The following is a 233098-nucleotide window of genomic DNA, read 5'->3' on the forward strand; positions in this document are numbered from 1 at the left end:
TTTAAAACTGGGTTGTAAATGCAGCAGTGTGTACATATACATGTATCATTTAAAGAATGATTATAAAACGAATTCCCATTTGACCCTAACACCCTTATCAGGATGTTAAGGAACCACCAGGATGCCCCTTCCTGATCACATGCCTGTCTCTTCTCACAGCAGGTGTAACCACTATCTTGAATTTTATATTAATCCTTCCTTGGCTTTAAAACAAAAAAAGCTACCTATACAAGTGTAACTATAGTTTATTTTCCTTTTTTAAAAAACTGAAGTATTTTACTGGGTATTTATACTACAATGTATTATTAATCCCACTGTTGGTGGGCATTTAGGTGGCTTTCAGGTTTTCTTCCTACTGTGAACAATGTCACATTGAAAACTTAATCTATTTTTCCCTTCATTCACTTTTTTTGTTTTTTGTTTTTTGTTCTTGACACAAAGTCTTGCTGTGTCACCCAGGCTGGAGTGCAGTAGCACGATCTCAGCTCACTGCAACTTCTGCCTTCCTGGTTCAAGCGATTCTCTTGCCTCAGCCTCCCGAGTACCTGGGATTACAGATGCACGTAACCACACCCACTAATTTTTGTATTTTTAGTAGAGACAAGATTTCACCGTGTTGACCAGGTTGGTCTCGAACTACTCACTTCGAGTGGTCTGCCTGCCTCGGCCTCCCAAAGTTCTGGGATTACAGGTGTGAGTCACCACACCTGGCCCCCCATTCACTTTTTAAAAAAACAACAACAACAAATACGTTGTGATGATCATCTTACTTAATCTTTACTTAGGCAGGTGTGATGGTTAATACTGTCAACTTGATTAGATTGAAGGTTACAAAGTATTGATACTGGCTGTGTCTGTGAGGGTGTTGCCAAAGGAGATTAACATTTGAGTCAGTGGGCTGGGGAAAGGCAGACCCACTCTTAATCTGAGCGGACACCATCTAATCGGCTGCCAGCGAATATAAAGCAGGCAGAAAAATGAAAAAGAGAGACTGGCCTAGCCTCCCAGCCTACATCTTTGTCCCATGCTGGATGCTTCCTGCCCTTGAAAATTGGACTCCAGGTTCTTCAGTTTTGGGACTTGGACTGGCTCTCCTTCCTCCTCAGCTTGCAGACATCCTATTGTGGGACCTTGTGATTGTGTAAGTTAATAAACTCTCCGTGTGTGTGTGTGTGTGTGTGTGTGTGTGTGTGTGTGTGTCCTATTCTGTTCCTCTAGAGAACCCTGACTAATACAGATTTTGGTACTGGGAGTGGTTCTAGAGGAACAGAATATTATGAATGGAGTTCTTTCATTGGTTTGGGGTTTCTGGAGTTGGCTGCTTAATATGATTAGACCCCAAAATGTTAAGGACTCTACTTCTAATAGTATGGAGAACACTGATAGTCCTTGGTGTGAACTGTTTAGAGAGTTATGCAAAATAAATGCATTTGACCCTCCGGATTCATTACTTGTGACAGTCAAGGAGTTTAGTGACTCTATGCATAATACTTTTCACCATATGTGGAGAACCAAGGAACATAATGAAGCTGGTTGGTTGGTCCTATGTTCAGTGGACAAAGTGATGAAAGAAAATTATGAACTCAGGGATTCTGTCTCCCAGCTTCAGAAACAGATACTGAGTCTCAAATCTGCTAAGATTGCCCTGAGTAAGAATCTTATCTCCTGAAAAAAAGAGCTGAAATTGTGGAAAAACAAACACAATCTCTTATCATGTGAGTGGCTGACTTGTAACAAAAGATGCATGCACCAGGTGTTTACTGTTAAAGTGAGGGCATTTACTGGAAAAGAATGGGACCCTGAAACTTGGAATGGGGACATGTGGGGCTACCAGATCCCCCTGATGAAACTAGGGACACTGAGTTGTGGAATAGATTTATAAGTGCAGCACCTGCATCTTTGAAGAGCCCTGTAATTGCTGTAATTGCTCTTCTCTGTATATCAGATCTAATGATGGGAACTGCAGTCACTCAACTACAAAATTTAAATACAATGGGAATAATTGGATCCCAAGGTGGTGGGGGCGAAGTGGTGACACTCAACCATCAAAAGCAAGGTGGGTGTAGTTACCATAATGGATAGCAGAGGCAAAGCGGCAATCAGAATAGTCTGACGTGTCTAGAGCTCTGGCCTTGGCTAATTAATCATGGTGTTCCTAGAAATGAAATGGATAGGAAGCCTACTGCATTCCTACTTAATTTATACAAGCAGAAAATTTCTAGGTTGAATGGACAAAATATTAATTTGAATTATAAAAACAGAGAATCATGGCCCCTCAATCAATTTCCAGACTTGAGCCAGCTTACAGACCCAGAACCCCTTGAATGAAAGGGAGGCCAGATCCCCTTGAGGAAGGACACCACTACATCACTGGCAATTTATGCAGTGAATCTTTCTCCTATCCTTCCCCAAAGAGATCTCTGGCCTTTTACCAGGGTAACCATGCATTGGGGAAAAGGAAATGATCAGACATTTCGGGGAGTACTGGACACTGGCTCTGAGCTGACATTGATTCCAGGGGACCCAAAACGTCATGTGGTCCTCCAGTTAAAGTAGGGGCTTATGGAGATCAGGTGGAGTTTACCTCAGGTCCAACTTACAGTGGGTCCAGTGGGTCCCCAGACTCATCCTGTGGTCATTTCCCCAGTGCCAGAATGGACAATTGGCATAGACATTCTTAGCAGCTGGCAGAACCCCCACGTTGGCTCCCTGACTGGTAGGATGAGCGATCTTATGGTGGGAAAGGCCAAATGTAAGCCATTACAGCTGCCTCTACCTAGAAAAATAGTAAATCAAAAACAATATTGCATCCCTGGAGGGATTGCAGAGATTAGTGCCACCATCAAGAACTTGAAAGATGTAGGGGTGGTGATTCCTACCAAATCCCTGTTCAACTTTCTCATTTGGCCTGTGCAGAAGACAGATGGATCTTGGAGAATGACAGTGGATCATTGTAAGCTTAACCAAGTGGTGACTCCGATTGCAGTTGCTGTACCAGATGTGGTTTGATTGCTTGGGGAAATTAACACATCTCCTGGTACCTGGTATGCAGCCATTGACTTGGCAAATGCCTTTTTCTCCATTCCTGTCCATAAGGCCCACCAGAAGCAATTTGCCTTCAGTTGGCAAGGCTGGCAATATACATTTACTGTCTTACCTCAGGGGTATATCAGCTCTCCGGCTTTGTGTCATAATCTTATTCACAGAGACCTTGATCGCTTTTCGCTTCTGCAAGATATCACACTGGCCCATTACATTGATGACATTATGCTGATTGGATCCAGTGAGCAAGAAGTAGCAAACACACTGGATTTATTGGTAGGACATTTGTGTGCCAGAGAATGGGAAATAAATCTGACTAAAATTCAGGGAACTTCGACCTCAGTAAAATTTCTAGGGGTCCAGTGGTGTGGGGCCTGTTGAGATATTCCTTCTAAGGTGAAGGAAAAGTTGCTGCATTTGGCCCCTCCTACAACCAAGAAAAAGGCACAATGCCTAGTGGGCCTATTTGGATTTTGGAGGCAACACATTCCTCATTTGGGTGTATTACTCTGGCCCATTTATCGAGTGACCTGAAAGGCTGCCAGTTTTTAGTGGGGTCCAGAACAGACGAAGGCTCTGCAACAGGTCCAGGCTGCTGTGGAAGCTGCTCTCCCACTTGGGCCATATGACCCAGCAGATCCAGTGGTGTTTGAGGTGTCAGTGGCAGATAGGGATGCTTCTTGGAGCCGTTGGCAGGCCCACATAGGTGAATCACAGTGGAGGCCTCTAGGATTTTGGAGCAAGGCCCTGCCATCTTCTGAAGATAACTACTCTCCATTTGAGAGACAACTCTTGGCCTGTTACTGGGCTTTGGTGGAAACTGAATATTTGACTATGGGTCATCAAGTCACTAGATTAACATTTGAGTCAGTGGAAGAAGCATGATTGGAAAATTGGTGACATATTTGAGGAAGAGGAATGTGGATGGACCTCTCTGAGTGGCCAAAAACTGTGAAGATATTTGTATCCCATGTGAGTGCTCACCAACGGGTGATCTCAGCAAAGGCGGATTTTAATAATCAAGTGGATAGAATGACCCGTTCTGTGGATACCACTCAGTCTCTTTCCCCAACCACCCCTCTCATCGCCCAACAGACCCATGAACAAAGTAGCCATGGTGGCAGGGATGGAGGTTACACATGGGCTCAGCAACATGGACTTCCACTCGCCAAGGCTGACCTGGCTATGCCACTACTGAGTGCCCAGTTTGCCAGCAGCAGAGACCAACACTGAGCCCTCGATGATCAGCCCCATTCCCTGGGGTGATCAGCAAGCTACCTGGTGGCAGGTTGATTATATTGGACCTCTTCCATCATGGAAAGGGAAGAGGTTTGTCCTCACTGGAATAGACATCTACTCCAGATATGGGTTTGCTATCCTGCATGCAGTACTCTGCCAAGACAACTATCTGTGAACTCATGGAATGCCTTACCCACCATCATGGTATTCCACACAGCATTGCCTCTGACCAAGGCACTCACTTTACAGCTAAAGAAGTGTGGCAGTGGGCTCATGCTCCTAGAATTCACTGGTCTTATCATGTTCCCCATCATCCTGAAGTAGCTGGATTGATAGAATGATGGAATGACCTTTTGAAGTCACAATTAAAATGCCAACTAGGTGACAATACTTTGCAGGGCTGGGGCAAAGTTCTCCAGAAGGCCGTGTATGCTCTGAATCAGCACCCAATATATGTTACTCTTTCTCCCATAGCCAGGATTCACGGGTCCAGGAATCAAGGGGTGGAATTGGAAGTGGCACGACTCACCATCACCCCTAGTGACTCACTAGCAATATTCTTGCTTCCTCTTCCCGCGACATTACGTTCTGCTGGCCTAGAGGTCTTAGTTCCAGAGGGAGGAATGCTGCCACCAGGAGACACAACAACAATTCCATTAAACTGGAAGTTAAGATTGCCACCTGGACACTTTGGGATCCTCCTGCCTTTAAGTCAACAGGCTATGAAAGGAGTTACAATGTTGGCTGGGGTGATTGACCTGGACTATCAAGATGAAATCAGTCTTACTACTCCACAACAGAAGTAAGAAAGAGTATGCATGGAACACAAGAGATCCATTAGGGCGTCCATTAGTATTACCATGCTCTGTGATTAAGGTCAATAGGAAACTACAGCAGCCCAATCCAGGCAGGACTACAAATGGCTCAGACCCCTCAGGAATGATGGTTTGGGTCACTCCACCAGGAAAAAAAACACAACCTGCTGAGGTGCTTGCTGAAAGCAAGGGAATACAGAATGGGTAGTAGAAAAAGATAGTCATCAGCTATGACCATGTGACCAGCTGTAGAAGGAAGGCTATAATTGTCATGAGTATTTCCTCCTTCTTTTGCTAAATGTATGCACTTGTACTAAGAAAATATCTTTATTTTGGCCAGGCACGGTGGCTCACCCCTATATCCCAGCACTTTGGGAGGCTGAGGAGGGCGGATCACCAGGTCAGGAGATCAAGACCATCCTGGCTAACACAGCGAAACCTCGTCTCTACTGAAAATACAAAAAAATTAGCCAGGCATGGTGGCGGGCTCCTGTAGTCCCAGCTACTCGGGAGGCTGAGGCAGGAGAATGGCGTGAACCCGGGAGGCGGAGCTTGCAGTGAGCCGAGATCACGCCACTGCACTCCAGCCTGGGCGACAGAGCAAGACTCCGTCTCAAAAACAAACAAACAAACAAAAACCTTTTCCTTTGTCATGTGACATAAGATTTATTGACTTCATATCAGCATTTAAGCATTGTTAACTTTATGTAATAGTATTTGGGTTGGGGATTGGTGCATTTCCGGTTGTACGAAGGATAGTTGTATTATGTGAAGTGTAATTATGACCTTGTTATTGTCTTTATTTGAAGATTATGTATGATCTCAGGAGATGTGTATGGGTTCAAGTTGACAAGCAGCAGACTTGTGATGGTTAATACTGAGTGTCAACTTGATTGGATTGAAGGATACAAAGTATTGATCCTGGCTGTGTCTGTGAGGGTGTTGCCAAAGGAGATTAACATTTGAGTCAGTGGGCTGGGAAAGGCAGACCCACCCTTAATCTGAGTGGACACCATCTAATCAGCTGCCAGCGAATATAAAGCAAGCAGAAAAATGTGAAAAGGAGAGATTGGCCTAGCCTCCCAGCCTACATCTTTGTCCCGTGCTGGATGCTTCCTGCCCTCGAACATCAGACTCCAAGTTCTTCAGTTTTGGGACTCAGATTGGCTCTCCTTGCTCCTCAGCTTGCAGACATCCTATTGTGGGACCTTGTGATTGTGTAAGTTAATACTTAATGAACTCTCCTAATATCCTATTAGTTCTGTCCCTCTAGAGAACCCCGACTAATACAGCAGGTATTCTTAATTGCCTTTTTCAGACAAGCAAATAGACTTCAAAGAGGTTAAATAACTTACCATAGGTCATATACCTAATAAGAAAGGATGATAAGACTTCAACTCAGGTGTCTTTATTATAAATTCTGTATCACTTCTAAATTCCTTCATCTTCATTTTTAGGCCAGAGCTGCTATAAATCATATACTTTCAGATTGTATTTTTTCATTCTAGTTGCAAGGAAATTGAAGTTAAGGGTTATCTCATCCCAACTCCAATGTCATTTTTAGTGTGTATGTATAAAAGTTTATTCATTTAATTAAAACCTTTGTGTCTAAAATTGCTGAAGTTCTGGGTTGCAGTGAGTTTTGTAGGTTAAATTTTGTTAATGAGAGAACAACACAACAGATGACAGAATTAACAAGTCCACCCCTCCACCCTCTGTCCCAGAAGAACAGTTTAGAAAACAGTGCTGTGATGGAGAGCTGTTGAAGACGTAAGCATGTGGAATAGAGCTTGAAGGAGATCACTTAGCTTCTACGCATAATCAGGAAAAGGGTCAGCAATCCAGGTGAGAAATAGGTCCTTCATTAAGCCACCCTCTGTGGGGATGATGACCTAAATTCCAGTTTATTTTTAGAAACGCAATTGACAGGGATTAGTGACTCACTGTGAATGTGGCGTTGGGAAGCGTAGAGAAAGGGATGCTTACCATGGAAACCTGAGGACAAATAGCATAAGTGAAAACAAGGATTCCCAGCTTCCTTGCTCCTTTGGACAGAAGGAGGTAAAGGTTGGCAGGTTTCGTCTTAGTATTCTAGAAGGATGCCATTTATGATTAGGACTGTTTTTAGATACATTATCTTCTGATTTGGTGAATTCCCTCAAAACCGGGAAGCGTTAAGTCAAAAACTAAGTAACCATCTACCAGGATTATTATTAGGTAGGAAATTGAGATAGATGGTCTGTACAATCTTTCAAGTTCTGAGCCTGAGTCTATGCCTTTGAATTTAAAATGAAAAAGATGTTTCTAGGTGCTGAAAATCTAAAATCACTGCATTAAGCAATTGCAGTATTTTTATTATGTCACTGTTATGAATGTCAGCAAGGAAGCATTTAAACCCCATTACCTAGGAGACCTCTCTAGAGTGCTGGGGGGAAAAAGAATTCTATCTAGAGTAAAAATATCCTTCAGAAATTAAGGTGAAATACAGATGTTTTCAGACAGAAAGGAGAATTAGTTACCAGCAGCCTTACATTAATTGAAATTCTGATGGGAGGTCATTAGATAGAAGGAAAATAATCCCAGGTGGAAATACAGAAATGAAGATAAGGATGAATGCAAAATTAGCTGGGCATGATGGTGCATGCCTGTAATCCCAGCTACTTGGGAGGCTGAGGCAGGAGAATCGCTTGAACCCGGGAGGCGGAGGTTGCGGGTGAGCCAAGATCATGCCATTGCACTTCAGCCTGGGCAACAAGAGCAAAACTCAAAAAAAAAAAACAAAACAGAAAGAAAGAAAAGGATGAAGACCTCTAGGAAAGGTAAATATAATGAACATCAACTGTTACAAAACAATACTAATACTGAGAAGTGTAAAATTTATGCAGAATTAAAATGCATGACAGCCATAATGGAAAAGGCAAAAAGCTGGAGTTAAAGTATTATAAAGTTCTAGCACTATCAAAAAAGTGGTAAAAGCAATAATTTGTATTAAATTTATCAAGATGTGTTTTGTAACATCAAAAAGAAGTTAAAAGAGGGGAAAATAGAATACTGGGGTAATTCAAAGAAAGGCAAGATTGAAGAAAAAAAGGTAAATGAAACAGTGGGTTAAATAGAAAGTAAATAGTAGGATGGCAGATATAAACCTGCTTAAATTAGTAATCACATTAAATGAAAATCGACCAAACATTCTGAGTATTAACCTACTGTTGTTGGACTAGGAAAAAAACAAAATCTATCTACATCCTGTCTAGAAGAGACACGCCTTAAATAAAGGTGCACAGGAAGTGCAAGGATTGAAAAGGATACACCTTGCAACCAATGAAAAAACTGGTATAGCCACACTAATGTCAGATAACACAGATTTTAAGTCAAGGAGGATTACTGGAGATAGAGATATTCCATAATGATAAAGAAGTCAATCCACGAAGAAGATTTCAAAATTCAAAATAAGATTATTTCAAAATATATAAGGCAAAAATAGACAGCTAAAAGGAAAAATGGACAAATCCACAATCATAAGGGTTACTTTAACACACCTCTGAACAGACAAAAAAATAAAAAACAAAAAATAAAAATCAAGACCACAGTTAATAAACTTAACCTAATTGACATACAGAGAACCCTGTCAACCGTGACAAAATTCGTATCTCATTTAAGCTCATATTTAAATTTTACCAAAATTGACAATAAGCAGGCTACACAGAAAGCCTCAAAACATTTCAGAGGGTTGAAATTATTCAAAATATGCTCTCTGACCTTAGGGAAATTATGCTAGAAATCAGTAACAAAAGATAACTAGAAAATCCTCAACTGCCTGGAGATTAAACAGAACACACTTCTAAATGATCTGTGGATCAAAGAAGAAATAACAGACACTAGAAAATATTTCAAACTGAACAGTAGTGAAGACGTGCCATATCAAAAATTGGCTGCAGCTAAAGCAATGCCTGCAGAGAGATTCTTAGCCTTCACTACATGTCTTGGAAGGTTGAAAGGTTAAAATCAATTAAACTTTATCTTAAGAAGCAAGAAGAGGCTGGGCGCGGTGGCTCACACCTGTAATACCAGCTCTTTGGGAGGCCGAGGTGGGTGGATCACCTGAGGTCAGGAGTTTGAGACCAGCCTGGCCAACATGGTGAAACCTGGAAACCAGTAAAACAAAACAAAATTAAAGAAAAATAATAAAGCTAAGGACTGATTCTTTGAAAAGGTTAAGAAAATTGATAAACCCCCAGTAAAACTAATCAATCAAAGAAGAGGAAAAATAACATCAGGAATGAAAAAAACATTACTAGAGACTCTACAAACATCGAAAGATACAATGATATAATGAACAACAACACCAATTTGAAAATTTGAATAAGAACAAAATTAAGAACAAAATAAACTGACAAAAAATCTGGAGAGTCCCCGTCTACTAGTGGAAATTGAATCAGTTATTTAAGACATTTCCACAAGGAAAATGTAAAGCCTCAACAGTGAATCCTTTCAAACATTTAAGGAACACATTACCCCAATCTTATGCAAATTCTTCCAGTAAATAAAAAAAGAGAATACTTCCAAACTCTGTAAGTTCATCCTCACCTTGATGCCAAAACCTGACAAAGACATCACAATATACAGAAAAGCAACTCTCAGTATATTAAAATAACTGTATATTACTACCAAGTGAGGTGACTTTTTTGTGTGTGCAAAAGTGGTTTAACATTTGAAAAATCAGTCAACATAATTTACCACATTAATTTTCTTAAAAGGAGAAAAGTATAACTATCTCAATAAATAAATGCAAATTTTAAAAAAGATTTTATAAAATTCAACAGCTATGTATGATTTTTAAAAATGCTCTTAGCAAACTGTAGATATGACTTCCCTAAACTGATAGAGAAACACTCTTCAGGCAACGATTTAGTGGTAAAATATTTAAAGGTTTGGCCCTGAGATTGGGAATCACACAAGAATACCTACAATTATAACTTCTATTCAACATTGTACTAGAGATTCTAGCCATAAAATAAGGCAAGAAAAAGAAATGAAAGGCATAAATATTGGAAAAGAAGAAATAAAATAGTCATTGTTTGCAAATGATACAATTATTACATGGAAAATTTAGAAGCATTTATAACCTATTAGAATTCGAATTAGAGGTGAATTTAGAAAAAAAACTGCTTAAAATTCAGTATTCACAAGTCACTTTTATATTAACACCAAACAGGAAATGGAATTTATGAAATGATATTATTTAAAATAACATCAAAACATCAAATACATAGGAAATCTAAGGAGAGATACGGAGAGATGTACATCTGAGATATACAAAATATTTTTGGCATAAATTAAATAACCAAATAGAATATATCATTTGTGTAGATTGAAACGTTCAGAATTATAAAGATGGCAGTTCTCTCCCAAGTTGATATATACATTCAACTGTCTTATTTATTCTTGTTAAGTATTTTACAAATGTGCTTTGAGGCACTTTGATATAGTCTGTCTCATGATCCTCAGAAAGGCAGAGTAGATGTTTTGAACTCTCTTTTAGTGGCTTCAAAGACTTGCCATATAGCTAGTAGGAGAAGGTGGCACCTGAACAGTATCTCTTTGTTGTAAGTTACTTTTTACTTTGACATTCTTTCTTTTTCACTTATTATTAGTAGTAGTAGTAGTAGTAGTATCATTATTTTGAGACAAAGCCTCACTCTGTCGCCCAGGCTAGAGTGCAGTGGTGTGAGCTCACTGCAACCTCTGCCTGCTGGGTTCAAGCAATTCTCATGCCTCAGCCTCCAAAGTAGGGTTACAGGCATGCGCCACCATGTTCGGCTAATTTTTGTATTTTTAGTAGAGACAAGGTTTCACCATGTTGGCCAGGCTCGTCTGAAACTCCTGACCTTAGGTGATCCACCTGCCTCGGCCTCCCAAAGTGCTGGGATTACAGGCGTGAGCCACACGCCCAGCCTCTTTTTCACTTTATACCACAGACTATTCCAGTCCTATTCTACCTGGCTACATCCCTTCCTCATAGGATCCTTCCTCAAAAGGTCGCAAAGATCCCTTGGGGAATACACTGTCAGATTTAACTCACCTCAAAATTAAAGTCTTTAAAAAAAAAAAAACTATGCATGCTACATATTATGGAAATTTATTCATTTAAATAAATGCCTTGAATTTAAAGTTAGAAAAAATTTTCCACCCAGCACTGGGGTTTGCAGACTGGTTGTCAGACTTTGTTGCCTCCTTCAAAACCAGCACCATTCAAGGGACACCCTGGAGATGTGAGACTAAATATTTAACTGAATATTTGTAATTAGCTTTGTAACAACAAAGTGGTTCTAGCTAGCTCCAGAATTTAATGCCTAATCTAGAGAAGGCCCTACATTATTTTGGGATCCTGTAAGACTTCATGTGATAAAGACAAAAATATTCTAGCATGAGGGAGTTGAGTGGGTTGTGTAAGTTACACATTCTTTTGGTTATCCTTTGAATCGGTCTTTTCTTTCCTCACCACTTGCCCCTCTTTTAAGTTACATTTGATGCTGAAGAGGGGTGTTTTTTTTTTTAAAGCTCATAAACTTATTTGGGCTAAGCTTTTATCAGATAAGGCTCCTCATAAAATAATGTGTCCAGCACTGTTCAGAGCTTCCCCAATGTTACCAGGCTCCCTTGGAATTACATTGAAGTTGTCATTGGTCAGATTACATTTGAAGTATAACGTGTAATAATTAAATGTGTAATTTAAGAAGAATGTAGACATATACCAGTTGGCAGTGATGATGGAGCACTGAGAACTTGTTCAAGAAATGTTGAGGAACTATAATTAACAAAATTTTAGTGACTTATTGTGAATATAGAATTGGGAAAGGTGAGGCTGGAGTTGGACAAGGTAGGGAAGGGCCAGAATCTGTAAACCAAATCACATGATGAATAGGTGAAGACTGGAGGTGCCTCTCCTGGAAAAGAGGAAAATTGGGGACATGACAGCTGTCCTCAAATACTGCAAGCAAATAGGGATTAAAATTAGACTATTTATTTGCTCCTTTGGGAAAAAATACGAGCAAAAGCTAAGATTAATAGGCACATTTCTGCTTTATATAAAGAACTCATTTTACAATTAGAACAGTTCAAAATGGAACACATGACCTTGTGATCTATCAGTCATTAGGGACACACTCAAAGCAAAAACTACGTGACCACTGTCTTAGTCTACTCTTGCTGCTATAACAAAATACCACAGCCTGGATAACTTATAGACAACAGAAATTTGTGTATCACAGTTCTGGAGGCTGAGAAGTCCAAGATTAAGGCACCAGCAGATTGGGTGTTTGGCAAGGGCTTGTTGTCTGCTTCCAAGACGGCACCTTGCTGTTGTGTCCTCACATGGCAGAAGGGTGAATGCTATGTCCTCACATGGTCAAAGGCAGAAGGACAAAAGGGGCTGATTGCTGTGTGAAGCCTCTTCTATAAGGGCATTAATCTCATTGCTGGTGATGATGATGCCCTCATGGCCTAATCAACTTCTAAAGGCCCCACCTCTTAATACTATCACATTGGCGATTAACTTTCAGTGTATGAATTTTGGAGAGACACATTCAGACCATAGAAACCACCTTTAAGCATATTGTGAAGAAAAATATTTTTGGGGAAAGGAAGTAAATAAACCTGATTCCCAGCTGGGCTGCATTCAAACACGCTTTGACACACAAGTGTCCTTTGCTGAAATAGCTTACATCCTGTGACCTCAACTCCCTGCCAGGATCACTGGGCTGTTGTTCTTGGCTTCCAGTCTCCTGTCTTACTAGAAACATAAATGTGATATCACTACTGGGTTGTTATATTCAAAGATTTTTGTGTCTTACATGAAGTTAGGGGTTGCACTGTATACATTTATTTATAACTTAATTCAACAAACATTAATGGCAACTTACTATGTGCCATCACTATACCAGATAGTAGACACAAAATAGCAATTAAAAAACACTCCCTATCCTTGTAGAGCATAGAACATAATACTATCAGAAGCTGGCAGTTAGTGAGTGGGTCCTCTCAGAGAGTTATATTATCAGATTTATTTGGAAAAGTCAGATCTGGTTACATACCATTTTTTTCCAAGAATGAACAGCAGAATTTCCCTGTATAAAAAGTCCAAGAATAGAAGCCAATTTTAAATTAAAGCTAAAATAGTATGACTTATATTATTCTGAAAATGTTGTCATTCCCCATTTCCAAAATAATACAATGAATAATCAGAAGAGCTGTATCCATGATTTTCTTTTAGGAGACTTTAATACAAAACTACTGTGAACTTCATCTAAAATGTGTCTTCTGCTGCTGATCTGGATCTGAGCTGTCCAATACAGCTGCCAGAAGCCACAGGTTACTATTTATGTTAAATGAGTTAACATTATATACAATTTAAAGTTTAGTTCCTCAGTTGCACTAGTGATATTCCAAGTGCCCCATAGCCACATGTGGCTGGTGGCTTCCATATTTCACAGGGCAGCCACAGAACATTTCCATCATGGCAGGAAGTTCTGTTGGGCAGCACTGATTAAAAGAGGGGCCATCACATCCAGAAGCTGATCCTATAGCTGGGAAGCAACAACAAAAAGTATTTGATAAAAGTTTAATGCCCATTCGTGATTAAAAAAAAAAAATCTTACCATTTTGTGAACCGAAGGGGATGTCCTTAAATCAGAAGATGACTTTCTCACTGAACCACTTGAGTCAGAGCATCTCATGATACCTTAGGAAGATAGTTCAATTTAGAATATGGCCACTTTGCTGTGTATATACCAAAGGCATCATAATGACTTAAAAATATCCCAACAGTTGTGTACAAATATGGGTTGACAATGTATGAATCAAATGTTACAAATATAAGAATAACCAGCCAGGCACGATGGCTTACACCTGTAATCCCAGTACTTTGGGAGGCCGAGGCGGGTGGATCACGTGAGGTCAGGAGTTCAAGACCAGCCTGACCAACATGGTGAAACCCCATTTCTACTAAAACACAAAAAATTCGCTGGGCATGGTGATGCATGCCTATAGTCCCAGCTACTCGGGAGACTGAGGCAGGAGAATCACTTGAACCTGGGAGGCAGAGGTTGCAGTGAGCTGACATCACGCCACTGCACTCCAGCCTGGCGACAGAGCAAGACTCTGTCTCAAAAAAAAAAAAAAAAAAAGAATAACCAGCAAAACTAATTTATCTGATGTATATTGGCATAGTCCTAAAAGAACAGACTATAAATTCTGCCACGAAGCAAAGCCAAGGAAAGGATGTGTTGTATAAAGTTAAAATTCTTTTGAACTTCTGGCTCAACAGTTAAGTATATTGGTCTAAGTGCTCAAAAGGGGCTGAACTAGACTTCTGAAATTCGGGAGCCTTGACAGTGGCCTGCCTTCAGCTCATCGTGTGCACATATGTGTATGCGTGTTTTTTACTGTATTAACTGTAGCCGTTTTATTGACTGTTTTTTCTGTATGGTAATTTTTCTAGTTGTAGGAATTCTTAGGTGCTGGTGAAAAAGGCTATACTGCCACTGCAGCTCTACATACTAGTAGAGCTAAATTCCAATTTACATTTCAAAACAGAGCCCTGTATGTCATCTTTGATCTACAATCTAGTATCAATAATTACAAAGTCTAAAAATAATGGCAACTAAAAATCAGTCACTTCCTACGTGCTCTATGCTGGACATTGTGCAAGCTGCTTCATTCTATTTTTCTTACTTTGTATAATAACTCTGGTATCTAAAATAGTATTAGCCCTATTCAACACATAGTCCAACAAGCTGAGCTTAGTTGCCCAAATAATATGCCCAAATCATGCCCAATTGTTCAATCAGGATTGAACCCAGTCTATTTCTATATCTGTACTTATTTTGCTGTCCCATGATCTAGGGCTCCTGATTAGGAATCATAATAATAAATGCCATTTTCTAGTGTTTGTTATCTAAGCATTTTTCTCAGTAGATCATTTAGATCACACAGATACACACAGGAGTCTCTTTTCACAGATGAAGACACATAGGACAGTGAGATTGCCTAGCCCAGTGCAGAAGTGGCAGGCAGGGCTGAGCCAGGACCTGGGCAACTAGGCTTCAGAGTCTGTGCTCTTCTCCATTATGCTCTAAGTTTTTCCCTCAGAAATTTAAGAATATACATTGGTGTTTATAGTCCAACTGCAAGGAACCGGGTCACTTAGAATGGTCTACAAATGTATGGAGGACCTGGGAAAGCAAATCAAAATAGGCTTGGAACCCAGGGAAGACAGGCCAGCAGTCCCAGGTGTGGAAGAAGGTTAGGTGAGACAATGACCGTAAAATGACCCTGGTGGGGCCTGGTGCTCAGGGCCGGCTGCAGCTCAAAGTCAGGACAGTGGCAAGGCATGGAATTGTTGGATGTTTTTCAGCAGTGAACAAGAAGGCAGGAGAGTGGAGGACTGGAACATTCCTGGAATTGGAATTTTTTAGGATAGACACAGCAAAAAATTAGAGTTTGAGGAACCAAGGGTTCTGAGTGAGAAAACATGGACCATGGGTTCAGACTAGAGAAGAAAGAAAATCTGGGAGCAGGCTGGGTGCAGTTGGCTCACACCTGTAATCCCAACACTTTTGGAGGCCGAGGTGGGAGGATCATCTGAGGTTGGGAGTTTGAGACCAGCCTGACCAACATGGAGAAACCCTGTCTCTACTAAAAATACAAAATTAGTCAGGCGTGGTGGCACACGCCTGTAATCCCAGCTACTCGGGAGTCTGAGGCAGGAGAATCGCTTGAACCCAGGAGGCAGAGTTTGTGGTGAGCTGAGATTGCGCCATTGCACTTCAGCCTAGGCAACAAGAGTAAAACTCTGTCTCGAAAAAAAAAAGAAAATCTGGGAGCAGATGGGAAAAAAATGGCATTTTAAAACTTAAAAGCATTCAGCCTTCGTTTGACAGAATGGACGTTATGCTTTATTAGTTGATCAGATACGGAGAGCATCTAAGGCATCTAATATGATATGCTCTCACTGGGTTGAGTGTAACTCAAAAGCAAATTGAGTTGGCAAAATCCTTGGGATTCAGGGCACACTTACATTTGGTTGGTGTGTAAATTAGTGTCACTTTTCTCAGGTTAATTTTCCAGTGTCTGCCCACTGAAATCTTGACCGTCCTTTGACTCAGCTACTTTACTTCTTTGAATTTATCTTATGGAAATGCTAAAGTTTTCATAAATAGATTTTGCAAGTTTTAAAACACTAACTGTGTTTGAAGTTATTATGCTAATTTAAATACACACAACCATATATATATATATATATATATATATACACGCAAAGTGTACTGTTTTATATATATATATACACACACACACACACATATATATATATACACAAAGTGTACTCTTTTTTCCTCATGTCACATGGGCAATGTGCTGATGTTGTAACAAGGTTTGAGGGAGGCACATTTTACACATGAGTGTGAAACCCCAATCATCACACTTATGAACTACAAAAGGTCCTCAAAGTGTACTTTTAATGTAACTTCAGAGATCTGTACCTCTGTCAAAAAGTCAACAGATTTTTTTCTGCAAAACAGAAAGAAGTATTCACTAATGCCCCTGTATCTTTTAGACTGAGAATAATTTGTTTCAAAAATTATATAACCTGGCCAGGCGCAGTGGCTCACACCTGTAATCCCAGCACTTTGGGAGGCCAAGGCAGGCGGATCATGAGGTCAGGAGATCGAGACCATCCTGGCTAACACAGTGAAACCCTGTCTTTACTAAAAACACACACACACACACACACAAAAATTAGCCAGGCGTGATGGTGGGTGCCTGTAGTCCCAACTACTCAGGAGGCTGAGGCAGGAGAATGGCGTGAACCTGGGAGGCAGAGCTTGCAGTGAGCCAAGATCGCGGCACTGCACTCCAGCCTGGGCGACAGAGTGAGACTCCGTCTCAAAAAAAAAAGAAAAAAAATTATATAACCTATCATTTGAAAGTGATTTCATCTGTCTAATCAGTCAGGCTTTCTTTTTAAGTGTCACACAAATTTGGTTTTGGTACATACAGTGACAACCGTTTCTTTATTTCTTTTGTTTTTTTGTTTCTTTTTTTCGGATGACATTATATTCCTATTCGAAGACCAAGAGCTCAAAACATCATTCCTCCCACAAATGAAAAAATGTCTGGGAAAAATTCCTAATCTACTTCTCTGAAACCCAATTGGGAAGCTAGCCCAATTCGAGTTCTATACTCGAAAGGCAAACGTAAAGACTAAACCTGTAAGTTTGCCTGTATGTAGATGACTTCTTACAAGACCTCCTAATGAGAGTAATGGCAGAAATAGGGGAAATGAAAATTAAGACAAGTTTTACAAGTGTTATTCCAAAGAATCCAGAATATTTCCATTTTGCCCATGGTGAAACTATTCAAGGAAGGTTAAGTAATTTGGATTGGTCAGGATGTGAACCTAGGCCAGTCTGACTTCTAAGCCTGTGATTTTTCTGTTATCCCGTGACATGGTGTACACTACAAGAAATGCTAATCTTAATAACATAGCTACCTGTATTGAGAACTCATTAGGTCAGGTACTGTTCTAAGCACTTTGCTTCTATCTCTCACTCAGCAAATTTTAGTGAGCTCTTTATTGATTTACAAGATTATGCATCTATGAACTCAATCACACTGGCTATTAATTAAATTCCCTTCAAGTTTGGTTTGTAAAAAAATTAATTGACATTTCATTCTTTTTTTCAGAAGACACCAGGTTTTTAGCCTTGGATCAAGATGTCTCAAAAACAACTCAGTAAAAATCTAGATCTTTCTCAGCTCCAAATTCTTGAACTGCTTTCAGAGTACTGAGATTGTTGTAGCCCAAACATGCAATGGCATTTTATAAGCCTCTTGAACTCTGAGGACTAAGCTCTGATTTTTTTTTTCTTAATCTTGTCCAAATTCCTATCTAAGGGGTCTGGGGAGTCATGGCCTACAAACCATAAATTCTCATCAGATGGGTTTTATTTAACCCTATATATCATGACTTACTTGCCAACCTGACTCTGGCATAACATTATGAGACAAGGAAGAAAATCAAAATATTTTACCCCAAAACATGCTTATTTGCCATGTCTTGAAATAGCCCTGCAAAGCTATCTTTTGTGGGGGAAAATTTGCCTCTGTAAAGAATCTCTATTAACATAGCTAGATCTTTTTCTTCCAGGCCCTCCCAAACCTAAGGAGATTAACTAAAATTCTAGCACTTCTTAAAGATCAGAATAGGAAATATTTCATCTATTATCTCTAAGGGCAGCCACTATAAGACTTCAAAAGAACCTTGGTCTCCACATTTTTATCTTAACCTGAACCTTTCCCTTCTATCAATCCCAGGTCTTTAGACAAACTCAACCAATTGTCAATCAGAAAATGTTTAAATTCACCTGTAGCCTGGAAGCCCCTGCTTTGAGTTGTCCCACCTTTCCAGACCAAACCAATGTATTTCTTAAATGTATTTGATTGATGTCTCATACCTCCCTAAAATGTATAAAACCAAGCTGTGTCCCCAACTACCCTGGGCACATGTTCCAAGGATCTCCTGAGGGCTGTGTCATGGGCCATGGTCACTCATATTTGACTCAAAATAAATCTCTTTGAATATTTTGCAGAGTTTGACTTTTTTTGTTGACAGCTCCGTCTGAGCCACATGCACATCATTATATTTTGTGTTTTGGAATTTATAAATACTAAATGCTAATTAAAAATTTTTAAAGTTCTATTGATTTTCTGCTCCCATAAAATGATCTATTTGAATCTATCTTCAGTAAAGTACAGTTGTCAAGCTGCTTGATGGAATCAGCAAGAAACAGTTTCACTTCCTATAGTGGAACCAAGTGCTTAAGTAGAAAAATAGTGCAGTGCAGTGTTTCTGACTATCATGGTTAAAAAAAAAATCTCTCCAATATAAATTATAGGGTGTAGGGTGGTAAAAAGAGCTGACAGGTTTTGGTTTTTTTTTAACAGTTGCCCTCTGTTAAACATAAGCTTTTATTTTCCAAATGACAATTAACAGCGTCATTTTCCAATATTTTCTGTAGTACCCAAAACCTATCATCTATATTTATATATTTTTATACCAGAATTTTCATTTTTACCAGTTTTTACTAGTGATCATCAACTGGATTGCACAAAGAAGATGTACTTAAGGCTCTTTCTGAATCGTGTGGTTTAGTTAAAATCTCAGAATATGTTGGTAGTTTGTCTTGCAGGACTTGGGCTTTGACATATGTAAATTATAAATTTCCAGTCAAATTCAGTGCTAACAACTTGAGTATTTTTTGTAACGGTGAAAGAAATTCAGAATTGAATTGAAGATTAAAAAAATTATACTGTACATTCAACAAAACAGAAACATTGGAAGAGAGATGAACTATTGTTTTAAAACTATTAAACCATATTCCAAATAATATGACTTCCTAGGACCTCACAATTTAAAGACCAGCTTAACTGTATTTTTTTTTTATTAAAAGAACACCATATAAAACTGTCAACAACTGAAAATATGGACATAAAAATAAATACAATAGTTTTAAGCTTTTTCACAGTTATATAAAACATTTAAAAATTATCAAATATTTATAACATATCAATTACATATAACATACATAAGTATATAAATATATAACTAAGTATCTTCATTTGTGGATAGTGCACAAATTGTTAAATAGTACAGAAACCAGATTTACTTTAGCTTGTTTCTGAATAGTTCAGTAAGTCATGTTATTTGGAGTATGATATATGGTTTAGAGCAGGGGTCAGCAAACTATGGCCCATGGGCCAAATCAGGCCTGCCACCTGTTTTTGTAAAGTTGTAAATAAAACTAAAAACTCAAAAAGAATCACTGATAGCATGATTTTTACCTAGGGTGATTTTTGACTAAGAACACAACCGTGCTCATTCGTCTACACATTGTCTATGACTGATTGCTTTCCTGCTACAACATTAGAGTTGACGAGTTGGGACATCTTTACTCTCTGTCTCTTTAAAGAAAAAAGTTTGCTGATCCTTGGATTTGATGAATGAGTCATACTGTGAGATAAATATTTCACTTGCTATTTTACGTACAGGAATTCCCACTCCTGGGTTTTCACTAATATGTCTAAAACATAATATAAGATGGGCCAAAATAGCCTAACTGTCCACATTAGTACATGCATATGCATTTTATATTCATTTGTACTAAATGTTGCTTTGTATGACCATGTCATAGCTATTATTCTATTCATATATATATATCAGGTTTGCAACCTACTTCAGGGACTCATGGCTGCTATGAAATCGTGGCCTCTTAGACTTTATTCGAGTCTGTGAGCCATATGCTTGGTTCTCAACATTCTGAGCCATATTTCCCTTGGCTGTGAGATGAAATACATGTTATGGGAAGTTGTATTAGAGTTCTAAATGGCATTAAGAACTAGAGGGATATGAATAGCTGCCCTCTTTGCCCTGAGGTCTTGTTTTTAGTCCTCACAATGTGAAATATAAAAAGAATCCTCCTATTAGCTTATAGAACCCTAAAGAGAAAATCATAGTGACTAACATTTACTGAGCTTCTGTGGTGCTGTGCACTCTACCTACATTCTCTCATTTTGTCTGCACAACAAGCTTAAGAAACAGGTTGGTGTATTATCCCTGCTTTACAAAAGAGAAAACTAAGGCTTAATTAAGACCCTTGTCCAAGATCACACAACTGGTAATTGACAGAGCCAGAACTCACACATAGAATTGTCCAATTACAAAGTCAGGGCTCTTAATCACTATCTTACTATTAAATAATAGGTGCTAGTATTTATGTACTTTAAAATACCTTCACATGAGGTAATGGATATGTTAATTAGTTTTCTTTAATTATTCCATATGGTATTCATAAATTATAGTATCACTTTGCACTCATAAACATATACAATTATACATTATATTTTATAGATATTGTTGATTTACAATTTAAAAAAAAAAACCTTCACATGTCTTTTAACATAAGACCATCGAACCAGAGAATATTATGGAATTACCTGGTAAACTGATGTCTCTGCCTCCCCTTACTGGCAGAGCTCAGTGGGAGCCTCACTCCTTGCTGCCATTCCTTCCTTCTTGCCGAGTCGCCCTTTCCTATTCCCCAATACCCCTAACCTGCATACCCAGGTGAGTCACAAATCCTGCCTTCGAGGTTTCTCTGGCGTCTCGTCCTCTGTATAAACCTCAGCCTGTAGACACTTCTCAGTTTCTGAAGCCCAATAAACAAGAATAGATGCTGCTGTCCTACTGTGGAAATCACTAATCGGGAAGGTGACTTACTGCAAACGGGCAGAGAGAGATGGGGCTGATGGAAAAGGGCAATCGCATACAGCTCTAGGGGCCCGCCGACTGCCAGAAGTCTTCCTGATGGGGGTGCTTGGGGCGTCTGTGAGAGACAGTGTCTGAGGGCTTGGAGATCTCTTCCAGGTAATCTGGCTTTATGACTTGAAGACCCAATTAAAAAGAACTAAGGGCATTGGAAAATGTTTCAAACGGGGCACATTTGGGCAATGAATATTTGTGGATACAGGGATGCATACAGTATGTTTGCTGTGGTGAATTTTCAGTCGAGAAATCCCAAGAGCAAATGAAATAAGATCCTCCGTTTTTTAGTTTATTTACTTGGGAAATTCGTACTTCGGCTTTCTTAGGCCCAGCTGGCCTCATGCCACTTACATTTGTAAACTCTGCAATTTTTTTCAGGAATGCATGGATGGTCCCATAACATAAAATCTATAAATGTAATTTTATCTGAGGATGGAATGCATCATAGCCTAAAAAGTTTGCAGCATCCTTAGTGGGCACACAACACTGGCAGCATCCTGATAGAGAGAAACGTGACAAGAATGCCCGCCGCTCCTACAATTTACTATTTAACACTGTATTCGAAATATCAGCCAATACAATTAAACAAGTGAAAGAATGTAGAGGCAAAAAACTTGGAAAGGAATAAACATAAAAACCCAAAGAGAATCACTGACAAACTACAAACAATTAGAGAACTCAGGAAAGTGCTGGTGTACACATAGGGTCCCAAGTTGACGAGTAGCACCCAGCAGCCATCTTGAAACAGTCTCCCTGGCCCTCGTCTTGATAATTGTCTCTGGTAAGGACTAACCACACAATTAACTGGTTTAGATTTTCTGATTTTCAAATGATATGTTTATCCTCCCAACTCTGAATATTCTCTTCAAGACCATGTCCTCAGATTATCCAACAGAATCTTCCTGAACCAATATAAAGAATATAGCAAGCTACTTAAGCATTTTTCCTAAGCAGCATATTTAAAAAAAAAAAAAAAAAAAAAACTCGATGGAATTTTTGGCATGTTTATCGTCTGAAAGCCACCAGCTGTACTTGGTTTGTCCCCTCTCCTGTGACAGTGCTGGTCCTACCTGAGACTTTTCAACTTGTGTGAATTGGGTCTTCCAAGCATTATCAAAGGAAAAGCAACTTTCCAGAGAAGGGTGGTTGTAGCAATCATCGTGCCTATGTCTCTTGCAATAATACTTAAAATCAGATGGTGCTGACCCACTTAGAAACAAGGATTAAAGAAATCTGCTTAGAATTGAATTGAGTCCACCACAGCAACTTGCCAAGAGAAATGCATATTCCACAGAATGCCCTTCAGAGAACCTCTCATTAGCCAGACTGCAAACCTTTGATTTCTTTTCATTTAATATACGACTGCCTGGAATTCATTTAAACATGGATGTGATACATGTTCATATGTATATTCACAGCATATTAGTTTAGTCTTTTATTTTTCCTGGACAACATACACAGTCTTATGTAGGACTTAGTCATCTGTAGAATCTAACCTAAATTTTAAGATGTATATTTTTAATAAAAAGTATATATATTCTAGATAATTTCTTTGTAAATTTGTATATAGTTTCAAATATATCAGAATTTTGAAAAAGTAAAGCATTGCTTTTTAAACTGGAAACTTTTGCTGAGCATTTAATTCAGTATTACAAAAAAATGAATAGCAGAATCTGTTATTTCTCCTACCAACCAGATACGATAGAATCTGCCCAGAAATGTCTCCTTGCTTTCCCTAACTTCTGTCAAGTTTTATTTATTCTTCTGTCTATACATTTGTTTCTATGTCATATTTGATGTTATCTATCACTGATGTGTTTTCTTTAAAATGTGTTCTTACTACATGTCCTATTGTGGATGGATTTACATCAGTATATCTCCCATAGACTGAAACTTCTCAGAAGGGGAAGGCTCTTTGTAGGATTTAACACAGTGGTTTTTAATTTGGGTTCTGCATTAAGGTCACCTGGAGAGATTTTTATAAATTCAGTTGCCTGGATGCTGCTCCTGAAGGTTCCAGTTCAGTGGGTGTGTGGTAAGGCCCATACTTTAGTATTCTCAAAAAGCTTCACAGGTAGTTCTGACACACAGCTAAAAGTTGAGAGGCACTCTTTTAATACCATGCTTAATTCTATCCATAAGTACCCAGCATAATTGTCTGGCACATAGACAACCTTCAAAAACTGTTTACATAATTGGTAAACTGGTTTGAGATGAAGCTTTATGAGATGTCTTCCTTCACTGCAGCAGCCTTGACAGAATCATTGCATCAGGTAAGTCCAAAGAGACTGAGAAAATAAAATGCTGGCAAAACCACAGCTGCACTTGCTTGAGTTGTGTCGTTTGAGCCCACCAAATTACTGACTTAACCCAGACAGGCCCAGCCTATTTTGTAATTTAAAAATATATGTGTATATATTTTGTAAGGAGATTCTGGTTACTAACAATCTAAGATTGCAGAAAGAATATGCCTTTGTTGTCATAAAACATTCTTTATATTTATGAAGTCTTTTTCCTTGAGTTAAAAATGGATAAATAACTGTGCAGTCAAATGAGAGCATCACATAAAAGATTTCAGAGCTATTACATGATTCAATAAGTGAAAATTCCCCCACATTTGCATGTTTGGTTTTGGTGTGTTATGCTTGGTGATATAATAGAAGCCAGTGTTATATTTTCTTCGTGTAAACCAATCCCACTTTCCCTCCAGCAGTGATTGGTTTGTAGTGATCCTGAAGCTGTGAGAATTAACTGGACTTGGACAAGAGAGCCTGAAGGCAAACCCTGGCACTTACTCCAGTGGAAAACTGGCCTGTCTTTCTGATCTCCTCTGGAGTGCTTCTCAAATGCTAGGTGCGTGCATCAGAGCCACCTGGAAACCTTGCTAAACATTCAGATTCCTGGGCCTCACTCCCAGAAGTTCCCATTGAGTAGTTCAGCCATGGAGCCTGGGAATCTATGTTTAATGGCCACTCCAGGTTGATGCAGGAGATGTGACACCTGCAGAAAGATTGCTCTGGGGTGCACTTTGTTTTTTCTTACTTCCAGTAGCTGAAGGAAACTGATGCAAGGGCTTAACAACCTAGGCCATCATGGGAGTTTACTTGCACTAGGCGTGTCTTAGACTATTTAAAAGAGTTTTTTTAACAAATGTACTTGAACCCTAAAGAATCTTATATGCCCCTTGGAGACATTTATTGCTGGCTGAAATTCAGTCTTGGAGCCAATGTTTTCAAATCCAATTAATTAAACTGTTTTACCAAAGCTGTTGGGAATGTTTTCACAAATCTTACCCTTTAATCTAAATGAAAATAGAGTACAGACTTCACTAAAACAACTTCACATATAATTTGCAATCTAATCAAGAGAGATTAATATTAAGTAATCTGACAACATCCTCTACAGTGGGAAGCAGCTGGTAAGCAATGTTGTGAAAGTGCTCAGCTAAAGGCAATCCAGGCTGTAAGCCTCTGTGGGACAGGAGGAGGGAGGCGGAAGGCAGACAGCCACTTCCAGCGCCCCTGCACCTGTGAGTTTCCCTGCTCCAAGGAAAGGAACCAGTGAGGATGACCCGAAGCTAGTGGCTTCCCCTTCTGTCTGCCTTTAACTTTTCTAGTCTTTCCCCTCTTCACTCCTTCCTCTCCATTTTTTATTTTCCTTACTTCTTCTCAGAAGTGTGAGTGAAGTCTGAGCCCCAGGTCCCCGTGAAGCTGGTTCTTTCACCTTTTACAAAGATGGCTGGTGATGCATTTCACCTGCAGGCTCCAGTCCAAAAGGCCCATCTTCAGGGTTGAAAGAGCCTAGCAGTTTGCAAAACCAACCCGATCTTATCCTTTCTTTGGATGCTCACAGTGGTAATTAAAGTCTTTTGTGATAATTTCTGAAACAAGGAGAAAATAGGAAATTAGTGGTCTTGGAACTGAATTGGAATCCCAGACTAGCTGCCAATATGTGGATGAATCACCAAAAGGTCTGGGAGCTATTTGCCTTCTATCAGCACAGAGGGAGGTTAGAATGGAAATCAGTGAAAAACAAATGACTCGGTTTTCCTTTTTAACAAATGCTGAATTACAGCTGCCTGTTTTCCCTGTTTTAAATAAAAGGGATAAAACCACAACTGCCCAGTGGCAGTCTAGAATGAAGAACTAACAACTGCTTCCTGCACTGGTATCCATGGAAAATGGGATGCTTCCCTACTCATACATGCACTGGGCAACTTTTTGCAGAAGCTGATGACATTATGTACCAGGAAGGGGAGATATAAGTCAAAGGAAGATTCAACCATGTATTTCCTGCTTTGTCAAAGACTCATGTGGTGGGAAAGAATGAAAAAGCCTGTGTTTCCGCCCCAACTTTTCTATTGGCATGCTACATGATTTTGGCAGGTCATCCAGCCTTTTTGAGGGTGTTTCCTAACCTGTGAAATGAGAATAATACCTGCATTACAGGGCAGTTGTGAAGGACAAGCGAACTAGTGTACCTGAGTTAATGCCGTCACATTTTAAGTCTATAAAAATGTAAAGTTATCTTTACTGCTGTGAAGGTATTTGGAGGGGTGGCAACAGTTACTCAATCACAGAAATGAGGCAAGTGAGAGGAGAGGAAACTTTTCTTGCATTTATAGAGGAGATAATAAGTATTTGAGTGGACATACCAGTTATCACAGAATTTTTTTTTTTTTTTTGAGACAGAGTCTTGTTCTGTTGCCCAGGCTGGAGTACAGTGGTGCAATCTCGGCTCACTGCAACCTCCGCCTCCTGGGTTCAAGTGATTCTCCTGTGTCAGCCTCCCGAGTAGCTGGGATTACAGGTGCCTGCCACCATGCCTGGCTAATTTTTGTATTTTTTAGTAGAGACAGGGTTTGACCATATTGGTCAGGCTGGTCTCGAACTCCTGACCTCGTGATCCGCCCGCCTTGGCCTCCCAAAGTGCTGGGATTACAGGCGTGAGCCACCGTGCCCAGCATCACAGATATATTTTTATATGTAAGAAGATGGACCTCCATTTTAAAAGTTCAATCATGTCATCAATGATTTCAAGACATGAAGTAGTAAATGCATCAACAGTCAACATTTCTTATCAAAGTAATAATACCACCATTTAACACTTCCTTTAGACTGAGTACCGTGAAAAGTGCTTCCTTTCATATAATCTCATTTAATCACAGCCCTCTGAAGTAGGGGTTCTCAACAACCACTATTAACAACTCTATGCAACAGATATTATTATTCTCACTTTACATATAATAAAACTGATAAAAATGGAATTTTTAAAAGCTTTCCTCATTTTGTATACCTCATAAGCAGTAGAATAGGGTTCAAAACATAGGTGTAGCGCCTGGTGGAGTGGTTCACATCTGTAATCCAAGCACTTTGGGAGGCCAAGGCAGGAGGATAGCTTAAGTTCAGAGGCCAGCCTGGGCAACATAGTGAGATTTAGGCACAGTGGCATGTGCCTGTAGTCTTGACTGAGATGGGAGGATTGCATGAGCCCAGGAGGTCAGGGGTACTGTGAGCCATGATGGTACCACTGCACTCCAGCCTGGATGACAGAGTAAGATCTTGTCTCAAAAATAAATAAATAAATACCAGGTGTGTCTGACTCTAAAGCTTATGTTCTTAACCACTGTATTAGTCTGTTCTCACACTGCTGATAAAGACATACCTGAGACTGGGTAATTTATAAAGGAAAAGTTTTAATGGACTCACAGTTCCACATGGCTGGGGAGGCCTCACAATCATGGTGGAAGGCACAGGAGAAGCAAAACCATGTCTTACATGGTGGCAGGCAAGAGAAGTACCAAAGCAAAAGGGGAAAAAGCCCCTTATAAAACCATCAGATCTTATGAAAACTCACCATCATGAGAACAGCACAAGGGTAACCACCCCTATGATTAAATTACCTCCCAGTGGGTCCCTCCCACAACACATGGGGATTATGGGAACTACAGTTCAAGATGAGATTTGGGTGGAGACACAGCCAAACCATGTTGACCACCAAAATCTTTTTTTTATTTTTATTTATTTATTTATGTTTTTTAATTATACTTTAAGTTTTAGGGTACATGTGCACAACGTGCAGGTTTGTTAAATATGTATACATGTGCCATGTTGCTGTGCTGCACCCATTAACTCATCATCCAACATTAGGTATATCTCCTAATGCTATCCTTCCCCCCTCCCCCCACCCGATGACAGGCCCCAGTGTGTGATGTTCCCCTTCCTGTGTCCATGTGTTCTCATTGTTCAATTCCCACCTGTGAGTGAGAACATGCAGCATTTGGTTTTTTGTCCTTGTAATAGTTTGCCGAGAATGATGGTTTCCAGCTTCATCCATGTCCCTACAAACGACATGAACTCGTCATTTTTTATGGCTACATAGTATTCCATGGTGTATATGTGCCACATTTTCTTAATCCAGTCTATCATTGTTGGACATTTAGGTTGGTTCCAAGCCTTTGCTATTGTGAATAGTGCCGCAATAAACATACGTGTGCATGTGTCTTTAAAGCAGCATGTTTTATAACCCTTTGGGTATATACCCAGTAATGGGATGGCTGGGTCAAATGGTATTTCTAGTTCTAGATCCCTGAGGAATCACCACACTGACTTCCACAATGGTTGAACTAGTTCACAGTCCCACCAACAGTGTAAAAGCATTCCTATTTCTCCACATCCTCTCCAGGACCTGTTGTTTCCTGACTTTTTAATGATCGCCATTCTAACTGGTGTGGGATGGTATCTCATTGTGGTTTTGACTCGCATTTCTCTGATGACCAGTGATGATGAGCATTTTTTCATGTGTCTTTTGGCTGCATAAATGTCTTCTTTTGAGAAGTATCTGTTCATATCCTTCGCCCACTTTTTGATGGGGTTGTTTGTTTTTTTCTTGTAAATTTGTTTGAGTTCATTGTAGATTCTGTATATTAGCCCTTTGTCAGAAGAGTAGATTGCAAAAACTTTCTCCCATTCTGTAGGTTGCATGTTCAGTCTGATGGTAGTTTCTTTGGCTGTGCAGAAGCTCTTTAGTTTAATTAGATCCCATTTGTCAATTTTGGCTTTTGTTGCCATTGCTTTTGGTGTTTTAGACATGAAGTCCTTGCCCACGCCTATGGCCTGAATGGTATTGCCTAGGTTTTCTTCTAGGGTTTTTATGGTTTTAGCTCTAACATTTAAGTCTTTAATCCATCTTGAATTAATTTTTGTATAAGGTGTAAGGTAGGGATCCAGCTTCAGCTTTCTATATGTGGCTAGCCAGTTTTCCCAGCACCATTTATTAAATAGGGAATCCTTTCCCCATTTCTTGTTTTTGTCAGGTTTGTCAAAGATCAGATAGTTGTAGATATGTGGCATTATTTCTGAGGGCTCTGTTCTGTTCCATTGGTCTATATCTCTGTTTTGGTACCAGTACCATGCTGTTTTGGTTACTGTAGCCTTGTAGTATAGTTTGAAGTCAGGTAGCATGATGCCTCCAGCTTTGTTCTTTTGGCCTAGGATTGACTTGGCAATGCGGGCTCTTTTTTGGTTCCATATGAACTTTAAAGTAGTTTTTTCCAATTCTGTGAAGAAAGTCATTGATAAGTTGATGGGGATGGCATTGAATCTATAAATTACCTTGGGCAGTATGGCCATTTTCATGATATTGATTCTTCTACCCATAAGCGTGGAATGTTCTTCCATTTGTTTGTATCCTCTTTTATTTCATTGAGCAGTGGTTTGTAGTTCTCCTTGAAGAGATCCTTCACATCCCTTGTAAGTTGGATTCCTAGGTATTTTATTCTCTTTGAAGCAATTGTGAATGGGAATTCACTGATGATTTGGCTCTCTGTTTGTCTGTTATTGGTGTATAAGAATGCTTGTGATTTTTGCACATTGATTTTGTATCCTGAGACTTTGCTGAAGTTGCCTATCAGCTTAAGGAGATTTTGGGCTGAGACAATGGGATTTTCTAGGTACACAATCATGTCATCTGCAAACAGGGACAATTTGACTTCCTCTTTTCCTAATTGAATACGGTTTATTTCCTTCTCCTGTCTGATTGCCCTGGCCAGAACTTCCAACACTATGTTGAATAGGAGTGGTGAGAGAGGGGATCCCTGTCCTGTGCCAGTTTTCAAAGGGAATGCTTCCAGTTTTTGCCCATTCAGTATGATATTGGCTGTGGGTTTGTCATAGATAGCTCTTATTATTTTGAGATATGTCCCATCAATACCTAATTTATTGAGAGTTTTTAGCATGAAGAGTTGTTGAATTTTGTCAAAGGCCTTTTCTACATCTATTGAGATAATCATGTGGTTTTTGTCTTTGGTTCTGTTTATATGCTGGATTATGTTTATTGATTTGCGTATGTTGAACCAGCCTTGCATCCCAGGGATGAAGCCCACTTGACCATGGTGGATAAGCTTTTTGATGTGCTGCTGGATTCGGTTTGCCAGTATTTTACTGAGGATTTTTGCATTGATGTTCATCAGGGATATTGGTCTAAAATTCTCTTTTTTTGTTGTGTCTCTGCCAGGCTTTGGTATCAGGATGATGGTGGCCTCATAAAATGAGTTAGGGAGGATTCCCTCTTTTTCTATTGATTGGAATAGTTTCAGAAGGAATGGTACCAGCTCCTCCTTGTACCTCTGGTAGAATTCGGCTATGAATCCATCTGGTCCTGGACTTTTTTTGGTTGGTAAGCTATTAATTATTGCCTCAATTTCAGCTCCTGTTATTGGTCTATTCAGAGATTCAACTTCTTCCTGGTTTAGTCTTGGGAGAGTGTATGTGTCAAGGAATTTATCCATTTCTTCTAGATTTTCTAGTTTATTTGCGTAGAGGTGTTTTTAGTATTCTCTGATGGTAGTTTGTATTTCTGTGGGATCAGTGGTGATATCCCCTTTATCATTTTTTATTGCGTCTATTTGATTCTTCTCTCTTTTCTTCCTTATTAGTCTTGCTAGCGGTCTATCAATTTTGTTGATCTTTTCAAAAAACCAGCTCCTGGATTCATTGATTTTTTGAAGGGTTTTTTGTGTCTCTGTTTCCTTCAGTTCTGCTGTGATTTAGTTATTTCTTGCCTTCTGCTAGCTTTTGAATGTGTTTGCTCTTGCTTCCTTAGTTCTTTTAATTGTGATGTTAGGGTGTCAGTTTTAGATCTTTCCTGCTTTTTCTTGTGGGCATTTAATGCTATAAATTTCCCTCTACACACTGCTTTGAATGTGTCCCAGAGATTCTGGTATGTTGTGTCTTTGTTCTTGTTGGTTTCAAAGAACATCTTTATTTCTGCCTTCATTTCGTTATGTACCCAGCAGTCATTCAGGAGCAGGTTGTTCAGTTTCCATGTAGTTGAGTGGTTTTGAGTGAGTTTCTTAATCCTGAGCTCTAGTTTGATTGCACTGTGGTCTGAGAGACAGTTTGTTATAATTTCTGTTCTTTTACATTTGCTGAGGAGTGCTTTACTTCCAATTATGTGGTCAATTTTGGAGTAGGTGTGGTGTGGTGCTGAAAAGAATGTATATTCCGTTGATTTGGGGTGGAAAGTTCTGTAGATGTCTATTAGGTCCGCTTGGTGCAGAGGTGAGTTCAGTTCCTGGATATCCTCGTTAACTTTCTGTCTCAATCTGTCTAATGTTGACAGTGGGGTGTTAAAGTCTTCCATTATTATTGTGCGGGAGTCTAAGTCTCTTTGTAGGTCTCTAAGGACTTGCTTTATGAATCTGTGTGCTCCTGTATTGGATGCATATATATTTAGGATAGCTAGCTCTTCTTGTAGAATTGATCCCTTTGCCATTATGTAATGGCCTTCCTTGTCTCTTTTGATCTTTGTTGGTTTAAAGTCTGTTTTATCAGAAACTAGGATTGCAGTCTCTTCTTTTTTGTTTGTTTGTTTTCCATTTGCTTGTTAGATCTTCCCCCATTGCTTTATTTTCAGTCTACGTGTGTCTCTACACATGAGATGGGTCTCCTGACTACAGCACACTGTTGGGTCTTAACTCTTTATCCAATTTGCTAGTCTGTGTCTTTTAATTGGAGAATTTAGCCCATTTACATTTAAGGTTAATACTGTTATGTGTGAATTTGATCCTGTCATTATGATGTTAGCTGGTTATTTTGCCCGTTAGTTGATGCAGTTTCTTCCTAGCATCGATGGTCTTTACAATTTGGCATGTTTTTGCAGTGGCTGGTACCAGTTGTTCCTTTCATGTTTAGTGCTTCCTTCAGGAGCTCTTTTAGGGTAGGCCTGGTGGTGACAAGATCTCTCAGCATTTGCTTGTCTGTAAAGGATTTTATTTCTCCTTCACTTATGAAGCTTAGTTTGGCTGGATAGGAAATTCTGGGTTGAAAATTCTTTTCTTTAGGAATGTTGAATATTGGCCCCCACTCTTTTCTGGCTTATAGAGTTTCTGCCGAGAGATCAGCTGTTAGTCTGATGGGCTTCCCTTTGTGGGTAACCCGACCTTTCTCTCTGGCTGTCCTTAACATTTTTTCCTTCATTTCAACTTTGGTGAATCTGACAATTATGTGTCTTGGAGTTGCTCTTCTCGAGGAGTATCTTTGTGGTGTTCTCTGTATTTCCTGAATTTGAATGTTGGCCTGCCTTGCTAGATTGGGGAAGTTCTCCTGGATAATATCCTGCAGACTGTTTTCCAACTTGGTTCCATTCTCCTCATCACTTTCAGGTATACCAATCAGACGTAGATTTGGTCTTTTCACATAGTCCCATATTTCTTGGAGGCTTTGCTCATTTCTTTTTATTCTTTTTTCTCTAAACTTCTTTTCTCGTTTCATTTCATTCATTTGATCTTCCATCACTGATACCCTTTCTTCCAGTTGATCGAATCGGCTACTGAGGCTTGTGCATCCGTCACATAGTTCTCGTGCTGTGGTTTTCAGCTCCATCAGGTCCTTTAAGGACTTCTCTGCATTGGTTATTCTAGTTAGCCATTCATCTAATTTTTTTTCAAGGTTTTTAACTTCTTTGCCATGGGTTCGAACTTCCTCCTTTAGCTTGGAGTAGTTTGATCGTCTGAAGCTTTCTTCTCTCAACTCGTCAAAGTCATTCTCTGTCCAGCTTTGTGTCGTTGCTGGTGAGGAGCTGCGTTCCTTTGGAGGAGGAGAGGGGCTCTGATTTTTAGGGTTTCCAGTTTTTCTGCTCTGTTTTTTCCCCATCTTTGTGGTTTTTCTACCTTTGGTCTTTGATGATGGTGATGAACAGATGGGGTTTTGGTGTGGATTTCCTTTCTGTTTGTTAGTTTTCCTTCTAACAGTCAGGACCCTCAGCTGCAGGTCTGTTGGAGTTTGCTGGAGGTCCACTCCAGACTCTGTTTGCCTGGGTATGAGCAGCAGAGGCTGCAGAACAGTGGACCTTGGTGAACCACAAATACTGCTGCCTGATTGTTCCTCTGGAAGTTTTGTCTCAGAGGAGTACCCAGCCATGTGAGGTGTCAGTCTGCCCCTACTGGGGGGTGCCTCCCAGTTAGGCTACTCAGGGGTCAGGGACCACCTTGAGGAGGCAGTCTGTCCATTCTCAGATCTCCAGTTGAGTGCTGGGAGAACCACTACTCTTTTCAAAGCTGTCAGACAGGGACATTTAAGTCTGCAGAGGTTTCTGCTGCCTTTTCTTTGGCTACGCCCTGCCCCCAGAGGTAGATACTACAGAGGCAGGCAGGCCTCCTTGAGCTGCAGTGGGCTCCACCCACTTGGAGCTTCCCAGCCACTTTGTTTACCTACTCAAGCCTTGGCAATGGCAGGCGCCCTTCCCCCAGCCTCGCTGACACCTCGCAGTTTGATCTCAGACTGCTGTGCTAGCAATGAGCGAGACTCCGTGGGCGTAGGACCCTCTGAACCAGGCGCAGGATATAATCTCCTGGTGTGCCGTTTGCTAAGACCTTTGGGAGAGCGCAGTATTAGGGTGGGAGTGACCCGATTTTCCAGGTGCCATCTGTTACCCCTTTCTTTGACTAGGAAAGGGAATTCCCTGACCCCTTGCACTTCCCAGGTGAGGCGATGCCTTGCCCTGCTTCGGCTCATGCTCGGTGCGCTGCACCCACTGTCCCGCACCCACTGTCTGACATTCCCCAGTGAGATGAACCTGGTGTCTCAGTTGGAAATGCAGAAATCACCCGTCTTCTGCGTCGCTCACACTGGGAGCTGTAGATGAGCTGTTCCTATTCGGCCATCTTTGCTCCGCCCTAGTCCAACCCAAAATCTTAAAAAGAATGGAAGCCATGCTATCTCTAATTGGAACAGAAGTCCAGTCTCTGTGACAAGTTGACCTACCCTGTTACTGACTAGCTACATGTCTTTGGGTAAGTAAATTCTGAGCCTTAATCTCTCCTGAGCTGGGGAGGCATAATGTTTTCTAGGCCACCTTATAGGTAATTGTGAGAATCAAGTGAGATGGTACATATGAAAGTATTTTGGGATACCATAGAAAGGAAGGGCTTGATTAAGAGTTTCTTCAACCAGAAAAGGATTGGGGGAAATTTTGGTAAGTAGTATAGGAAAAGAAAAATAACCATTAATGTCCTATCTGTAATAGTCTTTTCATTATATAGTTGATCATCTAAAGAAGTGTCTTCTAAAGTATGGCCTGCCTATTGGTGCTGCACAAGATGATTTTAAAAGGTACATGAGAAATGTATTTTGATAGCTCTGTGCTCTTTCTAGAAGTTTAGTAAACCTGTGATTTCCCAGATTATTGTTTAGTGTTCAGCTAAGTATAAAAAGTGAGTCAAGCCTGGGCACAGTGGCTCATGCCTGTAATCCCAGCACTTTGGGAGACCAAGGTGGGCAGATCACCTGAGGTCGGGAGTTCGAGACCAGCCTGACCAACATGGAGAAACCCCATCTCTACTAAAAATGCAAAATTAGCCAGGCATGGTGGTGCATGCCTGTAATCCCAGCTACTCGGGAGGCTGAGGCAGGAGAATTGTTTGAACCCAGGAGGCAGAGGTTGCGGTGAGCCGAGATTGTGCCATTGCACTCCAGCCTGGGCAACAAGAGCGAAATTCCATCTCAAAAAAAAAAAAAAAAAAAGTGAGTTAAGCCACTTGCAGTGGCTCACATCTGTAATCCCAGCAATTTGGAAGGCCAAGGCGGAAGGATCGCCTGAGCCCAGGAGTTCAAGACCAGCCTGGGCAACATGGTAAGACTCTATTATTTTTTAAGTGAGTCAATTGAAAATCAATTAAATATAATAAAGTACAGGTGTTCCATGGATATGGCAAACATAGTAAAAGTGGAAGACAAATGATTCTAGGAAGCACTGACAAAAGCCTGCTGTGTTTGAAAACAAAGGCTTATCTCAGAGGCGTTTGTCAAGGCTATCTCTGATTGATCTCTATTGATCTCATTATGTCTTCAACAACAGTAATAATTGTCATAAATAAAGAGGTCTGTTGACATTCTCCCCAAAGCTTACTCTGCACCCCCACCCCCTACTCTGGTTGAATGCACCAACCCCATAAGGAAGGCAATGGGAGCCAAAGAGTTGTTTTATTTTTATTTATTTATTTATTTATTTGAGACAGAGTCTCACTCTGTTGGCCAGGCTGGAGTGCAGTGGCACGATCTTGGCTCACTGCAATCTCCGTCTCCCGGGCTCAAGCAACTCTGCTGCCTCAGCCTCCCCAGTAGCTGGGATTACAGGCGTATGCCACTGTGCCTGGCTAATTTTTGTATTTTTAGTAGAGATGGGGATTCACCACTTTGGCCAGGCTGGTCTCAAACTCCTGACCTCAAGTAATCCACCTGCCTCAGCCTCCCAAAGTGCTAGGATTACAGGTGTGAGCCACCGTGCCTGGCCCTGAAGGGTTGTTTTACTCCTACCCTAAGAAATACAGTTTTTCATCCCGTATGACTTACACGATACAAACCATGGCTGCGTCTTCTATACGGGGCACAAGTCTCTACTCTGAAAAGTGAGAATTTCTGAAAAGTCTTGATCCATCATCTTTCAGAGAGAAAGCCTAAGTGCTCTGGAAAAGATTTGTAACAGCCTTGCTGGGATTAGCTCCTCAGCTCAGGCCCAAGGGTCTGCCATTCCCTAGCTGCAACTTGGCTGCCAAGGGTTGAAAGCCAGCTATAATCATTTTACAGAAAGGTTTGTTTTGTCTTTGATGACAGGGCTTTTGCTTAAGACAGCCTCTCCAGGCATTGTTGAGAAACCAGTGTTGACCTGATGTGACCTCTAGAAAAGCAATATAGCCTTCTATGTTATGGGACTTCTATGGCCATGTCTAAACTTTCCTTGAATCTAATCTAACAGCTTAAACAGCAGTCGAAAGAAAGATAAAGATGCATCACTGATGAAGAAAAAGGCCCTTCATGTGTTTACTTGAAGTGCTCCTGGTTTAATGCAGACGTTTTCTGTCATCGTTTTAATAACAGCATCCAGACTTTTAAACCTCTCTAAGGTCACATAGCTAAGTGGCAAATATGAGATCGCAACCCAGTTTTGTCTGGTTCCAAAGACCGTGGTATTCCACAATATCAGAATACTCACACTCGAATCTTTATCAATGAAGTGATATCGAGGATCAGCACTTTAAAAATAATCTACTTTCATAAAAGAATAAAGAGGATCAAAGTTGTTGCTTCGCCTGCAGGGACAGAAGCCACTTGCACACCATTCATGGGAGATCCTGGGATGGTTGCTGGGGGTCCACTCGGGCCCCGTTGCTTCCACGGCTATCCTTGTGATTGCTAAAATGACCCTGCAGCATCCCACTGGGGTGGAGCCGGAAACGATATGGCAGGAATGAAGTCTGACACACGAGGCAGAGCTAAGGATATGGACCTCTTCTCCATTCCCCTTCCCAGCTCCAACATGTATGAAGAGAGGAGGACACAGAGGACTGGGGATTTTGTGAGCCAGGGACGAGGGAGGCGATGTGCAGCTGTTTGAAGAGAGAGGTCTCTCACTCAAGAGAGGTTTCTCTCCCTTTGACACATTTAGTTGAAGGAATCTGACAACAAACCACAGCTTTCTTTGTCAGGCTGAGTAGGCAAGAGCCATGTGAAGTATTTTCCCACGCTGCTTCCACCTCCTCACAAAATGCTGCCTAAGTAGTTTCCATTTTCCTTCTGTTTTCCCCACGCTCCGGGTCAAACAGTAACTGAAAAACCAACGTCATTTTCGGTCATTGTTTGGTTTTGCTGTTTAGTGGATAAATTGGAAAAGTGCTTCTCCTGATCATTTGTTTGTTGCAAGATTGTACCAGGAGGCAAGCTCTGTACCTGTTATTGAAAGTTATTCAGGCACATGCAAGTTCCAGGTCTGTGGAGATTTCACTTCCCAACCTCCTGATCACAGATTCCTGCGGGCAGGGGCCAAGTCTTCCTTCAAAGGAAGGCAGTGTAAGGAAGCACACACTTCCATACAGTCACTCAAGTTACTATCATTCATCTTATTCATAGTAAATGCATCACTACAAAGGCGTGTGCTGAGTTAATCTGGGTCCCTAATTCTAAAAAATTATTATTGGCATTGGAACGCCTCTTTCCCTATGTTTTGTTGTTGTTTTGAGACGGAGTCTCGCTTGTCACCCAGGCTGGAGTGCAGTGGCTCAATCTCAGCTCACTGCAAGCTTCACCTCCTGGGTTCACCATTCTCCTGCTTCAGCCTCCTGAGTAGCTGGGACTACAGGTGCCCGCCACCATGCCCGGCTAATTTTTTGTATTTTTAGTAGAGACGGGGTTTCATTGTCTTAGCCAGGATGGTCTCGATCTCCTGACCTCGTGATCCACCCACCTCTGCCTCCCAAAGTGCTGGGATTACAGGTGTGAGCCACCGCACCTGGCCTCCCTCTGTTTTTTAAGTTTGTCACTGGGTTGGGTTGCTTGCTTCTGGCCATAGCCTTTTGGAATGTCCAACTCTCGATATACAACCACAGCCGAGCTCGGGATGCCCTGAGATTCAGAGTGACAGATCTGGCCCTGAGAATGAAGCTTTTCAGGTGTTATCATACTCTGTACTCAGCCGGCAATTCACTGCGGCTCATGTGGTAACAGCCCAGACTCACGGTCTGCTATGCAACACTCCTTGGCATCCCCCTAAAACTCTGTTATCTGGCAAGTACTTTGCACTTAATGCCCAGAAAATGTAAAATCTCTGGACTCCTGTGGGTTTTCTGGGTGTGAAATCAGCAAAACTCTAAACAGCTTTGGAAGTGAGTGTATTAGATGTGCTTGGAATAACAACCTGCCTCTCATTTTTGATAACTTGATTTAGCTTTTTTCTTTTTTTGAAACAGAGTCTGGCTCTGACACCCAGGCTGGAGTGCAGTGGTTCAATCTCGGCTCACTGCGAGCTCCGCCTCCCGGGTTCACGCCATTCTCCTGCTTCAGCCTCCCGAGTAGCTGGGACTACAGGCGCCTGCTACCACGCCCGGCTAATTTTTTTTTTTTGTATTTTTAGTAGAGACGGGGTTTCACCGTGTTAGCCAGGATTGTCTCGATCTCCTGACCTCATGATCTGCCCGCCTCGGCCTCCCAAAGTGCTGGGATTACAGGCGTGAGCCACCGCCCCCGGTCCGATTTAGCTTTATTCTGCTAAAGCAGAGCCCATCGCGCTGGGGTATATGGACTCCACCCCACCCCCGTGCCTCCCTGGACTCCACGACGACTTCCCAAAGGTGTCTGGCCAGGTAGTTTATATGAATACATTCCCCGATCTTTAGTTTCCATATGTGTAGTCACCCCAAACTGATCTGCCTTCGGCAGAGCTTGAGGTGCCAGAAGAAGCCCCAAAGCAGCTGAAGATTGAGAAGGAAGTTGGTTCCACCGCTGGACGCAAACTTGACTTTGCTTTTCCTGGGGCCAGGAGACCACTGAATGGATTCAGCTGTCCTAGGCCAGAAGAAACCATACCTGGGAAAACAATTTCCAGAAAGCATTGTTATCAGTGCTAATTATTGGGTTAAACCGTCAAGCTGAACTGAGTAACAATACTCTTTATCTGTCATTTGCCAATGAATTAAATGAATATAATGGTGAGTGTATGTGTCTGGGTGAGAAGGGAGGGGGAGTTGCCTATGAATAATTTGTCCCCCTAAGATCTCTACACACTGTCTATAAGTTATTCTTCCATTTTAGATGACTGACTAAACTGCACTTTGCTTTAGAAATGATCAAAGGAGAGCAAAGTTAAGATGAGGCAATGAATCTGCACATAAGATTTCTCATTATCTGACTTAATCTCCTTATTGACCTCCTATGCAAATTTAAGTTAGAAGTCATGAGGATGAGCTCCCTCAACTCTCAGCCTCCACTCCCTCAGTGAATCGTATTTACTTCCTGGCCGCCTTTCCTGCAGTATCTGTGGAATGCAAGGTGCCCCTTCCCCTGCCCAGGGCTAATCCCACCTCCTCCACTTCTCGGGAACCCCATCAACCATCCCCCAGTAACTTTAGCATCTCTCTCTCAACCAGCTATCTCCCACACATTAACATGGTTCAATCTCTCCTGTCTTCAGGGAAAAGACCTCCTGGACCCAGTGTTCTCGTTCCCTCCAGCTGCTGTGGCCGTCACTCTTCCCTTTACAGTCTGGCCACTGGAAAGTAGCTCCAATCTCCAGGGTCTTGCTCTTCAACTCTCTGCTGTCTGGTTTCTGCCTCCCATTAAAACTGTTCTTTCAGAGGTCAGTTGTCAAATCCAATGGGCAGCTTTAAGTCTTTATCCTTCTAGGCCTTTCTTGAGTCATTTAGTACTGCAGACTGATCCTTCCTCCTGAAACATCCTCTCTCTGTGGCTCCCAGGGCACCCCTCTTTCCAGACTTTTCTCCATCATCTCTAGCTCATCCTGCTCAGCCTCCCTCACTGGGTTCTCTTCCTTCACCTGTTTAAAAATAAATAAATAAATAACAGACTATGATTGAAGTATACATACAGAGAAGTGCACAAATCTTAAGTTCACAGGTTGATCATTTTCACAAACAAAGCACTCCACGTAACTAGCACTCAGATCAAAAGATGATGTGTTTCCAGCACGCTTAGAAATGCCCTTGTGCCCATTCCAGCCACCAGATCCCCCGAAGAGTAACTACCATCTTGACTTCAAGCATTAGAGATGAGTTTTGCCTGTGCTTGAACTTTGTAAATGTAGGCTATGAATGCTCTGCCAGGCTTCTTTTGCTCAGCATTATGTATGGGAAAATTATATTTTTATAGATGTGGTTTATTCATGCTCACTGCAGTGAGAGATTTGGCTGAGAGAATATACCATAATTCATTTATCCATTCTTTTGTGACAAATATTTCCAAGTTTTGCTGTTAGAAGAGATGTTGTGATGAACACTTGTGTACCTGCCTTTTAAGTAATCAGTTCCCTAGATTTCCATCTTAGACCTTTCCCCCTACATAGTCCCCTGGAATATTTGGAATATTTGAGGAACTCTGGAATATTTGGAGGAGCTGATGGACAAAGATTGTTTAGACATAAAAGCAGTAACTCTCTTCTCATTCCCAAGAAAAACTCATGAAAATGTTCAAGTGAGTATTGTTTTTGCAAATAGTACTATTTTCATAAGCTAAACTTCAATATCTACATGTTAATCTAGTAGTAACAACAACCTGAGGTCCAAAATTATTACAGGCAAAGTGAAATTAGTACCAGCTGGTGTGCAAGATTTTCCTAGGGGAAATTCAATTAGTAAAATAAAATTTATTTCTCAGCTGATGGGCCCAATGATTCCACAATACCACTGAGTCCTTTAGTTCTATTAGTTTGGTCATTAATTTCTGCTCCACAATAATTAGAGATGAGGGGACCTCTTTTACTGTGTAAATTTTCCTAGCAATGAAAGGTAGAAAATTCGGCATGCCATTCTTGCTACAATGACCAGCTAAATCAAAGCAATATGCAATAGCTCCAAGCCACGTGGCTTACTAATAAGACCATGTCAAGTAAGAGAACAGTCGAGATTGATTAATAAGTAAAACTGAGCTGTAGGCATTTTAGGTAAAAGTAAAGTTCTGGAATTACATTTGCATCAAGTTTGTAAAGTTTTTTTAAGTGTTTTGTTATTCAATAACTCAGAAATTATTTTCATTTTGGTATAATTATCAGAAAAAAGTATGAATTTAAATTTACTGATATAGTTAGTAAGCTACAGTAATAGATATTAATCTTATTCTGTCTTGAGGAGGTAGGGGAAATGCCTTACCCTAAATCTTATGATTTTAAGTTTTTTCTCCTCCAAAGATATTTTAAAATATGGGACTTTTGGAGATATTTTTTCTGGAAAAATTCCTCTTCTCTGTGCCAAATTGTTTTGAAATATCCATCACTTCTCTCTGATGGTAAACTATGTGATATTGCTTCTATTTTTGAAAACAAAGGAAAAATATTTTTACAGTTTCATTTTGAGGCGCTTTAGAAAGAATTCTGGTAATGCTGAGTGAACGATAAATAAATTTGAAACAAAAGTCGATTCAGAATTGGAAACAAATATTTCACTTGATTCATTGGCCATAAAAGGATTTGGAGAATCAGATATCATTTTAATGTTTTTATAACCTATGAAAGCACTTCCGTTCCAGCTAGTAATGTGCAATGGTTGATGTATTTTGAACTTGCCACACATCTTCCTACTTGGCTTGACACTGCTTAGCAAGTTTTGAAAACTTGTGAGCCTTTTCTTAAGAGATGCAGGAATTGCTAATATTGGGTATTTTGGATTTCTTTTACTTTCTTAGAAGATACTCATGACAGTACGTCTCTTCTCCTTTAAATTTTGCTGCAACTCCATTGGATTATGTTAGTATGTATAATACTTATATTATTATTGCAATCATGGACCTACCCAGGAATTTTATTCATATACTGTGGAAGCCAAATTTGAACTAATTTAGGCAAAAGGAGGTTTTATTGAAAGGATCGGAGTGTTTTACTGCTGATCTTCCTGAAGAGGAGGGAACAGCTGTCTCCCAAGGACAGCTGGAACCAGGGACTCAGCTACAACTGGGACCCATGCTCTCGCCTCGGCCTCTCTGTGCATTCCCTTCATTCTCTGTTACTGCAGATCAAATTTCTCCTAGTGGCAGGGAACACAGCCTCAGGTCCTCTGCTAGCCTATGTGGCATTTTTATGCAAATTAGAAAAGGTGCTCCTTTGGGTGGATGCAGCCTCGTGGTTGTATAGTTTGGTGAGCAGAAGACGCCTTTGTGAAAGGAAAAAGGTACCTCCTTTGCTAGGATGCAGCCCTATACCAGGGTCCCGGGCTTGTTTAGCAAAAACAAGTGAAATCCAGTCCCCAGTCTTTGCTTAGGCCCCTGCGTACACAAACTGAACCTAGTGACCCAGCATGGCCTCTAATTTCTCATCACTTCTGTACTTCTGTAATGATTAACCCATGCTTCTCACAGATCCATGCCCCAAATTTCTGTGAATAGGCCCTGATTGGCCCAGCTAAGATCATGTGACTGCGCATGACCAATCCACTTTGGCATTAACACGCCTACTGCAGACTCTTCCCTTGGCGCTGGAGTCACTCCTAGAAAAGAGCAAATCTTTGTGAGCCAGACAGTCAACCTGCTGGCAGCTTCCACTCAGCCTTGGAGTTTTTTCTATGTGTAACTTTCATAAACTGAGCCTTATTTATTTATTGCACTATCATCTCATGAAATATTATTGCGTAAGCTGAGGAAACATGTTATTCATGATGATTGGAGTTTCAAGTTTTAATTGTACAATGATTTAGTTTTGAGTTTGGTAGAAATAAAATCAAATTTAAAAATCGGATATTTTTCATCTTACATTATGATGTCCCAAAACTGCCTTTATGCTTGTGACATAGAGTCATAATGTCTTCTCATTCCACCTATAATCACTGTTTGAAATAAACATATGTCTAATGTTATATCTGGGGACATTCTATTTTCTTCAGCTTGTTGCAGGTGAATTGATGGTGATCTTTTGGTATTGGTTTCATTATCAAATTTATCTCCACTCCAAAATTACAGTAATTTCAAAGTAATTTTGTCTATATATTTTTCCATAACTTTTCTTCCAAATAGAAACTTTAAAAAGTTATAAATTACTTCTCTCCACTACTGAATTTTTGTTTGCAGAATAACTGATGTAAGTAGCAGACTGCCTCTTCCTAGTTCAACCCTCAGGAATAGAAGTGAGAAGATCTTTAAAACTTCACCATTTTCCTTGACTTGTTTATAATTCTGAATGTAAATGTGAATTGATGTGGTCTATCGCTTAACATCACAACTCTCAATCTGTGTGCAGGGTTGTAGCTCAAAACTACTGCCAGGACCACATCAATTTCATATTCACCCTGATCAATGTGTGTTAATGGTGATAACTGTGAGAATGAAATGTACGGTTATCAGTATCATTTTTGACTCACTAGGTATATTCTCAGAAATATATGAAAAAACTAAACACAGCTTTTAGTTTGACATAATTTTTAAACAACTGGAGTTACCTTGGGAGAAAAATCCTACCAAATATCTATAATATTGAAAGAGTAAAAAAGAGATAAATGTCCTTAACATCATTAATCATTAGGGACATGCAAATCAAAACCACAGTGAAATACCATCTCACACCCATTGGATGGCAATGATAAGAAGAAAAACAGAGCATAACAAGTGTTGGCCAGGATGTGGAGAAGTTGGAACCATTGTGCACTGCTGATTGGAATGTACAATGGCGCAGCTGCTAAGGGAAATAGTATGGTAGCTCTTCAAAAGATAAACAGTTATACCATTCGATTCAGTAGTTTCACTCCTAGGTATATACCCCAAAGAATTGAAAGCAGAATCTCAAATATTTGTACACTTATGTTCATAGCAGCATTACTCACAATAGCCGAAAGGTGGAAACAACCCAAATGACCCTGGATGGACGAATGGATAAACAAAATGCGGTCTATACCGACAATAGGATATTAATTGACCTTAAAAAGGAAAGAAATTCTGGCCAGGCGCGGTGGCTCACACCTGTAATACCAGCACTTTGGGAGGCCAAGGCAGGAAGATCACCTGAGGTTGGGAGTTTGAGACCAGCCTGACCAACATGGAGAAACCTCATATCTACTTAAAATACAAAAAAAAATTAGCCAGGCATGGAGGCGCATGCCTGTAATCCCAGGTATTTGGTAGGCTGAGGCAGGAGAATCACTTGAACCCAGGAAGCGGAGGTTGCGGTGAGCTGAGATTGCACCATCACACTCCAGCCTGGGCAACAAGAGCGAAACTGCATCTCAAAAAACAAACAAACAAAAAAAGAAATTCCGACACATCTGCTATGGTCTAAATTATGTGTTCCTCTAAAATTCATAAATTGAAATCCTAACCCCCAAGGTGATGGTATTAGGAGGTGAGGCTTTGTGGAGGTGATTAGGTCATGAGGGTACAACCCTTGTGAATGGGATTAGTGCCCTTATAAAAAGAAGCCCAAGAGAGACCCCTTTTCCCTTGCACTGGATGAGGTCACACCAAGAAGGTACCATCTGCATGTCAGGAAATAGGCCCTCACCAGACACCAAATCTATTGGCACCTTGATCTTGGACTTCCCAGCCTGCAAAGCTGTGAGAAATAAGTTCCTGTGTTTATAAACCACCCAGTTTATGGTATTTTGTTATAGCAGCTCAAACAGATTAAGATGGCTTGCTACAACATAGATGAACTTCAAAGATTATGCTTTTCTATGATTCCACTTAGATGAGGTACCTAGAGTAGTCAAGTTCATTGAGACAAAATAGAGTGGTTGGCAGGGGCTAGGGGGAGGGAACACTGGGGAGTTAGTGTTTAATGGGTACAGAGTTTCCAGTTTTGTGAAATGAAAAAGTTCTGAAGATGGATGGTGCTGATGGCTGCATAACAATATGAATGTATTAACACTACTCAACTGTACACTTAAAATAAGGTTCAAATGATACATTTTATTTCACGTATGTGTCAATCTCAACAAACAGATTTGTTCAGGCAAGAAAACTGGTTAGATGGGAATAATACTATTAGAGCATCATCAATTGAATATTAACAAAGTGCTCATAGTTTAACTTTCTAGCTCAATGAAGAATGGACGATTTTGAAACTATGACAGAACATTATTTATATAGCTGATGTCTTTGGGAATTGGAAGGAGGCATATTCCTTCACCAGCTGTGGCTCCCCTTCAGCAACCTCATATACTCTCCAAGCTTCTCTTTCCTGGGTCACCTGTTTAATCACTCCCAGGACTTAATCTTCCACCTATATGTTGACCACTCACAAATCTATGTCTCCATCTCACAAGCTTATTCTTGACTCCAGACCCAAGTATTCAACTGCCTGCTGAATATATGTGGTCAGATGTCATAGAACTTCAGCTTCAGTATATCAAATGCAAACCCCTGTTCTCTCCCACTGCCTCCTAATCCCCACTGGCCTTCCTCTGGCATTCCCTCCTCAGTTATGAGCACCACTGTCTCACTAGCCAGCCAGTCAAGCCCCAAACTCCATCTAGCTGACTTCTGCCTCTTCCTCACCACCCTCTTCCAGTAACTCATCCAGCACTGCTGTGTCTCCTTCCTTCCTATCCCTCCAGTCCCTCCCCTTCTCTCCATCATGGCTATCACTGCATGGTTCAGGCTCTCTGGCTCCCCCCAAACCACCCCCACATTGCTGCCAAGGTGAACTGACTACTCTTGGCAGCCACTGGATTAAAATCTTTCATCACCTTCTGCATGATAAAACCCATATCCTTTAGCATGTAACAAGGTCTTAATGATTCTGCCAGAGCTTGCTTGGGGGTAGCCTGCACTTGTGGGCCACTCCAGTCACTTCACAGGTGCTCAGTAAATCTCAGTTGAATCAGTCATCATCATCATCATCATCAATTTTTCAGTCTGGTTCCTGTCTCCTTTTCCAGCATCCTCCATTCATAGCCTTCACTCCAGCCATGTTTCACTTGTGGTTTTCCTGGGCAAGATAAGCTATTCCTCCCTGTCTTTACAGAGTTTAAATGACTCACTTGTTCAAGTACCCACCGTTGTCATGTGGGACCCTGAGCAAAGTACTTAATCTCACTAAGCTTCACGTTCCTCATCTGTAAAACAGCAAATATGGACCTCACAAAATTGTAGTGAGGCTAAAATGAAATAACATATGCAAAAGCAGTTTATAAATCACAAACTTACTATAAAATGTTATTTTGTAATTCTGCAAGCTTGTCTTAAATGCCATCACCTCCAAGGAGCCTTTTTGCCATCGTAAGCAGAAACCGTCTCTCTCTTCTTGGAAGCCCCACCATGCACAGCCTATGGGCCCTCATCACACTCCTTGAGTTATTTGAGTTCAAGTCCCGTGTTTACAACCAGACCGCAAACTCTATGAAGTCAGCATCCATTCCTCTCTGTGGTTCTCCCTCCGCCCCATCCGGGTCTCAAGGGTCTAGAGTCTTTCAAAGAGAATACATTCTGAGATTTGAGGAGGCAGAGACAAAAAGTTCCATGGCGAAGTGCCAGGGAGGCTTCTGTTTGGGGTGTCCCTTGGGATCACAGATCCCTCACCTGGTGATGAGTCAACCCAGCACCACCCCATTGCAGGGCTGGAATGACAGTAATGGGTCCACCTGCTGCCTGTCCTCATGCCTGCACCCCAGTCAGACATTGCAAGTCAATCACGGCTCTGTCCTGCTGAGCCTGGAGTGTTTCAGTGCCTTTTCCATCACAGCACCAGGCAGCCACTACTAGCTGATCAATTTCAGCACAAGAGATAAACATCATTACCCTCCGCTAAGCTCAGAGATAACCCAACTAGCTGACCGTAATGACTTCAGTCATTACGGAGCAAGATAAAAGACTAAAAGAGGGAGGGATCACTTCAGATCTGCTGAGTGAGTAGATTGGACTTAAAGGGCCAGTCAAACCCTGGCTGCTGGCTCATGGCGGGCTCTTGCCGAGGACAAATGTCCAGCCTATATTTATGCAAAGAGATTTTGTTCCAAACTTAAGGTCAAAGATACCTGAAGACATCCCCCTCAGGAACCCCTCTCATGGAGAAGAGTGCCTGAGGGTCTTGGTTTCCCATTGCATCCCCCACCTAAATTTCACTGGTGCCCAGCCACTTGTGTCTTTAGGGTTCTCTTTCTCTCCCTAAAAGGGAGCCAACACAGTGTCGGCCTCCTCTCCCCAACAAAGGGCTTATGTGTAATTAAAAGGGATTATGCTTTGAAGGGGAAAAGTAGCCTTTAATCACCAGGAGAAGGACACAGCGACCGGAGCTGGAGGCACTCTTAGCAGCGTTTATGTCCTTTGCCGTCTGGGGGGCCTCAGCTCTGACCAATCTGGTCTTTGTGTGGGCATTAGCATGGGCTTCGTGAGACAGATACAACTTTTACTCTGGAAGAACTGGACCCTGCGGAAAAGGCAAAAGGTAATAGTTACTGTCTGTGGTTTAAAAATGAGGTGTGGAGCAAATAAACAGGTTGGAAGTGTGGGATAGGGTGGTGGAGCAGGGTAGGGGGTTGTGAGCAGTCAGTGGGCTTGTCGCCGATTAGCACTGAAGCAGTGTTTAGCTGGATGGCCGCTCTGTGGTCCCCTCTGACTGTGCCCTTCCTAGGAAAATGTGTTTCTCTGTCCTCAGCCGCATGAAAATCTTTTGCCCACCATGCCTGTCAATCCATTGCCTGCCCGCCCCTCCCCCACCCCCTGTTTTACACCTGCCCGTCCAGTCTACCTCACTCTAGGGCATCCACACTGAGCAGTGGGAAGAACCTTAAGCCCTGAAGAGCAGGCCAAAGGCAAGCAAGAACCCCCTTGAATAGCTTCCCAGCTTAGTGAGGCCTTATTTCATTGATTCTCTGAGGCACATTGTTTTTTCACATGTTAGCATTTCTGAAATTGGGATGTAGCTCACGATCAAGTCACAGTTTAACTGGATACATTATTTTTCTTTCTTAGTGGTGCAGAAAAATAACAGTGCATCTTACAATTGACTGCGTCCTAGATTCTGTGAGATGCAATACATTATTAACCATCACGCACATTTCCTGAACTCTTTCAATAAGCAGACACCAGGCTGGGTTAGACTAGAGCCCTAAAAGTGCGACACAGATTCCACCCTGGACTGGCTTCTGTGCTGCCTGGGAAAACCCAAAGTATGTTTTGAGACCAAGAGCAACATAAAGTAGCATAGGCGGAATGTTCCATGAGAAGTGCGGGCAAAAGGTGCCAGAGATCAGAGAACACCTAGACTGTACATGTAAATGACAACTGGCTTTGTGCATTATTTCTGGGAAAGGATAAGGAGTGACTGTAGAACTGTAAAGAAAGAATGCACTTTGCTACAGCCTTGCAGAGTCGTGCAAATGCCAATGACTAAAGGAGCTGAAAGAGGAAGGAGGGGAGAAGGGGTGGGGGCTGGGTAGGGATGAGATTAGGACCATGGGAGCTGCAAGCCGCTGGGGAGAGCAGGAGGAAAGGGAGGGAGATCTGCTTTAGGCGAGAAGAGAACAGTATTTGTTCCAAATCTCGGTTCAGAATAAGTTCATGTAGGTGATGGGGCCAACTGGACAGGTGAAGGCCTATGAGTGTCTCAGTGAGGGTCTCCTTAGAGTTTAATATGAAAAGGTATTAGCTAAGTACAGAGCTGGTACCTGAGAGAGTAAAAGAAAACTTAAAGGTATCATGGAGGTAGCAATTGCAGGACACAACTCCCACCCCTAGGGCTGAGAAAACCAAGAGAAGAGACAGGAATTATTAAGACTTGGAACATAGATGAGAGGTCTGTGGAACTGACATTAGGACTTGGGAGGAAGGCGTGCATTGAGGCTGCTGCTGGATCTCTGAGCCTGACTTCGGGTCTGGACCCCTGAGGAGAAAGCCCTGGCAGGTTGGTGCATGTGGAGCCGAGGGACAATAGCTTAACAACCAGCCTAAAAGAGAGCAGCATGGGACACGCTTCAACCATGCGCATGGATGGCTCCAAAACCTGTGTGTGGCTGGCCCAAGACGTAGGGAGGCTGCAGGGGGAAGATGCGAGTTAGACCTGGCTTGCCTGGGAAGCACCATTGTCCTCAGGTCACTTTCCTCTGTCGAGGCTGGTGCTGAAGTTATCTGTTGTCCCCAGGGGCCAAGTATTAAGCGTAATCAGAAACTCAGTCCTTTCTTCTAGGAGCTTCCCTTCTTGCATGAAAATCCTGATAAAACTGGAAAAAAAAACCTCATGATTAAATTTATTCATGTATTCATTCTTTCCTTCTATCAGAAAATAATCTCCAGGCACTGTGCTAGGTTCGTGGGTATACAACGGCAACAAGACCTCCCAGCCCCTGCCTATGTGAGGCATCTGTGGATTGTGGAGGAAAATCCAATATGCCATTGTTCTCTCTTTCCCATAAGAAATTACAACTCTCAGTTCATTTTATTCTCACTGTGCTCTTTGTGACCCTCAAAGGGGGTCACATGATAACTGAGGACTGTAGCTGCTCGCCTAAAATGAACCCATTCCTGTGACGCTCGTGGTGCTGTGACAGAGAATAACCCTGTTTTCAGAATGCTCTGGTGCCCTCCTTCTCCATCTGGCCTTTCCCTGGCGTGGGTGGGAGACTCCTGCTCAGGGACTCTGCCTTCCCCACAGTGTGCTCCCAGGGAGACGGAGCCGCTCAGGCTGAGGGCCTTGGCCAGGGCATCTCCCAGGGCTGGGCCTGGTCTGGGCTGGTGTTCACTGGATGCCATCCTGATGGCCTGGAAATTGAGATTTCTGTCTGGCGCGCCTCCCGATGGCTCCCCACCTGCTACCACATTCCAGGAGCTTCCAGGATGTCTGGGTAAGACAGAGGCACCCCCAACAGATTCAGTAGCTCTGAGAGGGATCTGTGGCTCCTTCCTAAGCTTTCGGTTCTTCGGGAAACTTCTGCCTCTAGAAGAGGGTCCCTCTAAGAAAAGTACAACCACCCAGCCCATAATTCAGCTCCCAGGTTTTCCCTCAAACCTCTATGCCTCCTGTAAGCAGAGCAAGAGTAAAAACAGATACCAAATTTCCTCATTCCTCAGCTCCCAATCCCTAAGGGCATAAGATGAAAATCTTCAGATCTCTGCTTTCCTCCCTCTTTTTTTCTTCCTCTGTTAACGTATGTCAAGTGTTACTAAGTGTCTGGCACTGTACTAAGTGCATCACCTCCCTGAACTCTCCCAACAGTTCCACGAGAGAAGCCTCTCTGTGATCCCCCCGGTACTGATGAGGTCACTGAGGCTCCAGAGAAGGATTAGTAACTGGTGGGGTTGGACCTGGGATTCACACCCATGCTGCGTGACCCGGGACATGCAGGCATGGCCATTACACCACACTGACCCCTGTGGATCGAGATCTATCCAATAGTCTGGTCACTGATATCACTAAGATAGCGTGGCCATATAATTTATCATCCAATCAGGGCAGTTTTGCAAGTGAAAGGGAGCACTATTAATAATTGCACTGGGACAATAAATGTAAACCAACACTGGACCTGGCAAACTGGGATGTGTGTTTGCCCTATACCAAGGTGAGCTAGACACAGCCACTGCCTTCATGGAGTTCAGAGCCAGGCAGGAGCGGCTCCCACGTATAATTACTGTGCAGCACAACGTGGGGACCGTGGAGTAGAAGGAAACACGGGTGGGAGGTGAGGAGGAGGTCTGGGAGCTCAGAGGAGGCACCGGGGCTGGAGAGGGTGAGAGAAGACTTCCCAAAGAGTTCATCCTGATAACGTGCATTCCCGATGACGAAGAGCTCTCTCCACGGCACAAGACAAATATACATCTGCCCGTGTCGGCTGTGGACCTGGCGCTGTGTCAGGGAGGGTTTATGAAGAACACTAGGTGGGTCTCTTGGTGTCATCCCTTCATCCCAGCTTCTGGGTTAGGACGGATATCTGGAGGAGGCCTGAGGACTCATGAAAGTGGGGCGCTAATCATTTTTTGGACACCACACCCCGGAGCACCTGGGACAACTGTGGCCTTTGTCCTGGGCCCAGCATCAAGCCGAGAATGTGGCAAGTACAGAGAGGCTGGGCACCAACTCCAGTGTACCCAGGCTCTGGGTCATGTTTATCCAGGCTAAGAATTCTGTCCTGGTTCTCGGTGCAGAAGGAAGAATCATGGGGCTCATTTTAGGCCTTGGCTGCCTTCTGTTAAATTGAAAACAGAGCAGGAAGGAAGAAAATTTAACAGGCTCAGTTCTAAAACAACAAGCATAACTGTGCCCTTGCCAGAAACCCCTCCTCCCCGTGTCAGTTGAATGGTAAAGAGAGGAGGGGAGGTGAGAGGGAGAGAGAGAGAGAGAGGAAGAGAGACAGAGAAAGGAAAGAAAGGAAAGAAGAAGAAAGAAAAAGAAGAAAGGAAGGAAGGAAGGAAGGAAGGAAGGAAGAAAGAAAGAAAAGAAAGAAAGAAAGAAAGGAAGGAAGGAAGGAAGGAGAAAGAAAGAAAGAAAGGAAGGAAGGAAGGAAGGAAGGAAGGAAGGAGAAAGAAAGAAAAGAAAGAAAGAAAGAAAAAGAAAAAGAGAAAGAAAAGAAAGAAAGGCGGAAGGGAGGGAGGGAAGGGGAAAAGAAAAGAAAAAGAAAGAAAGAAGGAAATACCAGTTTGGGAAAAAAGAATTTTCCACCAGCCCTTCTGAGCCTTGGCTGGGCTTAATTAAAGTTACAGACATGTGTAAAGGGCAGGGTAGGGGAGTCTGAGCTGCTGAGAAAACATGTTTTTAATTATACTGTGGAATTTCTCCCTGGGGTATGCCTGTGCGCAGTTAAGCGTCAAGGACAGGGATGCCGCTCTGGGGCGGGGGTGCTGAGCATGATTTTGGAAGCCGGCAGAAGAGGCTATTGTGAAAACCAGACCTGTCAGGCTAGGAAAAGAATGGCTGGTGGTCTTTGACCAGGGAGTGACGTGTGAAATGCAGCACCCGCCCCCACCCCCCGCCAAAAACAAACAAACACACTCTCACAGAGTTAGAACAACAGTGACCTCTCAACAAATATTTTTCAAAGATTACCAACCAACCATTACCTAGAGCGGCGGTTCTCAACCTTGGCTGCACGTTGGAACTACCTGAGAAGTGTTAAAAAGAAGAACCCTGATGTCCCATGCCCCAAGATTCTGATGTAGTTGATCTGGGGCATGACCTGAGACTCCGGCATGTTTTCAGCCTGCAGCCACATGAGAAGTGCTGACCTAATCAACAGGGGTGATTATTTGAGGGGCGGGGACTATAGGCAAAAAACGACAGCCTAATTCAAGGATGAGAAGAGGTCACAGGTGAGGTAGGAACAGTCCTAGGGCCAGACAAAGAAGGAAGGGAGAAAGGAGGTGCTGATCCCTCCCCTACTCCTGAGAGGAGGCCTTTAAGTCACCGTGCCTTGTGGAGACCAGATTCTTCAAAAATACAAGAATGAGTGAGTGAGGGAGTGGGTGGATGCCAGGAGAGTGTGTAACAAGCCTTGCAAGGAAGGATGACAATGCACTAGCTTGGTTTGGAAATTTTACCCCTGGAACAGGCAGGCCAAGCTGGCTGGTCCCCTCCCTGGTACACAGCCCTCCCTCTTTATATATGGAGCAGGGGACGGTGTGTGGCTGGTTTCTTAGGAAGCACCATGGTTCCAAGCCGGCAACTGGGGAGTTCTGAATCCAAAAAGGAGGGAGATGAACGTAAGTGGAGGGCAGGCCTACAAGGTTGTAGATAATCTTAATTCTATCTCCTTACTCTTCTGCCTTTGCAACATCCCTGTGATCTTGCGACAACCCTGTAAGGCAGTAACAAATGGCTCATGTTTATTGAGTGTTGCCTCATGCCATATTGTGCTTTCGTGTTTAACACAGTTGTCTCATTTCACCCTCACGACTGCTCTGGGAGGTAGGTCCTGGTATCACATCCATTTCACAGATGAGACCGTGTGGCACAGAAGAGTTGTGTGGGTTGCCCAAGGTCACATAGCTAAGATAGAACAGGCTGGATAGGAACCCCAGTAACTTGACCTCAGAGTAACCTTCTCTTAACCCTGAATGTACACTGTAGGAAAAATGAGCAGTCCCATTTCAGAGAGGAGAAAACTGAGACTCAGAGGTTAAGCAAGCCCCAAAGTGGTTGTTAACCCAGATCTTCCCACTAACTCCCAAATCAGCATCAGTGTTTAACATACCAGACCTCTCCCAGATAGATGTTGCCGCATGGAAGACAGCCGATCTACGTGGTAGAAAGCCAGTATTGCAAGCAGTTGTCTAAAGGAGTCAAATGTGTTGGATTTGAACTGGATGTCTCATTTCTTTGGTAAAGACAATGGGAACAACTTCCAGGTTTCATCAATTGCTCCTATCACGCAAAGTTGCTATCTTGCTGAACTTGTTCCCCAACATTACCCACTGATGGAATGATCCAGAATGGAAGACAAGACACCAATGTACATGACCCTGGGGGAGGCTGTTTCTTAAATCTACAGACTGTTGGTGACCTGAGCCCCATGTCACCAAAGGCTTTCCTGGAGAAGCCTCCTAGACCAGTCTTGACAAAGGCTCACTCATTCCGTGGATATTTATTGGGCACCTATTATGAGTTCTGCCCCATGTGGGGTGCTGGAATCACAGTAGTGACAACGACAGATGAGGTTCCTGTCCTCAGGAAGCTTACTACCCTTGAGGGCTTCACTTACTTGGAGGAGTGATGACGCTGAAGTACAGTGTGCGTTAAGAAGCGGAAGTCCAGGGCCAGGAGCGGTGGCTCACGCCTGTAATCCCAGCACTTTGGGAGGCCGAGGCGGGTGGATCACTAGGTCAGGAGATCAAGACCATCCTGGCTAACACGGTGAAACCCCGTCTGTACTAAAAATACAAAAAAATTAGCCGGGCATGGTGATGGGCGCCTGTAGTCCCAGCTACTCAGGAGGCTGAGGCAGGAGAATGGCATGAACCCTGGAGGCGGAGCTTGCAGTGAGCCAAGATCGTGCCACTGCACTCCAGCCTGGACGACAGAGCGAGACTCTGTCTCAAAAAGAAAAAAAAGTGCCTCATGGAGAGTCTATTCTTTTCTTCCCATATTGTGTGCGTGTGTGCATGCTTCCTCCAACACATCCTCCCTATACATATTTTGAGTAAAACATCTTGTAAAAAGTTACAGCTACATAATCACCACCTGCCCCTAAATAGTTTTTGCTTTTTCTTTCTTCAATGCATGATCATTTTCCCCCATCAATTTATTTTTTAGTTTCTTATAATCTGGTTGCCAGTAGGCTGTTTTTTAAAAAGCAGGACATGATTTGTTCTTACTAGCAGGAAAGGAGCATTTATTGAGCCTCTGCTATGATGTCTTTTATTTTGCTGAGAGCCTATTTACATTTCTTTGAGAGGAAAACAACAAAGGGTTACATGAAAGACCATGTGAATAGCCCCTAGCTGATCTATTAAACTTGCTATTCCCCGGCCAGCTGCTTCAGATCTCCTTCAGATCTTATGTGTTTCCTTCCTAAGGTCCCTGGAGTAAGGGTTGCATAGAACTATTCTACTCTCCAATTCACGTGTCCCTCTCCCTCTTCCTCTCCATAATTCCACATCTCCAACCCCCACCCCTATGTGCAATGCCACAGGGTGTGGACTGCCACAGCCACTGGATCTGCTTTCGGAGTCAAGAGTCTTTAAGCTCCAAATGGAACCGAAATTTAAATGCCAACTTTCAACCATATGTTAACATCAGCAGCCTGTTCCAATGTAAAAACCCATGGCAGTGTGCCCTGCTTTGTTTCTTTAAGCAATAGAAACTTGAAGGAAACATGTTGGTAGGCTAGATTTTTGTTGGCTTTGCTATGGATCACAGTCATTTATTCGCTCATTCATTCATTCATTCATTAAATGACCGCATTTGCAAGGGCAAGGTAATGGGGAAGGCCAGAAAGGACACTGGCCCCAGAAACAGGAGGCTGGATTTTGGTTCTGATGCTGCCACAGCTGATGTGACACTGCACAGGTCACCTGCCTCCTCTGAGCCTCTTTCCTTATCCGCAGAGTGAGTGGTTACAGAGAAATCTTTACTACCTGTTAGATCAGCATTACCTGGGAGCTTGTTAGAAATGCAAGCTCTGCTGGTGCCATACTGAATCCAAATCTGCATTCATGTGCATAGTGACAGTTAAAATGCACTGAAGCAGAGGATCTTGATGATCCTTTATGAAAGTCTCATGCTAATGCAGTTTTCTAAAATAGAGGCAGAGTGGAACCCAGATGGACACAAAATCTGGTTGATATAATAAAACTAGGTAGATGGTGTATGGTGGGGAGGGGGTAAAGGAAGGAAACTGTTTAAGTAAAGATACCACAACCAAAGTCCTACTGCACACATGGGATCTAGGGAGGGGTGTGTCTGCTCTGGGTACGTTTTCTATAATCTCTTAGCACCACTGAACTTTCTCTCTTTTTGTTTTGTTTTTCCAGATTCGCTTTGTGGTGGAACTCGTGTGGCCTTTATCTTTATTTCTGGTCTTGATCTGGTTAAGGAATGCCAACCCACTCTACAGCCAACACGAATGTAAGCATAGCAGGGTAGCTTGGGCAAGCCCTGAAGAGACATTGGTCTGGGCCTTTTGTCTAGAAAGATCTTGGGGTGGGGGTGTGGGGATCAGATCTGCTTATCATCATTTCATGTCTATGATGCATGTAACAGATTTATCAATGTTACACAAATTATAATTTTTAAAAAGTCTTTAGAGACAGGGTCTCATTCTGTTGCCAAGGCTGGAGTACAGTGTTAGGACCATGGCACACTGCAGCTTCTATCTCTTGTGCTCAAGTGATCCTCCTACCTGGGCTTCCAAAGTGCTGGGATTATAGGCATGAGCCACTGCTCCCAGCTAATTTTTTTGTTTTTTGTGGAGACAGAGTCACTACATTGCCCAGGCTGGTCTGGAACTCCTGGCCTCAAGTGATCCTCCCACCTCAGCGTTCTAAAGTGCTGGGATTACAGGCATGAGCTGGGATTACAGCATTCTAAAGCGCTGGGATTACCTTGTCCAGCCCAAATTTTCATGTTTTAATCCTACACATTCTAAGCAAATACTTGTGTGTAGTTACTAAGGGACTGTGCACTTATTTTTGTTTGCTTCGTTGTTGCTAGTTTTTATTTTTTGTACCTAAACTCTCTCATTTTAAAGAGAACAGATTTGTAGATGAGTTCTCTAAAATATTTCAGAAATCAATATAGAGAATATGTTATACATGGTGCCAGAGAAAAACGAGGACAAGAGATGCTGTACAATTGTACTGAGGAAAAATTTTATTTCTTGGACCCCTGAGGTGTCTGCAGACCTGAAAGGAACCTAGTGAGAGCCTCTGTTACACTCTGTCCCTGTGGGAAAGCCTTCACCTGGTTTCTGGCCCTCTATGCAGTGAATGTGGAAGCCTCAAGCATTATGCAAAGCTTCCCAGTCCTCTATTCTTGATCTTCACTCTCTCGTTCATGAGTTTCAGGCCCCAGTTCTGAATCAGCCTCCTGTCCATCAGACTCTTCTTTACCTCTCCCCGAGGAGCCCATATCCTGCAGCCCTACTGCATGCTTGGGGTAGGTGCTCATTTCACCGTGGCTGAAGGAATAGACGAGCCTCTGCTCAAGCAGCAGCAGCAACTGCATGGAGGCTTCTTGAACTAACACTCCTATGCCCCTCTCGGCACAAAATGATGTGTGCCCCCTTGCTTCCCCTTCATATTTCCACCCATGCCTATTACAACATCCGTCTGTCTCCCCACTACACTGGGAGCTTGAGAGAAGAGGCCATGTCTCTAGCACCCAGCACAGGGACTGGCACACATGAGATGCTCCTGCTTCTTCAATTCTGAGAATGAAGGAGGACATCAGAGGGGCCCGGGCCCCTTCCCAAAAAGGCCAACTCCTAGGTCTGCATCCTGCTTGGTCTCCATGACTAATCCTGTCTTGTCCTCATTTTCTGTTTTAAAGGCCATTTTCCCAACAAGGCGATGCCCTCAGCAGGAATGCTGCCGTGGCTCCAGGGGATCTTCTGCAATGTGAACAATCCCTGTTTTCAAAGCCCCACCCCAGGAGAATCTCCTGGAATTGTGTCAAACTATAACAACTCCATGTAAGTGTTGAGATCCCTACTATGCGGGGGAGGAAGTTGCACACCCCTTCACGTGCTGAAATGCACACGTGTGTGCACGGAGCATGGAGCACTGAGTGTTCTTGTGGCTTGCTGAGCCCCTAACCTCTTAGGAGCAGAGCAGTTTTCCTCTCTGGAACATTCTGTTAACTGTCAGGGCACTTGGGGAGAAATCTCCAAGCCAAGGCCACATGCACAAAATTTCTTGGTCCTTATATCCCCAGAATGTGACCTGGAGTCTGGTGGCAGCCCCCTGCAGAGATGTGTCCACCGCCTTCTGGTCATTGACCTGCTTGGGTGGAGTGAATTATTGTAGGAGAAAAACTCAGTTCCCTTACCCTGATCAACCTGGACAGATCTCTCTTCCTTTAAAAGCTTTTTTGGACATCTAAGGGCTAGGAAAAATGTCAGGGAGCATTGAGAAGGTAAATGAAGTCAGATTTACAAAGTGAAGTTTACTTCTTGGGAGAAAAATACAATTTCCAAATCCTCTGTTGTGATTGCCATCGGCCCCCTGGAGTGGTGAGATCTTGGAATATGGCTCCGGTGCAGTGGCTCTTCACTGTGGGCCTGCAGGCCATTCTGAAAAGCTGATGAAAACCAATGACCCCTCTCCCAAGAAAAATGGCCACATACCAAACATTACACTGTACATTTGATTTCAGGAAATTGTAGTTGTCAGGTTAGTAGCCTCAGGTCTAGGGTCAAAATTCAAGTCGAATCCCACAGGAAGAGGGTCTGCCTTTGGAATTCCCTTTCAGAGCACTGGGAGAACATCATGGGAACACATCCTAGAGACAGAGGCCTAGGGTGTGGACAGGGCCATCCCTCAACCGCTGTGCTGACCTTAAGCAGCACCTTGTGCAGCCCATACCTGAAGGCCACCAGCAAGGGCCTACTGGGGAGCAGGCTTTACCCTACCTGTATAAACACCAGGCTAGGTGAAAACTGAGATACCTGGTTACTTTAGTTTTTTCCGTGGAGGAGCTCAGTATGATTCTTCCAGGAGAAGCCTGCCTTTAGACTACAAAGAAAAAAAAGTTTGATAGATCAACCTAATGATTGGAGGTGGCCTTCCCAACTGTGAACAAACTATGGCTGCATGTGCCCTACAATGGCAGAGTTGAGTAGTTGTGACAGAGACTGTATGATCTGTAAGCCTGTAATTTTTATGTTTGCTGACCCCCGGATTACAGGATGATAGAAGAGGAAACATCTGTCTTCCTAGCACAGTCAAGGAAGTGGCATTTAGCAGGACTCATATTGCTGCAAGCAGTGCCTTGCAGTTTTAGTTTACAACTGCACTTTCAGCTTAAGAAACACCTGCCCACCCAGAGAGATCGTGTGGGGTCACATGGTGGGATCAGGGAGGCCTGGAGACAGCTCAGTGGAGGCTGCATGGAGCTTTGGTGGGAACGGCCCTGACAATGTCTATAGATGTTACTGGGGAAAACTGAGGGGTGGGAGTTGGAGAAGGGGGCTCCAGACTCTAGCAGTACTTGGCATTTGAACCCGGAAAGTTGGGTTTCATGTTTCGCATGCACATTAAGAGTGAAATATTGGCTTATTCAAGGTTCTTTTGCTTGCAAGGCACGGAAACCTATTCAAGCAATCTTAAACCCCAGAAGGAAATGTGTGATTTGGATACTAGACATTCTCACAGAGCCAAGGGCAGCAAGGCAGGGTTCAGGAGGGGCAGGCCAAGACCTGGAGAGCTGTCAGGAGCTGCTTCCTCAACTCTCTTCCATCTGGGCCTGCAAGGCCTGGCCTCTGTGTCTATTCCATTCACCCCTCTCCATGGACCAGTCTCCTGTGCTCCTCAATGCCTGGGCTGCCACCGTTCATGCAATTCACAGCACCTTGGCCTGGGCAATCAGAAGCTCATCTCTGAACACCATCCAAATTCCTGGGAACAAATCGGGTTTATTCTCCCTGTCCCATCAGCCTTGGCAGAGGCGTGCACGTGCGTGCGTGCCTGTGTGTGGGTGCAGGGAGGTCCTTGTAGATGAAGCATGGCTGTCAGAGCCTACTTCATCCTGTGTGAATGGGTGTGAATGGGTGGAAGGACAGGTCTTAGAGAATTGGGTAAAAACTGGATAAAATCTCCAGTGATATCCACCAATGTCACCCTGTTTAAGGCTTATCTGGGCAAGAGACACACAGACCATGGGACTGAGAGGTGACCAGGCCCTGCCAAAACTGGGAGACTGAACAGATCGCTCACCATCCCTGTCAGTTAGCCTATATGTACAAGGAAGTAAAATTGTCTCTTTCTCCTGCCTTGGCAGTATTATAAGGATACTCAATGTAGTAGCTAGGTCGGACACATAGTATCTTTAAAAATAGCATGAGATGGCCGAGCGCAGTGGCTCATGCCTGTAATCCCAGCACTTTGGGAGGCTGAGGCGGGTGGATCACGAGGTCAGGAGATCGAGACCATCCTGGCTAACACGATGAAGCCCCGTCTCTACTAAAAATACAAAAAATTAGCCAGGCGTGGTGGCGGGTGCCCGTAGTCCCAGCTACTTGGGAGGCTGAGGCAGGAGAATAGTGTGAACCCGGAGGGCAGAGCTTGCAGTGAGCCGAGATCGCGCCACTGCACTCCAGCCAGGGTGACAGAGCGAGATAAAAAAAAAAAAAATAGCATATTATTACGGTTATAAAAATAACAGCTATTTCCTTATTAATGAGGCTTTGTCCTTACAGCTTGGCAAGGGTATATCGAGATTTTCAAGAACTACTCATGAAAGCACCAGAGAGCCAGCACCTTGGCCATATTTGGACAGAGCTACGCATCTTGTCCCAATTCATGGACACCCTCCGGACTCACCCGGAGAGCATTGCAGGTAAGCAGGACTGCAGTGCTCTTAAGCATCACCTGCCTCACCTATGGAGAGACTGAAGATATAGAAAAGAACAGGGAGATTTGGTGAAAAATATACCAGCGGAGGCAGGAAGGGATGGGGTCTGGAGGCAGCTTGAGCATCACCTTGATGAAGATGCCTCTTCCTCCACAGAAGCCTGGAAGGTAGGAAGTTGGGAAGGAAGGCAGGAAAGGTCTCATCCACGTTAAGTCTAGAGACAGAAAGAATGCTAAGAGAGATGGCACTATGGGAAGTTTGAGGCTAGGTCAAGGGCTAGAAGCGGGGGAGAGGAGTTTACAGAGTTTGGTAAAGATATGGAGCAACTCCCACAGAGTTCTAGAGTTAGAGCTAACCAGGAACATGAAGCAGCAAGGCCAACTATCATTAAGGAGCCAGGGAGGTCAGAGATCATGTGTTACCATGACATAAATATGCATAATTGTACTATTTCTCCCAGTAATATTTAGCACCCAAGCCCTGAGGCAGAGCAAGTGGAGAGTGGGTGATGCAGGGCTGGGGGTGTGTAGGGAGGCACCACAGAAGGTCAACAGGCAGGGGGCTGAAGGCAGGGACTGGACTACATGCATCAAGTCCAGGCTGCACGAGGAAGGATGAGAAGGCAGATGAGTACTGAAATGGACTAGGAGAAATGAAGAGGCAAGGGAATAGAAGTCTCAGTGGGTGCCATGACCCTGTTTAAGTGATTGAGAAAATGAACAAGATGAAAGGGTTAATGCCTGTGGTCAGAAAGTGAAATATGTGAATTCAGGATTTCGAAGGCAGGGTGGATGATGACTGGCCCCCAGATGTGGCCATGGTGTAGTGGAGCAAAGGTGCAGGTGCGTGGTGAGGGGAAGGAGGAAATGGGAGGTGAGGATGTTGGCCCCACATGGACACCATGGTTGTGCAGGAAGATGGCAGGAGCTGGGCACCAGGGTGGGAGCCACCTGGAGTCAGGAAGAGTGAAGATGAAGGATGAAGGGGCTCCCTCTCCTGTGTCTCTCCTCCCCAGGAGAAAAACAAGAAACAATCCGAGAGTAACAATACCAATGTGCCTTTACAAAGTGTGAGTGGGTGTTTCGTGCTGTCATGTGTGTAGTAGGCTTCTCTGTGGATAGCTAGAGGTACTGGACATGGCCACTGGATCCCACTCGCAAGAGCAAATGAGTGGTTGTGAGGAAGTAAAGCCCCCCGAAATCCAGGGGTTACTGCAGCTTTGTGTGTGGAGCGTGCCCTCTGAGAAAAGGCTGCCCTGGGGGAGATTGCCCGGGGAAAGGGGCTCAGAGGCCGCAAAGGCAGCCGTTAGGGGCTTCTGGGAGATGTATGCTCCTAGGATTAAGGGGTTGACTCTAAGGATGACCTTAGAAGTTGACAGGGATGAGGAAGGGGTCACCAAGGGGTCTACCAAGGGAATGGGAGAGGCTGTATTGATAGAACAGCTTCTGCTGCAGGTTCCAAACAAGAAATGTGGGAGAATGGTTGAAATCAGCCCCGGAGGCATCTTCCCATGCATGCGTGCGCTCCTTCAACATTCAGCCGACTTTTGGTGCCTCCTGTGAGCCAGGCACTGGGCTAGTCTCTGGGGGTGGAGAGATGAGTCAGGCAAATGCCAGCCCTCAGAGGGCTCACAGGGCAGAAGGTGAGAGATGAGTGAGCAGAAAGTGACCACAACGCGTGTGGGGCCCGGTGGAGGGAAGTAGGGGATTCAGGAGCACAGGAGAGTCAACAGGGGAAACTTCTCCAAGGAGAATCTGATCCTCCTCCCATCCGGCCACCTTCTGAAGCCCTCTCTCCCCATCCAAGTGAGAAAGGACAGGCGTATGACCAGATTGGTGTATCAAGATGCTCAATTACGTTCTCATTGTTTAAAACTAGTAAAGCATAGATTTTATGTAGTAACTTCTACAAACTGCATTACAAACACTCCATTCTTTGCTGCCCTGGGTAGAAAAGTTTATTTTAGTGAGCCCAAGTTTGAAGAACCTTATATGGTATGAGTACAATTACCATTTTAATGGTAAGAAACCCCCCTTCCCCTATGCACCAACCAGAAGGTGTTTTTTTTTCCTAATTTAAACAAACAGATGCAGACGTGGGCTGTCCGGCTCCTGGCGGGCTGACATACCTCATGCATCCAGTGGGTTTGATGATGAGGCAGACATTTCACTTAAGTGTCTGCTTATCAGATTGAGTCCTGCTGGGAGGAAGTGTGAAGGAAGTAATTTCAAACCACAGTTTCTCTGTGGCTTTTGCAATGTGGATATGAGAACCAAAATCACTATTTCTTAACCCCAGAGCAGGATTGATTTTGACTTGGTATGAGGCGGTTCCTTCTGCAGGCTTCGGGCTGTGAGAAGTCCCTAACAGAGCAAATCTAGGGACAAGGGCTCAGGAAAGGCTGGCCATGGCCCCCTGGGAATGGGGGCTCTGCAAGATCCCTGGCCTTAGAGGCTGTGAGAGGGAACAGGGGTCCATCCCCAAGTAAGGGACACGGTCTTTGAGGAAATCCCAGGCCAGGGCCTGAAGGGCACTGTCAGGAACACAGGCTGTTTCATTCTGTTGAGATTCACCGGGGCGCTGCTCACTGTGAGCATGGACTCCTCAGGCCAATGTTGCGGAAGAGTCCACCTTTGAAAGCGAGCGGGTGGGGGTGGCGGGGCTGGTGCTGGTGCGTGCTTCTGCACAGCCACCTGGGAAGGTATGCCGCTGACCCAGGCAGAGGTTTTCTTTCATGGCAAACCTGTAGTACTGCATTCTCAGCAGGGAGGATTAATGGTAAAAGACCAGGCATGGAGCCCCCTTCCCTCTCCCTCAAAGCAAGCTCTGTGGTCTCTCAATCATCTTTAAAACACCTTCTTCCCGGGAGCCTCCTACATTCTCCTGGCTTCCCTCCCACCCCACCCTCAGCTCCTGGGGCCTCAGCGGCCCCACCCCCAAGCCCCTAATCTTCCCAGGGAAGAGAACAAGAAGAACCACATTTTAAACAAAATTTATTTTTCTTTCCTCAGGCTCCCAGTTTACATTTCTCCCTCAGGAGTCTAGGGAAGCTTCTGTCTGGTATCGGCCTCCTCTTCACCTGGGCCCCCGCCCTCCTCAGATGTACCAGGAGCCAGCACACTCCCCCTTCCCCCCAGAGCCACAGCAGCCCTGTCTCCTGGGTGGTCTGGTGTGCCAAGCCTGGGCAACATCACTCCTAGCTTTTCTTGTTTTGCCCCTTCTCCCCAGCAAGATATTTGTACGTAAGGTCAGGTGAGTGAGTTAAAGAATAACGAAGAGATAAACAGTCAGATGGAGTCCTGACTGTCAGGTCAAGACAACAGTTATTTACTGAATGCCTCATGTCATTCAACAGACATTTATTGAGACTCTGATTGGATGTCAGTCTTTAATGCTGGCTGTCAGAGACAGGTGACTTCAAGGGCTTGCATCTGTGCACCCAGCATTGCTAGGTACAATGAAGAGTATAATAAAAGCAGGAGCCATAGCCCCCAACTCTCAAGAGATCTCCCGTGTGTGTGTCTGCATGTGTATGCATGTGTGTGCATGTGTGCATGCGTGTGTGTGTGCGTGTGTTGGGGATGTTGTTGGTGGAGTGAGAGTATACAAGCCTGTGTATGAAGGGGTAATTGGGAAAAGAACAATGGAGCTGGTATCCAGGGACAGGAGGAAAACAGGAGGGCTGGGTTTGGAAGACAGCCGGATTTATGTTTTTGAAGAGGGAAGACTAGAAATAAGGGAGCAGCCCCTCTCAGAGCCCTCGTCCTCCCTTTGGGCCCTGTGTCCGGCTTTCCCCAAAGTCCTCGGATCTTTCCTATGCAAAGGGGAGTGACAGTGGGCACAACTCTCAGGGCACCCATTACTGTGAGAGAAGCCACTGTGCCACTGTGTGGTCGAACTTCAGGACCGGCTTCCCCTGCCCTAGCTGCGTGGGCAGGCCTGTGGGGTTGGCGCAAGACCCTTCCAGAGGAAACCAGCTGCAACATAAATCCAGATATGGTGCTGTTCAGGGAAAGGCACAACCTGGGGATGAGAAGGGTGGCTGTCCAGCACACGCGGGCAGGCCTCTTAGCCACTTGGGGACGGGAGAATTTGGAGAGGGAGAGGATGGGATGCTGTGGAATTGGGACCAGGAAAGAATGGAGATATGTGATGGTTAAAGCTAGTTAGAGAAGAACTGGGAGATAAACAGTCACCCATGCCCCTGAAGAACTCAGGGTGAAGAGATTGGCATTTTCACGCACCCCAGTGCTTTCCCTTTATGTTGAAGTCCCTTCATAGACATCCAGGCCCATAAGGCTCTTCTCTGGCCAGAGCCTCATGAACTATAGCACTAGCAGGGTTGAGGCTGAGCATTGGCCCTGGAAGCCAGCCGAGGAGGAGGGTGCTTGTGTGAATCTCCCGGGAGGGGTAAGAATGATATTAATTCGATCATAACAAGCATTTATTGAGTGCTGTTTTGAGGCCTGGTAGCTAAGCACTTCACATTCCTTACCCCGCGTCAACAATCCTATGAGGTAGATGTGGAAAGTGCAGACACGGGGACAGGCTCAATCACTTGCCCCAAGGTCACCTTAACTGTTAGGTGTTCTTTATGCCTCCTTATAAAGAAATCCTGCTTCCTACAGGTGTCGAGAGGAGCTGGAGGGAGCGTGACTAGGGCTCATCAGGCAAGCCCAGGCATGTGCCTGGCTCTCTTCTTTCTACCTGGAGCTTTTCCTGCCCTTAATGGCCCCAACTCATTTCTCTTAGTCCGTGTCAGTGCCCTGAGCATCTCAGCCCAAGCTGAGATGATAGAAACACCCAGAGGGGTCCTCTACCCTGTGACAGCTGCAGTGTGGGAAGAGCACGTGTCTCCTCCGATCCTAGACCGGAGTTTCTCAGCCTCAGCATTACTGACACTTGGGGCTAGATAATCCTTTGTGTGGGGGAGGGAGGAGTGTCTTGGGCCTTGCAGGATGTTTAGCAGCATCCCTGGCCTCTACCCACCAGCGCCTCCCCAGTTGTGACACCGAGAAATGTCTTTAGATCTTGCCAAATATTTCCAGGAGGATGAAATTCCCCTGTTTCAGCTCCCCAGCCCCACCTCAATGAGAAGCACTGTCCTAGACCAACCCCACAAAGTATCTGACACCCCCATCCAGCCCTGGCTAACTTTTTCCACCTTCTTACTAAATTGGGCCCAGCTGCTTCAGCAGTCAATGTTGTGACTGTGTTGGGGGCAGCCCACTGGCAAGAGCCTCACCTCTAGGGGCTCCCAGAGACCCCAAGAACAGACCCTTCCTCTGAGAGTTGAGTTAGAAGTGTTTCCAATCAACTCTGGCTGTTTTCCTTTTTTTGACCCATTTCCCCTTCAACACCCCGTTCTTTCTCTTATTCATGTGTAGGAAGAGGAATACGAATAAGGGATATCTTGAAAGATGAAGAAACACTGACACTATTTCTCATTAAAAACATCGGCCTGTCTGACTCAGTGGTCTACCTCCTGATCAACTCTCAAGTCCGTCCAGAGCAGGTAGGTGGATGTCACTGGCCAGTGGTCCCTGGAGGGGAGGAGGAAGCACCCAGCCTGAGAAAGGCAAGAAATATGTTGGCTTTTTTCTTCTTTCTTCCTTGTGTTCACATTCAGAATCCATCACTTAATGCCTTGTATTTAGAAAAAAACCGGGGGATCACTTGAGATTGTGATCATTTTCAACATAGGATTCGAAGCTGCACACATCCTGGCGACCTTAAAACATCTCAGGTTTTTATAACTGGAAGGAACCTTAGAGATCATGGGGCACAACCTCCTCTTTATAAATAAGGAAACAGAAATCTATTCATTTATTACTCAAATATTTAGGGACAGTTGTAGGTACTAGAACACAGTGTGAACCAGACAGGCAAAACCCCAGGCCGGGGAGCTTCCATTCCAGTGGGGCCACAGGCGATGCTCAGGTAAGCAGAGACTCCACTGTGTGACTTCTGGCTGTGATGGGTGCTGCAAGGAAAATCCGGTAGAGTCGGGGGTTAGAGAAGGACGGAGGGGCAGGTTTAAGGGGGATGCTCAGGAAGGCCTTCTGAGAGGTGGTATTTGAGCAGAGTTGTCTGTCAGCCACACAGTAAGTGAGAGGGGAGCTCCGGGCTGGGAAGCTGCCAGCACAGTGCTGGCAAGTGCTGGGGTGGCATCCCAAGGCTACAGAACCTGAGACGCTGCAGAAGAGCCCACCTCTGCTTTCCTGGACCACTTCCTTCTCAGCACCAGGCAAACTCCTTCTTCTATCCCCTGGCACCTTTCTGACCTGTGTATACGCCCCCAATTTATCTAACCCCTTTAAATAATCTCCTCTATTTATGCAGAGCATTCTTACCAATAACTCATGACTTGCACATCCCTTAGCTCCCTTACTCCTCACAACAATCCTGAGATGGGTCAAACAGAGAAGGAGGCTTGCGCGTCTGGTGATGGGGTGATTTGTGCAGTTACAGGGCTAGAAATTGTCAGAGCCAGATGGAATCCAGGTCCTCTCAATCCTAATCCAGTGTTTCTTACTTCAGTCCAGTGGCTCTCAAAGCCCAGAAACCAGCAGCATCAGCGATGCCTGGGAGCTTGTTAGGAATGCAAATTATCAGGCCCCACTCCAGGCGAACTGGGTCCAAAGCCCTGGGATAAGGCCTAGCAATCTGTGCTTCACAAGCCCTCCAGGTGATTCTGCAGGCTCAGGTGTGAGAGCTGCAGCTGTCCTCTGGGCCTTCTGGGCTCCCCGCCCAGCTTCTTCAGTGTGATGAACACAGCGAGAATGCAAGATCTGCAGCAGCTGATATCCCAGACACCCTCCCAACTCCCTCCTGGCTGGGTCTGATCCTCCTCCAGACTCCAGGAGAGAATGAGACATAAACAGAACTTCAGAGCCTGTGTCAACCCTGAGATCAAGGTCTGCACAGGGTGCTGTCTGAGTCCAGAGGAGTGAGGGACCCCACCCCACCTGGTCAGCACCGGCTCCTGGAAGCAGGTTCTCACACTGGTTCCCTGCACAATGAAGGAGCTCATACTTGCTTTTCTGGCTTCTCAGACCCTGAGGTTTTCATCGAAACTAGACAAGGGGAGCCCAGGGTCAGCCTGGAGGCAGGGTGAGCTTGGCGTCTGCAGTGCCCAGGCCCTGGGTGGTTCGGCTCCGTCCAGGCCCTGTTCAGCTTCCTCTCCCACCCCCACAGAGGGGGTGCTGTCGGCACCGATTGCTCATTTTCCCCTTTGCTTTCTCTTCAGCTCGTAAAACTCAAGTCCTGACAATGCCTGTGATGACTTCCAGTTGGTAATAAAAGGGAGATGAAGATAAGGACAGGAATTTCGGGGAAATTTCTTTCCAGTTCCTTACTAACGTGACATTTGGATCTCTACTGCTGTGCTTCTGGCATCGGTGCCGAGGCCTTTCATGTGGGAGAACGGAGGCCGGGGTCACCAGGTTGTGCCTTTATTTCGTGTTGCTGGCTCTGATGAGCTGATGCTCCGCTGATTAGCAAACGCTGAGCCATCTGCATTTCGCAGAGGAATGTTCCAGCCGACCCGGCCCTCCCTGCCCACTTCCCAGGATGCTTTGCCTCGTGGGCTCACCTGTCTTCTAGCTCCTGCTCTGTATTTCCACCTCCATCCAGTTCTGGGACTCCTTATCAGCACTGTTCCCAGAACTGTCCATCACGACGGCAACGTTCTCTCTTGGTGCTGTCCAACATGGGAGCTCGCCTCTGTGTTGTCGCTCATGCTCATTGAACATGGATTTGTGTCCTTTACCATCAGGACTGGATACCCCTCCTGGTCCTTTCTGCCTGGGGTCTGAGCACAGCTCAGAAGGAACCTCACCATCCCCTCTCTCCATCTAGGGAATTAGAAGATGACGGGGCACAGTTCTCTGGCTCACCCCCAGCCCAGTAAACTCCTGGACATGCTTCAAGGCCCAGCTCAGATGTTGCCTCCTCAGTGAAATAATTTATAAACCCACCCTTCTTTGTCCTGCCTTCTTCCTCTTCCCTACTCACTGGAGAGTTAACAGGTGATGGTTAAGCTCTGGGTTCAAATCTCACAAGGCCACACACTTAGCTATGTGACTTCAGGCAAGTTAATTAACCACTCTGGGCCTCTCATTTCCTCATTTGTAAAATGGAAATAGTAAAAGTGCCTACCACCATGGCAGTTGAAGTTAAAAGAAATAATATATGTGAACACTTGGAAGGGTGCCTGACACATAGTAAACACTCAGTAAATACTAGCTGCTTTTAGTAGCTATTCTTAACGCGTCCTCTTCAGTGCTCTGGTTTCACTATGTTTTATGGGTCCCTGAGATTGAAAGTGTCCACACCGACTCATGGTCAGCTGTGACCTGTGCCTCGTGTGAGGACCAGGCTGCCATGTGTAGTCTGGACAGTGCAGGAGGTGGCAGAGCTTAGGCCTGTTCTGCCCTCCAGCCCAGAGAGCCATGTCGTTAGATGTCATGGGAGACTGTGGTGCCCTGGGAATCTCATGAATTTGCCCATGGTACTCAGGGTCTGTCTGCTGCTATGGGAGTCCAGGACTCCAGGAGCCAGTTAAGGTGCTGGGTGGCCACAGGTCCTTGGCCAAGGTCCAGGCCTCTCCCCTGCCACCCGATCCTCGAGAGGGCATCACGAGGGTTGTACTTCAAGAACCATTATCCTTGAGCTCCCTAGGAGCTGCAGAATATGCGCTATGCAGGGCTTAGGGTCTCCAGACAAAATAGATGCAGGGTGTCTAGTTAAATTCAAATTTCAGATAAACAACAAATAATTTTTTCAAATAATTGTGTTCTATTTGGACCCTATTTGGGACATATTTGTACTAAAAATTATTCATTTATCTGAAATTCAAATTCAACTGGGCATCTGGTACTTTTGTTTGCTAAATCCAAGAACAAATTTGTTCTAGCTACTCCTCAACCCCACCTTCAGAGAGGAAGCCTTGATGGTACTGTAACATCATGCTGTAAGAAGGGGATCCCTTGAATTGTAAATGGCACTCTGATAAGGTGAGGTATGGGGATTGTATTGGTTTCCTGTTGCTGATGTAATAAATTACCACAAACTTAGTGGCTTCAAACAATGCAGACACATTATCTTACGGTTCTGGAGGTCACAAGTCTGAAAGTTAGGGCATCAGCAGGACTGCATTCCTTACTGCAGATTTCTAGAGAAAAATCCATTTTCCTGCCTCCTTCAGCCTCTGGAGACACTCTACATTCTTTGGCTAGTGGTCTCCTTCCATCTCCAAGGCCAGTGGGGGCTTATCGAGTCTTTCTCACATCACATGACTCTGTTTCTTCTGCCTCCCTCTTCTACATTTAAGGGACCCTTGTGATTACACAGGGGCCCGCCTAGAAAAGCCGAAATAATCTCCTTATTTTAAAATCAGCTAATCAGTGGCTTTAATCCCATCTTCAATCTTAATTCCCATCGCCATGTAACATAAGGTATTCCCAGGTTCTGTGGGTTAGGACGTGGGTGTCTTTCCTATCACAGGGCAGTTTCTAGTGTTGCCTCTTCTCCCTGCAGTTTGCTCATGGAGTCCCGGACCTGGCGCTGAAGGACATCGCCTGCAGCGAGGCCCTCCTGGAGCGCTTCATCATCTTCAGCCAGCGACGCGGGGCACAGACTGTGCGCTATGCCCTGTGCTCCCTCTCCCAGGGCACCCTACAGTGGATAGAAGACACTCTGTATGCCAACGTGGACTTCTTCAAGCTCTTCCATGTGGTAAGGGAGGGGCTTGGCTGCTTGCCCATTGCAAGGTGATTCCTGGGGCAGCAGAGCCTCACGAATTGACCTTGAGGAGGGCGTGAGCCTGGTGTTCCAGACAATCCTTGCAAAAGCTCCAGGCTCCCAGGGCTCAAAAAATCACAACTGATAGTATTTCTAGAACAGCGGCCCAGGGACCCAGAAGTCACTATGAGGTTCACCATTAGGTATGTGGCTGTGGCATGTTTTTGTCCACTCTAAATGTGGGGATAATCCCCTTTACCTCCTCTAGCAGAGTGGTAAAGGAAGGAGGAGGCCTGGTTTGACTCCCTGACCTGCTATTTCCTAGCCAGGTGATTGTGGCAAGATATTGAACCTTTTCTGGTCCCAGTACTCATCTATAAAACAAATACAATACTATATAGAGTGGTAGGAATTATACAAGAAAAAGTATATGCAAAACATTTCATAAATTTTAATAAATGAAGGCCCCATGCTTCTTCCTCTGGAACTGGTCTCAACCTCAATAGTTGGTATTCTAGAGAGGAAAAAAATGACAGAGAAAGTTTCATAGTCTCAAAAATTTGGAAAGCCCTAATCTAGCTCAACTCTTTGTTCTAGAACTGCATCCCAGACAGACTGCTTGGGACCTGAAAATATCTCCTCCTTTGCTAGAAGGATAAGATGAGAAGGAATTAGATAAAGGAGGTGTAGAGCAGAGGTTTTCACACTGCAAAGTGCATAAAAACCATCAGAGGGCCGGACACAGTGGCTCACGCCTGTAATCCCAGCACTTTGGGAGGCCGAGACGGGCGGATCATGAGGTCAGGAGATAGAGACCATCCTGGCTAACACGGTGAAACCCCATCTCTACTAAAAAATACAAAAAAAAATAATTAGACATGCGTGGTGGCGGGCGCCTGTAATCCCAGCTACTGAGGAGGCTGAGGCCGGAGAATGGCGTGAACCCAGGAGGCGGAGCTTGCAGTGAGCCGAGATTGCGCCACTGCACCCCAGCCTGGGTGACAGAGCAAGACTCCATCTCAATAAAAACAAACAAACAAACAAACAAAAACAAAAACCATCAGAGAAGTTGGTAAAAGGTGCAAGTTCTAAATCCCCACCCCCAATCACTCTGATTCAGAAGAACCAGGCCGGGCCCAGAATCTATCCTGTTACCTTAGGCGATTCTGATGAGAACCACTGTAGGCCACACTTTCAGAAACACTCAAAATTAGAATCCTTCAGAGAAGGTGGCATATATAATATTTCTAGCAGGGAATTATGTTTTTTTCTTTTGCCTACATTTTAATTGCTAGAACTGTGTTGTAGGGAATATCAGTCACTAAGAACTTGATTGAGGAACTGTGTTTTGTCTGTTTTATGACTTCTCTCTCAAGTTCCAGGAAACTCACTTTCAGTTTGTCTTAAAAAGCAAGCTGAAGGCTTTTAAAAATGAAGCAACATAAAATAAGACACCGCAGTTTCTGGCACAGTCCACGCTTAATCCCTTTCAATGTCTGACTTTCTGTGGAAAGTTACTCTACGATTTTCCCAGCTCATCAGGGTGGGGCCCCAGAGTGAGTATGAAGGGTCAGAGCCTAGGGATGCCACCATCAGTGAGAACCCAGGACCCCAGAAAAGGTCTCTTGGCTCACCACATTGTAGGAAAAATAAAGAGCAATGTAGTCCAAATGTCTCTATCCAAAGTTTCAAAAAGAACCTGATTTTAGACACGCTCCTTGACTTGTTTTCAGAATCAGACAGAAGAGTGAGGGGACAAAGGTCCCTTATTCCAGGCAGCTGAATACCAGCACAGCCGGGAGTCCAGTGCTGGTGTTTGCAGAGCCACCAGAGGCTCCCTCTCAGGTGTCCAGGGCCCGCATGCTTTGTAGAATGAGCAGAATGAGCAATGTCTGTGCACCTGGGCTTTGCAGGCAGGGCCCGGGTACCCAGGTTCATGCAATCCTCTCGTCACCATGAAGGGAGCAGCATCATTCTTCCCTTCTTGAAGCACCTTGGCCACCAGTATAGGTAAATTTACCTCCCAGGACATTGATTCTGGGATGTCAATGCCAGAGATAGTAGGGTAAATGGGCACCTGGGTAAAACTTTCCATCGGAGACTAGAACCAAAACTCAGGACACTGGCTTCCAAATGTTTCTTTATCAGGCAAGAAAGACCAGAAAGTCTTTCCTTACGCCTTCACATGCTGCCTTGGCAAATGCTAGCCTTCAGAAACCCTGGGCTACCTTGACCTGTCGCCCTTGCAGACCTCAGATGGGTCCTGGGGCCTTGCTTTCTCCGTTTCTGTGTGCAGGCACTCAAACCTGCATCAGGCACCTGTGAAGGGCCGGGCATTGTGCTGAGGCCAAGGCTCCAAATGTGAACCTTCCACCCTCACTGAACTTACAGCCAGACCAGAGACAAGCAAACAGGACATTTCACAGCAGTGCAGCCTAGAAAGGGCCAACACCAGCCGCGTTTGTCCCCGCAAGCAGCAGTTTTTAGAAGCTTCCCCAGTGATTCAATGTGTCCTACAGATGCCTGGCCCCCACTCCCAGAGATTCTGAGTCAGCTGGCCTGGGGTGCAGCCTTGACTTCACTGTGTTAAAAAGCTTCCCAGATAAGTCCAATGTCCAGCCAAGATTGAGAATCACTGACCTAGAGTTTGATTTACCACCTCAGTCTCTATAGACCACGCATAATAATAGTACCCCACACACCTCTGAGGGTCCAAAGAACTTTCATTTGATCACCCATGAGACCACCGTGGTGTGGAGATGCTTTCTCTCTCCTGTTCTCTTAACAAAGCTGGTGAGTGACAGAGCCTGCAGTGGACCGGGAGACTGCCCAGAGGAGAAAGCCCTGCGGGAGCCGGCCTCAGTTAACCTCGGAGCACCACCCCTACCTGCTCTCCTCTCACACCTGCTTCCGTCTCGGTGGGGAAAGATCCAACCGAAGCAGGACATCTAGTCTTCTGATGCCTTTAAAATGTGCTTTTCCATTTGACAAATGGATTACACTAAAAACAAAAATTTACAAAGAAAAAAAAAACCTGAAAGAAATTGCAGGCATTAAAATGGGACTTTGCCTTTATTGCTCCTGGGCCCATCCTATTTGGGTTTTTAGAAAAACAAGCCTCAGGCAGGCCCAGAAAGGCTCAAAGCAGACCCTCCGATCCTCTGGAAGGAGCATCAGGCAGGCAGGGGCTGCTCCGGGGCTGGGGAAGGGGCCCCGCCGGGACGCGGCTGTTATTGCAGCTGGTTGGCGCGCAGCCATGCTTAGCTGCAGTGCGGGAATGCTGGGCCTTCTGTTCTGGGCTGTTTCTCATACGCACGTAGGCCACGGTATAAATAAGGTTTTATTAAATGCCAAATGAGTTCTCATTAACAAAGAAAGAGGGAAAATCTCAGTAAACCACTGTGACGGCACCTGCCCACTTTGAGTCAGGAGCTGGGGGTGTGGGTGCAACCTCCGAGACATGGGAACCTGTGGAGCCCAGAGAATCGGAGGGGGGCGCTGGGGTTAGCACCGACTGAGACCAGCTGTGTTTTCTCTCGGTTCCTTGGAGATCAGAAGTGAGTGTTGTCATCTTCAAACAATCCAAAGGCAGTACCCATGGCCTTACTACATCCCTCCCACACCATCCCACCCATCCCCGCGCGTACACTCACACACTCATTTGCACACTATCGCACACGCTCACTTGCGTGCGCACACACAGATTGGTGACCTAGGTGGACTGGGAGAGAAATAAGAGCCAAATGACTGGATTTTCTCCAAGGAAATTTATTAATAGCCCCTCTTGGTTTCACCTGAAGAAGCTTGTCTTCACCTGCGGCCTTTGCAGGCTTAACGCCCCCAGCTTGAAACCCGGAAGCTCAGACCAGGGCCCAAGGTATTATTAGTGCCAACATTACCTGAAATGTTTCGCACCTCATAAAAAATGGTGTGTCAGTTTCGGGTGAGAGGTTGGGACGCTTCCCATCTGATTTGGCCCAAGGCATGCATGCCCCTCCTCCTCCTTCCCTTCCTCCTCCCCCTCTTCCCCCTACCATCCTTCCTGTTTTCTCTCCAACTCTGGTGCACAGCTTTGAAATCTTGCTGAGAAGCAAATCTGTCCCTTCTGCTTTGAATGTTTATTTGTGGAAGTTCGGCAGGGGAACCGAGGCGGGTGCCAAGACCTGCCATGCTGCTGGGAAGTCTGAGTCTCCCTCCCTTCCCCCTCCTAAATGCTTGTTGATAGAGAAAAGTCAACCTCCTCGGCATTTGGGCTCACGGTTTTCCTTTGAAAATGCTTCCAGTGTGGCATGATTCAGCTTTCTTTTCTGTCCCCCAACCACTGCTCTGTTGTCATTTTTACTTTTCTGATTGCATTTTATCCGTGTCTCTTTGACTATGGGGTGGCTGGACGTTGAGTTACAGGAAGAAAAGGGCCCAATCTTGGGGTTCTGACTACATGTGCCTATCAATTTCCCGTTTCATTCTTGGCTCTGGCTCCCTGAATTCCTGAGTCACTGGGGAGAAGCGTGGGTGGACCGCCCCCTGCCCAGTGAGAGGTGCCACAGTTGCTGCTCTTCTGGGTCATTCATTGCAGATTGTTAATTTCAACTATGCATTTCAATTTTCGGATGGATATTGCTGCATCAAGTGTCTGGGAAAGCCCCCACATCTACAGGATTTTACAGTGAGGTCCCACTAATGACTTGACGTCATGACTTCCTCTTTCTTTCCAATTTCTCCCACTTCTCCGTGAGGGTTTTGGGAAGGGGAGAAGAGAAAGGAGTGATGCCCGAGTGCCAGTACCGGGGAACAGCAGGGCTGTTAGGAGGAAACAAAACTAAGTCAGGAAGGTTTTTGTTGTTGTTTTTGGGTGGTTTTATGAAAATATTCAAGCCACAGCAAGTATATTTGATTTATAGCATTAGTATTTTTTCTGCCTGCATCTACAAAAATCTTTACCTATTACAATCAAAATATCCTCTGGGTGAACGGATTTCAACAAAGAAGAAATAAAAATGAAATAGAAGAGAGGCCCCTTCGTGCACATTGAGCCTACTGGCTCGATTGTCACTTGCCTGCCTTGATGTCTTTTCAGCTCCAGGCAGGCAGTAGGCCAGGGCTTATTTTCATGACAGATCAGATGTTGCTTTTATGGATTTACAAAGAAAGAAATACTGAAAGGTCAAAACTGAAGTCACTTAAGACAAGAGCAGGCCCCTGAGAAGGCTGCCATTGAGGATAATGAGTCCTGGGGTCCTGGCCTTTGTTCAGTAAATATGCACTAGGCGCCTACAATGTGTGCACCAATGTGTGAGGCGTCAGGTTCTCTCCAGGGTCAGTTGGTTTTAAGAAGGGTTTTGGCTTCTGATATGTTTTATCTCTACAGAACAGTAGCTCTTAACCTTTCTTATGGGTTAGGATTACCTTTGAGAATCTGACTACAGCTCTAGACCTGTTCCCTAAAGAAAACTAAGCTCACAGGGACACACAGGATGGGGCTCATGGAGCAGATGGAGCAGCTGAAGCCAGTCCCCAGGTTAATAGCCTTTACATTAAAATGTTTTTCTACCTACCACTACTATGCATCCTTTACTAAGAGGTCTCAATATACACAGATTCTTCCTTAACTCTGTTTATGAAGTATTCAGCATCCTCCCTCCCTGCCCCCTTCAGCATCCTCCCTGCCCCTGAGCACAGGATCCAATGGCATGAGGACCACAGGCCTGGGCAGCTGCTGGGGCATACAGGCATCTCTTAGTGGCTGAGAGACTGGGCCCTGGCTCTATGTTGGCTCCTAACTTGCTGCCATTTAAAGGAAATCTTAGCCTCCCATCTGTAAAATCGAGAAAATAAGACTTGTCCTACATAGCTCATGGAATAGTAATGAAATTCACATTAGAGAAGAGATGGAAAAACACTTTGAACAAAAAACATTTTGCTCTTATGAAAGCACAGCTTCTTTTGAGAGGCCCTTTGCTCCCCATTTCTCCTTCTTCAGACCCCCCAGACTAGGAGAAGTTCTGTCTCATGGAGTGACCTTTTGGCTGCCTCTAGATTCCAAGCTCAGTTTTGCTTTCATTAACCACAGATACTGGGACGGACAGAAAAAGACCTAGTTTCTGTTGAGCCAAAGAGTCCCATAACTTGTCTGTTCACATACCCGAGAGCCCACCCTCTAGTTGAGACACTCAGTTCCCTCTCATTCTGGGAGACTGTGTGTCTCTGTGACCTCCTGGTAGAGACCGTTTGGCATGTCCCCCAACCCCCCAGTGATTGAGTCTGAATTCTCCACTGATGACGCATTTCCTAGCACTCAGGGTGTCCCCTCCTGGTTGCCCCCTCACCACTGAAGCCCGCTTCCTCCCTTTTCATTTGATGCTTAACAACTGTCAGGTTGCAAGAAACATGCTTCAAATCCACATTCTCCCAGTTGCCTAGCAACAACTTCCCTCCCGGATAAATGTGGGTTTCCTGTAGCTCAGCCCAGGACTGAACACAGCAGCACACACTTCTGTCCTCTGCTTCAACTGCTTTTCACCCCTGGTCTGCATGCCTTCAAGACTGCAGCTCATCCCTCCCTTCAGAACCTTCCATGGCCCGCAGAGGCCATGTCTGCCCCAAAAAGACACGTTTAACCTGAGGCTACTTATTTACCCTTGTGTTAGGTATATCCTCAACTTAGAAATTAATACTGTTTCCAGATTGTCTTCTTTGAATCACAGAAAGTAAAACAAAACATTCAATGCTTAAGACATTTCATGTGCGGTTGGGTGACATCTGTTTGATGAACACATTTGATCCAAAGCATCAGAAATACTATGCAAACAAGACTTTTTAGGAGGTGATAAACGTGTCTGTTCTACCTTAAGAAAAAAATATTACAGAGTCCCAAAGGAGAGACATAGTTTTGATCCCAGACAACCCAAGCAGAGGCCTCTTAGGGCTGGAATCATCTTGGCTGCTGCCTGGGACCTTATATCAATTTCTTAAGCACAGGATCAAGGCCTAAGGGCCCCTTAGACTGACCTCAGTTAGTAGAGGCAGATCCCTTCACAGCCTTATCTTCCTTAGAGGTCTAGTCTGACCTTGAACTTGGAATGTGTTCAGTGTGTTCAAGGTCACACAAGGAGATATGGAAGAGTTATTTGTTACTTGGAAAATTAAGAGAACTTATTTGGCATAGGAAATTGTGTGTGTGTGTGTGTGTGTGTGTGTGTGTGAGTGAGATGATGTTTGCCATTTTGATGTGTGACCTTTTTTTCCAGAAATAGTTTCACAGTTCCATTCCAACTAAACTTACAGTCTCTTCCGGTTCTTTGACAGAAACAATTCATGTGAATTTGAATAGATAATGGGGGAGGGGGAACCAAAAGAAGAGGAGAGCCCTGGGAAAGTTATTTTATAATTTATGGCAACCTCAGTCAGGCAACTGTGAACAGGTACATATGGAGGGCTCCCTTGGGACAAGGCAGTATTCAGAGATGTAAGGTGTGAGGACCAGACCCTCATCATTTACCATTCCCACTAAAAAGAGCTGGGAAGGAAATTGTAGCTGTAGCACCAGGCACATAGCTGGAGCTTAATAACTATTTGGTGAAGGAATATTATTAAATTATTAACAAGATGGAAAAAAGAGTATTAATCACACAAAAATGCATCTCAAACTATTGTTTCTCTGTTCCCTTTCCCCCAAATTCCTGGTCTTGCTCTTATCTGGCTGTCTCTCTAGTCACTCTTGCTGACTCTCCTCACATTCCTTTCTCCACCTGGAATTCCCGGGCTGTCCCCTTTTACTCACAGACACTGTCCTCACTCTCACAGTCATCAGTTTGTCTCTCTACAAACCTCAGCTCAAGTGTCACTTCCCCATCCCCAGGTGAAACTGACTGCTCCCTCCCTGTAAGTCATCATGATGACTGCTATATATATCCCTCATGGAACCTAAAACCTCAATAGACACGGTCTCTTTCCTACTCTGTTATAGTTTATTTACTCATTAATTACCACAACACATATTATTGAGCACCTACTGTGTACCATGCCCTGAAGATAAAAGACAAACAAAATAAAACCTATTCCTATGCTTAATGAGTTTACAGTCTAGTGGAGAGATAGATACATTAAAAAATAACACCAAACCAAAATAAAAGTGATAAATAAATGCACTAAGAAAGACAGGAATAGCAAGAAGGGGCTCCTAACCCATGGGGAAGGAAAGCTAGAAGAACATGGTGATGGGGGAAGAAGGCTTTCTGGAGAGGGTGAGGTAGTTTGAAATGAGTTGACTCTGGCCAGTAGGGGTAGAGTGAGAATGGGGTGAGACGGGGTGGGTTGGTCATTTTGATCCATTAGTCCACAAAGTGATAGGAATAGTGGCTAAGGACCGCAGGCTTTACAGAACCCTACAAAACTATTTGAGATTTGAAGTTGTTTTTTTTTTTTTAAATTGGCTCCAAAAGAAAATGAAAAAACTTTAGAATTATAGTGAATGAATATTTAAGGAAGGTAATTTTATTCAACTTCATTGTTAAATTTAGTTAAAACAGGCTCTTGAGTTTCATTCAACACTCTTTTATCATACCGTTGATGAGAGAAAACAAAACTGATTCCTGGACAGGGCCACTGTCAGCGTGGGGTTTGCACATCTTTCCCATGTCTGCTTGAGTTAGCTCCAGGTACTTCTGTTTCCCCCACATCCCCAACGTGTGCCCATTAGCGGAAACGGTGTGTCTGCATGATCCCAACGTGAGTGAGTGTGGGTGTGGGAGTGAGTGCCCCTGCCATGGCAGGGCATCCTGTCCAGATTAGATTCCTACCTTGTGCCCTGAGCTGCTGGGATGGAATCCAGCCACCCATGACGCTGAACTTAAATAATTGGGTAAATAATTATCTTACTTTTTAATTAATCTTTAAAAATGTATGTATAGTTCACATTTATTTCAATATTTAATATTAGAAGTACTTTAGTCTTTATTTTGAAGTTTGGTGATTTATTGTAACCAGAAACAAGCTATAGAAACTTAATTTTGGGCCAAGTGCAGTGGCTCATGCCTGTAATCCCAGCATTTTGGGAGGCCGAGGCAGATGCATCACTTGAGGTCAGGAGTTCAAGATCAGCCTGGCCAACATGGTAAAACCCTGTCTCTACTAACAAATACAAAAATTAGCCAGATGTAGTGGGCACCTGTAGTCCCAGCTACTTTGGTGGCTGAAGCAGGAGAATCACTTGAACCCGGGAGGTGGAGCAGTGAGCAGAGATCGTGCTACTGCACTCCCACCTAGGCAACAGTGTGAGACTCCATCTCAAAAAAAAAGAAAAAGAAAAGAAAGAAACTTAATTCTGGTTTATATCAATTAGCCTGTGGTAAAATTGGTTTCATTATAGCCATTTCACTTAGTTGAAGTTTCCAATAACCTGTGGATGAATTAAGTGAGGATTTACTATATTCATAAACTGTTAAATTCCAAAGCCTGTTTACGGTTCAGGTTTTTCCACTTTACAAACACTTTTAAGTATTCACAATGATTGCTTAAAATTCATACCAGATAAATCATTAAATAAGTTGTTCAAAGTCAAATAATTTCAAAAGTAAAAATTAGGAGCTTTTAGAAAACTATACCTACATAGACCTAGACCTATAGATAGAGAGAGATCTGAATAGATATGGACACAGATGCTTTCCAAAGTGTTCATGTGATGTGTGGTGGAGTTTCAAGACCAGAGTGTGCCTGGGGCCTGCAGAAGTAAAGGAGAGGGGATGGAAAGAATATTGTCCACATGGCCATGGGCAATCTCCCACCCACACTCAAGTGAGGAAGACAGAAAACAAATTCAGAAAGAAGAGGAAATAATCAAAACTGATGGGAGCTTGTGACTGATTTACTTATGCCCAGCCTCCCTGGAGACGTGAGTGTGGCTCTTCCTTAGGTTGTGCCTCTGGGCTCCTACCCCCTGTTAGATGCCTTTGTATTATCTAGGACCTGGTTGCTTTTTCTCTGCATAGCTTCTTTGGATTCTAGTCTTTGATGCCAGCTTCCTCCTAAAGTAGCCTTTCAGATGTCCCTTGGTTACCCTCTGCTATCTAAGGGCTCATCCTACCCCACACTCATTCCCAGCACCAATTTCTGGATCTCCAGGCTGGAGATTTAGACAATGGGATGGGAAGAACCAGTGATGACTCCCAGACAGAAAGTGGTGCCAGCAACAGAAAGGGCACACAGGCACAGAAGTTGGTTTGGGATAAGACGATGTGGTCAGTTCAGGACACATTGGATCTAGGCAGATGCCCAGCAGACAGTTGGATATATAAGTCTGAAGCTCTGGGGAGAGGTCTGGGTTGGAGATACAGATTTAGAAGTCATCAACAAAAAGGCAACAGATTAAATGATAAAGGAAATGAGACTATCCGGGGAGTGTGCAGAGTGAGAGGAGCAAGGGAGGCGCTTGGGAACCTCAGCACTTCAGGGGAAGGTAGAGGCACAGTCGCTGGTGGGAAAGGCAGAGAAGTAGCAAAGCAAACCAGGCAAAAGCAGTGTCACAGACGACCAGGGACGAAAAGGACATGATCAAAATGTTGAGAAAAGCAGAGAGTTTTGAAAATACGAGAAGCAAAAATGTCCACTAGACTTAAAAACCAGGAGAAAACTGGGGGGTTCTTGATAAAGCGTCTTAGTACGACGGTGAGGGTGGAAGCCAGGGAAGTGTTGGTGAAGAAGTGAAGTCACTGATTACGGACTATGCTTAAAAGAATGTGGGAATGAAGGGTGGAGGAGAGAAGTTAGACTAGCTAGGGAGGCATAAGGGATCAGAGGTAGATTCTTTCTCTCCTGTGGGAGAATCTTGCACGTATACACAGCATAACAACAGTGATGGAAGGGCTGGCGAAGCCTCAGGGAGACTCTTGAAGGTAAACCCCATGAAGGGAGGACTTTGTTTCATTCATTGCCGCGTCCCCAGCACCTGGCACAATAGCAGACACTCAATACATATTTGTCAAATGTGGGATTTTATCATTTAGAAACTGCACCTGGCTGTGAGTAACAAAAGTCAGAGAAACAGTGGGTTTCATTTTTCTCCCCAGGTAGAGTCTGGTGCTGGGTCCTCCAAGAGGGGTTTGGAGCACCATAGGTTTCCTCAAGACCCCCAGGCTGCTCTGTGTTTCCCTCCTTCATCCCCAGCATATGCTCGTCATCTGGTGACCTCAAAACGCCTGTGCTGCCTCCTCCAGCCCATCCATGTTGCAGGCAGGGGCCAGGCAAAGGGCAGAGGGGCCTACTTCAAAAGACCATTTCCAGAAACCCCAGCCTATGACTTCTCCTGGTGTCTTTTTGGTTACCATTTTGCCATAGGCTCACCCTGTATACATGCGAGGCTAGGCCAGGCATTATCACTTTTAGCAAAATTGCATAGATAAGCATCAATCTTTGTCACTGTGACAAAGCCTAGTCACTCAGTGCCAGGCAAGGTTAATGGAATGGGTTGGTGTGTGCATTATTCTTGTGGTCTTTCTTATGCTTCATGTTATACATTTATTAGGACTCTTAGGCAACAGGGTGATAAAAATGCAGAGGAGATGTATGCTATGATCTGAATGTTTGCATCCTCCCCAAAATTCATATGTTGAAATCCTGGTCCCCAAGATGATGGCATTAGGAGGTGGGGCCTTTGGGAGGTAATTAGGTCATGACTGGGATTAGTGCCCTTGTAAATCCCAGAAAGCCAGCTTGCTGCTTCCACCATATGAAGACACAGAGAGAAGATGCCATCTACGAATCAGGAAATGAGCCTGCACCATGTAATAAACCTGCTGGAGCCTTGATCTTAGACTTCCCAGCCGCCAGAACTGTGGGAAATAGATTTCTGTTGTTTACCCAGCTTATGGTATTTTGTTGTAGCAGCCAGAGTGAACTAAGACAGTGCTGATCTCATATTCTTGGAGGGAACCCTTAGTCTTTAGGGAAAGCAAAGTCACCATTTGGGGCAGGGTGTTCTCCAAGCGCTGCCATATATGCTGATGTGGTTAAACTGCAAACTATGGTAAAAATGTGGAGGTCTGTGGAATTGTCAATCAGGAAAAAGATATAAAAAGAAGTTAAAGTCTTGGTGCTTCTGGAAGGATATGCGCCAAATTGTTAACATTGATTACCCTTGGGTAGAGATGTGGGGAAGTTTGCAGAGACAGCTTTGCCTTGTACTTTATATAAGTAAACAGCTACTACTTCGTTGTCTTAAAAAATAAAAGCCTATGTGCTCTTCATGTGACTCAGAATTACCTAGGCAATACAATTAATTGAATTCATAAAATTGAGTGATTATGAATTTTCAGGAAGTCATTAATTTACCACTTCTTTATTACATCCACTTCTAACAGGACCTCAATATAAGGGAATTTGACTTCAAGATAAAAAGACCAAATTTATTTACCCTTTTAAAAAAAGACGACTTAAAAGCAGACTTGTCTTACAGAACCTTCCTTAGTTAGACATTGATGAGTGTACGGAAAATGCAATGGATAAAAAGTTTGGTGATACAAATTCTACCCGTCTGCTTTGTAGCTCTCATACCTAACAAAGCCTTTTATTTCACAATTAGAAAATAAGCCTGAAATATGAATGCCGCCTGAGTGTACCTACATTTATTCTAGAGTTTCAGGGTCACAAAGAATACAAGGACCTCTGCATCTACAGCCGAGAGGAGAGGGGCAAAGACACACAGCTAGAAATGAGGACCTGGCTGGTCAAAGTCTAACTCCACCTGTTTGTCAGCGTTGATGCAAGTTAGATCAGCCCGATGATCATTTAGGAGAAACGTGCTAGCAAATAAAAAGCCGAGGCTTTTAGTCCCCAGATACTTGGATGAGAATATGAGAATTACAAGTCCAGCTCGTTAAAAGGCGCATGCCCAGTGCTCACTTCACACCGACTCAGGAAGCACGCTTGAGTTTGAAAACCACTGTCTTTACACTTAGAACTCAGTCCTACATGACTCCTCTAGGATCAGTGATTCCATCAGTTTTGAAACATGAAGAATGAAGTCAAACAGGACGTGATCTTGGTTTCCAGAAAACCAGATGTTCACATCAGGTTCTGGAGCTTGGAGGCAGCACACTTGGGGGCTTCCACATCCCCTGCCGAGGTGGCAAAAGCAGGAGCAGTGCTGAGTTCGCATGGGCTGGGGTTTCCTGAACACTGCTGGCAATTGGAGAATCTGCAAGGGAACTTCTCCGACTCCTACCAGCAGCTGCTTTAAAATAAAGGTGATGTAGCTGGTCAAATCCTCCATGAGAGAGCAGTGTTGAATGGAGGAAGAGAAACAACCTGTCTGAAAATGGCACAAAGGAAGAAAGTTGTAAACAATGACGAGAAGACCGCAGTGTCTACAAAGCTCCGAGGTGAACAGATGGGCACCCCAGGCCCACAGCACTTCCTTCACTCTCTGCCAGCTGCGCTCTGTTTTCCTTCCTCCAGGAATCTTGTTTGCTGTTGCTAAAACAGCAATTAGAATCACTTTGAAATAGTGATAGTATTTAATATAACTATGAAACTATCTGTGATTGACAAGTGCAGCAGGGAGACTTGGAATGAGAGCCTTTATTTTGTCAATTAAATAAAATAGCTTTTTGTTTCTAAAAGCAATCTTGCAGAAAAGGCCCTGCGATCAGAAAGAAGGAGGGGGGGGGAGTTTTCAAGCATATAGGAGATCAGATAGTGCCTATGTGTGTATATACCTACAAACATATATATATTTAAAAAATTGTTTTACTGTCAATTACAGCTTCCCACACTCCTAGACAGCCGTTCTCAAGGTATCAATCTGAGATCTTGGGGAGGAATATTATCTGATATGTCACCAAGAATTCAAGAGGTGAGTAGCCCAATGGTAGTAATTATAATTTCATTATGTCTTTCCACCATTTACCCCACTTATGTCAAATAATTTAATTGTATTTCAAACCTGTTCAAGGAAAAGTACATTTGATCTTTCCATCTAGCGATTTCAAAGCACCTGTTCACATCCCAAATTATCTGTGCTCTTAAGTAAGAGGCAGAAAGAAAGGAACCACCCTTCTGATTTCACATCAAAAAAGAAATGCCACTGGCAATAAGCAACTTGCCTGGTGTGGCATAAATCATCAGAAGACTTACAGTTGAATCTAAGTCTTTTCAGTACTGAGGTGGTTCATTATTCTGTTATAGTCTTAAAATTCACATAAATATATACTGCCAATAATAATAGCATACACCTTTATAGCTTACAGGCACTCTTCTCCTAAGTGTTTTACCTATGTTGGCTTACTTCATCATAAAGAAAACAATTGACTTTTGTGTTGTTTTGTAAAAAGATGTGCACATTTTAATTAACATCTGATTGCACAAGTCTCCTCCCATATAGAAATGGATTCTTCCACGCAATAGATGAGAGGTGCTGGGGATATGATGATGAACAAGCAGATTTGGTCATGGTCCTGTGGGAAAGAGAGATGGGAAAAAAGCAATTCTCTTCAAGTGTGATGAATGTTACGAAAGGGAGGGAAAAGTTGAAACAGGTTTTTTTCCAAACTTTTCTCCCTTCATTATTCGCAGCTGACTTGGGCTCCACCAACCTGGAAAACTGCATGATTGGAATCTGTCTTTATAAAACTAATCTCATCCTGGGCTGACTATGCACACTGATGTGTGGGAAAGTTAGAGAAGAGCCCATTGTACTAATGCTCACCTGCTACAGTGGGAGTCTCTGCTAAACAGTCTTTTCTTCATAGCATTAAAAAAATTTATATCAGTACAATAAGGTTGAAACTGATAGAGAATGTAAAAACAATCCCCAAAGTATATCAACACTCTTAGTTCTAAGTAGAAGTTCCAGAAGGCTTCTTGACTGTCTAGATAGCAAGTCTAATCATTTGTGAACTAAGTTAAAGTAGAAGGCCCAGTTTATATTAATTGATATTACACCGTTTGACCCGAGAACAGCCCCTTCATCTCTGAGTGCTTTGACTAAATGAGCAACATAATAATAGTAATAACCCCTTACAAGATTGTCATAAGACTCACTGTTGTTGAAGCAATTTGAGATTTTGACTTTATTGAAGCATAGATGGTGATTATAGGCATGACTCACTGTGTGGATTCTCCCCGGGCTCATCAGTTTCAGAGGGCAAGTGTTGGCATGTGGACAAAGAGAGGGATGACAGGTAAACATGGCTTATTGCAATGGGGAACTATTTTCAGTCTCATTGATTGAATCCTAATGGTTTTATAAATTCCCCAGTACCACTGAAAGCAAAGCAAGTAATAAGGTGTGTTTTAGGAATAAAAGCAGCATTATTTTAATTTTGTATTTTCCCCTCAAGCAAAGCCAAATGGCATTATGGGAGCCAAGCTACTGGCAACTCCACCAGCCTTCTCCTGAGTTCTTGGCATTACAGATCTACCCTCAAAGGATGAGGCCAGCAAGCACCACAGGGTGCCCACATGGAGAAGAGAAGGCCATCAGCCTCCTCTTAGCTGGCACAGAATTGAAAAAGTGTTTTTCCAGGAATGGATACTTCATCTGTTCTATATTTGCTAGAATTTTAAAATGCACACACAGACACACACACACATGCACACACACACGCACACACACACGAGAAAACCACAAACCACACATTTCAAGGAAATGGAAGAATTCATTGGTAAAATTAAGCTAATCAGATTATTTTCCAAATATAAGAAACTAAATTTTAGACTATTTAGCCAAAGAAATTTGCCTGATCTTGCCTTTCTACAACAGAACCATTCCCCAATCATTTTAGTTCCCTCCTTTTCTCCCCAGTATCCCCATCTTGGTGGGACAACAGAATCCAAGAACTGGCTTAACAGTAAAATATTTTCTGCATTTGCCCCAGGACACATTCCCAACGAATTCAAATAAAGGAGACTGAAAGAAGAGAGGCTATACTACAGTGCTCTAGGGGTCACTCTGTGATTTGTTGTTGTTGTTGTTGTTTTGAGACAGAGTCTTGCTCAGTTGCCCAGGCTGGAGTGCAGTGGCGTGATGTCTACTCACTGTAAGTTCCGTCCCCCAGGTTCACGCCATTCTCCTGCCTCAGCCTCCCGAGTAGCTGGGAGTACACGTGCCCACCACCATGTCTGGCTAATTTTTTTGTATTTTTAGTACAGACGGGGTTTCACCATGTTCGCCAGGATGGTCTCAATCACCTGACCTCGTGATCTGCCCACCTTGGCCTCCCAAAGTGCTAGGATTACAGGCGTGAGCCACTGCGCCTGGCCACTCTGTGATTTTCTTTAAGGCTCATCCTGGTATTCTCCTAGTCCCTAAGTAGATGGCAGTAGGTTTTGTTTTTTGTTTTTCACAGCTGGATTAAGGATTGCTGAGAATATGGATGTTTTCTTTTAAATGTGGAAGTCAAACCCAAACTTTGGAGCATTGGCCTCACAGTAGATTATGACTCTGGCTCCCTTAAAATAACCTGAAGCCTTTGCCTTGCCCTAGTTTATCCGTCGGCCGAGTATGCAGGATTTGCTGTGGGTGACCAGGCCCCTCATGCAGAATGGCGGTCCAGAGACCTTTACAAAGCTGATGGGCATCCTGTCTGACCTCCTGTGTGGGTACCCCGAGGGAGGTGGCTCTCGGGTGCTCTCCTTCAACTGGTACGAAGACAATAACTATAAGGCCTTTCTGGGGATTGACTCCACAAGGAAGGATCCTATCTATTCTTATGACAGAAGAACAAGTAAGTTTTCTGAGTCCTGCTTATAAATTGGCCTCTCGTGTTGGTTAAGTTGATGGTTTAACACTTCCAGGTGAAACCAAACCTGGAGTTGCATCTATCTTGTCTTGTTGAGTGGCCTTAGGCAAAGAGACTTCTCCCAGAAAGTCCACTTCCCCTTGCAGAAAGGGGGCATTGCTTATAAGCAATTCTGGACATGAACCACAGAAAGAACTGAGGCCCACTTGGAAAGGGAACAGAGGGGCCATTTCCCACTGATGTAATTGAACTAGGGCTAAGTTCAAGAGGAAGAGAATGATCCGCAAGGAAGCAACCCAGAGTTCCAGGCAAAGCTCAGGTCAGAAGGGCCCTGGCAAGTAAACACGGCTGTGGGATGCTTTTACAAACACAATACCGTGAAAATCTATGTGTGTAGTCCTGAATTATATTCCAAATGGAAAATTCCTGGCAAATCATCTTCCCCACCTTTCACTATTTTTTTTTTTTTTTTTGGTCTTCTATGGGGTAAAGAAGGATGGGGTGGGGAAGAAATGTAACTGGCTGCCCCTCTAGTTAAAAACTGAAAAGAAGCAGCAAGGGACATGCCAAAAGTAGTTGGACTCTAAGATAGCTACACACAACAAAGCAGCTAAGCAGCTAATTGAAGGGAAATTACTGAAGCTCAAGCTGAGATTCCAAGCAGGGGCCTTGTTTGGCCGCTCAGTTCCTTTCATCTGAGAAAGGCCTCAGTTCCTAGCAGTAATCAGAGGCAGGCTTCTCAGCCTCCTTCTCCTAAAGCAGAATAAACCACAGGGCAAGTCGCATCCTTTGTTTCTCTGATGAGGCCATTACTGAGAGGCACTGTGGCATTTTGCTACTAATGATGAGCTTGTTATTGGTGGGGTACAACCTATTAATTTAGGTTATTCGTCAAATCCTCCAGCATGGAGTTGAATGAGACATGTGATGTGGATACACTAATGACTATGTTGAGTTACAAGCAATGGGGAGTTTCTGTAAAATCTGTCCCTTCTCTCCTGGCAGCATCCTTTTGTAATGCATTGATCCAGAGCCTGGAGTCAAATCCTTTAACCAAAATCACTTGGAGGGCGGCAAAGCCTTTGCTGATGGGAAAAATCCTGTACACTCCTGATTCACCTGCAGCACGAAGGATACTGAAGAATGTAAGATCCCAGCTGGGCTTGCCTTGTGTACCCTGGACCTCCCAGAAGTGTGTATGTGTGTGTGTGTGTGTGTGTGTGTGTGTGTGTGTGTGTGATGTGCCTTCCTGGTAGCACATCTCATGTTTATTTTTTGCTAAGTGGACTCTTGCCTTTCCTCCCCCATCCACAGTCATCACTGGAATGCTTTGCTTCAGTGCCCCTGCCTGGGCCCTCCCCTCTCTACTGCAGCCTACAATGAGGTTTTCTTTCCCATTGCTTGAATTATATCCCTAATGGAAGGGTTCACAATTCTCTGAATCCTGGCTACTCAGAACAGATAAAGACAGGGAGGAAGGGAGGAAGAGTATTTTCTCCCAGGGGGTCCAAATCTAGCTTTAACGAGGGAGGTTCTGAGAAAATAGTATCATCAATATTACATGGACTTCTGAGATACTAAGAAATTAGATTCTGTCAGCCCAGGAAGTTGGGAGATGGTGAATTGTTCTGGGAAATAGCAATAGACTGAGAAAATAAAAACACTTCCTTGAAAAGCCTTTCCCTAACACTAAGTGACGGGGCAGAAAAGACACAATGAAAAGTTCTCTCTCACTTTTCTCTCTGTTCGTGTCTCTGTCTCGATCTCTGTCTGGTTTTAGGCCAACTCAACTTTTGAAGAACTGGAGCGCATTAGGAAGTTGGTCAAAGCCTGGGAAGAAGTAGGACCCCAGATCTGGTACTTCTTTGACAACAGCACACAGATGAACATGATCAGAGTAAGGAGGGGTTGGAGGATGGGGAGGGGAGGGGAGGAGGAAGGGGTGGGGGCAGGAAAGTTCCACTTGTTTCCTTTTCCCAGGAAAGAGTTAATCGTTATTGGAGTTAGATCAAAATACAGCAAGCAGGCCCCAAAGGCCTTCATTCCAAGCAGTCCCCAAGTGGGGTCACTGACTTTGGATGAGAAATATGTTTCTTGAATTCTGGGAGAAGTCTAAAAGCTGCCACAAGACCAGCGGCTTCCTGGAGTTTCCTGCTTTTATGAATTCACTCAAGGGCCTCAAATTCAAAGAGGCATCTCCCCAAGGGGCCAGCTCTGTAACTCCAAAGATGGTGGAATGTGTTTGTCTGGTCTCATTTTCAGCTTTGCAAAACCAAGACAAGAGTTCTATATAGCAGGGACACTCAAAAGAAAACAAAAATATCCATAAGCCAAAGAAAGCTTTTTATACACCATTTTCAATGTCCCCCATCTGGCCCTCCTTTGCCCCTACACATCTTCCCTCTATTCTAGAGACCCATGGAATGGGGGAAATGGGATATAGATAGGTATGCTTCATAGTGGAACAAGCTCACTAGCTCTTCAGGGACCCTTAATGTCTCTATCCTCAATCACTAAAAATTAGAAATGGCTGAAGAACAAGACCAAAGATCCTGTGGAATTTCTAAGCAGTGACTGTATTTCTTTTTCCCAAGGATACCCTGGGGAACCCAACAGTAAAAGACTTTTTGAATAGGCAGCTTGGTGAAGAAGGTATTACTGCTGAAGCCATCCTAAACTTCCTCTACAAGGGCCCTCGGGAAAGCCAGGCTGACGACATGGACAACTTCGACTGGAGGGACATATTTAACATCACTGATCGCACCCTCCGCCTGGTCAATCAATACCTGGAGGTAAGGGGCTGCAAGCCCCACAGCGGGCCCCTTGAAGATAGCCCCATGAGTGGGGCCAGAGCTCCCTTAGCAAGTCAAGTGGTCTTGAATTTAAGCTTTCATTTGCCCCACTGAAGAAACAAGAATCCCTACATCCCCTGTACAGTTCTCATTCTCTAACAGCTTATCCATACTTAAAACTTATCTGTGCTGAAAACGGTTTCCTCTTCACATCTCCTACTTCTCATGCTGGGCTCCTCCTCCTGTAGCCCCCTTTAAGCATCTGTGTCTGTCCTCAACCCTCTTCTGTCTGCCATTGCTTGAGTGGCCTTCTATGGCCAGTGTCCCCTCAACCCCACAGTCCATTGCTTGCTGGACACTCCTGCCCCCAGGTTCTACAAGCACATCAGCCTCAACATGTCCCCTCCAAAAACTGTATGTTTTCCTTGCCCATAGAACATATCCTTCTCCTATATTTCCTATCCTAATTAATGTCATCAGCATTTGCTCAAATTCTCAAGCGAGGGATTTCAGGGTCATCCCTAATTTTCCTTCTTCACCCTCCACACAGTAGCTGTCACTTACTGAGTGTTACTTTATGCCAAGTACTGTGCCAACTGCTTTTACACACATATGCTTCATTTAATTCTCACAGCTCCATGAGGCTTGCACCATTATCATTGCCAATTTGCAAATGAGAAGCCAGGGCTTAAAGAGGTTAAATAAGATCCCATGCATGACCATTAAGAGGAGCGAACAGGATCCAGCTCTGGGAGTGCCTGAGTTCAGAGCCTGCCCTTCTGATTTCTCTTACCAAGCTTTGTCTCCTCTCCCTCCTAAATATCTCTCAACTCTGCCTCTTGCATTCCAGGCTCTCTGAGGACTAGAGGCCTTGTCATCTCTGCACCAGCCCATTCCAAGGGCTTCCTTCCTGGACTCCAGGGTCCAGCCTCTGTTGGCCCAGGCATTTCTCTACACTGGCACCAGAGTTACATTCTGCACACCTGCTTACGTTGCTCTCTCATTTAAAATCTTAATGACTTGACCCCCAAATAACACAGGTCCCTTCCAAATCTGTCCTTCCCCACCTTCCCAGCCCTTGCTCACTGCACACCCTCAACTCTGCTACCTGGCCCTTTCACGCCTACAGGCATTCCCATTCCATGACCTCTTGGGATTCTACCCTTTACAAATGCTGTTTTCATTGCCCATTTATTAGAGCGCTTTTGGTCACGAGCTTTTTGCTTAACCAAAAAGAAAGCATTTATTGGTGGACATAAATAACGAAGTTCAGGAGGATCCAAGAGTTGGAAGCCACCATGAGACCCCTGTGTCCTTCCACCTCACTTTTCTACTCACCTCTGCTCAGCTTCATCTCTGGCCAGACCCTCTCCTCTGCTGACGCCCTAGCTGCTTACAGCCCTTAGCAGTCATCTATACACCAAAAAGCCCTTTCCCATAGCAGAAGCAATGCTCCTAGAGAGTTTCCCTGTTGGTCTGGCTCCTGTACCCACTGCTGTGTACTCTGATTGGGAGGCCTGGGTCAGCTGCCCACCATGGGGCCATTTCTATGAGCAGGATTACTGTGAAGTGGAGGAAGATGTTTCCCCAAAAGAAGAAACACAAGGTAGAAAAGTGTATGTCCACCAACGCCTGAAATGACTGTCCCTTTCCTCATCTGCTGAGCTTCTACTCATTCATTCTTTGAGATTCAGCACTCAGCTCTTAAATGTCACTTCTGCTTTGACGGAGGTTTAGTCATTCACTCCTCTGTGCTTCCTGGCCCTCTCTTCACACCTCTCTCAGACCCCTCTCCCAGATAGATTAGAGTTGGCTGTTGACATGTCCATCTCTGGCTGGGCAGCTAAACTGGAGTTATTTAGAATCAGGGAGCACATGTCAGTCATTTTCAAATTCTCAACCTCATACTCTCAGTAAATGACTCCATCTAAGGGCAGATCACTCTTGCCCATGGGCCAGGTCTGGGTCTGTGTCATCTAGAACTGTTGGAAGGTAGGGGCTTCTGTGAGCGATAGGAGAGGGAATAAACTCGAGGGCCCTCGGGAGCATGCCCTCTTGTCTCAGACTTGTGAGTCCTGAGGATAACAAACTAGTGAGGAAAAGCCTCGCTCTATCTGTCACCTGGTGCTCTTGAGGACTTTCTGTTGCCCTGGTGCCACCACCATTTTCCAGAGTGTGTGACCCTCTCTCTCCAAACTCTGGAAGTGGCAGCTGAGGCTCCCCAGTGGCCTATCAGAAGGTGCCAGTCATGACAGCAGCACCAAACTGCAGGCAACTACTAAGCGATCACCAACTTGTCTGAAGACAAGAATGACCTTGAATACATTTTATAAAACAGGATTTTTTTTAATTTTTAAATTTTCTTTCTTTATTTTACCTTAAGTTCTGGGATACAAGTGCAGAACGTGTAGGTTTGTTACATAGGTATATGTGTGCCGTGGTGGTTTGCTGCACTTGTCAACCCATCATCTAGGTTGTAAGCCCCACATGTGTTAGCTATTTGTCCTAACGCTCTCCCTCGCCTCGCCCCTACCCCACCCCAACAGGCCCCGGTGTGTGATGTTCCCCTCCCTGTGTCCATATGTTCTCATTGTTCAACTTCCACTTACGAGTGAGAACATGTGGTGTTTGATTTTCTGTTCCTGTGTTAGTTTGCTGAGAATGACGGCTTCCAGCTTCTTCCATGTCCCTGCAAAGGACATGATCTCATTCCTTTTTATGGCTGCATAGTATTCTATGGTGTATATGTACCACATTTTCCTTATCCAGCCTATCACTGATGGGCATTTGGGTTGGTTCCATGTCTTTGATATTGTAAACATACATGTGCATGTATTTTTATAGTAGAATGATTTATATTCCTTTGGTTATATACCCAGTAATGGGATTGCCTGGTCAAATTGTATTTCTGGTTCTAGATCCTTGAGGAATCACACTATCTTCCACAATGGTTGAACTAATTTACATTCCCACCAACAGTGTAAAAGCGTTCCTATTTCTCCACCCCCTCACCAGCATCTATTGTTTCTTAACATTTTAATAATCACCATTCTGACTGGCATGAGATGATATCTCAATGTGGTTTTGATTTGCATTTCTCTAATGATCAGTGATGATGAGCTTTTTTCATATGTTTGTTGGCCACATAAATGTCTTCTTTTGAGAAGTCTCTGTTCATATCTTTCACCCACTTTTTGATAGAGTTGTTTGTTTTTTCTTGTAAATTTGTTAAGTTCATTATAGATTCTGGATATTAGACCTTTGTCAGATGGGTAGATTACAAAAACTTTCTCTCATTCTGCAGGTTGCCTGTTCATGCTAATGATAGTTTCTTTTGCTGTGCAGAAGCTCTTTAGCCTAATTAGATCCATTTGTCAATTTTGGCTTTTGTTGCAATTGCTTTTGGTGTTTTAGTCATGAAGTCTTTGCCCATGCCTATGTCCTGAGTGGTATTGCCTAGGTTTTCTTCTAGTTTTCATGATTTTAGATTTTACATTTAAGTCTTTAATCCATCTTGAGTTAATTTTTGTATAAGGTGTAAGGAAGGGGTCAAGTTTCAGTTTTCTGCATATGGCTATGCAGTTTTCCCAACACCATTTATTAAATAGGGAATCCTTTCCCCATTGCTTGTGTGTGTCAGGTTTGTCAAAGATCAGATGGTTGTAGATGTGTGGTGTTATTTCTGAAGCCTCTGTTCTGTTCCATTGGTCTATATGTCTGTTTACAAAACAGATTCTTAAGCATCAACCCAGATCGACTGGCTCAGAATTTCCAGGGAAGAGGCCTGATTATCTGCATGTTTACAGACCTATTAGATTTGTGGGACCTGGAGTTCCCTTGTACAGTTACTCAATTAACATCTCCCTCCTCTCATGGTGCCTCTACCTGCTAAGCCCTTATTCCCAGCCAGGCCCACCACCATCCACCCACTGCTGTTATAACATAAGCAGGACCTGTGCAAGGGGGTGTGGACGGAGGAGAGAGGCTCTGTTGCTTCATTTGTGCAGCATGGAGTTCAGTGGTTCTCACAATGTTTTTGTGAAGTACTATAAAGAATACTCCTTGTCTACCTGACATTTGTATCATGACATAAATGTCTTGTTTTCCAGAAGGATTATTTTTTCCATGCAGCTTGTGCCTAATGCAGCCCCAAGCACCCAACAGATACTTAAAATATATTAATTGCTTAAATGGTTAAGAATTCAGTCTCTGGACCCACACTGCCTGGGTTCAGATTCCTATTATCTGTGCCCAGTTTCCAAATCTATAAAATAGGGATATTAATAGTACTTACCTAATAGGCTCGTTATGAGAATTAAATGAGCTAACTCATGCAAAGCACTGACATATAGTAAGCACTTAATAAATATTAGCTTTTTAACAAAATACAAGCCAAAAAACACTGCTTAGGAGAGGAAATGATGTTAGTGCCTCCTGTAAATAGGCCCAGCCTCCAAGCTGGTGCTCCTCTAGGAATCACAAAGCTGCAAATCACATCCTCCCTGGCCGCCAGGACTTCATGAGGGCCTCTGAGCAGAGGGGTATGATGGGGGCAGAAGCCCAGCAGCTGTGATGATGTGGTTTCTGATCTTCCTGCCCTTGGGGTGGGGGAGGAGGAAAGCAAGGGAGCAATGAACAGAAAGGAGAAGATAGCAGGGAGGAAATGTGTGAGGAAGAAACACATCACTGTGACTTGTCCTGGATTTTTCTGCTTCTGTTCTCATGTTTTGGGAAGTCTGGAGGAGACTTGAAAATCATTCACGTCCCCACCCTGAGGATGGCTTAGTAGCAGAGAGGCCATGAAAACTCTTTGCTGATGGCTCTGAAGGTCTCTCCAGAGCAGGAAAGCAAGGATGTTGCTTCACTGGGCTGCTGAAGGCCTGCCTGGGGGTTCTGAGCTGAGAGTACAGGCCCCTCCCAGGAGGGCGGCCTAAGCACCATGCTGGCATTTCTGTGGACCATGGTCTGCTGTCTCAGACCCCCTCCACAATAAGGTCTGCAATCTCATTCACCCCATAAATACATTGTGTCTTTCCTCTGATCCCCTCCCATTAGCAGGGGGAAATAAACGGAAGTCAGACGGCCCATTTAGAAGGCAGGCAGTGGAGTAGGAAAATAGATGATGCTGGTTTGGGGAGCCTCACGTCACTCATAGGGAGACATTCATTCCCGTGGGCCTTCCAATCACCCTTTTCTCCAAATCTAAGGACACAGGACAAATGGGTCCTCATACAGGCAAATATCTTTAACTGGTATGTGTATTCATTTATAGTTCTAATTTATATGTGTCTTTATTCACATATATTTTGCTTCTGGAGAAAAGCACAATTAGAAAAATTAATACATTATTCTTCTTATTGCCCTTCAGTTAAAACAAGCATACACACCCCTCCCCTTTGGATTTTTTGTTTAGCAAAAGGTTATGCCTGGCACAGATGAAATACTATTCAGAGTTCACAGTGTATTTTCATTTCATAATATATTTGACTTTCAGGTCTTGAATTTCACATCAGGAAGCTGAATCCAGCCAGATTTTAATACGAAAATACCTCTGATCAAGGCATAAAATTGTACTTTAACCAGTAACCACTGTATTTCTCTAAGCTGTGAAAAAACATGCATTCATTAACTGCTTTTTCCTCTGCTGTCAACACAGTCAATACATGTGCATAACTCCTTATTATCTACATGGTGATTATCTTGCTGATGAATTCTCGAAGGCCAGAGTTTTGGACTATTTTTTCTCTGTTCCTTGCATGTTCCTGGCCACATGCCACCACCACCCAAACAGAATGTACTCAGGGAACGTATTTTTCAGGATAACCTAAGAAAAAATAGGATTAAGAAGACAAAGCTGCTTTTCATGTAATGTACTTTAGAGTCAGATGTATAAATATTTGTGAATTATCTGTCCTATTGCTTTCTTCTATTAATTCATTGATTCTAGATGTGCTTTGGAAGGCTAGGGAGAAATCAGGGGATCGTGAGAAAGAGCACAGAAGTCTACATCACACAAACAATATTATTTCAAGAGCCATGAACTAGATCCTAAGCAACTCATAGGCAATGACCTCATTTCATACCTCTAGTCTCTAAGAAACATATAACTGGCCTGAGGAAGGAAAATATGGGCAAGGGGTAGACTGGGGTCATGGGTGGAGGTCCAAATAGTAATCAATGGAGCTCATAGGGTGGACTGATATTGAAGCTGCTATGAGCCAGCCACATGCTGGGCACTTTTACATGTCATCTCATCCAATACTCCCAATTACCTGCCTAGTAAGCATAATTGTCATTTTATAGAATTAAAAACAGACTCAAAGAGGTTGACAGTCTTACGTAACACAACAGCTAAATGGAGGATCTGGAATTCTAATCCAGAGCTGCCTGGCTCTGATGAGAAACTCTTTCTGCTATCATATGCAGCCCACATTAATGGGGGGTTCAGTAAGTATTCTCTGGATAAATTATATAATGAATCCAATGAAGGCAGACATTATTTTATAATATGCAGCATAATAGGCACTATTATGATTGGATTTTTCTGCTTGAAAGTAGCTAGATTAGAGTAGGAAACCAAAAAGATGTCAATTCATTCAGTCATTCATGCATTTGCATGGATTGAACTACCTAAATTTGAATAAATGCTGTTAATCCCTGATTCCTTGGAAGCTCACATGGGAGAGATAAGCATGTCATTAAATAATGCCATAATAGTGGTATCTCAGAGGACTAGCAGAACATAATTCAATCTGATAGAGTAGAAACAGATTGCACAAATCCAATTCAAAACATCATAAATCCTCTAAGCACTGTCAATTCTTCCTCCAAATTATCTCTGAAATTCCTCCTTCTTCCCCATTTATGGCCTCCATTTACAGAAGCCTGTACTGTCTCTCTTAGCTGGTTGCCAGGCCTCCAGTCTCTTGCTATTCAGCTCTCAACTGCTTCCAGCAAGATCTTTCTAAAACCCCAGGCTTGCCATGACTTAGTGCCCACAGCTCAACAGTGACTCCTCATTGCTGTTAAGGTAAAGGCCTTCCCAGTCTAGCCCTTCATGCTTCTTCCATGTTCTATGGGACTGCCCCAGGCTTCCCACCTGGTACCACTGAGCCTTTCCATCCTTCCCCCACTCGACTGCCTGGTCAACACCCACACTCACGCTTCAGGACTCGGTCCTATGTTTCGGGCCTTCTTCTATGCACCATTCCCTTCCCTGTAGCCCTTGATCATGATTTGTTTATACGCCTCCGCACCTTCATGGCCCTGAACCCCTCAAGGACCGAAACTGCCTTACTTTTCTTTTTGACTTCCCAACTTACCTTAGTGGAGCTGTAGTCACATAGAGTAGACACTCATAAATGCTGCTCTGGGCTGTAAAGGTTGAATTTTCCAGCTAAGCAAGGAAGAAAGACAATTTCAGGCAGGAGGAAGAGCATAAGCAAAGTGCAGAGGTGTGAAGCTCAAGAGAAGTGGATGGGCTGGGCAGAGGTGTGGCTGCAGCATTAGGGGAGAACAAGTAGTGCCTGGAGTCGGCAGGCATGGCTTGCAAAAGCTTCATCCTATGGGTGAAAGGACACCATCTCTTGCACCAACAGGCTCTGTGATTGGAGGCAACTTTGCTGTTTTACTGCCAGAAAACTGAGGATGATAACCCAAATTTCAGTTCAAGTGGCATTCACTGGTGTGGCTGAAATGGGTGTTTGTGGCCAGAATGTGGTCTGATTGGTCAGTGCCCAGCTCTTTTGATTATCAGATGTTTTGAATATAGTAGCACCCATGTGCCCAAGTTGTTGAGATGATTCAACAAGAAACTTTAAGAGCTCAAGTGTCCTGCAGTTTTCAGCCAGGTGATTCTCTTCGTTTGGACCCAGTTAGATGCAGGCATTACCTCGTGGCTTTGCCCCAGTGTGAATCTTTGTGCTCCAACTTGATCTTTTTATTTGTTTCATTATTGTATTTGTTTATTTTAGAGACAGACATTTTTTAACAGCTGTGCATTTCCTGTCCCTTTGTTTTCCAGTCGTCATGTGTTTCCTTACTCTCTGTGGGTGAACGTTTCAGATGTCTGTTTGTGGTGCCCAGCGTGCAAGATAAAATTTATTGCAGTGCCTTCGGCCTCTAACTCACCATTCCAACCAACTCAGATAGCCCAAGGCTATTTTATCCAGTGGATTTTTCCATGTAGTGGGAAATAAATCTTGAATGTTACTGTTTAGATTTGCCAGGAAACTCATTCTGGGATGTTTGCCCACATCCATTGGCATTTCTCAAAAGGAACCCCAGGTATCTACCTTGACACCAGCAGGGCCACTTGAGCCCTCCATTGGCATTCATTGCCCGCTTTGTTCTCAGTCTGAGTTTAGGAGTTACAGATGTGAGAGGCGGGATTATACAGCCAACATCTCTAAGGGGGCAGTGGCTCCCTTACCCTGGAAGACCTCACTCCTAGCACGTCCTGGATGTATTCGTCAAAATATGTCCTCTTATGCCACGTCAGCACAGGGTGGCTCCCCACTTTGATCATCAAGTTTAAACAAAAAGAAAGATTTTCTTTCTTTCTCTGCCTCTAATGGACATCATTTCCCACCTAACAGATAATTTAATGTATCTGTTACTGAATGTGTTTGAATTAGAGACAGAGAGGTCGCAGTGGAAGAAGGAAGCCTGCTGCTACTGCAGCTTGTCCTCCCAAGGAGGTGTTTGATTTAGCTGTGTAAACAAATGACTGCATTCTCCAGAGGTCCTGAACACAGCTGCCTGCGCTGGAGAGGGCTCAAACCTCTTCCGCCAGGGTGAACTCTGCTTCCTGGTGAGTGCCAGCAAAACAACCAACAAAGAGCTGTAGGACTTGTGTGGACTTCAAATGGTGGTGGTCCTGGCACTTGGGCTCAGCCACAGCGGTTAGGAAACCAAAGGGGAGGAGGAAAGCCCTTTTCTTGCTTTGTTGTCATTGGCTGTCATAGGGCATTACAATGGTTCTCTTTGAGATTCTGAGCTCTGGCTATAACATTTGCTCAGAATCTACCTCTGAGGCCTTAAGACACTGTGTTTTTATTCAGTGAAGATGCCCTTTGATTTATTTTCCCACTAGTGGTGCTAGGTATGAGCACCTTACACTGGCCCCTTACACTGGCCAGTTCTTGTCTACCTACATTCTTCCCTAACATTCATGACTGCATAGTTACGCTTAGTGTAGAAGCAGACAGGTTTTACACATAGACTCCATGGCCGTAGCCCCATAGAACCTACTATATTCTAACTTACAAGCTAATCAGACCAAATATATCAAAATCAAAAACCTCTGCTGAGAGTTTATTCATTCATCTCTGTCTCCCAAACATACTTATGTACATATGTGCACTAATATACATGTCCATTAGCCAAGATTTTGACTTCAGGGATCAAAGCAAGTACCAACAGGGAATGAGGTCACTTGCTGCAAGGCAGGTGGCTTCCCCATGAGAATGCAAGGCCACCTCATGACTCATACTTTAGAGGGTGACCCAGGAACTTCTGATTCATGTCCAAAGCAGCTTCTACAATTGCTCTACCTTGACCTTGGGAAGATGTGGGGAGGATGACATTCGGGATTAGCTTTATAAGGCCTTCCTGTGGGCAGAGTTGTCTGACTTTCACCTAATGATCAACAAGCAGCTAGCAAGCATCAGTGGGTGAGGACCCACCCCCTCTCAGCTCCTCTACTGCCCAGCTGGGACATGGGCTTTGGCATCTGTCCATAGCATTGTTCTAACCAGATGAGGTGTTATGGATCAGCTCAGGATGGGATATGTTCCCAGACATATTATTTAAAGAAAATAGCTCCATTCCTCCTCTGATAAACAGGTGTCTTGGCTAAAAGGTAACCTGGCTGGGGCTTAAAAGTCTGTTGACTTTCAAGATATTTTGCAAAAACAGTCATAAAAAATGGTATTTATCAGGTCCTCACTATTTGTGAGACGGTTTGGTATACCATAGTGGTTAAAAACACTGGCTGTCTCCAGAGGAGGTTTACTTTGCTTAGTCGTGCCTCCTAAGCGAACTTGGACCTCATAAGGTTGTTGTGAGAACGAAATGGGTGAATATGAGTAAAGTCCTTGGACCAGTTTTGGCCACGTAGTAAGCCTTCAGTAAGCATCTGCTTTTATTCCTACAGGGAGGCACTTGTAAGCCCTTCACAAACACCGTCTTATGTGATCCTTAGAACAAACCTATGAGATAGGGCATATCTCAATTTTGTAGGTAGGGAAACAGAAGCCACACAATTAGGAAATGGCAACAGGTCTGTTAGACTCTTAAACACTATGCTACACCAATTTGCAAGACAAGGAAGACAAAGCACCTTTGAAAATGGGTCAGATGTTTTAGGGTAAATGAACATTTGAGAATCTTTTAAGTTTTTTTTCCCCCCAGAGATTATCAAGGTATCAATCTAGGGGGATGCATCAGGAAACATGACTATGAATCAGCTGCCTGACAAACCAGCCAGGATGGAGCCCACGTCATCACAGCAGTCAGCAATGCCACTGAAAACATCAGCCGCTTATTCCCGTATAGATTTCCCCTTAAGACATGAAAGGGGAGTTCAAAGAGAATGGGCCAGATAGCTCTGAGAGTCATATTACTAAAATATATTTATTTTTACTAGCTTTTTTGTTTTAAGAGTTATACTGTCATTAGCACCATAGCAAAAATTCACGTTTTATTAATTTCTCCTAGTTTATCATGTGATTCTAGGGTAGGATGCAGAGTTATATTCAAAACACACAAATCAACTCAACTCAGTAAACATATATCGAGGCCCTATCGTGACAAAATGCTATTCTAGAGACCACGGTGAACAAGCCATGGCCCCAGCCTCAAGGAATTTACTATCTTTGGAACTGTGCTGGCCAATACAGTAACCAGAAGCCACGAAGGGTTATTTAAATTTAAATTAATTAAAAATAAAAACACAATGCCTCAGATGCGTTAGCCACATTTTAAATGTTCAATAGATATTTGTGGTTCCTGCCTGCCATATTGGACAGGGCAGATATAGAACAATTCCATCACTGCAGAAAGTTCTACTGAACAGTGCTGCTCTGGGGCAGAAGATCTTCTTGTTCTGGGATGTTACACCCCCGCTTGTGGCTAGAGTGTGGCTTATCCTCAGAGCAACGATAGGGGAACTGTGGCACTCTGCAGGCTCAGCACTGAAGACATGGATGCAGGCTCTGCTTCTGACCTAGATTGACCTTGGGCAAGGCCCTTTGCTCCTCTGATCCCAATTTCTTCACCAGCCAAGTAGGAATATCAGACCACAAGCCCTCTAGGGCTCGTCCAAATGCCCCATGACTGAGTGAACTGGTAGAACATTCTATGTGCATGTCACAACATGAAGAGCAAAGACTTTCATCTCCCCAAATAATTTTGTTTTTCATTTTAGGAATTAAATTTCAGATTCACTCTAATTGCCAATACTAAAATTCTCTATATGCAGTTCTAAACTTGACAAACCAATAAAAAAAGATTATTTTACTACTTATCTTTGTAGAACATTGAGGTCTCCCTAAAGCAAATTTAAATGCATATTTTTAAAATGTATTCTAGCAGTTCAGTTCAGAAGCCCCCTGGCCCAAGCATCACACTGTCAATCCTTTGTCCTCAAGCAGCATGGTTGGGTGGGTTAAGTACTGACAAACACTGGGTGCCAGGCCCATGGTCAGGGACTGTGCTAACACTCTACATATTAAATCCCACCTACCCCCACCCTCAACAGACCCAAACTATTTATCAAATAGCAAACCTTACATTATTTCTGTCCAGAAGAAACAAACATTTATTGAGAACTTTTGGGGTGTGACCTGTTTAAGTCCTACATCTCATTTAAGGACTGGTCAATGTTAGGCTAGGCAATGCCTGTTTGTGAGAGAATCACTGCCTAAAGAAAATTCTCCATTTCCCTTAGCTCTATGGTGGGTGACTACACGTACTGGCATTTCTTAAAGAAATATCAATTCCATTTCCTTTTAACATAATTATTAATATCTCATTAGCATGGTGTCACTGAAGCCTGGGCCCAAAGAAATACCAATTCCATTTCCTTTTAAGATAATTATTAATATCTCATCAGCGTGGTGTCACTTAAGCCTGGGCCCTTTAGAATTTTTCATGTACCTGTGTTCCTCTGCCCATATCAGCTGGAACACTAATAGTTTTCTTCCTTTTTATCTAGAAGACTGAGAACATTACATGGGACCCGCCCCCAGGGCATGGAGGCTGAGGTGGGACAATTTAGTTCAGGAGGCCCAAGAAGTGTGGGTGTGCAGTCCCTTGTTCAAACACAGCCTCTGAATCGCCAGAGGCTTCCGGTGCATGCTCTGAGGCGCAGGTGGGACTCGGGAGTGAGGGGTTTCGGCGAATGAGTTGGGATTGCCTGCTTCTTCCCAGTGCAGTGGAGCTTGGTTCTGTGGTCAGGTCCTTACGCCCTGTCTGCCTTTCTCGTTTCTTTATTTCTCGGGTAGTAGTTGTGGAATCAAATGACCTGGGGTTTGATACCTACTCTACCACGCTGGGGGAGTCACTCAGCCTCCTTGAACCTAAGTTCCTGGGCTGCCAAGTAAGCAGAAGTAGTAATTGCTGATCCGCCTACTTGACAAGACAGTAGTGAGGGCGCTGAGCGCCAGGCTGTGGATCCAGCCTTTCCCACGGTTCCTGGTGTGGCAGGAAGAACTCTGGGCCTGCAGGTGAAATTGGGGAGGGAGTCCCAGCTCTGCCACTGTCTCTCTGTGTGACCTCAGGCAGGTCTCCTCAAAAAAATAAAATACTTTATAAAACTCAGTTTCCTCTTCAGTAAAATGAGGATTCTAGGTAACTCACAGATAGTTTGTGGGGATGAATCTGTTCTTTAAAGCCTGCATTACATCAATAGCCCAGTCTTCCTGCTTGCTTTCCCCCTTCTCCATTACCAGTGATCATAGTCTGATCCCATAGGTGATATCCCTACTCAAAACCCTACATTAGCTCCTATGGCTGTTTAAGGCCTGCCCAGAACTCCCCTGGTTTTAGCACTGAAAGCACGTGTCCGGGGAAGCCCTGCATTGGTCGTTCACACTACTGAGTCCTGCAGGGCAAACCGTCTGGTCCCACCCTCCTTTCTAGTACTGCTGTCACACTCACCTCCCTTCACCCTACACTCCCTTCCGTGCCTTGCAATTACCTAGGGAGCTTTTTACAAGATATGGATGCCCTGGCCCTGCCACTAGAAATTCTGATTTAATTGCTTAGGGTAGGGCCTGGCATAGGTATCTTTTAAAGCTCCCCAGTGGTTCTAAAGCACAGCCACAGATGGGAACCACTGATCTATTCTTGTAGGTCCCCAGATACCTCATGTGCTGTTCCCTGTGCCTGAGCTGACCTTTCCCCCACTTTCCTCTCTTCAGCTAATTCCTGCTTATCCTCCTACTCAGGAGGCTCTTCCTCCAGGCAGCCTTCCCTGATCCCTCCAGGAAGACTTAGCTGTGTCCCTCTGCTGGGCTTCCCTAATACACTGGGCTTGCTTTCATTAGAACCTGATCCTTCCACATTATGGTTCTTGGTTTACTCCAATCTTCTCCCTCATTAGCTCTCAACTTTCTTTCAGGAAGAGATGTTTATCTTTCCTTCTTGTATTCCTAGAGTCGACCAGGCTCTGGCACGTTGCAGACTCTCAGTATGCATTCAGGGAACAACTTAATCAAGACAAGACCATCTGACCTCTTGTGAGTTACATGCTAAGAAAGAAATGTCGACACCAATAGCCCTCACAGTGATAGGAACAAGAGGTTAAAGAAAAGGAAATAGATGCAAATAACAATATAAGTGCTTTAACAAATCTATACAAGAGGACAACCATCATATTCAAATTTTCAAACATTCTTAGTTCTGCTCTTTTGTGGGTAATGTTTTTCTTTCGTCTTCCAGGAGAAGAAAAGAGGCATATTATAGAAATTCCTCCTCCCCCAGCATTACTTGTCACAGAATTGTAATTGGAAGTGATTTCCCTGACTAAGTTATTTTGGCTGTCTGTTATTTTCTCTCTTCCTCCTTGCTCTTCCCTCAGCTGGCCATCCTGTGTGTTTGGAGAGAGCCAGAAAGGTTCAATGCTAGGAATGTTTCTCTCTTTCTTTAAAGCTCTTTAATCGTCAGGCTTTCTGATCTTCAAAGCAGGCTGTAGCCAGTGTGACCCCACTCCCTCGCCTCCCCATGCTGGGGAGTAAAAGCCCAGAGTATTTTTGTCATTTTGAAGACTTGCATATTTGGACAGCCTTGGACATCTGGAAAGTGTGGTCCTCACTAGCTCTGCAGGGATAAGAGCACGTCAGCATTTCCAAGCTCTCTGGTGCCCCTACATCTGGACACGTTGAAAAATTAACACCAGACTCTGGAGTTAAGCAAACATTAAGTTTATAGGCCTCCTTGCATTTGACCATTTCCTGGGGCAGCAGCCCTTATCCTGTGCCTTTCTGTGTGTAGAGTTGAGTCTTTGCAGTTGGTCCTCCTCAAACTCTCTCAACTTTGTGACTCTCTGCAGTGCTTGGTCCTGGATAAGTTTGAAAGCTACAATGATGAAACTCAGCTCACCCAACGTGCCCTGTCTCTACTGGAGGAAAACAGGTTCTGGGCCGGAGTGGTGTTCCCTGACATGTATCCCTGGACCAGCTCTCTACCACCCCACGTGAAGTATAAGATCCGAATGGACATAGACGTGGTGGAGAAAACCAATAAGATTAAAGACAGGTGATGTTTCAGGAAGGGCTCACTGCATTTCTCCAAAGTCAGTGGGAAATTACATTTGTAGAGAGAAAGGGATTGAGATTGGACTCGGCTTATAAATCAATAAAATTAAGTTAAATAAGAAAAAATAAGATATTTTATAAAGCTCAACAAAGATATTTTATAAAACTCAATAAAATTAAGTTAAATAAGAAAAAATAAGATATTTTATAAAGCTTGAATGAAAGCAATTACAGAATCACATTGTGGCTAATATTCAAAACTGAAATTTAAACTGAGGACTAGGAAATAGAATTGGATCCTTTTGAAGCGTTTGGGAGAAAGATTTTAAGAGGTTGAGTTCCGAGTCACCCTGTGGTCGGGAGGTGTGAGTGAGCTGTCCAAGCCCGTTCCCATCCTTTGTCCCTCTGTGTCTTCTCAGGTATTGGGATTCTGGTCCCAGAGCTGATCCCGTGGAAGATTTCCGGTACATCTGGGGCGGGTTTGCCTATCTGCAGGACATGGTTGAACAGGGGATCACAAGGAGCCAGGTGCAGGCAGAGGCTCCAGTTGGAATCTACCTCCAGCAGATGCCCTACCCCTGCTTTGTGGACGATTCGTGAGTCCGAAGTTCGCGACCCTCCTCCATGACACGCTAATGGGGGTGCTGGAGTGGGCTGGGGTGGGCTGGGGGTGCTCTCAAGGCTTCCATGTCTTTGGAGAGAGCCCCAGGGACCAGAGCCAAATTGGAGAGCATGGAGCTCTGACTGAGGAACCTGCTTCTCCCAAGCTCCAGGCAGGCACAGATGAGTCAGTGCAGTGGTGGGAAAGGGAAAAGAGTTGGTGTTGTAGCTGGAAAAGGGAAGGGGAAAATTAAAGCAAGGAAAGTGAGGCTGGGGGAGAGGACAAATTCCCCACTATGTAGTATGTTTGGTATGTGGAAGGGTTCTGGTCAGAATGTTTGCCCAATGATTGCCACATCAGCATTCATTTTGGACTCTGTATGGCCAGTAGGTCTGGTTCCCGGGAGCCCTGGAATAATGCAGCCCCTTCCCTAACTAACATTCCCGTGATGTATGCTCAATGACAAGGCAGAGGAATGTGCTGGATGAGCTCAGGCCCCGCCTCCCTGGACACCCCCATCCCAGGCCTGTATATCTGTTGACCAGGAACAAGCCAAGCAAGCAGACTACTGTTTGACTGAACATGGATTTGGGGGGTAGTAGAGAAAGGGCTGGGGTGGAGGGTTGGGAGGGCTCATTTGTCATTACAGATGGGGTCAGACACACTACCAAAACAGCAGTAGAGACCTACAACTGAGTTCACCTAAAACTCAGTGTGGACACAGGAAACCCTCTTTTAATAACTGTCCAATGGGTTTTCCAGCCTCAGCTCTACAAAAAATTGAGATAACAGTGGCCAGTCTGCAGTTAGTTTGGGTTCGGACAACAGGCAGAGCTGGGAAATGGAGCCAGGGGCAAAAGCCCAGGTCCACTTTAGGATCTGAATGGGAGCGGCTGGTGGGGAAGTGAGGTGGGTGTGGGGAGGCAATAGGGAGCTGGGTCATTTGGTGTGGGAGAGTCCTCTGGTGGCTAGTCCCAGAAGTGCATGCTTTACGAACGTATGCTTCTCTCCCTAGGGCCACCTTGAATGAAATCCTCCCATGCTGGAATTGGGCCCTTTCAGTGACAACACACAACAGTTTTCAATAGATAATAATCCCAAGGTCTTTACTAGCACATGAAACACAGGGAAAACATGTGTAAAGTTCACAAGAAAGTTATTCCAGTATATCAAATCTACCCTGTTTGCCAGGTGGCTGGCTATACCAGGGTCTATTCCACCTGTGCATGGCTGGTGGTGGAGCCAGTGGCTGTTGGATAACTGATTTATTGATGGATCATTTGCCTTCTGAAAGTGCCAAACTGATTAGTTATTTTGTGTGTCTTTTTGTGTAACTAGGGTTTGACCTTCCAGGGCAGACTGTGCTGGGGCGGCTGACCCCTTGGGGAGCCAAGTTATTGCTCTTACCACCACCACTTGCCCTTGTCACTGCTCCACCCTCTTGGGTTTCAGTGTCAGCATGTAGCTATCTACTCAGATCCCATCCACATCATCAAGTCTGCAGTCTTTTCCTTGCAAGGCCTTACAGGGAAGATCTTTGACATAGAGGATATAATTTTATTGACACATTTTACTTGCAGAGCATTCACCTGGGCTAACCAGAAAGCCAGCACTCTGCTATAAACAAAAAATAATGCTTCAGGGCTAACATGGAATGTATTAAAATATTCCAGCCCATTGAATGTCCAGGGGGGGTTTCCTGTTTTCCTTTCCCTCCATCTGGGCTTTGTTCTCAACACATTCATTCAACAAACATTTGTTCTGCCTCTACCAGGTACAGAGCACTCTACCATTCTGCTTCTTTCCTTTTGCTTTAGTTTCATGATCATCCTGAACCGCTGTTTCCCTATCTTCATGGTGCTGGCATGGATCTACTCTGTCTCCATGACTGTGAAGAGCATCGTCTTGGAGAAGGAGTTGCGACTGAAGGAGACCTTGAAAAATCAGGGTGTCTCCAATGCGGTGATTTGGTGTACCTGGTTCCTGGACAGCTTCTCCATCATGTCAATGAGCATCTTCCTCCTGACAATATTCATCATGGTAAGCCAAATGGAGAAGGCCCAGAAAATCTTGAATACTTTGGTTCCTCTCCCCTTTCCTCCTGTTCATGTGCCTAGATTAGTCACACTCAAGGAGAGCTTGACATCTAGCTTCCCAGCCCTTCCTTTTAGCCAAGGTGGGAGACACTCAGAGAGATGAAATCTCCTGAAGGAGCCACTGTATCACAGCATCCTCCCATCTCCCACTTCCTGCCCGGGGTCCATGGTCCACATAGACTTCCCAGTCCCATTCCATGACCATCTGGAGAAGCTGCTATTAGCAGAGCCCTGCACAGGGTGATAGTGTAATTAAAGTGGTCTTCTCTTTCCAAACACAGAAGAAATCAGTTCAGGGAGTGTTTTCCTAGGCTTATAATTTTAACTACTGGCTAGAATTGAAATGGGGAAAGCCTTTTGCCTTTTCAGTAGCAGTAGGGGAGGAGATCTGGATTATTTACTTATCACCATCATGGTCACCTCCTACATGGCTTCACCAAAAAATATTCTGCTGCCTGAAAAATCTCCAAGACCTCTCTCTCTTTTAAAGGATGGAGTTTGGAGTCCATCCTTCCTCAGTGATAAGGAGTTTTTATAGCCACAGGCAGCATCTATTGGTCTGTCCTCGGCAAACTTGCAACTCCTCTGAGAGCTAGACTTGGAAATGAAACAATATTTTGCAATACGCTGCTATCCTTCATTTTTAGCTCCTCCACCGTAGATGATAGTTTGTACTTGTTAAATGATAAGGATATAAATTTAGGTCATTTTTTATATTTTATTGGGTGGAATTTGGTATAATTTTTAGACCTCAGGCTCTGCAGCCTCCTGAGATGGACTGATTGAGCTTGTTCTACTTCTTCCCCATCATGATAGGAAGTGCTGTACCACACTAGGCAGTGTGTGTAGTGACCACAGACTGGCTGAGTGTCTCGCATCCCATGCTGGCCCATGTCTGGTACCCACCCGATCCACAAATGTTCCATCAGATCCTGTTCAAACAACACATCTCCAGTTAAGCCAAATCTTGCCCTTTCTCCTTACAGTAAAATGTACTAAATCTGAAGGTTTTGTCTTTTTAGTGTTGCTCCGTGATCCAGTGATCTGTGCCTTGGTTATGCCCTGTGCTAGAGTCCTAACAAGACAAATACTAAGGTAGAGGTCGTTCTGCTCAAACAACGTGACCCCACCTAGATGTGGCCTTACATTTGCAAAGGGCACCAAAGTTCTATGAGATGAGGGGAGGAGCTGAGCCCCTTGTCCTCATCTAGGGTTCCCTTGTTCTTTCCCATCCCTCAGTCTACTCCTTTTCCCATTACCAACATGTTTGTGTCCTCAGAATTAAAGGAGTAAAAATGTGTAAACATCTGACTAGCAACAGTCATGAGATTTTGCCTGCCTTGTTGATAAGTAGGATTGAGATCTGCCCTCCTAAGAATGGGCCATTAGGTCTTCAAAGCCTTTACGATGTGAGGTAAAGAACGTTCACCAGGAGTTTCATGCACAAAAGGGTTTCTCTTTGTGGGAACTAGAACATTGTTCCAGTGATGACGGAAACAGAGCTTTCCACACCAAAACAGGGTTTTCCTTTGAATGACTCTCCCACCTTTCCCTTGTCTCTTCCTCCCCACCTCAACAACACAGGAAAGAAGCTGGAAGCAGGGACAATGGGAAGGTCCTTTTGTTATTCAAGCTATTAGAAACAAAAAGAAAAGTGGCCATCTGAGGAAGCCACAGCTGGTGAAACTGTAGGGTCACAGAGTGAATTACACCTCTGGCTTAAGTCAGTGAAAAGTCCTAGAAGTTTGTGGTCCTAGAAGTCCTAAAAGTTTATGGGACTTTGTTTTGAGCAAGGATAAGAAATTGATTTCAGGCCAGGTGTGGCGGCTCACGCCTGTAACCCCAACAATTTGGGAGACAGAGGCGGGCAGATCACTTCAGGTCAGGAGTTCCAGAGCAGTCTGGCCAACATGGCGAAACCCTGCCTCTCCTAAAAATACAAAAATTAGCCAGGTGTGGTGGCACATGCCTGTAGTCCCGGCTAGTCAGGAGGCTGAGCCAGGAGGATCTCTTGAACCCAGGAGGTGGAGGTCTCAGTGAGCTGATACCATATCACTGCACTCTAGCCTGGGCAACAGAGCAAGACTCTGTCTAAAAAAATAAATAAATAAAAAAGAAACTGATTTCATTCTTCTGAGAACTGCAACAACTACCTTAAAGTAATTCCATCCAAAAGCCACATGTTCAGCCATGGACTTACTTTTATGGAGCTGCATGTGGGTGACACACAAAATCAGGAGCTCTGAGTCCTAATTTAGACTTTTATTTAGATTTCCTCAAATTTGGGTTCCAGTTAAGCATGGGTCTCTTCTGTGCCCCGCCCCGCCTTGCTATTTGTTTTATCTGTTTTTCAGTCTGTTCTGTCAGTACCCACAGGCAGGAGAGCAGAAAGGAGAAATGGCAGCCACAGCAGACAAATGGCACGTTCATTCCACTCAGCTCTCACATGCCCATCACAGATACTGCTCATTGGTCTCTCTTTTCTATGAGAGGAAGCCAGAGCTCCAGGGAACTACTGCCAATTGATCAGAACTCATTTAGGACGTGGACCTATTTGTTCCTTTATGTTCCTGGGAAGAGCACAGGATGAATTCTATGTACTCATTTACGTGTTCAGAGAGTAAAGTGCCTCATAGGATACCTCCAGCAAAGGATAACCAAGAAGGTCTAATACATTTAACAATCTCAGTTTATCCTATAGTGTAATTGAATAGCAGTTCCCCTAGCAAAAGTTGCTAGTTTGGTCCTATTTTCTACATAGCCAAAGTGGTTGATTCATTGGTTAATGTGAAAGTTACTGAGTACTGCCAGCAGGTTTTAGGAAATGTATTTGTGTGATATTCATGGATGGGGAGGATCAATCCACTTCCAAGTGATTTGGATTAATTACTAGTATTTTCACCTGTGTGGGTAGCAAATCTCAGAAAATCAAGTACAGATGATGGCATCAGACAGGCCAGGTCCCAGGCAAAATGTTGAAGCTCCTCTGGAGTTCCCTCCCATCTCCCTCTTTTGTTTTCCATGTACCTGATTTATCCAGGGCCCTGGAGATGCTCCAAGACCCCCTACCCAGGTCTTCCTCCGTTGTCCCAGCCATATTTCTCCACATTACAACTCTTCTCACCGAGGATTTGCTTACTTAACACATAATAAATACTATTAAAAGAGAAACTTAGGCACATTAAAATGTTAAAGAGTTGATTCCAGCAAACAGTGATTCGCAGGAGGCTCCAGATCGCAAGTGGTTCAGGGCACCATTGAGGGGTAGGGAAGCAAGACAAAGAAAAACAAAGCAAATATTTGATTGGTTCAAGTGGAAAGTCCCTGATTAGAGATTAGTGGGCAGTTTGTGATTAGTTAAGTTTCTCTGAGTTGGGTTTTGGTTTGCTGATGCAGGAACACAGAATGCTGGGGCCGTTTCAACCTAATGGTCTCCCAATTAATTTTTTTAACATTACTGATGACTGATAGGAGTCTAATGTGTTACTCCTCCCAGGGAAAATGGCATTCCTAGGATTAAAGGAACTCAGTGCATGGAGTGTGCATTGTAGAAATTCAGACACTAACAACAGGCTGGTGGGAGAGAGCCCTTTAGGGCAGAGTGAGAAGGCGTCCGGCCAAGGGCGGGAGTTATTGACACATGGCCTCTTGGTTTCAGCATGGAAGAATCCTACATTACAGCGACCCATTCATCCTCTTCCTGTTCTTGTTGGCTTTCTCCACTGCCACCATCATGCTGTGCTTTCTGCTCAGCACCTTCTTCTCCAAGGCCAGTCTGGCAGCAGCCTGTAGTGGTGTCATCTATTTCACCCTCTACCTGCCACACATCCTGTGCTTCGCCTGGCAGGACCGCATGACCGCCGAGCTGAAGAAGGCTGTGGTGAGGCCCTTGGGCTGGCCCCTGTCCTACAACGTGTTTCCTCGGAAGGGTCTGTAGCAGTCCTGGAGGCCCAGCCTGCCCTCTGAGGGGATCCACTTTGCCTTTGACCTAAGGTTAAAAAGTTCATGTGAGGCTAAAAGGTACAGGGGCAAAAGTGGGAGCAGTCCTCACCCCGAGCGATGCAACAGTGACTCCTCACCACACCTGCTTGATTCATCTGCCCTGGAAAGTCATTAAAATACCAGTTCAACTCATGGGTCCCTTTGTTTACTCACAAGAGAGAGCCAGCAGCCCATTTCACTAGTTTTCCTTTCCTACTCTTTGAGAAGAATCAGAAGGGGGGGAGCTTGCCACTTTACTGTCTGTCTAAAGAGATGTTTCCATTAATTAAAAGTTTTTGTTTTGCTTCAAAAAAACTTGAATTGGAGTATTTCCACAGGTATCTTTAACATGCTCTACCAGTGCTTGCAGAAAGAAGTGCAGAAATGAGACTGTCCACAGAGTCAGGCTCACTAGCCAGGAGAGGACTCCCGAAGCTGACTTCTGATGGCCTGAGAAACTTCCTAGTTCACAATTCCCAGACCCAGACAAAGAGCACTGTCTTTTCTCTAATTGTTTTCAAATGGGCCATTTCCACCTTCTAATCAGCCTCTGGCCCTGGAGGGTGCAGTTCCCCTTGTCCTCTGGAGTCTCCCTGTCTCTGTGCTGTAGAGTCAAGAAGGGACAACCACCTGCTCTCACTGGGGAAAGACAGAAAGTCTGACTTGTTCTCACAACTCACACTTACTAGGCTCCAGAGGTGTCAGGGCAACTGCCTTTCATTTCTTAGGTTAAATAAGAAATCAATTGCTGCCATTTGTAGTACCCAATTTTCTAAAATGATCACAGTGGATTAGTGGCAAGAAATCCTTATGACTCATCTGTGGGCAGAGTTGGGCTATTTTGGTAATCCTTGAGTAGGCAGATGGAACTTTGAGGCCATCTTCTTGGGTACATAGATCACTAGGAAGCTATAGGTCTAGCAACTGTGGATTAGGGCTGGGCTGAGAATTGTTTCATGTTTTTTGTGACTGTATAGCTAGAGACTCTCTTGTTTGCAGAGAGACACTCTGAACTCCCCCTAGCCATCTAGGGAAAGACTGCCTTCACCCTCCTGAGGTGACCTTACACTGAGAGACAATGGGGACCCTCTTTTGGCCCTCACCTCTACCTTGAGGGCATCTGGGTGCTGTTGCATTGGATAAAAGGCACTGCTCATTTTCTGTGCCCTCTCTGCCTCACTGCAGAGCTTACTGTCTCCGGTGGCATTTGGATTTGGCACTGAGTACCTGGTTCGCTTTGAAGAGCAAGGCCTGGGGCTGCAGTGGAGCAACATCGGGAACAGTCCCACGGAAGGGGACGAATTCAGCTTCCTGCTGTCCATGCAGATGATGCTCCTTGATGCTGCTGTCTATGGCTTACTCGCTTGGTACCTTGACCAGGTGTTTCCAGGTAAGCATCCTCATCTATAGGGTAAAGGTAATTGAGTTCTTCAGATCCCCAGCCCTCTCCATTCATCTAGTTTAAATTTCATTGCTTCTAAGCTCTTTGTCAGAACAAGCATTTGAAGTTTAAATCTAGAAGTCAAAAATCCACCAGCAAATCCTACCGGCTCTACTTGAGAAACAAATCCAGAATCTGATCTCTTGTCACCACCTCCACCACAACCTTCCCAATCTCAGCCTCTTCCTTCCACTACCACCTCCCATCAATCCATTCTGCACACTGTATTCAGGGAGATCCTTTCAGAATCAAGGTCATGTGGTGTCAGCCTTCTCTGTCAAATGCTTCCACTGGCTTTTCCTCTCGTTCAGAGTAAAACCCAGTGTCTCAACCCTGGCCTCCAAGATGCTTCATTATCTGGCCTCCAACTCTCTTCCTCATCTTACGATTTTCCCTTCTCCTCCATGTTCCTCTGCTCCAGCCACGTCGGCCTCCTTACTGACTGTTTAATACACTGAGCGCATTTCCTCTTCAAGGCCTTTCCACCTGCTGTTCTCATGCCAGAAGCACGTTTCTCTCCCCCCACCCCGCAACCCGCCCCTCATATCTGCAGGCTTGCTTCCTTACTTTGTTAAGGTCTCTGTTCAAATGTCACATTATCACAAGGATCTTTCCAGACTGAAGAGATCTACATATCTATGGCTCTGTAAACAACATTCCTTCAGGGTTCCTGTCCCCTTACCCTATTTTATTTTGGGGAACATTCTTCACCATCTGATACGATGATGTTTCTTATGCATGTATTTACTGACTCTCTGCCCTTAATAGAATATGAGCCCAGAGAGCATGCCTGTGGTCTATTTTGTTAACTGTGACAGTCCCAGTGCCCAGAATAGTGCCTGACCTTTGGTGGGCACTGAATAAATATCTAATTAATCTGTAGCATGGAAAATCAGCTTCTGAAAATTGGCTGTTTGCACGGTCGTCTATTTACTTGGTAGAAAATCAAATTTTCCTTCAAATTAGCATTTTCTGGTAACTAGAGCTGCCCCATCTTCATCTGAGTGGTCTCCAAGTCAGCCGATAGCCTTGTGCTGTGGCAGCCATGCCTGGCTCTTGATGCTGTAGTCAAAAGCAGGCAAGGGATGGTGAGGCTGGTCCATTCCATGGGGAGGGACAAACTCACAGCTCTCAGATCATCTCAGGGCAGCCTTTGTTGGCAGAAATAGGTAGGCAGCCACCCTGAATAGGAGGAAGGCCTCTAGACTGGGTCAGGAGGCCTGGATTTGCATCCTAGTGGCAAGTGTGCATTCGTTTGCTAGGGCTGCCATAACAAAATACCACTAACTGGGCAGCTTAGACAACAGCCATTTATATCTCACAGCTCTGAAGGCTGGAAGTCCAAAATCAAGGTGTTGGCAGCGCCGTGCTCCCTCTGAAACCTGTAGGCACTTGGGCACTCCTTGACTTGTAGATGCTTCCTGCTGATCCTTCGTCTGCACGTGGCATTCTGCCTGTCTTACATGGCCATCTTATAAGGACACCAACTGGATTGGATTAGGTGCCTATCTTGCTCTCATGTGACCTCATCTCAACTAATCACATCTGCAATGACCCTGTTCCTAAACAAGGCCACATTATGAGGTACCTGGGGTTAGCACTCTGGTATCTTTTTTCTTGACAGCACTTCTGACACCAAATGTGTGTTTTGGGTTTTTCTTGTTGTTGTTTTGGCACTAACCAATTCTCCTATATTAATGGGTTGTCCAAGAATTCAATTGAATTCTGACACTATCCAGAATTCACACAGACTCCATGGGTTCAGTCCCACAAGGCTTCCCCCTCTTCAGATGCCAGCTGGAAATGTGGTGCCCAGGCTACCCACACTTTTGCCAAAGTCCTGTACTTACAATCACAGCTTTAAAATGAGGGATGCAGCTCAGGAACTGCCACATGGAAGAGAAGCACGGTATGGGGTCGGGGGCAGAGCTTCTATGCTCTCTCTAGACGCACCACCCTCCCAGCACCTCAAAGTGTTCAGCAACCCAGAGGCTCTCCAAATCTTGTTCAAGAGTTTTTATAACCCTATCTCCAGCTCCATACTCCCCCATTGGAGGTTGAGGGTTGGGACTGAAAGTTCCATTCTTCACATGTGTGGTCTTTCTGGTGACCAGTCCCCAGAAACTGCAGCTATCTTGGGGCTCTACCCTGAGTCACATCATTAGCATAAACTCAAGATGTGGTGGAGGAAGGGGCTTATTATGAATAAAAAAAGACACTCCTTTCTGCCAGGAAATTCCAAGGGTTTTAGGAGATCCATGCCCTGCACAGGAGCTGGGGACAAAGACCAAATATATTTTGTATTATGCCACAGACCCCAACATGTCTTTTTGGAGGGAGACCAAATTCAACCCGTGACAGTGACTTTGAACAAGACATTTGAACTTAGTCTGTTTTTTCTATCCTACTAGATTGTTGGAAACAGATATAATAGATGAAAATTAGCTGATTAAAATTGAAATTTGTGCATAATTCAAAAGTTTTATTTTAGCCAAGCTAAAGCTATCATTTATTCAACAGCTATTTACTGAGCAGCACCTGTGCATGAGGCTCAGCAGGGCCAGGTTCCGGGAATAGAGCGGTGGAGATAAAGATCCAGACCTGCCCCGAGGAATAGACAGTCCAGTGGCAGCAAAGGCCATGAAACATATGGCAACTCAAAAAAAGCCGAGAGCATGATTTTACAAAATCAACAGTTTGTAGGGAGCAGAACTTTCGAAGAGAACTGGACTAGAAATTTGGGAGTCTTTTTCTTGGAACCCTGGTGGATCCAGTAGAATGAGGGATGGGGGTGTAGGGTTAAAAACAGCGACATTAGAACTGGATTACCTGTGTTGGAATTCCTATATTTCTGTTTAACTATCTGTGACGGGGGGCAGATGGCTCAATCTCAGTGTGCCTCTGTTTCCTTTCTCACAAGAGTAATATTACTACCTATCTCCTGGGGTTGTTTTGAGGTTTAAATTATTTAACACATGGAAAGCGCTCACAGCAATGCCTGCCACAGAAAGAATATCCAGTACATCTTAGTGATGATCACCATTATTATTATCTGACTCCTGGAAAAGGACTTGATTTAATTCTCTCTTGAAATGTTTTCTTGGAAAACTGATGTCAACCAAGATTATTGGTCTTGCTGTTGCTTATAACACCCCAAAAACATGACTGTGTGGATAAAAATATTTTGGAAGGGGTAGTCTTTCTGGGAGCCTGAGAATAGCCATGTAACAATAACTACAAATATCTATAGTTACAATTTGAGGTTCAGGTAGATAAACTCTAGATCTTATAGAACTGCGGTAAGGTAGGATAGGGAGACTCCTTCGACCTTCTCTGTTTATTTGTCTCTATTTTTAGGAGACTATGGAACCCCACTTCCTTGGTACTTTCTTCTACAAGAGTCATATTGGCTTGGCGGTGAAGGTGAGTCCCTTAAAACACAAATCTTAATGTTTTAAATCAGCTCCTTGGGCTCTGTGCAAGATGTATATGGGTCACGGAGGCGGCCTTCTATGTAAACAGTGTGATTCCTGATGAGTCAGCTGCCTCCTGGGGCTCTGCGCCTTGATGGGCATTGCAGCGTCTGGGGGACCACCTTTCACGAGTTGCTGGGCCCTGTGTGATCATGAATGGCTCGTCATGGATGAAGCCCTGGGTCCTGTACACCTTGTCCAGTAGACTAAATTGCCCTATTTAAAAAAGGCCAAGCCACTTCAGGGTTCAAAGAACTTTTGCAGCTTTTCAGTATAAAGCAGAAATCCAGGGAATCATGAAGGAACCTTTCCATTCATCTCCCATTGCCTTCTTCATGCCTTTTTATTCTTCTCTGCCTTTTCAAAATATAAATTAGTTTATTCTCCCAAGATGAAGACTCCTCCTGGGGCTGAGGCAGAGCTGTTATCTTCAAGGCAATACCTCAGATTCTCCTGGTGTTCATCTTTCTTAGGGGTGGGGAAGAAGGCTGAAAGGGCATTTGCCCACAACACATCTTAGGTAAGAGGCACCTTTGCTACTGAACCAAACAGGAGGCCTAGCTAGAGAAAGTTCTAGAAGCAGGGAAAAGCACAGACTCTTTTGTGAGGTCTGAGAAAGCAAAGAAATTCCAGAGTGTAAGCGGGGCACTCCCCTAGAACTGAGGCACTCCCCTAGAACTGAAGTACTCTCCCATCTCTTTGTTGCTCACCTACCTGTTCTTTACTTTGTATTATTGGGCCTGGGCCAGGACTTATCCTGTAAGCACTGAGATCTTGTTTGTTTTCTCTGGGGGATTAGTCTAGGGCCTTTAAAACGCTTGGCCAGGTTTTTTTTTTTCTTTTTTTCTTTTGTTTTTTGCTTTTGTTTTCACTGGGTCAAACAAACAACACTTTAACAGCTCCGGATTTTTTCATTGTATTGACTTGTCTACGTGTAAACTTGTTAATTTTTTACTATAATAAAATTATCATATAATAAATGAAAAATTTCAACACAGGGGTGTATTCCTAGAATGTTTTTAATGTCAATGAATATCAGGGCTTGTGGGCATTTTATTTTTCTCTACAATCCCAATAGATACTCTGCCTCTTAAGAAAAAAAGAAATCATAAGGAAAATATGCTCCTTCAAAAGTGAATCACAAATATGTTTGCCAACGGAAGGCAAATATTTTTCACCTGTCTCATAGGCTGGACTGAAATGGATTTCTAAAACTCTCTAAAACCAGAAAAGAGCTGAGTGTTTCCACCCAACCTCCCTCCTTTCACGGATTAAAAAATAAAAAATGAAGCCCAGGAGACATCCAGTGTCTTCTGCTATTGGTCACTTGGGACAAAATCTGGAACTTGCACATACATTGCCTGGCAGGAAACTCATTCCAGTGATTAAACTCTTCAGGAGGATGTTTCCTCTTGCTATTTCATTACCTATTTGTGCAGTTTGATAGCTAGTAAAGTGATCAAAGGAACTGTGGGGAATAGATTCAAAAATCCTTCAGGAAGCAGAAATAGAAGAACAGTACTAGAGGCAGCAGGTCCCTGACCACCAGGCCCACTACCTGCTGCTCCAGCCCACATCCTGCACGTTTTCAGAGGGCGGGGGACAGAGGGGACCTGGGTGGCTGTTGCATTGAGAAATCTCGCCCTGCTCCTGTATGTGCACTTGAGGCCGAGAGCCCTTGGATGCCTGGTGACAGTGGTTTCCTCCTGCCCCTGTCTTCCTCTCTGGCAGACTGACTGGCCCTTCTGCTTTTCTTCCCCTTCCAGGATGTCCTGATGTCTTTTTAAACCAAATGCCAAGTTTGCCAAAAAGTGTCTGTGTGTGTGTGTGTGTGTGCAATGCGTGTGTTTATACCACACTTCACAATTTGTCCAGGCTTGTATTAATACCGTCACCAGGATCAACCCTGGTGTTAATTCCAAGATACTTAAATGCCCATCTAGGTGAATTTCTCAGGTAAACCATTTATTCAAGCTGTAGTTTAAGCTGGCTGCCCGTCATAGCACTTTGAATAGACTTTGTTTTTGTTTTTGTTTTTTGAGACAGAGTCTCACTCTGTCGCCCAGGCTGGAGTGCAGTGGTGCTGTCTCGGCTCACTGCAACCTCCGCCTTCCGGGTTCAAGCGATTCTCCTGCGTCAGCCTCCTGAGTAGCTGGGATTACAGGTGAGCGCCAGCACACCCGGCTGATTTTCGTATTTTTAGTAGATACGGGGTTTCACCATGTTGGTCAGACTGCTCTCGAACTCCTGACCTCATGATCCGCCTGCATTGGCCTCCCAAAGTGCTGGGATTACAGGCATGAGCTACCACGTCCGGCCCCTGAATAGACTTTTACTCAAGGTTCGCCATGACTTTCACATGTTTTGGATTAGAGTAAAATGTGCCAGTGGTGGGCTAAAGAAAGTTAACTCATTTCAAATTCAAACCTGGTTTTCTTAATTTTTTTTAAATCACAATTTCTGAAACTGTGGGCTCCTCCTGGCACATTGAGAGGAGGAGGTGAAACTCTCTAAGTCTGAAGCTCCTGTTACAAATCTTCCTCTGGCAAAGATTGTGTGATCAAGCTTGAGTACCTCACAGTCCTAAAGCAGGTCAGAGGCTGGCCAGGAAACTCATTTGCTCCCTGTACCTCTCCCCTCCTTTCCTGCCTTTGCTGGTTCTCAGCGCCTGGTGGTAGAGTAACACTGGCTTCTGATTGGTGCAGGGTGTTCAACCAGAGAAGAAAGAGCCCTGGAAAAGACCGAGCCCCTAACAGAGGAAACGGAGGATCCAGAGCACCCAGAAGGAATACACGGTAAAACCCCAATAAAGAATACACAGCAGAGGCGAGGAAAAGGCGTTAAGCACTGCAGAGGGCCAGAGCAAAACATCTCATGGCAAAGGTGGAAAGAAGCCTAGGAAACTGACTCTCTCTGTTGACAAGTGTTAAACCAGATCCCTTCTCAGAGATCCATCTGCATGTGTGTGGAATAAATGGTTCAGCCCAGACATTAGCGCATATTTCCTGGAGAAAGCAAATACCAACTATGTAGTGTGCCTGTGCCCTTGTTAGGCAAATCCCAAGTGAGTTGCACAAATGTGCTGACTTCCGAGGATTTAGCAAGAACAATAACTTTGGTCACTGGGACTTAAAGCGGATATGAGCTATAAGGAAAGACAAAAATAAATGCTTCTGTGTCCAGGGGGAAAGAGACTCCAGGGGAGCTGACTACACTTCACTTACGGCTTACAAATCTAGAAGGCCATTCATTGAAACCATCAGAAGCCTTTCCTGACAGTGGAAGTTACCTAATCATCCCTAAACTGATGACCCAGATTTACAAGTTTTGTTTTCCTGGCTTTTGCTGCCCTCATCTTCTCTCTTAAACTAGTTCTGTATTTCTCCCAAGGCTTTTCATTCCCTAAGCATATGCATTTCTCTGTGGCCAAAATGCTCTGGGTTTAGACAGGCAGCACAGTCCCTGGGCTCTGCCTGACAGGGCAGGAGAGGGTCTGGCCTTTATCCCTCCAGCCCACCCCAGGGGCCATTTCACAAAACTAAAGCCAGAGACCTGCAGCCCTCCCAGAGTTAGACTGCAGTACACCGTGCCTCTGGGAAGATCCTCCTCCCACGGTGGAAAGTCTAAGCTGAAATCAGGAGGCTGGGGACTGGTTACACCTCAGTTGCAGGCAAGGCCAGGAGGCACACGTAGAAGAAACAGTGGACTTTTTCCCCCTAGGGAAACGAATGCTTAGAGCTACAGTATTAAGATGACAAATTAAGATGTGCCATATAGGGTGAAATGAAGCCGGGAGAGACGGGAGGTCAGGGAGAAGTGACAGCACTCGGTGAGGGTCTGCACTGGAGCGGGCATGGGAGGAGGAAGGAGGGGAGTGGGGTTTGAGGGATGGTGATGAGGAAGCGTGGACTGCCCTACCCACCTATTGGAAAACTCTGGGAGTTCTGAGGAGCAAGAAGCTTTAGTCAAAGTCAAGTCAAAGATTCAAGCCAAGGTGACTAAGAGAATGGTGGTCCAGAAAAAGTCATGGGGGAATCTGAAGGCAGATGTTGTTTTGGGAAGATGAAGAACCTAAGCCGCTTCCAGAAATTCATGAGGAAATGCCCCGTGGACTGTTGGCAATGAGGGCCTAGGACCAAGGTTGAGCTTGGGGCCAACTCTCCCTATAGACAGTGAGTGCATTCTGAGAAGCATGAGCTCTGAGTTCAAATCCCAACTCTGCCACTCATGCCTATGTGTCCTTAATAGGACGCTTGATGTCTCTGTGTCTAAGGTTTCCTGGACTATGGAAATGAGCCTAATAAATGTCTATCCCTTAGGACCAGTATAAGAATACATTGAGGTAATTTGTGTAAAGCAGTCGAAGCAGTGCCTGGCATATAGGAGGTATTGTATAAATGTTTGATGCTAGTATTACTATTATTATTCTGGAGTCTTCCTTGCAATGGTGATAGCTGAAGCCACAGGGGCAGGTGATGTTACAGGCAGAATACAAGGGCCTGGAGAAAGAGCCCTGGGGCCATGTAATTAGGCATTATGTTTACATCATGTTCATTTTTTTTCCTCCAAGACTCTTTCTTTGAACGTGAGCATCCAGGGTGGGTTCCTGGGGTATGCGTGAAGAATCTGGTAAAGATTTTTGAGCCCTATGGCCGGCCAGCTGTGGACCGTCTGAACATCACCTTCTATGAGAACCAGATCACCGCATTCCTCGGCCACAACGGAGCTGGGAAAACTACCACCTTGTGAGTCTTCCAGCAGAGAAGCTGGCTGCCATGCTAGCCTGTCATTTCCTGGCTTAGTCTTTCCCTATCAGCGGCTGTCTACTCTTTCCCACAAATTTTAATGACAAATATTTGCAGCCCCAAGAATGTGTAAAAGCTTTCTGCAGTATTCAAAGCTCACTCATATGTATTCTCTTGAGGGGGAGGTAGAATACGTTTATTGCCCCTTTTGTGTGCTGGGGAAGTGGACATTCATTCAGAGAGTTGAAGTGACTTTCCTGAAGCCACCGAGTTGTCATGGCTCAGCGGGGGCAAAAGCCAGGCACCACAGTTGCCTCTTGTTTCTCACACCTTGAGTCTTTCCCCCCATCCCAACAGTCCATGGTGGTGATCAAGTCATGGCCACTGTCATCATGTGCATGGAAGCTATAGAGTCCTCCTATTTCCTTTCTCTTTTCTTTTCTTTCTTTCTTTCTTTTTTTTTTTTTTTTTTTTGAGACAGTGTCTTACTTCGTTACCCATGCTGGAGGGCAGTAGTGCGATCTTGGCTCACTGCAACCTCCACCTCCCAGGATCAAGCGATTCTCCCACCTCAGCCTCCCAAGTAGGTGGGACTACAGGTGCATACCACCACGCCCAGCTAATTTTTGTATTTTTTTTTTTTTTTTTTTTTTAGTAGAGACAGGGTTTCACCATGTTGGCCAGGCTGGTCTCGAACTCCTGACCTCAGGTGATCTGCCCGCCTCAGCTTCCCAAAGTGCTGGGATTACAGGCATGAGCCACCGCACCAGGCGGAGTCCTGCTATTTTCAAGGAACATTCCTTTTTACCAATCATTAGGCAGGCTTCAACATCAGCTGATGAGGGTTAGTGGTAGTTCTGGAGAAAGTGAAAAAAAAAATCAGTCTCTAGAGGGGCTTGTGGAGTAACCGCCTGGTAACAGAAGGTCAGGGCGGGGAAGGCGAAGGGCTCTGCGTGGATCTCTCAGCTCCGCAGGCGCCCCACTCTCCTCCAAGGGACCCGAGCGCCATCTGCTGAGAGGAGAACACGGCCTGCCGTGGTTTCCCAAGGAGCAGCAGACACGGACCTCGCAGGGGGCAGCGAATCCACGTGACACAGTCTTCAAGTCTTTTGGAGAGCCCCAGGAAGGAACAACAGCGTGTACACCCTGTGATGGAATGTTCTCTAGGGCGGTTCAGTGTGAATGGAATGTGGGGCCAGTGCCATTCTAATTGGTTCTGTTTCCCTCTAGTGGTTGATCCGCGGAGATTTCGGCTTCTCCATCAGGACAAGTTCAGATAGCCTGAGATGGTATCAGAACTCAGGGGCAGAGCTGGATGTGGCGGCCCTACATCCATCTGCTTTCTCTCCTTGCTAACTGATATGGTCAGAGAACTGGAAGCAAATTCCAGGACCCCAGGGCTCTGCAAAGGCAAACACATTACTTCATCGGCTGCTGATATGCAACTTCCCCCGGGGGTTAAAACAATGTTTAATACTAACAGTAATAATATTTTTGAGTTTTACTTTATGCTGGCTCTGTTCTAATGTTGTAAGTGTATTAACTCATTTAAGCCTTACAACAACCTAAGGACATGGGAGTCATAGTTCCCATTTAAAAAAAAAAAAAAAAAAGGCCCACCATTGCTCTCAGGCTTTTTATGTTTTGGATCCAAAGCTAATATTGGTGGTGGTAATTCCCATGCCTGGCTTCGATCAATTAATCAGCAAATGCCTAGGACTGCTTAGGGTTCTGGCCTTCATCAAGACCTTACCCAGGCTTTATGATGATGACACCTGGCTTTTCAATAGCCATGACTGCTCACCCAGGAGGCAAAGCCTTGAGTCATGCACCAAACACCTTTTATTGATCCTCTCCAACACCAGGCTCCGTGATGGCTAAGCTGGGGACATCTGTGACTGCACGTGAACATTTTGAGGTTGGGAATCCCAAAGGCCCTCGGCATTGGCCTGGGAGCACCAGGAAATAAGTAGAAGCAGAGAAAGATGGCAGAGGTGACCCTCTGCATTAGGGCCTGGATGTACACGCTGGTGCTAAGGGGGCCCCACAGCTAATAGCGGTTTGAGTTTGATTGACAGCCCCAGGCAGGAATCCCAGTGAGAATTCTCATTGAACCTGGTGTGGGGGTGGCCCTCCTAAGGCATGTTGCTAAAGGCCATCTCTTCTGCCACTGACTCCTGTGTTCTGCAGGTCCATCCTGACGGGTCTGTTGCCACCAACCTCTGGGAGTGTGCTCGTTGGGGGAAGGGACATTGAAACCAGCCTGGATGCAGTCCGGCAGAGCCTTGGCATGTGTCCACAGCACAACATCCTGTTCCACCAGTAAGCAACACAGGAACTGAGACCTCCCCATCCCCTCTCCTCACCTTTGCCCCCAACACACTTTTCTAGAGCCCAGCTCAGGGGTGCCAGGCCTGAGCACAGGCAGAGATACAGACTCTTATTTGGTTTCCTCCATGTTTAAAGTCCTTTGTCCTACTTGCAGTGAGAATTGTCCCTGAGAATATGGGACTCTGCCTCTGCTGCTCAGAGCTGAGGGCTCCCCCCTCAGAAGGGTGAGGCTGCCTTTGCTCTGACAGAGCAGCTGATCAATCCACGAGCCCCTTGTGCAGTGCTGAAGTACTTCCTCTCTGGGACCAAAGACAGGAGGACCATTGTTCCTTTTTCCTGTTGAAGCCATGGCCTGAAAGGCAAACTTTTCAGGGGGCTTTTCAGTTACTTTTTTTCCCCAATAAGATATCTTTTATTTCTTATCTAAGAAGCTATGCATAGTCATTGTGAAATAAAAAAAGGAAGGGAGGAAGGAAGGAAGGGAGGGAGGGAGGGAAGAAGAAGGAAGGGAGGGAGGAAGGAAGGAAGGAAGGAAGGAAGGAAGGAAGGAAGGAAGGGGGGAGGGAGGGGAGAAGGAAGGGAACAGGAGGGAGGAAAGGGAAGGGGAAGGAGGAAGGAAAGGGAAGGAGGGAGGAAGGAAATATAGGTAAACAAAAAATTGAAAATAAAAGTCACCTGTAATTTCACTACTCAGAGATAACCGCTGTTAACACATTGGTATATAACTTTTTAGAACTTTCTCCTATACATGTATAGATAGATAAACACATATACTTCAAAATCATAAAGAATAGTAAAACTATGCATACAATTTTATAACCTGACATTTTTTTCAAAAAAAAGGATTGCTTTTTTAAACATAAGATATCATGAACATCTTTCATGTCATTACATATTCTTCTACAAAATAATATTTAATGTTTACAGACTATTCCATTGTATGAATGAACTATGTAAGCCATCCTCTTATTAGATATTTAAGCAGGGTCTGCTATTTTTGTATTGTATCATAAACACCACCACAGTGAGCATCTTGATTGCCAAATCAAGAATACTTGTCCTCAATTATTTCTGTAAGATCGGCTGCTAGAAGTGGAAGTGCTAAGCCATTGCTTTTCTCGTTGTCCCATCCTCCTAGCCTCACGGTGGCTGAGCACATGCTGTTCTATGCCCAGCTGAAAGGAAAGTCCCAGGAGGAGGCCCAGCTGGAGATGGAAGCCATGTTGGAGGACACAGGCCTCCACCACAAGCGGAATGAAGAGGCTCAGGACCTATCAGGTGCTCGGAGTTGCATGGAGACAGGGCCACAGATGGCAAATCCATGGCTCCCCAGTGCACCCAGGAGGCGGGGGAGGCTTGGAGCAGGGGAGCCTCTAAGGGTGGGAACACCTCTGTGAAGTTACCCCAAAAATCTAAGAGCAGCCCCCAGATCATTTTCCCTGCAGAGCACTGTCTCACAGCAGCCTGGGTTTTATTTGTCCTGAGGTTGACGTGTTTGAACAGTCTTCAAAAGGTCTGATCCGAGGACGCGAGAGTTGCCCTTTCTGCATTTACAAAGCCTGAACAGTATTAGGGCTTTGAACGCTATAAACATCTAAGAGGCAGCATCAAACCACTGCTGGGTTAAGGTACCCCCACAATGCCACTGGCCCTGGGCCTTTCTCTTCCCCACCCTCCACAGCCCCTTAACTCTCCCTTCCTTCTTGTGCCTCCAGGTGGCATGCAGAGAAAGCTGTCGGTCGCCATTGCCTTTGTGGGAGATGCCAAGGTGGTGATTCTGGACGAACCCACCTCTGGGGTGGACCCTTACTCGAGACGCTCGATCTGGGACCTGCTACTGAAGTATCGCTCAGGTAACAGCCACTGCTCAGTCTCCTGGGCTCTCACTGCAGCCCTAGCTGTGGTCCCCACTCTCTCACCCGGCATTTTGTAGCTGAGTACAGGAACCACAATGACTACGCTCAGAAGGGGGTTTATCAGTGACTTGGTGAATCTAAGTTCCAGCTAAAGCCTCCTGAGGTTTTTACAAATATAAACAGAGAATCATTGATGAGGCAACCTACTTCCCAAAATATTTTGGAAAATTCTCTTGACCTGCAGCCCTTCTGTCTGGAATAATGGATGCTACTCTCTAGGTGAATGTCCTCTCTGACCATGGGGACCCAGGTCACCTGCAAACATGCCTAGAAGCTCCATTGCTGTCAGATGACCACTCAGGACAAGTGTGAGGGTGACCTGCTGGGCATTCAGTGCTTCAGAGGAAGGCCGCAGATGGAAGTGGCTCCTCTGTCATGGCACCTCTCAGACAAGGGGCTCAGATCAGAAGAGACAGCAGGCAGAGCTGAGTGCCCATAGAGGTAACAGCACGGTTCAACCCCGTGGTCGAGCCAGAGCTTTCCCCCTTGCTCTACTCACACAGCGTTGCCCCGTGCCTTTCTCTGAGGGTTTGTCATCCTGGAATCCTCATTGCTGTTTTCTTTTTCTTTTTTTTTTTTCTTTTTTTGAGACAGAATCTCGCTCTGTCGCCCAGGCTGGAGTGCAGTGGCGCAATCTCCGCTCACTGCAAGCTCCGCCTGCCAGGTTCATGCCATTCTCCTGCCTCAGCCTCCTGAGTAGCTGGGACTACAGGCGCCCGCCACCATGCCCAGCTAATTGTTTTTGTATTTTTAGTAGAGACGGTGTTTCACCGTGTTAGCCAGGATGGTCTTGATCTCCCGACCTCAGGTGATCCGCCTGCCTCGGCCTCCCAAAATGCTGGGATTACAGGCGTGAGCCACTGTGCCCGGCCTGCTGTTTTCTTTTAATGACATCTCCAGTTAGTGAGAGTATGCACGTGTGTGTTCTTTATGAAGATTATAAATCCAGAGCTTAATGATCCAGAAAATGTACATATGAAACTCCCTAGATGCTGACCATAATACGTGAGCCCCTAATATAGAGATTTATTTGAATCAGATCCTATGCTGGATACAGAGACACTGTGTGTGGCAATGCTTTACAGTATATAGGATGCTATGAAATGTTAGTTATTATTGTCCTAATATCCTGGAATTTGCTGCTGAATTAGTTCCCTTGGGTTTTTTTTTAGTTAACTCCTGATTTTTGCAACTATATAGCCAGGAAATTGCTGTACACCCTTTACCAACCATGCCCAACCCAGGGCAGGCCTGGTGATTGCCCTGGCCCCTACCTTGCAGGCAGAACCATCATCATGTCCACTCACCACATGGACGAGGCCGACCTCCTTGGGGACCGCATTGCCATCATTGCCCAGGGAAGGCTCTACTGCTCAGGCACCCCGCTCTTCCTGAAGAACTGCTTTGGCACAGGCTTGTACTTAACCTTGGTGCGCAAGATGAAAAACATCCAGAGCCAAAGGAAAGGCAGTGAGGTAGGTGTCTGCCCAGGGAAGGACCCTGGCCTGGGTGAGAAGGAGCACACAACACAGGGCTGCCACTCCAGACATGGCTACTCACACAGGCTCTCGCCATCAGAATCAGTGTCTTTGTTCTGGGACCATTTGCAGAAGATTTCGATGAACACATTCTGAAGACTCCTCCTACAGAGATGCTTTAGCCAAAATGAAACAACTAGCTTTAAATGGTCTGCAAGTATTACTTGCCAGATTACACACCAGTTTGGTGCTGTTTGGTGCAACATAGAAGTGAGTGTCTTATTCTGTAAGGTTAGGCTGTTTTAAGAGCAATTGTTTAAGCTTCGTTCTTTTTTCATTTCGACATTAATATTCCCTAATTAAACCTGAATTTCAGTGGTAAGTGAAAACTAAGAAGAGGCCTCCTTGGGTGCTATAACATAAAAATGATGAAGCCAAAAAATACCAACCAGCAGCGACCACTTCAGCACATCAGGAGACCCAGTTTTATGTCTGTGCTGCAAAGTGAACAAACTGTGTCATCCTAGGCAAATTATTTAATTCCTCCTTTTTTTTAGTATTTTTTTCTTCTTCACATGGAAAATGAAGCTAATGACCTCTGCTTCTGCTTCTTAGGGATGTGAGGATAAATGAGATAAAGTATTATAAATGTGCTCTGGGCTTCTTAAGAACAGGCGTTGCTCACATTCAAATGGTCACGATTATGATATGGCAGCATTATTTATGCCTTTGGTTTAAGTGTCTGGCTGCTGCTGGGGTTTCCTGTGTCCATCCACGGGGAGGGAGGCACAGAATGTCTCCCACAGGCAGAACCTACAGCTGCCACATAATTGATGACAAGCCAAAGGGACCCTTGGAGGTTCTGCTTCTCTCTGTGTGTGACTCACACACTCTCTAGGATAAAATCAAGCGACTACACCCTCAAAATGCTCAGATGAATTAACAGATTAAACAGTGAAGAAAAAAATGTGTTGACTACACTTGGCAGTGAGAAATAAATAAAGCAGGCGGTGACAGCAGCTGGCATCAGGGAGAAGCTGTCATGGAAGGGATGTGCATCTTGTCAGTCATCCCGTCCGTCTGTTGCAGGGGACCTGCAGCTGCTCATCTAAGGGTTTCTCCACCACGTGTCCAGCCCACTTCGATGACCTAACTCCAGAACAAGTCCTGGATGGTAAGGACTGGACGGGCCATACTTGGGTTCCTGTCTGGCAGCCATCTCTCAGTATTGCTGGGTGTGTCCTGTTGTGATGCTTTTTAATGGGAGCAAAGAGAACACTGTGTACTTCTGAAGGTCACACAGTTGTTCTTTCACTTTGAGCTTCTTTCTCCTCTTCCTTCTTCCTTCATTCCCAAAGCAATTTTAAAAGTCATGCACCTAAAGACGCTTTCCCTTTAATGAGGAATAGATGGACACAGCTTCCCCTAGATCTGACTTTCCGGAATAAAGGCAGGAATATAATGAAACTAATATAGTGATGTGAAAAGGCCTCACCTATTCTGTATGAGTGTGAAGAGTGAAACTTTCGTGAATTGTTGTCTTGGTTCATTTTCTGGATGGGCCATACTTGGCTCTTACCCTTAGTAAGCCTTCATTCCTGGGGTCCCCCTGCCCTGGCTCCAGGCCACATTCCTTAGTGTCTGGGGAGAGCTTCTTCTACATGTGTGCCATGGCGCCCTCTAGTGGAAGCATGGTGATGTACGGCTCTTCCAGCGAACTTGTGGAGTCAGAGATTGCATGTGAGGATGGCAAGTCTGGAAATAGCATTCACCCCTGTTACACTCCTGATTCTCCCCTCAGCTTCCCAATTTCCCAGTGATTCTCCCTTTAATTAGGATGCACTGAAGCTCTCAGGGGTGCCCCCATCTCCAGGGAGCTGCAGTGGAGAGGCTATCCCCTCTCTATGTGAGAGAATATGTGACAAGCGTATTCCCATACAGGAGCAAAACTAAACTTATGTACTGATGCAGGTTAATGAATGGGGAAAGTATCTGCTTATCAAAGAAAAGGCATATTTTTCTATTTAGCACAAACTTTTTCAAATGTTAAGAATTTACTAACTGAAATCTGGTGAAGCAAGAGAACTGGGCAATATTTGTGTTGTCCGATCATTACAACTGGAGGGAACATGCCCAGAGAGGCATCATCACTGTTCATGCACCTGCCCTCTCTTTACACTGAGAGACCCAGTGATGAACAGAAAACATCTTTTTAGGATGACATTTCTGGGTCTTTCTCCTAGCCTGCCTTGCTGTGGGTACCTATCTCCCTGTTCTCTGAACCTTGGTCAAGAAGTTTATATTTGTTCCAAATTGATACTAATATGTTAAGTTACTGTGATTTGCCAAAATCAGGTTGGAAACAGGGCCTGTGTGACTGAATGATTCTTTTTTTAAAATTACTTTATTTCTAAATAAAGGTTTTCTTTGTATAGAATAGGGATGCTGTGAATGGTGGGAAATGCAGTAAATAGTTATGCCCCAAATAAGAAAGGGAAAATCATTTGAATCCCCAGTTAGCTCCTTGAAAGTCTTTTAACTCAAACACATCCACATACCACACACACACTCACAGACCTCCCTCCCAGATGCCCAAAGCCCTGCTGACCTACAGAGCTACTTCTGGAAAGGCTGACACATGACTAAGACACAATTCCTGGGAATCCAGCAGCTTTGAGTTCAATTTCCTTCCTAAAAGAACAATGAATATGACCCCTGGAGCGCTATCAGGGCAGAGCTGCTTCCTTAACGTAAAGGACTCTCCAGCCTCCATATGAAGTCATCCCAGAGCTAAAGACAATCAAGTCCAACTTGCAGATTTGACATAAATCAAGACTTCCAATCCAGCTAGGCAGAAGGATTTTGGTTGAAAACCATGAAATCCCTTCATATGGATCATTTTTTAAACAACAAAAAAAGAAAAGAACCTACTGGGTGTCCCCGACTCTGAGAGCTGCTTTCTGAAGAGTCATGTTTTGAGTCCTGGAATCCCTCTCCCTTTGACCTGCCTCTCAAGACAATGTGTGAGAGAACTCTCTCTTCAAGTGCATGCAAGTGAGGTTTTTACAGTTAGATTTTTAATTTTAAAGTAATACACACTTATACATAAAATTCAATTCTGACTGTATACATGTGTCAGATAAACAGTTGATACCTGACACTTGTTCACAGTCTATGATACACACCCCATATCCTACCCTCTCCCCCAGCCTCTCTCCGTGGCTTCTCAACTCCCCCTCTGCATTTCCTGTGAGCTGAGGATTCAGTTTTGTTCGTGGAGGCAGGTGCAATCCCAAGAGAAACTGTGCAATCTGCTGAGAAGTTAGAGTAGGCATGTGTGTGTGATTTAGGGAAGGCACTTCTCACTCAGCTTGGTCACCGGTTCCAGGTTTGTGTCTTGGGCAAGTCCCCCATACCTGGGGACAGACCAGAAAAATGAAAACAACTTTGACTTAGCCCTCAAGTTTTCAGTGAATGAGAATGAAAAACAACCATGAGTAAGAGATTTCCTACCGAGATGATGTACAGGATAATAATAGCAGCCAGCACCCACCTATGTGCCAGGTATTTCTCTAACTGCTTTGTGTAGTTTAACTCATCCAATCCTCAAAAACAACAATGAAGTGGATATCAGTATTTTCCCCTTTTCACAGATGAGGAAACTCAAGTGTGACCCACCCAACGTAACACAGCTTGAGGGGACAGAGCATTTGGTTGAACAGAGGAGGAACTGGCACAGGAAAGTTGCATGATCCCCCCACCAACCTCTGCCCCCAGGTTGCACAGCTAGCTAGTCGGGAGGACTTTGCTTCCATTTCCCTCTGCCCCTCAATGATGATCTCAGGGCCAACTAAGCTAAAAACAGACTTGATGGAGCATCAGTCCTCTGAAAGAGTCACTGCCAAGATACAAAATACCTCTTCCTCAAAAGGGAAGTGGAGAGAAGTAGGAAACCTGGGTAACCTCACAGTCTTCCAGGTTCTGGAAAACAGAGCTGGCATCAGTCTTTTTTCTTGTCCTAGGGGATGTAAATGAGCTGATGGATGTAGTTCTCCACCATGTTCCAGAGGCAAAGCTGGTGGAGTGCATTGGTCAAGAACTTATCTTCCTTCTTCCAAATAAGAACTTCAAGCACAGAGCATATGCCAGCCTTTTCAGAGAGCTGGAGGAGACACTGGCTGACCTTGGTCTCAGCAGTTTTGGAATTTCTGACACTCCCCTGGAAGAGGTAAAGTAGAGATTCCAGCTGGTTTCTGTCAAGTGCCAGAAGTGGCGGTTCTTTGAAAAAGTCTAACATTAGAGCAAAGTTTTGTAAAAGCAAAAAGCCATTGTTCCCCACCCAAGCATAGCAACTATCTTTATTTTTGGCATAGTTCCCCATCTCTGCATGCGTACAAATTTTATGTACTTGTGGTTACTGTGTGTTTACGTTTTTGTATTTATAGAAGATGATGTTCTTAGATAAAGTCATAATGTATTTTCTTCCCATTATGAAGCAATACCCAACAAAATGGAGCTTGGGTTAGATTTTTCTGAGAATAAGAATGACTAAACAAAATTCTCTCTTTTTTACTTCTTGACAGATTTTTCTGAAGGTCACGGAGGATTCTGATTCAGGACCTCTGTTTGCCGGTATGGTGCTAGAGCCTGTGGCTTGTTCCCTTCCTCGCCTCCCTCCCAAGTTCTGTCTTGAAAGTCTAAGGGGCCGGGCGCAGTGGCTCACGCCTGTAATCTCAGCAATTTGGGAGGTCGAAGCAGATGGATCACCTGAGTTCGAGACCAGCCTGCCCAACATGGTGAAACCCCATCTCTACTAAAAAAACAAAAATTACCCAGGCATGGTGGTGTGCACCTGTAATTCCAGCTACTTGGGAGGCTGAGGCAGGAGAATCACTTGAACTTGGGAGGCAGAGGTTGCAGTGAGCAGAGATTGTGCCACTGAACTGCAGCCTGAGTGACAAGAGCAAAACCCAACTCAAAAAAAAAAAAAAAAAAAACAGTCTAAGGAAAAAGTCATGAAACAACAAAGCAGGCAAATACTCCTCCATAGTCTCTGACTCCCCAGTAGTAGGCATTTTGCATCCTAGATGGCTTTGAGTGATAAAGGAGTAACAGACTGAGTTAGGTCTGGGTGGCGACACTTTGGATAAATGAGGATTCTTATGGAGGTCAGGTTGGTAGGTTAATCCCTCAGCTCCTCATGCTTTATCCCCAGTCTCTTGTTCCTGCCACGTCATCATCCTCATCTCCTCTTGTCGTCTCCACCAGGCCTCTGATCCATCGCTGTCTGCATGAGTGACAGCTGGCGGAGTCCTTAGTATTTATCAAACACAACTCAGATGGCAGTCTCCTGGCCCCTTTGAGATCAATCATTTGGAACCTTTATTTAGTGGTCCATGGGCTTTGAAAACATGGGGACCAAAATTCCTGTGGATTCTAGAAGTCTCTTTTCTACATGTGTCAGCCTGGGCACCAACTATCTCCTTCCATGAACTTTTATCAAACCCACAGCCACACAAAGCATCTGTGAGTGTAGCAGAGTTTACAGCAGAGGGTGGAGGGTGGGGAGATAGATGTGTGGAAGGGTTACCTGCCACACAAACAGAAACCACTTCTGATAGAACACGAGGCGTCCACCCACACTGTAAAATCCTCCCCTGGTACAGGCAAAGCTTTGCAGCGATTCTCCTTTGCTGCCCCTGGGCTCCTAAAACCTCCTAAACCACCAGTTACCTCCTTCTTTCCAGTGTGGCATATTTCAGTGTTTTCCTGTTGGAGTGTTTCCTCTCTATGGGGATTCTGGAATCAGCTCTTAAGATAACTTGGTTTTCATCTTTCTTCATAAGTGATCCCAAACATCTATCTACTATGCCTAGAACTACCAATGGACACATATACCAGCCCAGATATGCTTCAGCCCATCCCAGTATGTCACGTGGTGGCCAAAAGATGTAGTCGTCCTGGCAGAGTGGGGGTGGGGCAGGAAGCAGTCCTCTCCAGGGGACAGCAGTAATTCACCACAGAACCCAAGTTTCTTTCAAGCTCTGATGACACAGAAATTGAATAATCTCAGCTCACCCAATGTCAAAGACTCATATTAACCAAGACCAGAATGAGAATATGCTAATTTATATCAGAAGCTTTGCTGGATTCAAGAGTTAGGGCCTTTTACCTGTGCAGAATATTCCTTCTTGATAAATAGGCCCTCTCAGGAGAATAAATTACACATCAGAGGACTGTTTAGTCAGCATAGGCATAGAACAGGATGTTCCGAAGATACAGTCAAGGGGAGTGGGTAAGAATGTAGCCTCTGGAGTGAGGTCGACCAAACATCAAACCTGAGCTTCATAATTTGCAAACTAACTGGCTTTGGGTAAGTACTTAGCCTCTTTGTACCTGTTTCCCCTTCTGCAAAATGGAGATAATAATAGCATCTACCTGTAGCGTTGTTGAGAGAATTAAGTGAGTTAATGCTTGCCAAGTTATAACACAGTATACGATCACTGATTAAGACTTAGCAACTCCAAACTAAATGTTTACAAACCATCTCTTACCTCAAAGCACTTAACATCCATTGTCTTATTTGATTATCACTATAATCTCATGAAGCAGGCAGGGCAGGGGTCTGTCCCATCTGGGGGAACTGAGCTCACAGAGTTTGGAGGGTTTGCCTAAAGTCATCCAGGCCACTGGGTCTCAGTCTCTGGTCCTAGCTCTGAAATCTAGGATGCTCAATGCCACACTCTCAGCCACTTTTCAGATGGCTAAGTACATTTGTTTTGAGTTAGCTCAGTCTTAGAGGATGACATTTTCTGATCTTGTCTCCAGTGTTTAAATGAACCTGTAGCTGTGCATTGGGGTCACACATTGCGTGGCATGGAGAGGGTTTGTGGCTGATTGCCACGGTTACTACTTGAGACCATCATTTCAGCAGTTACTACTGTTACTGCCTGAGAACATCATTACAAGACTGAACGAAGGGATGAACATGGAAATGATAACAAAAAAACCAAAGTAACTATTTTAAGGAAAGGCTAGCATCGAGAAGAAGAAGAGAGAAGACGAGAAAAAGAAAAGGGCTCCCTGCTTCTAATGAGTAAAGGCAGCCCCCTAAGCTTCTGCAGCCCTTCATTATTTATTAGGTAACAGGAGCAACGAGCAGGAGGTAATGATTGGGTCAGCTGCTTAACTGATCACAGGTTCATGTTGTTACTGACAGATTTCAATTATGACTAATCATAAGAAACATTTGTGCAGCCTCCAACAAGGGTCAATGCCACTTCTGAAGGGGTGGCTTATAGTCAGTAACTAGAAAGCAGCAGATAGCCAGGGACAAACTGGCGATTCTGAACAGGCCTGGAACCCTTAGCTCTGGCCAGGTCAGTGGGCTCCAGTCAGGATGGAGCCTTCAGGGAGAGATCAAAGCTCAGAGGTTTGAGATGATATCAGCCAGCAAAGAGGCGGGGCAGCAGGGATCCTCCCAGAGGGAGGCCCAGCCATAGCAGATATCAAATCTGAGCCCAGATCAGGAGAAGGAGCCTGCAGAACTGGGGCTCTGGCACCGACAGCCTGCAGAACTTTGCCCCTCTGAGTGCAGGTGCCAGGGCTGGGGCTGCCACCCTGCCTTCGCATCCCAGGCCTGGCACATCATAGGTAAATGTAGTTGATGACTGAGCTGACCCAATTCCTTTACAACTGTCCTTGTCCTGGGGGACCTGAGGGTTAAGAAAGCAGCTGGGGACCCACCAACAGTCCTCTAGGCTCTCCATGTCCAGCAATAGTTGTTCGGCAAATGAGCATTAATCAGTGACTATAAACTATAGCTTCAACATAACCGACAACTTGCAATGGTTTCTAGAGCGTGCTCCCATGTGTTATCTCATTTAAATTTCCAAAACAATCCTGTGAAATGTTTTTTTTTCTTTCTTTTTTTTGGAGATAGAGTTTCGCTCTGTCACCCAGGCTGGAGTACAGCGGCTCGATCATAGCTCACTGCAGCCTTGACTTCCTGGGCTCAAAGGGTCCTCCCACCTCAGCCTCCCAAGTAGCTGGGACTACAGGCGCACGCCACCGTGCCTGGCTAATTTCTTTTTTAGTTGTTTGTAGAGACAGTGTCTCCCTGTGTTGTACAGGCTGATCTGAAACTCCTGGGCTCAATCAATCCTCCTGGCTTGGCCTCCCAAAGTGCTGGGATTACAGGCATGAGCCACCATGCCTTCATTTTACAGATAAGAAGTCTGAGAAAACTCAGATTTAGGCAGATTGAGTCACTTCCCCAAATTTATGTACCTTGTAAGAATCCATATTCAAACCTCAGTCCCCTAACTCTTAGTTCATTACTTTTTCTACCACTTCTCAGTATCCTCTAAGAATTCAGAAAGAACCACATCGACTCTGATTTTTCATTTGTTTAAGTACACAGGTAATAGGTGAATGTATTTTGTTGTTTAAAAATTCATATAATACACAAAAAGCTAAAGTCTCACTTCCCACTTCCTCTCCCCTTCCTACCCAACTCTGCCTCCCCAGGGAGAGCTTCTGCTGACAGTCGGTGGACATTCTTTCAGAGTTTTACAATTATGTGTATGTGTGTACATAAGATGTCAGTTTTTCTTTGTGTAGGATACATGAATTTTAAACATAAATGTGAGTGTATTACACATGTTGACCAGCACCTTAGTTTTTTTGTTTGTTTGTTTTGTTTGTTTTGTGCTGTTTGAGAAGGAGTCTTGCTCTGTCACCCAGGCTGGAGTGCAGTCTTGCAATCTTGGCTCATGAAACCTCCGCCTCCTGGGTTCAAGTGATTCTCCTGCCTCAGCCTCCCGAGTAGTTGGGATTACAGGTGCCTGCCACCATGCCTGGCTAATTTTTGTATTTTTGTAGAGAGGGGGTTTCACTATGTAGGTCAAGCTGGTCTCAAACTCCTGACCTCAAATGATCCACCCACCTCAGCCTCCCAAAGTGCTGAGATTACAGGCGTGAGCCACCGTGCCCAGCCAGTTTTGTTTTTTTATTAACCAAGTTACATATTTTAAACTTCTCCATGTCAGTGCTTTTAGAGCTATTTTGTTCTCTTTAATGTTAATAGAGAATTTTAAGGCAATTTCAGGTGAATCTATACAATTTCTCTGTATAAGTAATTTACACTGGAAATAGATTTTTATAAAGATGATTAAGCTACCAGCCTGGTATTTCATTGCTAACTTAAATGAAGAGAAAAATCAACGCTGTAAGGGAAAAAAAAATGGCATTAGAGATCCAGACCTTATAGGCATTTTCCAAATTATTAATTCAATCTCTCAAAACAGGTGGCGCTCAGCAGAAAAGAGAAAATGTCAACTCCCGACACCCCTGCTTGGGTCCCAGAGAGAAGGCTGGACAGACACCCCAGGACTCCAATGTCTGCTCCCCAGGGGCGCCGGCTGCTCACCCAGAGGGCCAGCCTCCCCCAGAGCCAGAGTGCCCAGGCCCGCAGCTCAACACAGGGACACAGCTGGTCCTCCAGCATGTGCAGGCGCTGCTGGTCAAGAGATTCCAACACACCATCCGCAGCCACAAGGACTTCCTGGCACAGGTACTATTGTCAGTCAGTGTTTAGCTGAGCTCAGTGGCTCCTCTCCTAGCCTTCCCCTCCTCTCCTGAGTGTTCCTTCACGCATGGGTTATAACTCAGCGAGGAGCACCCTCTTTAGATTCTGCTGGTTTTGTTTCCTGCTTTCCAAACTCTTATTTTGATTCTTGGTAACATGCATCTTCTTTGCAAGTTGGACCTTCCTTAGCAAAGAAAATAGAATAGTGAAAATGTTAATATTGTTTTTATTTTTACAATGAGAGATAAAGTCATGTTTTCATTCATTTTTGCAGTGACCCTACATATCAAAGTCATTGCCCTCTTTTTTCTTTTAATGTTTTTTAATTTAGAAAAAGCTCTGGTTCAAAGAACAGCGAGTCACGTGACTTGCTCTTTGAACTGCCCTTCGAAGTCTGGCTGAACACTGGGCTGCATTCAGATTCTTCAGTGGCCACCAGAACATTCCGTTTTCTTCTGCGCATCTTACCTTTGCGCACCCTGCTTATTATGTTCCCACAGAAGCCCAACCCTCTCCACCAGGGGCTGATTAGGAGGCTGCAGGATAAATGTTTAAAAGAATGAAGTTGTGTGTGCACGCACACGTGTGAAGTCTCCATGCCACAGTCGTGTTTATTCCATGTCTATTGTCCCACAGATCGTGCTCCCAGCTACATTTGTGTTTTTGGCTCTGATGCTTTCTATCGTTATCCCTCCTTTTGGTGAATACCCCGCTTTGACCCTTCACCCCTGGATATACGGGCAGCAGTACACCTTCTTCAGGTGCGCAGACTCGGGGTCACCATTCTCCTCCATGGGTTTGGGGCACCTGGGTCACATGCTGCTTAGAAGGGCCCTGACCTTCCCACTTCACTGGGACCTTCACCAATGAGAGAGGGGAGGAGTCTTTGGGCTGCCTGCAGAAAGGAACTTAATGTATCTGCCACTGCTTGGAAAGGCGATCCTAGTGGACAGGCAGGACTGCTTGGGAAGGACGAGTGGGGAAAGGAATGCAAAGCTTAGGTGAGTGGGTTGAAGCACCATCTTTTTGAGGCATAGGTGACATGCCATCAGACCACTGCGAGTGTTCAGGCAGCCTACCGCACTCGCAGGAGAGCTAGCGCCATCCCAAGGCAGCATTCAGTGCCTCCAATACATACCTGGCACGCAGCAGCTATCCAGTAAAGGCTCTGAGTTGCATGTTGTTGGCACGCGTCTGCTCTGTCCCAGTCACATGTCTCACTCTGTCTAGCATGGATGAACCGGGCAGTGAGCAGCTCACGGTACTTGCAGACGTCCTCCTGAACAAGCCAGGCTTTGGCAACCGCTGCCTGAAGGACGGGTGGCTTCCGTAAGTCCCTACGCGCCCCTGTCCTAACAAGACTAGCTCCCCTGGGAGGACCCGACAGTGGGTTCAAGATGGCAGGTGTTGGGGAGGCCCCACTCAATCCTGCTCTGCTGGTCACTTCCATATCTCTGACCAGCACTCCCCCCACCTCTCCTTCCACACTTGTGTGCGGGGACAATCACTACCTTCTAGGAAGACCCTGCACCACTGGACAGCTCTATATTTCTCAGTGTAGAAGTTCTATGTTGAGTTGACAGATGATTCCCCATAACTTATTTGAAAGGCCTCTGAGCAGGGAGGGAGGGAAATAGGGTTATGTTATTGTGTGATTGGGCCTTGAATGGCATGAGTGACATAATGGCCAGTACTTCGTGATTGTTGTGAGTCTGGAGAAGGGAGTTAGCGAAGGCCATTGACATCCACCAGGAATCCTAAAAGTTCAATATAATTTTAACTTTTCTCACTCAGTCTTTTTCAAAGCTGTCGATAAGGACCAAAACAGACTAATTTCAAATTCCTCTTTTGGTTGCTGTGTCTCTCAACAGCTAGAGCTGCTAGGAATAAAAAGGGAGACAAAGCAATCCACAAGCTAGAGATGGTTATTCCCACACCTAGTCAGTCACAAAACCCTAGTTTTGATATTGCTTGAGCGGAAACCAGCCTCCAAAAGAATAAGAAGAAAGGGCCTGGGTCTAAAGAGGAGAAGGAAAGGGTTGGGCACAATTTCTTATGCCTAGGGATTTGTCATCAACTTTGGGGCTGATTGTGGAATATTTTCTTGTCTTCCATGAGGGAGTACCCTTGTGGCAACTCAACACCCTGGAAGACTCCTTCTGTGTCCCCAAACATCACCCAGCTGTTCCAGAAGCAGAAATGGACACAGGCCAACCCTTCGCCGTCCTGCAGGTGCAGCACCAGGGAGAAGCTCACCATGCTGCCAGAGTGCCCCGAGGGCGCCGGGGGCCTACCGCCCCCCCAGGTACCTGACCCCCAAACAATGGGGCCCCGGGTCTGCCTGCCACACTGGGACTAGGGGAGTCCCTGGTATCTCCTGAGTCTCTCACAAACCAACATTTCAAACTGGCAGTTGAGTAGGGGACTAAACCAAACTCCCTGCACCCTCTGGGAGGGGCTCCCCACAGGGCGCTGTGGCTGCCAACTGGAGGAAGCCACTCACCAAAAGCTTCATTTTCCACCAGATACTTCCTATTTGATCTAGTAGAAAAAATGTGTTTAAGCACTAAAAAAAATTAAACAAGTCATATGTGCTCATTATAAAAAAATTAGAAAACACAGGTAAGTCAGAAGGAAAAAAATCATCACTTGGATATAACCACCAATAATGTTTGGTTTGCAGCCACCCAAACAGATTATATTCCAAATATTGTCTTGAAATCTGATTTACTGCATAATTTACTATGAACATGCATCCATGTCAATAGACATCTGCATCATTTTTAATATCTGTATATTATCCTATTGTTTGAATTTCCTTTTTTTTTGAGACAGAGTCTCACTCTGTCACCCAGGTTGGAGTGCAGCGGTGTGATCTCAGCTCACTGCAACCTCTGCCTCCCAGGTTCAATTCTTCTGCCTCAGCCCCCCAGAGTAGCTGGGATTACAGGCATGCACCATCATGCCCAGCTAATTTTTTTGGTAGTTTTAGTACAGACAGGGTTTTACCATGTTGGCCAGGCTGGTGTTGAACTCCTGGCCTCAAGTGATCTACCTGCCTCTGCCTCCCAGAGTGCTAGGATTACAAGCGTGAGCCACAGCGCCTGGCCTAAAGTTATTTTAAATTAACTGATCTCCCATTATTGGCCACTTAGGTTTTTTAGTTTTCACCATTATAAGCAATGCTATGATGTACATTCAAATGCAAATGTGTTTACACACTTATTAACAGTCTTAATTAAGAAGCTCTCCATGTGCTGTGTCTCTAACATCTGCAGGTACGTACACAAATACATGCACAGCCAGCATCCATCTTTTGCAGGGACATTAATGATCTTGGCTCTGAGCAGCACCCTGTCCTGGGAGTTCTAAAGTCCAGAACAGATTACAGTGAGCATCTCCTGGGGGATTTAGAGACATCGAAGAAGGCTGTGTCCCTGGTTGATAATGGGCCTCCCAGCTGACTTGCCAGGGCTGGGCCTTAGACAGCCCTGTCCAGTGATTTGTCAATGAATAAAGAGTTCCCAAAGAGGCTATGCACTTCAGTGGGAAAGCACAGGTGTGGGACACGGAGAGCCCCAGGTGGGCTACTTGACCTCTCTGAACCTTAATTTTATCACCTGTGAATTGGGAATAACTGCATATTTCATAATATTATTATGAGGATTTAATGAAATCATGTTGGCAAGGAATTATTTAGAATTAGATTCAACTCAAGTGATGACAACCCCAAACTAATAGCAGATAAAACAAGACACAACTTGTTTCCCACTCATCTAAAAGTCTACATGGGTGGTGCATGATGTTCTATTCTGTTTCCCCTCCACACTAAACAGGCCTAAGCCTCATCAGCCAATATGGCAGGAGCTGCCTTCCAGGCAGCAGAATGGAAGAAGGATGAAGCAACACAGAGGGCAGAGTGTGCACATGTGCTATGTTTAGGGAAGGTTTTCTGAAGCTCCCACATAGCACTTCCACTTACAAACCCAACAAAAAAGGCTATGGCTAAGGCAGCAGGGAGGAGCAAATAATGGGAGCAACTAGATTTTGCCACAGCACCTATCACAGTCTGGTTTATAAATGGTTCTATGCCAAGAACACCCGATCCCTGCTCTTTTTTATATTCTAAAGCATGTATCTTTATATTTCTCAAGCAATATTTTCTCTCTTTGAATCACAGCTCATCCGCTGCATCATAGGGATCCCAAAAGAAGGACCCAAGGAGCTTGTCTCAGTCCTCTGTGCCCCAAGAGGAAGCTTTGCTTGTTTACTTTGCTGTCAATGCTGAGGGCTCCTGTGGCTGCCTCCACTCAAAACCCTCCAGCATCAGGACATCAAGGCTGTGATACTGTACCCTGAGCTCTTGGCCAGGGTGAGGGAGGGGAGGCCAAGCCTACCTACATGGTGTTTCATTTCCTAAACGAACCCTTACTTCCACGCTGTCTGTCCAGCTTAGAAACTTATTTTCAGTAGTGTTGGTCCTTGGTCCCTGGACAAAATGTAACAGCCAAAGTCCTAGAAAAAGGCAAGCCAGTTCCTGCCATTTTCTTTCACTTCTGCATTTCCTCACTATTATACATGCCTTCCATTGGAGCAAAACTGAATGCCACACATATGCACAGGAGCTGCGCGCTCTCTCTCTCACTCTTTCTCTCTCTTTCTCTCTCAATCTCTCTGTCTCTCTTACTCTTTATCTCTCAATCTCTCTCTCACTCTTTCTCTCTTTCTCCCAATCTCTCTCTCATTCTCTCTCAATCTTTCTCTCTCTCTCTCTTTCTCACACACACACACTCACAAACCCATACTCTTATTCACATCTGCTCACCCTAGCCACTCAAACACAATCCCTCATTCAGCCTGGAATAAGTCCAGAGGGCGTGGGCCTGATTCAGAGACAATCAGTTGTTCTCATCTGGGAAATGGGGCAATGTGGTCATCTCTAGGGACCCTCCCTGCTCTAACATTCTTTGAATGTGGTGGGTCCTGAGGTGGAATCACTCTGTCCCTGACTTCCAGTATATGTGGAGATAGGGTTACACAAATATTTTATTGGGAAGAACTTTTATAAAACAATTTATCTTAAGCTATCCCAGCCAGCAGCAATTGTTCCAACCTGGATTCCACCAGGGGAGCTTGGCAGGTCTTCTGAGTGCCATTTTCAGCTTGAGAAGCAGGTGACTGAGTGAAAAGAGCAGGGAGGAGACAGAGGCAGATTCAGTTCCTAGGCCCTGGGCCACCCACCTACGAGTTTGCAGCCCAGTCAGTGCAAGTCAGCTAACTGTTCTGAACCTCAGTTTCTCTGTTTGTAAATTAAGCTAAAAATTCTTCTTTCAAAGAGTGTCAGGATGAAGTGAGATCACGTATGTAGGGCATTTAACATAGTGCCCGACACACAGGGAGCATTCGGTAGGTGCCAGCTCTCTTCCTGGCAGGAGAGAGAGAAATAAGGTGAAAAGAGTGAATTAAAGAAGAGGAAAGTCAAATGGGAAAACAGGGGGAGTAGACAGAAAGTGTATAAAAGGGAAAGAATGGTGCGCAATAACGGCGTTGTAATGCCACCAAAATCCCCTCAACTACTTCTGGGCAGCACCCTTGACAGAGTGAATGCTTTTACCCAGGGGTCATGACTAACGTGTGAAGTTGGCAAATATGAGAATGTAAGCGCAACGTGTTCCCAGATTTGCAGTAATATTGCCACCTGGCGGACAAACCCATGCACTTTTGAATTTTCCAAAATCTTTCAATGAACTAGCTTCCAGTCCTAGATGTATTTTGAAAGTGATTTGTAAATTGTAAGGCACTATTCAAATTCTTTCATTAATGTCACAAATCAACTGTGTCATCTGTATGCCACGCACTATTCTGGGTGCTGGGGACACAACAGCTCACAAATCAGGCAAAGTCCCTGCTCTCACCAAAATGATATCCTACGGGGGATGACAGACACAAATACGTAAACAGACCCATCAGGAGGAAACTCTCAGATGGAGATGAGAGCTATGACGATAACACAACAGTATATGACAATACAGAGTGACTGGAAACAGGAACATTTCTCCGAGGAATAAAATCTGGACTGAGAGCGAGCCATGAGAGGGTCTACAGGTAGAGTTCCCAGGCAGAGTGAACAGCCAAGCACAAAGCTGCGCCAGGAGAGAGAGGTGCTCGCTGACAGACAGGGAGGGGAGTGCGGCAGGTGAGCTCAGAGAGGAGCAGGGCCACACACATCGGCCACGTGGGCCTTGGTAGTGAGTCGAGATTTGATCCCAGGGTTTATTGGAGTGGATAAGTAAGCAAGGTGACTGAGGTGCTCGGGTTTACATTTTTATAGCTCCAGCTGGCTGCTGGGTGGAAAACAGAAGTTGGCAGACCAAGGACAGAATCAGGCAGACCAGTCTGGAAGTTTCTCTAGTGGTCCAGGTGGTAGCTTAGGTAGCGTGGCAGTATTGGAGCTGGAGAAACGCAGATGGATTGGAGATTTATTTTGGAGTGATGCCATTCTGTCTTGTCAATGGATTGGCGAAAAAAGAGGCATCAAAGATGAGTTACACATCGTTGAAGTGAGAACTAGGGAGCTGCCAGTACTTTATTTAGTATTTTCTCAGCAGCTGAATCCATAAACAACTTTTGGAAGAGAACAAGCAGTTTCACAAACTGCTTATAAGTCCTCAAGTTCCAGGGTAATTAACGTGGGTGTCTGATTGCCTCAGAGAACACAGCAAAGCACGGAAATTCTACAAGACCTGACGGACAGGAACATCTCCGACTTCTTGGTAAAAACGTATCCTGCTCTTATAAGAAGCAGGTAAGAAGAAATCCTTTTATGCTTTTTATCCTGGCTCCTTGTAGAAGATATTGACTAGGGACAGAAGATAATTTTCTCTCACAATTTATCTATGATCAGGGCAGTAGATTTTTTTCTTTTTTATCTGATTTGAGGGCCCTATTCAACATAAAAGCAATTGAGGCACATACAAGTAAAATGTAACTTAAGATTAATTCTTTGTTTGTTTGTTTTTACATTTAGGGCAAGCAGTCTTAAATTTTAACCCACGTATTATTAAAAGTTATATCAGAAGACCATAGAAGTTATTCAAAAATGCAGCCACATATTTTAACTAGTTAGAGAGTAAAAATTTGGAGGGAGGTGGAGGAGTATAGGGGAAAAGGTAGAGGAAAAAGAGAGAAAAAGTAAGTGGCAAAAAAGAGAAAGGAAAAAGATAGGGTGGGAAAGAGGCAGCGGGATAGTGTCTGAGTCCAGCACACGCCAGGGCGAGCCAGGTCAACTGCAGCTGTCATATTCTAACTGTGAATTATCATCTGTGATCACTGCCCTTTGAGATGCCAATGAACTCTTCAAGAAATATCTAGTTCTCTTGGTTCTCCAGCTGTTCTTATCAGCCCCATCCAGAATGGAATGGGGCTTTGGCAGCCCATATCAGAACAAGCAGCTTGACAGGGGCATGCCATGCCAGGAGAGAGGATCCTAAGGAAGTGTGGTCCAGTCCACACAGACTCTGGGGCTTTAAGATAAAACCTCCTAACTTTAGTAGGACTTTCTGTTGCTTCACCTGCCAGAGCCCTGAACGAGGGATAAATTGACTTAATTAACTAGAACACACTGCAGATGGTGAAAGCATTTAGCAAAACAAAGAATGCCATCCAAGCCCCAAAATAAAAGCAGAATAAATAGAATGCAATAAACAGCAACCATCCCAAACTGAGTTCTCAGCAGCAAATCTACAGTATGAAATTTTGGATTTTGTGCGTGTATGCTTAAAGGTTGATGACAATGACAGTTCATGGGATTGAGCTCTGGGGTCCAGAGCTGGCATCTGTTCATTTCCCATTTTGTCATTTTATCCTTGATTGACTGAATGTCAGTGCCTTAACTTTGGGCTGTGGAGTGAGTCAGAACTCCCCCGAGGTGTGCAGGTGGTTGTTAGAGTCTCATTTGTGCGGGGTGGAAGACAGGAGGGCTGCAGCCTTCATTCCACACTGACATGGTCATTGCCATGTGTTCTGGGTCCAGATCAGGCATATTGACCTGACATATGACCTGACAACAGGACCACTCAGAAAGTCCAGCAAGTGGGATATGATTTGGAGAGCCATTGGGGGAAATCATAGGTCCTTTCTCTGCATGTGTATTCAGGCAATGTCCCAGGGCTGGGTGGCTTCTGCATTGCTTGGATATCAGAAAATGCAAAAATGCCCCTGAAGACCGAGACTTCAGTCTTCAAAATGAATGTTTGGGAAAGAAAGTTAATAGCACTGCTGTACTTGTGGTATTCATTGCATTATTTTATTTCGGCTTTCAGCTTAAAGAGCAAATTCTGGGTCAACGAACAGAGGTAAGAAACTATTTTTATCAGAATTAAAATCTCAGATCAATTCATTGTTGAAATAATTGCACACTTTTAAAAGGTACACCTCACAGCCATGAGGAGGGGCTGTTCTGTAGGTGCTCAGGAAGTCACAAGACACGTCCTGAAGAATATGTGGCTAGGGACATCCCAGACTCAGAAGACACTCAGTGGTGTCTCTTCTTGGAGGACATAAGTGGGGGTGGCATTCCCTGATGAGGCGTTTCAGAGCATTCTCACCCCAAAAAAAGCTTCTAAAACCTCCAAGTATATAACAGTTTATAATACTCCAACAAGAGGGCCTTGTAGCCTAAACCCGGGACACTCCTTGGCCCATTACTTTTAAGCTTCAAGGAGTGTGGGCCAGCCCCAGACTCACCCCATTCCTGAGGCATCCTGGAGGTTGAAATGGTTCCAAAGGCTTAGAGCCTCATCAAGGGGGACTCTAGGAGTCTGCTGCCACCCAACCTCCCTCAGGAACTGCACCTCCAGAACAGGTGAGGGGCTGACGTGGATGTGCTTTCCTGGGCAGATTCTAGACCATACATATGAAATCTGGCTTTCAGGATTGCTCTCCAGAGGGACCTGTGGGGCCTCAGCTGAGACAGAAAGTAGGAGTGAGGCAGTGACTCAAGGCCCTGAGAAAGAGCTCCTCCTCTGCTTGGTATAACCAGCTAACTCATTCTGTTCTGTTGACTTTGGCTTCTGCCCTGCCTTTGAAGGGTTTGAGGCCAGGGAGTGAGGCACTCAGACTGGTGTTTCCGCACAGTCACTTCAGACTTCCAGTGCAGTACAGGAGATGGATCCCAGGGCCAGTGAAGAAGCAGAGCACAAGTCCAGGCAGGAGAGGCTAAGGGCCTCCCTGAACAGGGGTGAGGCACAGAAGCCCCGAGAGGTAGGGATGACAGGAGGAAGATGGGTCCTGTGCTGCTAGAAGTACCTGCAAAGCACAGAGGTGGCACAGAAAAGGAGTCCTTGGCTGGGGTGGGAGGAGATGACATGTGACATGTGAAAGAGGACCTGGAGTTGGCTCGATGCTCCCAAAAGGGAAAGGTGCCAAGGGGAGCTAGCAGCCCTGCAAAGGCAGAGACACACAGGCAGTCTGGGCCACGAGGAGCTCTGGAAGTGACTCGATATGTCCAGAATAGGCCACTCCAGGGAAGGGCTGAGGAAGGATGAAGTTGGAGAGGGGCACAGACCAGATGCAGAAGGGCCTCAGAGGCCAGGATGAGGGTCTGGACTCCTTCCTCGAGGCAGCAGCGTAGGAAAAGAGTTAAAAGCTGGTTTGTAAAGTGGAGCCATGTTGCTCGCTGGTCCAGGAAATTCCCCCGAAAGTCCATGTTTCCCTACAAAACCCGAGAGAGCTACTAGTAGGCGTGAAGTTCGTGGCCCTGGTCTGAGGATTTCCTGTTTCCTTGTCAGGTATGGAGGAATTTCCATCGGAGGAAAGCTCCCAGTCGTCCCCATCACGGGGGAAGCACTTGTTGGGTTTTTAAGCGACCTTGGCCGGATCATGAATGTGAGCGGGGTATGTAAACAGACTGGAGATTTGAGTAGGATTTTTGACTTGCTTAATTACCATGAATGAGAAACTCTCATGAGTGATAACAGGAAAAAAAATAAAAACCCTCTTGTTTGTTTGTTTACATGGTTTTTAGGGCCCTATCACTAGAGAGGCCTCTAAAGAAATACCTGATTTCCTTAAACATCTAGAAACTGAAGACAACATTAAGGTACTTGACCTGTGTATAATCTGCTCTGGAGCTAAAAATTTACCTGAGCTGGTTTTTTTATTTTTACTTTTCCACCTTTATTAAATTTCATCCCTCCTCCTGCTGAAATCTAGCAAGGAATGTCTTCCAGCTACCAAACCCTTCCTGCTTCTCAAATTTCCTTTCCTTCACTGATTTCTGCTTTAACTAGCTGTTAGTGCAACATCTCAGATGTCCTCTCCACCCTCTAGGTGTGGTTTAATAACAAAGGCTGGCATGCCCTGGTCAGCTTTCTCAATGTGGCCCATAACGCCATCTTACGGGCCAGCCTGCCTAAGGACAGGAGCCCCGAGGAGTATGGAATCACCGTCATTAGCCAACCCCTGAACCTGACCAAGGAGCAGCTCTCAGAGATTACGGTGTAAGCCACCACAGCCCACAGCCCCAGCCTCACCACTTTCTTGTCACCTTCTCCACTCTTTGAACATCCCTAGAGAATTCTCACCACCGTGAAGCGCTGGTTTGGATGGTAATGCTGTTTAGTCAGGCACATACGAACATCTGACTTTCAAATAAGTGCCTCACACTTCAAGTACCAGACCTCTTGGTCATTCTTTCTCCCCCACATTTATGTGGAAAGTAAGTTTACATTTGGTTCCATTCCCTTTTGGCTCTTGATAGCAAGTTGCTCCTGGAGCTTATACAATTATTATCTTTGCTATGTGCAAAGCAGCTGCCAGGAACTGGCAAAGTTCAGTAAACCTTTCAGCTCCCTCGGAGTAATTATCTTAGATTCCAGGAATTTCCTCAGAAGAGCATACTTTGGAGATGTCGACAGAGCTTTGCTACCCTCAAGCTGAGGCTCTTCTTGCACAGTTTCAGCCATTGGAGACAGTGGTCTTGTGCATTTTGTAGTATGTTCACTCTATTTGAGGCCTACATGGAGGAGGGGTTGGTAGGAGCACCTTTGTTAGTGCAAACTTCTGCAAAGTTGTGGGGTCCTGATTTTACTATCCTAGCACACGCTGAGCGCCAGTGAACATGCCCAGGGTCATCCACTAAAACCTGGGCCTTGGCTCCTTGGTGTCTTCCTCTGGATACCCCAGGGCCTTAGACTGTCCTCTGTTAATTCTCACTCAGCCACACTTTCGTGTGTCTCCTTCCAGTCATTTGTTCTAAGCTTACTACATATATGGATGATATGATCTGTAGTTTTCTCAAGGCAGTGACTGCCACATAGGATACCTTTGTGGAAATTAGTAAAAGTGCTCTTTTCTGTAGGTGGACGCTGTCCCATGCCAGGGGTTATGGCTTGTACATACAGTTCAGGCTGGCTTTAGCCCCAACTTACCCCTTAGCCGGATGCCTTCTATTTGGCTGAGGAAAGGATAGAGCCAAGCCCCTGTACAACTTGCCTGCCCTCTTTTCACTTAAATTTACATTATGAACTTTTCCTTGTGTTATGATGTACTTCTTGAAAATGTGATTTAACAAGATGATTATTAACAAAAGATAAATCTCACAGACCGTATGTCTGTCAACATAGAAAATTCAAGAGACTCTATAGACAGATTATTAGAGCTAATAAGAGCATTGCAGTACATAAGATTAATATAAACATCTATTTCTATACACCATAAAAATAGAGAATATAATAAAAAGAAAGGTTGTCTAGAAACATTCACATGAAATAGAAAGGCAACCCACAAATACCCATTTAACCTTGGTCCATGTGGATTAAGACAGTTTAGTGGAGTGACAGCTTCAAGGTAGAGAAGGGGAACCTGGAGGCCACCCCTGAGCGGGTGTAAGGCCTTCCCAAAGCCTGACTTTGTGTCTTCTCCTCCTTCTGCTCCTCCCTCTTCATCGCCCTCTCCCTGTGTCTCTGGCCCTGCTGCAGGCTGACCACTTCAGTGGATGCTGTGGTTGCCATCTGCGTGATTTTCTCCATGTCCTTCGTCCCAGCCAGCTTTGTCCTTTATTTGATCCAGGAGCGGGTGAACAAATCCAAGCACCTCCAGTTTATCAGTGGAGTGAGCCCCACCACCTACTGGGTGACCAACTTCCTCTGGGACATCGTAAGTGTCAGTTTACAGCGCCTCCCTCCCCTCCGTGGGCCCAAGGTGGAGTTTGTGTGTGCTCTGAAGGACCAGACCGAGTGGGGAGGGGTTCTCATGGTGCCAGGGATGCTGAAAGGCACTGGGCCAAGGGCCTTGTGTATCTGCTGTCCCTTGACATCTTCTTAGAAAGGCAGAACTAGGAGCCCAAAGCTAGGAAAAGCTGTGGGGTGCAGCTTAACAACTGGTGAATGGGGGCTCTCTATGTCCTGCACCGAGCAGGCCTCTGACCCATCAAATAATCGCTGCACCGCAGGCATGGGTCTGGGCTTCCTAGAATCAGTCTGGTGCTGAGAAGGTAATATGAAGGGGTCTTTCACCCCAAATCACCTTCTCAAATCCTGCCCCACCTTCAAAATGGTAAGGGTAAAACTTCTCTGGTGGTAGGGTCACCAGATAAATACAGGACACCCAGTTAAATTTAATTTCAGATGATGAATAATTTTTAGTATAAGCTTACCCTACTTCAAATATTGCACAGGACATATTTACACTAAAAAAAAAAAAAACAAAACAAAAAACAAACAAACAAAAAACCTGGTTGTTTATCTGAAACTCAAATTTCACTAGGGATCCTAGATTTTTATTTGCCAAATCTGGCAACCCCAGCCAGTGGCCAAAGTAATAAGACCTTCACTGATTAGATTAACCACCACTACAGGGAAAAATGAAGAAAAAATATTTATCAAATCAGTAGCACACTACTGCCTTCCTTACAACCAAGTTTGGTGGGGGTAGGGAGGGGTCAGGATAGGGTACCTTATTACAGGCTGCAGGGTCAAAGGAATTGGTAGTAAAGGCCTAGTTATAATGTAGCAGGGATCATTATGACATCAACCCCAGTCTATTCTAGGTGTCTTGAGTAGTGAAATCTCAACATTTTAAGACCAACATGAGCCTCCACTTCATGCGATGATAAGATATACCAACTGATGGAGACCAACACCAAATGACCTTCTCTTCTGTGGCTTTTAAAAATTATGGTGAATATTAGAATTCCTGAAGATATGATTTCTATCTTACTCAGCTTAGTAAGCAGCTATCACTTAACAATACAAAACCAGAAATTATCAGCAGCAACTAAATTATTTCCTCTCTCTTCTGCTACATGAGGAAACATTCATAAACGCACGGGGAGGAGGTCAGAACCTGAAAGCCTCTCTTTGGATAAGAGCATCAATTGCAGGTGCCACATTGGCCCTGTGATGCTAATATAAAAGGAGCTAGGCCCACTGGCACTGAAAAGTTACTTAGAAAAGTGCTGGGGCTTTTAATTTTACTTTTTTAAAAAGATGAGAAATAGAATTTACACACTTGGGGCTGGCCCACGTGTGTGTGTGTGTGCACGCGCGCACTTACAGGGATCTCTGAGCCTATGGAGAGAGATGTAGCTAGGATAGAGTGGACATCTGAGGTGGGAGGTGATACTAGCTGGCAGTCCAATGAAGGAGTAGAAGATGGCAGGCACCATGTTAGCAGGCTTTCTGATGCTCCAGGATTTTAAAGCTGGCCTGGAATCTCACCTCTGCGATCTATCATTTTGGAACTTAGTACCACCATTAGCCAGTGGCAAAAAAAGTTGAATGAAGGAACAAACAATTATTGCTTATGTCATTCACTTAGCATATATATGATGTTTTAAATTCTTATATGTGTCATCTGTTTTTCTTTAAAATTTTGAAACAGTTACAGACTTACGGAAAAGTCGCAAGTACAGTTCAAACCTTTTTTTCTGAGTCACTTGAAAGTAACTTCTCAGCAAGATGCCCCTTCTCATTTATTTCTCTCTTCCTGTCTCTCTCTCTCACACCCCTCAGCACCTCTGATGTGTACTTCCTACAAACGAGGATACACCCCATACAACCACAACACAAACTGTCAACATGAGGAAACCAGCATTGATGTGTCACCACCACCTAATCCTCACACCCCACTCCTCTTTCACCCATTGCCCTAGTGATGTCTTTCAGAGAAAAGGATCTAGCTCAGAATCATGTGTGATATTTGATTGTGCTGTTTCTTTAGTCTTGTTCAGCCTGGAAGAGTTCCACAGTCTTTCGTTAACATTCATGGTCTTGACACTGTTGAGGATTGCAGGCTGGTTATTTTGCAGAATGTCCCTTGGTCTGAGCTTGTCTGAGGTTTCCTCTTGCCCAGGTTGAGGGTGTGCATCTTGGCAGCAGTATCACCGAACAGATGCTGTGTTCTCACTGCATCCTATCAGGTAGCTTCTGATTTCAATTTGTTCTCTTACTGATGATGTTCAGTTCGGTCACTTAAGAAGGTGTCTGCTGAGCTTCTTCACTGTAAAATTACCCTTTTCCCCTTTATAATAAATACAAATTTCAGGTAGAGGCACTTCAAAGATATATAAATATCCTATTATTATACGACTTTCCATTTATTCATCCATTTATCTCTGTATGCAGTCATGGTTCCTATGTTAATCAATGGACTATGATCCAAGACTATCATTTTTTTTTTGATATTTACATTATCCCCAGTGTGGTCAGTGGGGGCCCCTTGAAGCTGGCTTCTGTATTGTCTTGACTCGGGTCCTCATCTCCCTGGAGCTCCTCCATGCTCAATGGCACAGCAAGATATTCCAGGTTCATCCTTCCATTATCCCCACTCCTACCCTCTCCCCAAGAAGCCCTGGTTCCTGCCAGTGGGAAGTGTCCCTCAGAAACCAAGGTCTGAGTGCTAGATATGTTCATTGCCTCTGGAGCACCAATGGTCCCAGGCCTTCTCAGTGATAGAACTAGGGAAGATATGGATGTACACACACAGGTATGCACACACCTCTATCTATAGTTCTCTATCTATCTACCTCTGATACCCCACACCAGATCAGCCTCCTGTAAGGATATCTTTCTCATCCCGTTGAGGCCTCCACACCCCACACCAGGTTGCCCTCTGAGGAAGCCCGTCTCTGGTTCTTGCCCTGCTCCTGATCACTGTGGCTCCTCCCCTAACCCCACTGTTGCTGTCCCCTTTCTGTGCCCAGTATAATGGCTGTAGGACTAAATTGTTTAAAAAGGGTATCAATATTTATTTGAGCTTTGTGAAGCCAAGAACTAGGCTTTAAGTTTTTCTGAATTCTGAAGACATGCTTAGAAAGAAGAATCAACAAAACTTTATGACCAATTTGAAAGAGTGAGAGACCAGGCAGAATTTTGTAATTGATCCTTTCAAAATATACAAACTGAAGGTTCCCTTGGCAGGGAGGTAGAGCACGGGGTGGGGTAGGAGGACTAGTGACACCTTAACATATGTTTGCCAACCAAGAACTGTTTAAAAAGCAAGTCGAATCAGAATCCCAGACCCTACGAGCTGGAGGAGCCGGGCCCCACCCCTCATTTTGCAGAGCTAGAAGCAGGTCTGAGAGGTTAAGCGACTTGCTCTCCTCTTCTCTTTCCGAGATGAATTATTCCGTGAGTGCTGGGCTGGTGGTGGGCATCTTCATCGGGTTTCAGAAGAAAGCCTACACTTCTCCAGAAAACCTTCCTGCCCTTGTGGCACTGCTCCTGCTGTATGGGTAAGCTGTTTGGGCCATTAGCTAATGCCTCTGAAGAGAAGCCTGGTGGTGGGGGTGGGGGATCATCTCCTGACAGAAAACCTGGGCTGTCCTGTGGTGGTAGCACCCACAAGTTTAGCTTCTGGCCCCAGGTAGGGTCTGAGGCTGATAACCAGGGATCTGTCTGGCTTCTGTTTCTGACTCCACTGACAGAGGTATCCCTGAGGCCTGGTCCTGTCAGTGACAACGAGAGAAGTCCCACATGGTCTGAATCTTCTACTCAAACTGAGGCCTTGACCAAAGCCTGGGGGTCAGCCATTCCCCAGCTCCTCACCCAGCTCTGACTCTCACTCATCTGTGGCCAATCTGTCCACCTCAGCGTCCCCATGTGGACTGGCCAAGAGTTACCGCACACAGTAGAAGACTCCGGCCAAAAAGCTCCTCCTGAGTCAGGGACAGAGGATGACACAGGGGTTACATCAGCAGAGTTACAGGGCTCAGCATGCAACTTTCTTTCCCACATGTGTAAATTTGAATGAGTAATTCATCCATTTGGGCCTCAGTTTCCTCATCTGTAAAATGAAAATAGTGATCCTGGTCCTTCCTCTGTGGGCCAGTAGAGCCTTGCCAGAGCATTGGTCTCCACATATTTCTCTTGGAAATAGAGAATTTGGGAACCAACCTGACTATAAGCTGTGAAGATGAGCTCACTGGGCTCATCTGAGATGACCTCAGCTGGGCTTTGCTGACCCAGCCTAGAGTGGGAAGTGTTGCAGGTTGGAGAACCCTCCTATGAATTGTACAGGGCTTTGTAGTTTACAGAGTACATACACAGCTAGCAGCCCATTTGCTCCTCACAAAACCCCATGAAGTGGTCAAGGCGGGCATCATTATCTCCATTTAAAGTTGAGGCACAGAGACCAACAAATGGAGTATCTCTCTGGTCCCCTGGGACTCTGGCCAGTTCACACACATCACCTCAGGTGTAAGGGGAGTGCATTATATCTAGACGTGTTGTAGATGGAATGGAATGTGGAACTCCATCACTCTGAGTTGTCTCATTTCACACAGATGGGCGGTCATTCCCATGATGTACCCAGCATCCTTCCTGTTTGATGTCCCCAGCACAGCCTATGTGGCTTTATCTTGTGCTAATCTGTTCATCGGCATCAACAGCAGTGCTATTACCTTCATCTTGGAATTATTTGAGAATAACCGGGTGAGCATAACTTTCTTGGCTTTTTTGTTTGATTAGTAGGATAGTAGAGTATGTGTTGGTCAAGCAGAGCCAGGGGCAAGCATCGTCCATGTAGCAGCTGAATGCAGATGAGTGCCACTTTCTTCCTCCCTACCCCTGACCCTCCCTCCCTCCCTCCCTTCCTTCCTTCCTCCCTCCCATCCTTCTTTCGTCTTTCCTTCTTCTCCTCCCTCCTCCCTCCTTCCTCCATCCCTCCTTCCTTCCTTTTTCATTCCTTCCTTCCTTCCTCCCTCCTTCCCTTCCTCTTTCCTTCTGCCCTGTCTCCCTTTTTCCTTTCATCCTCCCTCCATCCCTCCCTCCATCCTTCCTTCCTTCTTCCTTCTTTCCTTCCTATAAGCTCCTTTTTCATTTCTGTGCTCTGAATGAAATGGTTTTCTGTGTTTATTCCACAAGCAAAACTTTATTCTTGCAATAAACTTTAAGCTTTGCTTACTCTTTCAGAAAGGTTTCCTCAGGGACTTTGGGTGTTGGGTTTTACACCCACACACAATACATTTGGGTGATTTCAAAATCTAAAAGGAACAAAAAGGCATACAATGAAAAAATCTCCTTCCTACCCCTGTTTCCCACTCACCCAGTTCTCTTCTCCAGAGGCGAACTCTTATTTGAGTTTCCTGTGTGCTCTGGAGACACATCAGCAGATCCCTATACGGTCTTTCTCCCACTTTCTTATGGAAATTGTAACACTCTGACATATACTATTCCTTGGGCAAGTCAATCTTGATGAAGAGACTGGGGATTCTCCATGCTGAATGCCTCATTTTATGAGCTGCCAAGCCCAGTTGTCCCTTCCACCTGACCTCCCCCTGTCCAGAGACAGATGGCCAAACTGAATCATAAAAAGAGGGGGAAAAAAAGAAGGCAGTCACTGCAGGGCTGTCTTTACTCCACACTCCACACTCCCAGTCCCCACCGCTGTGTCTGAGTCCCGGCTGTGGCTGTCCTTGGAACATTTGCCTCCCCACGTGCCTGTGTCCCCAGGCACCTCAACCTTTCCTCTCCTCATTAGCTCTTCCCAGTTCAGAGGGTGGGACCGGCCAGCACATCTGCACTGCTGCCCTGCCGCACCCACCTCCACCTGCCTCTGGGCCCTGCTGGGGAACACAGGACAAATCTGTGCAGAGGCCCCACCGTGAACTGCCCAGACCCGTGGACCCCTGAGACTGATTCTTTCCAGATCTTGTTAGGGTTTCATGGCCACTGGACAAGTAATGAAGCCTCATCTGTCCCATGAATGATAAGAAATTCAGCATGTCAGAGTCAGACTCTGGAAAGGGGGGGGATAAGAACACAGCCCCAGCAGATGGCCAGAGCACCCTGGTGACTGAAAATGCTGCTTTGCAGAGCTGTGTTTGTCACAGGCTCACAGCCCACTAAGTCTTAAGAGAGTGTTCTTTCAGAATAATTAAATAGCCAGCTTAAAGCAACTCAGAACATTTTCCCCTCTGAGGCTGCACCCATTTAGCCAACATTTGCTAAGCACCCGCCTTCAAAAAGCTGGTATTTTCATGTAAATTATCAGATACACAGCTGCTGTGGAAACCCCCAGTATCCCACAGGAGGCTCCCCAGCTCCCAGCAGCTGCCGCCCCTGTGCGGTCAGTAGGTCTTTACCAGCTGAACGCCATGTGCTGGGTGTGTGCTGATATAAACAAGCGTGGCCCACTCGTCCTGCCCTCCAGAGGCTCCCATTCCAGTGGGAAAAGGACCTGCCCACGAAGTTTACAACAATATAAGCCACAGTGTATGATCCTCCATAATACAGTGTGTGACAGAGCATCAGAGGAGCGAGGCAGATAACACGCTGCAGGCCAGAGGCAGTGGGAAGAGCCAGGCTGCAGGGGCTGGGGGAGCCGTGGTGGAGGAAGTTCAATTTCAGCCTGTAGATTTCTATTAGCCCATTTAATAAATAATGACGTGCCTACTCTGAGCTAATCATTGTGCAGCTATTTAGGAAGGACACAAAAATAATTAGGACTCAGTGCCCACCCTCCAGGGGCCCACTGACTAGTAGAGAAACTAGGCAGATTTTTAAAAAATTAATCATGGGAATGTGATAAGTGCTGGGAGGGAGGAATGGATACTTTCTCATGGGAATCTTGGAAGGCTTGTAAGAGAAGGCACCCTCTGAGCCAGCCGTCTAAAGAAGAACGGGAATCTTCAGAAAGCAGAAGGGAAAAGAGCATTCTTTCCTGCTTGGAGCAATAGGTAACAGCCTGCACATGCCTGGGCCTAGAGGCCAAAAAGCACAGCGATTCCAGAAAGAGTGGGGAAACGGTGTAGGCAGGGAAGGATGAGGTAATGTGGGCACAGGTGTGGAGGCTGGAGAGGGAGGAGGTTGTGGGACAAGGAGGAGCCAGATGGGATGGACAGCAGTGGCCCAGCCAGGAGCTATGCTGGCCTCGTACCCCTTGGTGTCCCTTCTATTTTCTCAGGGGAGACTCTGCCCAATATGCCAAGTCCGACCACTCGAAAACAAGTCCCTGGCTTAACACAGACCCCAGAGAGAGTCTCCAGCCCTCCTCTCCCTAGACAATGGTAGTTGCCCCGTGAGGGGCTGAAAAGCAGAGCTGGAGATGGCTCAGGGCCTGCTGTCCCCCTGCAGCTGTTGTTAACAAATGCCTTGAGGGCTCCTGTTGTTTCAAAGTGAGTCTGCAGGGAGAGCTCCCTAAGTGGACAACAGGAGGGCTGCAGCTTCTCTGCACATTCCTGCTGTCACCCCCAGAGTCACCTAGGGGAGGGGTAAGGACAGTAATGCAGGTTCCTCACAGTTAGCCTTGGTGCCCACATGGTACTGAGCATAGTAAATGTTTAGAAGATGCTGCCTGGATAGACAAAGGGGCAGCTTCCGCCCACTAGAAACTTGCAGAGAGCCCCAGTCCTTGACTGGTCATTTAATTGATTAGCTCCTTGGCCTGGCCTTGAGGCACTGCTTGTAAGTACTTCATGACCTCCATCACAAACCCATTATGCTCTGCTGGACAAATCCCTCCAGTGGCCAGTCTGGCTGCAAGGACTCTCTGTCTGCAGGCCTTCGCCTGTGCTGTCCTGTGAGAGCATCTGGGCCCCACCTGCTGAAGAGAGGGGTGAGTGGGCTTTGCTCCGTTTCCAACAGTCCTACTTCTCTGTTTCAGACGCTGCTCAGGTTCAACGCCGTGCTGAGGAAGCTGCTCATTATCTTCCCCCACTTCTGCCTGGGCCGGGGCCTCATTGACCTTGCACTGAGCCAGGCTGTGACAGATGTCTATGCCCGGTTTGGTGGGTGGTAGCCGAGGCCCGTGGAGCATGGGCCCTGGGTCCAAAGCTGGGAGGGCTACTGGGGGGGGCTCCTGCATCAGACTGTGGCAGGGGCTGGTGCTGGGAGGGGATCTTGGGCTGGAAGTGTCCTGCCAGCTAGAGGGGATTAGGGTGCCTCTGTTTCCATGGCTGAGGAGCCACAGGAGGGATGGAGGGCAGCCCAGATGACGCGGGTGTTTGGCTCTTGCTCGTTCCCACATAAGGCCTGGTCTAGTGGGCCTTGTGCTGTGGCCAGGTCTGTGGGGTGAGCTGGGGCGGCTGAAGTGGACTCAATTCCTGTTGATGCCCAGGTGAGGAGCACTCTGCAAACCCGTTCCACTGGGACCTGATTGGGAAGAACCTGTTTGCCATGCTGGTGGAAGGGGTGGTGTACTTCCTCCTGACCCTCCTGGTCCAGCGCCACTTCTTCCTCTCCCAATGGTACGTCCATGCCACACCCTGGGGCCAGTGGGCAGCTCAGGGCATCCAGAACTGGACCTTATACCCACATGGTCATCTCTTTCCTCAGGAGCCCCACTCCACGATGTTTTTTTTTACATTCTCAAAGCCTGGCTTTTCTCCAATAATACAAGTAGAGAATCAGGTTAAAATAGGCACATTCAAATATGTGAAGAGCATCTACTTTAAAATATTTAAAATGCAGTGCTAGTAATTTCAATTGCCGATATTTAATCCTTCTCATTTAATTACCAAATGTGTATTTTGATTAGATGATAGTATTGCAAATAACAATGGTTACGGGATATCCAAAGTACTAGGAAATACACTAATGTATTTATGAGAGAAGGGACACAGCAGGCCCCTTTGCTAATTAGAGATTTGGGAGCATGGGAGTAATATGGGAGCCATGTGGAGTGGTGCGGGCAGTGATCACGACCTCCCACTCCTGGAGGAAGGTGGGTAGCTGCCAACCCTGACTTTTGACCAGGGCTTCTCAAATGCCAGGTTAGCTGGCAGTTGCCATTCTTCCACAGGCTCTTCCTGAAGCCCCTGCCTTACTGCCCTCTGCAATCCAGGCCTACCTTTATTGTCCTCACCCAGGTGCCTGAATTGACAAGCAGCAGCCCTTCGTAGCAAGGTTTCCCCAGTAGTGTTTTGTTTCTTAACTTTTCCTCCTCTCAGGCTGAGTGTGGTCACCTGTAAATAGATTCCAAGGACTTGGTTTTATGTTTTGATCCACAGGGAATTGATTTATTGGAAATGAATCTGCCTTTCTACTCACAGGACTGTGAGAGGTGAATGAGATCACAGGTGTCAACACACTCCTGATGAAACAAGATACACAAGCAGTTCTAGTTATGGGAGACAGTGTCAGGAATTGTTGTCCTTGGCACCCTCAGCCCTTGCAGACCCTTTCTGCAGCCTTGGCCATACCTTTTAGAGGCCTTTGTGTGGGAGAGAGCGGATCAGGAGGTTGACTATCCAAATTGACTCATTAGCTTCAAACTCTGATGTCAACACATTTGAATGAGTCCTGCCTGCTTTAGGGCCTAAAGAGGACCAGAGAAGTACACCATAGTCCCTGGCTTCCAGAAGGTCAGGGAGGGTTTCAAAGAAGAGGCTGTGTCTTTAAGAATGGGGAAGATTCCATTTGGTGGGGCAGGAGGAGGAGAACATTGAGGGACTGGAAACACATGCGGAGGCTGGGAGACGGGAATGACCAATAGCACTGGGAACCAGGGGGAGATGCCAATTGCTGACAGAGGAGTTAGTGCAAGAGGTAAGTGAGAAGTGTAGGTGGGGCTGGATTGCAGGGCTGTAACTACAGCTGCAGAGGGAGGGCTTCAACCTACAGCTGATGGGGAACCTCAGAAGGTTTTGAGGCATGAGGTGGCCTGATGACAACTCTGTTTTGGAAAGGTGGAGTTGGCAGGGCAGACTGGAGGAAGTGGGAGGCTCGGAGGTTAGTAACTACCCCTTACTGAGTGCTTGCTGTAGAGGAAGCGTTTTAGTCCTGACGGTGATCCCAGGCCCTGAGTCTTTACTCTGTGCCAGGCACTGTGCTGAGTTCATCTTCAGCACAATCCTATGAGACAGGTATTGTTACCCCCTCCTCATCACATGGTCGAAGTAGGCAAGGTTCAGAGAGGTCCAATGCCCAAGATCACACATGAGGAGGCCAGGACTGGAACCCAAGGCTGACTCTGGACATGAGCACCTGACCTCTCTACCTAATACCTAATGCCTCTCCTGCTGGGAGCCCTTTTTAGAATTTAAGTCTTAAAGGATGGAAGCCCAGAGGGAAGCAGAAGCAAGGAAATGGAAGAAGTCCAATGGAAAGGACAGTGCCAAGGACGCTGTACAGCCAGCCCAATCCTGACCCCTTTTCTTCATCTAGGATTGCTGAGCCCACTAAGGAGCCCATTGTTGATGAAGATGATGATGTGGCTGAAGAAAGACAAAGAATTATTACTGGTGGAAGTAAAACTGACATCTTAAGGCTACATGAACTAACCAAGGTAAGGGAATGGGTATGAGTTTGGAGGTGCTGGTTAGATCCACAGTTGGCATGATGTTGCCATTTTCCTTCTATAGAACAGTTGATATGCTTATGCAAGCAATTTGGTTCCTAATTTTATGTGGGGTCATCATCTCTGTGTTATAACTCGTCTTCCAAGAACATCTAATTCCAATGTGTATTCCCTGCTATTCATCTCGGGCACTGACACAGGGCCTCAGCGAGAATCACTCCAGCTGAGCATCACTCCCTTTTCTGTGTTCTGTTTCTGCAGAGCATGAGTCAGCTTTGAGATGTCTCAGTACTCACCACACCTCTGTGCCTGCCCATGTCAATATGTAACCTCCTAGTGTTGGTAGTTTTCTCCTAAACCATCCTTTGCTCTTTGTTCCCTCTTCCCCTCCTTGCTCTAACCCTGTCTCAGTTCTCGGTACGATTTCTTCATATCTTGCAGATTTATCCAGGCACCTCCAGCCCAGCAGTGGACAGGCTGTGTGTTGGAGTTCGCCCTGGAGAGGTGGGTACTCTGCAGACCACATGTGAAAGTCTTCTGAACATCAGCTCTTGTGCCTGCCTCTCCTCCCCATAAGGCAGAGCTATTCAACAGGAACATAATGCCATAATGCAAGTCACATATGTAATTTTACATCTTCCACTAGCCACATGAGAAAAGTAAAAAGAAAATAGGTAAAATTAATTTCACTGGTATTTTTTATTTTACTCAATATATCCAAAATATTATTTCAAAATGTAATTAATAGAAAACCTTATTAATGAAATATTTGACAATTTCTTGTTGTTTTTAAGTCTTTGAATCTTTACACTCAGGGCCCATGTCAACTGGGACTTAGATGTGTTTCAAGTGCTCAGTAGCCACACATGGCTCGTGGCCTCTGATGGCAGCCCAGGTCTAAAATGCCTCCCCCAGCTCACACACTTACCCTGGGGCCTGACATTTTAGACCTTCTTGGTCTCTAGGGCCAGGCTAGCTCTGTGTTTTCTCCTAGTGCTTTGGCCTCCTGGGAGTGAATGGTGCCGGCAAAACAACCACATTCAAGATGCTCACTGGGGATACCACAGTGACCTCAGGGGATGCCACCGTAGCAGGCAAGAGGTGAGTATCCTGCTCCTCCTGTCTCAGGAAGTCTCTCACAGGTCCTGTGAGGAGAATAGGAAGGGTGATCATCAGACCCTATACTAGGGTGGCTCTGAGGCCCTGAAAGATCTGTACAGAGAAGGAGGCCTCCCAGAGAGCATGGTCCAAAAAGCCCAACACATAGACCCACTGGAAAATTGAACTGAATTGTGATGGTTAAGAGATTCCTCTGTTGGGATGGATTCTTGGAAAGACCTGGGAAGCACTCAGTGTGTGGTTCTTAATCTTTTAGAGGTCATGGAACCTTTTAAGCATCTGATGAATATTTGTAGCCTATTCCCATAAAAATGCATTATTATTTCCCATTACCTTCCTCCACACATTTTTGCAAAAAGTTTCAGGGAATTTACTGAGCCCCAGGTCACATTTATGATCCTGCAGAAGCTCTTGAATCCCAGGTTAAGAACCCCTGTGATGAATGAAGCATCCTTCCTCTGGGTTGAGTTTCTAGATAGGGGCTCACGCATGGACCCTTGGGGTAGCTTAACCTGCATTGGCTATTTGTAGGCTGATACTTGGCTTTGCCAGACCAAGGAGCATAGAGGGAAAACTGGTGTGTGCCCTTGGATTCTGGAGGGTGACTGCTGCTGTCTGTAATAAAATGTGTTTAAACAGATTTTTCCCCTATAGGCAGGACAGAGAGGATGAGCTCTCACTTGTCTGCCTCTTTCCTGGCTGCAGGAAAATCTTGAACACTAAAACTTCAGCACACACAATAGAGGTGCCCAGAGGAAGCCTCTGCCCTGGTTTATAAGTGGAGTTAGTTGCTGCTGACATCTGTCCAGCATCTGCTTGACTGGGGCCTCTTTCTCTCCCCTGAAAGCCATCCTCAGCATGGCCCAATGCCCAGTGGGCATGAGGAGTCCTCAGCATGCTTCACTGGCTCAGACAGGATGAATTTGGTTCTTTGGCCTCCATAGCCAGCCCTACTGGGTTTACAGAAAAGGGACAGGCAGGGGTGAAGCCAGGTCATGGCTGAGTCTATCTCAACAGATCCAGCTTCACCTGCAAGTGACCACGCAGGTGACTTCCTCATGGTGACAAAAGCAGTCATGGCAGGGTAGAGGAGGGGAAAGATATCATAGAATTTTCCATGAGCACATTTATGAGACATCAAGTTACAACTGTGTCCAAGTGAGGCACAGTCTGACATCCAGAAGGTAAAACGGAGCTGGACGCTAGAAAGAAACTATAGGTTTAAGACACGGAATTGGGATTATCTGGTACGGTAGCTCCCACTGATTTGGAAACGTACCCTACTTGCTTCCCTGAGTAGTTTTAATTGGCCCAGCCATGCCTTTGGTGGCTTTTGATATTGTGGGGAACTGTAATGGTCTCTCTCTGTACCGTCCTATATCATCCATCCTTTATTCATAGACCCTAAGCTATAAGAAGAAAAGGATGAGATTAGACTAAATGTCTATGTATAGTTTATTTTCCATCTTGGCAATATATTTTCTAGTGAGGGTGAATATATTAGCCAAAGGGAGTTGGTGGAACCTAACTCACTCTACCCCTGCTCCCTGCAGGCCTCTCACTGTGGGTAGTTATCTGACTGGCTCCTCTTTCATTGCTATCTTTGCCAATAAATACAGATAGAGAAGTTTACTTCCATCAGGACACATCCATCTTTTCTAGTTACTTCCCAAATGTCTGAAAATTATTGAAAAATCATGAATCATTTCCTTAAACCTGATCTTCCCTGTTTTTAAACTCACATGTGAGGTGATCTGATCCAAAATGAAAGCTGACTTTTGGCGTAACAGGGATTCAATTAATCCTAGACATGGAAACATGGAAGAATCTGACAGGATTCAGTTTCTAACCGAAGGGCGCCTGTTTTGATTCCCAAATATCCCATGCATTTCTGAAGCCAAATAGGAGAAGAGAAGAAGCAGCTTCCTTTTCCTGTTGGCAGAAGCTTCTCCAGCCCTAGCTCTATGGTCATCCCTCTACCTCCTTGAAGGATACTCACTAATTGCTTTTTCTCTTGCAGTATTTTAACCAATATTTCTGAAGTCCATCAAAATATGGGCTACTGTCCTCAGTTTGATGCAATTGATGAGCTGCTCACAGGACGAGAACATCTTTACCTTTATGCCCGGCTTCGAGGTGTACCAGCAGAGGAAATCGAAAAGGTGAAAAATGGTTTGTTGTGGCCACATAGGAGTCTGGTTAATTATAAGCCTGTTTCATGAGAGTGCATTCTCTTGGAGATGAGAAACTGAAGCATGCTATTCATTCATTCACTCATTCCAACAAATGTTTACTATGTGTCTACTGTGTGCCAAGTACTGTTCTAGAAACCAGGGGTATAGCAGTGAACAAGACAGACAAAAAAAAATCCCCACTCTCATATCTAACAAAATGATGGTTGCATTTATCCTTTGACTCAGCAATCACACTTCTAAGAGTTTATCCTGAAGATGCATCTCCCACAGTACAAAATGAATATGTATAAGGTGATCCATTGCATTTGTAATTGCAAAATGCTGGAAGTTACCTAAATGTTTAGTCATTGTAGATTGGCTGAATAATTTATGGTACAGACACACAATAAAGTCTTATGCAACTATAAAAAAGAAAAAGAAAAATCTCAGTGCACTGATATGGAGATATTTCCAGTAAATACTGTTAAATGAAAAAAAGCAAAGTGGAAAACAGAACATATAGAATGCTACTTTGTATGTAAGAAAGAAGGAAAAATGAGAAAGTAAATGTACGTCTGCTTACCTTTGCAAATAGAACGTAGAAAGGATAAACCAGAAAACAATGAATTTGGTGATCAACAAGAAGAAAATGGGAAGAAAGAAAAATGGGAGGAAACAGTACTTCTGGCGATATATTTTTGTATAGTTTTAATTTTTGGAAGCATGTTAATGTTCCACATATTCAAAAAAAATCAGTAAGAATGGGAAGTAGGCAAAAATGAAAACAAAAAGAAAACCTAACACTGACAGCAAACTAAATAAAGTAACCCAATTTTATTTCAAATAAATTGCAAAAGGGGGATAGAGCTAATACCAACAACTACTGAACACAGTGTTTGACTCTATATCCTCATTCTTGGGCGGGGTGGAGTAGGGGAGAAGAACTACAAATAATTTCTGAGTTCTTTTTAGTTTGTTTTTTGTAGTGGTACAGGCAAAGTGATTCCAAAAATTTTAGATGTGTTACAGGATTAAATAAATTAATAAATATTTTGATGTTATTGGGACCCAGAATTCTCACTGTGGAAGAAGGGACTTACAAATATGGAAAAGGGAAAAGCAAGAAAGAACTGTGAGGTCATGGATTGGAACTGGAGATAGCACTGGGAATTCAGGAATATTTATATGCTTGTGTTTGTGGATGCATGCAGATGTGTTCATGTTTCATGCACATAGGCATGTATATATATACATATATTTGCATGTGTGTATCTGTCTTCTGAAAGGGTCAAGAAGCAAAAACACCCCAGTAGCCATGAGCACACTTAGTGCTCAGACTTTTGTCTTAATAACATTCCTCACTAAAAGTAACCCTGATTCCTCCAATAAATGATAAATTCCAGGGCTGGAGTGGCATAGGTATCAAATGAACTTGGAATATCTTATGCCAGAAAGTAAGGAAGTGCTTTAAAAAAAAAATAATGGCCTGGGCATGGTGGCTCACACCTATAATCACAGCACTTTGGGAGGCCAAAGTAGGAAGATCGCTTGAGCCCAGGAGTTCCAGATTAGCCTGTGCAACATAGGGAGACCCTGTCTCTACAAAAAATTAGCAAACAAATTAGCTGGGCCTGGTGATGCATGCCTATAGTCCCAGCTACTCAGGTGGCTGAGGTGGGAGGAATGCTTGAGCCTGGGAGGTTGAGGCTGCAGTGAGCTGTGATCAAGCCACTGCTTTCCAGCCTGGGAAACAGAGCAAGACTCTGTCTCTTAAAAAAATAATAATAATGTAATTTTAAAGAAATAAAAGTATCTCTGTACAGATTGCTTATTGGTTACAAGGGAGAAACATAATAATTTTACAATGGAGAAATTAGATAGCACCTTAACTGGGTGATCAAAATTAACATCTACAATGGAGAAATTAGACAGCACCTTAACTGGGTGATCAAAATTAACCATAAGGGGCAGATGAACATCTCATGCCCCGAGATGTGATACCCTGTGATGGACACAATTTCACTTATGTAGAATCCAGATTGGAGATATGTAACCTGAATCTTATCATGAGGAAACATCTGATAAGCTCCAAAGAAGGAATATTCCTTAAAAAAAAAAAAGGAGACTGTATTCTTCAAAAATATAAGAGTCATAAAAGACAGAGAAAGAGCTATGGAAATATCTCTGATCGCAGGAGGCTAAATAGGCATAATGACTGAATAACAGACAATAGACTACATCTTGTGCAGAAGAGAAAAAAAATGATAGAAGGATATTATTGGACCAACTGACAAAACTGAACTATGAACAGTAGATTAGGTAAATGTATCACAACATTAATTTTACTGACATTGATAATGTACTGTGGTTATGTAAGAGAAGATCTCTATTCTTAGGAAATATGCCCTGAAGTATTTAGGAGTGAAGGGCTGTGATGAGTAACTTACCCTCAAACGGGTCACAAAAAATTGTGTGTGTGTGAGAGAGAAGGGTTTATTAGTTAATAATTCTATGAACTATTTTTATTCCTATATATTTGTGTGAGTTTGAAACTATTTCCAAATAAAAAGTTAAAAATGGAGCTTACATTCTAGTGGGAGGGATAGACAATCTATAGATAAATAGGTAAAATATCCAGTACATTAGAGAGTGAAAAGTCCTCAAGGAAAATTGATGCAGGGAGGAACTGTTGGGGTAGGGTTTGCACTTTGAGGTAGGGTGGCCCAGGGAGAGCCTGCAGAGGAGAGAACCTGAATGAAGAACTAGAGGTGAGAGAAGGAGCCACGTGCACACCTAGGGAGGAACATTCCAGGCACAGGGGACTAGTACAGAAGGCAGAAGCATGGTGAGCTTGTCTCCAGTGGCTTCCCTAGATCCCCTCCTGTGCATGTGCACACACACCTGGTGTCTCTGTCATCGTTCCCTCACAGCACTGTCACGATCTGCCAGTATTCTGTTTATTTTGACTGTCACCTTCCCGCAGTCTGAGGACAGCAGCAATGGCTGCGTTCACATTGTTCTCCAGTGCCTGGTTCAGTGCCCGGTGTATGGTCAGTGCTCCATAGGTATGTGTCGGATGCACAAGGCTTTGGGTGTAACCCTCTTGAGGGGTGGGATCAACAGGTCTGGGACTCACCATCTTCTCAAACAGACCCTTCCTCCTCCACTCCTAGCCATGGTCCAGGACGCTGGGCGAGACCCACTGTCTTGCTCTTTGTAAGGCTGAAGTCCATTTCCCAGGGGGCTACACCCAACAGATGCTGAGCAGACCGGGCCACCCTGGGATCCAAGACACAGAGTGAAAGAGCCCCTGTCTGGCGCCTGAAGCACATGCCAGAGGACAGGAGCCAGCAGGAGCCTGTTTCACCCTAGTTGGGGCTTTCATTCTGGAGGCGTGAGATCTGGGAGCCCAAGGCTTTGAACTGGGGGAGGTTTGGGGTATTTGCTTGTCTTCTCCAAATGGCATTTCTTTTTCTTCCCTAGGTTGCAAACTGGAGTATTAAGAGCCTGGGCCTGACTGTCTACGCCGACTGCCTGGCTGGCACGTACAGTGGGGGCAACAAGCGGAAACTCTCCACAGCCATCGCGCTCATCGGCTGCCCACCGCTGGTGCTGCTGGTAACTGCGGGCTTGGGCCACACCAAGGGCTTAAACCAAGTGCTGCGTCTCTCGGGTTGGGGAAATAGGTTCTGGGCTGGCAGATTTAGAAACTGCAGCAATTTGGCTTTAGTCTGGACTGTTTCCTGTGTTGCTCATTTTGAGCGATCAGCCCAGTGTTTGGTTCACACAGCTCTGGAGAAAAACAAGTCATGGCACAGCTTTGACTTGGGACTGCGCACATCCTGCGTTCCCAGGCTGTCTCCTGTGGGGCCATCGGCTCACAGCCGGGAAGTTTGGCCTGCTCTGCGGCCTGTCGGTGTCTGGTCCCCATACAGGAGCACTGAGCTGGGTCAAAGGCTCCTGAGCCAGGCCAGGCCTGAGGCCATGCCCATGCAGCCCAAGGATCATGAGGGCACAGGGCACAGGACACAGCGGGAACCAAGGAAGTGACCTGAGTGACCTCCCTGCCTCCTGACAAATGTATTTGCAGGATTTTCTTTTTTTGAGGAGAATTCTGTCATTGCCTTAATCCACTTTAATCCCCTCGTGGGCTGAAATGGGCCCAGGGTGGACACCATGCTTCTTTACTCTCGGATCCACCTCCTGCCTTCCGTACCCTACACCAGGGTACCCCTGTCTTGCTCAAGTGAGGGGAGTGACTGTTGCGCCTTCTGTCAGCTCATCCTCCACAGGGGAGCCAGCCCAGGGGGAAGCAGTAATCAGAAGGGCCAGCTCCCAGCCTGTGCCCCCAAACTTCTCTCCACCCCCCAGGACGAGCCCACCACAGGGATGGACCCCCAGGCACGCCGCATGCTGTGGAATGTAATCGTGAGCATCATCAGAGAAAGGAGGGCTGTGGTCCTCACATCCCACAGGCAAGAGATTCCCAGGGCTGGGGAAGGTGGGTGGGAATCCTCTCCTGCTCACCTCGTCTCTCCTGCCCCACAGCATGGAAGAATGTGAGGCGCTGTGCACCCGGCTGGCCATCATGGTAAAGGGCGCCTTTCGATGTATGGGCACCATTCAGCATCTCAAGTCCAAGTAAGCAGATAGTGGGGCGTGCCCCTTGTTGCCTTCTGTGGATCCAGCTGGATCCTGTGTTCTCCATTGACACTTGGAAGAGTCCTGCTGCCCCGTCATGCCCTGGGGCAGAGGCAGGTGGTGGCTGGGCCTCATTCTCCAGCAGCAGATGGAGAAGGCCATTATGCTGATAAGAAACTCCTCTATATTGGCCTAATTTCCTGTGGTCGAAGACTCGCCCAAGTCTCTGGATGGGGCGTCTGATCAGGATGCATGCAGAGCCTGGCTGGGATGAGGGAGGGCCGCTACCACTGCCTCAGTATTCCACCACTTATCCCAACAGATCCAGGACCTGTGGCCTATTTACTAAGAGTCCACTCCAATGTAGGAATGGTTTGGAGACCAGCTGGCTTGAGGACCTGTTTTTGTTTTTAGAAAATTGTATGCTTTTGAGTTTGAAAAAAGACCATATGTTATACGACAAACCAACAATGCCGGTAATCTTGAATGGGATTATCCTTATCCTGTACCCACACATTGTAAACTGTTATAGATAATTCCTTATTATTAAGAGTTTGCATGCCAAAGCTAACAGTTTAAGATTATCAGCATATTGCTGTGCTCATTCACATTCTGATATGCTTTATAACCTAGAAAAGAGCAGAGTTACAATTACTCATTTATTTAACAAACACTTATTAAGAGCTCAGAATATAAGTCACTAAGCTGGTTGGTGGGAGGAACAGCACATAACCCACCTTATCTATGCTGAGGTGCATAATCCTGATGCACCCACGGGAGGGTGTTACACAGAAGATGTCATCCTTTCATATGTGTCAGAGCAGATAAATGATTGAGAGAAAGGTCTAATAGATAAGCTGCTTGTGGCAAGTGGACGTTTGGCCCATGATTTATTGAGCAACTACAGCTTGGACACTGCATAGATATCTATAAAAATAGCAGCATGTCAGGTCACCAGACCTGTGTCAGCAACTTCCTGTGTCCAACTGCTGGAGAAAGGGAAGTTCTCCTATTCCTTTCCCTCTAACTCCTCAATATCTCCATGATAGAGGAGGTAAGAGGGGAGTGTTCCCTGTGTGGAGGGGTGGTGAGTTTTCTGGAGCTGAAAGGTAAACAGCCTTTCTCCTCTGCATCTTACTGCAGAGGAGAACAGCCCTAGACCGTGGAGGGAGCTTTGGAGTCAGTTATGACTGACACAGGATACCAGGGCATAGGGTACTGACACCCGCTAGCCATGCACACGCTCTCTGGTGGACCATCCCTCATCCAAGTGAGGGTAACCAGCCATCCTGCTGAGGGAGGAAGAAAGCACCAATGGTCCGGGCCCTAGCAGCTCCATTTGTTTCGGGAAGCTTCCTCAGGGAAGTGCTGCCTTCCCGAGCCTTTGCTCCCACCTGGCCTATCAGCCTTTACCACCACTCAGTATGCACTGGTCCACGTGTCTTCATGGGCAGTCTTGGGATCCCCACACTGGGCTAAAACTACCTTTGACGGCTGGGTGCAGTGGCTCACACCTGTAATCCTATCACTTTGGGAAGCTGAGGCAGGCAGATCACTTGAGGTCAGGAGTTCCAGACCAGCCTGGCCAACATGGTGAAACCCTGTCTCTACTAAAAATACAAAAATTAGATGGGCATGGTGGTATGTGCCTGTAATCCCACCTACTTGGGAAACTGAGGCACAAGAATTGCTTGAACTCAGGAGGCAGAGGTTGCAGTGAATCGAGATCACACCACTGCACTCCAGCCTGGGCAAAACAGCAAGGCTCTGTCTCAAAAAATAAAATAGGCCGGGCATGGTGGCTCATGCCTGTAATCCCGGCACTTTGGGAGGCCAAGGTGGGCAGATCACTTGAGGTCAGGAGTTTACGACCAGCCTGGCCAACATGGTGAAACCCTGTCTCTACTAAAAATACAAAAAAAAAAAAAAATTAGCCGAGTGTAGTGGCGGGTGCCTGTAATCCCAGCTACTCAGGAGACTGAGGCAAGAGAATTGCTTGAACCCAGGAGGCAGAGGTTACAGTGAGCCAAGATCATGCCACTGTACTCCAGCCTGGGCAACGGTGAGACTGTCTCAAATAAAATAAAATAAAATAAAATAAAATAAAATAAAATAAAATAAAATAAAACTACCTTCGACTTCAGCAAGTACGATTGTCCCACATTACCATGCAGACATTTGACCTCTAAAAACTGGTCTCAAATGATTTCTCCAGGGACTACCATGGTTTTTCTCTCCTAGTTTTCAGTATGTACACAGGTCTATGGTATGGGCCTTTAATCCCCAGTATTTCTTTTCTTGTTGTTCTTGCTTGGGTTTGTTTCTTGTTTTTCGGTTTTTTTGAGACAGCGTCTCACTCTGTCACCCAGGCTGGAGTGCAGTGGCATGATTGTGGCTCACTGTAGCCCTGACCTCCTATGCTCAAGTGATCCTCCCGCCTCAGCCTCCCAAGTAGCTGGGACCACAGGCATGTGCCACCATGCCCTGCTAATTAATGTAGAGACAGGGTCTTACTTGTTGCCCAGGCTTATCTTACACTCCTGAGCTCAAGTGATCCTCCCACCTCTACCTCCCAAATTGCTGGGATTTCAGGTGTGAGCCACCAAGCTGGGCTTAATCCCCAAAATTTCTGATGAGTCTACTCCTTATTTTGGGATTACCTTAGGCCCAACCACTAATAGAGGCCTGTCCTGCACTGTGTGCATCCCCTAGATTTGGAGATGGCTATATCGTCACAATGAAGATCAAATCCCCGAAGGATGACCTGCTTCCTGACCTGAACCCTGTGGAGCAGTTCTTCCAGGGGAACTTCCCAGGCAGTGTGCAGAGGGAGAGGCACTACAACATGCTCCAGTTCCAGGTCTCCTCCTCCTCCCTGGCGAGGATCTTCCAGCTCCTCCTCTCCCACAAGGACAGCCTGCTCATCGAGGAGTACTCAGTCACACAGACCACACTGGACCAGGCAAGTTGGCCCCGGGGCACCGAGAGCTGAGCAAAGACTGGCCCAGAACATCCAGTGTGGGTTGGAATTGCCATAAGAGGGAGGCATAACATTCCTGATTTTTAACAAACCCTTGCCCTCTGTTTATTGGGGTAAAAGGTGGTATATCAGAAATTGTTTTCTAACAATATTTTTTAGTCATCAGGAAACTTCATTGATTCTTTTTTTTACATTTTCCTTCCCTGTGATGCTATGGTGTGTTATTTCATTCTTGCTTGTTTTGTGGTGGTGGTTTTTCCTTCAAATCGGCTTTATTGATGTGCAATTAACACACGATGAAACACAGGTTCTTTGGGAGGCCAAGGCAGGAGGATCACTTGAGCCCAGGAGTTTAAGACGGGCCCACGCAACAAAGTGAGACCTTGTTTCTACAAAAAAAAATCAGAAAATTATCCAGGCATTGTGGTGCATGCCTGTGGTCCCAGCTACATGGGAGGTTGAGGCAGGAAGATTGCTGGAGCCCAGGAGGTCAAGGCTGCAATGAGCTGTGTTCATACTACTGCACTCTAGTCTGGGTGACAGAGCAAGCCCCTGTCTCAAAAAAGCAAAACAAAAGAAAAACACCTATTTTAAATTTACAGTTTAGTGAGTTTTGATAAACGTGCATTCCATGTGTGGTTTTTTAAGATGTAATCACATTTTTTATTGCGGTAAAATATAATAACATAAAATTGACCATGTCAACCATGTTTAAGTGCACAGTGCAGTGGTATTAAGTACATTTACATTGTTGTGTAACCATTACCACCATCCCCGATAGAACTCTTTCATCTTGCTTCAGTGAAAATCTGTGCCCATTAAACACTAACTCGCCATTCATTGCCCCCCTCCCCTTGGCAACTACTGTTCTACTTTCTGTCTCTAAGGCTCTGACTACTATAGATACCTCATAGAAGTGGAATCATACAGTGTTTGTCCTTTTATGTCTGGCTTATTATGTGAGGACTTAGCATAATGTCCTCAAGGTTCATCCGTGTTGTATCATGTGCCAGAATTTCCTTCCTTTTTCAGGCTGAATAATATTCCTTTTTACGTACATATGCTACATTTTGTTCATCCATCTATTCATTCATTGATAGACATTTGGGTTGTTTCTGGGTTTTGTGCTTTTATATATGTTTGTTTTAAAATAAACATCTTTAGAGACAGTTCAGTAAAGCAGTGGAAACAGGGAAGTCTCCATTTAACCCCTGAGGAGCTGGCTCACCCACACCTTCTCATCAGCATTAAGCAGGGAGAGGCATGAGCAGGAAGCACCTGCACACTCAACGAGGAGCCGAACAGTTCTTCGTTGGGATCAATTACTTTTTTTTTTTTTTTTTAGTTATTAGGATGCTGCTAGCTGAGAATCTGCCTTGCCTTGATTACCCCAATGTCTGGTGCCCAAGTCCCTTGAGTCCTCCAGCAGGAACTCCTGTGGCATCACTCGGGAGTCTAGTCTAAGAAGCTAGCTCTGACCAGGGCAGTGGTGGCCAGGCTTCTGTGGGTGGGCCAGCCTCCCCCGGGTAGGACACAAGCCATACCAGCAGGGCTGTATGTGAACTGTGGAAAATAGAGAGCAAAGTGGGTAGGTGGGTGTAGGGTGCTGTTTTCCTGGAAATATCTACCTAATCTTGCTCTTCTTTTACCTCCAGGTGTTTGTAAATTTTGCTAAACAGCAGACTGAAATTCACGACCTCCCTTTGCACCCTCGAGCTGCTGGAGCCAGCCGACAAGCCCAGGTACCCCTGCTGCTTATGCAGTCTGCAGCTTGAGGCAGCTCCTCGGCTCAGAGCCCAGCTAGATCATTGGGCTTGAGTTGCTCCAAGGCTCAGATATGCTTCCTGCAGAGAGCCCCACCCATACCATGGTCCCTACCAAGTCCCCACCACATCCTCATCACATCCTTGCTAAGTCCCTACCACATCCTCATCACATCCTTGCTAAGTCCCTGCCACTGTCCCCCTGTTCTGTGCTGAAGAACTTTTCATTCAGTAGCTGTAAGGGTTCCTATTCTAATCAGGAAAGCATTTGGATAGTATGGGAGAGCATTTTTGAAAAGAACTTTCCCATGTTTTTGCTTACAGCAAAAAAGCTTGGATTTGGGGAATGAGGAGCAGAGAAGGTAATAGAGAATATTAGAATGTTTTGGGTGCTTGACATCTATGTCTGGACATGTGTTTGAGTTTCAAAGGACGGGACTTAACTGGCACATCATTTCAGTGGCAGACACATTTGGTTAGATCAAGAAATAGCATTTGTTGTAGGAATGGGGCTCTTTGTGCTTTATAAACATATCAAGAAGATGGAGAAAGAAGCAATAGGAGGTATGTCTCCTGGCTTGTGATAACTCTTGGAATAGGTGCTTGTAGGTTCCTGCCCCAGCACATGCCCCATGTAAGGAGCACACCGCCCAAGAAGGAGAGAGCTAGATCAAGTACTGGAGGAGGCACCAGCATCCCAATGCCTTGGCTTAAGCCTGGGATTGTAGAGGGATGAATTAGCCACTCTCTTCTGACTTACCTGGAGAGTAAATCAAATCAAATCAAGAAGCAAGGATATGCAAAAACCTTATTTCCCCATAAAGTTTTTATTCTGCCCCGTTTCTATATTGCAAGAAAAACCAAATACAGCTAATGATGGAAACACTGCTGTCCAAAGCAGTGCTTGTGATGAATTTTTTCCCTTCCTCTTGACCAGCAGAGACCTAATGGCTACTTGGCAAAACTGACTTTGTCTTCCCACCCCTTACCTGCCAGAGGGCCCAGAAATGCCTAAGTAAAGGCTCCTTTAGTTAGAGAAAGTTTGCTTTTACTGAGATCTTCCAGCCACTGATTCCCATTTATAGATCTGGTGATTGCTCTTGACATCAGTTGAAAATTATTTTTAAAAACCACTTGCAGTTGCAAATCCTTTTTATAACTCTGCAACTCAGAATATACAATTGGGTAGCAAAATTGTTTCCCAGCATTACCAATGGTCTCCCCACCCCTGCCTGGCATGTTCCCTCTTAAACGACTTGTCCCACCACATCACCTCTGGGCCAGGCAGAACATCAGGGGTGCTGATGTTCTATATCTACAGCAGTTAATGCCAAACTTTTATCCCTTATTGGATGCGATCATTTTTCTATTGTGTTTTTTACATTTTTGTTCACAAAGATTAGAAAACCTGCAACACAGTTATTGGCATCTTTTTCTGATAATTTTCATCCAAAACCTAATTCTGACTTTACAACATACTATCTTTACAAAGGTTTGCAAAAATTCTTTCATATAGCATTGTATGTGTCTGTCATGAAATAAATAGTAATTATATTATTGTTTACATTATACCTCTTCAAAATAATTTTCTTTAAAGTATCCTTCAAACAAGAAAAAGGCAATTTCTCTCAAGAAGTTTTAGAGAGAATTTACAACTTGCTCCTAAGCAAATGTGAGAACTTCAGGAGGTTCATCCGGCCATTGGCTTTACAACTCTAAATTGTGAGCCAGGACCACACAGATATTTCTCTAGAAATCAGTGTTTGCTTACCAAGAACATTTTTACTCTCCAAAGGACTCCATCCTGGAAAACATGTTTTGGGATAAGGTCTTATGCAATCTTGTACTCTGTTAGTAAAACCAGTGAGGGTCAAGGTGTTAATAGATTAAGTAGCTGACAGATGATCAGACAACTTAGAAACATCCTAAATAAGTTAATAATTATGTGGCCATCGCATGTGCATTCCCAAATTAGGAACGACTCAGATCAATTTCTAATCCTTATTCTTACACTGTTCCAGTTCCCCCATATAACTCGTATCTTTGTGTTAGTTTCAGAAGTTTCTGAAGTACCCTCAGCCTTGATGGGGATCCTCGCACCACCTCAAATCCTGTTCTCAGCCCTAAGTACTGTGTTAGTCATCCTCTTAAGAGGATGTGTGATTTTAAATCAGATAATGGGATAAACCACATTTCGTCTAGACTGGTCAGGCCTTTGTCCAGTCCCCTCCTCGCCCACACTACCCCAGCCCCACAGCGGGCATTGGTTCAGGAATTCAACCCACACTTTATAACTGGAGACAGTGTCTCTCCAGTTAAAAAGATCACCTTGGTGTCCGCTTCTCAAGGAACATGGACATCTTTATTAATCAAAGCCCAAGCTTCGATCTGGAGCCTAATATCCTGCACTCCAGCTCTCATCTCTCCCCTCCCCCAGTCACATTTTCATGCTTCCCAGAGCCATCCCTACAGGAAGTGGTCAAGGGAATTCTGTACCTCAGGGCTGACCTAAATTAGGATTTCTTGGCTTTTAAGATAATGGTAACTTTCTTAAGCTAAAAAAGCCCCAAAAGACCCTGTAAGAGCCCTTGGAAACAGCACCATGGGTGTAGCTTACCCCCAGGATGTAAGCATGTATGCACACATCTCATATATGTGAGTCTTTGTAACAAATGCCTGGATCTTAGAACCAGGGAGACCTGATTCATAGATTTCATAGAGAAGGAGAGAAAGATGGCCCATAACCCGGGTGATCTGACAGAATCACAGTGCCCTCAGCTGAGTGCCCTTCAGAGATTGATTGACAACTGTTTAGCTTTTGAAATCTAATAGTCACAGCATCTCAGAAAACCAAGACGACGCGAGTCCATGTGCTCTCCTTCCACAGGACTGATCTTTCACACCGCTCGTTCCTGCAGCCAGAAAGGAACTCTGGGCAGCTGGAGGCGCAGGAGCCTGTGCCCATATGGTCATCCAAATGGACTGGCCAGCGTAAATGACCCCACTGCAGCAGAAAACAAACACACGAGGAGCATGCAGTGAATTCAGAAAGAGGCTCTTTCAGAAGGAAAACGAAACTGACTTGCTCACCTGGAACACCTGATGGTGAAACCAAACAAATACAAAATCATTCTCCAGACCCCAGAACTAGAAACCCCGGGCCATCCCACTAGCAGCTTTGGCCTCCATATTGCTCTCATTTCAAGTAGATCTGCTTTTCTGTATGTTTGTCTGTGTGTCTGCGTGTGTGTGATTTTCACGGAAAAATAAAATGCAAATGCACTCATCACAAACTATCCTAATTCACAGTCTCCCTGGTGTGCACCACCTAGTATAGTTTTAGACATTCTTTAGGTGGGTGCATAGGTCCTTGTCAGTCCCATGCACTTCTGTGAGTGTTACTGCCTCAGGACTGCTTGTTCTGGCAAGACTCTGCAACACTAGGTTGGAAGTGAATGGACTAGTCTTAATGTTCCATGTCAAGTCTTTGTAGAGTTTGAAGAAAACACCCAACTAGTAATGCCTGGAAACATTATCCATTGTCAGCTGGGTATTACTGACTTTAAGTTTCATGTCTGTTTGCCCAGCTTATTTGAGTGTTTACCTCACAGGTGTAATTAGGACAGGAGACAAAGAGGCATGGACAGGCAAGAGTTGGTCCTTGGTTGGAAGTGAGACCCAACAGGACTTTGTAACCATTTGAAGAGGTCAGGACCTCATTCTCATGCTGCTGTGCCTTTTCCACAGTGCTAGCATGTGCATCTTCTGCAGTGGTGTTAGAAGGGAATGAAGGCCGGGCGCAGTGGCTCACGCCTGTAATCTCAGCACTTTGGGAGCCTGAGGCGGGCAGATCACAAGCTCAGAAGATCGAGACCATCCTGACTAACACAGTGAGACCCCGTGTCTACTAAAACTATGAAAAATTAGCTGAGCATGGTGGCACATGCCTGTAGTCCCAGCTACTCAGGAGGCTGAGGCAGGAGAATCACTTGAACCCAGGAGGCGGAGGTTGCAGTGAGCCGAGATTGTGCCACTGCACTCCAGCCTGGACGACAGAGCAAGACTCCGTCTAAAAATAAATAAATAAATAAAAAGGAATGAAGATGGACATCTAGTTCACATAAATGCTCACCAAGATTCAGAAAATAATCATTTTAAACCAAACATTTCCAGAAACTGTGGATGAGGAGAACAAGTGGGTTTCCTTGCCAAGGCAGTCTCCCCTCCATGACCTAGAGATGGGCTTCATCGTAAACATGCTTTCATTATACTGAGGATAGACTCCAGAGTCAGGGTGAGGGAAGAGGAAAAGGGGAGAGATGCTGAGGCCCAGGAACTGTTGCTGAGAAGAGGATGAGGAAGAAAGTGAGCACAAGGTGCTAAAATTTTTGTTTCAGCAAGAAGGGTCCTGTGCTTGTTTAGAGGCAGACAGAGGGCAAGGGCTACACAACTTTTAAGTCCTGCACACCTCCTGGCTTGCCACTTTGCACCTACTAGATGCTAGGCAAACAACTTCCCATAGAGACTATAAAACTACTTTGGTAACCCCGCAGCTTCATCTGGTGTTGACTTTTTCTTTTAACTTACCAAGGACCAAAACTGTAAGACCATTTTAGCTAGGGCTAGGATAGAGGTTGGGAAAGCCCAGCACACTGCTTGCATCACACTGCTGCACCCTGGCTGGTTTCATAATTTAAATTAGCAACTGCAATATCACAGGAAAGAAGACCACACTCTTTGGGGCTGCTTAGGAAAAGAAAAGAAAAAAAAAGACTATGTAGGGGAGGTGGTTTAGCAGCCATTCTGTTTGGCTGTGAGGGTTTCGGAAAGGCATCATGAACTGGAAAGAGTCAGATGCAGGTAAAATCTGCACACCCCCTTAAGGAAAAATCTCAGTTTACCTTTTGTCTCCACTACACCTGAGGTCTGTGTCTTTTCATCCTGTTTTTTCCAGCTCCTGGCACACAGAAAATGTTCAACTAATACCCACCAAACTGGAAACCCAGCAAACTATGAAAACTCAGCAAGAAAAATAGACAGAAAAGAAGTGGGTCCAAGAAAATGATGCCTCCAAAAAGCAGCAAAGGGCAAGTGGAGCAGGAGGATGCCGTGCTTTAAAAACAGCCACAGGCTGGGTGCGGTGGCTCACGTCTAATCCTAGCACTTTGGGAGGCCGAGGCGGGTGGATTGCCTGAGCTCAGGAGTTCGAGACCAGCTGGCCAATGTGGTGAAAGCCCATCTCTACTAAAATACAAAAAAAAAAGAAAAAAAATTAGCCAGGCGTGGTGGTGGGTGCCTGTAATCCCAGCTACTCAGGAGGCTGAGGCAGGAGAATTGCTTGAACCCGAGAGGCAGAGGTCACAGTGAGCTGAGATCATGCCACTGCACTGCAGCCTGGCAACAGAGCGAGACTCTGTCAAAACAAACAAACAAACAACAAAAACAAAACAAAACAAAACAAAACAAAAAAACAGCCACAAAGCAAGGAGGAGGTGGCAAAGCCACAGCTTGCTTGGGTTTGAGGAGGGCTGAAGCTGGAAGCTTGGCCCAGATCTCCTGAGAATGTGTGACTCTACTGAAAGATGCTTCAGTCTGTTAATAAGGGAAATTATTGAGGAAATGGAGGAAAAGGAGGAGGAAATGGAGAGAGTCAGTTCAGAAAACATGGCCACTCAAGAGATGCTCCAGGCATATGATGTGCTGCCAGAATTTCTAAGTTTCCAGTTCTTTGGGGAGCTCAAGATTTTGGAATAGCTGGGATAAAAACAGAAATCTCTTTCAAGCTGAGTGAAAAGCCCACTCTAGCTCTCCTGAAGAGACAGGAAGAGAAAAGTGGGGCAGAGAACCCATCAGCAAAGCTCTGGGCTTGGGGCACAGGGTCTCTGTGACAGCCTGGGCACCTTCACTGTGGCCAGTGAGGAGGAAGTTCTGCCCCAGCAGGCCTGTGGGGACTATGGGGCAAGGGAGGAGCTTTTCCTCTAGAAATACAGCAGCCTCACCCTTGTGGGGTGGCTGTTTCAGGCACCAGAAGGACTCAGGCCGTGGACTCCGGCCACCTGGGGCTTGGTTTCCTCAATGCAGCATTTCAATGCCTGAGCAGGTACCCTGAGCTTAACAGTTCATGACTCCTGATAATAACAGGGGAGGATTTCTCCACATTTTGTCCAAGGTGATCATCAAGTTGGGGAAAGCATAGGTACTGGAATTTTCAGATTCATAAAGCCATAGGCTTGTAGAGTTGGAAAATACCTCAATATTCACAAATTAAGCCTTTGTGGGATTGTTTTGTTTGCACTGTTTTAATAGAAAAGGAAAAGCACATTCCAGAAAAATTCAATGGCTTGGCAGGCCATCCAGCCTTCCCTGCAGCCCCACTCCATTGCCGTCCTCCTCAAGTGGCTGCATTCTCCCAGGGCTAAGCATCCACAGGTCCCAGGAAGCACGCCCACTGGACCCAGAACTCTGCAATTCCCTGTCCAAATGATCTAAAGCCCACTTCTAGGGCCTGTGTGAGCCGAGTCAAGGCTGGTCCTGGATCGTGCAGGCTAGTGTCCACCACCCATGGCACACGAGGCCACTTGGGAAAACAGGGGAAGGAAGAAAAGGGGAGCGAGCCATGGCGCAGTGGGCTGTGCACCACCACAGGCCAGTGTGGAACTCCAAGGAGGCCAAGAAGCTGACATTTGAACCCAGGTCATTACGAAGGTGGTTATTTAGCAGTTTCTTAGCTTCATTTGTAACTTTAAGTATTGAGACACAAATGGCATGAGGACCCCCAAGGCACTCTACTCAGGGCCCTTCCGGCAGCTCACCATGACACACACTCAGCTTCCTGAGCAGCTGCCTGATGTCCAGGCTCAGATGTGCACATCCCATAAGACATGCTTTGCCCAGACCCAAGCCTTCTTCTTGGTTTTATACTTTAGTACATTTCATAAGAGACCACAGATTATTGTAGCCAAATCCCACAGTCTTGAGTCATGGTGAGTTTCAGGGGGCACATTTCATCCATAAGACACTGCACAGCACCTGGTCAGACGGCATTCCAGGCACACAGCCTAGCCCTGGTGCAATTCTTGTTTTCCAGCAGAGCTAGGCAGCCTCTTTGGTCTTGAACAATACTGATTGCCACATTCATCTTCTAACAGTTGCCAAAAAGCAAAAGAGTAAGGGGGAAAGGAGAGGAGAGAGGAAACAGTGCAGAAGAAGGTAAAAAAGCATCCACTACTCCATATTCTGGGGACAAAGCAGAGAACAAGACACAGCCTCTGCTTTCACGGTGTTAATATTCTAATGCAGCAGTCAGCACATTTTTTTTTTTCTGTAAAGGGCTGGATAGTGACTATTTCAGACTTTGCAAGTCATACAGCCTCTGGTTACACCTACTCAACTTGGCTATGGTTCATGGAAGCAGCTGTAGACAACATGTAAGGAATGGGCAAGGCTGGGTTTGGCTCACAAGCCATACTGTGCCACCCGTGTGCTAGCAAGTAAACAGATTAATGTTAAGGGACATCAGAGACAGCTTCAGGTGCCTTTTAAGGACCGCCCCCATTGCCACTTGTTCCGTTTTCTGTTTTATAGTAGGAACTGCAAGTAACTCCAGTTTAGCTGGGACAGCAGATGTTGAAAGATAAGTTGAAGGTCAGAGAATGGGGACAATTTTAAGCTCAGAAACTGTAATTTTAGATCTTCATTGAACTAAATCAACAGCTGACAGCAGCCAGCCTGCAGGAAGGTATAACGAGCCTGAGTTTTTACCTGCTTCCCCCATCAGCCCCACTTCATGTAACAAGATGTCTTATAGGTACAGCATCAAGTCCCACCTAAACCAGCAGGAGCCTGAGGGCTCAGCTCCAAACATTCATAATCATTCCCTCAACTAAATGTCTAGGGAGCTCTATAGAAACAAAATAGCAAGGTCAGTAGGTTGATCACTTTTAAAATGTGGGCTCTTGGGCAAAAATGTCAGGGAAGAGCCAGGAAGTCCCAATGTATTAGTAGTCCCCGCTTTGGAGAAGATTCCCTATTTTGGAGTGTTCAATGGTATTTATCACTATAAAGGTGTAGATGATGAACTTTGAAAACTACAGGATGGTAAGAAATTATAAGGTAATGTTACACTTTTTGTTATTTTAATTGTTCTCACTTTCTGAGATCCTGAACTGATTAATTTTCCTGTTTCAATTGTAGGCATGACTCTTCTCCTGTCCTAAGAGGCTTAAAAAAAAAACCTCAGACTCCTCTTCCACCTTCTTCACCCCCTGTATTCTACCACTTGCCAAAATACAGCTTCCAACACCACAAGGTCATTCCCAAATACCCCTTTTGCCTTTCTTTTATCACTGTCCTTTCTTTGATAGAGGCCTTTATTACTTCCTGCCTGGGTGATGTTCCAGCTCCAAGCCTGGCCTGGACTCTCCCACATCCACTGATACTACTCTGCTTCTTAAAATTCATTTCCTGAGGTCTGTTTGGTAACCACGATTGAACACTTACTATTAGCCAGGCACTGTGCTAACTGCCACATACAATAAAAGTCCCCAGCACCACTCTGGTTGGGAAGTTGTCTCAGAAATAGATGAGGTCAATGCAGCAGGGAAAGGGAGGGAAAGGGGATGGGAGAAGGAGAAGGAAAGAGGAGGAGAGAGAGATTGAGAAAATACGAGTGAATGAATTATAGGAGCCCAAAAGAAGCACACTCAATTAGCAGGAAGTGGGAGGGAGTAGGGAAGTCTTCCCAAAAGGATCATTCACTTAAGTTCTCAATGGTTCCTATAAACTGCAGAGTTAAGTGCAAAATCCTCACTTTGACATTAAAGGCCTTTTATGATTTGGCCCCAACTTACCCTTCCAGCTTGACCCCTTGCCAGTCCACATATGAGCTACAGTCTAGCCAAACAAAACCCCTAAATTCAACCCTCATTTTCCTGTCCTTGTCTTTAATTATTCTCTCCCCGCTCCCTAGAATATCACTTTTCAAATTTGTATTCAGTGTTAACAACTAGTTACCTACATGAAAGTATTTAAAAAATTAAGTTAGTTCTATCTCACAACATACACAAAGATAAACTCCAAGTGGATTATTCTTTTTAAAAAATAAGAAGTCATTTTTATGTAATAATTTTTAAATTGTGAAACAATCACAAATTTACAAGAAAGTTGCAAGTATAATAGAATTTTATCTTCAATCATTTGACAAAAAACTGCCAACCTGAAGCTTTATAGTTTGTATAGTTTGTATATTTCCTACAAACAAGTACATTCTCCCGCATGATCACAATACAACCACCAACAGCAGTAAATTAACATCACTACCATCTAATCCTCAGACCCCATTCAAGTCTTAACAATTATCCCAATAACCTCCTCCTTTATAGCAAAAGGATCCAGTTCAGAATCACATGTTGCATTGAGTTGGCATGTCTTTTTGATCTCCTTTAGTTTGGAACAGCTCCTCAGTCTTTTAACGATGACAGGTCAGTTATTTTTTAGTGTTCTTCAATGTGAGCCTGTTTGATGTTTCCTCATAATGAGATTTATATTATGTATCTTTGGCAGGAATATCTCAGAAGTGATACTGTGTTCTTTCCTTTCATTGCATCCTATTAGATGGTGTGCAATTTCAATTTGACCCATTACTAATGATGTTCACTTTAATCGCTTGATTATGGAGGTGTCTGCAGGCTTCCATAAGATGATTCTCTTTCCCTTTGTAATTAACAAGTATTTTATTTATTTATACATATTTATTTATGAATTCATGGCTTCCTATTTTATTCAATGGGTTTAATTCTTTACTATTTAACTTGATGTCCAATTTGTCTCTTATTTAGCTAGTAGAAATCCATCAAATGGCTCTTGTGTCCTTTTGATGTGTTTCACATCATTCTTTGAGCACTTACCTGCTTTCTGGCACAACAAGATATTCCAGGTTTATCTTGCCATTTCCCAATCTGGAATCACCCATTTCCCCAAGGGCCCTGGTTCTTTTTAGGGAAAATACTATTCAGAAGCCAACATCTAGGCTCTCTTAGTGGACAATTAGAGAATATGTATGTATGTATGTACATATGTGTAGATAGAGAATAGATATATATGCAGTCATATCTATATTTATTTCTCTATATATTAATGTATACATCAACAATCACGAGGTTATGCTGATACCTCCAATTCCAATACATCACAGCATTTACTTTCATTTTTTTCCTTCCACATTTTCAGCTCCCTTCCCTGAAAAATTGGCTCCCAATATCTTTAATATATTTATACACACATTTACTTATATGATCTATCCCTCTGGATATAACACATCTCTCATCTCCACCACTGTCCTCCTGCCTACCTTCCCCAACAAGAATCTCACCTGACACTACCGGGGTTCTGACACCCACACTTCCCCCACTACTCAGGCTCTGACTCCCCACCCTGGGCCACTCCAGCACGTAGATACCCTCCTAACCCTGCCTAGGGTCTGGTTTCCACACCAGGCCACCTTCCTACACAGACGCCCTCCTTGCCTCGCCTGGGCTCTTATACCTGCTCACGGCCCCTGAGGCTCCCTCAGCCCTACCTGGGCACCTACCTGGCTCCCCAACACCTAAGAGCCTTAAGAACGATTTACTCGGCTGGGCATGATGGCTCATGCCTGTAATCCCAACACTTTGGGAGGCCGAGGCGGGTGGATCACGAGGTCAGGAGATCAAGACCATCCTGGCTAACACAGTGAAACCCCATCTCTACTAAAAATACAAAAAATTAGCCAGGTTTGGTGGCGGGCACCTGTAGCCCCAGCTACTTGGGAGACTGAGGCAGGAGAATGGCGTGAACCCAGGAGGTGGAGCTTGCAGTGAGCCAAGATCAGGGCACTGCACTCCAGCCTGGGCAACAGAGTGAGACTCCGTCTCAAAAAAAAAAAAAAAAAAAAAAAAAAAAAGAATGATTTACTCAGAAAGAAAGGAAACAGAAGAGGGAAAGGAAGAGTACCCAAGAACACTTTTGAAAAACCAAAGTGGAAAATCCTTAGAAGAAAACATAAGATACTGTTTTCATTGTGTTGAGATAAGAAAAGTTTTCTTAATAATGTTGGTTGCTAACACTTAATGAGTGCCAGGGACTCATGGCACTAATGAGTCAACTATGTGCCAGGAACTGTTTTAAGCACTTTATATATTTAATTACATAATCCTTACAACTACCTAATAAGCAGGAACTGTGATTATCTCCATTTGACAGATAAATGGATGGAAACCCAAAGAGGTAAACTTGACTGAAACTGCACAGTAAGCCATGGGGCTGGGATTTAAACCCACATGGTCTGGCTCCAGAGCTTATATTCTTACTCACTACTCCATACAGCCTCTCCAAAGACACATAACAAAACATGTGCCTGTGCGCGCACACACACACAGACACACACACACACACACAGACGCACACACACACACACGCACACTCCGTAGGGGAAAAGATTCATTAATTTGAGTACATTAAAATGAAAAACATCCACAAAACAAAACACACTCTAAAAAATAAAGACAGACTGCAGACAGGAAGAAATTATTTTCAGTGTACATAATGAACAAAGAATTAGTATTCTGATAGATGTAAAAAAGACAAATAACCCAAAAGACAAATGAGCAAAGAATACAAATAGACACTTCACAGAAGGGGAAACTCAGACAGTCACTAAGCATGTGAAAAGATGCACAGCCTCACTAGTAATCAAGGAAATAAAAATCCAAATAACAACGAGATACTATTTCACACCTATTAGGTTGGCAAAAATCAGAAAGATGAATGCTACCAAATCTGTCATCATCATGAATTGGGAACTCTCACTACTAGTGGGCATGTGTGAAGAGGGTCCCCAAGACCACCCTCATATTCAGAGATGCATATACTAGAGGGACTCACAAGACATGTTCAGAGATATGCTAGAGGGACTTAGAAGATTCAGCATATAATTGTACTCATGGCTAAGATGTATTACAGCAATGGAGTAAGAATACACAGCTGGATCATAAGGGAAGAAAACATGGAAAGGATCTGGTGGGATCCGTGCATAGGCTCCTGTATGCTTTCCCCCTCCCATGAGGGATCACATAGAGTACATTCATTTCCCAGGGGTGAAAATGCGGCAACAGGTGTGTGATGCTTCTGCCCAGAGAAGCCCATTAGAGAGTTGGCACCCAAGGTTTTTATTGTGTCACATAAGCACACTTTAAGTAGCATGTTTCAAAATTCCAGACTCCCAGGAGGAAAGGAAGGGCTCAGCATGAACCACATTGTTTGCATAGTCTAGGCACAGTAAGCCATGCTTATTCATTAAAGAACAATAGGAACACTCCAGAAACCCAAGTTCCCAGATGCCAGCTAAGGGCTAGTCTTGCAAGCAGGCCCTTCTAAAAACAGCAGCTTCGGGTCTGCTATGATAGCCATTTACTGCAGAGTGTCCATGGATAGGACCAGTTTGGACAGCATTTGACAACATCTAGTAAAGTTAAAGATGTACATGTCCACTGGCCCAAACCTTTCTCCTAGGTCTACTCTGTCTTAGAGAAACTGGACATGTGCACAAGAGGAGATGCTCAGGTGTGTTCCTTGCAGCCTTGTTTATAAAAGCAAAATATTAAAAACAATCTGAATGCTAATCAAAAGAAAATGAGTAAATAAAGTATGACCTGTTCATGCAATGGATGTTATGTAGTAATGAAAATGAACTAGAAATGGGTAAGTCTCAAAATATAATGTCAGTAAAAATATATAATGGCAGCAAGATCTTCCATGGCCACTCTAAGGAAAATTTTGATTTCCTCTACTGCCATCCTCATGTCATTTCCCTTCTCTGCTTTTCCTTATATTGTTAGTAGTTGTCACTTTGTCACATACCACGTTTTTATTTATTTTTCTTGCTTATTGTCTCTCTGCCCCTCTGGAATAAAGAGAATAAATTTTCATTTATTTTTTATGGCTGTATCTCCAATGCCTAAAACAATACTTGGCCATAGTAGTTACTCAATAAAGTACTTCCTACCTGGGAAACACCATTCTGGACTTTGACCTTGGGAAATAACTTGTAACTAAGTCCTCAAAAGCAATTGCAACAAAAACAAAAATTGGCAAGTGAGATCTAATTAAATTAAAGAACTTCTATACAGCAAAAGAAACTGTCAACAGAGTAAACAGACAACCTACAGAATGGGAGAAAAAATTGATAAACTATGCGTCTGACAAAAGTGTAACACACAGAACTTACAAGGAACTTAATTCAACAAGCAAAAAAAATCCCATTAAAAAGTGAGCAAAAGACATGAACAGACACTTCTCAAAAGAAGACATATAAGCAGCCAACAAACACGTGAAAGAATGTTCAATATCACTAATCATCAGAGAAATGCAAATCAAAATCACAAGTAGATATCATCTCGCACCAGTCAGAATGGCTATCATTACAAAGTCAAAAAACAATAAATGCTGGCAAGACTGGAAAAAAGGAAACGCTTATACACCGTTGGTGGGAATGTAAGTTAGTTCAGCAACTGTGGATTTTGCAAAGAACTCAGAACTACCATTTGACCCAAGAGTCCCAATAAATCATCCAGAATGATTTATTTCTCAAAAGAAAATAAGTCATTGTACCAAAAAGACACATGGACACATATGTTCACTGCAGCACTATTTATAATAGTAAAGACATGAAATCAACCTAGATGCCCATCAACAGTAGACTGGATAAAGAAAATGTGGTATATATATATACCATGGAATACTATGAAGCCATAAAAAAGAACAAAATCGTGTCCTCTGCAGCAACATGAATGCAGCTGGAGGCCAATATCTTAAGAAAATTAAAAAGGAAAAGAAAACCAAAACCACATGTTCTCATTTATAACTGGGAGCTAAACATTGGGTACTCGTGGACATAAAGATGGCAATAATAATAATAGACACTGAGGACTACTAGAGGAGGCAGGGATGGAAGGGAGAAAGGGTTGAAAAACTAACTATTGGATACTATGCTCACCACCTGGGTGATGTGATCAATCATACCCTAAGCCTCAGCAACACACAATACACCCATGTAATAAACCTGCACATATACTTTTTAAATGTAAAATAAAAGTTGAAATTATTTAAACAATAAGGTATTTGCTGAATTAATAAGTGAAGTACGGTGCAATTTTTATAAAATTTAAACCATGTAAAATACTAAATATTATAGATACATGTGTATATAGTAAAAAAAAAAATGTTGTGACATGCGTGAGGATTATAAACACCAAATTCAGGAAGTGATTATCTATTCCCAGGTGGGGAAAGAAGGGGATGAGATCAGAGAGAGCTACAAAGGAGGCTCAACTGTATCTGTAATATTTAAATTTCTTAAAAATACGTGACACAAACATGGCAATATGTTAAGAGTTGACCAAAAAAAGTGGTGGGCACACAGATATTTTTAAGATTATTCTCTATATTTTTATATGCTAGAAATGGTTCCTTTAAAAATATTATATCCCTGCTGGGCACTGTGGCTCATGCCTGTAATCCCAGCACTTTGAGAGAATCACCTGAGCCCAGGAGTTTGAGATCAGCCTGGGCAACATGGCAAAACACCATCTCTACAAATATTTTACAATATATTAAATAAATATAAATTAAAATTAAAATATTCTACCCAGAGCAAATATCTTACACCACCAGCCACCACCCCTGCCAACATCACCATCAAGCAGAAGCTGCCTTCATTCCCATGAATATTCACAGCCATATGTGCACAACTCTTCTGAATAACAACTTACTTCACTTCTCCCATCTCCCTACTGGACTGCAAGATCTCTGATATTGAATTTTACTCATCTTTGCATCCCTCACATGATCTTTCATGGTATCTTGTTACAAAATATATTTTCATTAAATACTGAATTGGGTAGAACAAAAATGTTAATTTGGGAAAGAGCAGACAGAACGGGCTACATAATTTGTGGGGCCCAGTGCAAAATGAAAATGTGGTCACCTTGTTAAAAAAATTAGACTTTCAAGAAGGCAGTAACAGAGCATTAAGTCAAATGCAGGGCCCTATAAGTGTAGAATCCTGTGCAACTAAACAGGCCACATACCCATGAAGCCGGCTGACAACAGGCTTTGAATTCACAATTCACAAAGTGTCTGAATGATTTATAAGAATGGAATGTAGGGAGGCTGCTAGCTATGCACCCAAATCCATTCTTTTCTTTTTCCACAGTAACAGAGTAATAACTTGGTGGGTGGTCGCCCAGGTAAGAGCTACATTTCTCAAGCTCATAGTAAGGTGTGGCCTTGTCACTAAGTTTTCTCCAGCAGAACAGATAGAAAGGATGTGTGCAAAGTCCAAGAAAGATTGCCCCTCCACGCTCTCTTCCCCGACTCTGCCATCTGAAATGTGGATTTATGTCAAGGACTCAGGATAGCAGAGCCACAAGATGGAAGGACTCTGGGTCCCTGAGCGTTTGTGTGGAGCAGGACTGCAGCACACTCCCCTCAGACCACTAGGTGGCCCAAGTTAGTGAGGGTCTCTGGCTACAGCAGCTGAGCTTGGGTAACAAGTGATAGGATGAAAATACTATTTTTTATTCATCCAACAGCCAGATATATGACCTTGCAGACTAAGCCAATGCTGTAACAGGCCTGCAGGCCCCTGTGCACTGGCGGCAGCAATGGGCCCTGGGTCAGCTCTGAGGAAGGAGCTTAGCTTAGAGGGGGAAGTAAACTCAGCTCAGGTGGGACACACAGCTCTTGCCAGAGAACTTAAGCAGCTGCAGAGGATGTTAAAGTTCTGTGACAGAGCAAGCTTGGAAGTCCCACACTGAAAATATCTTACAGTACAGTCCATTAAAGATGTCCCCAGAGTGCCCAGAATCCTTCCTGCCAGCCTGGGACGGCCTCCTCACCGACCATTCAGATCTCTGTCTCTAGGAGACTCAGTAAGCAGGATCACTGGAGCTGAAAAGCAGCTGGGCTGTGGCAGATGGATCAGGGAAAGAGACTACTTACACAGCAGGATTGTGAAAACACAGAGTCATCTAGTTCCCACTAAGGCTCCAAACAGCTCCTAAGCCATGTTAAGCCCCAAATCCAACCAGCTACTCACTGGATAACATCCAGGGATCAAGGATCAGAAGTTATATAACAAGCACATATCCCACAATGCACGCACACACACGCACGCACACACACACACACCCACATCTTTCTTTGGCAACAGGCCTTGGCTTTCATAACCACATTCTACTTGGATTTGCTTGGGAATTTTAACAGCTACAATTAATGAATGTCTATGCCTCATATTCCTATTTCCATGAAAACTGGGCCAGCTAATTAAAGAGGCTTAGGCAGACGGAAACTAGGATATCTGACCTTGGACCTTGCAAAACCAAAGAGGGATAGGAAGGAATCTGGAATTTGCCAAAGGATGCAGCTTAGAAAGTATTTTCAATATTTAGCCTTTTCAACATATTTAACATGTTTTCCAAGAAACAGCCGGGCTATTCATTAAAGCCCATAAAAAAAGCCAAGGTTTAGGGAACTTGCCTGAGGTCAGAGGGAAACTGAATGCCAGAGCCAGGACCAGGCTCAAGTCTTAACGGCCCCAGTCCTGCTCCAGCCCGCATACATACCTCTCTCCCTTTTAATTAAAAAGAACAGCAGAGAAGCAGACAGGTATCAAGCAAAGGCCAAATGGCATGTACTGCGTATACATGTCAGACTCTCTTCTCAAAAACACAGTGCAGTTGCAGGACCTAAAACACTAGTGAGAAACAAATCTTGGGACTGTAACAGCAAGGTAGGATGGAGAAGGGGGTTGAAACAATGCTGAAGCCATATGCAGAGAGCCCGGGAGTGGTTCCCACCTGGGGGCAGGCACCCGCAGGGCTGTGCATACACAGCCAAGCAGAGAGCAGCAGGGCTAGGACGGAGGTGGGGAGCCAGGACAACTCGCCTTCACGATACTCCCTAATGGCATGGTTCCATGGAAATCTGATGAATAGACATCCTTTCATTCAACCTTTTGATGAAGTGGAAAAAAATGGCAAATACAGGCCAAGCTGGAAATAATAAAACAAAAGGATGTAAGAAAGCTAAAGAAACATGCATTGTGAGCCATTTGGAATAAACACTCTGCTGCTGACACACCCTGGGATTCTGGAAAAAGACTCAGTTAACGCAGGGAGGCAGACGCAAGCTTCTTGTCAGGCTAAGGTTGAAAGGTCTGCCAAGGTAACAGGAGCTGGCTGTTTAGGGAAACTGCATCTTCTATCAGAGGCCTCTGCAAAAAGAAAGAACTTCAGGAGTGTTAAAGTTTCAAACGTGCAAACTCATGGGTGCACCATTTCGCGATCTGAGTTTATTTTGGGAGAGCAAGAGATGAAAAAGGGGCTACATATGGTTGACCAGAGCACAGGGAGGGGTGCTGGCCTGTTTTTAAGCCACGAAAGCTTTGGTTAATAGCAGAGAGAGGAGACTGGGGAGAATCTTATCAAGGAGTTCCTGCCTACCATGCCCACATGCCCACTCTTCCATAGGTTATCTATTGCCATAAACACTCACCAGCACTCACAACTTCCCTCTGGTTGACAGCCCAAAACAAGGCCTTCATTATAAAGCCTCATGACAGAGCCTGCCAAGCCTCCCAAGAGCTGGTGGGAGCATACTAGCTATACCTTTCCCAAACTCTTCCCCATTCTTGGCCCAGTTTTTGTCTGACCCCTGACCCTCACTGATGGTGTTGTTTGTGGCCCCTACTCTAATTCCTACCTTTAAGACTTGGTATGGTTTTTACTTGATCTTAGGAGCACTGACCCTTAGTACACTGACAAATGCCCACTCAGACCTCTCTCCTTTCTCCTTCAAAGTCCTGGGGTGAGGTACACGTCTTAGTTTCAGGCCCTGGGTTCCCCCACTCCCAGTGGTAGCCCACCCATCTGCCACCCCCACCAGTCCAACCCCAGCCTCAGGTGGGTGGTTTTGCAGAGTTAGAACAGGGCCACACTGTGGTGGTACCTCTATTTGTAATTTGTTCCATATGTTATACCTAACTTAATCTTTAGTTAAATGTACACAGTTAATCTCATATCTTGGGTTTATTTCTTCTTTATTAATCTTATTGTCCTTTAGTGACCAGAATTTAAAACCACCAATATTCAGGTTTTGTTAAGAAGACATACCAACCCAAATAGACTCAAAGCTCTGGTATCTCTAACTGAAGATCTTTGTTAGTTCTCACCTGTTTCTGAGCCCCTACTATGGGTCGAGAAGCATAGAGTGCACTGAGAAACCAAGGACAAGACACAATTCCCAATCTTGCAGGGCTCAATGTCCCATGGGGAGAAAGGCAAATATCCAGTGTTATGATTCAGGGTGAGTTTCATTAAGAGGGAGGAAGTGGAGGCATGCCTGATCCAAATGAGATGATGACTAAACTCACTGTTAAGAAGACTAACAGAATAACAAGGAGGAAGAGTAAGGAGGCGGGGGGAATGGTAGAAAGAGTACTCTAAGAATGAGAGCAGCATGGGAGTGACAGAGAGACCCTGGCAAGTTCTCTGAGATGCATCAGCATGGCTAGAAGTGGGGAGATGTGGGTTTGGTAGGTGCTTCCAGGGAAGACAGAAACCAGTCAAGCTATGGGCTGGTACACCTTGTACTCCATGCTAAGCCATTTGGACTTTATCTTGTGGGGTACTTTGACTCTTACACTTTCATGAACATAAAATCACAAGGAGAGCTTGTTTTAACTGTAGGCTCCTGACCTGCATGCAGAAATTCAGATTCAATGGCCAGAGAGTGGACCCAGGAGTCTGCATGTTGATAAACCCTCCCTTCCCAGGGTGAGTTTGATGCAGGGGATGGTTGGGTGACACTTTTTGAAACACAGCTGTAGGAGACATGGAGTTATAAAGGGGTGGCATGATCAGGACTGTTTCAGAAAAATCACTCTTGCAGAAAGCACCCTGTACATGCTCACTCAGCAGAGCCCCCTAATCCTTTGATAATCCTCCTGTAACCTTCTGTTGCCCAGGGGCTGCAAAGCTCAGAGTGGGCTCCAAGAGTGACAGTCTCCTGAGAAGAGAGGCCACTGGGAAGGCCATGTCTGAGTGGTCCTGGACTGCTTTGTTTTGCCTCTTTTGTAGCCCAAAACCCAAGGCAAGGAGGAGTGCTGGCTGTGAAAGCATGAAAGCCCTGGGGCCCCAGGTCCATTGATGGGCTTATGGATTCTGGAGGACACAGCTAGGGGCTAGAGCCTGGAACAGATCCCTGTCTGGTCTAGCCAAGGCTGCAGAAGCTCCTGACAGGACAGAACCTATGCTCATTTGGTTAACAAAGGCCCCAGGAGAATTTGGGTTCAGGCCCTGTCAGCTATTTATCCCTGAAATGTCAATAAAAGCACCTGCTAGAGCTGACCTCACCCTGATTAATGTAGTCTAGTTTCCTGCAGCCAATACTGATAAATTCATTGATAAATATTTTGTACATGGGTTTTTGTAGTGACTGCCTTCTTATAACCTGGGGATACTGGGAATGGTCAGAAACCCAGGCTGGCTGGCTGACACTGGCTGACAGCACAGAAGGCTAGGTGATGTTATCTCTTCTTGTTACTCACAACCTGCTCACACCAAATTCCAGGTCCTATCAGTGCCCACCATCTGTCTCATCTTCCCACGCTTCCTCCAAAGCAAGAGTCTCATCTCTCCCAAAGTTAGACAATGCTATGGAAAGTATCATTTTTCGTCATAATTTTAGAACATGATGTCAGAGCAAGAGGGCAAGAAACAAGTCTTCGGCTTCTTTTTTCTGGCTCTTGGTAGCAAGCAGCTACTCCAATAAGCAGGTCTGAAATGAGCAAGAGACCTCTCTATGGGTGGGGTGGGCTGGGACTCACTTTCAGCCCCCCAGCCAATGTGCTAAAAACTCAGCTCCAGGGCCACCCAGTCATCAGCTATTATACTGGGACCACTTATTGACTAAACACTTCCCAGATAATTTTTTGGCCTATGCTTAACATAATTTCCCCTTCACCAGCTGAATCCTGACTGGAACTTGCTGGTATTGTGACCCCATTGGTCTGGTGGGACAGCATTAAAGATCTGGAGAAGAAAACAGAAAAAATAATCATATTCAGGTGCTTTAAACAGCCATAAGGAGATAGCTCAATTTAAGGTAGAGACAGGGACCTAAATTAAACATTTTGGCTTTTCTATGTCAAACTGTCTGTCAATTTATGGGCCATAAACATTTAAACGTCATATTTGTACATGTGTGGTCTGATGATATTTGTGTGTAGTTGATACCTAAAATATTTAAGAAACATCAACCTTATGTCACTAATTGAAGGATAAGTTTCACACAGGTATCAAACGTATTTATAATTAATAAGGAGCTTCTAGAGAGTTGATCATTTGGAATCTACTTTCAATATCATGATCAGGCCAGGTGTGGTGGCTCATACCTGTAATCCCATCACTTTGGGAGGCCAAGCCAGACAGATCATTTGAGGTCAGGAGTTCGAGACCAGCCTGGCCAACATGGCGAAAACCCATCTCTACTAAAAATATAAAAATCAGCCGGGCATGGTGGCACATGCTTGTAATCCCACTACTCAGGAGGCTGAGGCAGGAGAATCACTTGAACCCAGGAGGCGGAGGTTGCAGTGAGCCGAGATCAAGATCGAGCCACTGCACTCCAGCCTGGGTGACAGAGCTGAGACTTTGTCTCAAAACAAAAACAAACCATGAACAAAGCTTGAGATGGCTATCAAGGATACTATTCTACTCTAAAGAACTAAAGCAATAAAATCATTACAACTTGTTAACATGAGGAATTGAGTGGTTGGGTTTAGTAAGACCCAGCCAAAGTACCTGCGCATCTTGGTGCAGAGACCAAGAGGCTGATGGGTCACGACAATTCAGTGATGATCATCCCTCTGCTGCTCATGACACCCAAGACACCTAGAGACAGGGATTTAAAACTGGCCCAACTAGGGGGTGCAGTCACCATCCATTCGGATCTGGGATAAAGATACCTGAAGTCCCAAGATAACTTTAAGATCTAGGAATTGGTTTAAACTAGAATAAGCCTTCAAGTAGTCTCCAAAATGATATGTTTATACATTTTATAGCTATTTTGTCAAAAGTGGGACATATAAGGCAGACATGTCCACATACAGGAAACTCATTCATGTCAATTAATTCTAGACATTATTACCTCAACATTAACTATGAGGATTAAACTGAGGCTCAGAGAGATTCAGGATCATATAACTGGTAAGTGGTAGAGTTCACCCAGAATGGTCTGTCCCCACCCCCATCTTGTTTCCACTACACTTTCTTTCCAGCACACCATACCTATGACACCTGGGTTTACTGTCTTGTTCAAGAGACATGGCTGTTTCTCAGTCTTATAGTCAAGAATTTCCATCTGGGGTAAACAAAAATTATAACAAAAAACTCTAATTATTGGTCACGTCTGGCCTGCCAGTGTAGGATGGCCCCCAATACCATCAAGGCCAAAATCAAAAATCAGGGGGCCCCACTGCTATGCCTTCACCCTTCCCAAGTACTCTCAGCTTGAGGACCCAACTCAGAACCATAGAATAAATTTTCAGACTCCAAATGGCAAAGGTGAGGGATATGGTTTGGATCTGCGTTCCCATGCAAATTCCATGTTGAATTGTAATCCCCAGTGTTAGAAGTGAGGCCTGGTAGGAGATGATTGGATCATGGGAACAGTTTCTCCTGAATGCTTTAGCATCATCCCTCTTGGTATTGTCCTCATGACAGTGATTTCGTTTTTGCAAGATCTGGTTTTTGTTGTTGTTGTTCTTGTTGTTGTTTTGAGATGGAGTCTCACTCTGTCACCCAGGCTGGAGTGCAGTGGTGTGATCTCAGCTCACTGCAACCTCCACCTCCTAGGTTCAAGTGATTCTCCTGCCTCAGCCTCCCAAGTAGCTGGGACTACAGGCATGCACCACCACCCCCCAGCTAATTTTTGTATTTTTAGTAGAGACGGGGTTTCACCATGTTGGCAAGGCTGGTCTCGAACTCCTTACCTCAAGTGATCCACCCGCCTCAGCCTCCCAAAGAGCTAGGATTACAGGCATAAGCCACCACGCCTGGCCAAGATCTGGTCATTTAAAAGTGTGTGGCACCTCCCCTCCCCCCTCCCCCGCTTTCTCCTGCTCTGGCCATGTGACGTGTGTGCTCCCCCTCTGCCTTTTTCTGTGATTGGGAGCTTCCTGAGGCCTCCCCAGAAGCTGATGCCATCATGCTTCCTGTTCAGGCTGCAAAACTGTGAGTCAATTAAACCTCTTTTCTTTATAAATTGCCCAGTCTCAAGTATTTCTTTATAGTAATTCAAGAATGGACTACTACAGTGAGTTTCAGGAGATCAATATTTTCCCACACACAAAGGCACATAGACAGCTGGGTTGCTCTTCATCTTAGGCACACAAAGGATTTTATAAGTATCTGGTTGGTTCCTCTCAGATATTATATTTCAGGTGGGTCAGTTGAGTCCTTCCTATTCTCAAATTGTCATCTCAATTTATAAATTATGACTGCCCCAAGCTGTAACAATTATGTTGCAAAGCTGTGGCTCCGTAACCTACTCATGGCAAAACAGAGAAGGCTTAAAAGACATAATAGAAATGGGAGGAACACTAACATTTGTCAGGTTTCTATTATGAACCAGAAGCTTTCAAAATAATCCTATGAAGTAGTTATTCTTACCCTCACTTTTTAGCTGAGACTACTCAAGCTTTGGGAGGTTGAGTGATCTGCCAAACTCATACAGGTAATGAGAGGCAGAGCTGGGATTTGAATCCAGATTTGTCTCTCTCTCTCTCTCTCTCTCTCTTTTTCAGAGACAGTGTCTCACTACATTGCCCAGGCTGGAGTGCAGTGGTGTGAGCATAGCTCACTGCCGCCTTGAACTCCTTACCTCAAGCAATCCTCCTGTCTCAGACTCCTGAGTAGCTAGGACTACAGATGTGCACCACCATGCCCAGCTAGATTTGTCTCTCTTAACATCAGTATATTATCTCATTTAATTTAATTTAATTTACTATTCTTAATATTATTATTATTACCCCTCCTTTACAGGCAAAAAACTGAGGTTGCTTATGAAAAGGGTTTGCCCTCTGGGACACTTAACTTAAGCACTTTTCACAGTCTTACAAAACCATTATTAAAACACAAGTCAAGACTCCTAACAGAATACAACACAGTATAAGCTCTTGAGGACAAACCCTTCACAATAAGCACTCAATCATTTCACAGTTCCAGGAGAACTATGTATAGTCCTCATGTTTTAATGATACAACCATTATGTTTTAATGGTACAACCATTATGTTTTAATGGTACAACCATTACCTACGTAATGATGTCATGAGCCACCTCAAATGAACCAAGACTTCCAAATCGAGATCTGAAATAAAACTCAGGTCTGAAGAGAGGATTCTGGGAAGACAGCAGAGTAGGAAGCACCAGGAATCTATCTCCCCACCTACACAACAATTACAGTGGCAGGATCTGTCTCATGTGACTATTTTGGAACTCTAGAGTGTATTAAAAGACTTCCAATTTCCAGGGGAAGGCTTGCATGGTAAAATGTGGGTTAATTTTAGTCAACTTCAGCTCATAGCAGCTACCCATCACCCGTCCCCAGGGCAGGCAGCTGTGCATGTGTTCCTGGAGCAGCTTGCTGGCAACTAGTGGGAGACAGGATAGACAATAAGGACTCTGTGCTCCAAAAATTGGGGATCTGTGTTCTGATTACTGATTTTTGCTTCTGATCTTGAAGATGCAGGCACAGGCAAGCAGCCATTATTGCTCCCTTTCCCCTATTATTGCAAGTCCTTCCTCCTCAAGTGGAAGCAACTTCTGGGGGATTTAAAGTGCTGTGTCCTTTTTCTCCCTGCTCTACCCCTTCATTTTTCTCTTTTTCCCCTTTTGGGAGCCAAACATGTAAAGTCTGTACATTCAAGAGCAACCACACATGCAGGGCAGTTTAGAAAATGATTGCACGCCCAGGGAAAGGCGCAGGTTTTAAAAAGACCTGAAAAGACCTTAGGTTTGCACCTCAGGCTGATCCTTGGCACATAACAATCAAAAAACAAAAATGAACATCAGTAAACCTTGGGGAAGAGTTAGAATCTGATTTCCAGAGTTACTGCGATATTAGATTCAAATGTCCAGTTTCAATAACAACAACAGAAAAATCACAAGGCATACAACGAAACAGGAAAGTATGGCTTCTTCAAAGGAAAAAGTAAACCAGCAAAAGCTGTCCCTGAGAAAGACCAAATCATAGACTTGTTAGACAAAGACCTTAAAACAACTGTCTTAAAGATGCTCAAAGAACTAAAAGAAGACATGGAGGCTGAGCGCAGTGGCTCACACCTGTAATCTCAGCACTTTGGGAGGCCAAGGTGGGCGGATCACCTGAGGTCAGGAGTTCAAGACCAGCCTGACCAACAAGGTGAAACCCCATCTCTACTAAAAATACAAAAATTAGCTGGGCATGGTGGCGGGCACCTGTAATCCCAGCTACTCAGGAGGCTGAGGTAGAAGAATCGCTTGAACCCAGGAGACGGAAGTTGCAGTGATCCAAGATCACACCACTGCACTCCAGCCTGGGCAACAGAGTGAGACTCTGTCTCAAAAAAAAAAAGGTTAATATGTAAGTGTCAGGTGTATTTTACCACAATTTTTAAAATGCATTATTTTTTAAAACTCAGATCTGGAAGCAACTGATGTGTCTTATCATTGGCTTCTTTGGTTTTTGTTTAAGACTTTCTTGAATGCAAATAACAGAAACAAATCTGAGTTAGCATCAATAAAACAAGGGTTTTATTGGAAGAATGAAATCCAAGAAATAGGACAAGGCAGCTTGTAAGACTTCAGCAAAGAAATTTGAAGACTTTCCTTCTACAGCTTAGAAAGCTTACATGACTCCATTCCCAATTCCTGGACTCAGTCCAAAATCTCAGAATGAGAATCTAATGGGTCCAACTAAACCAATCAGTTATAGTGGGAGTAGGGTGCCAGGACCTATCTGAGAAGTAAAGTTCTCAGCAAGGAGAAAATAATCAGTCACCCCTAAATATCCATTCACAAAAATATATGGTAATTCTAAATTCTAAGCATAAGATTATAATATGAGCAGCACAATATGGTGGGTAAAACACCATGTAAGAAGTCAGAAGATCTGATTCTCATGAATCCTCTGTACTGACCTTGGGCAATTCCTTCATCTGTAAAAGGAGGAGTTGAAGTAAATGATCAAATATCTTCTAAAGTCACCCTTAGTTCTAAGGCTCTCTAGATGCTGTTGTACTATTCACTTCAAGATGACTTTAGCACAGCTATCTGAATAATGTACATGTTTTGATGAGCTCGAGGATCTCTTAGAAGCTTTTTGTAAGAAATAAATGAGTGCAGTATCTCAAGAAGGTAAACATCCAGCTCTATGAAAGGAGGAAGAAAAAATAAATGTCTTCAGGGCTGACCTCACAGATCCCATTTCTAATAGGATTTCTTCTATGCCTATTACTGTGTAGACTGAATGTTTGTGTCCCCTCCCCCCGCCCCCAAATTCACATGTTGAAATTCTATTGCCAGTATAATGGTATTAAGAGGTAGGACCTTTGGTGGTTGATTAGGTCATTAGGGCTAATCTGGGACTAGTGCCCTTATAAAAAAGACCCTGGAGAGCTCCCTCACTCCTTTCACCATGTAAGGACTCAGTGGTAAGATGGCTGTTCATGAACCAGAAAGTGAGCCCTCACCAGACATCAAATCCATTAGCACCTTGATCTTGAACTTCCCAGCCTCTAGAACTGTGAGTAATAAGTTTATGTTGTATATAAGTCACTCAGTCTATGGAATTTTGTTATAGTAGCCCAAACAACACCTATCTAAAGTTCTGTTTGATCTCAGCTCACCTAGCACATGAAATGACCACAACATCATATGGCTATTCTGGATTTGTGGTCAGTTCTTTATTTTTATCCTGCCTAAAGTTAACTCTGAACCTGATCCAGAGGTACTGCTGGTATTTTCCTGATGCCAATCAACCAAAATAGAGCCCAACTCATTAGAATAGGAATAATGAATCACAGCAATTTGTTTCAACCATACACTTAATTTCTTATCATACTCTTTGTATATTTTCTATTAATGATTCTATTCTGCACTAAGCACAGTACAATCATGCATTGCTTAATGATGGGGATATATTCTGCAAAACGCATCATTAGGCGATTTTGTTGTCATGCGAACATCATAGAGTGCACTTACCCAAACCTAAATGGAATAGCCTACTACACACCTAGGTTATATGGTATAGCCTGTTACTCCTAGGCTACAAACCTGTATAGCGTGTTACTGTACTGAATACTGTGTAGAAAATTGTAACACAATGGTAAATACTTCCATATCTAAACAGCAAAAATACATTTTAAAATGGTATGCCTGTATAAGGCACTTACCATAAATGGAGCTTGCAGGACTGGAAGTTGCTCTTGGTGAGTCAGTGAGTGCTGAGTGAATGTGAAGGCCTAGGACATTACTGAATACTACTGTAGACTTTATAAGCACTGTACACTTAGGTGATACTAAATTTATTCAGAAACTATTTCTCTTTCTTTAATAACAAATTAACTGTTTTACTTTATAAACTTTAACATTTTTAAAACTTTTTAGTTCTCTTGTAATAACAGCTTCAAACACAAATTGTACAGCAATAACAAAATTATTCTCTTTCTTTATATCCTTATTCTATAAGCTTTTTACTGCTTTTTAAATTATTTATTTTTTCTCTCTTTAAATGTTTTGGTTAAAAACTAAGACACTAACCACATATTAGCCTAGGCAAACACAGGGTCAGGGTCATCAATGCCACCTTCTTCCACCTCCACATCTTGTCCCACTGGGAAGTCTCCAGGGGCAATCACACTCATGGAGCTGTCATTTCCTACCACAGCAATACCTTCTCCTGAAATTCCTCCTGAAGGAGCTGCCTAAGGCTGTTGATGGAAATGTAGTTATGTGGCACACAACTATACTTGAGTTTTTCCCTAAAACTAAATTAGCTCTCACCTGAAACACATTTAAAATTGCTACACATTTGCCACTCCTGCCCACCTATCCCCCAGCCCCTTTACTGTGCTCTACTTTTTCCCCATAGCACTTATCACCTTCCAATATGTCAAAGAACTTATGTCTATTTTTTATTGGGAGTTTTCTCCCACCAGACTGTAGGCTCTACAAGGACAGATACCTTACTGTGGTATAATAAAAAATACATATTTGGTATTTCTCCCTGCATCCTGGCACAGAGCTCCTAAAACCCTTGGAATTTTCCGAGTGATGGAAGTGTCTTTTTGTTATTCCTAATAAACCTCTTTTGAACAAACCTGACTTTTTGCTAATGAGGTGACTCATCGTGGACCCCCAGATAGCTTCAGGATGGGGGCTGGTTGCCAAAGGAACCAACCATGTTATTAGAGAGCTGGAACTTTCAGCCCTTCTCCCAACCTCTGAGAGGGAAGAAGAGCTGGAAATTTAGTTCAGTCACCAATAGCCAGTGATTTAATTAACCATGCATATGTAATGAAACTTCATATAAAAACCCTAAACAATGGGGCTTGCGGAGCTTCCAGATTTAACACTTCCATATGATGAGAATACACCCCAATTTCACCAGGACAGAGGCCCCTGCACTCCAGACCCTTCCAGACCTCAGTCTATGTACCTCCTTATCTGGTTGTTCATTTATATCCTTATAATAAACTAGGATCATATGTTCCTGAGTCCTGTAAGTTGTTCTAACCAATTATTGAACCTGGTGCTGGGGAGGTTGTGGGAACTCTAGATTTTGTAGTCTGCCAGGCAGAAGTGTGGGTAGCCTGTAGACACCATTTGCAGCTGGCATCTAAAGTGGGTGGGGGTGGTGCATTCTTATAGGACTGAGCCTTAACCTGTGTGGTCTGCACTAACTCTGGGTGGTTAGTGTCAAAATTGAATAGAATTGCAGGACACCCGGTTGGTGTCAGAGAATCAAATTAGTTGTTACTGGAAAAACAACACATCCACCTAGAAAACTGCCTAGTACACAGTAGGCACTCAACTAATATTTGCCGGATGAATGGATGGATGTCACCTCCCCTACAGACTGCCATTAAAGTTCTCATTCTGATCATCATCTTCCTGGACACCCCACTTCCTTCCTAATGGTTTCCTAGCAACTCAACAAATAAGTATTTTTGATGCCCACACAGGCATCAAATACGTATTTTTGATGCCAGGCACTGAGGTACCATCACTAAGGAAGGTAGCCAGGAGGCATGGAGGATGCCACCTGATGCCATGGAGCTTAGTGCAGCCCAGAACTCCAGGGTTCCTTGCCTACCCCACCAGGGCGGGACAAGGCCTTGTGAACAGGAAAGTCCTGGCCCTCTTTGTTTTTTTTTTTTTTTTTTTTTTTTTTATGTGCAACTCAATGGTTTTTGTATTTACAGAGTTGTATAATTATCACCACAATCTTAGAAAATTTTCATTACCCCCAAAAGAATCCCCATATCCATTTGTATTCAGTCTCCATTTTGTCCCATCCACCCCCTTTAGCCCTAGGCAACCACTAATCTACTTTCTGTCTCTGTAGATTTGTCTATTCCGAACACTTCATGTACATAAAATTACATTCTATGCGGTCCTCTGTGACTGGCTCCTTTCATGTAGCATAATGTTTTCAAGGTTCATCCATGTAGCATGTATCAGTATTTCATTCATTTTTATGGAGTCCTGGCCCTCTTTGAAACTCAATCTTCATGGTTCACAGGCATCCTTCAGCCTCTCCCTGCATGCAGCAATAATGCAACCCTGAACACATCCCTCTGAACTTCTGAAGCCTGAACTAAATTGCAAGGGAAAGACCGGCCCTGACAACACAAGGTACAAGAGTTATTTTCAGCAGGAAGCAGAGCTGGCCAAGAGCGCAGTCATCTGTGTTTTCAGCAATTGAGCCATCCCTCCCCCACCTACTGCCAGGGTATCCACAGCTAAAACTCAGCTCAGTCTATCTGGCTTTGAGCTTCTACATCTAACACTATAGGGAATTTTAAAGAAATTCCACTTACCCCACAACATCCACAAAAACAAATTCCAAATAGATAAAAGAGATTAATGTAAATATGAAGCTCCTATATTACTAGAAGATAATATTATTGTAATCTGGAATAGAAGAGGCCGTTCCAAACAGAATACAAAACACAGAGGTTATAAAGGGAAATTTAGGCCTATTTGACTAACTAAAATTTTGAAAATGTTTAAGTACAAAAATTTCCACTAACAATGTCAAAGACAAACTGATACAAGTGTCTTCAATATAGATAAATAGAAGGTTAATAATCGTAATACATAAAAGACTTCTACAAATTAAACTCTTTGAAGACAAAGGACAGGAGAGAAGAGAGTTTTATCTGAAAGAGTGGGCAGAGGCAAAGAAAGGGGAAAAGAACAATGAGAGAGAGAATAGCCTCTTCCCTTCCACTCGATCCCCAGGCTGACTTTGAGGCCACCTACAAGAGGCATTAGCAGCAGAAGCTGATGGGGACTACTCAGTCGAGAACTCACGAGATGCAGGATCTGAGCAGAGCAGACTGGGGACCCAGATGACAAAGGGCACTGGCACACATTGAGCAGATGGTCCTCTCCCACCTCTGCCTAGACGCCATCATCCTATCTATGCCAAACAAGGACTGGAGACTCAGGAGGCACCTGGAGACAGCACCTATGACATGGACTTTGGTGTCTGGCTCCCATGAACTTCTCCAAGCTTCTGTGAGCAGCAGACACACAAGGGTGGGAGCAAACGTGGGAGAAGAGAAACAGAGAGGTTGCCATATGGACTATAAGCACCAGACAGGCTTATGGACACATGTAAGGCACCCTTTGGGGGACTTCTGGAAAGAACTGGGGGACACTTTGAGGGTCCTGAGGGCTTGTTTTTGCTTGGGTGAAAGATACTGCAACAGGAAATGTCTGGACCTACATATATATGCATTTCTTTTAAAGTTTGGAAGGATAATGGTTGGGAGGGATGGGACTATAAGGGGAGGCAGGAAATTCCACTTTCTATTGTATGCAATTCTGGAATGTTTCTTTTTTATAAGGAATATACATACATATAAAACTTTAGTAATAATAACTTACAATAAGATAGTCCCATTTAGAAAAAAATACACAGGATATGGCATTGGCTTTCAAGGATTGAGCCCTTCTCCTCAGCGTTGCTGGTGACAACATGAGTCCACAATGACATCATCTAGTGCATGCCAATACTTGTGACAGGGAATCAAGCACAGAGCTGCAGGAGGCACAGGAGCTTCCCTGGGTCCAGTTTCCAGAACAGAATCATGACCAAGGTCAAAAGCTGGCTTGGTGGCCAGCGTGGAATGCCAGGGTTACCTGTTACCTCTGGCATAGAGCCCCTGAACTTGTTCTGCCTCCAGAGCTCTTAGAAAAACACCTTCTTTTGTGGGCTGACACCACGGGATAAAAAGGGTTTCTCTCTCATAAATGCTTAGGTTACAGGAGAGAGATGGAACTGAAGTCTCACACCCTACTGCTCCCATGAAAATGTCCAATGTCTCCACTGAGACCTATGTGATCTGGCCCTGCTTTCCTCTCCAGCCTCATGTCCCATCCCTTGTGACTCTTTGCAGAGGGCAATAATACACCTGGGAACAGAAGAATGAGCCAAGGGGCTGGTGTGGCGGGAGGCGATCCAGATTAGAGAGGTGACAGTCTGGGGAATAGCGTGTGCCTGGTACAAGAGTCCTCCCTGAACAACCCTGGGTTAGACACCATCAGCTCTGCTCCTGGACCACCCAGGGTCATCTGTGGAAACATTACCACTTCGTGGAATGTTGACCCGTTATATGTCTATAGCCCCTACCAGACAGCGCACATTTTTGCTAGCATGGGCAGTAGCATTTGTCACAGTTGCCTCTGGTTCTGGGCAAAAGATTCAATAAACATTTGCTGAATGAGAAAGTTGCTGGTCTGGCCTAACCTTTCAGGCTCTCCCATGTCAGGCACAGAGCATTCTGGGCTGGGCTCTCACTTGCTCACCTGTAAGCTCCACACAGTTCTAGGGGACAGATGGTGGCAAAACTCCAACAAATAGCCCCACTTGCCCAAATATCTCTTCCTGGAAGAGAAACCTCAACACACAAAGAGAATTAAATGCCGACGGAGGTCACTGAAGCCGCAGATCCCGCACCCAGAGTTCGCAATGTGCTGATTCACCAGGAGCAAACAGGAGCCCTAAGGCCTGGCAGAGGAGAGGATGGTGCACCAGAAATGGGAGTTCTAGCTCTGACTTCACCCCGGAGCCTGTAAAGGTCTGGGTTTGGTGCTGGCTATGATCCTGGGAGTAGGAAGGTAAGAGAAAAGCTGGCCAATCTGAAAAGCACATAGGCTGGGCTACACCCAACCTTGACCTCAGCTCTGGAGACAGCCCAACCCAAATCCTCCCACCTAAAACAAACTCGCCTTGCATCGTACATTCATATTGTGAGTCACAGGGCAAAAATCCCCTGAAGACCCTTGTGGTTGGTGCTTTTTAAAAACAAGCAAATCTATATTGGGCAGCTAGCTACCTTTTCTTTGACAGGAAAGAGACATGCCTCCCCACACCTCATTTCCCACAGTACAGATCTTGTCTGGACCTTATTTTTGCCAAGACCAGGCAATAACCAGCCCTGTGGTGCTGTGCTGTGTCACCAGCCTCAGCCTCCCTCCCCAACACTTGAACTCTGGAGGCAAACCCATGCCCCTTTCCTAAGATGCTGGAGTTCAGAGGCTGCTAACTATGTTATAAGGAAGATGGGAGCAATCTATTCCCACTGAGCTAACTGAGGTAGTGGGAAAGTAGAGAATTTGTTGATAGTTTTCCTCTATTCTATTAAATGCACAGGCTTTGGCATCAGTCAGACCTGGGTTCAAGTCCCAGCTCTGCCACTTTCTAATTATTTGACTTTGGGCCAGTCATCAACCTCTCTGAATCTCGGTTTTGAATCTATAGAGTGGAGACAGGACTAACATCCACCTTGAAGGGTTGCTATGAGGACTATGTGAAGCAATGACTGTCATACACGCAGCATGGCACCTGCCTAGTGCACAGTAAGAGCTTAGCAAATGTTAGCAACTGTTCACAGCCGGGAAACTTTGGGCCCAGAACAATAGGGCTTATGTTTTTTTTTTTAATTTCCCCATGAACCATTGTAATTGAGCTTATATCAAGACCCAATCCTAATCCCACACACAGAATTCATGTCTTGTCATGTCACCCACCTACTACCCCACAGGGCCAGCTACTTTGGATTAAACAACTGGGAGCTCAGAAGTGTACAAATAAAAATCCACAAGCAAAGACTGGCCTGTCTCTGACCGTAATGGCAAACACAAAGCCCAAGAATCCCCACAGCTCAGATCTGCTATTTCTTTCTGCCCTGGCAGTAAGCTCAGAAATCTGGCAGCTGAAATTCAAGTTACTCACTTTGAGCCTGCAATACCTCTGCCTCCATGTTTTTGCTTATTCATGGTGAGAAGGGTTACTTTTTAACCTTATTTTTAAAAAAAAATCTCTGCAGCGAGCAGTGGGAGGAGTGAGTACCAAGAAGCTGGAAGCGCCTTCAGGACGCGTGATAATAGACGTCACCTGTTGGAGAGGCTGGTCCCGCCCCTGCCAGTTTTGGGCCAATAAACCCTACTGTTCTGTTTGGGTTGGCTTCGATTTCTGGCATTTTACAAAACTAAAGGATTCAGATGAGGTGGGCAATAGGGTGAGTAAAGACTACAACCCCAAATGTAAGTTACGGTCCTTAGCCAAACCTTCCCTGACTTGGTTAACAAATAAGCCAGTGATTAAGCACATTCTATTCTGTAGCCCAGAGAGGATCCTCCCCATTACCCAGGCACATAAACTCTAGAATAGTAACTTCAGCCCCGGTTCAACATCACTTTGTGTCTGCTGCATGTGGTGGGTGGCAAGCCCACCTCCAACTCCAAAGCCACTGCTGGGACACCATCAGGACCCAGAGCAAAGGAAGGTGGGGAACTGTTCTGTGGGACTGGCCCACAGGGCTTGGTGTATGCCTGGCACTGTGCCTACCACTTCACCTGCATTTTTCAGTTAATCCTTATAACAACCCCATGCCGCAGAAACTGTTATTCATGTCCCATTTACCTATGGGAAATGGATAGCTCAGAGAGGTTAAGTGGCATGCCCAAGCAATCATCAGAAGCAGACCTTAAATGCCACAACCTGATGTCAGATAATACCACCTTTACCATCAGAAGGGGATGCAAAGACAGGAAGAAGAATGTTCGAGATTGAAGGAACAGCACTTGCAAAACCATGAAGTTACAAGTTAGAAAGACTGTGGCATTTCCAAAAATTGGGAGATTAGTGAGCAGTGGAGTTACTTGGGAAGGCTCAATGGGAGAGGGAGAAGGATTTGGAGGGACCCAGGGGAAAGGGAAGGGGAAGAGGCAAGAAACCCAAGTGCAGTTAAGGAGTCTGGCATGTTCAGGAAACAGCAAAAGACCAAGCACAGACTTGGTTACAGCAAAATGTGCTGACATCCCTGCTGTAATGTATCTATTCTCTAAACTAAAGCCTATCTGAACATGTATAATGAGTGCTGTTAAAGACACCTGTGAATTGTGGCAGCTCTCATCAATGCCTCATGACCAGCACTCAGGCTACCATCCTCAGGGAGGCATGGTGTCCTCCCTATGGTTCTCTCAGCCAACCTCTGCTGACATTCTATTCCCTTCCAGACCAGGGGCATTGCAAATGCGGGTGGCTCATGATAGCTTCCTCTAGACAAGCTCTTTAGACTCAAAATCCTTTTACAAAAGAAGTTGCTCTTTATTTGTGCTTTGGGAATTCCATTGTTCAGATGGCAAGTTTAACTTCTTCTCTCTTTGGCACTGAGAAAAAAAAAGTTTTTGTTTTTAATAGGCTTCTACAAATCAAATATTTAATATTTCTCTTAAAATTGAGGTTATCTGGGTGACTAGTTCAAGAGACATTCCAGGTTGTCCCGACACAACCAGAGAGGCTGGTCACTGTCCGGCTGAGACGCCAGCTCCTTGTTGGGGAAAGTTAAGCACACTGGAGTCAGCCCCCAACCCCCAGGCAGCATGGGTCTCTCCCTCCTCCCAGGTCCTCAGGCCTCCTGAAATCTCTGCCTCTGACCTCATATCATAACTTTCTGTGACCAAGCCACCATACAGAAAGTTCCTGGAGGTGAGGGTCATGCTTCATTTACTCTTCCAACAAGTATACACTAATGCCTTCTAAGTGCCAAGCAAATTGTTAGGCCTGGAAAACACTGCCAGCAAGGCTGTTCTGGTACTGGAAATGCCAGGATGCCAAGAGTACGTGAACATTTATGAGTATGCACTCTGGAGCTAGACTCCCCTGCTCCAACACTGGCTAGCTAAGTGACCCTAGGCAAGTCGCTTAACTTCTGTGCATCTTCGTTTCCACTCTGTCTAATGGTGATAATAACAGGGCCTACCTTATCGTGATGAGAGGATTAAATGAATCCAAATAGGTAAAGTACTTCTATGGTTAGTACTCAGTAAGCTCTATGTACAAGGGTAAGCACGAGATGTTTTAGGAGACCACAAGAGGGGTGCATAACTCAGACTTGGGAGGGCTTCCCAGATGATTCGCACTCTAAACAGGGACTTTAGAAATCAGTTAACCATCGGAAGGGGATGCAAGGACAGGAAGAAGAATGTTCCAGATTGAAGGAACAGCACTTGCAAAACCATGAAGGCAAGAGTCCATGCTTTCTTTGATGAGTTTTCATTTAAAAAAATAAAACAAACAGCAAGTCAGTCACTAATAACCGTTATTACAAAGTTTGTACTGTGCCTTCTATCCTTGAACTATTAGTATATAAACTGCAAAGAATGCAGATTTAGGTCACAGAGAGCAAGTCTGAACGAAATCCATCTTTGAAGGCTCTACTAGCAAGGTCAAAGTGGCTCACAGTTCTCTTTTTATTTTCAACAGGAAACAAACATTATGAACCTCCAAATGTTAGGTTAATTTAATGGCTTCTTAGAAGATTGGTCTGAGGATTTTGGAAGAGAAAACACAGTGTAGTCTTTGTTTTTTACTCCTCACCACAGCACATTGCTTGTGGGAGGCACCCAATAAATTCTTTTTCCTTTTATACTCAAATGCACTGCATTTTAGTTTGCATACTAGTTTTTTAACAAATGCTTTTTAAATGATGTATCTTCAAATGAATCCTGCCAATGCCCAGCACTTCTCTTCCCACTCACCTCACAAAAGGAAAGCCTAGGCCTGCCTCCAGCCTCTTAGAGTAGCAGCTTATCTCCAAGATGACATCCCCACAGAGCTGAGTTTTATGATCAGCTATCAAATCTCAGCATAAACTGAGAGCAAAGGTTGGAAAGACAATAAAAATAGAAACAAGGCCAAGCATGGTGGCTCACACCTGCAATGCCAGTGCTTGGGGAGGCTGAGGTGGGAGGGCCTCTTGAGCCCAGGAGTTCAAGGCTGTGGTGAGCTAGAATCACACCATGGCACTCCAGCCTGGGTGACAGAGCAAGACCCTGTCTCTAAAAACAAACAAACAAGCAAGTCAGGTTTTACATGCCAAGTCAGTTCAGAGAAGCAGTGGGACCTATGATTAAATTTCAATTTTAAGAAAACTAAAGGGGGAGGAATTTTCCCAGCAAGCAATAATCCTTTTCAGAAGACTAGCAAAGCCTGTTCTTTATTAATGAATGAGGAACTGTGGTTCCTGAGATAACAGGAGGAAAGGGATTTTATAATTCATCAAAGCCAGGGATTTTCAAACACCTTTCGAAAGCTTTGTTCAAACTAAATATTACCAAGATATGTAAATAAAACACACCATGATAGAACTATTCTGGTTGAACGCAGGAACTAGGCCCCAATATTGTTGCCTCCTAACCCCAGAACATATCTAAAACTACTAATTTTAGTCTAATAACCACTCTTCCCTTTTACAGATGGAAAACCTGAAGCTGAGAAAAAAAATAGATGACTTCTCCAAGGTCACACAACTAATTGCTAACAGAGCCAGTATAAGTTCCTAGGTCTACTTACTCCAAATTCAATGACATGTAGATGGTATGAGAAATACACTTACCGATGTGGAAGGGGTGGATGATGGAAAGTAGATGGGACATGAGAGGAAGAGGGTCACCCTGTTGAACACACAGAGAAACAGGGCAGGACAAAGTCATGCAGTGGCTATTACAGGTAGAGTATCCCTTCTTCTAAATGCTTGGGACCATAAGTGTTCCAGATTTCAGACTTTTTAAGATTTTGGAATGTGTGCATTACACTTACCAGTTGAGCATGCCTCATCCAAAAATGCAGAATTCTAAGTGCTCCAATAAGCATTTCCTTTGAGAGTCATGTCAGCATTCAAAAAATTTCAGATTTTGAAGCATTTTGGATTTCAGGTTTTCAGATTAGGGACACTCAATCTGTAGCTGCCTGGGGGGCTCTAAGATGCCTACTTAGAGGACAGCATATCCCATCTTCTCTGGATTACTAGGACACGATGATTTGTTTGCATATTCAAGTCAACAGGTATTAACTGAGCTTCTGTTATTAGCTGCTAGGCAGCGTGCTGGACAGAGATAGCAAACACCAACCCACTACCACCACTATCCCAGCACTCACCACCCAGTACAGAAGACAGATGGGAAGCCCTTAACCACAGCAAACATGATATGAGACAGCAGTATGGACCTTCAGGGTAGCTATGCAACCAGAGGGAGGAGGGAAAGAGATTGAGTCACTGGGAGAATCAAACAGCCCAGAAGAAAAGACATCTATGTAGCGCTTCCAAGGATGAGCTTGTCACCAGGAAGACAGGGGAAGTGGGGCATCTTGTTCACAGAAAACAGAAACAGGTTTCAAACGAGGCAAAAGATATTCATTTGTAGTTTAGAGAGATCACCAAGGTGGTACTCTAGAAATCCATGGCAGGAGGAGGCTTCTGTGATGGTTGAAAATGGTGGTTTTCAGAAGGAAAATCAGCATGGGGAGCAGGAGGGATAAAGCCTTCCCTGGCTCCCATGGCTCCCAGAAATGGCCAGAAGGTGGTATCACCAACCAAGATCAAAAAAAAAAAAAACAGTTTGGGAGGGAAAATAAGGAGCCCATCTTAGCTGTCAAGAGTTCAAGGTGCTAATGGGAGCTCCAGGTGGAGATCCCAGCAGCACAGGGCAGGGTCTGTGTCACAACTTTAACTTCCCAAGGAAAAGCCTCAGCCTGATTCCCCTGTTGTGTACAGAGCTTGTTTTAGGCTTCTACTCTGAGGGCTTTACTAAGTAAAATGTACTGAAATTGTGTGTTTGTTGTTTTCTTTTTCTCCAATCCATCTAGTAGAATCCAAACCCTATCAGCTTTTACCACAAGTTAGCTGGGGATTGCAGCAACACCCAAGAAACTGGCTTCCTCTATTGCATCTAAGCTAAGAAGCAAATTTGTTTTAAGCAACAATAAAAATACACCACATTGAAAAAATATAGAGCGTCTGTCCAATTTAGTTCCATGCCATTCTTTTACAGAATAAAATTAGCACAATTTTGCAAGCAAGAAAAGTAAGATATGAAGAAGGTAAATGTATAGCTGCCTAAGCCAGAGAATCCTGTGATTATTCACAATTGAATTCAATCAACACATCTTCACCAAGTAATCTACGGCACTGAAACACAACACTCAAAACCAGATGTTAAAAATATAAGTCTAAGAAATAGCACATCAACTCCAGGAGCAGATTACTAATTGATTAGGTAAGCAAAATACAAAAACAATGACAATTTACAGAAATACGTAACAAATATCAACAGAAGCTAAATGTCACAAAAGTTCAGAGGTGGGATATATAATGTTTAACCAGGATAATGAAGAAACATTTCACGAAGGAGTGCTGCCATCAATTTAGTGTAAAAGAGAGAGCTGGGTTTCTATAAGCAAATAAAGGAGAGGCCAGCAAAGAGGGAGAGAGAGAATGGACTCAAGACATGGCCATGGAAACCACTGGGAGTTTCAAAACACAAAGAAGAGAAGCCTTTGAATGGAGCACAGAGTTTACACATGGGGCTGACTTGAGACCAGACTGAAGGGGTCTGAGGGCCTTCCCCCTGTTAGACTTTATCTGAGGTCATGGGCAATCCCAGAAGGGATTCTGAGCAGGAAAAGACATGGAGCATAGGAAGGGTGGGAGTCAAGACAAACTGCTAGACAGGACTGCCAACCAATCACAAGCCAGGGCAGAAAAGAATCAGGTCATGAGAGGGGCAGAGCAGAACAGAGGCAAGGGTGGCTTCATGAAGAAGAGAGCATGTTAGACAGGCCTTGTAGTTTGGGCTGCTTTGGATGTTGAGATAGGAGAGCAAAGTCATGGAGGCTGGAAAATGTGGCACAGAAGGGGCAAAAAGCACAAGGTTGAATTGCCTTAAATGTAAGGCATGAGTCAGGAGTCAGAGGAGGTGAGGAAGAAAGGCAGGCTGGGGACATGAGTGTGGGGCTACCAAGAATTTGGATTTTACCCAACAGGTAGTGAGACTTCCTAAAAGTGACTTACTAGATCACAAGCTGTATTGAGGAACATTTGATGATAGCTCTACTACTAAACATTTGCAGTATTCATGGCATTTACATTTGGTAGTAAGCATGGTCAAGACAGGTCAGAAAAAGCTTCTTAGGCCAGGCAGAAGGGGTGGCAAGATCCAAGCACAAGGCAGTGCCTACCTAAATTGGAATGTGGGCATTAGAAAGAGCAGGAAGGAAGTATGGAAGGGACATTGTGAGGGCCTGACTTGAAAGACTGAATGTGTTGTGGTGGTGCCATGTTTCCTTGTTTTTTTCATGTTTCCTGTGTCCTCATGTAGATATTTGCCCATCTGGTGTAACAGAGGAGGGGAAGTTGCAGGCTATGGCTTGAAGATTTTGAACAAACACCCTCATAGACCTTCTGCTTCTGTGAACTGTGAATGCTCAGCACAGCATAACATTTATATTGATGGCACTGAACCTTTCCAAGTTTAAGGATCCATACCTTTGGCTTTTTAAGAAATTTCCCTACAGACATACTTAAAGGGTACTCATAGGACAGTAAGAACTTCTAAAAACATTCTTAAATTATTAAACATATCATCTTTCCAGAAAGAGTAAGTAAAACATGTATGTGCATCTGCTAGCAAGGGAGGAGGTATGTGGGGATCACCCCATCCTGCTCATCACAGCCAGCACCTGAGCATACCAGCAGGGAGCCTGAGGACAGTCCCACCTGGCTTGGTACCACATGCACCCCCGTGCCTGAGCACACTGCCTGGGGGCCTGTTGACCACCACTGGCATCTGTGCATTCTTCCTGGGGGCCTGAGGATAGGCCCACCCAACTTGCCACTACCACCACAGCCAGCACCCACTGCATATACTACCTGAGGGGTTGCAGACTGGCCCATCCAGCCTGCTGCAGCCACTGCAAACACCAACACATGTTGCTTTGGAGCCCAAGCAGCTACTGCCATCACTGCTACTGCCATCACCCATACCATGCACACTGCCCAGAGGATCCATGAACCTGCCTGGCCTCCCGCTGCCACTGCCATCACCCAAGCAAGCCATCTGGAGGCCCAAGAATTGGCCTGTTGAGACCTGTTAACACTAGTGCCGGTGTATACTCCCCAGGGACCCAAGGACAGCCATGCTCAGCCAGCCACTGCCATGACTGGGGCCTAAGGACCAGCCTACCTGGTATCCCAGGTCCCCAGGTTTGTCCCCAGCAAAACCTTATCACCACCTCCATGAATAACCACACTCTAAGCCACTGAGGAAGTCACAGACACCACTGACACTGTTTACAGCTGAAGAAATCACATGGAGACTACACTACTTCATGTATCCAGAAGCAAAGCTAAAGTGTCCTACTTAACCAATACCATAGACACATCTTTGGGAAAATGTCTTCCCCAATGAAAGTCAATCCAAAGAATTGGAAGAAGCTACTGTTACACAAGATGGGCAAATATCAACATGAGAACACAGGAAACATGAAAAAAAAAACAAGGAAACATGGCACCACCAATAATTCTCCAATAACAGATTCCAATGAAAAAGAAATTTATAAAACATGAGAAACATAATTCAAAATAATGATATTAAAGAAGTTCAGTGAAATACAAGAGAACATAAACAATACAAAAAATTCAGAAAAACAATTCAGAATTGAATGAGAAATTCACCAGAGAAATAGATATCATAAAAAAGAACCAAACAGAAATCCTGGAACTGAAGAATTTAATGAATGAAATAAAAAATTCCTTCCACAGCTTCAACAATAGACTAGAGCAAGCAGAAGAAAGAATCTCAGAACTTCAAGACAGGTCTTTTGAAATAACCCATTCAGACAAAAACTAATTTTTTAAAAGAATGAACAAAATCTACATGACATATACGACACCATAAAGCGACCAGATATACAAATTTTGAGTAATCCAAAAGGTAAAGAGAAGACTAAAGGCATAAAAAACCTTTCTAATGAAATAATAACTGAAAACTTCTGAAGTGTAGCAAGAGATTTAAACATCCAGATACAGGAAGCTGAGAGATCCCCAAATAGATACAATCCAAAAATGTCTTCTTCATGGCTCATTATGATCAAACCACCAAAATTCAAAGGCAGAGAGAATTCTAAAAACAGCAAGAGAAAAGCATCTAGTCACATATAAGGAAATCGCCATTAGACTAACAGCAGATTTCTCAGCAGAAACCTTACAGGCCAGGAGACAATGGGTTGACATATTCAAAGTGCTGAAAGAAAAAAGGAACCTTCAGCCAAGCCAAAACAACAACAACAACACAAAAAAACTTTGCTATACCTAGCCAAGTTACATTTCATAAATGAAGGAGAAATAAAGTCTTTCCCAGAAAAAACAACAACAACAACAACCATATGACCACTAGGCCAAACCTGCAAGAAAAGGTTAAGGGAGTCCTATACCTGTAAGCAAAAACAAAAAACAAAACTCAAACCATAAGTACCATTATGAAAACACACCAAAGGCCAGGCATGGTGGCTCACACCTATAATCCCAGCACTTTGGGAGGCCAAGGCAGATGGATCACGAGGTCAGGAGATCGAGACCATCCTGGCTAACACAGTGAAACCCTGTCTCTACTAAAAATACAAAAAAAAAAAAAATTAGCCAGGCATGGTGGCAGGTGCCTGTAGTCCCAGCTACTTGGGAGGCTGACGCAGGAGAATGGTGTGAACCCAGGAGGTGGAGCTTGCAGTGAGCCGAGTTCGCACCACTGCACTCCAGCCTGGGCGACAGAGTGAGACTCTGACTCAAAAAAAAAAACACACACACACACACCAAAGTGTACAACTCACTGGTGCAGTGAACACACACAAATGAAGAAGCGAAAGGACTCAAAATTTTATCACTACAGAAAACCACCAAACTTCAATGATAAACAAGAGAAAAAGAAAGAAATACAGGATATGCAAAATAACCAGAAAACAATGAACAAAGTGACAGAATTAAGTCCTCACATATCAATAATAACCTTGAATGTAAACAGATTACATTTTCCACATAAAGGATAGACTACTAAATGGATATAAAAAAATGTGGCCCACCTACATGCTGTCTACAAGAAGCTCATTTCCCTGTAAAGGCATATAGACTGAAAGTAAAGAAATAGAAAAACGCTGGGTGTGGTGGCTCATGCCTATGATCCTAGCACTTTGGGAGGCCAAGGCAGGAGGATCCCTTGAGACCAGAAATTCAAGACAAGCCTGGGCAACATAGTGAGACCTGTCTAAAAAAAATAAAAATTAAAAAAAATTTTTTTAAAGAAATAGACAAAGAGATTCCACACAAACCAAAAGCAAGCAGGAATAGTTATATCAGATAAAACAGACTTTAAGTCAAAGACAGTAAAAAGAGACAAAGAAGGTCATTATATAAGGATAAAGGCATCAATTTTGCAAAAAAAATAATAATTCTAAATATTTATGTAGCCAACACCAGAGCACCCAGATATATAAAGCAAATATTAGACCTGAGGAGAGTGATAGACTCCAAAACAATAAAAGCTGGGGACTTCAACACCTCATTGTCAGCACTGGACAGATCATCTAGACAGAAAATTAACAAAAAGACTTTAGATTTAAACTGCACTTTAGACCAAATAGACCTAAAAGACATCTAAAGAACATTTTATCCAACAGCTGCAGGACATACATTCTTCTCATCAGCACATGGCACATTCTTCAGGATAGACTATGTGTTAGGCTACAAAACAAGGCTCAATACATTTTTAAAAAGTTGAAATTATACCAAGAATATTCTCAGAACACAATGGAATAAAACTAGAAATCAATAAAAGGAAGAATTTTGGAAACTACACAAACACATGGAAACTAAACAACATGCTCCTGAATGACCATTGGCTCAGTGAATAAATTAGGAAGGGAATAAAAAAATTCTTGAAACAAATAAAAATAGAAATAAAACATACCAAAACCTATGAGATACAGCAAAAGAAGTGCTAAGAAGGAAGTTTATAGCAATTAGCAATGAACACCTACATCAAAAAAGTAAAAAGATTTCTTTTTTTTTTTTTTTTGAGACAGAGTCTCACTCTGTCACTCAGGCTGGAGTTCAGTGGCGTGATCTTGGCTCACTGCAAACTCCACCTCCCAGGTTCAAGCGATTCTCCTGCCTCAGACTCCCAAGTAACTGGGACTACAGGTGCTCACCACCACACCTGGCTAATTTTTGTATTTTTAGTAGAAGCAGGGTTTCACCATGTTGGCCAGGCTGGTCTTGAATTCCTGACCTCAAATGATCTGCCCACCTTGGCGTTTCAAAGTGCTGGGATTACAGGCATGAGCCACTGTACCCAGCTGTAAAAAGATTTCATATAAGCAGTCTAACAATATACCTAAAGGAATCAGAAAAGCAAGAACATGCCAAACCCAAAATTAGTAAAAGAAATAATAAAGATCAGAGTAGAAATAAAATAGAGACTTAAAAAGCACACAAAGAATCAGTGACACAAAAAGCTGGTTTTTTTAAAAAGATAAAATTGATAAGCCAGTAGCTAGACTATCCAAAAAAAAAAGAGAGAAGATCCAAATAAACAAAATCAGAAATGAAAAAAGAGACATAACAACTGATAACATATAACTATAAAAGATCATCAGAGACTATTGTGAACAACTATATGCTAACAAATTAGAAAAACTAGAGGAAATGGATAAATTACTAGACGTACACAACCTACCAAGATTGAGTTAGGAAGAAATAGAAAACCTGAACAGACCAATAATGAGTAACAAGGTTGAATCCATAATAAAAAGACTCCCAACAAAGAAAAGCCCAGGATCTGAAGGCTTCATTGCCAAATTCTACCAAATTTATAAAGACCTAACAAGCGGCCGGGCGTGGTGGTTCACGCCTGTAATCCCACCACTTTGGGAGGCCGAGGCGGGCGGATCACAAAGTCAAGAGATCAAGAACATCCTGGCCAACATGGTGAAACCGCATCTCTATTAAAAGTACAAAAATTAGCTGGGCGTAGTGGTGCACGCCTGTAATCCCAGCTACTCGGGAGGCTGAGGCAGGAGAATCGCTTGAACCCAGGAGGCAGAGGTTGCAGTGAGCCGGGATTGTGCCACTGCACTCCAGCCTGATGACAGAGCAAGACTCCATCTCAAAAAAAAAAAAAAAAAGACCAAACACCTATTGTCCTCAAACTATTCAAAAAAATTAAAGAGGAAGGAATTCTCTCTAACTCATTCTAGGAGGCCAGCATCAACCTGACACCAAAACCAGACAAAGACACAACAAAAAAAGAAAACTAGAGGCCAATATCTGTTACGGGAAGTCAGGGACCCCGAACGGAGGGACCGGCTGAAGCCATGGCAGAAGAACATAAATTGTGAAGATTTCATGGACATTTATTAGTTCCCCAAATTAATACTTTTATAATTTCTTATGCCTGTCTTTACTGCAATCTCTGAACATAAATTGTGAAGATTTCATGGACACGTATCACTTCCCCAGTCAATACCCCTGTGATTTCCTATGCCTGTCTTTACTTTAATCTCTTAATCCTGTCATCTTCGTAAACTGAGGAGGATGTATGTCACCTTATGACCCTGTGATGATTGTGTTAACTGCACAAATGGTTTGTAGAGCATGTGTGTTTGAACAATATGAAATCTGGGCACCTTGAAAAAAGAACAGGATAACAGGAATGTTCAGGGAACAAGAGAGATAACCTTAAACTATGACTGCCGGTGAGCCAGGCAGAACAGAGCCATATTTCTCTTCTTTCAAAAGCAAATGGGAGAAATATCGCTGAATTCTTTTTCTCAGCAAGGAACATCCCTGAGAAATAGAATGCATCCCTGAGGGGATGCCTCTGAAATGGCCACTTTGGGGATGGCTGTCTTTTACGGTTGTAGCGGAGGGATGAAATAAGCCCTGGTCTCCCATAGCACTCCCAGGCTTATTAGGACGAGGAAATTCCTGCCTAATAAACTTTGGTCAGACCCGTTGTCTGCTCTCAAACCCTGTCTCCTGATAAGATGTTATCAATGACAATGCATGCCCGAAACTTCATTAGCAATTTTAATTTTGCCCCAGTCCTGTAGTCCTGTGATTTCACCCTGCCTCAATTTACCTAGTGATATCTTATTACTTTGTGAAGCATGTCATCTCTGTGACCCACACCCTATTCGTACACTCCCTCCCCTTTTGAAAATCACTAATAAAAACTTGCTGGTTTTATGGCTCAGGGGGCATCACGGAACATGCCGACATGTGATGTCTCCCCCGGACACCCAACTTTAAAATTTCTCTCTTTTGTACTCTTTCCCTTTATTTCTCAGACCAGCCAACACTTAGGGAAAATAGAAAATAACCTACGTGAAATATCGGGGCTGAATTTTGCCTGATAAATATCCCTGATGAACACTGATCAAAAATTTTCAAAAAAATACCAGAAATTGTACATCAAAAGATATTATACCCCATAGTCAAGTGGGATTTATCCCAGGGATGCAAGAATAGTACAACATATGCAAATCAATAAATGTAATTACATCATATCAACAGAATGAAGGACAAAAACTATGATTGTCTCAACAGATGCAAAAAAAAAAAGAGCACTTGATAAAATCCAACATCCCTTCATGATAAAAACTCTCAACAAACTAGGCATAGAAGGAATATACCTCAACATTAATGATATGGTATGGCCTTGTGTCCCCACTCAAATCTCATCTCAAATTGTAATCCCCATGTATTGAGGGAGGTACCTGGTAGGAAGTGATTGGATCATGGGGGCAATTTGCTCCATGCTGTTCTCATGATAATGAATGAGTTATCATGAGATCTGATGGTTTAAAAGTGTTTGGCAGTTCCCTCCTTGCTCTCTCTCTCTCCTGCCACCATGTAAGATGTGCCTTGCTTCCTCTTCACCTTCCCCTATGATTGTAAGTTTCCTGAGGCCTCCCCAGCCATGCAGAAATGTGAGCCAATTAAACTTCTTTTCTTTATAAATTACCCAGTCTCAGCTATTCTTTATAGCAGTGTGAAAATGGACTAATACAGAAAATTGTTACTGAGAGATGGGTACAGAAATAAAGAGAACTGAAAATGTGGAAATGACTTTGGAACTGGATAATGGGCAAAGGTTGGAATAGTTTGGAGGGCTCAGAAGAAGACAGGAAGATGTGGGAAAGTTTGGGACTTCCTAGGGACTTATTGAATGGTTTTGACTAAAATGCTGATAGTGATATGGACAATGAAGTCCAGGCTGAGGTGGTCTCGGAGATGAGGAACTTATTGGGAATGGGAGTAAAGGTCACCTTGCTATGCTTTAGCAAAGAGACTGGTGGCATTTTGTCCCTGCCCTGGAGATCTATAGAACTTTGAACTTGAGAGAGATGATTTAGGGTATCTGGCATAAGAAATGTCTAAGGAGCAAAGCATTCAAGCAGTGACCTGGCTGATTCTGAAAGTGTTCAGTCATATGTGTTTCAGATAAGAGATTATCTGAAACTGGAACTTTTATTTAAAAGGGACACAAAGCATGAAAGTTTGGAAAATTTGCAGCCTGACCATGAGGTAGAAAAGAAAAACCCATTTTCTAGGGAGGAATTCAACCTAGCTGAAGAAATTTGCATAAGTAATGAGGAGCTGAATATTAATAGCTAAGACAATGGGGGAAATGTCTCCAAGGCTATGTCAGAGATCTTCATAGCAGCCCTTCCCATCATAGGTCTGGAGGCCTAGGAAGGAAAAATGGTTTAGTGGGCTGGACCCAGGGCCCAACTGCTCTGTGAAGACTTAGGACTTAGTGCCCTGAGTCATAGCCACTTCAGCTCCAGCCATGGCTAAAAGGAGCCAAGGTACAGCTCAGGCCATGGTTTCAGAGGGTGCAATCTCCAAGCCTTGATGGCTTCCACATGGTGTTGGTCCTGCAGGTGCACAGAAGACAAGAGTTGAGGCATGCCAGCCTCCACCTAGATTTCAAAGAATGTATGGAAACACCTGGATGTCCAGGCAGAAGTCTGCTGCAGGGGCGGAGCCCTCATGAAGACCCTCTAATAGGGCAATGCACAGGGGAAATGTGTGGTTGGAGCCCCCACACAGAGTCCCCACTGGGGCACTGCCTAGTGGAACTGTGAGAAGAGGGCCACCATCCACCAGACCCCAGAATGGTAGATCTGACAGCTCACTCATGTACCTGGAAAAGCCTCAGGCACTCAATACCAGCCCCTGAAAGTATCCATGGGGGCTGTACCCTGTAGAACCACAAGGGTGGAGCTGCCCAAGGCCTTGGGAGCCCAACCATTGCATCAATGTGCCCTGGGTGTGAGACTTGGAGTGAAAGAAGACTATGGCTTTAAGATTTAACGAGCACCCTGCCAGGTTTTGGACTTGCGTGGGGTATGGTCCCTTTGTTTTGGCCAATTTCTCCCATTTAGAACAGGAACATTTACCCAATGCCTGTACCCCCATTGCATCTTGGAAGGAAAAACTTGTTTTTTATTTTACAGGCTCATAGGCAGAAGCGACTTGCCTTGTCTCAGATGAGACTTTGGACTTGGGCTTTTGGGTTAATGCTGGAATGAGTTAAGACTTTGGGATACTGTTGGGAAGGCATGATTATGTTTTGAGATGTGAGAAGGACATGATATTTGGGAGAGGCCTGGGGCAGAATGATATGGTTTGGCTTTGTGCCCCCACTCAAATCTCATCTCAAATTGTAATCCCCACGTATTGAGTGAGGGACTTGGTGAGAAGTGATTGGATCATGGGTGCAGATTCCCCCATGCGTTTCTCATGATAGTGAGTGAGTTATCACGAGATCTATTGGTTTAAAAGTGTTTGGCAATTCACCCCTTGCCCTCTCCCTCCTCTGCCACCATGTAAGATGTGCCTTGCTTTCCCTTCACCTTTCACCATGATTGTAAGTTTCCTGAGACCTCCCCAGCCATGCAGAATTGTGAGTCAATTAAACCTCTTTTCTTTATAAATAACCCAGTCTCAGGTATTCTTTATAGCAGTGTGAAAATGGACTAATACAATAATAAATGAGAAATTCACAGCTAATATAACAGTAAATGAGGAAAAGCTGAGAGACCCTCCTCTAAGAACTGAAACATGACAAGGATGCCCACTTTCACTGCTCCTATTTAAAATAGCATTAAAAGTGCTAGCCAGAGCAACTGGGCAAGAGAAAGAAAGAAGTGGCATCCAAATTGGAAAAGAAGAAGTCAAATTGCCCCTCTTTACAAATAACATAATCTTATGTCTAAAAAACCCTAAGGACTCCACCAAAAAACTCTTAGATCTGATAAACAAATTCAGTAAAGTTATAGAAAAGATACAAAATCAACAGACAAAAATCAATATTGTTCCTATACATCAATAATGAAATAGCTGAAAAAGAAAGCAAGAAAACAATTCCATTTACAGTAACTATAAAAACATTAAAAAAATAAAATAGCTAGGCATACATTTAACCAAAGAAGTGAAAAAACTCTACAAAACACTGATGTAATCAATTGACAATGACACAAACAAATGGAAAGATATCTCATGATCATGGATCGGAAGAGTTAATATGGTTAAAATAACCATACTGCCCAAGGCAATCTACAGATTTAATGCAATCTCTATCAAAATACCAACGTCATTTTTCACGGAAATAGAAAAAAACAATTCCAAAATTTGTATAGAACAAAAAAAGAGCCTGAATAGCCAAAGCAATCCTGAGCAAAAATAACAAAGTTGGAGGCATCACACTGCCTGAGTTCAAAATATATTACAATGCCATAGTAACCAAACAGCACGGTATTGGTATAAAAATAGACACATTGACCAATGGAACAGAATAGAGAACCCAGATGTAAATCCACATATTTATAGCCAATGGATTTTTCACAAAGCACCAAGACCACACATTAAGGAATGGATACCCTCTTCAATAAATTGTGCCAGGAAAACTGAATATTCATTTGGAGAAGATTTAAACTAGACCTCTACCTCTCACCATATGCAAAAATCAACTGAAAGTGAATTAGAGACCTAAATGTAAGACCCAAAATTATGAAACTACTATAAGAAAACATAAGGGAAACCCTACAGAACAGTGGTCTGGGCAAAGATTTTATGGCTAAGTCCTCAAAAGGCATGCAACAAAACTAAAAACAGATAAATGGGACTATATTAAGGTAAAAAGCAAAGGAAACAATCAACAGAGTAAAGAGACCCAAAATGGGAGAAAATATTTGCAAACTACTGGAACTAATATTTGATAAGGAACTAATATCAAGAATAAACAAGGAACTCAAATGACTCAACAGCAAAAACAACAACAACAACAAAAAAAACAAAAAAAACCCTAGTAATACCATTAAAAAGCAGGCAAAGTACATGAACAGAAATCTTTGAAAAGAAGAATACAAATGGCCAGGAAGTATATGAAAATGCACAATTCCACTAATAATCAAGGGAATGCAAATCAAAACCACAATGAGATATTATCTCACCCCAGTTAGAATGGCTATTATTTTAAAAACAAAAAATAACAGATGCTGGCAAGAATGTGGGGAAAAAGGAACTACTATACAGCGTTAGTGGGAATGTAAATTAGTACAGCCATTATGGAAAACAGTATGGAGATTTCTCAAAAAAACAAAAACAGAACTACCATACAATACAATTCAGCAATCCCTCTACTGGGTATTTATCCAAAGGAAAGGAAATCAGTATACCAAAGGGTTACCCGCACCCCCATGTTTATTGCAGAAGTTAAAAAAGAATGAAATCATGTCATTGACCATGACAACATGGATGGGACTAAAGGTCATTATGTTAAGTGAAATAAGCCAGGCACAGAAAAACAAATATTGCATGTTCTCACTCAAGTGGGAACTAAAAGAGTTGATCTCATGGAAGCAGAAAGTAGAATAATAGTTACCAGAGGCCAGGCACGGTGGCTCACATCTGTAATCCCAGCACTTTGGGAGGCTGCGGTGGGCATATCACAAGGTCAGGAGTTCAAGACCAGTCTGGCCAATATGATGAAACCCCATCTCTACTAAAAACACACACAAAAAATTTAGCTGGTGTAGTGGCGGGCGCCTATAGTCCCAGCTACTCGGGAGGCTGAGGCAGGAGAATTGCTTGAACCTGGGAGGTGGAGATTGCAGTAAACCAAGATCGTGCCACTGCACTCCAGCCTGGGCAACAGAGTGACACTCCATCTCAAAAAAAAAAAAAAAAAATAGTTACCAGAGGCAGGGAAGGGTGTGGGGTTGGGGGTGGAATGAAGAGAGGTTGGTTAATGGGTACAAACATTCAGTTAGATAGAAGGAATAAGTTCCAATATCTCATAGTAGTGTAAGGTGACTATAGTTAACAACAGTGTTTGGATATTTCAAAATAACTGCAATGGAAGACTTGAAATGTTCCCAACACATAGAAATGATAAATTTCTATGGATGATGGATACCCTAAATACCCTAACTTGATCATTATACATTTTATACATATAACAAAATACTACATGTACCCCATAAAAATGGACAAATATTATATTATATATTAATAATTTTTTTAGAAAAACATATGTGGAGTGTAAAAAGCTATTTTAAGGTGAGCCTCTGAGTAACGTCCCCCAGGTTAGTAAATAAAACTTTGGTAGCACCCCAGTAGCAAGCACCTCCTAATTTACAACCTCACCATCACTCTAAGAAGTGACTACTGTCCTGAATTTTGTGATTAATATTTTCTTCCATTAGTTTCCACTTTTAACATACATGTGTGCGTCCTTCAATGGCATAGCATAGTTTTATCTACATAAATGAAGTTACACTGTGAGACAAAAACAAATGAAATAAAATAAATAATACTATAGTGCTGCTGGATAGGGGACACATCAATGAAGAGAACAGAAAGACTAGAAACAGATTTAAGTATGTATATTAATTATACATGCCTACTCATGTCTTTTTTCAAAATAGATGCCAAATGGGATAAATATTTAGTGTAAAAATTAAACCAATGAAAAATTAGAAAACTTTAATAGACATTTCTTTTTATTTATTTATTTATTTATTTTTGAGACGGAGTCTCGCTCTGTCGCCCAGGCTGGAGTGCAGTGGCACTATCTCGGCTCACTGCAACCTCCACCTCCCAGATTGAAGGGATTCTCCTGCCTCAGCCTCCCAAGTAGCTGGGACTACAGGTGCGTGCCACCACGCCTGGCTAATTTTTTGTATTTTTAGTAAAGACGGGGTTTCACCATGTTAACCAGGTGATCTGCCCACCTCAGCCTCCCAAAGTGCTGGGATTATAGGCATGAGCCACCGCGCCCGGCCAATAGACATTTCTTAAAAGAACACATACAAATAGCCAACAGGCACATGAAAAAATGCTCAACATCACTAATTATCAGAGAAATGTGAATTAAAACCACAAAGAGATGCCACTTCACCCCAGTTAGAATGGCTATTACCAAAAAGATGAAAGAAAATAAGTGTTGGTGAGGACGTGGAGAAAAGGAAACATTTAAACACTGTTAGTGGAATTGTTAACTAGTACAGCCACTCTGGAAAACAGGATGGAGATTCCTCAAAAAATTAAAAGTAGGCTGGATGTGGTGGCTCACACCTGTAATCCCAGCACTGTGGAAAGCCGAGGTGGGAAGATCACTTGAGCCCAGGAGTTTGAGACCAGCCTGGGCAACATGGCCATCTCTAAAAAAAATACAAAAAAATTAGCCAGGCATGGTGGTGCTGGCCTGTAGTCCCAGCTGCTACTCACGAGGTTGAGGTGAGAGGATTGCTTGAGAATCAGTAGGTGGAGGCTGCAGTGAGCCATGATCACGCCACTGAACTCTAACCTGGGCAACAGAGTGAGACCTTGTCTCAAAAAGAAAAGAAAATTAAAAATAGAACTACAATACAATCCAGCACTCCCACTACTGGGTGTATATCCAAAAGAAATGGAATCTGTCTATCAAAGAGATATCTGCATTACCATGTTTATTCCAGCACTATATATAATAGCCAAGTTATGAAATCAACCCAAGGGTCCAACAATAGAGGCATGGATTAAGAAAATGTGGTATATATACACAATGGAGAACTTTTAGTCGTAAAATAGAATGAAATCCTGCCATTTGAGACAACGTGGATAAGCCTGGAGGGCATCATGTTAAGTGAAACAAGCCAGACACAGAAAGAAAAATACCTCATGACCTCACTCAGGTGAAATCTAAAAAATGAAAGAGTTGCTATCATAGAAGCAGAGAGTAGAACAGTGGTTACCATAGCCTGGGGAAGGGAGGTGAAGGGGGAGAAGGCAAAGAGGTTGGTCAATGGAAACAAAGTGACAATTAGATGGAAGAAATGAGTTCCGGTGTTCTATTACACAGTAGAGTGACTATGGTAAACGGTAAGGTATTGTATATTACAAAATAGCTAGAAGAGAGGCTTTTGAATGTTCTCACCACAAAAAAATGATAAATGCATGTGGTGATGGGTATGTTAAATACCCTCATTTGATCACTATACAACATATACATTTATGGAAATTTTGCCCCTTAAATATGCACAATTACAATGCGTTAATTAAACATTATAAATTTTTAAAAGAAATTTTAAAAATCCTAGAGGAAAATAGGGGGAAATATTTGTGTTATATTACTGTATATTTTTAACTTATATAAAATGTCCAACATATGCAAACCTATAGAAACAGAAAGGTTTGTTTTTGCTTAAGACTAGAGAATTGGGGAAAAATGTAAATGACAACTAATGGGTAAGGGGTTTCTTTTGAGGGGGTCTCCCTCTGTCACCCAGGCTAGAGTGCAGTGGTGCCATCTCAGCTCTGCAGCCTCGACCACCTGGGCTCAAATGATCCTCCTGCCTCAGCCTCCTGAATAGCTGGGATTACAGGTGCACGCCACCACACCTGGCTAATTTTTGTATTTTTAGTAGAGTCGGAGTTTTGCCGCGTTGGCCAAGCTGATCTCAAACTCTTCAGTTCAGGTGCTCTACCCACCTCAGCCTCCCAAAGTGTTGTAATTACAGGCGTGAGCCATCGCACCCAGCCAAAGTGTCTAAATTTTTTTTAAAAACCTGTTTAAAAAGTAAACTTCTGGTCCCCAGGCCCCAAAACCAAGATAATCCACCTAGCCATAAACAGTTGCCAGTCTTTGATTCTTACTGTACAAAAACTGTATTTGACAATGCAATATCTGAATATAGGCAAATATGAATATCTCCACTTAATATCTTCTAATACAGACAATTTTCTCATAGTATTTCTTTTTCTTTTTCTTTTTTTTTTTTTTAATTTTTGAGACAGGGTCTTTCTCTGTTGCCCAGGCTAGAGTGCAGTGACACAATCATAGCTTACTGCAGCCTCGACCTTCTGGGCTGAAGTGATCCTCCCGTCTCAGCCTATAACTTGCATATAGCTGGGACTATAGGCATGCACCATCATGACTGGCTAATTTTTTTAGTCCTTGTATAGACAAGGTCTTGCTCTGTTGCCCAGGTTGGTTTCAAACTCCTGGGCTCAAGGGATCTGCCCACCTTGACTTCCCAAAGTGCTGGGATTACAGGTGTGAGCCACTCTATCTGGCCTGTATTTCTATTATAATACTGTCATATCTGAATTAAAACTGTTATGATAATAAACCTTTTACAACTTTGCTTTCTCAGTTGCCAATTATTCAGGAAAGTTCTTCTTTTTGGCAAGTGAGCCAGCCATTGGGAAATAGTACCATCCAAACCTGTTCCTTCACTTCACAAATGAGATTCTGACACTAGGGAAAGTTGATGGCTTGCCTGAGGTCGCTCCTCTGTTCTGTGAGAGCCTCTGCTAGAACAATGGGCTCCTGATTCCCCAGCAACGTGGGGTTCTCTCTAACCTTTTGGTCTTTCTTTCCTTCTTTCCTTCTTTCTTTCTTTCTTTCTTTCTTTCTTTCTTTCTTTCCTTTCTTTCTTTCTTTCTTTCTTTCTTTTTTCTCTCTCTCTCTCTCTCTCTCCTCTCTCTCTCTCTCTCTCTCTCTCTCTCCCTCCCTCCCTCTCTCTCTCTCTCTCTCTCTTTCTTTCTTTCTTTCTTTTTCTTTTTGTTTGAGGTGGAGTCTTGCTCTGTCGCCCAGGCTGGAGTGCAGTGGCATGATCTCGGCTCACTGCAACCTCCGCCTCCCAGGTTCACGCCATTCTCCTGCCTCAGCCTCCCGAGTAGCTGGGATCACAGGTGCCCGCCACCATGCCCATCTAATTTTTTGTATTTTTACTAGAGACGGGGTTTCACCATGTTAGCCAGGATGGTCTCGATCTCCTGACCTCATGATCCGCCCACCTTGGCCTCCCAAAGTGCTGGGATTACAGGTGTGAGCCAACGCACCCAGCCACCTTTTGGTTTTTCAATGGTAATTCTTCCTTTAAAGATGAACATGTTTTCTGAATTTAGTCTGTGTTCATCTTTGGACACAGCCATCTCTGGGGACAGTAAAGGCAGAACCTAGGTTTCCACATTCCTCTGTGTACCCACAGGTTAGACTTAGTTCTAAAGTCCACTGGTCCCCAAACCAACATCAAGCAATTTAATACAAAACCAAAGTAGGATCAATACTGTTCAGTTCTTAAATATAACTTGTAGAGAATTAGCAAGTATTGGCAAGTTTTGAATACATTTGAAGGTCATGTATTATCTAGTATTCCTTGGATGAGTCTTTGAGGAAGACAGCCAATGTACCATAGATTATATGAAATTATATGTAGAAATAACTAAAAGCAGAAATCAAGAAGTATCACTTCCTTGAAGGAAAGTTTAAGAATCTTTGGACTAATAGTCTTGTATTTTCTGAGTAAATCATGCAAAAAAAGATAATCACATACCTGTTCCTATGACAGTTAATTATTTGAGCTACATATGCCAGGCATTATGCTAAGAACTTTAAATATATTCTCTTTTATATAATAACTATACAAGTTGGGTGCTAAGATTACCCCCATTTTATAGATGAGAAAACAGAACCATGGAGAGATTACAAATTTACCCAAACACAGTTGAGTGTGGTGGCTCACGCCTATAATCCCAATAAGTTGGGAGGCCGAGGCAGGTGGATCACTTGAGGCCAGGAGTTTGAGACCAGCCTGACCAACATGATGAAACCCCATCTCTACTAAAAACACAAAAATTAGCTGGGCATGCTGGTGAGCGCCTGTAGCCCCAGCTACTCAGGAGGCTGAGGTGGAAGGATCGCTTAAACCTGGGAGGTGGCGGCTGCAGTGAGCCGAGATCGTAACACTGCACTCCAGCCTGGGAAACAGAGTAAGACTCTGTCTCAAAAAAAAAGAAAAAGAAAAAAACTTACCCAGACACACGCTGCTGGCAAGTGTTGGAGCCAAGATTTGAACTAAGGTTATCTGACACCATGTCCTTATTCTCCTAACAATTCTACCATGTGCTTCTCTAGATAGCTATCATCTATCATTCTTCTATCTATCTGTGAATATAATCCTCAAATATGTATATCAGGATTATGAGGGACTTTTTTCTTATTTTAATCTTCCTAGAACTTTGCAATTATGTTTTATATAAAAATAATTTTAAATATGCATAGCATACTTATGGGTGTTATTTTGTGTACAAATTGCAAAATAATATTGGCATTCTGCCCAAATGTGTAAACACCTTACCAATGTATACCTAAAAATTATAAAGTAATGCTTGCTTTTGTCAGAGAGGAGAAAAAAATACATCATATTTTCAATGTAATAGTATATTTCAAATGCGGTTATAAGAACAGAAATGATACCAGTCAGTGTTCAGTTGCAGGAAATAGAAAGTACTCCATTTTAAGCAGAAGGTAATAAGTACAGGGAATTAGGTACTTACATAATTGAAGGTTGGGAAACAAACTCTGGGCTAGGCCTCCAAGAATAACTCACAGAATGACACTGCTCAACTGTTCTTCCAGGAGAGCTGTTCCTGGGTCACAATGAAGGGAGAGTAGTATGGCCATTTTCACAATATTGATTCTTCCTATCCATGAGCATGGAAGGTTCTTCCATTTCTTTGTGTCCTCTTCTATTTCGTTGAGCGGTGGTTTGTAGTTCTCTTTGAAGAGGTCCTTCACATCCCTCGTAAGTTGGATTCCTAGGTATTTTATTCTCTTCAAAGCAATTGTGAATGGGAGTTCACTCATGATTTGGCTCTCTGTTTGTTTGTTATGGGTGTATAGGTATGCTTGTGATTTTTGCACATTGAATTTGTATCCTGAGACTTTGCTGAAGTTGCTTATCAGCTTAAGGAGATTTTGGGCTGAGATGATGGGGTTTTCTAGATATACAATCATGTCATCTGCAAACAGGGACAATTTGACTTCCTCTTTTCCTAACTGAATACCCTTTATTTCTTTCTCTTGCCTGATTGCCCTGGCCAGAACTTCCAATACTATGTTGAATAAGAGTGGTGAGAGAGGGCATCGCTGTCTTGTGCCAGCTTTCAAAGGGAATGCTTCCAGTTTTTGCCCATTCAGTATGATATTGGCTGACTGCCCAAGGTAATTTATAGATTCAATGCCATCCCCATCAAGCTACCAATGATTTTCTTCACAGAATTGGAAAAAACTACTTTAAAGTTCATATGGAACCAAAAAAGAGCCACATGGCCAAGACAATCCTAAGCAAAAAGAACAAAGCTGGAGGCATCATGCTACCTGACTTCAAACTATACTACAAGGCTACAGTAACCAAAACAGCATGGTACTGGTACCAAAACAGAGATATAGACCAATGGGACAGAATAGAGCCCTCAGAAATAATACCACACATCTACAACCATCTGATCTTTGACAAACCTGACAAAAACAAGAAATGGGGAAAGGATTCCCTATTTAGTAAATGGTGCTGGGAAAACTGACTAGCCACATGTAGAAAGCTGAAACTGGATGCCTTCCTTACACCTTATACAAAAATTATTTCAAGATGGATTAAAGAGTTAAATGTTAGATCTAAAACCATAAAAACCCTAGAAGAAAACCTAGGAAATACCATTCAGGCCATAGGTATGGGCAAGGACTTCATGACTAAAACACCAAAAGCAATGGCAACAAAAGCCAAAATTGACAAATGGCATCTAATTAAACTAAAGAGCTTCTGCACCGCAAAAGAAACTGCCATCAGAGTGAACATGAAACCTACAGAATGGGAGAAAAATTTTACAATCTACCCATCTGACAAAGGGCTAATATCCAGAATCTATAAAGAACTTAAACAAATTTACAAGAAAAAATCCAACAACCCATCAAAAAGTGGGCAAAGGATATGAACAAACACTTCTCAAAAGAAGACATTTATGCAGCCAACAGACACATGAAAAAATGCTCATCATCACTGGCCATCAGAGAAATGCAAATCAAAACCACAATGAGATATCATCTCACACCAGTTAGAATGGCGATCACAAAAAAGTCAGGAAACAACAGGTGCTGGAGAGGATGTGGAGAAACAGGAGCGCTTTTACACTGTTGGTGGGACTGTAAACTAGTTCAACCATTGTGGAAGACAGTGTGGCGATTCCTCAAGGATCTAGAACTAGAAATACCATTTGACCCAGCCATCCCATTACTGGGTATATACCCAAAGGATTATAAATCATGCTGCTATAAAGACACATGCACATGTGTGTTCATTGCAGCACTACTCACAATAGCAAAGACTTGGAACCAACCCAAATGTCCATCAATGATAGACTGGATTAAGAAAATGTGGCACATACACACCATGGAATACCATGCAGCCATAAAAAAGGATGAGTTCTTGTCCTTTGTAGGGACATGGATGAAGCTAGAAACCATCATTCTGAGCAAACTATCGCAAGGACAGAAAACCAAACACCACATGTTCTCACTCGTAGGTGGGAATTGAACAATGAGAAGACTTGGACACTGGGTGGGGAACATCACACACCAGGGCCTGTCGTGGAGTGGGGGGAGGGGGGAGGGATAGCATTAGGAGATATACCTAATGTAAATAAAGAGTTAACGGGTACAGTACACCAACATGGCACATGTACACATATGTAATGAACCTGCACATTGTGCACATGTACCCTAGAACTTAAAGTATAATAAAAAAAAAAGAAGGGGGAGTAAGCAGGAGGTTACCATTGAATCTCCTGAGTTTGAGAGTACATGGCCATCACCGTGTTCCAGGGATCAGAAAAACAACCCTAACCACCCTCTGACACCTGTAAATCTGGAGCTAGGACGTCACACCACAGCTGCAGCAAAACTCAACAGCTGAATCAGTAGGAAGTGCCCTTCATTACACTCCAATCTTTGAAGTCTAAAGACAGTACATGGAATTGATGTCAACTAATTTGTATCCAGAAACAGCTGCAAGGGGTTCTGGGAATTATAGTGTTTAGCCCCCAAGCTCTGTATAGGAAGACACACTAGAGGAAATCTGGAGATTGAATGTCAATTTAAGATTTCCACCACAGAGTGCATTACCAAATAATGTAACATGGGATTCCTATAGCTATAAGCCAATGTAGTCTATGTCCTACTGGCAAACCACCAACTCAGTAACTGGACAGCAGCCTCCAGTACTTCATGAAGAGATATGTGATGTTGTCTAACAAGTTCCACTGGAATTGCTACAGAAACAGGAATCAAGAGAGAAGAAACTTGGTTTGTGGATTCTTTTTTTAACCTGTTTAAATCACTCTTGCAAAAAAAAAAAATCTGTTTGTCCCCAAAGGTTACATACCATCAATAGATACATGATAGCTACCCTTGACAAAATATGTCTTAAGACCAAAAAATATAACAAAAACTGGCAATGTCCTTGTGTGTGTGTGTCAACAGAGACTAGAAAATAATTCGTTGTAGTAACAGGGAAAAAGTGCTTATGATACAACCTTAGTGTTAAAACGGTGCAAAATTCCCTAACCACCACTTTGATTATATTTGGAGATGAAGGCTTTGGGAGGTAATTAGGGTTAGATGAGGTCATGAGGATGGTACCCTGGTCTGATGGGATTACTGCTCTGATAAGAAGAAACACCAGAACTTGATCTTGCCTGCTGTCTCTCTCTCTCTCTACCCCCACCCCCTTCTCTCAACACAGTGAGAAGGCAGCCATATGCAAACCAGAAAGAGAGCCCCTCACCAGAACCCAATCATGCTAGCTCCCTGACCTCAGACTGTTTATCCTCCAGAACTGTAAGAAAATAGATATTTGCTGTTACAGCAACCTGTCTATGGTATTTTGTTATGGCAAATGAGCAGACTAATACATGGACTTTGTGACTACTTAGCAAATAACTAGCATAAATTTGATAAATGAACAAATAAAAGACTTCCCTGAAAAAAAAAAAAAGGTGCAAAATTATATAGAGTATAAGCACCATATATCATAAAACAACAAAATGTTACTAGTAATTAAGGAATAATGAGATACTACTTACCACCCATCAGATTGGCAAAAAAATAAAAAGACTGATACTATCTAGTATTGGTGATGGTGGGAGGAAATGGGGAGTCTTACAGAATTTCAGTTTGAGTGCAAATTGGGTCAGTGATAGTTATTAAAGTAGAAAATGTACACACCATTCAGAACAGCAATTCTACCTTTAGGTATCTGAGAAAAATGTTCCCCTATGTACAAAGAGTCAAGTACTAAGAATGTTGTCACACTGTTTATTCTAGCAAAAACTGAAAACAATCTATGATGCCATCAATACACAGGATAAATTATAATATATCCATACAGTAGACTAGGTCATCTTTAATATGGACAAGGTAGACTTCTATGTACAGACCTACACATATCACAATAATATATTATTAAGTTAAAAATAAATTGCATAAAATAATGGTATATTCACATTTATGTCATACACACACACACACATACACACAAACAAAAAGTAATAATTATATTTATTTAGAAGAAAACATTCACTCACAACAAAAAGTATAGGAGACAGAAATTTCTTTACACACTATAGAAACAGTACCATAAGGGAAAGATAAAATTAAAAAAGCAAAGCTAATGGCTTATACTTCTCGCATAATGAATTAACTAGAACAACTTCATAAAGAGAACTTTAGCTAAAAATGCTGAAATTAGACAGGATACTTATGGATGGTTGTAAGAACTCATGAATTAGCAAAAATAGTAAGAAAATCCCGGAGTAGAGGTGAAAAGTCAACCAAATATGGTGATAGCTGGTTATTCAGAATAGAATTTCAGTTCAACTTTAAATTCACCTAAAGAAATGTTAATCTTAATGTAAGTTTAAATGTTAATCTAAAAAGGGACACCTCTTTAGAAACAAGAAATAATTTTTAATAAAGTGTAAGTTATTAAATTGTCATAGGTGGCTTAAAAGTAGCCAGCCACTAATTAAGAACTCATTCAAGCCCAGCAATTCTGATATCTTAATCCCAACTATTTCCATAAGCCCCTAACATTTTACTGATTAACCTATTTATAACCAGAATAAATACTGTTAATATAAATAACAAGAAACAAAATCTCCTTGCAGAAACTTAGATCGGATATCCACTGATAGTTAATGACTAAAGAAAACTAAATTAATTAATTGACTGTTTATTCAAATAATTATTAACACAACACAGGCATGCACCTAAGGAAAGATCTCAAAAAGTAAAAGGATCTCAGCAAACACAAATGCCACCTGTTTAATGAAACATCACCTCTAGCAACCTAGTATTAGAGGCACTGCCTACTTAGTGACATGTTTAACAGCTTCGGTCTCCTGACCATACAAAGGCAACATAATCACTGGTTCCCTAAATAGGAACTTGAATGAATGGCCACAGGAAGGCTTAACTGTCTCTTACTTTCCATGAAATTGGCCTTCACATGAAGAAGCAAGGATATAAAAATAAGACAAGATGACCCTATGAAGTTTAAATTAATGAGACCATATAAAAGCAAACAACCCAATTATAAAGCATAACACTGTACTTACTGGACTAAAACTTTCAGCTGGGGTGACCTCAGAGCACAACATAACCACCAAATGATTAACACTTAGACCTATCCAGTTGAAGTAGCATAATCGCCAATTGACCCAAACAATTCGATCAACAGAAAAAGGTACCCTAGGAATAACAGTGTAATCCTATTCTAGAGTCCATATTGACAATAGGATTTACACTTTGATGTTGAATCAGAACATCCCTTTGATGTAAACATTGTTAATTGTTCATTTGTTTAACAATTAAAGTCCTTTGTGATATGCATTCAGATAGGAGCAATCCAGGTCGGTTTCTAACTACAGGCATACTTGAGAGATACTGAGGATTCAGTTCCAGACCACTGCAATAAAGAAGTATCACAATAAATTGAGTCACACAAATTCTTTCACTTCCCAGTGCATATAAAAGTTATATTTGCACTATACTATTGTCTATTAAGTGTGCAATAGTATTAGACCTTAAAAATGTACATACCTATATTTTAAAACAATGTATTGCTAAAAAATGCTAACAATCATCTAAGCCTTCCACAAGTCAATCTTTTTGCTGGTAGAGGACATTGCCTCCATGTTGATGGCTGCCGACTGATCAGGGTAGTGGTTGCTGAAAGTTGGGGTGGCTTTGGCAATTCAGTCACATCTTCAGGTTCTACTTCTAGTTCTCTTGCTATTTGCACTGCATGCAGCTACGTTCTCTACTGACATCTTAAACCCAACAAAGTCATCCATGAGGGTTGGAATCAACTTCTTCCAAACTCCTGTTAATGTTAATATTTTGACTTCCCCCCAAGAATCATGAATGTTCTTAGTAGCATCCAGAATGATGAATGCTTTCCAGAAAGTTTCAATTTACTTTGTCCAGATACCTCAGAGGAGTCACTGTCTGTGGCAGCTATAGCCTTACAAAGTGTATCTTAAATAATAAGACTTTGAAAGTCAAATTGACCCCTTGACCCATGGGATGCAGAATGGATGTGTCAGCAGGCATGAAAATAACATTAATCTCCTTGTACATCTCCGTCAGAGCTCTTGGTTGACCAAGTGCATTGTCAATGAGCAGTAATATTTTGAAAGGAATCTTTTTTTCTGAGCAGAAGGTCTCAAAAGTGTGCTTAAAATATTCAGTAAACCATTCTGTAAACAGGTGTGCTGTCACCTAGACTTTGTTGTTCCAGTTATAGAGCACAGGCTGAGTAGAGTTAGGAGAGTTCTTAAGGGCCCTAGGATTTTCACAATAGTAAATAAGCATGGGCCTCACCTTAAAATTACCTGCTGCATTGGCCCCTATCAAGAGAGTCAGCCTGTCCTTTGAAGCTTTGAAGCCAGGCATTGACTTCTCCTCTCTAGCTATGAAAGTCCTAGATGGCATCTTCTTCCAATATAAAGCTGTTTCATGTACATTGAAAATGCTGTTTAGCGTAGCTACCTTCATCAATGACCTTAGCCAAATCTTCTGAATAACTTGCTATTATTATTAATACGTTATACTCTGGGTAATGAACAATCATAAAAATCCCCAACCCAACAGCATCCCTAATAATTACTGTGGCACTAGTTATAAAACTTGGACTCTCCCCATTCCATTTTTGAGTCCCAGAAGTAACAGAAGGAATTCCACTAATATCAGGCATAATCCCGTTAACATGACAAAAACTGGTACCAATTTCAATTCTACTCCAAGTATCATCAATTGACCTAAACATAATACTAATCATTGCTATAATATTAATTCTTGTAGGAGGCTGAGGAGGACTAAATTAGACACAACTACAAAAAAACTTAACCTATTCATCAATTACAATAATCTTGTCTACTAATTTACATTATACTAACAATTACTGTATTCATAATATTCAATTGAAACACAACTATCACAACATTATCATTTCCACATACATAAA

General features: G+C 44.0%; 1 protein-coding gene and 1 non-coding gene across 3 annotated transcripts; one reads left to right on the forward strand and one right to left on the reverse strand.

Annotated features, from left to right (window-relative positions):
- Nucleotides 1-16493: 16493 nt before the first annotated feature.
- Nucleotides 16494-16597, reverse strand: LOC129024028 (small nucleolar RNA U13). Its single transcript, XR_008497017.1, has one exon. It is a non-coding gene; the product is annotated as a small nucleolar RNA U13 (small nucleolar RNA).
- A 30073-nt stretch (nt 16598-46670) lies between these two features.
- ABCA4 (ATP binding cassette subfamily A member 4) lies at nt 46671-173777 on the forward strand. 2 transcript variants are annotated; one of them, XM_054475816.1, is made up of 50 exons: nt 46671-46839; nt 54852-54945; nt 56368-56509; nt 59234-59373; nt 64776-64903; nt 68929-69126; nt 82889-82978; nt 85610-85850; nt 86871-87010; nt 87646-87762; nt 88460-88657; nt 103212-103417; nt 103836-104012; nt 105835-106057; nt 109772-109993; nt 111280-111484; nt 114893-114958; nt 117714-117803; nt 119579-119753; nt 121944-122075; nt 123223-123362; nt 123800-123937; nt 125282-125475; nt 126568-126652; nt 129501-129706; nt 130062-130110; nt 134787-135052; nt 135704-135828; nt 136298-136396; nt 137186-137372; nt 141778-141872; nt 143389-143421; nt 144856-144961; nt 145092-145166; nt 145397-145566; nt 147046-147223; nt 150685-150800; nt 151851-151998; nt 155171-155294; nt 155624-155753; nt 157672-157792; nt 158246-158308; nt 158799-158905; nt 160944-161085; nt 164581-164715; nt 165469-165572; nt 165646-165738; nt 168451-168700; nt 170374-170460; nt 173369-173777. In XM_054475816.1, the coding sequence occupies exons 1-50, from the start codon at nt 46774-46776 to the stop codon at nt 173372-173374; spliced, it is 6822 nt and encodes a 2273-aa protein (XP_054331791.1). In that variant the 5' UTR covers nt 46671-46773; the 3' UTR covers nt 173375-173777. The 2 variants fall into 2 exon arrangements, with proteins under 2 accessions (XP_054331791.1, XP_063520661.1); XM_063664591.1 differs by lacking the exon at nt 109772-109993.
- The last annotated feature ends 59321 nt before the right edge of the window (nt 173778-233098 follow it).

Source organism: Pongo pygmaeus, chromosome 1 (assembly GCF_028885625.2).
Source record: "Pongo pygmaeus isolate AG05252 chromosome 1, NHGRI_mPonPyg2-v2.0_pri, whole genome shotgun sequence".
NCBI lineage: Eukaryota > Metazoa > Chordata > Mammalia > Primates > Hominidae > Pongo > Pongo pygmaeus.

Excerpts from the sequence above, each read along its gene's own strand:
- ABCA4 (XM_054475816.1), top strand. The coding sequence starts at position 46,774 with ATGGGCTTCGTGAGACAGATACAACTTTTACTCTGGAAGAACTGGACC. Across the intron at positions 129,707-130,061 it reads CTGACACTCCCCTGGAAGAG|ATTTTTCTGAAGGTCACGGA; the intron begins GTAAAGTAGAGA and ends ACTTCTTGACAG. Across the intron at positions 136,397-137,185 it reads CTGAAGGACGGGTGGCTTCC|GGAGTACCCTTGTGGCAACT; the intron begins GTAAGTCCCTAC and ends GTCTTCCATGAG.